This window comes from Podarcis liolepis, assembly GCF_965112155.1.
Source record: "Podarcis liolepis genome assembly, chromosome: 8".
Taxonomy (NCBI): domain Eukaryota; kingdom Metazoa; phylum Chordata; class Lepidosauria; order Squamata; family Lacertidae; genus Podarcis; species Podarcis liolepis.
In genome coordinates this window covers 37,122,911-37,378,983 of record NC_139560.1, presented here as the reverse complement: position 1 = coordinate 37,378,983, position 256,073 = coordinate 37,122,911, and the positions used below count along the sequence as shown (strand labels likewise).

The following is a 256,073-nucleotide window of genomic DNA, read 5'->3' as shown; positions in this document are numbered from 1 at the left end:
ACCCCAGAGTCATTCAAGACTGGACCTAATGGTCAGGGGTCCCTTTACCTTATATAAAACACACTTTAGGGTCCTGAATAGTGGACCTTATTCTGATTGCCCCAGCTAAAAACATTGCAACCTTTGCAATGTGCCAATCTGCATGCAGTGACACTGAGCTACACCTGTTCCCCTTGATCAGTACAGTTTTGTGGAGGCACACAAACAATCACACATGTTTCCATAGCCACACGCTGGTTAAACTACATCAGTGGAAAAATATTTATTTGCACACATGCTGATATTGGCTGGTAAAGTAGCTGAGGATGAGCTAGCACCATAGCAGGACCAGAATCAATATGGCATCAGGGTCACCAGGGATGTCCATGGGAATAAGGGCAAGCTTGCAGCTTCGGTTGGAAGGAGGCTGGGAGATCAATGCCTCCACAGGCATGGCGTTTTACAAAGAAATATTCAGAGCCTTTTCTCATTTTTGGACACTTGATGGCACTAAACTAACACAATATACATCTTAATCCAACATTGGAAGGTGCTATGCCATAATGTAAACTGGTAATGTTAATGTTTGTGTTTCATGTTCTTTGGGGCTAGATTTTGGCAATGAAAGAATATACTTAAAAATTCATCAAAATACAGCAGGCAAGTCCTAATCGGAAATGAATGAACAAATTACAAAACCTCCACCAACCCCTTGATATCGACATGCTTAAAAAACCTATTTGCTCAGTTTTTGTATTGTTAATCTGGTGAAGCCTCATCTTGTTTCCAACCTCGTTTCTTTTTAACTCCCTCATACAAAATTCTGTGAAGACTCTAAGCAACAGCTATTTCCAGTGTCCTGCTAGGCTTCTCTGGCAAAACTGAAGACAGAGCACAATTCTTGTGCTGCCATTTCCCCTCAATCCCATTTAACAACATTTCTGTCTAAAGATATATAATGGTGGCACCAGGCACGCCTCCAGTGGCAGACTTTGGGCTTTCAAATTTCAGCAGCACCCTGTGCAACACCAAAATTTGTTTCCCCCTCACCTTTTGTTCTAAGTCATTGTTCCAGTGGCCCTGCAGGGCCCTCTTGGCTTGGTGCCCCGTGCAGGTGAACTGGCCATGCTTCCATAGATCTGCCTCTGAAGGCCCCCTGGGAAGAGCATTTGACAAGCAAGGAGCCAGTGCAGAAAAGGTCTGTTCTCATGTTGCTACCCTCTGGACCTCTTGTGAAGGAGACACATGAAGAAGGGCCTCAGATGACAATCTCAGGGTCTGGGTTGCTTCATAAAGGGAGAGGTGGTCCTTGAGGCATTGTGGTCCTGAGCAATTTAAGGCTTTATCGGTCAAAACCAGGAATTTGAATTGGGCCTGGACACTAATTGGCAGCCAGTGCAGTCAGACCAGGATCGGTGTAATATACTCAAACCATCTTGCCCAGTGAGCAATCTGGTTGCCAAGTTTTGCACCAGCTGAAGCTTTCAAAACATATAACATGTTGCAGTAATCTCATTTACAGGTTACCAGAGCATAGTCAACAGAAGTTAGGCTATCCCTTTCCAGCTGAATCTAATGGAAGGCCACCTGAGCCTCAAGCAACAGTATTGGATCCAGAAATACCCATAAACTACATACCTATCAATGGACACAGGTGGCGCTGTGGTCTAAACCACAGAGCCTAGGGCTTGCCGATCAGAAGGTTGGCGGTTCGAATCCCCAAGACGGGGTGAGCTCCCATTGCTCTGTCCCTGCTCCTGCCAACCTAGCAGTTTCAAAGCGCGTCAAAGTGCAAGTAGATAAATAGGTACCGCTCTGGCGGGAAGGTAAATGGCATTTCTGTGCGCTGCTCTGGTTTACCAGAAGTGGCTTAGTCATACTGGCCACATGACCCGGAAACTGTCTGCGGACAAACGCCGGCTCCCTCGCCCTATTGAGCGAGATGAGCACCGCAACCCCAGAGTCATTCGCGACTGGACCTAACAGTCAGGGGTCCCTTTACCTTTTTACATACCTATCAAGTGTAATCACATCAAGAGCAGGCAATAGAAACATCAACAATCTGGCATCCTTTATTGTTTTATTTGATCATGCTTCAGTGTGACTTTAGGTTGTCTATGGCCAGTTTATTCTTAAACTGCTTTCCCCTCTCAGCTTCTGCGATGATGATGTTAATTCAGCATCAATCTCTAGAGAACTGTCTGATCATGTTAATGAAAAGAAGAAGAAGAAGAAAATCTAAAGCTAAGTGTTTATCGGGAAAGCAAGATTTGTTTAATATGAAAAATCTCATGGGAAGATTCCAGTATTGTCAAAGAAAAGAAAAGAAGGGGAGGAAATATTTTGTACAAAAGGAAAGAAAGGTCTTTTAGTATCGTTGTTTTTGGAGTCCCAGTAGATTATGAGCAAGGTTCTATTTGCTCAAAACAAGCTCTTTCCCCCTCCTACCTTGCTGCTTCCTATAATATGTTTATTCCCTTTCCTTTACTGCCTTGCCATAGGAAGCAAGAAGGTCCAATCAAAAAACTGGGAAAGGAAGGAAGAAAATAGGCAGCTTGGGGATCATTTTAGCCCCACCCCTCGTTCTCCAGGGAAGCAGCGTAACACAGGAGCTGGGCTGTTACCATGCTTTATGAAGCCATCAGAAATCATTAATGTCTTATTTGACTTGGTAGAATTGGACAACACAATTACACAATGAGGATATCTGGAAACTTTTTCTGAAGGTATGTCATGCCTAATATTAAGACACACTCCTTAATGGGCTTGACTTCGTGTATGGTAGCTCTATTCTTTGCATGATAATGATTGATAACTGACTGTAATTATCTCAATGCTTACGTGGCTATAAGGAGGGTGAATCGATCATAGGCTAAATTGAGTCTGGTCTAAGTTGAAATGAAACCATGCAGTTATTTCCCCCCACCATAGCTGTCAACGTTTCCCTTTTTAAAAGGGGAATCCTCTTATTCCGAATAGGATTCCTCGCAAGAAAAGGGAAAAGTTGACAGCTATGCCCCCCACCCCCCATTTTGCTAGGAAGTGTTTAAATCCTCTTGTGATGGAACTTTTACATTAGCATGAACATTCCTGCATCCAGATTAAATATAAAGCTCCTTTATTCAGGAGTAAGAAGTATTTATTTGGAAGAACCTGGAAACATGAGCTCCACCAACTGAATATTAAACTACCTTCTATCTGCATGGGTGGTTTTCCTTCGAAAAGGACTGGACAAGTGAATGGGATAAGAAAGCTGGTTTTTATTAGCCCATAACTTTCTGTTCCAACTTCAACTCTCAAACAGTTTTGTGAAAAACTTGACAAAATGCACATGTTTTCCCCAATATGAGTCAGTCTGGTTAGAAGGGTCTGCACTAAACTGAACATGAAAGACAATCACAATACGCTGATAATGTTATTGCTTATTCATTTGTACTAGGCAGGAATTTCAAACACCATATCATCTTTCCACAAGTATTTGTGAGCATTTTGACATTCCAAATGCGAGATAACTAAGAATCTAGCTATAAGATTTGTTGTCGAAAAATTAAAGATACATTAAAAAAAATTATCTCTATTTGTTTTTAAAACAGTTGGTTTCATCAGTATTTTAATAATTTTGTTATGCCTACATATTTTTTAAGTATGTTGATATGGCTGGTATTTTTATGATTATATATTACATTATGTAACTACTTAGAGGCTTTCTAAATTAAGTGTTATATAAATCTTGTTAAATAAATCATGGGAATTACAAGGCGGAACAGAGTGTGACAAAAACATGAATTCCTCCTTCTTCCTCTTGCTTTTCCTCAGTAATGTCTAAGTAAAAACTTGTGAAATCATCCCCCAAATAAAGTGTGAAAAAACCTTAGATCAGCAAATGAGGCCCTCCCTAATGATCCCTGCATTGGATGAGAGAGAAACTGCAAGTACCCAAGAAAGGGCCTTTTCAGTGGTGGCTCTGTGTATATTTTAGATTTTCTTCAGGAAACTGCTTGCACTCCTGAGCTTTGACAGCTCTCCCTCCACCCCCATATATTCTGGACTCCTTTTTTGTGCTGTAGTGAACACTTGAGCAGATCGGAGCTACTGTTTCATTTTTCCACAGATGCTCCAAAGTGGCACTACATCAGAGAATGGGAGCAAGAAGACTCAAAGCTGGTGCTGTTCCAGTGGGAGAGAAAATGATTGGGTTGTTTCTTCTTCTAACAACTAGCTTGGCCAGTTTTTCTTTCTTTGGGAAGGCAATGGTATTGAAAACCTCACTCCAATTTAAAAGTGCAACTTCCAGAACAGGGATAGAGAACTTGTGGCATCCTAGACTCTCATCAGCCTCAGCCAGCATGGTCAGTGGGGAGGGATATTAGAAGTTGTAGCCCAACAACTGGAGGATCACGTTCCCCAGCTCTGCTCCACTCTAGAACATGCACTTGTTTTCTCTCTCTCTTGTTCACTATGGTGAAATATGAAGCTCGACTGCTTCAGGTGTACTGGAGCCTCACCCATTCTTTTCACTGCCCAGCTGATCAGTGGGAGGGTTTGTTGTGCCCCAGGCAAGGTCAAGCAGTAGGTTAGAAGCAATCCAAGTGGTGCAGATTGCACACTTCTGGACTAGAGGTAGAAAACAAGGGCATGTTTCCTGGAGACTGTGCATACTGACTAGATAACATGCTTGGAGAATGTACAAAATGCAGTTGACCTATGCACCCCCCCTCCCAAGGCTTTCTTGAGATTACCCAAAGCCTACTGAGGATTATTCATAATGGTTGCATAACCTACAAAATTCAGTTGACGCATGCACATTCACCAAGAGCTGTTGGAGAGCATGTATACAGATCAGGTGATATACACAATTTCTTGGACAGATTTCATGCACGTTGTTCATAAGGCCTGGTGAATGTGCACAATGACCAGCTGTTATGCACCTTAACCTCTCAATTTACATTGCCCCTAATTTATGCACTGTTTGTGGTTCTTTTGATAATTTATAAGTTTCACCTTCATGCAAAGGTGGCTCAAGTTTGTAAGAAAAGGATAATCCACAACTCAGCAGTAATGGGGTTTGGGAAAGTGACTGAAACGGAACCCAAGCTGGGCTAACGCTGCTGGCAAGCTTTAGATGAGATGGCTTAGCAAAAAGGAAAAATGAAGCTTTAGAGATTGTGCGTGTTTCCCTTTTAGAGAAACACACACACACACACACACACACACACACACACACACACCTCTAAAGCGTCTTTTTTCTTTTGCTAAGCTATCTTAACTTTTAGAGAAATGCTGCTCTCTTGAAACTTGGAGCTCTGTCAAGAAACCGAGTCTGGCAAGAGTGGTGCATAATGTTTACATGTCTGTAGTGTTTAATTTATAAGGAGAGTTGCCAGGGCACAAAACTGTCTCTGTTACTCAGTGGTTACTCAGTGATGAAGCAATAACATACTGCTGATGCTCACAGGCACACTGTTTGCTAAGGTTTCACATATAATATCCAGAGCTGATCCCTGGTCCAAAATAACCGATATGTATTTGGCCATTAAAAAAAACCCTATCAAGTGGTCTTGGTGCTAATTTTACTAGTGCACTGGTTCTCGCTCCCACCCTCCCCCCAGGCCACCTGAAAATTGCTAACCAGAAAAGGACTACTTAATGACTTCCTGTTATAGCAATTGTAATGTGCTTTGCTAGATTTAATTATCAAATTGTAATACAATAAAATGCAATATAGGGAATTTAAAAAGCAGTAAAATACAATTAAAATCAACATGAGTATTTAATGCAATGGACCTGCCATCTCCCATCTTCAACCACAAATCCACTGACACACCATGGATCCCCTGAATGAAGATCATGGACCACAGTTTGGGAGAAGCTGTGTTAGTGTATTAATTGTAGCATTGTTGTGGGTATGTTGTTGCTTAATGTATCACTATGAACCATATCAGGTGTTTCTGCTTATTGATGAAGTGGTGAACTTTAATCCATGAAAACCTATGCCACAATAAAATTGGTTAGTCTTCGAGCTATCACTCACTAGAGTCCATGTTGCATTTCCTGCAGCAGACTAAGATGACTACCCCTTCGGAAACAGTAAGTGTAGGGAGCAGATTTTTATCAGGACCACAGCACAAGGGGGTGGAATGTTTTACCCTTCCCTCCCCAGCTGCAGTCTCCAGGAAAATAATCCTCCCCACCTCTGTGATGAAATCAGTGGTAGGAAAAAAGGCCCTGGTGTGACAGAGAAGAACAGATTATATGTATTGAGTTTATTTTATAAATGCATGCCCTGCCTTTTGATCAAATTATTTCCAAGGCAGAATACAACAAATTACAACCATATCAACAACAACAAACAAATGCCGTAAGAGCCCTTGTTCCTCTGGCCATTGCCACAGGCTGGGGTTATCTTCCCATTGCTTCTGTGGTCTCAGGGCCAGAGGCAGATTTAGGACAGCACAACCAGTCCCGTCACAAGGGGTACCAAGCATAGGGGGCGTTGCAGGGCACCGTAACTATGACATATTCATAAGTATTCATTGTGAATTGAGCAGAACAGAAGGCCTCACACTGGGCGCAGCTGAAATTTGGAAGACCAAAGTCTACCCCTGGCAGGGGGAGCCAGAGTTGTTCTTGATAGGATGGGGAGAATGGAGCTTCCTGCAGCTGTTTGTTCTCTGCTTGGTGGATGGGGCCAGGTTGACCTTTTCCTTGCTATGATGCTTTTCCAGGTAGGCACAACTTTCCTATGGTCCCATGATCCCCTGGCTGAAAGCAAAGTGTCCGTCCTATACAAAAAGCTGGTATAGCAATGGTGCAATGCTGGTAAAATGTTTTACACACAATTTCTACTCCCTCTTCTCATAATCATTAGTATTTTTGAAGTCAGAGCAGTGGAATGCAGACATCTGTAGCATCCTATAATTGATCTCTAGGGACATTGCTACATTTCATTTCTTTGCAATGCCTTCTAAATTATATAACCTAGAAATGGGATGAAGAGATAAAAGCTGCTTAGCAAAGCCATTCTCAGGTTTGGGGAGGTGGGACTCGACATGTATCAATGACATTTGGTGAAGTCTTCTCTGACCAAGTGATGTTATTCCCCTGCAAAGGTAATCATCTGGATTTAATTGAAGTTTCCAACAGTTATTGTACGGGTGGGGGAGAACCTAACAGTCCAATCTCATACATGTTTACTTCGTAGTAAGCTCCATTGAGGTCAATGGGAATACTACCAAGTAAGTGTGGATAGGATTGTAGCCATAGACTCAGGTCTCTCACCCATGAAGGCTTAGCATTACTGTCCACCAGGAAGTGAGGTTCGCTGCCTCTTATAAACAAAGATATACCCACTATGCAAGTTTGCTTTAATAATACAGATATGAAGCAGAACAATCTACTGTACTATCTATTTTACGTAGTTATTTGTCTGCTCTGCATTTGGACTTAAGACATCACATTTGCACCGCTTAAGATATCAGAACCAAATTTTACATGATGTTTCCAAAGACCAAGAAGAAGTTCTTCATCTATGTTTGGAAGTAAATGGATGTCCTGAACCCCTGGCCTACCTGGCAGCAAATCCAAAGTTCAGAGTCTGAGTGTCAATCCACACAAGCAAAGGCCAGGAAATGCAGACCAGGGTCAATCCAAGTAGCTAAGTCTGAAGTCCCCCAGTCAAGATACAGTCCAGAGTCAAACCTAAAGAAGAGTCCCATAGAGGTGCAGGGGCATCTGAGTCAAGGTTCATCAACATAGGCAGTTGAGCAGATACAGCACCTCAGCTCTGTGCCCCTTCTGTACTCTGCATGCTGATTGCAGCACCTGGGCTTGATGAGACACCTGACCCTCACCTGTTCCTAGCCAACTCCAGCTGAGGAATCACATACCTCCTCCCAGAGCTAATGAGCCCCACCTGGCCAGCTAGAGAGCTGGGCTGTGGGCCCCTGCTTGTCTCAGCCTCCTAGAGTGCTTCTCCTGCTGCTCCCTATGCCTTGGAGTCTGCCGTGTCCTCTGGTGATGGGTCCTGCTGCTCTGGTTCCTGTGCACTGAACTCCATCCCCATGCCATCCTCCACCACCCTGTGAGTATTTCCTCCCCCATCTCCTCGCCCCAATGTGTCCCAGTCCCGGTTACACCCTTTGCCGGGATCCTCTTCCTCCTCCCTGCCATCGTAACAGTGAATGCCATTCTGAATCAAGATGGAGAACTGAATCTTTCAAATATGATTTTCATTTCTGATTTCAAAACTGCACTGATTTCTTGGCTTCTTAGAATTCTCAAGCAAGGTTGGGTGCAAGGCTGCTAGCGCAGAACACCAGTAAAAACCACAGTCTCTCCATGTCTTTCAGAGCCAATTGCTAAAACAGGCTGAGGAAGCTGCTGTCACTAAAGGCATAGCTAGCTAGCTAAGTTACAGCTACAGATCCTATCAAAGACTCTGCTGCGGAAACAACTCTTGTCCTTTTTTTCTAATGGCACCTCTGGCCTGCGTCCTGCATGGATGTGTCTAGGGTGCTATTGAATCCTCAAACCTTTGCCATGCACTATCTTGCTAACCTAACACACAAATGTATATAACACAATCTCATGGCCTTCTAATTTTGTAAAGAAGAAATTGTATTCAGAGGGTAAATTTTGATTGTGGCTATTCTTGTGTTTGTGTCTGAAAGCTCACCCAAAATGCATTTCTTTATCTTCATGGTATCAAAGGGCACCTTTTTCTTCTTTAACAAACTAAACATGGCTATTCTTTTGGAATGTGTTTCTCAGGTGACAAATCAGCTCAACCTGACCACATGCCAGAAACATTGTTGAGTAGACAGGATTCAAGTGTTATTGGAGAACTGTAGTTTAGATTTCGGTCCCGTTTGACATTTATGAGCATTCGGTCTGTTATATTTTAATGTGTTGTTGTGACCTGTCCCAATCCTGCAGACTAGAGTGCTATAAATTGGCAGATTAACAAATAAAGATCTCTATAACTTGTGATCTGTGCAGCTACCAGCAGTCTTGATGTTTGGGAGGGAGGGAGGCCCAGGAGAGTTAAGGCGGGCTGTGGAAAAAGAGCCTGTCTGGAAATTAAGGTGGAAAGAGAGGTCCTTAATATTAGAGAGACAATTACATATTTGGGATAACTACTTCTTATCTTTCTCAGCCAGAGACTGTCCACAGGAAAGCTTTAAAAGCTTCAAAAACCAAGGAATCTCTATTGTTAGGGGGGGGGATATTTATATTCTTTACTGTCTTCTGTCTTATAATTCTTTTTATTTTTAATAAAGAATATAAAAATAAAACAAAAAAACCCAAGGCACCTTCTAGTCAACAGGCCTGTTAAAACCATCTTATAGTACATCAAACCAACTGAAGCGATGAATCACAATGTGGGTCGAATTCATCAATATTATGAGGCAATAAAAAGGACATAAAATGCTCTTTTTCTTAATGATCAAAAGAAGTTCTATTAATAGATGCTGAGCAAGATGAAACAAGGGCCAATTCTCTGATAATTTCTGAGAAGAAGTGTGGCTTGAATTGGAAGGGGGTGGGGAAGGAACCCAATATGATATGAAACGTTCAAGAGAAGTAACAGCTATCTGAAAACAGCAGGCATTATCTTCTTTTACTTAACAGGATAATACTCAAGAAACTGGGAGAGCAAATGAGCTGGAATACTATGAAAATGGCAGGTGGTTCTAGAGAATTGTCCACTTTGATTTGATTTGAACCCTGGTTTTCAGACAATTAAATCTCCACATTCTGCTGTTGTTAAGAGTCTCTAAACTTAAATCAAGAAATGCCATAACTGGCCCATGTTGTGCAGTTCAGTATGGAAGAGAACTGCTAAAGGCCTCCAGGTGGCAAGTAATCCATGTCCCTTTGGAACTCACTCACGTTACATATCAAGCTGGTGCCATATTTGTTGTCATTTTGGCATCTAATGAAGATTGTCCTCTTTCACCAAGCCTTCTGAGTGGAGTTGTTGTTGTTTTTTAAATAGATACCTCAGAATTTCTATTGCTGGGGGGGTTATGCCTGCAGTTGTTTTAACCGTTTTATAGTATTTTGAAATCACTTCAAGGTGCTTCTTAGGAAGAAATTCATAAATGAAAATAATATCAACCCCCCCAACCTGTAGGAGATAATTATTATTTGGGCATTCTTTACACTGCATCCAGCTGTCCTCAATAAGTCCTCCAAACCATACAAGCCCAGACATTTGTGCAGTGCAGCAAACTGTGTTAGATGTTATAGCCACAAGATGGATTATTTGCCAGGTTGAAAAACCAGATAATTCAGATAAATTCCAGTGATAATTTTTGCTCAGAAAGGAATATTACATAGCTTTGTGGCTTACTTTTTGATATTTTTGGAGTTGGAACCAGGGAAACTGAAGAGGTAGACTGCAACTAGAGATGACTGGACTCCATATCTTTATTGGAATTTACCAAACAAAACTTTGATTTCATGCTTTAAGTAGTTATAGATGCCATAGGTGAGTGGTAGAGCACCTGCTTTACATTCTAAATTTCCAGGGTTCAACCCCCAACATTTTCAGGTAGGGCCAGAAAAGACCCCTTTCTAAAGAGAGCCACAGCCACTCAATGTACACAATACTGAGCTAGACCCAAGTTCCGGCTCAGGGGCTCTGTTCACATGCAAGTCAAACCATGGCTAAGCATGAGCAAGCAAGCATGGAAGTGCTCAGAGCAAAAATCACAGCTGCTTGGCTCCTCCCCTGGCCTTGCTGCTATGCTGACTGGAGCTAAGCAATGGTTTGGCTTAGTGCTACACCTGAGCCCAAGCTTGTGGTTTATTTTGTTCTTGGTTACACTCACTATTTATAGTTAGCCATAGGCTTGGCTTAGTGCTATGTGCAAACTGAGGCAGTATAAGTCACCTTTTAAAGAAGATAAGGTAACTTCATGGATGATAAGGCTAACTCTGGCCATTAGCCATGATAGGCATGTTCTGCCACCACTGTTGGAGGCAGTGTGCCTCTGAAAACTGGTTAATAAGGAACAAAACTGTGGAGAATAGACTTCCCCTAGGCATCTGATTGTCCTCTTCTCCTCCTCCTGCTTTCCTATAGGGCCAACACATTAAAAAGACTTGCTGCACCATTCAGACACCAATTTCTGCCTTCATTTTTCTCACTCTCATTCCACACATTGTGCTGCCTGAAGTAGGTACATTTACCCTCTGCATGCAGACTCAGCTCTGTACATAAGGACCTATAAACATGTTTTTTTCCCACCAGACAAAAGCCAGTGTGCGTAATGAACAGTCATATTTAAGAACACTAAATCTTGACCCAAGAGAGGCTGGAAATGTTGCCATAAAATGAGGTCAAATTAATATTGAAGGCTGAGTAATAGTAAATATATTCTGAGGATAATTTTGTATATTATACATATGTAACATTTGACTTTTATCTTCTCTGATGTCTCAAGTATATATATAACCAGATGTACTTCATTATATTATATATATATATATCTCCCCTCTCTATCAGTGAAACAGATGGTTTTGGGGAGTAGAAGGAGACCAGAAGGTGATATTGCAGATTAGACAAAGGCATCTTTCCAATAATAATTCCCATATTGCCTATTTTTTGAAACTATGAAACATTCTATAAATATTGAAATTCAGTTTTCATAAATAGGCTCTGCATGTTAGAGCATTATTATTTGAAATCAGATATAATTATCAAAATTTAGTGCAGCTTTTATGAGAGCGGTGCATCTGCTGGGTCTATCTAGCCCTAGCATCTTGCCTTCAGTATGGATAATTTCTTGTTTGCTTCTAGGAAAGATATAAAACACAAAACAAAAGCCAAGGCATGTGGCACCTGGCCAATTACACTATGTCGACTTTCTAAAAGCAAAACTAACAAAATGAACACCCTCAAAAATATTTAAGGGGCAATCATTGCTTAGCAAATATCTCTTTATCCGTGAGAGGGTTTGTGTTAGATTGAGATGTCTCTGAGGACATAGTAAAGTCTAATGACCAAAGTCTTGTCTGAGTGCTACTTTTAGATGTTTTCTTACTACACATCCTGTATTCTAAGAATGCAACCATGTAGCAAGCTCGGTCCTTTCCCTATGGTTGCATACACAGCTCTTACATTTTTGAAGCTCTCTAGCATCGTTCTGTACTTGACCACTCCCATAAAGTAGCAGTTATTGTTTTTCATACTAATGATGTCTGCACTATAGTTTGGAGGCGAAAGAAAGCTCTTTTAGTCCTTAAGCAATTACCAGATCCCACCTTTGACAGCTGTTAACGGCTATGGTTTTGGTTCAAGCATGTTTTATACCCCAGAATAATCTATATTTAGCAGAATTTGGGGCACTTTTCAACTAGAAGCACCTGAGGTGCAGAAACACGTTCACAAGGCATTTTTGCTTTCTGGTAAACCTCCAGGCTCTCCCACAACATACTCCACCTGCAGGATGAAGTTCTTGGCAGTTGCACCAGCTACAGCACATCACATAATTTGCTGCTACATAAAACAGCTATCACCTATTCTTCATGGGTGGTCTCTTTCCAGATCGGTCCTATAATGACTCTGGTTGCCATCCATTTTATCTTTCATCTCCTACCACACCCTGCTTGGCAACAGTTTCCTCGCTGTTCACAATGCTGAATTATTGCAGAGTTTCCTTAATGATGGGCGTGGAGGCAGTAATGTCCTTTTGTGTCAAACTATTCCTGAACATTCATGATGAGAAATGGTTCTACTGCATAAAATATTCTTACTGTGCCAGTTTTTAGAACTTCATTGCTTCTAATTGCTTCATTCTCTCCATGTTAGTGCCAGTGAACAATTCTTCTCTGTGGCAGTACTTTATGTGAAAGCAGTAATGTCTAAAGATTTCTTGTGGCTGCCCTAATTCATGCCATGCAAGCCCTGTATTTGCTGGGCGTGTCACTGGCTCTGGTATAGCATGGCCCAGCAATAAGGTTTTGCATGAAGAGAATAACCCAAGAGTCTGTAGCTGCTCAGTTGGAGCGGTCACCATTGTTTTGGGCTTCCTCCATGTGAATAGGAGTCCACTTTTTGAATAATAAGGATTATATGCATTGGGGAGGAGGGCAGCAGGATTTTAGAGATGCTTAGGTGGGACATGGCCAAGAAAAGGCTGGGAATCACTGGTTTAGATAGAAAGGGGCAGGCTGGCAACGAGAATGCTTTGGCGATTAAGAAGGACAGGTGGGGAGGATGTTTCTAAGCCTCAGAGGCTTTCAGAATCTGAACTGAGTGGGGGAAAGCTCATCCATCTCTAGTTTGAATAGTGTTTGGACAGGTATTACAGTTTCCTTACATGTGAATGCACAAGTTGCAGGAACCCTGTGCAAGTGTAAGCACTCACCTTGATAAATGTGTGGTTGTGCCTGGCTGGAGATCTATGAGCTTATATCATTCAGCCCGGACAGTGCCGGACAGTGAGGTCCAGCGCCGAGGGCCTTCTGGCGGTTCCCTCGCTGCGAGAAGTGTGGTTACAGGGAACCAGGCAGAGGGCCTTCTTGGTAGTGGCACCCGCCCTGTGGAACGCCCTTCCAGGAGATGTCAAGGCAATAAGCAACTATTTTAATTTTAAAAGACATCTGAAGGCGGCCCTGTTTAGGGAAGCTTTTAATGTTTGATGCTGTATTGTGTTTTTAATATTCGGTTGGAAGCCGCTCAATAATAATTCTAATTCTAATTCTAATTCTAATTCTAATTCTAATTCTAATTCTAATTCTAATTCTAATTCTTATTCTTATTCTTATTCTTATTCTTATTCTTATTCTTATTCTTATTCTTATTCTTATTCTTCTTATTGTATTATTATATTTGCATCTTACCAGGGACCCTAAACTCCCAACACTTTGGATTTGCACATTTCCCTACATATGGATGTGTTTGTATAATCTGAGAAGTTGCCCTCAGTTCTGCGATGGTGCATTTTGTTCTAGTTAGCAGCGATGCAATTAACACATTTGGTGAGGATGCTTCTCTACTAGCATGAAGTTCATTAATCTCTAAAGAATGCAAATCCCTTTATTTGGACCTGATCTGGATTAATTTATCAAACCAAGCAGACAGAGCAAGTTGTTATCCTTTGTGGAAGCTAGCGATTAGATCTATATGTATGGGGGGGGTGAGGGCTGTCTAATCAGTATCTTTATACCACAATAATAAATATTATAACCTTCTTTGCTGTATGTTTTTCGAGCTGTGCAATCTGTCAACCAGTTTATCTTCACTAATTAGGCTGAGGGCTTTGGGGGATTTATGTACTGTAACTCCTTAGTCTCTTTTTCCTATTAGCACCACATTTACATTCATGAATCGCTGCTGCTAATATATTTTGTGTATTTTTGCTTATAGGCTATAGTTGTGAATCAAACTATTAGAATATGTATCCACTTACAGTAAATTCTGATGTCATCTTTTTGAATTGTACGCTGGGGCACCTCACTTCTCTATGTTTCTAATACTGATAGTGATTGAACTAAAGTAGATCATTCTTATATTTACTCATCATGTATCATTCTTATTGTTCACATTGCTGAGAATCCAGTATAAATGATAGAGGGGCAGGCATATCCATGGTCCTTCCCCTATATCTACAAGGCAACCCATGAGGAGTAGGCCTATTCTTGGAGGATCTCATTATTATTATTATTATTGCATCCTTTCATCTAAAAAAAGTGTGTTAGTGGGAGGGTTGATGGATATTTAAAAATGGTTCCCCTGGTGATTAATTTCATTAGTTGTATCCAGTCTTGTCTGTCCTGTAAAGCCATGACTATAAAGGCCTGGGTCACCTGACATTAGTGGATTCAATATGAGCTAAAACAACTATTGCGGATATTAATATTGTTCAGCATGAAGCAATTGGATGCATAAAAACTGAATCCTTTTGGAATATAAATTGTCCAGGCCCATAATTATTCTTCAAACCAGAACTTCTTCAAAAACAGGCACGAAAACATCAATGACATATCTAGAAAGTTGTATAAATCATATGCATATGGAAGCATAGATTTTTTTTCTTAAATGTATAACATAATTATGATCAGAGCTGAAATAAATGCTCTGTCTCTCCCATAGTTTGCATTAGCCTGTATCCAGCCTAAAGCGATGCAGTTCCTGGAGAGGCATCTTATCACCTCTTTCTCTGACTGTGCCTTGGAACAAAAGGCAAAGGCAACTACTTTCAAAACGGTGAATTTGTGATTAAAAACCTTAGTCACATGTTCTAAGGTTAAACACTCAAGTGAATGCTAGCAGAGAACACCAGTGGAATTTTCCACAGTCAAACCCTTAGCAACATACATACAGGCATTCTCCATTTCTGTGTGAAATTAAACAATTATACTTAACAACAACTTCATTTGGGGAAATAGGTATCACTGATATGCATTCTGTCCAAAATTTCATAGGCATATACTAGTGTTACATGTATTGTCTTACCAAGATATGCTGTGCAAGGCGCTACCATCTTTGAATAGTGCTGAAGGTTCTACAGCTCTGTCCTATGTTCATTACTTCATTACTATGTTCATTACTTCAGTGATTACTTCAGTGATTAAACATCTAAGCAAGCAATGGTGGCCCTAGAGTTTGGGAGCCCTTGGACAAGAACTCATTTGGGACCCCTTAAAGGTATTAAAGCAAGTCAGGCATAAAATTTCACTTAATTCTATACAGGAAGCTGCAATGAAAGTATAGATAAATGCCCCACAGCACATTCTTTGAGGTCATTTTTTATTGCACCTGGAGTAGAGAATATTACTGAATACATTCCATCAATACTACACTGTAAATATATGAGTACAAGTCATAAACAAAAAGAAATAACTCTGGAAATGGGACTGAGACCTCAACAATAAATTTTGTAACTTCAAAACTGCACCTGACATTTATTGTGTCAGTTGCCCTTGAGTTCAGTACTTTTCTCCCTAAAGTTTCCACCACAGGAGGAGCAGCTGGTTCAGGACCCTGTCAAGTGGTGGGTAGTAGAGGGGCTTTGGCATGGGGCAGAAAGCTGCCAATGCCCTCCCCCCACCATCTACATCAGCACAAGAGCAGTGGGGGAAAGTTAGATGTCAGGTGGTTGAAACATATGCAGCTTGAACTGGATAATTTTTAAAATAAAAAAATTCCTTCCAGTAGCACCTTAAAAACCAACTAAGTTAGTTCTTGGTATGAGCTTTCGTGTGCATGCACACTTCTTCAGATACACTGAAACAGAAGTTGCCAGATCCTTCTATATAGTGAGAAGGTGGGGAGGGGTATTACTCAGAAGGGTGGTGGGAATGAGTGATTGGCAGATAGCTGAGATGAGCCTGTTGACGACTCTTAACGACAGGCTCATCTCAGCTATCTGCCAATCACCCATTCCCACCACCCTTCTGAGTAATACCCCTCCCCACCTTCTCACTATATAGAAGGATCTGGCAACTTCTGTTTCAGTGTATCTGAAGAAGTGTGCATGCACACGAAAGCTCATACCAAGAACTAACTTAGTTGGTCTTTAAGGTGCTACTGGAAGGAATTTTTTTATTTTGACTATGGCAGACCAACACGGCTACCTATCTGTAACTGGATAATTTTTGAATTTGAAGCCTTTTTCTGTCTCTTGGGGTGCGTTCCTGATTCTTCCTTTGCAGCCACAGTTTGAATTCCTCTTATGAACTTTCTCGTCTTGTGCACACCTGAAGTCATATGATGGTCAAGCATAGGAAAGGTGGATTTGGTTCACGAAGGCAGCCTGTTGGCCAACCACAAAGGCTTGGCTGGCCTGCTTTGGCCCATGGGCCCAAAGTTGCCCACTACCGATGTAGACTTGATACCTCTAGGGCTAGAGAAGAATGGTCCACATTTTTAAGTGACCTGATCTAATTCAAACTTTCCAGACAAATGTACAGATCAGAACATAATTAGCCTTCAGTTTTCACACTTCCCCAATTTTGTGATACAGTTTTTGAATCAAGAAAGTACCAAAAAGCATTTTAAAATTTTGTATTTAGGATAAAATAAGTTTTTAAAGCATTCACATTGAGATAAAATGGTATATTTAAGTACATATTTTGTGATAAAATGGATATTTAAGTACATATGAAATACAAATTTAAATATGAATTCCCAAATATATATTTTAAAAATTCAAATGGAAAAAAGAAATGGACTTATGAATAAGTACATGTGAAATTGATGTGGACCAGAATAAACTGACCCTTCCATCCCTAGAAACCATAGGTTTTGGATGTTGTAGAATTCTTTGAACAATCATTTGAGTTTTCACAAGCTTCCATTCCTTGTATATTGTCTCTTTCCTAATTTGAAGCTACCTTTCTTTGTGAGACGAAAAAACAAAACAAAACCTGTTCTCTCTTAGATGTTGGACATACGGAAATGCATGTGGTTAGTATATAAACACCTCTAGGTTATAAGAAACATACAATTAAACCCTTGAATGATAATGAACAGATGCTTCCCTTGCACAAATTATTTTCTGTACCAAACATAGGCTTGCTTGAAGATTTTATCAATTGTAAGAGTTTATCATTAAATTGAGAGAAAAATGCAACCTACCTTGACAGTATCCCATCTGGTTATCTTCTCTTCTTGGTGTTTACCTTTTGTGAGCTGCTTGCTTATTCTATTTAACTGATTCCCTCCCCGCCGGCAAAGGGAAAACATAAAGCAAGATGGGCATGTGGCTTCTTTTCAGTCTTATAATAAACAACCAAGGAATGATGTGCTCCTGATACAGAATATTCTCCAACCAATCAGAAGTCTCTTTCATCGTATGCTGTTGTAAGGCCAGAACTACTCCGGGATTAATGGCACATAGGGCTAATCTTAGACCAATTTCATGCCTTGTGTATTTGACAGAACACATGGCTAGCTACCATTTACTCAGATGGTAATGTAGTGGCATGAAGCCAGAGCAACCTATTTTCCTTCTACTGCTGCATGGCCGTTTTACTAATACAGTTGCTGAGGTTTCCAAGCACACAGAGAGCCATAGGTTACCAGATTTCAAAACAGAAAGGGCTTCTCATCATTTAGTGCTCTGAAACTGAGCCATATTTCCAAGGAAGCATTTCCCCTTCCATTGCAACACAGTAGCCCTATCCATGAACTGGATATGGAACAACTGATTGGTTCAGAATTGGGAAAGGAGTAAGGCAAGGCTGTATATTGTCCCCCTGCTTATTTAACTTATATGCAGAATTCATCATGTGAAAGGCTGGGCTGGATGAATCCCAAGCCGGAATTAAGATCGCTGGAAGAAATATCAACAACCTCAGATATGCAGATGACACAACCTTGATGGCAGAAAGTGAGGAGGAATTAAAGAACCTTTTAATGAGGGTGAAAGAGGAGAGTGCAAAATATGGTCTGAAGCTCAACATCAAAAAAATGAAGAACATGGCCACTGGTCCCATCACCTCCTGGCAAATAGAAGGGGAAGAAATGGAGGCAGTGAGAGATTTTACGTTCTTGGGCTCCATGATCACTGCAGATGGTGACAGCAGTCACGAAATTAAAAGACGCCTGCTCCTTGGGAGAAAGGCAATGGCAAAAAAAAAAAAAAAGCATCTTAAAAAGCAGGGACATCACCTTACCAACAAAGGTCTGTATAGTTAAAGCCATGGTCTTCCCAGTAGTGATGTATGGAAGTGAGAGCTGGACCATAAAGAAGGCTGATCGCCGAAGAATTGATGCTTTTGAGTTATGGTGCTGGAGGAGACTCTTGAGAGTCCCATGGACTGCAAGAAGATCAAATCTATCCATTCTTAAGGAAATCAGCCCTGAGTGCTCACTGGAAGGACAAAACGTGAAGCTGAGGCTTCAGTACTTTGGCCATCTCATGTGAAGAAAAGACTCCTTGGAAAAGACCCTGATGTTAGGAAAGATGGAGGGCACAAGGAGAAGGGGACGACAGAGGATGAGATGGTTGGACAGTGTTCTCGAAGCTACAAACATGAGTCTGACCAAACTGCAGGAGGCGGTGGAAGACAGGAGTGCCTGGCGTGCTCTGGTCCATGGGGTCACGAAGAGTCGGACACAACTAAACGACAACCACAACAACAGTCCTATCCATCCTTTTGGGGCAAATGCATGTGGCAATAAAGTTGAGAGAGGCTTCATGAAAAGAAGCATTGTACCCAGTGTCCCAGCATGCACTGGCTCCACTTCAAGTCTTCCTGTTCACAGCATGGGAAGCTGAATATGCCTATATATGTTTGACTGCTAATGCGTAGCATCTTGTCTGTCGCCAGGTACCCTGACAACAAAGGGTTTCTGATTGCTGGAAGGATTCTAAGTGTGATCACCTCAATACATTTAGAAACGCCTTTGGACTTCCATACTGAATGCAGGTAGGCGTACGTGGAGGCAGTATGTGCTAGGACATTAGTGAATAGGCTTTTCAGTGGCCTTTAGCCATGCTAACTCAATGGACTCTCCATATTCAGAAGTTGTGTACCTCTGAATACCAGTTACTGTGGTCAATCATTGCCTTCACTGTTGACTTCCCAAAAGTCTGGTATAGTGGGAACCATGATGCTAATGCAGGTGCCCTCTTGTTTTGATCCAGAAGACTTCTCCTTATGCTCCTGCTGTGACTACATTGACCATGTGAAAGCACCATTAGTGTGTGTGGACATTGTACGTACTTGCAGCTCTTATCCCAAATTAAAGTGACTTTACTCCAAGAGTCTAAAGTGGTTTCCACTCTTGTTTGCTGTCGAAATGGGCTAGATTTCAGATGTTCTTACTTACCAGTACAGAGTTGCTTTCAGCCACAGCTTAAAAATGTAGGGTTGTATATATGTAAATTCAGGTGACCATTTTATAGAATAACAGAACGGATGGAGCAAATTTGTTTTCTGTTGCTCTGCACCCAAACCAATGGATTCTAATAAAAATAAAAATTCTTTAGACTAAAGATTAGGAAGAACCCTCAGATGGTATAAGCTGTTTGACAGTCGAATAGGTTGCCTCGGAAAGTAATGGATTCTTCTTTATTAGCTGTTTTTAGGAACAGCAGCTGGATGACTGCCTATCAGGATGCTGTAGTTGCTATAGGTTTCTCACACAGGCAAAGGGATGGACTAATTCCAGCTCTATGAATCCAAGTGTAAAAAAACAGTGAGCTGAAAAAAGATAGTTTCTTGTGTTCCATGGGCCTTAAATACTTAATGATCCCACCGATCAGGACTTAGGTTTATTTATATGCTTCTGGACTGGACCTAAAGTTTGTAATGTCTTTGATACACACCACTGTATGGCTGCTTTATACATTCTTTGGAACACACAAATATACTGTATATGTCAAACAACCATATAAACTGTTATTCCCACCAGGGCTGCAATGTGATACCCAGGGTGGATATCTCAATATCTCTTATTTGATCTGTGGAGATATGCATGCCATTGCTCAGTGCAACCAAGTATAGAGTAGTTTTATATACGAAACTGCTGGGCTAAAGCAATATTGGGGCAGGCAGGTACACAATCATAACATCTTTTTAGATTTTATATGCAGGGACAGCTTAAGTTATTTTGCCACCTGAGGCAAAGCAGAAGATGGTGCTTCTTTCCCGTTCAATGTATGGAAGCTGACCAGATTGGTGCTGCCACAGCACCTGCGGGCAACAGGCAAGCTTAGAGGGCACAAGCCCAGACCACATGGCACACACAGCTCTGTACTCCAAGATCTTGTCACCCCTCAGCAGCTGCTGCCTGAGGCACCTGCATCACTCTACCTAATGGAAGGATTTGTATGAGAAGCCTATGGGTTATGTTTCACAAGAAGGGTACAGGGTGAGAGTGGAAAACTTCCATTTCCCAAACATAACCCTGAGCTCTACTGCGTTAGAACAGATTTGATTTTAGCTTCATGCCTATAGGCTTAAATACTCATGAACTAAATAAGAACATAGTTCAGGCAGAATAGAAGAAAGTGTCATGGCAATAAGCCAGCACACCTGCTACCTCTGATTCAAAATCTACTTACCCTGGGAATAAGGCACAATGAATTCGATAGAACTTACTTCTGAGTAGATATGGCTGGGATCAAAGCTGAATTCTATGTTTCACTTGATTGTCTTCCAAGGCACAGCCTTGATCTGTTTGCTTATTGAGATCAAGTTCCTGGTTTTTCCTAAGAAAGCAAACTTATGAAATCAAACATCCATTGGTATTGAGAGGATTCTAACTTTGAAGTGACTTATCATATATAATTGTGGGGTGTGGTTTCTGTCTTATAAGCCAGATCAGTGACAGAGTTGACCCTTGCTTGCTTAACCCAACATAGTTACTTTTAATGGAATAAATATAACACCCTCTCCAGTTTTAATGTAACACACATTAAACACATTGAAATCAAGATAACTCTAGACTAGTAATTCACCATATGAAACACAGTTTAAATCAGAAATTACTTCGGAGCTGCATAATTTATGTTGATCAGTTTTCAAATATATCCTTTTTCATAATACAAAATGAAGCATAACTAATATGAAGACAATCCACATGACTGAACATAAGTGATATTGATTGTAATAATAATGTACAGCAAGAAGAAACTGCCCTGGTGCATATCTATTCTATTTTCCCACCAGATGCTTTAGTTTATTCCAACCAAGTTTTGTCTAGCATCGGTTCCATCAAACAAAAAAGTTTCCATACACCTGCATAACTGAAGAGTTGATATCAAGGTTGTAATGCCATTAGGCAGGGTGAAGTGAGTCACCTCCTGGCATTAGATAGGGTTGAAAGTAAAGGGCAGCAAATATCAGTTGTGCAACATCAGGCATGCACATGCTAGTGCCATTTTGATCTTCCAACTCCCACACTGCAATCCAGTGCATATCTACTCAGAAGTAAGCTGCACTGATTTCAATGGGACCATCCCTGGCTATTGGGCATGCTTGCTAACTGATGCTTGCTGGAGTTGTAGTTCAGCAGCATATGGAGGGCTAAACGTTCCCCACATCTGGGCAAGAGGTTTTCTAGCCCTGTACTAGCTTAGTAAGTAAAGCTATGTTATGTGGGATGAAGCATTTTGTCTTGGTACAGTAATAAACCCATCCTGTTTTGTTGTTTTTTTGTAAAATGCCAATTTCCTTGAAAGTTTGTGGACTCCTAGAATATCTGTTGCAGAGCAGGATTTAGAGTCAGCTTTCAGAGCCTCTTAAGTTATTAAATTCTAGGATACAAAGGCAGACACAGAGCAAGCCACTAGGAGGCATCTGATTTTAAAAATAGCAGCCCCTTCTAGGAAACTGATAGCCAGCTATGATATCCAAATAACTTAACATCCATATATGAAATATTTTAAAAGTCCTGGCATATCCATCCATACAGCATCAACGATCTATTCCGTATTTTGAGTACAGATAGTGGGAAATGTTGCTACTCTGTTCACACATTGCTTGTTTCCTTTTGACATTTAGAGTTCTGTAGTTGCAGCTATTAAAATCCCAGCTATGCAATTCTAAGAAGAAGGATGTTCTTCTCATTATAGGGGATTGGAATGCTAAAGTAGGGAGTCAAGAGATAAAAGGAACAACTGGCAAGTTTGGCCTTGGAGTTCAAAACGAAGCAGGGCAAAGGCTAATAGAGTTCTGCCAAGAGAACAAGCTGGTCATCACAAACACTCTTTTCCAACAACACAAGAGACCAGTGGCGTAGCGTGGGTTGTCAGCACCCGGGGCAAGGCAAGTAATTTGCGCCCCCTAACCCGTGGATTTTAGCAGGGGCAGAGAGCTGCGAGTGTGCCCCTCCCCAGATATTGCGCCTGGTGCGGCCGGCCCCCCCTGCACCCCCCACGCTACGCCACTGCAAGAGACGACTCTACACATGGACATCACCAGATGGGCAGCATCAAAATCAGATTGATTATATTCTCTGCAGCCAAAGATGGAGAAGCTCTATACAGTCAGCAACAACAAGACCTGGAGCTGACTGTGGCTCAGATCATCAGCTTCTTATAGCAAAATTCAAGCTTAAACTGAAGAAAGTAGGAAAAAACCACTGGGCCGGTAAGATACAATCTAAGTCAAATCCCTTATGAATACACAGTGGAAGTGAGGAACAGGTTTAAGGATTTAGATTTGGTGGACAGAGTGCCTGAAGAACTATGGACAGAGGCTCGTAACATTATACAAGAGGCAGCAAGTAAAACCATCCCAATGAAAAGGAAATGCAAGAAAGCAAAGTGGCTGTCCAACGAGGCCTTACAAATAGCGGGGGAGAGAAGGCAAGCAAAATGCGAGGCAGATAGTGAAAGATACAGTACAGGAAACTGAATGCAGATTTCCAAAGAATAGCAAGGAGAGACAAGAAGGCCTTCTTAAACGAGCAATGCAAAGAAATAGAGGAAAACAATAGAATGGGAAAAACCAGAGATCTGTTCAAGAAAATTGGAGATATGAAAGGAACATTTTGTACAAAGATTTCCATAATAAAAGACAAAAGTGGAAAGGACCTAACAGAAGCAGAAGACATCAAGAAGAGGTGGCAAGAATACACAGAGGAACTATACCAGAAAGAAATGGATGTCTCATATACCCCAGGTAGTGTGGTTGCTGACCTTGAGCCAGACATCCTGGGGAGTGAAGTCAAATGGGCCTTAGAAAGCATTGCTAATAACAAGGCCAGTGGAAGTGATGATATTCCAGCTGAACTATTTAAAATTTTAAAAGATGATGCTGTTAAGGTGCTACACTCAATATGCCAGCAAATTTGCAAAACTCAGCAGCGGCCAGAGGATTGGAGAAGATCAGTCTACATCCCAATCCCAAAGAAGGGAAGTGCCAAAGAATGTTCCAACTACCGCACAATTGCACTCATTTCACACGCTAGCAAGGTTATGCTTAAAATTCTACAAGGCAGGCTTAAGCAGTATGTGGACCGAGAACTCCCAGAAGTGCAAGCTGGATTTAGAAGAGGCACAGGAACAAGGGACCAAATTACAAATTGCAGTGAGAGATTTTACTTTCTTGGGCTCCAAGATCACTGCAGATGGTGACAGCAGTCACGAAATTAAAAGACGCCTGCTCCTTGGGAGAAAGGCAATGGCAAAAAAAAAAAGCATCTTAAAAAGCAGAGACATCACCTTACCAACAAAGGTCCAAATAGTTAAAGCCATGGTCTTCCCAGTAGTGATGTATGGAAGTGAGAGCTGGACCATAAAGAAGGCTGATCGCCGAAGAATTGATGCTTTTGAGTTATGGTGCTGGAGGAAACTCTTGAGAGTCCCATGGACTGCAAGAAGATCAAACGTATCCATTCTTAAGGAAATCAGCCCTTAGTGCTCACTGGAAGGACAGATCGTGAAGCTGAGGCTCCAATACTTTGGCCACCTCATGAGAAGAGAAGACTCCCTGGAAAAGACCCTGATGTTGGGAAAGTTGGAGGGCACAAGGAGAAGGGGACGACAGAGGACGAGATGGTTGGACAGTGTTCTCGAAGCTACAAACATGAGCCTGACCAAACTGCGGGAGGCAGTGGAAGACAGGAGTGCCTGGTGTGCTCTGGTCCATGGGGTCACGAAGAGTCGGACATGACTAAATGACTAAACAACAACATGCAATTCTAAATCACTGCCCTGGATTTTGTTAGTTCTTTCTACTTCGTTTTCTACTGATGAACTTTGAAATTCACTAATAGCAACCTCATCATGAACATTTTTCCCTTTGGAGAATTTAATACAAACAAGCATGCTGATGCAGGGGACTGGGCTGGTGGTCATGGGGATGGAGGGCTCTGCATTTTCTTCTCAGAGGCTCCTGTTCTAAGCCCATTGAGAAAACCCGTTTCCCCCTATAACCTACTCAAAGCCCTGGGAACAGTTCAATTTAGAAAATGAATAAATGCAATTTGCCTATTTCCCAAAGAAAACAGGCATCATCATGCAAGCACAAGTTGCCACTGGGGCTCGCCTGGAAAATGCGCATATGTGCAGTGGCGTAGCGTGGGGGGTGCAGGGGGGGCCGGCCGCACCGGGCGCAACATCTGGGGGTTAGGGTTAGGGGGCGCAAATCCACGGCATATGTGGCACATTCTGGCAGGGTCTGAGTAGCTGCTCACTTGGTGATGCTCCTGCCATAGCTTTGACTACACACATCAGCAGTTACTACCATTCTGTCTGTGAGGAGACAGGTCCCTATGGCAGTTGCCTTTCAGACCTGGACATCTGAGATCCACTTTAATCCAAAGGTACCTCTGATGGTGGAGAGAGAGGTGAGACTCCCAATAATGCTTACCAGAATTGGGAAGCAGTTGCATACGTGTTCAATTGTCCATTGTAATCTATCTGATTTTAAAGCATTTAATTGCACCTGTAATCACATCCGTAATGACAAATTTAGCCTGTGTGTGTGTGTGTGTGTGTGTGTGTGTGTGTGAAGGCTGTTGAGTTATAACAGCTACAGTAGTGTAATATCAGCAGGAATAGAAAAGTCGGTCCCATGTGGTAAATCCTCTGGCCTTGGTGTTTTTGAGCTCCTGCAGAACACAGTTCAACACCCATAAAAGCCATACTTTTGCTTTTCATGGCAGCTATCCAATAGGCTACCTTGTCAAGAAAGGACTCAGAGATGTTGGTAGTTCCCTTAGGAGTAATTAGGTTTCCCCAAGCAGTCTTTTCCCCTTTTCCCCAGCTTTCATTCACTGATCAGATCCTTCCCAGCAATAACACTTTTTTAAAATATAACAACAACAACAGCAAAAGAAGAACTTGCCTCATTATGCTTGACAGAGCAGATACTAACTTATTCTGAAGCAGAAATGATCATAACAAAACTGATGGGAAATTGCAAACATGTAAAAGTGTGTGTGTGTGTGTGTGTGACACATAAATCAAAATGTACAAAGACATTTTAATGCCCTTTTAAAAAGCATAAATTTCCTTTTAGAGTCCCCGTCTGTTACAGAAGCCTATTATCTGATGACAGGTATGATGATTAACATAATAGACACTAGTAAAATTTTCTCCAACTTCTTTGAAAATGTTAACTTACAGCTTCAAGCAAAATGTGTTTTTTAAAAACTGGATTTTGTTTCTGGTATGGGACCATTTGCCCAAATGAAGTTAACAGATTTGTATCTAAACCATCTGTTGGTGCAAACGCATTAGAATGTGAAGTCACGTATAGGAAGCCTCAGAGACATCTTCTGACTGCTATACATAAAAGAAAAAGAAAAAGGATGCTCTGTCTTTCCCCTCGTCTGTCTAAGGTCCAGCTCACCAGAGAGCCAATTCAGACCAATTACCTTGTCTTTGTCAACAAAAATACTCTAGTTTCCAGAGTTCTCTGGGCATAGAGGTTAAGGTCCCAGAAAGACAAAATAATAAACAAATTCATTTCAAGAATCAGAGTTGTGTGCTTGGCTGGGAGGATATGTTTGAGAAAGGTTATTTCCTTTTAGATAAACCTCCACAGGGAATTACACTCGCAGCAACATCCACTTTTGCTTTCTTTTTAAATGCAAAATCCAAATGGAACACTCTAAAGTTAAAAAATAAAAATAAGCAAATGCAAATAAGGTAATGACCTGCAACTACAATTCTTTGAGTTGCAGGATGTCCACTTTGGAGAAAAATCTTGAATACAATTTCAGAGTTGGTACAACTTTGGACCAAAGTAGATGTGATGTTTTGTCATGTAGTTTGGTCTTGCATAGTTGCTTTTTCATTAACCAATAGCTGGCCTGGTGTGGGGGGTGGGGTGGGCGGGCATCGCCAACAAACTGGATTGCTCCATGGTCCTGATTCGAATCAGATCCCCCCCTCCATGTACAGACACACTTGCAACTTGTAATGGAAAGAAATCTCCCATTGCAAACATTATGGATGGGAAGTGAGGGGTTGGTTCCATTTGGGACTATAGCAAGGGCCAAAGTTCAAAGCTTTCTGCCTTCAAATCATAGTCCAGATCCAGCGATTGGCCCTGCACCACTGTTTTTCTTTAACCAAACTATGTGACCAATCACATAGCATGTCCAGAAGCATGTTGGGTGAATGTGGAAGGGGAAGTGAGCTGTGTGGTCTTGTTTTGTCTCTGACATCTTGTACAGCGACTAGTGCCATCCACTTTTGTTCATGCATACGTACAGCAAATACTTATAATAGGATCATTAGTGGTCAGTTTGGTGCATCGGCAGCTGCCCTTCCAACACTGGTGTCCCTGCAGCTTACTTGAATGGGGACTAGGGTGGGGTAGTGGTGAAGTTCGGGCTGCACAGACGCACTGATGGCAGGGCTGGATTGGTTCCACTGGTGCGTCCAGGTAACCAAGCTTCTCCCTAGAACCACTTAGATAAGTTGCAGTGACGCTGGTGTCAGAAAAGTGTCTCTGGCCCTCTACACTAGCCAGGGCCGGATTTAGGTTTGAAGAGGCCCTAAGCTACTGACCCTTTATATGGGACCCTTTATATGTCCAGTTGTTCTTTGTCAACAACAAATTGTTGCTGTTTTTTGTGTTGAATATATGCTATATGGTAATTTATGGGCCTAATAGGTATCTAAAGCCATTTGCACATAACAAAATATGATTTTTATCAAAGTAATTGATACAGACATGAGCAAACCAGTGATATTTTAGGGAGCAGGCTAGCAGGTGGGGCCCATTACTTACATCACAGGAGCCTACACAACACAAAGCACTGTTGCTATATGTAAGTTTTATTTTATTTGTTTTTTATCTTCTATTTTGGAAATGTACATCCAGGTTTTTTTTTTCCTTTAATTTTTTTGGGGGGCCCCCAAGAGAGTGGGGACCTAAGCTATGTCTTGTTTAGCTTATATGTAAATCCGGCACTGATACTGGCTGATTCCACTTCAGAAGCAAACTTGATTTAAATTTACCCCTCTCCTGAAAATCTTGTCCCCACCTGTTTCCAGCATCTTGAGACTGTAATCAGCACATTATTCAGATCTATGCAGAGAAAGGGGGCATTTTTTCTTCCTGTGGAAATGGTACTGCATGGAGATCAGCTCTATCAAAATCGTACAAACCAAATGTTAGAATGGGATGGGGGAGGGAATAAGGAGAAGTGAAACTTGACATCCTCATTGAAGGCTGCAGTTGTATACAGTGGTACCTCGGGTTACATACGCTTCAGGTTACAGACTCCGCTAATCCAGAAATAGTACCTCAGGTTAAGAACTTTGCTTCAGGATGAGAACAGAAATCGTGCAGCGGTGGTGCAGTGGCAGCAGGAGGCCCCATTAGCTAAAGTGGTGCTTCAGGTTAAGAACAGTTTCAGGTTAAGAACAGACTTCCAGAACGAATTAAGTTCTTAACCCGAGGTACCGCTGTACTCATTTCTCTGGGACTAAGCCCCATTCAGCCTATGTAAGTCCTTTTGATTTCAGTGGTATGCTTACAATTGTAGCTCAACTTGTTTATAAGTTTCAGTGGGCTTAGTTACAATTATATGCATAAGATTGCAGCCTCATTTTTGGCATCTGGTGGTGGCAGCACTTCTCTTCTTCTGTAAATTTCTAAATTCTGTAATATAATTCAGGTTTTTCTGCCTAAAGGATTTCTTACTTTGTGAATTGTTGCACAGAGGCAGTGTTTGAATTATGGGGTAAAAGGTATAGTGGGGGAGCTTTAGTGAAAGCCACAATTTCCACCCAATTCTCCCTAAATTGAGTCTAATGAATTGAGCCCCCTAGACTTCCAAAACTACGTAATAGGTAAAAGATCTCATAACAGGGCCAGGGTACCCCCCCCTCAAAAAAAATTCATGGAGATATGATAATGCCTGTGTGTTGAGATCTCAGCCATATTACATAGATATACAAGGGAAAATGTCTCAGTGCTGCAGAAGGAAGCAGTCATCCAAGGTAAACACATCCACTGTGCATCTTTCTTTTATGAAAATTAAAATCATTATCATCTTTTGACATGGAAGGATTTTGCTCCATGGCTACAATTATCAAAATGTCCATGTCTGATGCATTCATCTGCCAGGCAATCTGGAGAACATTGGCCCTCTAAGGGTTACAACATTACAATTGTTCTTTGCAAATAAAATTCACATCTGTTCTGACAACTTATTTCAGCCTGATGCAACTTGAAAAGGTCGAGATTAATCCCAGAAAATCAGACTTCTATTGGAAAGGCCAAATCAACTTTAATTGTAGCACATTGCTATTTATATTGACATTTAGCCACAGTGGAGCATTATTCTTTTCATTGCTAATGTTTGTTTTACTCCAGAATCTCTGTGATTGCTTATATTTGATGCTAAACTGTGCTTTATGTTGCATAACTTAGCAGCTTATATACCGGTAGTTTAAGGTTAGTTTCACTGACTGAGGATATTCTATGCATATGTTTAAGAAAGATCTGTGCCTGGCTTTTATATGCTGTGTGCTGGTAATACAGTACCCACCTGTGTTTAACTTTGGCAAAGAGTGTACAGCAGATGGGTACGTTCTGAGAAAGCATATATACCTTAAGGTATATATGAATACCATCAAACTAGTTCCATAAGTCTAAGGGGCTTTAGATTTGTCGTCCCCCCTTGTTTGTTGTCAATCTGCTTTAGAAACTTGGGGAGCAGTATGATCCTATTTACTCAGAAGTCAGTCCCCAAATCGGTGAGGCTTCATTGCGGGTAATAAGGCTGCACAGGATTGCAGTCTGAATTTCAAAAGCAGACTGTGAGTGTGTCAAAAAGAACAAAGAAAGTGTCAAAAAATGCAGTAGCTTTGCTCAAGTCCATTGCATGAATCTAAGCAGCTCCATGAATCTCAAACTATATGTTGTTATTGCTTTAAGCCCCTTCATGAAACAGTTACTCACTGTGGTTTTTCTGACTTTTTAAGGAAAGAAACAGCACAACCACATTCAGCAGAGGCAACCTGAGTTTCAAATACCATCCTAACCACCTACTGGCTTCCGGTACTTGTTATCAGCTCAGCCATGAACTGAAAGTTTAACTTTCGGTCAGATAAAAGACTCTCAGTTGGCAATACCTTGCTGTTTAGCCTGGAGAACAAGAATACTCAAAATGGTGTAAGGGTGCTTTAAGTAACAGCTGGCAAGCAACCACGCCTGAGCCTTATACTCTGATATGACATGCACTTGCAGGAATGCTGCCAAATGCAGCTGCTAGACAGCCTTAACAAGTCAATTCTAATCTTAGCAAGTCAATATTAATCTTTGCCAAATTAATCTTTGCCTTGACAGCCCACCAGGACAATTATGCTTGGTTTCAATGTAAATTTGAATTAAACGATGAACCCTTTGTTCTGGAATAGACTGGAGCTACGTACATTTGGGAGCCAATGTGGTGTAATGGTTTGAGTGTCGGACTAGGACCTGGGAGACCAGGATTCAAATCCTCATTGAACCATGAAACTTACTGAGTGACCTTGGGCCAGACACTGCCTCTCAGCCTAACCTACCTCACAGGGGCACTGTGGGGATTAAATGAGGAGGAGAAACCATGTACACCAACCTGAGCTCCTTGAAGAAAAAGATGAGCTATTAACATAACAAATACACCATAAATGCACGTTCCCTTGTGCTCTGCCTCATGTTTGCTGGTTCAACTTTTAATTTTCTAAATCCCTTTTAAAATGTAGCATATCATGAATGAATTGATGTTCCAAGTATGAAGTCCTTGGCAAAATGCGATCACCAGTTAATATCAATTTGTGCTGATGTACATAAAAAGTGGTGGGTTTCTTTTCATTTAGCAGCAACCTTGACAGAATTCTAAAATGCCAACAGTAAAGTTTGGGAATTTTTCTACTTCCATAAAAGGACTACATTTCACTTATGATTTAGCATGTCTGAAAATAGAAAAATAACCCTGCCAAGGAGGATACTGTGCCATTTGTAGTGATAAGAGGATTACAATTTTTATTCTTTTTGCCAGAAGTCCTGTAACATTATACCAGTGCTCTAAGATAAGTGATGAACCTTGATGAAATCCTTTGCCAGCATTGGGTAAATGTTTTACTGGTTCCTGTGCATTCCTGCCCATGTTTGCCTTTAGTGAAATGAACCACATGTGCTGCTTCACACCTGGCAGGATACTGCATGAAAACCCCCAAAGTCCCAAGTTGTCAGTGTTGATGACAAACATTTTTATCTCTCCTTACAAATGTTCTGTTCTAGCATGGGGGGGGGGGGGAATTTCCATACCGGGTACCAGCTAACCTTGCTACGCCACTGCATGTTGGGTCTCTTTCTTTGACATGCATATGTGTAGCATTGGGTACCGAAATTTGAAAGGGTTGCTAGCTTCTTGTATAATTTATGGATATCTTTCATATAACTAAACTATTTTCATGGTTGCAGTTTGAAATATATGTTTTAGTCCTCCACCTATCATTTAAAATATTTTACCAGTGATGCAATATTTAACATGCAAAATGCTTTAAATGCATGGTGCTTTCCAGAAAGGATATCCTAAGCTTGATAACATGGGTATGGCTGCAATCTTATACTCACTTCCAGGTACATAAACTCAGTAGGGCTTATTTATGGGTAGATAAATATAAGATTGCACTGTATAGAAATCATATTTAAAAGTGGTTGGTGTGCAAATATGCACTTAGTCGGACATTTAGGTGAGTATTCAGAATGTTATTATAAGGGCAGCTGATTGCTCTAGGCAAGTAAATAGCTACTCTCATTTTCAAGACTGCAATTTTGATCTCTAGGCTGGACATTTGCCTGTGCAGTTATAATGTGAAATAGCACATTGCACTAATCAGGCCAAATTTCCACAGAATGTGTGTTAGGGAACAACCACTCATGCAGTTATGTAATGTCCATTTGCTCTATGGAAACATGACTAAAATACCTCCAAGCAGTGTAAAGGTGTGAGGTTTTAACCTCCAGTATATACTTGAACAGCAACACCACCACACAGAAATTCTTTAATTATGACATACGTTTTATTGACATTGATATTTGCTTCTAGTTTGAACCTTGGTTGGCTACTGAAATTAATAAATGGTATTCTGTGACAGCACAGCCTCTCTAGCAAAGATATTGATAACACAGCACTCTCCCATCAAATCCTGTTGAAGCTGATTCCCATAACTGCCAACTGCTTCTCTCTTTGTAGAATTATTCTGAGTGGGAAATGAAATTTTACTATAACAGAATTTAATGGGAAATATTAGCTAATTGTTAGTGCTGGTTTATTTCTAAAGTACTCAACATAAAGACAATAAAACCGTGAATGTAATTGTGACTTCCTATATGGATTCAAGACAAGAAAATTAGAACTCAGCTATAGCCATTTGAATAATCACATCTGATCTGCATTATTTATTAGTTATTACATGCTCAAGTGATTCAAGTTTGTACATTGCCTAATTTCATTTCAAAGCAAACATAATGTACTTTTCAGGCATTTTACATATTTTTCTTTTGGATTGGATTAACACAATATCTCTATTTCACATATGAAATAGAAGCCAGCTGATTCGCAATTTAACCAGTACAAGTTTGCCACCCTGAGCATCCCTTAAGATGAGAATACTAGATTTTCCCAAACAGGAGATATGAATTGCCTGGCAGAGCTTGTAGCCAAGAGTAAGTGGACAAAAGGAAACAGAAATTGCACCAGCTTTCTCAAAACATAATTTGATGCTCTGTTTGGATGGGGAGAAGGAGAACTCTTAAGGAAACAAAGATAGGGTCCAAAAATTAAGAGTGCTACCTTCAATGTTAATTGGAGAATGATTGGTTAACTCTGTCTCTGGCATAGTCAATATACAGATGGGAGAACTGGCAGTGTTTGACACACCTACAACATCCCTTATTCATCCCTTCCTAAGTAGGCCCATTCCCATTTGGAGGACCGTGGATGGATTCATCTCAGAATGGGTTATTCATAACTATTCATGTTCTAAACCAAGGGGTAGCCAATGTGGTTCTTCCAGATAGTGTTGGACTACAACTTTCACCATCCCCAATGTGACTAATAGTCAGGGTTTATGGGAGCTGTGGTCCAATATTATCTGGAGGGTACTATGTTGGACTTCCCTTAATCTAAGTGGTAAAAATACTCAGTTTTGGCCTCTCTTAATCACTATTCTACTCTTGGGCCATTCAGTGGTTACTGAAGAATTTAGCCCTGTTCTTGCTACTTCCTACTCATAAAAATTATGACCTAGCCCTTTTTGCCTTCATAACTGAAGTATTTTTTGGTAACTTTACATTTTGGTTTCTTTTTTCCATTATAATTCACCTTTGTTTTTTGGGGCAAATGGTCTCTGAATGCCAAAGGCATCCATTTAAAACAGTGGCGCTGCTCCACCTGCCCCAATACATTATATGGAGCTGCACTCATGTAGGGGCTTCTTTGCTGTTGCCTGTAGGCACAGGAATGACCTGTGCATGTAACACCATTTCTACCTATGTGCAGAAAGCTTCCCTTCACAGAAGAGAATGGGGAAGTCCCTGTGCACATCAGACTTTTGACATACTCTATATCTCCTTATTTAGTCTTCACTAATGTGATCTAGGTAACTTGTGACTAGAGATACAGGGAAGTTTGTTAAGGATTTAGCTCCCCCCCTCTACTTTTTTTTTTTGGTCACAGATCAACTTAGGAAGTATAGAATAAATGTTGATTACCTTCTTTTTCTGCCATGAAAAGCTGGTTTGGCTTTATTCATATCACTGTAAAAACTAAACTAAAAGTATTCACACCAGCAGCAAATACATTGATGCCAACAAAAGTAGTTTTAAAAAAATCTTCTTTAAGATGCTAACAAATTTACTTACAAACACCTATATTTATTATTTCATAAATAGGCGCAACAGCTTCCATAAAAAAGATTAAATACAGACACAGTATGAAGAAACAATAATACATAGCCGTATGTAAAGGTTATAATTTAGGTGTTTCCAATCTGTTTCAGCATCTAATAAAATATCAAGAAAGCATTTGGCCATTTTATACATAAGAGGACGTAAATGACGTTTACTAACCATTACACATAAAGTGATAAAAAAGCAGTTTTAGGCAGTACAAAATAAATGTGTTTGCTCTTTTCCCAACACTAAACTTTTTTTTTGTATAACTAATGACAGAAAGCCAATTTCTGTTTAATTAAATTCATTTGGGAATAATTTTCCTTTTTTCTTTCAAAGAGTTTGAAAATATAGAACTATTAGTCAGTTGCTTAAAAATGAAGTAAAAATATGAATGTTTGCCAATTTAACCCCCTTTGTGAAATCAATAAACTGGAATGAGCCAGTTTCAAATTACAATTAGCTACAAAAACATTCACATTTTATACTCTAGGAGAGTGTAACATAGATGCTATTTACAAACTTGCTATGACTGCTACATCAAGCCATTTAAAAAGTCTTTAGTAGTTTCATATAAACACCCATTATGAAAACCAATGGAAAATCCAGGACTTTTATCCAAGACATCTACAGTTGCTAAGGCAGTTACTAGCGCAGCACTTCACAGCAAAAATAAAAACCAACATAAAATCTGAATGGTCCAAGCCTCCTTCCTAAATGAAAGAAGAAAAGCAACGTCCATTTAAAGGATGCTGAAGGAGAAAGAAAAAGAAACAAGGGGGTGGAGGAAGGAGCAAGACTATTTCCCCCTCCCAGAGTGAATGACCCACCAGCTTAAATAGTCCTAAGTGCTTAGCAACTTATATTTTCTAAATAAATGCAGAACTGCCTTGACTGCATATAGCAATCTGGGATGAAAAGACTTCCCTGCATTCTTCAGTGGAAAGAAGAGGCGCTTTCCCAAACTGTTCAGGTAAGGTACAAAGCTTTGTCCCTCTGCATGGCCCTGTTCAGAAAGAATTTGGGGAAGGGGGAGAGAAAAGAGAATTACATTTAGTGTTGACATTCAAAACCACATGTTAAGCCTTCAGATCAGTGTTTTGATATCTTAAGCAGGCCAGAAGTGTCAGCAAAGTCCCCCAGTTTGGGCCAAAGACAGGCATGCAATTCTAGCCAAGAATCCAGGGAGCACCTCAGCCCAGCAGAGAGTAAGCCTGTGCCCCTTTATAAACCAGCCTGTCTGATTGCCCCTTCCCATCGGAAGTCTTTGAACATAAATGCTCTGGACACAAAGCATCTTTGCTTGGCTGTGCACATGTAAACAGAAAAGCACAGGCTCTTTCTAATGGAAACTCTGGCCCTCCATATGTTGTTTGGACTAACACCCCTATCACCCCTGACCAATGGCCATCCTGTCTGGGGTTGATGGGAAAAGCACCCTGGTCTGCATTGGGGAGAGTAGAGCGTCCAACAACGTCTAGAGGGCTACAGCTTCCCCATCCCTGTATTAGATATATTTAATATTCTTCCTTAGTTAAGCAAGTTGACCAATATCCCAGACACCCTATCGCTTTAGAGGCAGGGATGGCTGCTGTGAGGAGGAAAGGGCCATGAACCCCACCAAATTTGTAGATCTTCATTTACAGTGGTACCTCGGGTTACAGACTCTTCAGGTTACAGACTCCACAAACCCAGAAATAGTGCCTCGGGTTAAGAACTTTGCTTCAGGGTAAGAACAGAAATCGTGCTCCAGAGGCGCGGCGGCAGCAGGAGGCCCCACTAGCTAAAGTGGTGCTTCAGGTTAAGAACAGTTTCAGGTTAAGAACGGACCTCCGGAACGAATTAAGTACTTAACCAGAGGTACCACTGTATTGGATAAGGAGTGTGTAGTCTGCGACCACTAGGAGAAGTGCAGAGAGAAGAAACGCCATGGTGCATCTGCAGCAGCACAACTGGGTGCCTTCATCTGCCCCAGCTGCAACAAAACATGTCTCTCTCATATTGGTTTCTACAGCTACTGTAACCTTCCAACGGGTTGACTTCATCCCCAAATGTTCACTCCTTCATTGTCTCCCGAGACAGACAGCTGCCAACAAGTATATGGCTATCAAGATAATATTCTCTTCTGTTTACTGTAAGTGGTTGACACAATTTTCCATTTCTCTCATTGATTTCAGTGGAGGGTGAGTCTTATTTGCGATTAATTATGTGCAGTACTGCAGCCCTTGTTCTCTTAAATAACAGTCTCCCTAATAGTAAAATATACTGGTCTGATGTAAAGCAAGCCACTGCTTGTTCATTATTATTTTCACTAGACATCTGTTAGTAACCAAAGGCATCAGAACCCTGTAATCTGAGCTAGATGATAAATATAAAAATAGATACCACAATTGTTGCCCAGCTTTTGTCATAAATATTACTCAACACAAGGTGGCATTCACTGGCTGCTCACCCATTACTGCAGTAATCATTATTCCAGTCCACACTCTGTGCTGGGGGATTTCTGCACCCTGAACGAACATACTCCATCGCTTGGGTAACAACTTGCGCAGCTGTAGATGTTGGGTTGATAATATTCTGGTAATCAGGCTGAAGAGTAAAACCCTAAAAAAACAAGGGGGGGGGGAGAATTCAAAATAAGGTTTGCAGATCGAAGTTAACCTCTTAACTGAAAGTTTTGACAAAGTACCAATGTTGTACTTCTACATTTTCAAACTTGAAAAAAAGAAAAGAAAATAGAAGGATGCTTGTGCTTTTCCAAAAGGAAAAAAACACCACACATTTTTTTTAAATTGGTTGAGAAGAAATGCTAGATAACACACTGCAATAGTGTAGAACTCGGAGACAAAGAACAGAGACATTTTAAAGCCATGAAAAACAACTCATTCAACACGGGAAAATAAAAGAAAGGTCTGTGTGTTTCTTACAGCTCGTATTTCGATTCAACCCAAGGATACACTATTAGTTAATTCCAAGAATATGCAACAGAATCTTTTTGAAGGATGCAGGCAGCAGGTGGCTGAGTGTTTTATTAGACTACACCTATTCACAATTATTGTTCTCAAACCCCTTTTATTTGGTTCAGTCACAAAAGGACCATCTGCTCCTTCTTTTATTTGCACTTCTTTCTCAACTACACAAAAATTCAGCTAAGGCTTTTTAACAGTTGTTGGACTAATGTAGCAAAAGCAGTATAAAAACCCAACTTGCTGTTGTTTTCAGCCAAGAGTGAGAATGCCTAAATGCTGTTTGCCAAAATCAGCAGAGTAGATCAGATTTTCAAGAATGGTATGCAATGATTTGCAGTACAGTATTTAGCTTAAATATACAGAGAGCATTGCTGAAAGGTTAGAAGCACTTTTTGTGCAGAAATACTATTATACACCCTCCAATTTTGACTAGAAGAGAACAGAGATGAACCTCCCGGTGACATCAGAAGGAGGCACACTAACTAAAATAAAGGTTTCATTTTGCTACGTAGAACCTTTCTGGTTGAAATGGTACATTTTATGACCCTTGTTTGCATTTGGCAAATACAATAAATGCCTAGTTCAAACCAAGAGGTTAACATATAAATGGAGAGTTGTTAGAACACTCTTGCTTTTTCTTTTGAAATCCTATTATTTAAGGCTGTGTGATGTAGTGGTTAGAGGAGATGGTAGACCAGGGCACAAATTCCCACTGGGTGACCTTGGGTCAGTCACGGTCTCTCACCCTAGCCTACCTCACAGGGTGGTTGTGAGAATAAATTGAGAAAGGGAAGAAATATATGCAGCACTTTGAGATCCTTGGAGACAAAGTTGAAATATACATGTAATAATAAATATTTAAAAAATAAAAAGGAGTTCATTATTAACAAACTTGGATCCACTTTTCTCCCGTAAGTTGCAATCTAATGTTGCTACCTAAAATATAGGATTGGTGCAGATGTAACTGTGGTTCCTAAGCGATATTCAGAAACCATCGCTGAGAACTAGCACTCCCATTTCACAGATCCTCACTTCCCTTGTGCAAATTCTCTCTTAAATAGTTCACTGGCACTAAAGTCAAAGTAACGTTATGGCTGTTTATTTATTTAAAATATTTTTAGTCCCACCCTTCATCCAATGATCTTAAGGCAGGTTATACTTCTGTTAAAATCACAGTCAATAAAACAGAAAGTGAAAAGAGCAGATAAAAGCAATGATAAAACCAGCATAACAGAAAACCTCAAAGAACATCTCATTAGAAGCCGCCATTCTGTCTGACCTGGGTGGCAGTGGCTCTCAAGGGTTTCAGACAGGGAATCTTTCTCAGCCCTACCTGCAGATGCTGGGAACTGAATCAGGGATCACCTGCATACAAAACAGATGTTCTACCACTGAGCTATGGCCCTTTTCACTGCAGTGCCAGACTAAAATGCCGGAAAGGGTTTGTGAAAGATATATATGTTTACATGGCAATGGAATGCTAACAAAATCAGCACCCGTTGTGCTTCCAGGAAGAGGGTATTTCACAACCACCACAGAAAAGGCCCTATCTCATGTCACCACATGGTGTATCTTCCTTTGGTGGGACTCTAATGGTGGCACCTGATAAAGGAGGCTGATAGAGGAAGAAACATGCCTTCAGATATTTGGGTTCCAATGCATTTACAGCTCTACATGTTAGCACCAGCAGCTTAAAAGCAGCTCAGAAACGTATAGGCAGGCAATAAAGATCTTTCAGTATTGGTGTTACATGGTCCCTTGTGGTTGTCACAGACCACACTCTGCCAGACGTATTCTGCCCTAATTGAAGTTTCCAGGTCATTTTTTAACGATATCCCCATGTAAAACACATTACAGTAATCCAGATGGAAGGTTACCAGAGCATGAGTCACTGTGACTACATTATCTATATTCAGGAAATGCCATAGCTGTTAACCAGATTTTCCATTTGACCAGTCTTTGAGATTGCTATCTGAAGTGGGTCTCGGAAAACTATGTTTCTGAAGTTTTCAGAATACAAATCTGCCTATCTCATAACACACTAATGTCTTGCAAATTGAATGTAATTTGTCTGAGAAGTCCTCTTGCAATTCAAAATGTAAAATGAGATTCTTCACATACACAAAAAAATGCTTTCCGTTTAGTCTAAACCCTGAGCACAAAGTACTGCTCAGGCAGAGCTAAGCATTGTCTCTAAAGGATTATTTTTTAGGATTTGGGGTGGAGGGCTGTGGCCTCAACCAAGTACATGGAAGCTCCCGCAAGCCTAATGACCTATAGATACGCCTTCTCTCTCTAGCCTCTATTTTCTCCATCTTTTAAGCTTATGGTGAGACCAACAGATCCTTGCTGGTCCAGAACCCTATTTCCCACAACAGCCAAGCAGAGGCCTCTGCACATATAATCTAATTGCAACACTTGCCTTTCCCCCAAAGCACCAGTACTTCCCCATGAATGCCCATAGTCCAGGAAAAAACACCCTTTGCTTGCTTTGTCTAAAATGTCACTAGTTCACAGGACATGGGCACTAGTGACATTTTAGATAAATGAAATAAAACCAAGTGTTCAGGCAGTTAAGGCAAAGCCAACATTATGGGTCAATTGAAATCCTTTTTTAAAATAAATAAATAAATCAGTTTTAAAATATTCTCCAGTGACCCTATGGAACCAAGTGTATGGAATACTTTGTCCAAGGCTACAAATTAAGTCAAATGGACTAGTAACCTGATCAATGATTCCTTCCTTCAAAATAAACCCCCAATTTCAATTAGGCCTTAAGCATGCAGAAGATACAGCCTAAATCAGAATACTATGCTGTGCCTGCTTTGTTGACTTGTCTACAAGCCTCTACATGCTCATCTATAAGCTTCAACCCTCAGACAAACAACAACTGTCTCACTAAATTGTGATTTTAGTATTCTTAAGTCAAAGCATGTACTAAAGCTGACAATGCAAATGGAGCCTATATTTCGTATAGTATAGCTCCTTCAGCTGTCAAGTGTGTGATTTGATGTTTATATTGGAAGTGCTTTGGAACTGTCTAATTTGAGGCTTATATTGGAACTGTCAGCTCTGATTAGTGGCTTTTCTTGAATTTCGACTAATGGCTCTTTCTTTCGTTTGTTTTTCCTATGTACAAAAGCAGTCACAGTTATGGATACTGATTGAAAACAACAAGGAACAAAATATGTCATACCATAATTAATAGTTCTTTGAACCTTGGGTTATCAGGATTCCTTATTAATGAAGGCTCCCTTCTCCCCTGTTACAAGCCAACAGAACAGATGTAGGAGCTTCCCACAACCCAGGAAATCATGTTGCTGTTCTAATATTTGCCGTAAAGGTTTATGCCAAAGCTAACAAAATATAACTGAAGAATTTTAGAATTGCAAAGCTAACAAAAGGCCAAATTTCTTGGCTACTGTTTCAAGCAGTCTATAATATTCACTGGACGCTTGTGCCACTCTGATGCAGAATGGCTTAAATACAATTTCATGTAAGGGTTTTGCAAACAACAATGCAATAAAAAATATCAGAAAATGGATGCTCTGTGGGCTAATGAGACAATGCCAAATGTTTTGCTTTGTAATGCTCAAGATAAAATCAGCAACTGTTTTGCAACATGCCTCGAATTTTAAGTTTCATTTTCTTGCGCCAGATTGAAATAAAAATAGGGGACTTGATAAAGATTAATTTGATGTCAGACGGGACATTTGCTCTTTAATTAGATTTCTGTATCCCTAGCTGGGGTTTTTGTGTGCGACTGTAGCAAGTACTAAAAAGCCTGCAGCAGAACCTAAAGTGCGATCCTCATCTCTACACTTTACCGGGAACTAATTTCATTTCCTGCCTGTCTGGAGAGGTATTTTCAACAGGCATCAATGTTTTTGTCTTCACAACTGATTTATTCATCAATCTCAATGTGATGTTTTTTAAACCTTTAAATTGCATCCAAATCCTAAAGCATCTGTTTATTACACAAGGAAATTGAAAATATGTCTGTGTGATATCATACAAAGATTTTCCCTTAAGGTTATAAGGACAGTTGACAGATATTAATGATTCCCTCTCCCCATGCCTGTTAGCCACATTCAGAAACATGGTACGTGGGGGGAAATGGAGGGCAGGGGAAATAATGAGTGGTGAAAATGCAGCATGCCCGAGAACTGACGGGATAAAAACAGATCGGAAGAAGTGAAGCTGCAATGTCTGAAAAGGCCACCCATGTGATCACATTGCAACGGAAGTGATAAAAATAAAGAACGGAATTGTAGGCCTTCTATCATGGCAATATAGAAAAACAACAGCTTAGTAGATTGGTACTTCTATCTCTTGTTCAACACAGCCTTCCCCAAGCTGGTGACCTCTGGATGGTTTGGAACTCCAAGTTCCCTCATCCCTGACCAAACTGGCTGAGGCTAATGGTGGAAGTTACGGACCAAAACATCCAGAGGTCACCAGCTTGGGGAAGGCTGGTGTGACAGAACAGGAGAATGAACAGCATACTAGCACTATGAGGATAGAGGTATGTGATAGTTACCACTCATGTAATAAATGACAAAAAACTGTATGAAAGAAGTCTTTCGCAGGGCAGGCAGGCAGTTTGGTCTTACTGGGATGGGTGAGAAGGGAGTTGGCTCATAGTCAGATCCATGAACTTCAATATTCTAGGAAGTTAACCAGAGTGCTCGTAAATCTTTGCAAACACACAGTAGACATTCAGTAGGTAGACTTTGGATTCCCTATACACGACTTTTGTTCTGTTTTATTGAAAACAGCAATGGAATTTCATTGGGACTGTTGATTCATTTTATGAGTATCTATCACTCATTTTAGGAGTATCTGTGTTACCAAAAACCAGACAGTTACACACATAATGGCAACAATGATTCTGTTACCAAATTCTCTAGAAGATGTGGGGAAATGGTGTGGTGTGTGTTGTTGTTTTTTTAAAAAAAGAATTGTAGTGCTTTTTGTTTTCAGTGTGAACACAAACTTCCTGTATAAATGTCTTGTTAGCCTATGAAAATCAAAAGAAATGTGACTAATTTAGCTAGACTTCATTTAGGTTGCATTTTTCTAATGAAGCTCATGATTTAGAAGGTAATATCTGACAGGTGACCTGTGAGAAACTTCTGAGAGGGGCAATGAATCTAAGTGAATGAGCAACATAATGGGTTCATTATAACATACATAAGTTAAAGCACATTGGGGGAAATAATTGGGGGAACCTTCATATATTGAGAATCTAATTTAACTGACACCGCTTAGGAAAAAGCTCTGGTCACCTGAGTGCACACTAAATGAAAACATCTGAATAATGCCTAGCACTGAGGGCGGGGTCACAAAAGTCCACAAACAAGATGCTACTGATTTCATACTGGAATTTAAATTGATGGTATGCCTCTTATAACCTGTCTTTTAATGTTAAAAAAAAGTATCTCAGAAAGAAAAGACTAAGAGAATATTAAGTGAAAATAATGGAGTTCTTTCATTTTGGGGCCAAGGAACAAGTACTTTGATATTCTAGTTGAAATAACACAATGCAGAAGAAGACCCATCTGAACTCTACTATGCATTTCCCCCTGACTTGGTGCTTTCCAGAATTTTTGAATTTCAGCTGCCATCAGGCCCAGCTTGCACAGCCAATGGTCAGAGATATGAGAATTGTAAGCTTAGGGGAAGACTCCTCTTAAGTGTTGTTGATGAATAAAAAGAATAAAACACAGTACTGGAATTCAGAATGATTAATGGTATGAATTATGGCTCTAATTGCCACAACATTTCTCTCCTTTGTTTGCATAAGCTCTAATAGCATTCACATACACACCAGAAATGGACAGGGGAAGCAAGAGCGCAGAACGTCCTGGCATCTTCCTACTTCTATGCAATGAACTAGCTCACTTGTTGCTATCACAAAGGAAGTAGCATGGTTGTGGGGCATCAGGACTTTGGTACATGCATTGCATGCAGAAAGTCCCAGGTTCTGTTCTTGGCATCTCCAGCTGAGGGTCTGGAAAGGCACTGCTAGTCACAGTGAGCAATACTTAGGTAGACAAACCAATGGTCTGACTCAGGCTAAGGCAGCTTCCTGTGTTCAACAAGGCTACGAAGTGGCCACAAGCTTGGAAGAAGATAGGTTCACATACAATAACCAGCTAAGCTTCTGCCTTGCTCATGCTAGCTTGCAAGTTGTCTACACGTGTGTGACTTTTTATATGGTTAGAGAACAGGAACCACCTGATTTTCCTCCATAGGGAGAAGCAGATTTCTGGGGATCATAACTCGCAGCTGCAATATGAAACCTGGAACTCTGAGCCAATGCAAAAATGGAAAGTAACACAAATATTAATGCATCATCAGAGATTAAAACACATAGGTAGGACTTACTTGTTGCATTGTAGGTGAATGCAAAGCAGACTGGACCTGCATTGGTAGCTGGTTCCCAATGGACTGCTGCATTGTAAGTGGCTGGTGTTGTTGTATACTGAGGTGCGGGTGAAGAGGAGGACTCATCTGAAGGGATGGAGGTGGAGACACAGCCATATTGGCTATGGAAACAGTCACTGGCATTTGGCTGTTAGGCTTAGGTGCTATATTCCTAGGAATATTGGGATGTATGGCTGTTATGTGAGGATTCATTCCTCCTTGTTGGTGGTAATGGGAACTTAGATACAATGCCGAATGAGGCTGTGTAGATCCATGGAATACTGACTGCTTTGTGTTCATCATCTGAGGTTGCTGGGATACCTTAACATCCACAGGTTCATTGTAGCTCTGTTCAGAAAAAAATAAAACATAAACACCAGACAATATTTAAAGGCTGTTAGTGCTGTTCGCATTATAGCCAAAGTGAATGAATGCATGACATGTTTACGAATGTACAAAGGGCCCTGCTGAATCAGAGCAAAGGGCCGTCTAGTCCAGCATTCTGTTCTCACAGAGGCTAAGCAGATGCTTATGTAAAAACTAAAGCAGGACATGACTGCAACAAGTTCTTAGTTTCTTCTGCTCGCCCAAATATAAAATAATAAAAGACACAGCAATGGAAACCTAAAGGCAAGTCAAAACAAGAAGTTGTACATGACCTTGAAAACAAGAGCCAGGAATTAGACAAACATTTTCCTGTCATGAATATGTCCAGTTATGCAACATACCACTTACTGACTTGCATGATGTAGTTACTACCTCTGGGAAGGCATGCAAATGCATCCTTAATACCGTATTTTTCGCTCTATAACACACACACGACCATAACACGCACATAGTTTTTAGAGGAGGAAAACAACAAGAAGAAATAAATCTAAACGAAACAGTGGATGTATGATTTTTGTGGTTCATGCTGTGGCCACAGACATGTGATCTGACGGTGAGTTTGGGGTAGCCCAATGCAAAAATCCTGAGGACCCATGTGGATCCGTGCTTTGCAACCACGTTTTTGCACCACTGCGGCCCCAGGCAACAGTGGGTGTGTGTTTTTTTGGTGCAAGCTGTAGCCATGGACATGCTATGTGATCTGATGGTGAATTTGGGGTGACCCAGTGCAAAAATCCTGAGGATCCATGTGGATCCGTGCTTTGTAACCACGTTTTAAGTGGGGAGGGAAGGAAAAGCACTCAAGGGACAAGGAGCACGTGTGGGGTGTGTGGAGAAGGATGCTGCTAATAATGCAGGTGAGGGGTATAAGAGGAGAAGGCTCCTCTCCTCTCCCGCTTTGCTCCTTTAAAGCAAGCAGGCTCTGCTTCTCTCCCACCTCCCTGGCTTAGCGAGCTGAAAAACTTTGCTGCTATTTAGCCAGCTGAGTGGGGAGGAGAGGGACAGAGAGCCTGCTTGCTTTAAAGGAGCCAACCGGACAGGAGCCGCTTACACTTGTGTAAGGGGCTCCTCTCCTCTCCCGCTTTGCTCCTTTAAAGCAAGCAGGCTCTCTGTCCCTCTCTCCTCCCCACTCAGCGGCTCTTCTCCCGCTTTGCTGTTTCAAAGCGAGCCTCGGAGGAAGGAAGGAAGGGGAACCATGGATCCTCTGCTCACGACTGCAGCAGATCCCCCCGCCATCCGTAGGTATTCGCTCCATAACACGCACAGACATTTCCCCTTACTTTCTAGGAGGAAAAAAGTGAGTGTTATGGAGCAAAAAATACAGTATTTTCTCTCTCTCCCTGACCCCATTGTTTTCCTCCTACTATCTCTTGCCTCTGCATTCACTTTCATTCTCATTGAGTTGAAGTCTTAGGGCTCACCCATATTTCTGTTTGTGCCGAGCCTAGAAAGCACAGGTCCAAGCAGTTTTCTGCTTGAGCCACACTTTCTAGATATGGGTCCAAGCAATTTCCCCTTCTCAAACTCCCTCTTTAGTGACAGATCAAAACAAATGGCAATCTGGGGAAAACTGGAATAGCTGTTTGCTCTGACTGATCACTAAAGAACAGTTTTCCCTGGGAGAAAGCAGTGGAATAAGAGGAGGCATGGTCAAGTCCTTACTGTTGTTTCTACAGTTCTATAGCTGTTTTGCATATGAATCCTTGCTCATTCCAGATGGCCCATTGAGAGGTATTGAGTAGTAGATGGAAATGAGAGAAAGGGTGGGACAAGAGCAGATGAAGTGCCTAGGTGAGCATCTCCTCCAAAGTATGGCCAAGGACACTGAGAAAGGAGGGGCACATGGCTTTTATTATTATTACTTTGAAAAGAAAAGTAATGAACGACCTGTTCAGTAACTATCACATCACTATTTGTGAATGACATTGTGATACTGACTACACTACTGTTTGTAGACCTCTTAGAGGTTCTATTTAGAATCAAGCGATATATAAATTTTGTTAAATAAAACAAACTGAGACTTGTGTTTAGACGGCTTTTCTGCAGCTACACAGAAGCTCCTTCTTTGATCTCAAGCAGGATGAAGCAGACTCATGACCGAATGCATGTGGAACTGATATGGGACATGGGACCTGTGGCCTTCCAGGTGTTGTGAGACTCCAACTCCATTGAGCCCAGGAGGATGGGAGTTGCACTCCTCATCTCTGCCCTAGAGAGAAGTCTATGCAACGTCTCAGAAATTACCTGCAGCAGGCTCAGCTCTACTAATTCTAGGTCATCAACCCAATATACATTTATGAACACAAAGTTATCCAGCAACATTTCTTTAAAAAAGAAACTTTTTGGAGCAATCAGTGGATAACTGTGTTTCCTAATAACTTCCATATAACATATATATATTTAAAAGTTTATTTACATCAGTTTTCCCCACAGTCATTTCATCAGAGCTGACTTATAAACTAGATGTGCTCACATAAATGCAGCAAAGAGCAAGAGATTAACTCCCCCGGGGCTTGCCAGTGGATATGTACCTGAATAATAATTCATCTCTTAGGGAGAAGTTGAATGAATAACTAGTGGAAGGTGAAACATGCCAGGGGAAAAAGAGAGAGATAAAATGTTCCTTTGAAAGAAGGCAGTACTATGTCAAAACAAGAGTTGGAAGATGCATATATGCCCTTATTCTATAACCTCCATGTCACATTTCCTCCATTTACAAGTCAAAATAAGTTTAACGTTACTCCAGGCACTCTGGGGTCACTGGAGCCTGTGAAGAACCATTTGTATTCCTTTTGATGTATGCACCATCACCACCAATCAGCCAATATGCACATTACAGAAATTGGTTCATTATGCGCAATGATATACAATGAAAAAGATGATAACTTCATTTGCCCAAGTCAAGCTGTAGTAATGATGGCAACAAAAACGTATTTTCTCCAGTAAACTGAGCAAAATTAAATGGAAATGATAAAGGGAATTCAATTCTCGGCGCATAGGTAAGAATATGCGTTCCACCTGCACCCAATGTGATATACTACTCCACTTGCACACAGAAAACCCAAACACAAGGCAATAGATTTAAAATGTAGCTCTCTCTTATATTATTATTATTATTATTATTATTATTATGGTGGCATAAAAGAAAAAAGAAATGTTGGACCTTACTGAGGGGGAGTCATTTTCTTTCTCAATGTGAAGGGTTTTAACATTCTCTAAAGCTCTCAAACTGGATGGGGATTGACTAATAGCATTGTTTCGCTGTTCCGGTGTTATGTACCCCACTAGGGCAGCCTCAGAACTGCATTCCCTCAAATGCAACCTTATTGGTGGGGTGGGGGCATGCACTTGTGGTGGGTGTGGCAAAATAGGCGTGGTCAGACACACTCCACTCTCCATACAGGCAAGCAAGAGTAATTATCACATTCTAGCCAGGTAAAAACACTAGAGGAGGAAACAGGTGAGGTTCAGTGAAGAGTGCAGCTTGGCGGAGGCGTGGCCTGGGCAGAGTTTCAGGGGCTAGAGCAGGCTTCCTCAACCTCAGCCCTCCAGATGTTTTGAGACTGCAATTCCTATCATCCCTGACCACTGGTCCTGCTACCTAGGGATCATGGGAGTTGTAGGCCAAAAACATTTGGAGGGCCGAGGCTTAGGAAGCCTGGGCTAGAGATAGAGAATTACCAGCCTGCCTGGTTGGGTTGGAGGTTAATTGTTCTCTGTGTGCACTGCAGGAATTTGGACAAGATGACCCCTGGGGTCCCTTCTAATGAACCATTCTATGAACCTAGACCTCTGCCTCTGTTGGCTGCAGCCAACAATGCAGGGCTGAAGAAAAAGCAGGGAGTGGTGGTGGTAGAGAGGAGATGGGGCTAAGAATCCAGACTACCGGAGCTGGGAAGTGACAGATTAAGGATGCTGGGACCCAGGCATTGGAAGTGCAGCATCAGTGATGGTGTGAGGACGTTTGTTTGAAAGCTGAAAGGTTTTACCAGCTTATGGGGAAAGACTTCAGTGGTTCGGAAAGTGAAACTTGTTACTAAATTTGGAAGGAAAGACCTGTCTGGTTTATTTGTTCTCTGTCTTTCAAAGACAGTCTAATATTTGTAAAGTGTTTAAAATATCTGTGCCAAGTCCTGGGATATCAGACTTGCAGACATGGACAGGGAGGCAGCTCTGGAAAAAGGGCAGTCATAATAACAAAGTGCAAGACTTAGTTAATTCATATTCTTTAGAGGACATATAGTAATATTTCCTTATATTTTTAGCTATCTAAATACTGTTATGATAATACCTTTTATTCAGGTTTCAATGGGGATTTTTATGTGTCTGCAGATTTGAATAACGATAGGGTTTTACAAGGAATGAAATTATCTACATACATGCTTTTATAAACACTGGTTGATTTATATTTTTACCTGTTTATATCTTGGATCATCTCATATATCTATTTTCTTTTATTCATAATAATATATGTAGTCACTTATGTAAATATTTGAATAAACAGATTATAATATTTTTAAAAGAGACTTGATGCCAATTGGAGTGTGGACTCAACATCCTGCACCTGAGTCCCAAAGTAGCCCCCTAACAAATGTAGCTGTTTTCCAAAGGAGGAGGCGTAATGCCTAAATCGTTCATGAAATGAATGTTACATGTTAGATACTATATTTGATTGTGTGTACTGTAGAAGGGCCCCCAGTCTGATCTAAATAGCACATTATATCTTTTGAAATAAAATAAGGCATGTTTTATATCCTAAGCTTCTAGAGCTGCCTCCATAAAATACTTTATAAATATCGACTCAACAGGTAAACTAACATATCTACTATCAGCTTGAACACAAAAGTGCCATGTTAAGCAATAAAAGTGCTTGTTTTTTTTAAATTCAAAATTGCAATTCACAGCATTTTAAATAAGGCTATACAATTTGCTATACAAACTACTAGCAAAAGTAGTAAAAGTTGCAACTAAGGGCAACGCAAAAGCTTAGTCAGTATTATAAATAATATCATAATCTGAATAGCATTATAAAAAAAGCTTTGTAATGTGATTTTTTACTTTATATATTTATTTCCACACACATCAAACAGCTTGACTGTAGCCCCATTAATTTCAATAATTCTAAGACAGGAATGGGGAATAGGCTTTGAGAAAAGCTCTAGCAAACATTGTAATATATTTAATGGAGACTAATGTACATTTGTATCATCAATTCCAAGTGAACAGTGGTCACCTTTTGGCAACTGGTAATCCTAACAAATAAAATAAAATAAATCTAGAGTATTGAAATATCAAATTTTAGACTCATCAGCATGAAAACACTTCTCATTTCAAGCCACTGTAGTTGAATATATAGGACTTTCAAATATGTTGTTAAGACTTGCTGCACCAGCATACGGATGCTTACAATGGGTTACATAGATAAAGGATAACATATGGGTACATTTATGGGGTGTGAGGGGGGGAGCGAAAAAGAGAGAGAGAGAGGAGAAAAATGGATTGGATCCAAACTGGAAACACAGCTTCTCTTGTACACCAATCCTCCTCTATATACCCTCTGCACCCCGACTCCTGAAGGTCAAGGAACCCTTTGGAACAGCATTGGAAAAGGCGCAGAGGGCTGCAGCAGGAGGAAGGTATTGGCAGAAACTGAAGGGTGAAGAAGCTACCTTGCCTTTTCAAAAGTGGCTTTTCCATTAGTACAAGGCACTAATCCAAGCCCACGCCATATACAACTAGTCCATTTGTCACCTACAAGGTGGTGATCATGTTGTAAAAGTACACACAAACTACTGGAAATCAAAACAGCCAGTTACTGGTTGCGGTCCAACTTTCCATTGGCAGACGTAAGATTTATCAATAGTCAATTTTATCTTTCATTTGCGGTCCTGCTCATGCCTCTAAGCTATGGAAATGAAAGGGGGATAGGGTTTGCCATCTAGCATAAACAAACAGCTGTTTGTATTAAGCAGCAGTTCCCAGAATTAACTTAAAAGCTTAGAGAAGCAATAGTTGTTTTTACATATTACACAGCTGGACAATAAAAAAATATGGATGGAACACCTATAATCCATCCAATGCCTATTTATTTATTTATTTATTTATTTACTGTTAAGGTTTACACCCGGCCATTAAAAAAACAACTTATCAGGGTGACTTTCAATATTAAATATTAAAAACATGTTACCTTGGATACAAGGCTTGCTCTGTATGCAGCTAACTGCTTCAGATATTCCTTCTTAGCAGCTTCAGTTTTCTTTTTATACACCTGAAAAAGAAAGAAGAGTGGCAAATCAGCAACCAAGCTTGTTGGGCTATAAATTAAAACATCATAACCTGCAATGTTTACACAGCAGCAGCAAACTTCCCTATTCTCTTTATCTTTTTTACCTTGCAAACTTCTGCTTGTTTGTTAACTAAGCAAGCAAGATAGCAGTTGAAATGTGAAAAACAATGCTCAACACTATCCACATGACAAAAACACCATGATCCAAATAAAATAATAATAATAATAATAATAATTTATTATTTGTACCCTGCCCATCTGGCTGGGTTTCCCCAGCCACTCTGGGCGGCTTCCACAGAAACCAAAAATACACTAAAAATAAAGCTAAAATATGAATGGAGAGTGAATAATTTTTTTTAATGTGGTTGATCAAAGCTACTATATTTTGAAAATCTTTTATTACATTAGGATGAACATAATGTTCTCATATATTTTTGATGTATATTACATTCTGTATTATGTATGCTTTTGTAGTTCGCCTTGAGACATTTTATATTGTAAATGATGAATAAATGCAGTAAGAATAATAATATGCAATTAGGATTAGTTTCATTTACTCAAACTCTGCTTTTATGTTACTGTCATCTTGTAGAAGCTCCTTGAAATGTTTCCTGCATGGGAGGTGCTCTGTGGAGTGGCAAGAGACACTTGGGCTGACCTACAGTTCACTCTGATCACTTGGAGCATGTATGTTTTCATGCCACATATTCCTGGCAGTGGCTGGCACTGGTATATGGCCATATAACCTGCCACAGTGAAGTATTTCCAGCAATTACTATATGGTGATCATAATGAAAGAACCTCTCTTGGGCTGACCTAAATTAAACAAGTCAGATCCTGACCACATTTAACCTCACATTTAGTCCTACATAAATTTCTGGGATGGATTAGTCATGACTAAATGAAGTCCTATTGATCTCAAGGGGACTAATGTGTAACCAGCTTGGTTACACATCCAATGAGATGGGGTATGACATGTTGACTTGCAAAGGCAAAGAGGGCAGAGTTCACCATGTCTCTGCACCTTCTTCTTTCAACAAGTCAGAATAGAACTAGCTGCCCTAAGAAATAATTTGCGCGGTCATTTTGAGATGCTAATTAAAAAGTGGTAAGATTATCACCTGAGGTACTCACTCATCTCCACAGAGTGGGTACTGCACCCATGTAATAAGGAAGCCATGGCTGTTGATCTATGGTAGCTATTTTGCATCATAAGTCACCTATCTTATAAAAATAGCAATAGGAGCTGCTAATGTCAGAATGAGAAACGTCTCCAATCTAATTAGAAACTTGCAAATCATAATACTGAAGTTATCTGTGCCAATTTATGTTGGAACTTAGTCATGGCTATCTCCTGGTTGATTTTCATTTATTGGCATTATCAACATGTAGGACCTACAACAAACTGTGTCAGTGTACAGAGCTCCCGATCAGTGATCCAGCCAGCCAGCAATGCCCTCCACCAGACTCCATTCCACTCCTTCTCCCATACATTCCTGTTTTTCTTCCACAATAGACAGTCAGAATTGTATGGCCAATGAGCTTTTTACTGTACTTTTGTAAATGTTTGTATTTCTTAGAAACTCCCTATTGTGTAGGGATACAGTGGTACCTTGGGGTACATACGCTTCAGGTTACATACGCTTCAGGTTACAGACTCCGCTTACCCATAAATAGCACCTCGGGTTAAGAACTTTGCTTCAGGATGAGAACAGAAATCATACGCTGGCGGTGCGGTGGCAGCAGCAGGCCCCATTAGCTAAAGTGGTACCTCAGGTTAAGAACAGCTTCAGGTTAAGAACGGACCTCCAGAACGAATTAAGTTCTTAACCCGAGGTACCGCTGTATTGCCATTTTGGCTATATAAGTCAGAACATTCGCCTCTGAATGTCAGAAACAGAGTGAACTATTAATTATTATTAATATTTACTATTTCTACTAATATTATCATTTATGCATTACCTTCAGTGAACACAGATTCTTACCTAGTTACATGGGCAAAAAAGACAAGTCCCTGCCCCCAAGGAGCTTACAATACCAAAGAGATAATAGGGCAAAAAGCAGAATGAAGGAACAGGACGCAGGCATAGAGACAGAAGGATGTGGGCAAATGAAGCAACCTGTACTTTATTTCAGTTGGGAATGAGAATTAAAGGAACAGGATACTTCATGTGGAAAAGATGGAGTCGGACAAAGGATGTGGAAGAAGGGACGTTATCCTGCTTACCTCTATTTGTTACTGGAAATAAAGCAACAGAGCTCTTTCTACATAGTTTGGGGGTAGGGATAACAACCTACCTATTGATACTTCCAGCTACACATCTTCTCTAACTAATTATTGCCAATTGTTTTGAATTTGATGGGAACAGTGAATTGTTGTTGGCATTCATCTGTCTCATGAGACAGTGGAGTGTGCCCATTGGGCTAAAGGCAAACCACTATGTTAGTAGCATTGAAGTGAGTTCCCTGGGATGCAAGCCTGAGAAGTGTGTATGGAGGTACTGGGCTGTTCAGATGGCAAGACACACACCCTCTTGGCCTCGCTGATGTGGTCCAAAGAGCACAATCATTTTGTGTGCCCAAAAGAAGGTCATTGAAGAGGGGAGGCAGTTTCATGATCTCCACAAAGACTATAGTGTTCCCTACTCATGTTTTAGAGTAAGCACAATTCCTGCAATTTTAAATTGATCCCTTCTGATATTCTTATTCCATATTATTTTAATATAGTGCATGCATACACAGAGTCAGAGAACTAAAGAACACCTGGTGGATAAAAAAACTCAAGAGATCCAGCACTTAGCAGGCACTCATGATGCACAGAGTTTCTTTAAATCCACAAAGACCATCTATGGGTCAATAAATCATGGCATATGCCCCCGATCCTCAACAGATGGTACCACACTTCTAAAAGATAAGCTATTGCATGAGCTGGAAAGAACATTAACAGCATCTCCTTAACTGCAACTCCCCTATAGCTGCTGAGGTCTTCTCACAAATTCCACAAAAACAAATTAGAGATGAGCTTGCAGTATCTCCAGATCTGGGAGAGTTGTGTACAGCTATTAACCAATGAAAAACAACAAAGCCAGTGGACCTGATGGGATGCCTTCCGAAGAGGGCAGAATTAAACGTACACAACAACTTCACAAGCTCATAAAAAAAATCTGGGAGATCCCAGCAGACTTTAGGGATGCAAAAATTATCAATTTCTTTTTTTAGAAAGGTGATAGAACAGATTGTGTAAACTATTGAGGCATCTATTTATTAGCTGCAGCAAGCAAAATTCTGGCAAGGATCTTAGCAAACTCTCTTCCAACAATATCTGAGGCTATGCTTCCTGAATCCCAAAATGGTTTTCAACCTTCTAGGGGAACAGTGGACATGATTTTCACCGCTCGACAGCTTCAAGAAAAATGCAGAGAACAAAACCAACCCCTGTATATGATGTTTATTGACCTGACTAGGGCCTTCAACACTAAATTGTAATGCCCTGTGGACTCTCCTTCTGAAATTTGGCTGCCCAGATAAATTTGTGAACATCCTTCAGCTCCTCCATGATAATATGACAGCAACAATTGAAGATAACAATGGCTCTCAAAGCAAACCATTCACAGTGGGATCAGGTGTTAAACAGTGTTGTGTTATCGCCCCAACTCTATTTATTATTTTCATTGCCATGATCCTAAATTTTGTAGAAGGAAAATTCCCCACCAGACTAGAAATCAAACAGATGGAAAGCTCTTTAATCTGAGTAGGCTGAAAGCAAAGAGTAAGGTTACTATAACTTCCATCATAGAATTTCAGTATGCTGATGACAATGTAGTGTGTGCACACTCAAAGGAAGACCACCAAACCATCCTAAATATATTCGCAGAAGCTTATGAAAAGCTTTGGCCTATCTCTCAACATCCCAAAAACCAAAGTGCTGCACCAACAAGCACAAAACAACCGCTCTGCAGCGCCACAAATCCAACTCACTGTTGTAATGTTGGAAAGTGTCGATCATTTCTCCTACCTGGGCAGTTATCTTTACACAAGGGCCAATAATGATGCTAAAATCTAGCATCGCCTGAGCTCTGCGAATGTAGCTTTATCTCAATTGAAGTATAGAGTGTTTGAGGACTGGAACATTCACAGGGAAACCAAAATGTTTGTTTACAAAGCTATTGTACTACCAACCTTACTATATGCTTCTGAAACATAGACCACTTATAAATGCCATCTCCAACTCCTCGAAAGATTCCATCAACGGTTTCTCCGAAAAATTTAACATATCACTTGGGAAGACAAGCAAACTAATGCCAGTGTACTGGAAGATGCAAAGATCACCAGTGTTGAAGCAATGATTCTTCAACAACAACTTCATTGGACTGGTCATGCCTGATTATCGTCTTCCAAAGCAACTACTCTATTCTGAACTTAAAAATGGAAACCGTAATGCTGGTGGTCAACAAAGACTCTCTCAATGCAAATCTTAAAAAATGTAGTATAAGCACTGACAATTGGGAAACCCTGACCTCTGAGCACTCCAATTGGAGAACAGCCTTTACAAAAGGTGTCATGGATTTTGAAAATGCTCAAACTCAGGACGAAAAGGAGAAATGTGCTAAGACGAAGGCACGTTTGGCAAACCCTCACCATGATCAACTCCCATCTGGAAGCCTATGTCTCTACTGTGGAAGGATATGTGGATCCAGAATTGGCCTCTACAGTTACTTACAGACTCACTGTTAAGACCGTGTTCATGGAAGACAATCTTACTTGGCTACGAGTGATTACCAAAGAAGAAGAACACATACATACTCCTAAGTAGATTTCTAAACTGCAAAATTATTTGTGAAGTGGTGCCACATTATTCCTATGAAATGTGCTTTATTTTATTCCATCAAAGCTGTGTTTTCAAGAGCATGCAGGTCCCTCTGATCTCTGCTGGGAAAACCCAGAGGTTGCTTAAAAGGATTAAAGATTTTGCATCCCAGGGAAACATAAGATCATAATGGAGAAACAGGCATCCTAGGATACTAAAGCTGTAAATATCGAGAGAGGAATAAATATAATAGATTGGTTCTAGCTGTGCAACGGCATGTGTGCATTCTTTTGCAATTTCTTCAGATTACAAAGCTGAGCTCATTTTGTTTCACAAAGGATTTATAACAAGTTGCGTTTCTGAGTTGATTGTTTGTGGTTATTGCTAAAACGTATTGTTTGTTTCAAGGAAATGAAACACCCGTTAGCTGACAGGTTTTTCCCCTCCCCAGCAGCTAAAATTAAATTTGCCTGACCTGAAAGAAGAGGCAAGAATGCAAATTGCACTGTTTGAATACATCTGCATAATTGTGTTATTTCATTTTCAAAACAAAAAATAGAGCCCAATAAGAATAAAAGATCACAGAGATTTATTCCTGGCATTTCTCATTTTGTAAGTCCAATTAATGGCATTTCTATAGAGCTTTTTATGCAAGCATGATTATGGCACCCTATCATACAAACATAGTGCCATTTCCCCTATCCAGTCATGCACAGTCTTAGGTGCTAAGCATTTCTAAGCACCTTCTGGGTTTCTTTTAAGATTGTGGTGCAATAAAACTAGTCTTAGTCTTATAGTTTAAACAGGACAACCGTGACCGGAAAATATTATGACTAAAGTGGAATAATCCTGTAGACACATGGTAGGCTCAAGTCCCAAGATTCAAATATCATGTGAAAACTCACATTTTACCACACAGTGGCGGCTTTATTTTGATACGGGTGCAACATTCACAATAAAGGGCTATTGACTATGCAGAGTTCAGTTTTGATTGTATTTCCATGTGGTTTTGAATTGAAGGAAGTTAAAAAAAAAACTGTTGGGTATCAGGGGCCTGACAGTAACTGCATTAGAAATTCAGACTTGGGAAGCCATCTCCATTTAGCTATATCCATATACTGCAAGCATTAGTAAAACATAAAGACACGAGAAGACCAAAGGCTGATCTAGTCCACCATCCTATTTCCCACAATGGCCACTCAGATACTTATGGAAAGCCCAACAGCAGGATATGAGCTCTATATTGCTTTGCAACCGCAGTTTCCCTGCAACAGGTATGCAGAGGCATACTGCCTCTAATGCTGATGGTAATATACAACTGTCATGTCACGTAGCCCAGTTTGAAAGCAGCTTAGTTTGGTGGCCATTACTTCATCTTCTGGAAGAAAATTAATTATGAGCTGTGCAGAGAAGTACTTTGTGACTCGTGGTCTATCCTACCTCATTGCATTAGCTAGATCTTGCTTAGTGTCCTTATACAGTGTCCTTAAACAAATAATTGATTTCACAAGTGCTTTCTTGTCTTTAAGCAACTATGATGGACAGATCTATACTAAGTTAGATGAACTAGATAGAACTAGTTTCAATGGGAATTACAACTTTCCTCATTGATTTCAGCTAATTTAGCCTGGATCAAACCTCAAATCTGTACAGCAAAAATGAATGTTAGAAGTTAGAAATGAATAGTTAAAATTTTTGGATTACGTTCTGAAAAGGTTCAATTCAAATATAAACTTGGGTGGCTTTAATTAGTGTAACAACCAATTAGCTGTTAAAGTTGCTGAGGAAATATATGAACCAGAAGATTTAGATCACTAGTAGTTTGAATCACGATTCACACTGTCCTGATTTAATCCAATTCACCTTAAGGTAAAGGGACCCCTGACTATTAGGTCCAGTCGTGACCGACTCTGGGGTTGTGGTGCTCATCTCGCTTTATTGGCTGAGGGAACCGGCGTACAGCCGGCCAGCATGTGGCCAGGATGACTAAGCTGCTTCTGGCGAACCAGAGCAGCGCATGGAAACACTGTTTACCTCCCCGCCAGAGCAGTACCTATTTATCTACTTGCACTTTGACGTGCTTTTGAACTGCTAGGTTGGCAGAAGCAGGGACTGAGCAACGGGAGCTCACCCCGTTGCGGGGATTTGAACCGCCGACCTTCTGATCGGCAAGTCTTAGGTTCTGTGGTTTAACCCACAGCGCCACCCACGTCCCCACCAATTCACCTTAACCCTCCCCAAACAATTCCCTTCCGGAGCATAGCTCCTCTTAGCAGGCTAAACCATGTTATCCATGGATACAACAGTAGAATCAATTGAGTTTAGGGCTTACTAGGCCATTTGCAAGCACCCGGGTAAAGGTGCTTGAAGAATTTCTAGTGTTATGTCTGAGCTGCAGGTGGGAAGTGGTTGGCTGTACAGGCCCATCAAAGGGTTGGTATGTACAACCAATATTGACTAGAACACAAGTCTGAATGGGAATGCAGTCTGTTGGCAGCAAAAGTCAGATCTTCACCTTTTGCACCAGCCTCAGCATGCCCCATAGACTGCAGGCAGCTGGAGACACAAGATGGGTGGCAATTGCAGCACATAAAATACTTACGAAAGACAGTGTGTTCCACCCATATTCTTTTTGCAGATGCCAAATATTACAGCCCTTTAGGCATAAATTGTAGATTAAAAGACTTGCAGGTGAGAGATAATATTCACAACTGCATTTTATCAATATGAGAATGCCTCCTTCCACTTTTAGAGAGGCTAAGCACAACCATGGCCCATTAGTGTTGTAAAAAATAGAGAATTGGAAAGACAACTAGTTAAGGGCAACCCAAACACTTCTTCTTCTCTTACTACATATGGAGTTCAAGCAGCCTCCTGTTTTTGTTTATCATATTACTCATAAGCATGAAAGTGAATACATGTTATTTGTTCTGCTTCTTTTTATGTGCTAGGCTAGATGTTTTGCTTTTAATATTTAGTTGTAAGTCACTTTGAGTTGCCTTGGGCAAGATAAAACGACTAACTACTACTACTGTACTACTAATTTTAACTAACATAAAATGTAGCTCCTAGTCGTTCCACATGCTGCAAGTGGGAAGGATTAGGAGTTTTTTGGGGGATGTGTGTAAAATCATTTCTCAACATGAAGGAAAATCTGTTGAATCCTGTAGTTCTTCACTACAACTACTCAGGTTTTCTGGAAGGCCTCAAATCTCTCTATCTCCCTCCTGACCTTTCTCTGAGTGGTTTTTGTGGAGAAATTTTGTTATGTAGCTTTGGGCTAACACTCTTAAATCAGGGAGGTATAACCTGTGCTCCTCCAAATTTTGTTGCACTCTTAACGCCCATCAGCCCTAGTCGACATGGTCAATGGTCAGGGGTGATGGAAGTGGTAGCCCAGCAACATCTGAAGGGCCACAGGTTTCCCATTAGTGTCGTTGATTGTTAGGATTTGATATCTGTATTCTATTTCTTGGATAAACTGGGCACTATATACAAACCATAGGGACACGGGTGGCGCTGTGGGTAAAACCTCAGCACCTAAGACTTGCCAATCACATGGTCAGCGGTTCGAATCCCCGCAGCAGGGTGAGCTCTCGTCTTTCGGTCCCAGCTCCTGCCCACCTAGCAGTTCGAAAGCACGCCTAAGTGCAAGTAGATAAATAGGTACCGCTTTCTAGCGGGAAGGTAAACAGCGTTTCCGTGTGCTGCGCTGGTGCTGGCTCGCCAGAGCAGCTTCGGCACGCTGGCCACGTGACCCGGAAGTGTCTCCATACAGCGCTGGCCCCCGGCCTCTTAAGTGAGATGGGCGCACAACCCTAGAGTCGGACACGACTGGCCCAAACGGGCAGGGGTACCTTTACTATATACAAACCATAACCACATGCACTGCAACCATATACAGTTGTGCCTTGGGATGCGAACGGGATCCGTTCCAGAGCCCTGTTCGCATCCTGAATGGAACGTAAGATGTGATGGTGCGTCTGCGCGTGCACGGGTCATGTTTTGCAGCTTCCGTGCATGCACGCGACGTCATTTTGAGTGTCTGTGCATGTGCAAGCGGTGAAACCCGAAAGTAATATACTCCGTTACTTCTGGGTTGCCAAGGATAGCAACCCAAAAGCGCTCAACCTGAAGCACATTCAACCCGAGGTATGACTGTATACTATAATCACATGCTCACACATTATTTGCTGCCCCTCCCATGAATATGATTTAAAAACAAAACAAAAAAACCCTCTACTTTTGTTTCCCTGACCCCCCAAGTCTAATTTTGTGTGTGTGTTTAATTATTCTGGAAAGTTCAGCTACGGAGGAAGAATTCATCCTTCCCATCTTTAATCTTCAAGAATATTGGGGGGGGGGAGGGAGCGCAGGCAGGGAAGCTTTCAACTGGAGCCAATGGAAGGCTTTTTCAAGCCTCACTGCAGCAGCAGAGAGACATTTTAAGGGGATATAGCTGAAAAGAGAAGGGTTAACACCCAGCTGCAACCCTCGGCTGATACACCTCCGCTCCCAAACCAAAATAAGCTGTGGATTATTTTTTTTAAGCCTCATTATGGTGAACCCGAGAATTAGGGCCTGGCGAAATGGAATATGAAGGCGGGACTCTTCTCCATGGGATCTCACCAGGTCTCTCATGGGAAATTAAGCTGCAAGAAACTTTAAAAAAATTAAATTGATGTTCATGGTAAGTATGCTAAGACAAATCACGTTTCACTTATTGGTTCATACAATTTAACCATGCTTACTGCACTCGGTGAAGCTACTAAAAGCAGAGTCAGTGGTTGTGCCTTAAATGTGAGTTGACTAATGAACCTGATGGTGATTGATGGAGAAATTGCACAGCAATCTCACAAAGAGCTGAATTCTCCACACGTCTATTCAACACAGAAATTTAATAGGACAATTTGGCTCTTACTCAGGCAACAACATGACTTTTGGGCTTCTTAAATACAGAGACTGTGTTTAAGGAAAGTCATCCAGGACAACACTATCTTTCTTGTAACCTCTTACTCTGCTACTACATTCAAATTCGGAGGGTTTGGCAAGCTTTCAAAGACAGATAGCAGCCCCTCATGCCATGGCATTCTTGAGGGTTGTCAAGTGCTAAGAGTGGATTTTCATGGGGCTGCAAAGGAAAGGAAGACATTTGGAGAAGAAAGCCCATTCAATGAACTGAGTTCCACTCAGTTTATGGAACTGAAGAGTTTCCATAGGCTAGAGTTTCCAGGCAGTGTCCCATCAAGGCAATGCCAGCAATCTTGCTCAATCATGCTTTGAGACTTATGTAGATAATTAATATGCTCTATATTGGATCAATAAACTAGAAGGTATTGAGGCTAAATATTATACTTGCTGTGTGATATTATTGAAGGAACATATTAAGAAGTCAATACATAATTTTAAAAGGGAGATAAATGCTCACTTTAATAAACACATTACTTCATAGCAAGAATCAGCAAGTGATTTGTTGATAGCACCAGGATTTTGCATCAGTGGTGTTGGGGTGTAGGAAGTTTCAGACAGGCTAAACATAACATACTTATAATAATAATTTATTATTTATACCCTACCCATCTGGCTGGGTTTTCCCAGACACTCTGGGTGGCTCCCAACTTAAATGTGTCATCTTTCATGGAAACTTATTACAGGTGGAAAGAGTTAACTGTATTTTGATAGACATTTGAAAGAAATATGAAAACAAATCTCAAATGTAATTGCTCAAAATTGCTGATAATTTTCAGTCTATGAATCCTCTTGTAGATGTTGAAATCTGACTCCCACAGAAATTATTGGGAACATCACACAGGACCCAGTGGGAACAAACTTAGTTTGCATAGAGGACTTCAGTATTGATATTTAGGTAAATATGCTAGTATCTCACCATCAGTTGACATTTTATCAAGCTACTTGGGTTGCAGTTCATTAAGCACAGTTGTATCCAAAAGAGTAGAAAGCAAAGCAGTATGGATGTTTTTGTATCTAAATGAATGCCGTTTAGAAAAAGTGGTTTATTAAACTATTTTATCAGAAGGAAGTCTTCTTGAAACAAAATATAAACAAATGATACAGCTTCCTCTTGCCCAATTTTCTGTGATTGCCTCTTCCCACTGCAACCTCTCATGCCAGGCCCTTGCTGATGTATGGACAAGATGGATGCAAGGCTTCTCAGGGCTGGCCTGGGAGGGAGGGAGAAAACATATTGCACAAACAGATTTCAATTCACACAATGTTTGGACACAACTCATTCTTATTTCCTGTGTGAGTGTCTGAGAAGATAGAATGCTTTCATTCTATGAGCAATAAAAATAATAATTAAACGTGTTGATGATGAATAAAAAATGAATAAATGTCCTGGAAATGAATATTCATAGTTAAAACTATGACTGTTGTGTCAGTGTCTGGCTGGTTTTTACTAACATTATGCTTTACTGTAGTTTATTTTGGTGCTGGTTCTTAGGCTTTTAGTATTATGACATTGGTATTCTTAAATGGTTTTGCTTACAACTTAGCCTCTGCACACCAATATCTTTCCTTGGTCTTTCAGGCTCCATCCAGATGATTGGAGGATGATAACACACACAGTTTTCTTGGTCCTGTTTTGCTGTCTGAGCCTTAACTGTATTGCTAGAGGAATCACCCTGTGAATTTATCTATGTCTGAACATCAGGGAGCTTGATCCAACACAAGGTAGCCTTAGCTCTGGTCATAAACCATAAGGTGTTTTTTTTATAATTGAATTTCCATGGTATTTAAAAATGAAATGGATTAAATATATTAAAATTTTAAAGAATACTATAAAATACAACGGATTAATAATATATTAAAATGTTAAAAACTATTTTAAGATAGTGTTTAGAAATTCTGCTATATGTGCTATTTACCTGCATGTGTGGGAGCGGGGCTGCAGAGACAGGTGTTGTGAAGCAGGGAACAGGTTGTTTGTGCCCAAAGATAGGTCACCCCACATCTAACCAACGCACCACACTGTCATATCCCATAACGAAAGGAGTAAGCATTACATATAGCCTCCACCAGAAGGTCAAAGCATCTATTTTCAGCACTTTTAAAATAATGCTGTACCTCCGGCCACTTTTAAAATTTGGCACATTCATAGACCTCATCAGGTAAACCATATGACAAATTTCAAGTCATTGACTCAACAGGTTGTCATTGTTACAAAAAATAGAATAATATATAGAAAAATAATGAATGGGGTTTACCCCCCCCCCTTGTACTTGTTTCAAATAAAGGTGCATTCCTGTACTCCTTAATTACCATCCATCAATATGAGCATGTTTTCAAGTTGCATGTGTTTACGCAATATGAGAAATGTTTAGTAGCCATGTTTCAAACCATTGTAAGCTTCTAGTTTGGTAAAGAAGAAGCAGACAGCAACACGAATGTTGACAGTATCATCAAAATGCTTTTGATTTCCTTAAGTATTGGCAGGATAAAATCTGAGTTTCATCCAATGATACAGAATAAGCTGCAGCATTTGTCTAGTGGGTGTTTGAACACCAGCGAGGAGTAAATGATTTGATTTTGTGGGCTCAGAGGATTTGTCAGCTGCCTCAGAAGTATAATTCTAGCTCTTCATATCCCTGCTGCTTCTAATTTAGCAGGACAGGCTCATAATTGAAGCAAATTAACTATTTACACTTGCCACTTCTACCAGGGGGAAAGAGGACATATCAGCAGGAAAGACTGAGTGGGAAATTAAATCCTTCCCACTTGTGTCAGATCTGCCCTTATATAAACACATTAACAGTAATTTCATGAGGCGTCAAACATAGGAATAAATACTGAGGGATAAAATAATGAGGTGTTGCTATTGAGCTGAACTGTTGCAGCTAATATTACTGAGAACAAATTATGCAGCCTGTAAGAAAGCATATGTTACAGCACTCCAACAGTTCCCTGGCATGTCTTATCTGATCATTAAGCAGTGGGTCCCTAGGAACATAGACTGGTCTTCCTCCTACAAGGACCACGTACAAGGTTTAAATAAACATACACGTGCAAATGCACATATATTGGGACCAGGCCATTCCTGCTTTGACTCAACTGACAACAGTGGCATTACAAATAAGAGGTGAACTTTGCGCAGCACACTTTGGAGTGGCCATGCCGTTCCATTTTTAGCATAATGGCATGTTTTACTGAGCTCTTTTGGCTGAAGCCATGAAGTCAGTTATATTAATGTAAACAAGAACATTTTGTTTGTAATTTGTTCATTCTATTATAGCTTCACTGGGTCTCCAATTAGGAATTTAAGTTTCATTTTACATTTACATCTGGTTTGGATTTAAGTTGTTGGTTTTTTTCTTAGACTCCCAGAATGGGGAAGAAAAATTACCTACACTGCCTTTTAACTCAGATTTCTGTCTGAAAGCCAAGGAAAGCTCCATTTATCACAATACTTTTAATTGCCACGTGCATGTTTTCCATGAGCAGAGAAAAATGGGCAGTGTAAGTTTATTTAGAAAGAAACCAAAGGGGCACGCCAAGTGATGTGGAGGGGGGACAGAGGGCAACATTCCTAAAACCAAAGCACAAGGGGCTAAAAGATTCAGTGGCAGAGCTTAGTACCCATGTTGTAAAAAGAAATATAGGGATAAAATGGGGGAAAGATGACCTAAGCCAGTCTTGTCTTGCTCAGAGATGTACATGGAAGATGCTAACACCATAAGAGTTACAAGCAATATTTCTTTCACAAATAATTTTATTTTATTTGTTTAAAGTATCTTTAGGCAGCTTGTCTGTCTGAACCAGTGTATAAATAAACAAAAGATTAAAAGCCATAGAAAATTTAAAACACTGCAAATCAACACTTGAGTTTAAAAAATGCAGAACGGGGAGAACATAATTGAGTCAGACTGTCACTCAGCTAACAAACATCATGCCTGGAAGGGCAGTTGGAAAAGATTCCTTTTCAGGGCCTTCAGAAAAGCCAGCGGCATAGAGATTTGGTGCAGGTCCAACAATAAGGAATACCATAGTCATGGTGCCACCACAGAAATGGACCTTTCTCTTGTGGCCACCCACTTTACTGACCATGGGGATGGGCACAGCAGGAAAGTCTACAAAACAGATCATAAGACGTGGACAAGGAAATATGAGTGCAGGTAGTCAAATAAACAGCTTGCAGGGAAACAGCTTAGGCCCTTAGAGGTCAAAACCCACGGAATTGGTTCAGAAACCCACTGGTAACTAGTGCAGCTGATATAATAAAGTTGTCTAATAGTAGTCAGGCAGTTTCATTCTGAACCAGCTGAAGTTTCTGAACCACCTTCAAAGGCAGCCTCCAAGTAGAGCACTTTGCAGTAGTCTAGCTTGGACAGGACCAAAACATGGATTGTGGTGAAAAGTAATTATTGCCATATGAAAGCCCATCCAAAGGACCTGCAGATTCTTCCCAGATCCTACATCCAGCAAGGATATACAAAGGCCACTCACATCTTGGTCTTGACAGATTGTCTTTTCCGAAGGAAAATATATTTCTGGAAAAGTTTTTGAGGCTTCTTGAAGTTCCATGATTCTATCATTTTAATGCTGGCCTTGGGAGAAGAGGGTGGGAGATTAAGGAGGCCACAATTTATTTTGCTCCTGAGCTTTAGTCTGAACACAGCATGTACTTTAGAAGCCTGAAGCAAGCAGCCACTCATATGATACTGAAATATAATATATTCACATATTATAGAAAAAAATCCTGTATTGAAATGGACAAATAGTCCATTCAACCCAGCATGTTACTTCAAGCAATAGACATTGCTGTATACATTAGAGTATTGAAGAGGGGGGGGGGAAATCCTTCCTTAATGCACCTGGACAAGCTATCCATTGCCCCAGTGTTTGGCCCACTAGCCAATTTAGTTGTCCTTATAAGCCACACATAAATAATAATGATGGCTAAGAAGAATAACCTTTCTCGACAGATTCCTAGGGCAAAATCTTGTTTTGTTGAAGATAATGCCAAAGTGGTCACTGACTTGAATTAGGCTTGAAGGTTTAAGACTTCCATGACAATAGGTAGCAACTTTTCAGATGGCTGTACTATGTGTTCTTTAATGGAATACACATTGGTTTCTCTGCAATTCACAAAGAGAAACTGCCAAAGCCAAGTGATTAACACAGCTTTCCTTTAATAATTTGCATGCTCCCATATGCTAGTCAAATAAACACAGCTGGAAAACGAGAAACCCCTGGATGTTTCCGTCAATTAATGTAACATGTCTGGCAAATACTCAAAAGAAAATAATTGTATGCAACCATTTCTGTGTAAATTCTAAACAAGGGACAAATTTGTTCATCTCAGCTGACTGGCTTCTTGTTGTGAATTCCCTATAATGGGACAGGAGAAGGTTTTTTTTAAAGGGGTGGGGGGGAGTGTATTCCTAGTAGTTCTTGGGCTTCCACTACCTTCTGTCTTTTCAGATTGCAAGATCTCTGTTACCTTTCCCTAGGGGAACTAAGGAGGGATATAGCCATGGCCTGAGGATGGGACAGCATTGTATGGTGGTGGTAGTGGAGGGGAATTAATTCTTTCTGTGAATGGTAACAGGGACCTTCTCTTGTTGCATTATGAAGTTGTGAGGAACCTGTGGCCCTATGAGTGGTGCTGGATTACAGCTCCTATCATCCCTGGCTGGGATGGATCATGCTGGCTGGGGCTCATGGAAGCATTAATATCATTTATAGCCTGACATTCACCATGCAGCCTCAAGTCGGGTTTCATTCAGCTTAAAACAACAAATAAGCCACACAGTACGCAGCAAAACTCGACTAAAATTTTAGACTGTGTCGAAAAGCAAGCAGAACCAGCAGCAACAGTGCAGAGGGAATAGCTAAATAGCAGACATGTGATCAAGAAATGCATTTTTCTTCTGTATATGGAAGATACTGTTTCTATTTTTTATTTTTTTTAAAAAATGATATTAGGAGTCTAGAAATTGTTGTATTCCTTATCATTTGATTTCACAGGTCTCATTTATAGTTTCCCCTCACCATTCACTTGAAGAAAGTCCCAAAGTGGTTGGAAGAGACAATCGGGAGGAATATAAAGAAGTGCTGAGAGTTCCTTTTTGCATTTGTGTTAAAATAATACCCCCCCCCCACACATCTGAAATCACAGACTTTCACTTCTCTTTTCCACAGAAGGGCTGCATTACAAAGGTAGCTGCTAATTCTTTCAAGCCCAAGACATGGCCTGGGCCCTTCTAGACATCTTTTTATTATACAATAATTTCACAGTTATTGCAAAGTAATCCAGATATCTTTTCTTAAAGGTTTCTTTTGTGATGAGGAAATCACACTTTCCTACCACTTAAACAGAAACACATTGTCATTTGGGAAATGCAATTTTCTCAAACAATAGCCATTCCAAACGCTGTCTGGAATGGGACTGCATGTGTATCATGGGCGCCTATTACTTCTCTTCTGCTGACAAGGGCCCAGGCACACAACATATAGATATGTTAAAAACAGAATAACACTTTGCACATCAGTGTGCTACAGCAATCATATTCTGCTGGAGCCAGAAGAATATCAGATATTACTGGGAAGGGCTTCCTTTGATGGACGACTGGCAGTGACTAAAAGGGAATACAGGCTGTCCTATAAAAGAGCAAAGTGCACGGCCAGTCATATGGAAGGAACGTGCAGACACTCCTTTGGTATGATCCTGCGGGAATTTTCAAACCAGCAAAGAAGGATAGGCTAGAAGAGGCAAGTCCTGAAAAGATCAACAGATCAGAATCAACTTCTAAGGTGGAATGTGCCTGGGATGAGCACCAAAATTGCAGCTGTTTGGTCATATCTGTGCCAAAACTCTCCTAATATAACAGCAGTTGAATCTAGGCCCAGAGCTCGTGCAATCACAACAACACTGTCAAGATATAGGCAAGAATGCCAATGCAGCTGATCCAGTTTTCCTCTAGCAAGTTTTCCTTTTGTGGCTCATATTCTGATGTGGCACATTGATTCTCTTTGGAATCAAAGAAACACAGTAGCCAATAGACCCATTTCTAATGGAAAGTTAAATCAACTTAACATATGTATATGTGTATTGCTGTACCTGTTTTTGTTCTTCTCCCAAGCCATCCCACATGGAAGCGACAATTTTAGAAACTTCGCCAAAGGTAGCATTTGGGTTTTGGCCTTTGATGGCAGCTTGAGTATCTCGGAAAAATAATGCATAGGCAGAAACAGGTTTCTGTGGCTCATTAGGGTCCTTCTTCTTCTTCTTTTTGGGAGTTTTGGGCTTCTTTCCCATATCGGAGGCAGGTCTTTTTTCTCCCCCATTGATCTGCAAAGAAAGCAAAGACTATATTACAATACAAACTATCATGATCGTAGAACAAACTAAATCCCCATTTCTCAACCAATATGCATCTGGGGTTCTGCTGCTTGAAATTGTATTTTAATTAGAGTGCTTTTCGTAATCCAAATTGTTGACATCTTACATGATTTCATCTATAAAATGCATTTTAGGTATTTTTGGTTATGTAATCTTATTTTCATAATTTTATTATACATTTACAGTTTGCTTTCATTTCATTGCTGCATCTAAGTTCTGGCTTAGCTTTTCATCTTTTTCAAGTCTTACTGCTAATGGCATGACATCACTGCAAAGTGTTTCATAACACATTATACACTGGCTTATAGTTCAACCACTGGGGCAATCCATGTGCAGTAAAAGTTACATTCTCTCTGATGGAGATTTCTTCCCTCCCTTTTTAGTACTGGCATCAATTGTATGCATGCTTTAAAAAAACCCTAAGAATCAATGTGTCTTCCTCCTGATTTAATAGGGATGGGATTGGACATGAATTGTATATGATTGCAATTCAGCTGTATCGAAAACCATGAAACTATTTTTGAAATCTTGTTTGTGTAACAGTATCTGAAGTTGGATACTTAAAAGAATCTCTATTATGTGGCTGCTGATCAACATAACTGTATGGCCAGGGGTATCATTTTTTTATCACTTTGCCTTTCAAGGTCAAATGTCTATTGTGCTTTTCCCTAGAGGTTCAGTTGCCAGACAAGAGAACAGAAAACAGCTTTATTAAAACTTTGATACTGGTGCTGGGGTAAGATAACTCCAACAATTCATTTAGAAGCACAATGTTATTTATGTTCTAAATGCCACTCCCACTGAAGCCAAGAAAGAATCAGAGAGCAAGTATAAAGATGGTGTTGCTGACAAATAGGGAAAATCTTCCATATAATTCTTCTTCAGATCTTCAAATATCAAAGGTTTAGTGAGAAGCTTTTGAGTTTTCCAAAAACATTTCATCAGACTGGATATTAAGAAAAGCAATGTGTGGGGTCGAGGGGGAGTGGGGAAGAGAGACAAAGCAAGAAAGCAAAAAGCTGGCTTAGACCATAAAGTCTGCAATGGTTGCAGTCTTAAAATAGTTGTCACTGTAGCCAGTATTACACAGGCCCTGTGAACTGTAAGCTAAGAAGCTAGGGCACACAGTTTTGTTGCTTCCAGTTTGCTTCACACTGGGGGAGGCATCATATGTGAACCTGGGATTGTGGTTTGTTGCTGTCTAAAAATCAATAACCATAAACTGTCAACAAATATGAGTTAAGTTTGGCAGGCGATCATGACTAGATAGAAACAAGTCATGATCCTGAGTTTGGACTAAGTTGCCCCCCCCCCCCGGTTTGTTTGCCTGCTTGCATAAGAGGGGGAATGAAATGGAAGTAATCAAGCTGCATGCACAATATGGATGATTAAACCAAATCTGTTTGCCTACCATTACCAAAAAGTGGGAGAAACCTCAGGAAAAAGAGCAAGGCTCATTCAACTTAAATTTTGTGGTTTAAATCTTCCATTTTATGCCGCAAATTGATTACTTATGTAATAGCTGTTTCTGGTCTAATAGCAGCATTGTAGTGGAAACTATGCAAGCCTAACAATCTATCTGATGTGGTAGCTTTTCACCTGCTGGAATGTTTTGGCCTGGGCAAGCACCCAAACATGTGGTCTTTTTCAGCCCTTAGACTCATAAGAACATAAGAAACCTGTTGCCAAAGGCTCATCTGATCCAACATCCTGTCCTTGGGGTAGAAGATTCCATAGACTGTCTGCCCCCACCTTATCCCCTAGCACTGTGGGAAGCAGCATTGGTGATGTAGTGGTTGCCCCACTGGAGCGAGTTGGGATTGTTCCCTAAATACCTAAGCACTAGAGTGCTTTCACAGTTGTCAGGCTGCCATCTTCCCATGTACAGCTCCGAAGCATTTCCCCTGCTGGAGTGGTCGTGTTCAGATGGCAACGCATTATCATGCCAGAAATATAGCACTAAGGGGCAATTCAACTTTTTCAAAAGCATCTAAATAAAATCTTGCATATTTGGGCTACAATTATAACTCACTGCTTAGCCTTGTGAGTAACTTTTAATGTTCACAAAAGGTTAAGTATGGAAACGGTTATTTGTGGTTCGAGGACCCGATCCCCGCAAAGTGGAATGAATACACAAGGACACGTGCTATAAGGTTAATGGGCAAGAAAAGGCCACAACTTTATTGATTACAGCAAGTGAAAAGGTATTGGCTTAGGCATTGGATTACGTCAGCTGACTCCACCCCCTCAGAGAGGGGTGAGTCTAAAACAAGGGGGGGGGGTTATTCACCAGTAGGTGGAGCCTGTTGATGCTAATCCAACTATAGGCTCTCCCCTGATGTCACCGAGGGTCATGCCATGGCCTCCCGCCAAGCAGGCATCGGACAGAATACACGACCGCCAGATTCCTTTAACAGAATACCCAAAAATTGAAGGCATAGGCGATGGCCACACCTAGCCCTTTGACACACCACAACACATTATTCCAATGCCTAACCTACCCACCAATACCACGAAAGTTGTGACGATTGCTACGAGGTAGGCGAAAAACCCCTAATGCCAAATGGAAAAATTCCTACCAGGCCCCCCCGACAACCAGGGTGACCAACCTAAGGTCCATAGCAAGGCCAAAGAAAACTAAGACCCTGAGCTCAAAGGGAGTGGAGGGTGGGTGACTCGCGACGGGACGACGAAGAGTGAGGCCGAGGAGGGGCTGGCGCTGCAGCATTTAGGCTGTTGTACACGTCCCCTCGGAGGCACCTGGTTGGGTGCCTGCCGATGGGCGTGGGCACCAGCCAGGTGAGTGGGAGGCAGGGGGCAACGCCCCCTGCTAGAGGCGGAGCTCGGCTCCCGCCCACAACCACTCCCCTCTCTTCCAGGAGGTGAGTCTTTGGCAAATTGAACATCTCTGAAGGAGTTTAAATGATCTATTGGCTTTGACTTGTTTCTCTACCACACTGCAGAGTGAATATTCCTCGGGGAAATTCTCTTCTTTCTTTTCTTTTTTCTTTTTATAACGTGGAAATTAAAAAGAATTCCACAACTAATAACCTTGAAAATAATGGGGATGATGTTCTACCTTATGCTTACAAGCATCTAGCAGTTACACAGACTTTTCTGCTAACCACCAAAACAGAGACAGATGGGAAATAATTAAAAAAAATCCTCATACTTATTCTGCTAAGCATAGACTTGTGCTTCAAAATCCCTAGAGGTGTAGTTAGCTCATGGTAATCCACCTCCTGTCAAGCCTTATTGCTTAATTATAGTGATGTATTTAACTTATTTATCACAAGAAAGCAATAGTCTCTCACTTTAAAAATGTGTGTATTAACCATGTTGCACAAATAATAGATCACAAGGATATATAGTAGAGGATTTAAGACTATCAAATAAGGCACATTGTTGATATCTAAATGTCCCCTGAGAAGTTAAGGAACGCCTATAAGCATATTTAAAATAAACTGCAATAGTTCCAAGGCCTTTAATGGCAGTAAGAGAGCTGTTTCGTTCACACTATCTCGCAGTAATCACCATAGTTTAAAATAGATTTTAATCAAGTACCATCTGCATAATAGACTGAACAAACAACATAAAATTCTACTTATAACTTACCATATAAAGTAAAAATGGTAAAGCCTCTGCTACATAAACAGAATAGGCTGCAGTAGTACTTTAGTGATCATGTTTCAGTTAGTTAACATTTGCTGTTTACAGTCCTCTCATTACTCTCTGTTCTCTAAATTCCATGAAATCCTTTCATAAGTGAAATTCAAACAACCATGCAACACACAGTCATCTGTCTAGTTAGGAATACGGATTTGTGATCATACAAAGCATCTAATGTGTCACAATTATAAATAGCAATACAGTGGTACCTCGGGTTAAGAACTTAATTCGTTCTGGAGGTCCGTTCTTAACCTGAAACTGTTCTTAACCTGAAGCACCACTTTAGCTAGTAGGGCCTCCAGCTGCTGCCACTGCATGATTTCTGTTCTCATCCTGAAGCAAAGTTCTTAACCCGAGGCACTATTTCTGTGTTAGCAGCGTTTGTAACCTGAAGCGTCTGTAACCCGAGGTACCACTGCACCAGAAATATACATGTTTAATGAACCAATAGGATGAATTGTTACATTTAACTGGAAGGCAGTACTCATTCAGAATACTTAAGTGGTCAAAATAAATGTGAAGAAAATGGGGAAAGTTACATTAAATAATCTCAAAGGTACATAGAAGTGGCAACTGCAAAATTCTAGTTATTGCTAAGTCCTAAAGCTTCATCCATCACTAACAAAAATGAATGCAGCAGAATTCTTTCTTCTAAGGACTGTGCTTCTAGGGAAAATCCCCAAAAAGGGAAATTTGGACAAATTTGGGCTTGTATCCAGCCTTCCATAATTATCAACAATTGAGTCTCTCTCTCTGTGTGTGTGTGAAATTTACCGTAATTTTTCCATAAAAATACTATTTTGTTGTTTGAGTTGTGGTTTAACAACTTAAGCTAATCAGGTAATAATAGTACTACAGTCATACCTTGGAAGTTGAACGGAATCCGTTTCGGAAGTCCGTTCAACTTTCAAAACATTTGAAAACCAAAGCGTGGCTTCTGATTGGCTGCAGGAAGCTCCTCACGCCGCCACAACTGCATGTGGGGGATTCTCCGTTTGCAGCTGCAGCTGAGAGCAGAGGATCCTGGCGCCAGTGGCAAACTGCTATGTATTGTGCGGTATTGCCCACATGTGCTGTACGTAACGATGACGCACATGCGCTGTACATAGCGGTTTGCTGGCGGCACCGCTCCAGTGCTGTACGGATGGCGGTGGGATCCCTCCGTCTCCACTACAGCCGCATGTAGAGAATCCTCAGTTTGTGGCTGCAGCCGCGAGCAGAGGATCCCGGCACATAGCAACGCTGCACGTGTGCCCTACGTCGTGATGCCCCGCCCCAGGTGTCACAACGCCTTCATTCGCCCCTGAGCTGGTGGCCATCATTACATATTGTTCGCGTGAATTCACATTCACTTTCTGTGCTATTCTCCTGTCCTCTTCTGCTTCTGTCAACATGTCCCCATGCTCTCATTCATTAAAACAAACACATTGTAAGAAAAATCTAGAATTCTTTCTTGCTGAACAGCTCTCCTTCCATATTTCTTACTCCAGCCTTGAACCTCATCTTTCTTGTTAGCGCATTTCAGAAATATGCTGTTTTGATGGAAATAACTTCTAAACAATATCATACAACTATAGAATCGCTTACACTGTGATGTTCTGCTGGTTGCAAACCTTGAAAAACAAAAGTATGTTGCTAGTCATACCTTTGAAGTATCATCTCCTTCATCTTCATGAACTGAACTGGATGGTGAAGGAGTTGCAGACTTGCTTCCAGGAGGAGATGGGGAGTTATGTGGAACATTGTTTCCACCCATGTTCAAACCGAGCTGAGCACTTAGTTGTGACTGGTTAATGGTTGTCAGCTGACCATGTTGCAGCATTCCAGGCTGCCTCATATCTCCGGGTTGAACCCTTGGTCTCATGGCTGCTATCTGGGGGTGGGAACTATACTGAGCTCCTTCTGTATTCCGTAATTCTTGCATCTAAAAGAAAAAGGAGAGTTTGTAAAGTGAGAGTGTATCATTATTATACCACTATTGAAAGTATTCTGTCTCATTAGGAGTTTGAAAATATTTTGCTTAACCTTTAAAACAACATTGCAGCATTTAAGAACAACAGTGTTTAATAGCTCAGTGCTTAAGGAAATTCTAATGAGTTCAGTGAAGAATATCCCTTCATGTATCATGCCTTGAAAAACACTCCAAGCACAGAAAAATTATGAGCTGCAATTGTATAATTAGATTTAAATCTTAACTTTTCCTAAATCAATGGGGTTTAAATATGAGGCCTGCAGAATTCTTCAGTAGATGGTATTGTAGTTCTAATATACCCCAAACTGCCTGAGGAACTATTCTGATTTCAGAAATGCTATCATTGAACTGACTAATCATAAATGAATGCAAAGAGCTTTAAAGTTCTGAACCCAACAAATTAAACTACTGCGTTATTTGGGTCACTGATTTTAACCTTAATGGACTTCTGATTTTGTTTTTTTAATTCAAGCAATGAATCCAAACTTTGCTGAGATGAGGAGTAATCAATGGACAAGTGCTTTACTTCTCCAGAAGACAAATATACTTGTCCATGGATATCCCACAATGTCCTACTGTAATTCGCTGGCACAACTGACTTCTGAGCACACAGCAGGCCCTCCTCTCCTGTCACCTCCAGAGCATATTCTGTGGGCACGCAGGGGAAGAAAGGAAACAAGTCCTGTTGTGCCAGTGAAACTCTGCTGGCACAGCATTGGACACAACCCTAGAAGTTCTAGGAGAGCCAAGTAAACAAATCGGTGATGTAAGTAATGATAGAAGTGCTTCTGTATGTGACTATATGAGGATAGAAGGCTGGAAATTGTAAATGTATTTATTTCCAAGTGTTGCACAATACAGAACAGCTCTAGATATTTAATGATGGGGCACAGTCTGGAAGTCTGCCCAACATATATAGCAGAAAGTAGTAATGCCAGTCTAATCATAAACTAATTATTGCAAATAATTAAATTTTCTCTCAGATTTATATTTTATCATAATATTTGAATTCCAGGAAGTTTACACATTTGGTTATGAAAACAGAGGCCCAGTTTAGCTGTGAAGGAGCCACGTTTCCTGCATGAGAATGAAGCATGGAGAGCTTTGGGCTTGTTTACTTCCCTCTGCTTATTCATGCACCAGAAGCTAACCACAGTTCCCTATGATGTCTGAGTTTGGGAAAGTGAGCTTTGTTTAAAACTTGAATTGAGAACAGGGTCTATAACCATGATTTTACCTTGGCTTGATCTTAGCTCATAATTTTAGCAAATCACAGTTCCCCAAGTTTGAACATCATGAGAAAATGTGGATAGTTTAAAATCAAAAGCATTAAATTTCATCTGAAAGAAAGAAGGAGGGAAGGAAGACGGAATAAAGAGGGAGAAATGGGGAGCCTGAGGTTCACTGTGGTTCAGATCCAAGCAGGAAACATTTCTTCCAACTATGTCTGAACTAGGTTGGACACAGACATGCTTGCATCTCATACAACCCTTAGAGATCATCATATAACTATTGACGACAGGTAGGATATTCATTATAATATTGTAATATTTCCATCAAGAACTAAAGACTTGACTATCGGTTATGAAATGCTATGGAGATTAGGTTTTGATCTGCTTTATTTTAATTTTTTTGGCATGCGCATGGATTGCAACACATTCATGCCAGCTGTATCTAGAAGTCCCAGAACATGCACTGTAGTTTTATTTTTCACCCAAACATTTTAATGTGGAATACTGAAATATGAATTATCACTTTTAACAGGCTTTGTACAGATTTGTGTAATAAAATTTCTGGCATGTGTAGAATTGATACTTAGAGAGGGGGGAGGGGGAAAGGAAAGAGGAGAGGGGGAAATCAATGTATACTGTCAACCAATGGCTTTCATTTGAATCTTGAAAAACATTTTGTGATTGTTACTGGCACTTTAATCTCTTCTTTCAAACACCAGCTCCATCCTAGTCAAACATATTAGCCTTGAAAGCTATCATTATCTCTGCCTCTAGCAGACAATCTATATCTGAACAGTTGTACACATAAAACTCTAACTACTTCTTGGCTGTATCGCTTCTGATCCAGCTGTTTTGCTGAATAGCAGTTGGTGAATGAAGAACTCGAATATGGGCAGCCCTGAGGCCTTATTTGCTAATGTTAGTCACCAGCTGCTGCTTTCTGCGGTGTTAGCAGGAAAGGCCTGGAAGTGTGCCAGATGCAGCAAGAACAAGGAGAAGTGAGGCATCTCTGAAGCCCTTCCATTTAGCCCTGCCTGTTATCGTTTGACCCTGAACGCTGGAGAGAGTTTTCCTCAAGGCTACTGAAATGCATTGCAGGAGTTAAAGTGTGACTAGAGCTTATACTGTACAATTACTCAGCAAAGTATTTCCACCCACCCCCAGCACTTATCTACAGGGCCTTTTGGATACATTGCAGTGGCACATTATCATAGCATTTTTTATTAATTTTTTTTTGAAATGAGGCAAAGTTAGAGCTGAGTTTTGTTAAAATAGATAGCTGAAATTGTAATCCACACCTTAACACCACCACATCCTGTTTCCTGCAATTACAAAACAGTACAGGTAGAGAATGTGTTTGTGTGGAACTTCAGGTACCAGGCATCTCTATCTGGCCACCTCTCCAGCCACAACTCCTTCTCTCAGGCCATTTCCCCCGTGGGCCCTGCCTTGCATTCTTACGTGGCATTTCTGTCTGGCTGGAATGTGTCAATGAACACTGATAATGCTTCTTCTTTTCCTGGATGAAGGGCAGTGTGTGTGCATGTAGAAAGAAGCCTACTGTACAAAGGTAAAATTAGCAGTCTTTTATCCAGCCACTTTTGCTTATTGCCCTACCCACCACTAGCACCTAGTTAGAAAACTACCCACGGCTGGTATCTGTGCAGTTGAAACCATAGCACCATAGTGAACTAGAAGGAAAAAGGAGCTTGCATGTAGAGGAAGAGGAAGACCACACTGTGTAAGAAATGAGTAAGACAGCTATTGGGGCAGCGAGTGAGGCAGTTTGTTAATAGGTTCAACCTAGTAATGCTGATAAGTGATCAAATATGGAAAGAAATACTGGCAGCAAATCTCTATTGCAGTATTTGTTTGGGACTGCAGTCAGCTGTTCTTAATTTACAGAAATATGTGAAAATGTCTTATACTGAGTTGGGTAAATGGTCAACCTAATTCAGTATAGTCTACATTGACTGGCAGCAGCTCTCCAAGATTTCCCAGTCGTACCTGAAGATTCCAGAGATTGTTTGCATGCAAAGTGCATGATCTACCACTGGGCCTTTGCCCAGCCAATTGTTCCCATTGCACAAACTGACTGAATCAAGAAGAAAGCATAGAACTACACAAGGATCAGATAAGTATGAATTGTGAATAACTATGGCTTTAATGGCATTCGTTATTAGAGCAAAGAACAACCAAACTTGTTCTTTTGATTTAGATCGCAGTAATCATGCTTACATGAATCATAATACCTTGATTCCAAAGAAAATGGCTTTCCCACCCCTTCTTCCTTACTGCACGTCTCTGCAAATACTCAAATGCCACTGCCAATTGTTGGGAGACATTCTTGAACAATGTGAGATGTAGTGTTGAGCTTCAATGGAAGGAGTAAATTGGTGGAAATTTGGGAGTACATCTTGTGTGAATTCAGGTACCTTTCCATTTCCACAAGGCATCCAAGTTAGAGGTGGGTAATGTTTGGGGCAATTTGTCATGAACCTCACATCAATTGTGTGTGGGGCCAAAACTGGCTGTTGGTGAGGCTAGAACTAAAAATGGACACTTTTTCAACACCTTCTTTCTCACTTTTCTTCTTTACCCAGCAGCTGCCAGGGAGGAACAGATGGCTCTTGTCATGAGGTCTGACCTGACCACTTGCAGAGGGCTTCTGAATTTGGTCAAGGACCACATAAAATAAGGCTAAGGGCCACAGGTCGCCCACCCCTGCTATACATGCTAGCTGAAGCAAGATGAAAATTAACCCCAAAGCCAAGGGAAAAGACAGATGTAATATAAAAACAGAGCTCACAGCAAATTCTTCAGCTGCCATGTTAGTCCAGTTTCGCAGCTGAAATAAAAGACATGCCTGTGATTAGTTTTGCCCTTCTGTATTCTCCAGGTGAGCTATCCATCCTTTAAAGTTTTTAAGTGCTACATAAGCATTCCTTTAAAAATCCATTTGTTCACTCCTTATTAACTTTTAAAAGTTGCATGGATGGCTAGTGGCAGGATGTGGTAGGACAGTTTTCAGTAATAACAACAGGGAATCTCACTGTTCAGCACTGAGCACAGCAAGCTTCTTAAAACAGGCATCCCTACCTCCCTCCCAGACCTTGACAAAGGGGTCATATGGGCCAAATGCAACAAAGGAACTTCCACTGCTCTAAGAATGTCATGTTTTCACCCAAGGCTTGCAATATTTTTCCAGATCAACAGTCCTCTTGTATCGAGGAAAACACTTTTTTGAAGGCCTCACAAACCTGCCTGTGCATTTTAGTCACAGCAGTAATGATTGAAATCTGTAGCTGAATTTTGCAATTTGGTCACTTGTTACAATGGACTGCAATAGAATAATTCAAAAGGATGAAATAAAAAAGTGATCTGATGCCCATGACAGGTGCAAAATATACCCTTAATGTAGGAAATATTCATATATTTGTTAAAGGAGTTAGTGATTTACTGATAAAGTTTAAGTAACAAAAGATGTACATTGCCTGGATCTCTGGTTTATAGCATGCTGCAGTTTAAATAACCTCATCTGCTTCAGGCTAGAATCAAAATATAATTCTAACTTCTCATTTGATGAGAAACTAATCTTATTCTTAAGTAACTGAAATTATAAGGCTTAAAATAACTTTCTCAGTAATAAAAAAACAAGGAAAAATAACATTCAATTATTGGTTTCTACTATTAACACTGGGTAATGCTCTCTTGAAGGAAGCCATCTTGTCTTTCACCATATCAGCTCTTGTAAGTGACCGTAAGCTTCTTTAAAACAATTAAATACTCAAATGTTAACGGCAGGTTTTTAGAGCATGATCATGTAATGACACAAATGTACTAGCGTAACATTTCTTGGTACACACTTAATTTTGTGAATATTAACATTCTCTTCTACTTGATGTGTTAATAACCTTTTGAGTCACACAGGGCCAAGGTCTCAAAACTAATCATAAAAAACACACTGACTGCTATTCACTCTAATATAATAACCCTTTATTTAAAACAACCTCCAATAAATTTCATTATAAGAAGTTATTAAAAGGGTTAAAACCTATTAAATGTCAAAGAATTTGCCTGACTCAAACTTCCAATAAAGGAAGAAAATAGGCTTTCTTTCTGAATTATTTAAATCTTTACTGACTGTGCACTGAACCATTAAATTAGAAAAGTGTTATTAGAAGTGTTCTCTGGTTTTTATAAAAGTTGCAGCCTGGAATGTATCAAGCCACAGCCTTTAACCTGACTAGTTAAAGAAATAGGTTTTTAATCCCAAATACATGGTTTTCCTTGATATATAAAAAGAGGTCATAATTAAAAGTCTGGCCTGCAAGCTGAAGATAATAAAAGTATTATTACAGGAGCATACATGTTCATTTAGTATTTTCTTCATGCATGCTTCCATTTTAATTTGGACAGATGCTTTTAATTTAGTTTCATCTTTCAGGGTCCACTCATTTGGACCCTCTTAGCAATCAATAAAACTTCTAATTGTGACTCATTTTGAAGAATTAATGGGGAATCTTAGAAAAACCAAACCCAGTGCATCCTAATTCTAATAGGTTAATATTTTAATACGTGAGCCTATATACTAGCATACTTGCCTTTATCAGCACTTTACACTTAATTATAACTTAAGCCTGAATCACAGGTGAAAAGGGAACTCCTTATTTCATATTTTAAAATCACTTTCCTAGAACTCCTAAGCCAGCAGTATATTGCATTATAACACCAAATCAGGTATCCTTCATATATGCTAGAGCTGCTTCATTCGGCAGTCCAAGTATTTAAAGGCTTGGCACCATGTCAGAAGGACCAGTCATGCAGCCCCATTGAACCATCGCCTATGGTTCAATATGATGATACAATGGAAAAGACATTTGTCCTACCGCATAGTGCCAGGCCTTTCAATGTTATTGTGTGTTCAGACCCAGATACCTCCCCCCTAAATAAAAACACATTTGACTCAAATTTTAGTTTTGGTTTTTGGCAGAATTTAGACCACAACTTTATTGATTACAGGAAGTGAGTGGTTGCATAGGCTCTGGTTTGACTAGCTCCCTGCACCCTTGCAAGCAGCACTGACCCAGGGCACCAGCATAGGTCAGCCAAGGGTGAACACCTGGGTAGGCAAAAAGCCAGGAACAGACTATGTTCACCCTCTAGATGCTCCCCTGGACTCAACAGACCAGTTGAGTCCCTGGGTTCCTTTAACGGAATACCCTTCACATAGGGATGGCGAGACCATTCTCCCATCCCTATCACCTGAACCAGTGCCTATCCGCAACCTTACAAGTTGTGATGATTTGCTACGTGGCAGGTGAAACCCAAATGACAACAGCCAATCAGCCAAGCGGGGAAAATTCCTGCCGTGCCCCTGTCCCAACGACAGACGACACACAACGGCATAGCAAGGTCAATTGCAAAAAATGCCCCAAAAGTAGGTAGAGGTGGGCGGGTGTTCCGAATGCATGAGCCAAAAGAGGAAGCTCTGGGTCACGTGCATGGGTATATATAGGTCCCTCGATCCGTTTGGACCCATTGGCCAGATTAAACCCAACATCAAGGGACCTACCAATTGGGTGTTGTGGCTATCCAATCTTACCCACCCACAACACAGGAGGTCGGTCTCCAGGTCTCACCGCAACACGTGTCCTCTTTTTGGGAGGATACGATCTGCAACAATAGGGGTGAAACCATAGAGAAGTAACTCTGAAGCACCTCCTATAGTATGAAGATGCATTTCATTAAATACTTGAGAAGAAAACATATGCAAGACCATTTTGCTTTTTATTTTAAGCAAGTTATCAAACGATTTAAAGCTAAATGGCCTAGTAACTGAAGTTTCTTTCTTAAATGTATTGATTTAGGAGTACTGGTTATTTCATTCATCAACATTCCACTGTCCAGTGAGGTGGTGGGAAATTATGGGCACTATAAGACTCTTCAGAGTCATCAAGGGGGTTTATGATTAACTATATAACTATATAACATTCTATAATTAAACTACATAAGAAATCACAGATATTATTACATGTAACAATACTAAGGTAATTACATTTCCTCCCAGAATTATTAACTGAAAACAGTGCTCATAACAATAGCAATAACAATACCCTAAATGTCTTAAGTTGCAATCTTATACTTGCTTACCTAGTAGTAATTCCCTCTGAATTCAGTGGAACTTGCTTCTGAGTAGACACACATATGACCGTGCTGATATTAATAAGAATAGCAGCAATTTAAATATTCTGACTATGTCTTTTTATGGCAAAATGAACAAGCTACCCAGTATCCCAGTCAAATGTTGTGCCTTTGTCAATTTCATATATGTATAATTATAAGGCAAGACACTTCTAGTAAGTGATAAAAAATGGGTTTTGCTCTGGGGACTAAAGTGGTTTAATGATATGCTAATAAGTCTCTCTTTCTCCTGTATTATATTATTTACAACTTTGTCTTATTAATATATGCAGGATAATAATGTGACTGCAGTTTGCCACCCCAAGCACTGTATATTTAAAAACAGGAAAACTTAATGATTTGGTTTTGCTGTATTTGGAAAAGAAATGGCCACAGTCTTCAAAGAATAAGGAAAATCATGGCATATCTCATTAAACAAGAGGATATGAAGACATTAGGTTATTTCATACGCATTTGCTATTCACAAATTTTATATATATATATATATATATATATATATATATATATATATATATTATGATGCAAATAGAGATTCTTATTATCATTGTCATCTTGCTGACATTTTACAAATGACCCAACATCTCAGAAAGAATGTACCCATTTCCAATTAACTGATATTGTGTTGAAACCAGTTTTGTAGCACTTCCTTCATCCTCTTGCATCCCGTACAGTAAAATCAACCATTCTTAAGATAAAACACCTCTCCTCTTTATATGTACTGCCAAAGCCTAGCCCTGTGAACTACAACTGGAGAAATCTAACAAAAAACTAGCAGAAATATTCTACCCATCATGTGGATAAGATGTGCTTTAGTTTTAAAGTGAGACTGGGGTACTGACAATGAGTTCTGAAAGAGGAGCAAGAAAAATAAGAGGTTGCAGAATAAAATAATTTGAAGCTTCAATGGCTGGGGACAGAACAAAGAGGGAATAAAAGACAAGTAGTTTGGAACAGGAGAGTAAGCCAATGTGAAAAGGTTTGATTTCAGAACGAAGCACTGAAAGATCTGCATTATTAAAATAAAAACAGCTATTAGTTACATAATTGAAAAAAATCAATACACAAGGCCAAACACAGATTACTTATTCATTATATGAGAGGAAAACCAGGATTAAGCTTGCAAAGCGGCCCCATACCTCAATGATTGTGAAATAAATAAATAAATAAATCAGTGGCTTTTTGAGCCAGTTTTGGATATGGGGTGGGGGTGGGGAGAGAATCCCTTTCAAGCCTCATAATGAGCAAACGGTATCACCACAGCAACTTGTTTACAGCTAGCAGTGTCTAGCTAACATCACCACTGCCAATGTGTTTCAATGTAAGTCTCTATCAACAGGACAGATAGACCAATATTCCCCACAAATGCTCATTGACAGAGTCCAACAAGGAAACGAACCACATATAGACATATATATCCTCAAGATTCTCATTCACAGCTTACAGCAGTTGGGAACTCCATGAACATTCCATAACCAAACCAGCAATGGCAATTCTTCTATGCAAGAACACAGGCTTGATTACCAGAACTGCAGCCATTTAAGGGCAAGTTCAAATCTTTGCTATTTGGCCCTCCCACTTACTTATTACCCCCACTTTCATGCAAATCAAGCCCCATCATTCACCCAAACTTTCCCCTTGGAGAAAAATGGTTAAATTTATTGCCAGAGCAGCTTAAGGCTTTGCTCAACGGGGCTTACTTCTGAGCAGATATGTATAGGATCACATTGTAAGACAGATAAAACAGCCCATGGCGATCTAAAACAACTTATCTAATCTCAAGTGACATTTATGCCTGTCTTAAGAAAAAAATATACTTGGCTCATTCAATGGCTCTCTGAAAGAAAATGTATCAAAGCAATTCAGAGTGAAAATAAAGCAAGGAACGTCAACCTTGGGCAAGCTATTTAAGAACAACACTAGAATTGAATATATAGGTTAAAATAATAAAACAAAGAATACACTAACATACTTAGAAAACACACTTCAGTCTAGTGTGCCCTATACTGCATACATAGCTCTGCTTCTAAATCTTAATTCTCAGTTTTGAAAAGCTGTTCTCTCCTGGGCTTATCTATATGGAAAGGTATCCCTGTTTCTAGGGCGCAACCCACAGTAATGTTGTGTGGTGATTCTCTTCACATCACAGTGTACTCATTTCAACCCAAACACAACCAATGTTTCCTAGGTGACAATGTAGGGAATCTAAACTGGGATCATATACATGCTTGCTGGCAAGAAGATCTCAGAAGCCCCAAATGAGAATTCTGAAAAATTCAGCATGTCAGAAAGAGAGAGAGAGCAATCTCTTCATCTAATGTAACTATTTATTCAATGGCTGATGCTTAATCTTCTTGCATGATAGGTAAAGGTCTTAATCCTTTCTTGACATCACTTGCTGTAGTTTCCTTGCTTGGCTACTTCTTCTGCTCCAATATTTATGTAGCATCTCTTTTCCTGCAATCCTTCTTCAACCTTTTTCTTAATACTTTGTTCACTCATTTTTTTCTAATAAGTCCAGCCATGTAATTTGATACCTGTCAATGACAAGCAGTAATTGCAATGTAATATGCAGTTCTAGCACTGTTCCAAGAGTGACAATTCCCATCACTGCAGTATCTCATTTTACTCTTGCTATGCTAAGTCAGAATCTGAAAGAATCTGTCCCCACCCATGCTCTGCCCTCAGGTGCAGTTTCTACGGGGAAATGCAGTGATGTGCCATTTCAGATGAATGCACCACTCACTCCCCTTTTGCCTTAGAAAGTTTATACAGTATCTAGTATTTCCAAAGATTTTTAAAACCTTAACATTTTCTGCATGTCCATTCTCTTCAGACCAAACTTGCCATCTGGTACTCTGCAATGGTTTATTAAAGCAGATCTTGAACGAACGCCACACCATCCTCAGGTTCACCTTGGGCCCCTAAGAATCACTAGAAATAATAAATCTGTGTTGCTGTGCAACAAAAGCAAGGCAAGAAATTTGTCTTTTATTCAGAGGTTGGACCCCTGAACCCTTTGAAACTCTACAATTCTATGTCATTTAAAAAAGAACATTGTATAGTTCAGCAAGAAGCCATCACTTATACATTATAAATCTCTACAGGTCTTAGTAGTATCAATGGGGTTCCAGGTTGATCTAAAACTGAAACAGTTGTATTAAAACTTCTATAGTTGCTTAATGATCAAAAAGATTAAATCATTATGCTTCAGTTTTCCTGAAGAAGGGCCACAGAATATATGATATGCATGCAGAAGGTCCCTCGTTCACTGTTACAGTTGCAAGATGTCAGGATGGTAGGTAGCAAAAATAAGAGTACTCTGAAACAAGAGTAGAAATGTTTTACAATGCTTTCAGTCTGATGCCCAATTTGCTGCTTTACCCTGCAACAATGAATTTGCTTCACAATTGCTCTAGTATACCACATTTTGTAGCATTTTGTGTACACATTATATAACTGCAGGTTGTTTTCTTCCACAGCATCTGTGAAACTGTAACACTGGCTAACTTGTGAACACTTGCCAAATCTGATCTTGCTCTTCATGTTATATATCAAAAGTCTAACATCACTGAACTGTGCACTGATTAAGAAATCAAATTATTTTTCTTTTCTGCTTCCCAACATTATTGTGCTTTTTGAAGCTGCATCATTCTGGTATTTCCTCCACATGACAGATGATGTGATACTATAAGTATAGCTTTTGTAGTTGTGGAAGAGTCATAGTAACAGATACGTAACAAAGAAAGTACCGTAATATTTAATTCCACTTATCTCAAAGGTCAGAGCTGGAGAAATGTAACCCACAAGTTATCTTCAAGACACAATGGGCCAGTTTCAACTAATGAGTCCCGCTAGCAGAAGCCACTGCAAGGACTTCTGCTAGCACAACGGAACTTTCCCCTCTCTCCTTCCCCATGCTCCCATCTTCCACAGATTGTCTCAGGGTGGTTGGGAAAACCTCCAGAACAGAGTGCAGGGAGAGGAGACTATTCCATCTGGCAAGCTGAAATGTTTGCACTGACAGAACAATTTCTATAGCACTATGTTGAATTCCTCCCAATAGGTCTGATGTACATAATGAGTGGTTTATTATTATTTTTTTGCTGGGCAGATCCATAAATCCAGGAAAGATACTTTTGTAGGCTAACACATTTTATTCCCTGTGAGCACGAACACTGCATCAACTTATGATGTTTCCTTACATCTCTCAGCTGAATAATAGCATAATAATAGCAGCAGACCATTTCTCTAACAAGTCTTGGCCTATGGAACAGTTCATAAAGGGTAATGCTGCTGCCTCTTCTGTACAAATAACTTTAAGTCACACAAATATCTTAACGTGTGGTAAGGACTGGGTGCATCTGCAACTACCATGGCCCAAGACAGCAACATAACAGGATGGATCAACTTTCTGCATGCCACAGTCAGAAAATGTCATTTGCACATGGACATAAGAATAGCCCTGCTGGATCAGACCAAAAGTATATCTAGTCTACCATTCAGTTTTCACAGGGGTCAACCAGATCCCTATAGGAAGCTCCTAAGGCAACACATGAACAGCACTCCCCATTCATCCTCCTTGTATTCAGTGGCCTCTGTTGCTGGAGGCAATGCCAGCAGCTGCTAATAGTCCTACCATCTACAAAGCTGTCTAACCCTTTTAAAGCTGTCTAGATTGGTAGCCACCATGATATCTTGTGGTAGCTAATCCCATAGTTTTACAATTCACTGTTGCAAAAAGCAATTCTTATTATCTGCGTTGAATTTCCCAATGTTCAAGTTATTTGGTGAACCTTGTTGTTGTTTTTTAGTATTACGAGAAATGGCAAAAAAATTATGTAAGTATATGCCCACAAACATATATAAGTATATGCCCACAAACATCAATGCTGCTGAAATCTGGACTGACTGCAGCTTTCAAAAATTCACCAACAGCAGACTCATGAAGAGTGCATTGAAGTAACTGATAATGGAGGAATGAGTGATATGCCAGCCTCATGCAATCCTGGCCACTGCTGCTACCTGGTCAAATGTAAAGCTGAATCCAGAAGAACTCCCAAGTGGAGTAGAATTCCATCCAAAACAAGTTCTGTTTACAAGCCTGTATTCCTCCAGAAAAGGAGCACATATCTTCTTTGGAGTGAACTTCAGTGTGCTATTCCTCATCCAGATCCTTACCCTCTTGAGGCACTGGTTCAGAACCCCCAGTAGCTTACTGGTATTAAAAAAAGAGGGGCAGATATAGTGGGTGGCACTAAGTAACAAACAAAAATAATAATGTGGAATCCATGCAGAGTAATATGTCCACAACCATAGTCACACAATCACTTGCTACTAGTGGGTACAGACAGCAATTACAACTCTGCAGATGGCTGTAGGATTCAGATCCATCTGTATTCACATCCCATATCTAGGTGTGATCACTTTCCAGTAGTCAAATAGAGCACACAGAAAAGTTCTAGAATGCTGTTCCAATGCCAGTATTTTTATCTTTAGTAGATTACAAATCTGTTTCCTTGAGGGAAAAAAGCCACCAAAACACTGACTGACTGAATTTCCACCCACCAAAGATGTAGGTTATTCTGTAAATCTCAGAGGCAGAACTAATGTTTTTATTTGCTTCCAGAGGCATTGTTCACATACAGAGCTGAGAACATTTTATCATCGACTGCATAAAAGACAAGTCTGATATATTTATTAATTTAATTGGAGAAAGCACGAATTTTGCATAATTAAATCTCGGAACTCTACTGCAGAATGCACTCTAATTGCTAACTATAACTTGGAAAGTAGTCTGAGTTGTTCATCTTTGAAGTGCTATAAAGGGCCAGAAATTGTAATCATGGGAATAAGAAAACTGATGGAGTCTTAAAATGACAAGATTGGCATGATTTATAATTGGTTTGTTTCTACTTAATCTACATTAATGTACACAATAAATCTTCACTCACACCAAGATTGTGTGAATCTTCATTTATCTTTTATGACAAGAGAGCAAAAGGGGATAGCTTAATGAATGGAAAGCAGCAATGAGGTCATGTTTAAAAGCTACGCAGGTCAAATGTCTGACATTTTGGAACACTGGAAAGCAAGCAACATGGTAATAACTATTTTGGTCTAGTCACTGAGGTTTATTTGTGACATTCCAAAGGGAAGAAGAAGAAGAAGAAGAAGTTGAATAAGTAGTTAACTGTATTCTGAACAGTAGGTAAGGACAACTGAAAGGAACATTTGACAATCCATTTATTCCAACAGCTACAGAAAACCCAGTCCACAGGTAAACTCACAATAAACATTGGGAAAACACCACAGAAGATTTCATACACTAGAAGTACTTACTTTAATGACTTTGTTTGAAATTACAAATCTATATGATCAACAGCATTGATAGGAAACAAAATGCTGGGAAACAAAATGCTGCATTGATTCTTTCTCTCTCTCTTTTTCCTGCCCAAATGGAAGACCTCTGTCATCTAACAGTATTGCTCATAGATCAAGAAAGCTGGCCAGAGTCATTAATAACAAAAGTAAACTGATCAGGCAGTCCAACAAGATTTGACAATGGCTTTTTGTCAAAGTAGATACTAATCTGTTGATGCCTGTGAAGTTCATTACAGCAGTAATAAATCAACCACTGGTAGCTTCATAAATGTTCAGACATAATGGGGGAGGCTTGCTGCAGGCGAGAAAGCTTGTTAGTTCATTTTTTTTCTAGTTTCTAATTGTAGTTGTTTCTTTTAGTCCCAAGCACCTCACTGGAGTGGTGAAATCTGACCAAACCAGAGTTGGAAAAATGTTCTGTTCTATCAATTTCACACATAAAGGAAATCAAACTATATATACACTCTAATCAAATCTGCTGAGGGGAGGCCACCTTGCATTTAAACACCCTTTTCACGGACTTTAATTATATATGAATTTTTTTAAAGAAAGTATTTTGTACGTGGAAGATAGGTATGCATTTCCTCCTTATAAACCGTTTCCAGAGTCATACCCAAATTAGCTGATGCCTATTGCAGCAAAGCGGGTCATAATTTCAAGAAGTGAGGCTCACTGGAGTTTTTTCACCATTCTGGAAAGCATGAAATTTTAAAATGACCAATAAAACCAGTATGATCAGAGATCAAGATGGGACACACAGACACTCAGTATCTGTATCTTGAACAATGACAGCTTTACCCTTGCAAAATCAATCAATCAATCAATCAATCAATCTATCAATCAATCAATCCTGCACCACCAACCATGTGTGAGAGAGAAAGAAACCACACAGGTGCACAATTAATATTTATTAATAAAAAGTAGAATCTGTGGTCCTCCAGAGGATGGTGTGTTCCTGCTCTCATCAGCCCCAGTCAGCATTGCCAACAGTCATGGATTATGGAATCCACAACATCTGGAGGGGCAGACGTTCTCCATCCCTAGCATAAAGCATAAGATAACTAAACCAGGAAGAGAGATTTAAAAAACCTTCCTGACACATGTAAGGGTACCTTAGGGGATTGCTAAGAACTTTCTCCAGTTTAAATGATGATGATGATGATGATGATGATGATGATTTATACCCCACCCTCCCTGGCCAAAACAGGGCTCAGAGCGGCTAACATAAAATGTATAACACATTAACATAAAATCACACAATCTGTTAAAATACATTCTAAAATCAGATCAGGATCAGAATAGTCAGATGGCAACCCACAAAATGGGGTTGGGGACCTTAAATGCTCATCATTTAAGGTGCAAAATAAGAGAGAAAACAACCTTTTCTTCAATGACCTCTATATTATTGAGCAAAAGTCTGTCTCTTCCTTTATTTTCTACTTTATAACAGAATATTCTTATTGTGTTCATCCTCTGAAGAAAATGTACCCTTGGAACAAGACAGGAAGCTTTTTATTTTTCTTTCTTTTTTTTTAAAAAAAACCTCATACCAACTTATACAGGCCAGTTTTTCTCAACTTGCTTCCCTCCAGCTGTTTCAGAACTACAGCTTCCAATGGATATACCAGATGGGGGTTGTAGTTCAAAACACCTGGAGGGTGCCAGGTTGGGGAAAGGCAGTTTAGACAGTTTTTGCTTTATAGAGATAATTACTAATCCTGCACCTGTGCAGTTTTACACATCATACTTTTTTTCTTGCTTATAATACTGTCTCCAATCATCTGTATACCATCTTTATGATCATTGGCTAAGCAAATTGTTAAATTGCAGAGATCAAGTGTTGCTCTGTGATTATACCTGCAGCCAAAAACTGCATACTGTAACTATGGTTGCACTTTGAAAAGGGGACCTATTAGAAGTATACAAAACTTTTCTTTTGTTGTGTTGGTAAATATGTGAGCAAATCCATCTATGTCACATGAAGCCTAACCCTAAGTAAGTATACCTGCAACTGAGTTTCACTGACCTCAATGACACCTACTTCCAAACAAGTTTGATTATTTTAGCAGTGTCTTAAGCAATATCTGCTTACTTCTTAGATGTTTTGACTGTGCATTTTAATATGTTGTGCGCTGTGACACTGTTAGAGGATGGCCCAGTGAGGCCTGAGCAATGGGTCTCTTCTGCTGGGTTCCAAGTTTCTTGCTACTTCCTCCATTTTGTTTTTTAAAAATAAGCTTTTTAAAAATACTTTGCTTGTAGGGTGGCTCTACATTGCCACAAAATGCAGTGCCAGCAAGATCGGCATGTACTATCTTCTCAGAGGCCCACATGTTTATCAATTCCATATGAATTAGTATTTGCAAATTATTGTGTAAGTGTCTAGCGTGTTTGGGAATAAGTTTACTTTGAGGCAGGAAATAATTTTTTCGCTGCCCCCTTCTCCATGCCTCTCTCTTTGCTTCTGTTACTCTCTGAATGTTGAAGGTACTGTATTAATGTAAATAGATAACAGACCATTGCTCCATCTAGCTCAGTACTGTCTATACTGACCCTTGATTGTCAGTAGCTCTTTAGGGTTTCAGACAGAGAGCTCCTCCCAGCCCTACATGGAGATGCTGTGGGGTTGAACCTGTGGTCTTCTGCTTACAAAGCAGCTGCTCTACCACTAAGTTACAGTCCTCAATAAATAATGTTATAGTATACATTCATTTCTAAAAATACCTAGGTACAAGGGATTCCATAAGAACTTAGGAAACAATCTAGTATCAGCTTAGGCAAATGTTCCTCAACCTTGAGCCCCCAGATGTTGTTAAGACTGCCATTGCCATCAGTCCTGCCTATTGGCTAAGCTGTCTGGGGATGGTTGGAGTTGTATCCCAACATCTGGAGAACCAAGATTGAAGAACACTGGGCTACTAGTTAGAACACCAGTACTATCTGCTCTGACATGTAATAGCTCTCCAGGATCATTGAACCTGGAGCCTTGTGTGTGCAAAACATGTGCCACTGGGTTATGATCAGTGGTGGAGGAAGAGGAGTATGGGGGGAGCGCACTGCCCCGGCAGCACGATCCCGGTGGGGTGCCATCATGGCTTCCCCCCGCCTGCGCTGGGCGCCACGCCCCTGTGGCCGGCACACCATGCCCCCAGGACTTATTAAGAAATTATTTTTGTAGTGTTTGTTTGATTTTGTTGTGTATAGGAGGCATACAAATAAAATGAATGAATGATGAATGGATGAACAGTATCTGTGTTAGTATCTATGGGAGACTTGGAACCTGAAAGAGGACCATGCTTTCTGCTTTAAGTGCTATACCTGTACCTGGAAAGAAAGGTAACTGGTTTCAGTGAAATTTACTTCTCTCAAAGTGTGGTTTGGTTCTGAGGTTCAGAATTCAGTCCTGCATCCGATTATGAATTTTTCAGGCTTAAAGGGTGAAAAACAGCAGGTTCTCTGCCCTTGAATACTTTGCTTTTTTTCTTGGTGATGTAGTTATGTGAACCAGATGCTGCAAGGTATGCTCCCTTAAGTTCCTGCTACATCATAAGCATTTTTTTCAACATTATGTATAAAGTTTATTTCCTGATCTGCCTTATTTTGCACACAACTGAATATTGTGTGCTGAATTTTGCAATATAACTGAATAGTGTAGATTCTATTGCAACTCCTTTAGTTACAGCGCATGATAATTAAGAACACAAGAGACAAATAAAGATTTGGTTCAACAGCATGCTGCATACTGTCATGTTGTTACTATATTATCTGTTTTGGCAGACCCATTGTTTAAATTTGGCTGTGGGTAGTGTTTATGTATCTTTGTTTCCATCTATTAGGATGGATGTTTGAGAAATACTTACAACCACATTTAGCTATTTCTTTACACATTTTTATCTACCATATGTCTCATTCTGACTGTACACTCCAGAATGGTATTTCTAGCCAATTCTTTAAAAGACTTGGCTTTGATAAATAGAATAAATGAAACAAAAGGCATAAAACGTTTTGCTGAAATCAAAGCATTCAAACAGCTTGGTCAGTTGGTTTGTGAACAGCAACAATAAATAACCATGTGGACAAAAAAAAAATCCCAGCGATTTCTGATCTTATATTCATGGTTTCTAAGTCATGTAGAAGTTAAAGTAACCCAAAGAGCCCCTGGCCCCATATCTATGAATCAAAACTGTATGCAACCAGGAAGGCCTTTAAAAGCTATTCTTCAGAAGAACGTACGCATCATATTATATATATGCATTGTCAAATGGTAAAGTACCGGAAAACAAGCCACATCATTTTAAATGAGGTGTTCTAATTTAAACTTAGCTATTGCTATGTAGGTTTTCCCATACAAAGTCTTATGCCTTTCCAAAAAAGATTCAGAATGCAATGAAACACAACAAGTAATAAATAATGTTATGGTTAGCAAAGCATTGGAATCTTCAGAAAAAATGTTATGAACATCTGTCTTCTGTAAGGGGGAAAAACAATGAAACAGCAAATTAGTGTGAAATGACTTCATCTAGAAGCAGTATTATTAATAAACTAGAGCTGACAGAATAATCTTCTTGTAACACCTTAAATACTAATAACATAATAAATTATCTGTCTAAATGGAATATTTTGTTTGCAATCAGTATCAATCTGTTGCATTGATCCACAAAGTTAATAAAAGGTCCAGTACTAAATTACAACACCTCAGCATGTAACCTAATGAAGAACTGTTTCAAAATGGTTTAAAATAAATCACACACACTTTATCTGTCCTTTATAATGTGACATAAGACTAAACAATTTCCACTATGAAAGACTGCAGTCCTATTAGTTTTCCCTTCCTGCTGAATTCAGTGGAACTTAATTCTGAATGTATATGCATAGGGAAAGCACAGTAAAGGACTTTAAAAAGTTAGAAACAGGATCTGCCAGCAATTGAAGTGTTTTACAGTTATCTGTTAAAGTAAATTTTTTATTGAATATTGTTAACCAAACTGTCCAATAAGACAATCCAAGCCTCCTCCAAACAACAATAGGATGTGACAGCCTGGTGGAGCCACCACCTCGTTCACAGCCCCATTGCTCATGTCAACCAGGTTGGAAGCTTGGGGAAGGCAAACCACTGTGTCTGCCTGGAGGTGGTGCAGTAATTTGGGATACAACCTACTTGCCCCTTTGGTGGGCACAATGGGGAGCTCTGTACCAGTGGAGTGATGCTGTCATCACTTTGTGGGTGAAGGTAGGAGGACTGGGTAGAGAAACACCTCCAGGCAATGCAAACCCCTCCAGTATGGTGCAAAAGGGTGGATCACAGACGAAAATATCAAATTTTGCCTTAGTTGTTGTCTGATCTATCATTGTATAGCATAAGCCTTTCTTAACCTGCAGAAATTATCTTACCTTTAATTGCAAGCTACATTATTTTACTTGTAAAATGTTATGTACTATTAATAGTTTTCAGACCACGAAAAGCTTTTTTCTAAAAAACCAGGATGAAGCTTGGACATCAGGAAATGGGACTGGAATATATGGAACTGAGTATGATTTAAGGAAGACATAACAAGCAAATAAGTATGTACTATTACATGATTAAGAGCTGCTGGAACCCTTGGGGAGAAATCCATCATATTGGACCAGAGAAAGACTATTTTGGACACTTAATGACAAAAGAACCATAGAATTGTAGAGTTGGAAGGGACCCCCATCTAGTCCAACCCCCTGCAATGCAGGAATCTCAGCTAAAGCGTCCCTGACAGATGGCCATCTACCTTTGCTTCAAAACTCCAAGGAAGGAGAGTCCATAACCTCCCAAGCGAGACTGTTCCACTGTCAAATAACTGAAGAGTTACTTTTGGACTTTTTCAGTGGAAAAGGATGCCCAGCAGATTGAGAAAAAGTTAGACACTAACACAGCTAGAGTTTTCTGGAGTGCACACTTTGAATACTTTGAATATAATTAACTGGCATATCCTATTTCACTTCTTTTTTATTTCTTATCTTCTTTTTCTATAATCTTATTTTTTTTGCTTTCTCTCTATATTTATGCTTTGTTTTTTTGAAGTTTCCTATTGTGGATTAACGAAGATACACACAGGAAGGTGAAGGGCCCTGCGTGAGAGGCATGGTAGAGAGGATCTCCAAGGGTGGGAAGCTGGGGGGAAGAGGAGGAAGCTCACAGGTGAGAGCTGGGAGGGTTCACTTTTCTGTGTGTGGAATAAGGATTAAGACATAATTGTGACAGAAGGCCCAGTGTTTATTCTCTCTTCTTTATACTCTCCTCTTTCTTTTTCTTTATTCTCTGCTTATTCTTGCTTCTTTCCTATTTATCTTCTTTGGACTAGTTTGACTTTTATTGTCTCTTACACTGAAAATTCTTAATAGAAATTGAAAGAAAGAAAGAAAGAAAGAAAAGAAAGAAAGAAAGAAAACAATGTAATGTTTACTGGCAACTAAAGTCTGTATTCTCTGTTGTTGTTGTTTAGTCGTTTAGTCGTGTCCGACTCTTCGTGACCCCATGGACCAGAGCACGCCAGGCACTCCTGTCTTCCACTGCCTCCCACAGTTTGGTCAAACTCATGCTAGTAGCTTCTCTACCCATGCTTATTAGCTTGCAATCCAAGGTCTAGACCCTGTACCTATAGTGATTCTATGAACTTTGTCAAGGAAGGAAAGGGGAGAAAAGTTGGAGCTCATGAGACTATTGTAACTGCCTATGCCACTTGCTAAGGGCTGCTAGACTCCTAATACAGGCATAAACTCAATCCCAACCAGGGACCACAGGAAGAATACTTCTTCCCTATTCGAAGCCAGCACTGCCCACTTGCTACACACAGGATGACTCTATGGCTATTACAGAGAAAGTTTCTGTTTGTGCCATGATTGCTACAGATGTTAGATAAACCAGATACAGTAAGGGAAAACAATATAATTTAGAGATTATCCTAACATATAATCTAGTATAGGTGCAGCCAGTGATGTTGATCTACAACTCCCTCATCCCTGCCTACTGGCCACTAGGGATTGGGAATTGTACCGCAACATCCAACAACATATGGGGGGCACTAGATTGGCTACTTGTATCCTAATAAAATGCTTAAAAGAAAGTTGTTCATATTTTATATGCTATGATTTACTAGTAATAGCTAAAACAAAGCCTATCTACCAGATGTCATATCCTCTCTCTCTCTCGAATACACATTTCTCCAATACTTATGGAAATTTAAGATAAAAATAAGCATTAAAGTAAACTGTAGACATGAATAATAGTCACAACTGTTTCTGTATTTCAGGCTTCTATAGAGACTGATGTACCATGTAACGAAGCAAAATCTGATTTTCCTCATGTCAAACCTACAACAGAACTGTTTGCCTTATTCACCACATATTGCCTACTATGTCAAACTTTGTCCCTCAAAGAAAAATCTAAAAGTTTACTTTTGTTGCTACTTAATGTCACTCTTAATTAGAAATAAGTAATTGCATGCCCGATATAAGATTTTATTTCTTACTTCAAAGAAGCTACCTAGAATTGTGCGGTGTCTTTACTTTGAAGAAAATGTCTTTTATCACTTATTTTAGTACAACACATTAAAATCAAATATCTCCTGTAGCAAAATGATTCAAGTCTCTGGAACTCAAATAATTTTCTAATAAAAAATGCATGAGACAAATAAATGCACTTTATGTTCCACAAGAAAAGGCAGTTTCAACAGGCTAATGCTCAGAGAAAATTCATTTTATCAACCAGCCATTTCATTCTGTGGTGCTGTTACAAGCTCTTTCCTGTTGCTAGGCAACCATAATTCATAGTACCTTTTAATGGATACTCTGCTTCTGCTGAGAACATTAAGGTGAAGAGAATAAATGCCTTGGGTGAATCTTGAAATCTTTCATTATGCATGTCATTCTATTTTTGTAATGCTATAATGCTGAAATGTTTCTGTGGCAGGCAACTGAGTTGTGGTAATTGCATATTCCACTCATATATGTTTTGTAAGCAGAGCAGCACGTACTTGTCTAAAATGAGGTATTTCAAACGTGATTGAAATAGGACTTTTCTACTACTAAGGGTAGTAAATAAGCCCCCACAAAAGGGGAGGGGAGAGTATGTCTAGAGTAAGTCTTCAAATTTCCAGTAAGGATCATATAACATAAACTGAAAATAATCAGAAGCTTAGGATTTATTACAAGGGTGCAAGAAAGTACAAAATGTAACACGTAAACACAAAACTATTCTACTGTACTTGGCTGTTTGGTCATTTCTCTCTCTTCCTGTGTCTCTTTCCTGCCTAGATTTAGTATTGCTCAGACTAATAAATGGTACAGTAAGATCAGTCATATCATTGCCTATTTGGACCCGTATAAATTTGTCAAATTCAAAGCCAGGATCCAAAGATCTATTCATCTAGTTCACAGCACATTGATGCATGCTAAACAGCTTTGTGATGTGGCAACGAGGAGTGAGTAGCTGTTGTTTAAAGAAAAAGGTGAAGCCAAGAATCCTAGTGACTGAACTCAAGGCCTTTCATAAGCCTAAAGTAGCTTTATAGAACCTGGTTTATAGAACATACCGGCTTGTCTGGGCAGTGGATAATGACTGAAAGTGAATAGGGAAAATATTTCCAGCTCACATACATGGAGCTGCCTCATATCAAATTGCTGGTTTATTAGCTTCGTACACAGACTGACAGTGGCTTTTGAGTCCTTCCCACTTAAGCATGGAGATGTCAGGGACTGAACCTGGGGCCTTCTCTATCATTGAGTCATAAAACCATAGAACTGTAGAGTTGAAAGGGACCCCCAAGGGTCATCTAGTCCAACCCCCTACAATGCAGGAATCTCAGCTAGAGCAAAGTCCTTTTCCTTATTCCTCAATGCTCCAATCTGTGGGTCTTGGGTTAATAGAACCAACAGGAACAGATAGGCCAAGCAAAGTCAATAAGCTATTGGGAGTTGTCAGGGTTGCAAGTTGGAAGTCTTTGGTTGTGTTTATGTTTGGTCGCCCATATCAAAACTGCTGCCTGCCACATCTCCCTGTCTGTATAGTAGTCTAAGGAACCAGTGCTGCATCTGCAGCCCTGCCATTCACAGGTGGATGGCAGGACAACCAGGCCTGATGTTGTTGTGCGGCAACAGTGGGACCAGCTTTGGATCGAGTGGACCCTGCACCGGCTCTCATAACACCCTGTTTCAAGACTTTCTACTTGCGCCTGCCAGTGAGGAACTGGCCAGTGGGTCTGCCATCCATTGCCAGGAGGTCAGCTGAGCCAGGAGAGTTGGGCAGAACTACTCCTCTGCCTAATCCACCCCCTGGACTTGTTGGGATGGTGGTGGTTGGATCACCATGTTAAGCTCTACACAACTAGGCTGGCAATTGGACACTCATTGATATTTCTGTTTGTGCTGGGCCCTTTTTGGAGCAACAATGCCTTCACCTCTATGACATGTTTCCATGCATTCTTTAGCTCTGACTATTGGCTTGTTCCCTTTCCTCTGGAATCCCTGGTGCAACTCCTGCTCCTGGTTTGTGGCTCCTGGCTGAACTTTGAGTGTTGTATATGGCTCTGTTATGGCATAAGCACATGCAACATGAGCCATAGTCTCCCTGGTAACCTGTGATTCAATGGAACTGCCAACACTTCATTTCAGATCTCCTTTCACCAAGGAGTAGTAACTAGTTACCTTTTCACAAGCTATTTTATGCCTTAACATTGCAGGTCCTATTACATGACCCATGGTGAAAGTAAAGCCAGAGAAAGCAGGGCACATAAATTAAATACCTGCCTTCATTTTAATTCTTTTTATATATGCTAAAAGCAAACAACAGGTGGCTCATCTTGCCAAACATTACGGCTGTACCATAGATCATTTAAATACGCCTCAAAATCATGAATCTTGCAGAATGGGATGGCTTGACATGTTGTTTTCAGTCTCCACTCTTCATCTGTACATTGTGGGTGCTTGCTTGATGAGAATGCTTGTTTGAACTGGATGAAATAAAACAAATGACCAAGATCCGAAGAACTGAGCAACTACCTCTATATGCTGAAGAATGAACTACAGGCAACTCCCCATTTACACAGGAGTTACCTTCCAAGGCACCATGTGTTTAAGTGAAATTGCATATATTTCGAGCACCACTGAAAATATCTGCAAACACTCCATTCTGCCCCCGCCACTCCCCACCCTTGCCCTACTCCACCCCTTTTTCAGATGTTTTTGTGATTTTTTGGGTCACTTCTGGATTTGGTATGATGCACATATGCATAGTCATACACATATTGAAGACACATAAATAGGGGGTTGCCTGTATTCGCTAAATAGTTTTAATTGATTGTTGTTGTTGTTGTTGTTGTTGTTGTTGTTGTAACTGACCCCGGGACTTCACGGTGAAGGGCAGGTAAGAATACTGACATTCCAGGATCCTTTTCTCATTGTGGCCAACCAGCTTCCTATGGGAAGCTAGCAGGATATTTGTGCAACAGCAATCTCCCTACTTTGCTCCGCAGCAATTAGTATTCAAAGGCACAGTGTTTAGTGCTGGTCTTTCATAGGTAGTAGTTCTCCATCAAATGAATGCAGAGGGCAGGGGAAAGGAGGCCCAAAGAAACTGAAGCTGGCGAAAAGACTAAGCAGGTTAAGGATGCAGACCAACGAATAAAGCTAAAGCACGTGTGAATTCTAGATTTTTTTCTCTTGATGTACTCACTCAGAATTAAGATTGAAATGCCATTCCAGTTGGCTTCTACATGTGGAATCATGGGGTACCATCTTATCCTTCACCCCAGGCAGCAAAATGTATTATACTGGGCCTGCTCTCTCTTCTTCCAACATATACTAACTTTTCTTAAGAAATGTATGTGGTGATCCAGAAATGAGATGTCTATATCAGTACTTTGGATCAAATTCTCCACTGTATAGTCTCTATAACACAAACCCACAGAAAAAAATAGGTTTGTATTTATTCAGAAGGCAGGATATAGAGCTACAACTCAATCAGTTCTTTTCTATAAAGAACATCAGTAAAGAACAGGAATATAAGTGAAAAGGGGAACCTAGCAAGAGACATTGCCTTAACATTTCTGAAATGTGAGCTCTCTTGCTCAGTGTGTGTGTGTGTGTGTGTGTGTGTGTGTGTGTGTGTGTTCTCCGAAGTATCCTTCACTGAGTGATATTAAATGATTTCCTAAGTTGAGCCCTAACTGCTATTTTTTCCTATTACTCTTGAGTGAAACAGATTTAATAGCAAATTGGATAGAACCTACTATTTGCAAAATAAATCCAGAACATTAATTCTACATCAAGAGAATTCAACATTTCATTTCGTTTGTTTAGCATGTTCCACTGTAAGGGTCAAAAGGATCTAATGTAGACATGCTATATTTTCAAGTGCATTGTGAGGCAGGCAGAGAGGGAGAGAGACAGGATGCTCAATATCATTTATCAAAGAATGAAAAGAGCAGCAAACAGAGACCCATCCAGTGGAAGGTCACAGCCAATAACATTTCTGCAAATAGAAAGGGGCTGCAGAAGCATCAAATGCAAATTACTGTTTGCTGGAGAATTTTAATGGAGTTCTACGTCACATTATAAAATGTTTAATTGTAACCCCCTTTTTAATAACACCATCTGATTAAATGAAAAGATGCCCTGCTGATGGCAATTACAATCTGTCAAATAGCATATTTATTTACAGTTTAGTTTCTAAAGCTGCAAGATAAAAAGGGAACTCTCTTCAGCTTGTCAACGAACTATAATTATTGTGTATCCTTCTGTCAGTTTGCTACATAAAACTTTTGGTCCTAAAATGGATCTAATTATATCTACAGCAACAATTTTATAAATGTTTGGTTTCTCTTTTCCTTCAACCTCTATGGAATCTCTGTTAAGAGGCGAATAAAGCACCATATTGCATTAACATCAGGCATTTCTTAGATTATTTCATGATATTTTGCAGCAAGGTTTGGGAGAGACAATCAGATGGGTGGGTTTTTTTTCAGTTTTCAAAAACTGAAGAGATATTGCATCTACATATCCTTCCTAATATTGCTGCTTGAATGAAGTGAATATTATCTAGGCAGTATCATCCCATATTACCCAGTTGTACTCCTCCATTACTGAATGAGAAACTGTGAGTGTGTATATACCTGCACATGCGTGTATTTTTGAGGAGGCAACTTTGTTCATTACTTTTTGGTGGGTTGAGAGAGAGAGAGAGAGAGAGAGAGAGAGAGAGAGAGTAGACTTTCTATGGACTCCATGAGGAGGGACATCAGTATTTTCTTTTTTCATATAGTGTTATCTCAGCATAGAGAAATAGCTTCCGAATAAAGCCATCTGGGGTAGACAGTTAAACTGGGAATTATATATTATATATAGAAAGTGCCTATATATAAAGCGCATTATATATAGAAAGTGCCTTTTGTATCATTTGGTGGTTTTGGTAGTATTTTTAGGGTGCAGTCCTATACACCCTTATCTGTAAACACACATATCTGGAGATACATTCCACTGAAATCAGTTGAGCTTCATTCAGAATAGATATGTATAGGGTTGTGCCATTGGCAGAAATTAAGTCTAAGTATGGTCAATTGAATTCTCTCTCACATGTTATTCGCATTATCCTTGTGCAACTATTTTTTTGCTCCCTCTATCTACGGCTACCCTCTATCACTCTGTTAAAGTTTAGACTATAAGCTTTGTGTGTGCAACTCAGTAATGTTCTAGTTCTGGAAGAATACACAGATGGGTCACAGCAAGTTCTGCATGTGGGAAATTGCAGTCAAACATAACTATGTATGAGTACTAGTTAGTGTATGATGGGGTACCTAGACTCGGCTAGGTCACATGCCCTCTTCTCTGATGAGGCACGAAGCGAAGCCTTCTCTTCCTGTTCCTTCTCTCTCCCCACTATGTCAATGACAAAGGAAGACGTATCTAAGCAAAATCCAAGCTTAGATCACTTGTTTGAAACTATCTTTATTTTCTACCCAAGTGTATTCTGCCTGTGTTCTCTTTGCTGCTGCTTGGATAAATGCATTAATCTGCCTTTGGAATGTTTTGTAAGTAAAGCTTTTAAAACTTACTTTACAGTGTGTGGTCCTGTTCATGCTAAGAGGGGTAGAAAGAGGGGAGTGCTGTTTGCAAGACTAAATGAGATAAAAGTGTCTAACAAACTATATTCCTAATGTTATACTTCTGCTTGACTTTAAACTCTGCTACTGGGTGCTCTCCCCTGCTGCGGAGTTCAGCCTGTGTTTAGCCCTGTGCTTTGAATCTAGGCACACAGCTGATTATTTTGTTATTTACCCCACACATTTGGGTCACAGGGATTCTGTTTTCTCTCACACTGCAAGCCCTGGTTTTCAGCATGACACAGCAATCAAATGTAATCAGCCAACACCAGGTGAAGGTATAAAGCACTCAGAGTTCAGCTCACACTTATGTGACACACAGATTCACTTCACATGAAGTGGTGGAAGATGAGAGAGAGAGAGAGAGAGAGAGAGAGAGAGAGAGAGAGAGAGAGATGGTCAGAAGTTTTTGATGTGTTAAAGGGAAAGTGGTACTGAGAAGGGAGAAAGTTAAAAATCCTTCTGAGTACATGCAAGCTGAGATCCACAAGTAACTTGAGCTTAGCTTAAACTATAAAAAATGCTGCTGTCATTACAGACAGCTGGCTTTTCTTACATAAGGTTCACTACCACCAGTTACAAAAAAATAAACATGTTACATGATACAGAAAAATAAAGTAGAGGTGTTCCATTTCCTCCAGTGTTTTGTAAGATGCTTTCTTTAGTCCTCTCATGAAAATAAAAAATAGGCTTCAGCTATTGGTGCAGAAATGTTATATAACAGTTTGCAGCCTTTATTGCAGCCAATATGATGGAACGCTAATGCTGTGATATTGAGTTTTTGTATGAAGAAACTGAATCCCTATAATATTTATTTTATTTTAAATAAATGATTTTGTTATTCTGAATCTGGTAACTTTATCTGACTTTGGTGTTCTATAGATTTTTTAAAAATCTAATAACATTCTGACATATTGAAAATTTTATATAAAATAAATTAATGCAAACATTTAAGAATATTTCAGAAATGGAAACAACAATGGTCCTCTTTGAAAGTGGTATTATTCAATATGTCATTCTTTCCTGTAAGCAGTAAATTGGAAATGCTACAGTGAAAGCATTTGAATGTATTGATATGCTGCATTTGCTACAAACTCATAGAAACATTTCTACTTTAGTTTCATGTGTCCTCTGTTCTACCTATTGATGTAATCATTGTCAAAACACTTGTTCAGTAGCCTTTAGAATGCAAAGGGAGCTTTGAATATATGCTAAGCTAGATAATAAACCCGCATTATCCCAGCTTTTGTTGCTAGTACAAAAAAGAGCATTTCAGAAATAAATCCATCACTTTTACTGCCTTTTACTGTCTTTTTTCACTTTAAACTTCACAATTTAAAAATTTAAACCACTCAGATAAAGTGAAATCCATCTTATCTTTTCCTTCTTTAGTTTCCAAAATATGTCATAATGTTGAAAGAATATGTGCTCTATTTTAACTGCCATGCAGATAATAGACCTTTAAAAGAACATAGATGTTCTTTGGTACAAAAAAAAATTAACCTTGGTTTCTTACTTTACAATAAAAAAAACCCCAATCCAACCTTTTCCAAAACAACCATTGTCAGTGAATGAGGTCTTATCTCAATACAATCTAGTAAGTGCTATATTGAATTGATTTGGACTGATGAGCTCCCAAGAACGAGCTCAGACTGCTAAAGAAAAAGGAAAGGTGTGATGGATGATGGATTCGGGACCTAGGTGGGGAAAATGAGGTTTAATTTTAGGCAGTATAAAAGAATTTTAAGATATAGAAGGAGCACTTGCTGAAGAGGTCAGCTAGGTCATTGGGGACTGTAAAGAAAAAGTGTGGAAGAAAAAAGTTCCGCCGCAAGTTTGGCCAGGATACAAGAAAAAGAGTAGTGACGGAATTGGGGCTATAATAGTTATTACGACTCAGTAGTTGGCAGCTAATTGCCTACTTCATCTCTGGATTCCCCCACCCCGCATAATTAATCACATGATGTGGGGCACACAAACCACTTGAATGGCAATGCCCATCAACTTTTTTTGGGGGGGTGCTCAATTATTTTATTGGGGGGGGCAAAGGAACCTTGGCCCCTAGGAGTTGGCTCCATACAGTTTTGTGTGTTATAATTGGAAAGGAAGTTGCTTGTGTGAGTCGCTGATGATTCTGCCTGTACCCTTTCCCGTAATATCTGTCACTAGTTCCAGGGGGCTAGTCCCTATCTCCACTGCTTGATTCCTGCCTGGATGACATTCTCGTTGATGTCCACTGGCTGAGACTGAGGTTTTAGCCTTCTGAGAAGTGTTAAGGAAGGGCTCTGATGAACACAGAGAAAGAATGAATTAAACAAAGACTTTGCTGTTCTACATTTTATTTACTGTGCACCGCCTAGAGATTGACTTAATATGAATGATTTGATCCATTTCCTAAAATAAATAAATACCCTGTGATGAAATAACGATGACAACACATAATTCAAGGGAAAACAAACTATTTGAGTCTTATTAAATCATTTTTCTCCCCTTGAGTTTTGAGTTTCTCTCTGCCCGGCCTACTTTAAGATCTCAAAAGAAGGTTGGCTACTTGCATCCCTTGGCCTCGCTCTCCTTTCCCTTGCTCCAGTTGCTCAGTGCAATGATCTATAAGCTCTCAAAGTGCTATTGTTCCCATTTCTTTGCAAGAATCAGATATGAAGCTTCAATACTTAAGGGAACACTCAGCTTCCAAACTCTAACTTCAGTACAGAAGAGGTCATATCCATGAAGCACTGCTGGAGCACTTTGTTGAAGTGTCAGATGCTTACCCTTACCTTCTCTGGGTACTTTTACTTTTTTATTGTTAAGACCCTCCATATAATTCAGATCGCTTTCCTTTATGTAAAGCTGGGGTAGTTTATTTTATCTGTAAGTTGAAACTGAAGCAAATTTGAAGTAGTTCCCAAAATTACTAAAAACAACCTTTCACCCAGTAGAATAGAAGGACTATGGTCAAGCTCTGACCTCAAAAGAGAACAGAAAATTCAATGGACTGTCTAGTCCTCAACTATTTTCCAATACTGGAATGAACAACACAACACGTGTGATAATAAGAAGCAAGAAAAAGCAGGGCCAGCTGTGGATTTCTTGCCATGGGTACAAATGTGATCTACGGTTTTCTACTGTAGATAACTACTTTGGACCATATCCAGTCAAACTGAAAGAACTCTACTTGTGTCTCAATGTAGGTTTAAATCTAAGCAGGTGATGTAACCAAAAATTTTACAAGCCTGGTTTGGAAACTATAAATATTTCCAGCTCACAATGCTTAGCTTAATTATAAATCAAATACATTTACCTTCAAAGGTTCCACTATGAAGCCTAAACCAGGATTTTCCCTCCCTCTCTCCCTTGTGTTACAGGTACCAGGAAGCCTAAGGAATAGCTCTCTACCATATACCCAGTATATTTGAGGGAAGGAGTGGGAGGCCTGATATTTGGGCCTGATTCTGCTCATCAGGAGAGCAACACACCCTAAATGTTTTTGGACTCAGGAAGAGAAACAAATATTTTCTGATTCGAGTCTAATTCTTAACTGAATCAAGAAGAGTTCACCAGCCACTAGCTCAAACCACTGCATATCAGACATAATCTATTAAGAAAGCTACATATGCAAACCACAAAACAGTACTAGATGCTTAAATCCAATTACAGAAGGATATAAGGGCACTTGAAAAATTGCTTTGAAAAATATGTAGATAAAAGTCTTACCACCGACAGTGAATTTGAAAGCAGTGTTCCATCTTGGCCAAGCATATTGGAGACTGTGATTTCAGGTAGGTCCATGTTTTGTGGATGGAATGGAAGCAGGCCATTATGGTTGATCGGGTGACACAGTGAAGGATAACCAGATTCTGTGTCATTCAAATGTACCAGTGAATGGTCAGGTAATGAAGGTGGAGTGATGGGAGGTATGTTAAAATCTTCACTTTCTAGACTTGGGCCAGGAAAAGACTGTGGAAAGATGAAAAGCAGAGTTTCAGTTAAAATGTCATGAACCCTAAGCCTTAAGATAGGGTTATCCTCAAGATAGGCAGCAGATAAATAAAAACACCGCAAACTTTAAACAAAATGACCATATTCCCTTTTCAAATCCTATAGAGTATTAAGCAGTCATTTCTGCATTGGAAGAGAGACCATTTTAAACACCCTTACACTGTAATAAAGCAATTGCACTACTGTGTGTAGAATAAAAATTGCCTCAAAGGCATAAAACCTTTGATATTTTCACAGCTTCCATTAGATAGAAAACCCCCTCCCCAGCAGCTGAATTCAAGGGCCCCATTACAATTTTCTCAGAGTCTTGATCAGGTTGAATACCTTTTTCATGGGAACTTTGGAAGTGGAATGCAATTTATGAAATTAACATTGGATCAAAAAGACGTCATAAGATTCCTTGCCACTCAAGAACAAAAATAATAGAAGGGGGGGGAGAAATATTGTGCTTCAATGTTACTCTAAGGTGTACAAGAGAAGAATACATTCATTCTGCTATACTAGAAGAACCAAATTAACCTAGAAACAGAATGTAAGTCTGTTTCTGATACAGTTACATGGGTATCTACAAGTAGATTCAGCTCTATGCACAGTTGTGGATGCAAATGTTAACCTTACACACATATACAACAATCAAGACTGTTAGTGATATCAACTTGGTCACCCAGGGCCTACAATCTGTGAACCGCCCTGATGATGAAGGGTGGCATATAAATCAATCAAACAAACAAACAAACAAACAAACAAACAAACAGTTTTGGGAGTGAATGTGAATGGTGTTGACAGTACTACCCATTGTCCACCCAACAAATTAATGGTGCTGACAGCTCCTACCATCTGTTTGGAGCAGTAGCTCTCATGACTTTCAGTCCAACAACAGAAACTGGAGGCAGCCTGGATCCATGTACAAAGTACTGCTTCCATGCCTGCATTATCCAGCTGGATCAAGTTGTATATTTGTAACCACATTCCAAATTACAATTATTATTATTTTTACATACAAATTAATGTAAAGTCATCCACCTAAACGATAATTTGATTGCATACGTTTTTTTTTCTTCTTTTCTTCCTGCTGGCTGGTGGTGTTAATTAGGCAGATGGTAAATATCCAACAGAAGCAGAGTAATAATTTTCTAAATAACAGTGAACCAACTGAATTATGCTGGATGTCAGCAAGACAAAGGAAAACTCGTTTCTTTTCTTCTTCAAGTGTTCAGAATTATGCTGTGTTTGTTTTCATCAGCACAAAGTCTTGTAAGTGTATTCTTATAACTGAACTATTTTGTGAAAGGGGCTTGTGCATGAGAAAGAGAGTTGGGTAAGACAGTAGCCTTTGAAACTGTTGTAGCAGCATTAGAACACCTGAAATTATTCTCCCTTCAGGAGCATGTTTACTGAAGCACTGTTTAAAGCAGGCTTCCTCAACCTCGGCCCTCCAGGTGTTTTTGGCCTACAACTCCCATGATCCCTAGCTAGCAGGACCAGTGGCCAGGGATGATGGGAATTGTAGTCTCTAAACATCTGGGGGGCCGAGGTTGAGGAAGCCTGGTTTAAAGCCACAGCAACGTGGCTTATAATGCGCAAGTATTCCTGAATGACTAGAAGAACATATACAGGTATAATTTGCTTTCTCCTTTAATTCTATCTCCTTTCAATCTCTTGCTTCCAATCTGCCTACTTTGTTTCTATTCTGGCCATATTGTGGCCAAGGGGAAACTGCAATGGGCAATGCACTCCAATACCCCACAGAGGGTTGTTGTTATAATTGCTCTACTTTACTAGCTTAGAAGGAAATATGACTTAGATCAGGGGTTAGCAAGCTTTTTCACCAGGGGGGCAGTCCACTGTCCCTCAGACCTTGGGGGGGGGAGAGACTATATTTTGGAGGGGGGAAATGAACGAATTTCTGTGCCACACTAATAATAATAATAATAATAATAATAATAATAATAATAATAATAATAATTTATTACTTGTACCCCGCCCATCTGGCTGGGTTTCCCCAGCCACTCTGGGCGGCTTCCATAGAAACCAAAAATACACTAAAATATCACAGATTAAAAACTTCCCTGAACAGGGCTGCCTTAAGATGTCTTCTGAATGTCACGTAGTTATTTATCGCTTTGACATCTGATGGGAGGGCGTTCCACAGGGCGGGCGCCACTACCGAGAAGGGCCTCTGCCTGGTTCCCTGTAGCTTTGCTTCTCGCAATGAGGGAACCGCCAGAAGGCCCTCAGCGTCCGGGCAGAACAATGGGGGTGGAGACGCTCCTTCAGGTATACTGGACCGAGGCCGTTTAGGGCTTTAAAGGTCAACACCAGCACTTTGAATTGTGCTTGGAAACGTACTGGGAGCCAATGTAGGTCTTTCAAGACCAGTGTTATGTGGTCTTGGCGGCTGCCCCCCAGTCACCAGTCTAGCTGCCGCATTCTGGATTAGTTGTAGTTTCCGAGTCACCTTCAAAGGTAGCCCCATGTAGAGCGCATTGCAGTAGTCCAAGCGGGAGATAACTAGAACATGCACCACTCTGGCGAGACATTCCGCGGGCAGGTAGGGTCTCAGCCTGCGTACCAGGTGGAGTTGGTAGACAGCTGCCCTGGATACAGAATTGACCTGCGCCTCCATGGACAGCTGTGAGTCCAAAATGACTCCCAGGCTGCGCACCTGGTCCTTCAGGGGCACAGTTACCCAGAGATGCATTTTAAGTAAAAGGGCACATTCTACTCATGTAAATACATGCTGATTCCTGGACTGTCTGTGGGCTGGATTTAGAAGGCGATTGGGCAGGATCCGGCCTCTGGGCCTTAGTTTACCTATGCATGACTTAGATGCTCTGACGGGGGGGGGGGGCACCACTGAGCTACTCTCCAGAAATTTGTAAGCAATACTGTCAAAGTTGCAATGAGAGAAGGAAAATACATGTGTGCCAAGTTCTGGGAATACATGTATTCCAATCAAAAAAGAAGAAACTAGGATATCCATGAAAGACTGAAAATGCCTTGGGAAAGTCCAAGATCCCCACATTCTGGAAAAGAGAATTGGTCTTCTGTGGGTCAACAGGAGAAGCCCATCAATCCCACCTACATGGTATAAAGTATGGCTTCAGTATAAGGTATGGCTGCCAGGTTTGACTCAGATACTTGCTAGTAAGTTTGGAGGTGAATTATCAGGATATTCTACTGAAAATCTGTTATACATGCCTTGGATGACTGAGTGGCTTGGAGATTCTAACCCAAACAACCCTTTGCCAAACATATAATCAGTTTGCTTCTTACTGAAAAAACAGCAGGGAAGCACAAGGAATTCTTAGCAACTTGCACTGTATATCAAGGTGAAAGAGCAAAAAGACAACCTCAGCATTGTGTCTTTTTTAGAGCTGCCTTATGGCAACATAGAACAAACTAAACCACAAGTTTTAATGCTCTCAGTAAGCTACCTGGGACTATCTCACCTTCACCTTGCTACATGTCACACAGGGCTGGATCCTGAGAATGAGACTCATTATTGGAATGTAGAAAATGAGGGGTATAACCTATTCAAAAGGAATAGACCAAACAGGAAGGGAGGAGAAGCAGCATTATATGTAAAGAATATGTACACCTGTGAGAATATCCATGATTTGAGGAATGGAGGGCAGGATAAGAGCATCTGCGTAATACTTAAAGGAGAGTGAAATGATGGTGACTTCACTGTGGGAGTCTCACACGCTCACTTATACATGAAACTCAACCTATGTTTTGCTGGAGATGGTTTAGACATAATGGAACTGTGTTATAAATATTTCTCTCGCAACGTAATAGTAAATAAATGTACACTATGTGGAAACTAACAAATTAGATAATTTCTATTTTTCCAATGCTCACTGGAAGGACAGATCCTGAAGCTGAGGCTCCAATACTTTGGCCACCTCATGAGAAGAGAAGACTCCTTGGAAAAAGGCCCTGATGTTAGGAAAGATGGAGGGCACAAGGAGAAGGGGACGACAGAGGATGAGATGGTTGGATAGTGTACTCGATTCTACCAGCATGAGTTTGACCAAACTGCGGGAGTCAGTGGAAGACAGGAGTGCCTAGCATGCTCTGGTCCATGGAGTCACGAAGAGTCGGACGCGACTAAATGACTAAGCAACAACAACAACATTTTTCCAACTGTGTCAATGAACTTATGAAAGCCAGAACCCTACATCCCACCACTAATTTAAAATACAACTGAGATATGTCAATGTATCTGCCTACAATATCAGGTCTTGGGACAGAACAGTATGCTATATCCTATAGGATCCAGTCATTTACATTTTAACAAATTATCAGGTTCCAGTATGTACTGAAGGTCAGCAATGTGAGTGAATTGCCTGACACAATACCAGCTAAGTGAGTCTAAACTATTGTCTCTTAAATGGACTGTAAAATATGCCCAGTAACACTTCATGGCAAAGCACAGAGCATGACTTAATAAGTGAAGCTAATATATAATAATTATAATGACATCCTGACTATCATCAAAGTATTTGAAAATGAAAAGATAGCAATTAAGTATAAATATATGCCACCTTTCTCCTTTGGGTTACATGGAAATGGCTTTGTTTCCTGATGCTTGTTCAGTGACTAATTCTAGCTTGAATTCAATCACTAAAATTTGACTGCTTTCCAGCAGTTGCGGTCCACCTCTCTTTCCCCACAAATCTATTAGACACGAATATTATTGACCATACTTTACAGAAAAATGATGATCTTAATGTGGTAACAAAATGCAACCTATTCATTAGTAAGCTATTTAGCACCTTCATTGGGTCAAGCCTTGTAGCTTATACCCAATTACACATGCTTACATCATAGTGACTTTAATGGAAATGAGTATTTTTGTAGCTAGGAATAGACTACTGTAGACATAATTTGTTAAAACAGAGGGAAAGCCACAACATGCATCTTTCTGAAAGTTAGGAGTATTGAAGAACCAAGCAGTGGTCAACATTTTTCTACTACACATAAACTAGGATAGCATGGAACTAAAAAATCAGGGTTGGGGAATCTATGGCTCACCAGATGTTATTGGACTCCAGCTCCCATCAACATGGCCAATGGTCAGGGATGATGGAAGTAGTAGTCCAGCAACATCTAGAAGGTGACAGATTCTCTTCCGATATAATACATTACTGTACAACACTTCAATCTACTTTATAAATCATCTTAACACTCAACAAAAAATGTCCAACAGCATCACTGATATGGCTAAGTCAATGATCCTGTAAAGAATTTCTTATATTTCTTTACTGAACAGACAACAGCAATGTCACAATCGTTTAAAAACACACACAATAAATTAAGTCAAGCAGAAGTCATCAAGAGCATATTGTTACAGAAGGTACATTTTCCCTGTGAAGTGTTCATCAGTTTCTTTAATTCACATTAGATAAAGGGCAGTGCTTCAAGCAAAACATTATTTTTCCACTACAAGACCAGGACTGCTGCATAACTGATTTTTAAAGCGGCAAATTCAGAGTCCCCTAAAAGGAAATAGGTGTTTATTAATTAAACATGCCATTTGAATAGCTTCCCCAACTATTTTCGTATAGGTAGTGACCCAACCTTAAACTGGTTCATCACAATCCTATGCATGCGTATTTACAACTAAGTCCCATTCAATTCTGCTCGTGTGTATAGGATTGCTGCTGGCAGCAAAAGAAAAAAGCCATGCCAACAGATAGAACCCCATTTCCATGGAAATTTAAGGCAGCTAAATGGCTGAAGATGCAATAATCTATTCACTGATTGTACTAGGTAATTAGTAACTGTTACTCAGAAACTGCCTATCTGCCTATCTCCCATTCCCACCATCCTTCTGAGTAACACCCCTCCCCACCTTCTCACTATATAGAAGGATCTGGCAACTTCTATTTCAGTGTATCTGAAGAAGTGTGCATGCACACGAAAGCTCATACCAAGAACTAACTTAGTTGGTCTTTAAGGTGCTACTGGAAGGAATTTTTTATTTTGTTACTCAGAAAGTAACCAAGCAGCATCAGCTCCTTGTGGTCGTTATTACAACCCATATGTGAACTGGACCCCTCACCATGCCCTCATCTTTTCAGTGTCTGATGAAATACCAGTATGGTCCTATTGCTGCATATGTGCTACCTCTCTCCAAACAGCGGAAAATGCACACTATTGACAAAGATACTAAAAGGCATGTTTGAGTCTTGTGGCACCTTAAAAACTATCAAATGTCTTAAGCAATATATACATATTAATATCAGATTTGTATCCATTTACTCCTTTGTGCAGAGACTGGCCTGTTTGTCCAAGACAGAATGCAGAAGGACATTGCTGCCAGATGATGATATATATCACATTGGAAGATGAACAGGTGAATGAGTCCTTGAAGTTGTGGCTGACATTATTAGGTTCTGTAGTAGTTTTGCCCAAGTAGGTAAAAGTAGTAATGGCCACTGGGGAGCACTGGGCCCACAAAGCTGCCTCATAGCAGTAGTGTCACTGCCACACACCAAGACTGTGAGGACAAGGTGCGGTGGGGTGAGATTGGGGCAGTTTGACCTCACTGCCACTGTGCCCTGCCCCTCACTGCTCAGTACATGTCAGCAACACAATGTCAGGTGATTAGATCTGTGGTCCTCTATGCTTCTTCTTAACTGTGATTTTTGGTTGTCTTTTATTCTATATTTAAAGAGATCAAACTGCATCCTGTTAGAACATGTGTGGTTCATGATGTTCCACTCCATTCCGAACGTACTTTTTTTTACATTTTAGAGTATTTTCCCCTCCTCCTCTTTTCTTTAAAATCTTTTCTTCACTTTTCAGTGGCACATATAGATAAAACAAGATTTTAAAAACCCATTGAAAATGATTTCCTTTTGCTCCTCTTCTTCTTTCCTTACATCAGCCATGCAGTCTGCCACCCATTACTTTTATATTTTAGTGTTTGTGAAGCATAGAGCTTTAGTATGAAAATAAATGTCCAAGTGATAATTTTCATCCCTCAACCCTGAACACAAGTACTTGAAAGTACCGGTAAGTTTTGCTGGAATCAATGACGCTTGCTTGCAAGTACTGTTTTATAGACTCGGTTGTCAGATAGCCTAAGTTATACTGGAAATAAACGCAGTAGAATTAATCAACGCCATACCATTAAAAACAATGTAGCAATCAAACTGCAGCATAAAAATATGTCTTAATATTAACATTGCTACTACACAACAATGTATATTATACACCACATTTAACCTGTCAGATGCTTCATTAACATCTTTGATTTTAAAACTGGCAATGAAGATGCTGTGCTTTTCATATGTTCTCATTACTGTGATAGTCTTAGGCTGCAAACCTAAAGTCGCTTACTATGAAAACATTCCGTCACAATGCATATCAGAACACAACAAGGTGTACTATGCAGAAAAAAGGAAATTGGGTTTCCTAGGGTGAAATCCAAAATTACTCTTACTAATTCTCTATTAATTTTTACAGAACCTATTTTCTAGCTGAATTAATCTGATGGTGGGGGAGGGGGAAATGCACACCAGTATGTGAATAGGTGACTCCCTAATATGACAAAGACAGCTGTATTTTAACACAGTCAAATTTTGCTTAGTATTATTTCCCTTTTGAATCCACCTCTATTCTACTATATACAGTAAGCCTGCAAAGTACACACATTTAATTTGTGCGCTTTCAGTTTTACGAGAGTAGTAATAATAATAATAATAATAATAATAATAATAATAATAATAATAATGGGGGCGGGCGGATATAAAGGGTAAGGAAAGAGACTGGGATTCTGGAGAAAATGACTTTGGTAAACCTACTCCCCATTTAACCCAATGTGTTTTGACTATACACAGTTTTAGCTTTAGGCATGATACCATATGTAAATTGGGGCTTACTGCACATTAAAACACACACACACACACACACACACACACACACACACAGAGAGAGAGAGAGTGTTGGATCTAAAGGTGACTTTCCACTCACAAACCGTCCTATCCTGACAAAAGGGGCCTCTGAATGGAAAGAGTGGGGGCGACTGTCACCAGTTCCATCTTCCTTTGTAATCCCACATGTTACCTCTTATGCTGTTTTTCGGGGTGAGGGCCATATGAGCTGCAAGCAGGAAAGTAAATCAGTAAAAATCTCTTTCCATCTTAGGATGCGACCCATTAATCCAGAATTAGAAGTAAAACTGAGCCAAAAGGATTCAGTTTCCGTTCTGCTATTGTCAAAAGAACTTCCATTTTCTGATTTTGACTGCTGCTCTATACAATTCTGTTGTATTGCTTCTCCACTGAGCACCACTCAAAGGGAGCTGAAAAGACTACTTAAAAACAACAACAACTCAAGGTGGCCACACAGTCCCAAGCACCTCTTGGAGGAGAAGGAATCTGGTCTTGGGGACACAGTTATTGGAAGGAGTATTCAATTTAATCTGCAAAATTAGGGTGGATGGGAAAATAAATAAATCAATAAAGACTCACAGGATGGGTAAGCCTTGTGTGAGAGTCCAGAGCAACATCTAACAGCTGAGACTTAGGACTAGACATGCAATCATTTGTACTTACAGTATATAGACTATTATGAGTACCTCTGGTAGCTCTTCAGACATTTTTATAAACTGCAAGAAATATGCGAGCTATTAAAAGATATAATTCTGAAAAACAGACTGCCGTGTGAGCCGCCAATTTAAGGCAACAACATAAACAATAGTAACTTGTGTGCTCAAGTGAAGCATCTTTTTAATTTTGAGTAATGAAGATGTCAAGCCAAATGCTAGAGTAGTTTAACTTAATTAGGTGTCCTATTTTTCCAGGCAGCCTTTCATTTCCCATTGAAAACTCAGCTTGTATGCAAGGCAGCAAGAGCAATTTTGTCTGTAATGAATACCTCTGGGATTGCACAGAGTAATCATTTGAATGCTATGCTGAAGATGGGTTTGAGTAACTAGTTTGGGCTTGTTGAGATGCCAGACATTGTGAGATTAACTAGATTAATTTGTATCCTCCTATCATTATTGTTTCACTGGGTCAAGGGTCAACAGGTCAAGCTCACTTTACAGAGGGAGCCTTTGCAACAAGGAACAGGTCCATAGTTGTTTGCCTAATAAGTTGTTCAAAATACTTTAATGCCTACAGATAGACCTAGATGGTCATCTTCATTCAATATTCCCCATGGTTGTTTATCTTTAAACTGCTGCCCTAGAAAGTTTCCTAGAAAGGAGCCTACATTTTATGATACCTGCAGGGTACTTTTTACACCTGAAAAGGAGCACAGAAGAACATACAGTGCATATTTTAAGGGGCATTTTATACTGGGTATGAACCATCCAAGGGTATGTTATCTCACGCAGAAAATAAAAGCAGGCATCATGAGCTGGGAGGAAATAACCCGAGCACTTTCCTGAAAATGTATCATTGGATGATTGATTTTCTGTTTGCCTTCTGGAAGATAAAATAATAGCTTTTGTTATTTTTGTTTTATTGATTAACAGAGAAACCAGCTACTGCAGCTGATAAAAGTTGTATAACACATTATAGATAGCATACAGTGTTTAAATTAACATATCTTTTTAATGAGGTATAGCCTTGCACAAAAATTAATAATAACTGTAATCCAGGCTTATATTTAACTATAAAGGGAAGGCACCAGACTGCCAATATCAAAGCTGTTTAGGATAACAAAAAAGTGTGAAAAATAAAGGGGTGCAATATCAGGCCTGGAAGACCAATTCATCAACAAAAAAATTAGAAAGCAAAATGCAAAGGTCATGTCCTATCACATGCAGTGGGCAAAAATAAAAAGAAATTTACCCCATCTTATCAAGTAATTATAGAGCCTTTTAGATGTGTTTCACTGATTTAGAGGCTGGAATTGGTGGAAATTAATTCATAATCTCAAATATAACCATCATTATATGTTCAAGCACTAGATCTTAGATACTTACGGAAACAGGCAATGCCCATTCTGTAGGGCATCATGTCTGATGTGTACTCCAGGGTGATTATTCCATAATCACAACCAAGGGACTCTTGATAAAATACTATGGTCATCTTTTCAAGTTTCTAGAAAATACTCAACTCTAAGAAGTTCCATGATATGTCACATGGAAAATACTATCAGGAGATGCACACAGATGACCATGGAAGATTGCCATGAGGCAAAGGCAAAAGAGTCCCTAATGGGTGCACATTCCATGCTATTTTAAATATCACCACACTGAAGTTCAATTATTAATGAAAACGTCATCATTTACTGTGTGATAATGAATATCTGAGCATCGAGAATATTTTAAAAGCTGCCTGGGATGCATAACATTACACCAGATATTTGTCACCAAGAATACAATATTTACATATATAAAATATACACAAGCTTAGCAGCATCAAACAGTCTTTTGGGACAAACTAAAAGAATATCATTATTTTTTATGGTATAGTTATACTTCTGGCTCATTTCCAAGAACGGCTTTCTGTGGAAATCATTTCAAGTCTGGAATTATGCTGTTTGCTTGCAGCAACATCACAGGAACTGTAGTGAGCCATATGTTGCTACTTAGCAACTTAGTACATAAGTCCCAAAGCATGTACTGATTTGAAAATTGAACAGAAATGATAATTGTCAAGTGATGCTGTGAGGCAAGTTGTCTTGGATTACCAAGCTATGCAGATGTTTGATGTTATACTTTTTTCCTGATTGACAGTTGAGTTTTTACTTATGTTAGCCTAAAGGTGATGAATTGACTTTTAAAGCCTTAGAATAAGGCCCTAAGATGCCTCCATGAATATGAACACATTCTAGTGAACATAAGGAATTTGAAGTTCAGCTTTCTTAGTACATTCATCTTATTTCTTGTTGTGAAGTATAAATTCATGAGAAGCAGCATGAACATTTTTCATCTGTGGAATTTCCCTTTCTTGTCGTATTTTGAATACATGTATTTAAAGTTTAAAAGTATAGGCTGTAGACAACATTAAGTCGTTTTCAGAGTATACCTGCTGAAAACAATGCACATGACAACCTCAAGTCTACTAGTTTCAATGGATCTACTCTGAATAAAATCATAAATATAGATTAATCCTACAACCAATAAAGAGCATTTTAGCATCCTTTTGGTAAATATTTGAAATGGTCCTGTGGCATAAAATGTGTAACCAACTTCTAAAAATACTTTAAAATACCCCAAGGAAGTGATACCTGGTGTTTTAATATGCATAGTATAGACATATCAGCAGAAGGAAAATGGCTCAGTTGGAAAATGTGGAGGTACATTCTTTGTTCAAAACTATTTAAGACAGACATAATGATTCTCTGAAAGGTAGCAGCTGCTTTGTAACAGCAATCATTCAGAGAGTTTGTACTTCTACAGTTTCAAACAAATTCAATTAGCCCTTGTGCTTCAAAGCCCTTAAGGCATGAACAAGATGATGCCTGGTTGCTTTAATCTAACACAGTACTGCTAAACTTGTCAAGACAGTTTTTTGGATGTAAAGGTTAAAAAAGAATATCCCACCCCCAATTTTTAATCAAACAGTTCTATTCAAAACTACGTGCAGAGTTTATAGCAGTCTTAGCCAAGCAAGTTCAATCACAGAAGTTCCAAAAGGCACTCTAAAATGAATTCAGCAGTGTTCTGGGAACACTCTCTTTTTCAACACAGCTTTAAAAAAGAAAATATTTATCATCATGGCCCAGTCATGTTAAAGTTTGTTTAATTACAGAATGAAGGGTATGTGGGTGTGTGGTAATATATATATATATATTCCATACTAGGTTACAACATACACACACACACACACACACACACACACACACATATATATATATATATATATATATATATATATATATATATATATTTGCTTTCGTAGATTTTCACGGGTACAGGAATGCAGGTTTTGGTGTCTTCGGGTGTCTTCCCGTGTAAGAGTTGGGGTGTCTAGGCGACGTTTCGACGAGGTCTCACTCGTCATCTTCAGGCTGGTGCTTTCGGCTTCTTGTTACTGGAACAGAGCAGGATCTCAGTGTTTGAGTTCCTATAAATACTGTTGAGGGGGTGTGGTGTATAGCCTCCAACGTTCTGGGTAGAGAGGAAGTTCCCAGGTTAGTGTGCCTTTTCTTCTTTTGTTCCTTAATTACCTGAGGGATATCTTGAGTGATTTCTTGAGTGATATTCTGAGTACCACTTAGGTGGGTCATTAGGTGTGGATTAGTTGCTAAAGCTTTCGTGTCTTGACCTCTTGAGCTTGTGAAGAGTTTTTTCTGAGAAGATGGCTGTACTGCACTTAGTTGTGCTCTGGCTTGGCTTCGTGTATAGGGGCGAGCTGTGGTTTTGTGCCCTGTGCCAGCCAGATCTGTGTAGGGATTGCAGGGGGGTGCAGCATCCGGAGGTGCCACTATGGTTTGGCTACTGGATGGTGTCTGTAATTTATCTGTGGAGAGGGTCTGGGTTTGGGTCTGGTGTGGTTGATTGGTGATGGCGTTCTGTGTGCCTCTGGTTCTGGTGTCGGTTTTTGTGGGGAGGGCTAATTTCCAGATGTCTGGCAGGCGGGACGTGTCGTCACGCTTGTTCATGTTGTGAGGGTGTTTCTCTATCTCGATGGCTTCCATGATTATTCTCTTGTGGTGATGTTCCATGTTAAAGAGCAATTTGGAATCTGCAAAATTAATTTCGTGTCCTGTTTCTTTCATGTGTTGGAAAAGAGAGTTTGTTTGTCCAATGTACGTGGCAGAAGAAAACAATGGCATGGCCCTCCTTCCTTATATCAAGGGCACTACAGATAAAATTAGCAAAATCCTCCATAAACACAATATCAAAACAGCCTTTTGCACCAACCAAAAAATAGCCAATATCCTCAGAAACCCCAAAGATAAAATCCAGTTGGAAAACCAAGGGGTCTATGAAATACCCTGCAAAGTCTGCCCAGCCACGTACATTGGACAAACAAACAGACGAATAAATGCACGTATCGCAGAACACAAGAATGCCGTCAAAAAAGAAGAAAAAACTTCCTCTCTTTTCCAACACATGAAAGAAACAGGACACGAAATTAATTTTGCAGATTCCAAATTGCTCTTTAACATGGAACATCACCACAAGAGAATAATCATGGAAGCCATCGAGATAGAGAAACACCCTCACAACATGAACAAGCGTGACGACACGTCCCGCCTGCCAGACATCTGGAAATTAGCCCTCCCCACAAAAACCGACACCAGAACCAGAGGCACACAGAACGCCATCACCAATCAACCACACCAGACCCAAACCCAGACCCTCTCCACAGATAAATTACAGACACCATCCAGTAGCCAAACCATAGTGGCACCTCCGGATGCTGCACCCCCCTGCAATCCCTACACAGATCTGGCTGGCACAGGGCACAAAACCACAGCTCGCCCCTATACACGAAGCCAAGCCAGAGCACAACTAAGTGCAGTACAGCCATCTTCTCAGAAAAAACTCTTCACAAGCTCAAGAGGTCAAGACACGAAAGCTTTAGCAACTAATCCACACCTAATGACCCACCTAAGTGGTACTCAGAATATCACTCAAGAAATCACTCAAGATATCCCTCAGGTAATTAAGGAACAAAAGAAGAAAAGGCACACTAACCTGGGAACTTCCTCTCTACCCAGAACGTTGGAGGCTATACACCACACCCCCTCAACAGTATTTATAGGAACTCAAACACTGAGATCCTGCTCTGTTCCAGTAACAAGAAGCCGAAAGCACCAGCCTGAAGATGACGAGTGAGACCTCGTCGAAACGTCGCCTAGACACCCCAACTCTTACACGGGAAGACACCCGAAGACACCAAAACCTGCATATATATATATATATATATATATATATATATATATATATATATATGTATATGTATATATGTGTGTGTGTGTGTGTGTGTGTGTGTATATATATATATATATATATATATATATATGCAGGTTTTGGTGTCTTCGGGTGTCTTCCCGTGTAAGAGTTGGGGTGTCTAGGCGACGTTTCGACGAGGTCTCACTCGTCATCTTCAGGCTGGTGCTTACGGCTTCTTGTTACTCAAGAAATCACTCAAGATATCCCTCAGGTAATTAAGGAACAAAAGAAGAAAAGGCACACTAACCTGGGAACTTCCTCTCTACCCAGAACGTTGGAGGCTATACACCACACCCCCTCAACAGTATTTATAGGAACTCAAACACTGAGATCCTGCTCTGTTCCAGTAACAAGAAGCCGTAAGCACCAGCCTGAAGATGACGAGTGAGACCTCGTCGAAACGTCGCCTAGACACCCCAACTCTTACACGGGAAGACACCCGAAGACACCAAAACCTGCATTCCTGTACCCGTGAAAATCTACGAAAGCATATATATATATATATATATGAATGAAAGTTGTAACATACTATGGATTATTACCTGCCAGCATCAGAAACAAATGTCTGGACTAGCCAGACCTGATTCCACATGAACTTTTGTTTGCTTTTTTGTATTTTATTGTCTGGTCTGTTTTGTAACTCTGAAGGTCTAAACAGGCCATGTGGTAGGTTAGAATTTATTGGGGGAAATAAGGTGCCCTTGCAATTGAATACACCAGTTCTTAGACCAAACAGACCTGAACGTGATAAGTTAAGCAATTTGTGGCACCTGTGGCTTATAATGATGAAGTTGTCTGTAGTCAGATAAACAAATAGCATGCACCTGTAAAGAGGATTTCCTAAAGGTAAAACAACTGCTTGGGAATGATCATGCTGGCAAAACAGCTGCTTGCATTCTGGAGAGCAAACGAGGTAGTGTCTTCAACAACTGCCAACTCTGGCGTTTTATCAGTGCTATCTCATTAGCTGGAAACAAGGCTTAAATGCTTTGTTTATAAATTATGATTATTTCTGATTGCAGCAGTTACTGATAGTGCCACTCATTTGCAATGCAACTCTTTGAATTTGTTTAATTACAATTTGAAACAAGGCAGAGAAGATTAATTAACCCACCTGGCTGGCTGGCACGTACTCCTGGCTCGGCTCTGACATACTCATATACATGTTCTCACCGTCAAACTGCAAATGAAAAAGAAATAAATATACATTTATTTATCTATCTATCTGTGGATTAAAAATTAGCAACTTTGAATGCTTCTAGCGTCAAGTGACAAACGGTCACCATTAAAAAATTATAGCCTGGTTTAAAAGATGTGTAACTGCAAGTGCACGTCTTGTCTTTGATGTTCCTGTTGTCATCCTTATTGACCCTGGATGCCAGTGATTAGGAGTAATTAGTGCTCTAGTAATTACAGCAGGCAATGAATGGTTTCCTTTCATTTGCAATCTGTTTTAAAACAAAATGGCTCATTTTGTGCACCATGTATACTTAAGCGGTAGAGAAAAGCAGAATAATGGAAAAGTTAAAAAATGGCTCTTTACAGAATCTATGTTTCAGTACTGATAAATAACAACTTATAATTAAATATATTAAATGCCCATTTAAAAATAAGGAAAAATCTTTAGAAATTTAAGGTGGTAAATATATGTAGCTAAACAAAGACATGTTAAGGCAATAGTTGACTTGATAGAGTGAAAATAAATTACTCTCTGCTACCTTAACTGAAATTACCATCCCCAAACTGATAGAATAGATATACATTTCATGTTATTCAATACAGTTGTGTGATAAATTTCTTTGACAGTGTAACATTACATAACCTATTATATAAATACCATCAAGTACACAGAACTATGAAATGAAGACACGTTTTATCGCCAAGTGTTGTTTATTTCATACTTTATTTATTTCATACTCTTAAGTATGCATCTAAATGTGCATGTAATTCTCATTGTTTTCCTACTTAACTTTAGAAGAAGATTAAGAGACAAATCCTGAGAATTGTACTATGCTTGTTAAAATTGTTTCTCCAAGGTATTGTTGGGTATATTTCGTGCAATTTACTCACAGATGTAAGAGATCATATAAAGTTAGAGCAAGGAAGTAATGAAGTTTTTGTTTTGTTTTTTTAAGTATATAACAAGGAGCCAGGATTTTATCCCAACAGCATTCAAGTTACAAAACCTACCTTTTGTACCAAATCACTTTCCTGTATCATGTTATTTTAGAGTACTAAACAATGCAATCCTATACAGTCTAATTAGCATTAAGCTCCATTGCGTTGACTGGAGCACAGTTCCAAGTGAATGTGGGTAGGATTACAGTTTTAATTAAACTAGGTTTTTTTGGAAGCCTCTCTGGCTTGTTGTATCCAGTGTTTGACTTGTGCAAAGCTAGCCTTTTTAGAATGCAATCTTATACCCACTGACCTGGGAAACACCACTGGAAGTGGGATTTGCTTCTGTGTAGACATGTATAGGATTGCCCTGCTATCATCCTTGACAAGAATTAAAATGACAGGAGTTAAAATTGAACTCTTTCCCAGCTTCCTCCCCATCCTTGTTCACTTACACTTTTCCTGAAAACCATTTGCAGTAGGAGAAAGTAAAATCATTTTAATCTGCTGTATCTACAAGATAATAAACTGCCTACTACAAAACACAGCCCTAGACAGCCCAGAGAAAGTCCACTGACTCTGGAGTGAGGTTTTCTGACTCACAATTGTTTAACAATAGCAACAATGTCTTTTTCCTACCTAATCTACGCTGTTGAAATGAAGGTAGCCAGGAGAGAACTTTTGTGTGAGAGAGCTGTGAACTCAGTTCTAATACTGAATAAAATAATAATCCCTGGATTTGGAATGTGCTCAGAGGCACCTAGTTCTTCACTTCTAGCTGTATGTCTTTTGCACCACACTCTGTTTGGTAGATCCTGGATTTCTAAAAACAACAACCCCAAACTAGATCTAACAAGCCTGAAGTCTGCCCATATATAAATGTTCAAATTCAGATTCTTATGTGACATTCTTAAGCCAAAAACCATTCCACTGGATTTAATGGAATCTACCTCTCAGTATGGGACTGTGCTGTTAATTTCCTAGAATCAACTCATCAGCCAAACGGATGTCAATCCAAGAATATTTATAGTCCTCTGGCTTAACTGGTTTGACTACGCTTTCTTACTTAGCCTGAGCTTATATATCTGGACTTCCAAGTGCCATGCTAATGCTAGTTGAAACCCATTGTTATATGAAAATTAATATGATACTTCAAACATGATAAATTACTTCTGACAAATTTTCTTTTCACATTAAATTGGTACCGCATGAGCAGTTGGGTGAAACCAACAAGAAGAGGAAGAAGACTACCAGGATTCTGTAGCATGATTCCTAGTATGACTTGAAATGAATGAAGGATTCTATGCACCTTGTAAATGAAAGAAGTAGTATGCAGTTAACACTGTACCCTAACATTGCAGTAGGATTTTTACCTGAAATTTGTATGGCAGAAAGTAGTCAACCCTTTCTGCTCAAATCACTAAATATTTAATGTGGCATAGGAGTGGGTGGTTGTGTCTGCAACTTCGATTAAAATATTATGCACACTAACCCAGTAGCTGATTTTTATCATGGTGCAAACCTGATCCTTCACAAATTGCCAGCATGATGGCACATGGGAAGTGGAGCCTCAGAGCTGCCCTCCTGACACCAGAGTCACTGCTGCTTAGCTGGATGGGCCTAGGGCAGGATGGTGATGAGGTTATGGGTATCTCAGTGCACAGGTTGACCACTGCAGAGATTCCTGCCATTACACTCATGTAGTCCTCATCTTGCTGTGTCTCTGCCCTAGCCCAGCCCTGCCAATGTCAGGAGGGTGACTCCACCCCACCACTGCTGGTGAGTTGAATCAGGTCATTAGCATGAGGGGAACTGAACTGCGCCTCCTCAACGCCTGCAATTTGTTTGTGTCTGGAAAGCTTCCTTTTACTCTGGTGGGACAATTTTGCCAATCCAAATTGTTGGTGTGTAGGTGCACGATCCAGACTGGAAGCACTCCGGGGGAGAATAATTAAAGCCTCCCTACCCTCACTGGTCCCATCACCGCCTGGAAAATAGAAGGGGAAGAAATGGAGGCAGTGAGAGATTTTACTTTTTTGGGCTCCATGATCACTGCAGATGGTGACAGCAGTCACGAAATTAAAAGATGCCTGCTCCTTGGGAGAAAGGCAATGGCAAACCAATGACAGCATCTTAAAAAGCAGAGACATCACCTTGCCAACAAAGGTCCGTATAGTTAAAGCCATGGTTTTCCCAGTAGTGATGTATGGAAGTGAGAGCTGGACCATCAAGAAGGCTGATCGCCGAAGAATTGATGCTTTTGAATTATGGTGCTGGAGGAGACTCTTGAGAGTCCCATGGACTGCAAGAAGATCAAACCTATCCATTCTTAAGGAAATCAGCCCTGGGTGCTCACTGGAAGGACAGATCCTGAAGCTGAGGCTCCAATACTTTGGCCACCTCATGAGAAGAGAAGACTCCCTGGAAATGACCCTGATGTTGGGAAAGATGGAGGGCACAAGGAGAAGGGGACGACAGAGGACGAGATGTTTGGACAGTGTTCTCGAAGCTACAAACATGAGCCTGACCAAACTGCAGGAGGCAGTGGAAGACAGAAGTGCCTGCCGTGCTCTGGTCCATGGGGTCACGAAGAGTCGGACACGACTAAACAACTAAACAACAACAAACCCTCACTCCCCAAATGCTAGGTTTTCAGTCTGAATCTGATATGGCAATCTCTTAAAAGAAAACAATTGTAGTCAAGGGCAAATTATATGATGAATGTGTCATGTAACATGGCTGTAAGACCCTTTAAGTACTGTGGAACATCCAAGCAGACATGCATTAACAGGATATTCCTCCTATACATGCCTACTCAGAAGTACCATTTAGTTCAGGGAACTGTGTTGAGAATTGTGGCCCAAAACAGGCTGTCAAACCAAGTTATTTGAATTAAAGACAATTTAGTACCATGTAATCAATGACTTAATTAGATTGTGCATTTTTGATGTGTACAAGTCCTTTAGAATATTATCCCCTCTAAAAACAACTAAAAACAAAATTAATTAAATAAGAAAAAACAGCTAGTGAGAGAAGCACTACTAATGGCAAGAATCCTTATCTGTTTTCAAAAATAGTGTGTCTGAGAACTAAAATCCAAACTGAGCTATATATATATTTATTGAGCAATTTGAATGTACCTGCTCAGCTAGAATGCTACATCTCAAAGACTTAATAGAAGAAATGTCAAGCTAGTATGTGAAGGACATGAAAGGTCTGCATATACTAAAGCTTCATATAATACAGTCAAGCAGAAGAAAATTAGGTGTAGGAACTATTACAGTGGGAGACCACCCATGGAGAGCAACAGAAAATAAAGTGTAAAACCAAGACTGAAATAAAGAAAGAACATTATGAGCAGAATAACACTTAACAAATAGCTCTAGCATTTTTCCAGTTGGAGGTTAAAAAAAAAGTTGTGTGGATAAAATTTAGGGATTTTGATTGCTATAGTAAGTGAAATTCTGATACTTTGTGCAATCTTGCATTCTAATGGTTCCACCAGCTCAAGTTTTCAGGATCTGCACCAGCGTTTTCCCCCAAAAAAGTTTCTGCTATTTCTCCCCCATCAGTAAATTTTATTTCACTTCCTTGATAAAAAGGTCTAAAATGCTCAATTTGGGCTGCTGATCATTTTGCCAAACTGCAATATTCTATTATCAATGCTCTCCATTCACTGCCAGCTAAGGGATCAGAAAAACTTCAGTGAAAACTAAGTGTGCCCATTTGTATTACATGCTTGTTACTAGATCACCAAACAAAGGATTTACGTTTTGGACAGGTAATTAAAGCAGGGATGTTTACAGTCTATGTTATGCAAGTCCCAGCTGTTGAATATACCCTTGTGTCCTTTGGCTGACCAACATAGGCAGGCTAGCACTTACCCAACACAAACATTACTTAAAGGATGCAAGTATCCTACCAAAGATCTTGCATTCCTAAAATGTACAAAATTCCTTTTCAGTGGCAGCCCATTTGTAGAATGCTCTCCAAAAGGAGGTTCACTTAGCATCAACATTGTCAGCTTTTCAGCACCAAGCAAAAATGTTGTTGTTCACCCAGGCATCTGGATCTTTGTGTGGGTTTTAGGTTGTTTTCTTTGGGGGGGGGCTATTCTTTATGTTCCTTTAGTTTGGTGGCGAGTGGTATTTTTCTTATTCTTGATTACTGCTGGATGAACACTTCTAGTACAATGCATGCTTTCATTGCTTTTGGCTATGTTATGGAATCTTTGCATTCTCAACTTGTTATAAGAAACTTTGAGACTTTTTTCAATAAGAAGTGATTAAATAAAGTTAATAAATAATATATTACCCTTGGTTGCAGTGCCAAATGGGAGAGGAAAGCCAACATTAACTCTCAAAGACTCAACTCCTGCATCAACAAATGAAAGAATATTTCAATTCTACCTGAGCTAGAATTATCAAGGTCACATATCTCATCAAGACTTTTCCCTTTTCACTGGCCATGACAGCTGAAAACTATTCATTAATGTTATTATGGTGTTGCATTTGTGTTTGTTTGTATTATTTGAGTTGTTGGAACCTGCCCTGGGACCTTAGAGTGAAGGATGAGTAACAACCTAATACAAATAATGAAACAAATACATTGTTACCAAGGGTATAGGGGATGTCAGGTTCATTGAACAGATGTTTCTCAGCACTGTGATAGATGGGATGGAGATAGTTTCTAGGATGCTATGACAAGGGCTGTGTAGTTCCATAAGTTGAGTAAGGTAAAAGGAAAATAAATACAGTGGTAACTCAGGTCAAGAACTTAATTCATTCTGGAGGTCCGTTCTTAACCTGAAACTGTTCTTAACCTGAGGTACCACTTTAGCTAATGAGGCCTCCCGCTGCCACTGCACCACTGCCACGTGATTTCTGTTCTTATCCTGAAGCAAAGTTCTTAACCCGAGTACTATTTCTGGGTTAGCGGAGTCTGTAACCTGAAGCATCTGTAACCCAAGGTACCACTATAAAAAAATTCCTTCCAGTAGCACCTTAAAGACCAACTAAGTTAGTTCTTGGTATGAGCTTTCGTGTGCATGCACACTTCTTCAGATACTGAAGAAGTGTGCATGCACACGAAAGCTCATACCAAGAACTAACTTAGTTGGTCTTTAAGGTGCTACTGGAAGGAATTTTTTTATTTTGACTATGGCAGACCAACACGGCTACCTATCTACTACTGGAACCAAGGTACCACTGTAAGGGTAATTGTAGGATTATTGTCAGAAGGAAACATAAACTGTGATGGCTTTCACATCTCTGAGGAAGAATGTTATAATACAGCAGCAGGAATTCAAAGGTTTGTGAATGGTATTAAGGATGGGAGGGGGAGATAAACCTGAATACCTCCTCTGCCACAAGAAATATGGGTGTGGAAAACATTAGCAGTAGAAGAATTAAGGGAAGGTGCACATGAGATCCAGCTGGGCTGAGATATGTTCCACCTGGGTTCAGACACTTAAGACTGGAATGGCCTATAAGTGAGACTCCTCACAATGATTGTGATGGAATCAACAGGTCCTGCAAAAAGGTCTTCCCACAAGAGAAACTGGCAATTTCACTGTGAACAAAGCTATAGTGGATGACATCTCATTTGGCTGTCCACACCACTGAGATAAATACAGTGGAATTCTTATGTTATTTTAGACCCCCGAGCTTAACAAGGGAAGGGGGCTTCTTTTGAAATGGTAATATCTCTTACTTCACTTACTTAAAAATGTGTTAAGGGAGCCCTGTGTCTTTGAGGATCCTCCTGCTCTTTATGCAGAGTCCGAACCTAGATGTCAGCCAGGGCACTTACCCTGCTGGAACTAATGGGCTCCCAATTTTATATGTGTGTTCCTATTCACTGGAAGTAGGACAAGAGAGGTGTGAATTGGGAAGGTTCTCTGCCTGAGTTCCTGTTAGGTGGGATTAACTATTTTCTTGTGTATTCAAGTGAAGTTTAGCATCTGACTTGCTTTGCTATCATGAAAGGGTCTTTGTGGAGAGTTTAAAATTCTTAAAGAGACAGAAGGGTATGAGCTGGCACTCCTTTGCACATACAGTATTGTCAAGTGATTAATGTTGATGTGACAAATGGCCCCAAGCACACAGGTTCTCCTAAAAGGTCACATTTTCTTCTCAACATAAAGTGATCAACTTCCATTCTGCAAAGTTGCTATAGACATAGAGCAAGCAACTCAAATAAACCTATTTCCTGGAACATTATACTTTTCCTTTTATTTTATTTTATTCCTGCTAGGATATTCTTCTTTAAATGGCTTAAGAATTCTAAACAGTCAGCACATTTTGATTGCTTATGCTGACTAAAAGTAGGCATTTTCACAAGTTTTAGACATAACTACAATTTTTGGCCTTCTAGCCAATATTATATTTTGATTTATTAGCTGCATATAATTTTCTTTAAAAGAAACACAGGAAAGATTTTGTTCTATAGTGTAATTTGTTAGGAAGCACAGCATTACAAAATTCAAACACACACACACACACACACACACACAGAGAGAGAGAGAGAGAGAGAGAGAGAGAGAGAGAATATGAACCATAACCACTTAGTGATCCTTTGTATTTTAATGTGCTTGGGGAGGGTTACTAATGTTTTTAACCTATATTTTCTGTAAAACACTAATCCCAAAAAAGCTTTCAAAGTGCAGTCATTTAAAAAACAAACCCAAAGCCCAGATCCAGAAAGAGCAATTTCTAGGGTTTGCTAGTCAGAAATGGAAAAATATGGATGAAGCAAAGGTAGATTACAGAAGTAAATCATCTACTGATTAGGCTAAAGGGGGAAAATTGATCTTGTTACAGAAACCATTATAGCTAAAAACAGAACGGCTCTGTAAATGATATGTCATTATAAAACTGAAACAGAATCTTCTCCTAACTTGGCAATACTTCATGTGATTTACACAGCAGCATGAAATTTCCAAGTGAAGGTAAACAAAACAAACAAAAAACCCTAAAAGGCATGACCCCTTGTTTCTGACAATACATCTATCTATCTATCTATCTATCTATCTATCTATCTATCTATCTATCATCTATATCATCTCCTAGCGTTCATCTTAAAGGAGAAGTGCCACTGTATACAACTATGTGCTTGGCTTTTGTGCCGTATGGAACCCTGATCATGCAAAGTTCAGATGCCTGTGCTCATTGTGTGGAGGGACACATTATGCCATGGACAAGGCCAGTAGTGTAGACTCCATTCCCCTTCTATTCATGGAATGCTCTTCTCCTATAACACACCCTAGCCTACCTCATGGTGCTGTTGTTGTGAGGATGAACTGAAGTGGGGGAGAAATATGTTCACCACCTTCAGCTCCCTGAAGGAAAGGTGAGACATAGATGCAATTACCGGTAATAAATCAATAAGCCAAGACTGCTGCATTTCCCATGTCTCATGACTGAGGCATGTGTGATTGGGATCTTTTTCTTTTTCTTTCAGCATTTATCAATTTTTAAAAGTTCAGAAAATGACTCCAGAACAAACATAGAGTCCTTTCTCAGGAGCATGCTTGTGAAAAATAATATGCAGATTAAGAACCCAATCTCATGTTCAGCTGCTCCACAAAAATAAAGATGTATATTTAATAGTTTTACATGAATTTAAAAGCACATATACATTTTGATCATTAAGTAAATTGTTGTAATGCTGACAAAATTCTCCAGATCTAAACAACATGATCCAATTTATGGACTATCGATACTATTGCTCCGCCATACTTCCATTTTTATTGCCGTTGCTTTTTAAAATTAAAGATCTAGACTTCTGAGCAAATACAAATTATATACATAGCATATAATTTACATATTTTTTCTTACAGATTACCATTATGTATGATCATGTATGTGCATTAATTAAAAACAATCAGAAAAAGGAATCCTGATTCAATATTAAAATCATACCAACATTCCTTTTTGCCTTGCAATTTAATCACTTGATTATGTATACATAGCACAAAAAAGAATAATAATCTCCTGAACTGAAAATGATCACCAGTGGGATTTTACCACTGGTGCCAGTTATATGGAAAATACCGCAGAAGCTGCTTCCAGTCAACCACAAAGATCGTATTATAGCACTGGTGGTGAAAACAATCCTTAAGAAACATAAATATTATTTAAATTATGAGTGTTTATTTCTCACTTAATTTGTTCGTATAGTACCTGTGGAAATATAGAGGAGTTGAATGTTTGGTTAAATGTGCAATACGAACAGAATGAATTTTGAAGCCATAGAACAGAGGTCAAGCCTCCATTTCATTCATTTCTTGTACCTCTGACAGAAGTTAATGCAACACTTTAAGAGAGGTTGTAAGTCTGTTTAGCTTTCTGCCTTGAGCTGCATGTGTCAGTGCCTGGCTGAGTCTCAAAATTATTGTCATCTCTCTCTGCAGTGAATGAAGATGCAGCACTGAGCACAGCAGGCTAGCAAAAGCAGGATCAAACTAAGTGGAGGAGAAGGAGAGTCCAGACAGAAACATGGTGAATATATCAGACACCACAGGGTGGGCTACCATATTGCTTAGTGTAAGGCTGTGGGCATGCAGAGGTGAACTATGCACCCTCTCTGTGGGATTTCATCTTCCTTTGACCTTGTGGGTTAGATGCATTTTTTAAAAGACCACTGAAATCCTGAAACACTGAATAAACTGTTTATTGAATATAGAGATGAAAGCAATCAGACACATCTGAAGAGGACAGGGAACACTGAAGCTGCCTCCCAATTCTGGCAGATGTGCTCAACCTTTCAAGGATAGATTAGTTTTGTAGAATCCAAAAAGCACCTTGTTGTAAACATCTTAGAGCAATAAATATGATCATTCATTTAAAAACAGAATTCACGGGAAGAGAAACTATTGCATTTTAAATGAGCAGCTTTTTTAGGTCTGTAAGTTCTGAAAATAAATGACAAGGACTGTTCCTCCATCTTTGCTTGTAAAACTAGGACCTGCTTCATGGTACCATCCATCTGTGTAATGACAATTGGCTGCTAGAAGGAGAACCTTTTCTGCTATGGAACAACCTCATTCTGGAGCTGAGCAAGAATTCTTCTTTGCTTGTCTATTTGGAAGGAATGGGGAAACTTCTGGGTTTCTTGTGTGTGTGTGTGTGTTTTCCATCTGGCATCTGGGATTTCCATTCAGGGGCATGGCTTTCAATAGTATTAGTTCTTTCATTTATCTTAGTATCTTAGAAAAATAATCACAATGATGACTCTAGTATTACCCCTTCCCCCAGTTGTGAACCATTTAGAATAGTCATACCTCGGGTTACAGCCACTTCAGGTTGCGTTTTTTTTTTTGTTTTTTTTTTGGGTTACGGACTGCCGAAACCCAGAAGTACCGGAACGGGTTACTTCCGGGTTTCAGTGGCCGCGCATGCGCAGAAGCACCAAAGCGTAACACACGCGGGCGCAGACGCGGGTTGCAAACGCTGCGGGTTGTGAATATGCATCCCGCACAGATCACATTCGCAACCCAAGCGTCCACTGTACATGGTGGGGAAAGTGGATATGCACTTCAAGCAAATAAAAAAATAAGTCAGTGATGGATTAATTAAATGCTCTGCATCTTGGACCAACTTGTTATTTTCTTATATCACCTCCTTTTGTGGGAGATATCACCATACAGGAAAAAATGTGGGTGACAGAGAGGGACAGAGGCAGCCACCAACCTCCCATTCACCCAGAAGCAGAGGCCCATTTACAGCAAAGAAAGTCTGCTTGCAGAACATTGAGCTTTGTGGTAGAGACAGCCATTAGCTTCCCAGCTGCACTAGCTTGCAAGCAGATATACCCAGCTAGCAGTGGTCATTCTGCAATGGGCCACCGCCATTGGATAAAGTCAACTCACAAGTATGCAAGTAGGGAGAGGCCTAAGTTATGGACGGCACCTGGGTGCCACCATCAAGGGCAGCCTGTCCAAGTTCCCCCATGCCAGAGCCAAGTCTGTGTTAAACCAGCCAGATTACTCGCTGCTTTTGCCTTTACAAGATCTTTCCCTTCTGTGTACTGAATTAATAGAAGGATTTCTTACAGATCTACAGTTGTGGGGCTTCACTAGGGTCCTCTTTCAGACTACTGTACTACACGCGCTGGGAACAACTCAGAAAAAGATAGAAATCCCACAGTGGCCTAATATTGTCTTACACATTTGCAAGCAATATGGGGGGTAAAGCAGAAGCAACAGATTAAGCTGCTGTGTCCTGACCAACAACAGGGCGCCATTTTAACTGCAGCATTTCACTTTTTCCAGGTCAAGGCATTCTAAATCATTTAGATTTTTTAAAAAATGCTGCAAGCATCTCTGCACTAACCAAAGTGTTGAAGCTTAGCGTCAAGAACTCTCATTGTATCTCATCCCCACAAAAGTCTAAGTATTTCAACAGTCAATAACCGTGTGTGTGTGTGTGTGTGTGTGTGTGTAAGCACAAAGCTTTACTTTGCCAATTATCCATATATCACTTCTGTCATTTTAATCCAGAGTTTCAGGTTTCTGTGCCATCTGCTGATTATATTCATATTGATTTGGAAACGGCCATAACGTAGTAGCAGTGCACATGCAGAAGATCCAAGGCTGAATCTCTGGCATCTCAAGTTAAGAATAAATAAATGATGATCGGGTAATGAGAAGGAACTCTGCCTGAGACTCTTGAGAGCTGCTGCCAGTTTGAGTAGATGGTACTGGGATAGATGGACAAATATCCAGACATAGTATAAAGCATGTCAGATTATCTGACATGTGAGAAGGAGAATATAATCTACAGAACATTCCCAAGCTCCACTTTCCTCAATAAGTATGCAAATCTGGTACCTCATTAAAAGGAGGACAAGCTTGTTCAATAGTTTAGGAGAGATGTCTAGCAGAGTCTTCATGTGGGACATTAGCTTGTCCAACATCCTTCATTAACAGAGTTAGCTTCTTTCCTTTAACTGTGAATTTGTGCCACGTTTGCACAACATGCACCTAGATGTCTAGTAAATTTTACACACTTATTTATTTTAGCAGAAGCTGAACCGTCACTTTCTAATCCGCCCAAAGTCAAAACAACCTGGCACCAAGCATCCTCCCGTGGCACTTTGCATTATGTTTTAGGGGAAAGAAAGTTCAGTGGTCACATGGTAGATGAGAACTCTTTATGAGTGAGAACTTCTTCATGCTGCCTATACTACAGTCTGGGATTTAATGAATGAAAGAAAAATAATGAATTTAAGAAACGCCAAAGGAAGAGCAGGCAATGTTTTGTTGAGAATAGCTGAGCTACGTCTTTCTTCTCTTCTAGATTTTTATCTTCTCACAATCCAAACCATGGGAGAGGCTACAGCCAGCATAGTTCTCCCTTCTGTGCAAAAATATATTGGGGATGGGGTGTTTTTTTGGTATTTATATATTTTAATTAATGTTATATATTTTGATATTTTTACACAATGATAAAACCTATCTATGTTTATGTTTTTAAACGTGTTGCAGGTTGCTTGGAGACATTTGGGAAACCAAAACCAGAAAAGTCTAATAAATAGTAATACTTCACTATTATGGAAACTACATTCTCCACAATCTCAAGTTTCTCCACTGCTACATTTTTTTCCCAAAAGAGTGAACACAATGTACCGGTGCAATTATGGCACACTACAGTTCATGGGTGCACTGATATTTATTTCATAGATTTATATTCTGCCTTCTCAATCTGCAAATTTAGGGTGGCATACGTAGGATTCTCAAGTATGCATCTGTTTTCTTACCAGACTTGGCTTGTCAGTTGAACCCGGTGGCTGCATAAAGTACGTTGAAGGTCATATACACATTAAACAATTTTATCTTTTGTATGCAAAAGTGTGATGTAGTGGTTAGACACTTATACACTCCCTCCTGCCATTTAAAATGTAATAAACGCAGTGATATATTGATTAAAAAGCTACAGTATCATAAAGCAACCATTAACACAATATATAAATTGTGCAGAGCACTACCGTTATAACCAGGAAAGCTAATGCAATAATCCTGTCTGAATGCACCCTCTCTTGGGTAGATTCCTTGAATTTGGCGTTCCATTAATATCTTTAACTGACTCATCATGAAAGTGAATTTGTTTTTGTTAGAGGATGAGAAATGAGAAAAGGCTGAGGAAGGATGCAGTTCAAATGACCTGCTTTCTCCAGTATCTATGTGGATAGTTAGTAACACAGAATCCATCTCACTAATTAAAACTTAACCACATACATGTATCTAGTTTCCTAACTTTGGGTTTTTCAGACACTTGAGTTAGCCACAATGAGTAGGATTTCTTGCAGACTGGCCAATATGCAGGGTAGCAGCCTAACAAGGCCACAGCAAGAAAAGTTCATATTCTGGCTTATTTTCCTTTGGAAAGTCTTTCTCATCCTCAGTTATGAACCAAGAATGGTGCAAAGTCTTTTTTTCTATTTTCCCAGAGGATGTGATTACTTCACCTAGAAAAATAAGACTGTTCTCTAGCATTGTCCTACAGCTTCATTCAATGTGACCTTCAAGTGCAAGGGAAATATATTTCTGAAAACAATACACATTTTGAAATTCACAGAATTAGAATATATAAGTACTTGACCTCCATACAAAAAACTACAGAACCTGCATGGTTCTATCTAGGAAACAGTAGTTCAGCAGTCACGTTTATCTCTGAAGCAAGCCTGGCAAAGACTGCTCATGTGACAAGTATACGCGAAGAGTTCAGTTTCCCTGTTCTTTCCTCTCTCTTTTGGACCTTGCTTTTTGAGGTTCTGTAAACTGTGGTCATACCATTTTGTGGAACATGTAACAGTGACAGGTCAGTGAAATATTTATAACTTAAATATTACTAAAGGTCTGAATAAACAAAATGGTTTACACTAAATATCAATTGGTGTCACTATCCATCAACAAGCTTGATGTGACTTTTTCACAGAAAACAGATGTACATCAGCCCCACACCAGGGCTGGGTGATATATCAATATATCGTCCGAAACCAGTTTCAAGTCCATATCGTGATGTTGGTTTCATAAATTTTGACCTGGCAATACATCACGAATCATGATGTGTGAGAGTGCTATGCAAAAATCACAATGTGGGAAAAACTGTGAAGCCAGCCAATGCCTCTACATAGCTCCATCCTTATTTCAGATATTGTGTATATTGGTGTATCACGATGTTTAGCTGGCGATATATTGTGATGTTGGAAACCAGATATGACCCAGCTCTATCCACCACCAAGAAAGCTCTACCATATACCACCATAAATCTTACACAGTTCCATAGGGGAATCTAAAGCCGGGTCCTCTTCTGAAGACCTCAAAGGATCTCCTTCTCCCCCTCTCAAGTCCCCCTCTTACTACACTTCCTTAGCAGACAGTTAAGTCACACACTTTTTTTTTACTAGTTTTATCGGAGAAGATGTGAGGCTGTGGCTCCCAGCAACGTGTAGTTCCGCTTACAAACTCCCATCAAGTTGTGTGAAACAGATTTCACAGATAGGTAAGAACAGAATCCATCATGTGCTAGAGACTTTGTACTTAGAGACAGTCTCTAAGTAAATGGGGCTTACACATTTGGCAATTTGTCTTCAGTTTGAAGTCATAAAACTTGGAAGATTCAAGAAGGGTTCCCTTCTTAAGCCTATCAGAGGCAGTTCACTACCTAATTCTGCCTTAGAAACATCCCAGAAAGATAATTCACAACTTTATTGGTAACTTATTCTAGACTAAGGTCCATTATTTATATTTTGAGAGCTAAACTAAACTAGAAACATCCCAGAAACATCCCAGAAAGATAATTCGCAACTTTATTGGTAACTTATTCTAGACTAAGGTCCATTATTTATATTTTGAGAGCTAAACTAAATTTTCTTTGTTACAGATTGAGCCCTCTAATCTCCATTTCCTCAGATACTGTGATAAACTGTCACCTTTTCCTTCTTCATAAGAACCCTCTGGATACTCAAACTGCCTTCTTTCTTCCAGGCTAAAAACACCTGTTTCCTTTGCCTCACTCAAATAGTTTTCAGTAGGGTGACCCTTTACAAGCCAGAACAGCCAGAATACTGATTTAAAAAGCTAAACAGATATTCACCACATTACAGGGCATCACAGTGGAACTCTAGGTAATGCAGAAAGCAGTGTGAATTATGTATCTGATTTTATTTCATGCTGCCAGACACAGCCCACTGAAAATGCGCAACCAGGTTTCTTTCAGGAATACAAAGTAAAAGCAATGTCATGTATTATGCTACAGCAGGAAATTCTGTGTCTTACACAGGATTAGCTGACAGATTTATCAAGCAGCCTCCAAGGAACATGGAGTTCAAGACTGAGCTCATCAATAATACATACATAAACTGAGCAATTAGGTACAAAGTGGCTACCTTGTCAGACAACTTATTAACCAATAAATGGTTCATACAGAGCTCTGAGTGGTGAGCGAAGACCTAGAAGGAAGCCCACAGGAAAGAGTTGCACAAGAACATAGGAATGTATGAAGAGCTCTCCTGGATCAGGCCATTTAGTCCAGCATCCTGTTCGCAGTGGCCAACCAGATGTCTATTTCCAGAAACTGGAAAAGGCATCCTGTCTCAAGACTTTACCCCCTGACCATCAAAACAATGTCCGAGCAGCAGTCATGAGGATTTTTTCCAAGAGGCAACTGTAAAGCTTGCTTGGCAGTCATTGCCAAAACAAAAAGCTTAGCAAGAGTCAACTAGGAGGAGGCTTTTTGCTCTCTTAGCACATTTGGGAGGAAGATGGATAAGGCACAAACTCACAGCAAAGACCTGACTTCTATATCCTTGCAGGACGACCCCTCAGTATCATCCCAGCTGAACAGGAGCACCAAGAACCATCTGATCATAGTATCAAGAATGATAGCATTTTGGCCCCTGAACAAGATGTACACATAGCTGGTCTATGTATTTATGAGCTTTTTGCTCATTAAAGTATGGGAATAATACACACTTAAAGACTAAGTTGAATACCAAAGGGGCAATTAATTAATTAATTAATTATGTTTCTATACCACCCTTCTCCCGAGGCTCACAAGGCAGTTTAAAAAATAAAAACACAAAAATATATAACACAGAAACAAATAAAAACAATGCACGAGTAGCAAAACAGAAACAAAAGCCTACCACAATAAGCTTCAAAATTGTATAGATTATAAAAATGGCACCCATTGAGCTAACTTAAAACTTTACAGACGTGTACCTGACAGGGTCCATGAATGTGCCAGATTTCAAACCCATCCAATAAAAGTTAACACAGATAGAACAAGTTAAATAGTGCTTAAAGCTGACATGTTGGCTCCCAGTTTATTCATTTTTTTAAACTGGCAAATTACATATTTCTTTTTAATTATGGGAGAAACTACTGATGTAATTCTTTGTTCAGTCTTTGAAAGTAAGGCAATTCTTCATTGGTTTAGTAAAGATCTGAGCAGTTGTTTGAACATTATTAAGATTGTCCTGCCCCACTGAAGTCTGTGGCAGCAACTTCTGGCAAAAAATGGTAGTGCATGCACAGACTCATTTTTGAAGCAAAAATGTTGCCAGAACTACAATACTGACAGAGGAAGCCATCTAGTGGATGACATACACAATGCCTATTCCTTTAATTATTGAATATAACAGTATGGTACAGTCGTTAGATGGGGGGGGGGTCTGTGACAATTTTAAAACAAACAAAAAACTTGAGAAACTGTCATGGGCACCCTGCCACCATAGAATCACACACGCCAGAACCATACTACTACACACAAAACCCACCGACTGCAAAATCTTTGCAACCGCACAGTCACAGGCATGTAGTCTCATCAATTTATGTCAAATTGATTAGATTCATAAAGATATGGAGGTGGTTTCTGCAGTTGTATGCAATTTTTAGAGGGAATCCGATGCAAAAACCATAGAAATCTCAGAGGAAAACTCCATCAGCTCCAACTAGCATGGATGATGGAAGTTGTGCTTCAGATTAGCCACAAATGCTCTAGATTGTTCATGAATGTGTTTAAAAGCACAAAGCCCAATACAGATCCTTGGGGAACCCACTTCTTACAGTCCAACATTATGACAACTGCCTATTTAATTCCTACTCTCTGCTTCCTGCTGTTTAACCAGTTACAAATGTGTAAGATCTGCCTCTTATCCCAAGACTGCTAAGTTCAGGAGCCTTTGGTGAACAACTCTGTCAAAACCTATGAAAGTCCCAGTTTACAGTGTCTGCTGAACTACCAGTATCCACACTGACTTTCCTTCAGACCTATTCCATAAAGTGCACAGCAGGCAAGGAAGACTGATTATCTCCTTTATGTGAACAAGGTCCTAGTTTTGATTCCTAGCATTTCCAGGTAGGAAACCCTGGAAAGCTGCCAATCAGTGGAGAAAATATTGAGTTGGATGGACAAATGGTCTCAGTTGGTATAATGCAAGCTACTATTTGGGGAGAAGGCCTGTAGCTCAGTGGTAAAGTCTTACATGTAGGTCCCAGGTTCAATCCCTGGTGTAAAGGTAAAGGTACCCCTGACCGTTAGGTCCAGTTGCGGACGACTCTGGAGTTGCGTGCTCATCTTGCTCTATAGGCCAAGGGAGCCGGCGTTTGTCCACAGTCAGTTTCCGGGTCATGTGACTAAGCTGCTTCTGGCGAACCAGAGCAGTGCATGGAAACACCATTTACCTTCCTGCCAGAGCAGTACCTATTTATCAACTTGCACTTTGACGTGCTTTCGAACTGCTAGGTGGGCAGGAGCAGGGCCCGAGCAACGGGAGCTCACCCCATCGTGGGGATTTGAACTGCCGACCTTCTGAGCTGCAAGCCCTAGGCTCTGTGGTTTAGACCACAGCACCACCCATGTCCCAATCCTTGGTGTAGGGCTGGGGAAAACTCCCGTCTGAAATTCCAGAGAGGTGCCACCAGTCAATATAGGCTTTGAAATAGAAAGGTCTAACTTAGCATAAGGCAGCAGCCTTTGTTCCTAAGTTTATAGGACTGTGCTATGATGAACAGTGAGGAAAAACCCTGAACAGAAATATTGCAGGGGTCAGATTTGCTGCTAGCTCTGAATCTGAACACTAAAGTTATAGTGTTCCTCTTCAAAGTTCAGTACCATTGCACTGTAGCACTAAGTTCTGCAGTGATCCCTTTATTTCTATGGCACTCAAACTGGTAAAGCACTGCTACATCTTCTTGTAAGTAATACTCTGTTTATAAGACAAGGTCAAATCCTTCAGCTCTGGAGAGCTTCCCATCAACATCTGGTTGGCCACTGGGAGAACAGGATGCTGGACTAGATAGAGGGACCACTGGCCTGATCCACCAGGGCTCTTCTGACGTTCTTGCTAGGAACTGTAAGCTCTAAGAAGGGACACTTACTCATCTAACTTTTCTCTTTATAGAAAGAAATATGGGATAGAATTTTATGAAAGCAAAAATCTTTCACTTCCCCCATCCAGCAGTAACTGGAGAAACTCCTTTGCTTTAGCCTATACTGTGCACGATGCTGCACGATCTTTGAAGGATGCTTTGCCCTTTGATACCTGGGACACAGGAGACCTTTTTCCTTGCTTAATGCCTTGGGCAGGGATATCCCTGACCCCAGAATTTCAAATTTGTACCCTTTTGCTATCATTTTCTATGCACAAACTAAGGTAAAATTGGGTCCACTATAGCAGAACCCAAACTGAATCCTAAAACCAATGCAAACTGTAAATAGCATAAACCCAAAGAATTTTGGTGCAGTGAAGCTAAAGGAAATTGCTTCATACAGAACTAAGAATGCGATAAAAAGAAAATTAAGCATTGGCCCTGAAGCTCAAAAACAGAGTAAATCACTTAGCTCCTCAAGCAGAAAGGAAGTCTAATTTTTTTCTGAATAAACTCACATAAATGTTAAAGCCTTCAAAGTACTGGCATGAAAGTACAAAAATGAAAAACCCAACAGGAAAGGCACTTTAAAAAATAGAAACAAATATAATCCAGGCTATGGAAAACTCAGATGCTAAATTGCACTTCATAAAAACCTGATTACTTAAACAAAACCTGAATTCATGCAATTATTTGAAGCTTCCACATAACCTGCTCTAATTTCTCTGCTCTACTGTTCCCCCATGTGGTATCCTCCGATGGTTTCAACTGCAGCTCCCATCATTCCCGAACTGATGGGTGTTGCAGTATAAAACATCTGGAGGACACCAGGTTGGGAAAGGCTGCTTTACATAGCTGATGGATTTATTATTTTAATATGGAATGTATCAAAGCTGATTTAAAATTTCACCCATTGTATATATGCAAATGAAATTTTCTCTCTCTCTTTTTTTACAAGCTGTAAATACACATAGAAACGGGAAAGTAATTGATACCTCTGATACATATTTACATCCTGCAGTCAGGTATGTGTCCATGTACATTTATCTGTGTGTATTTATCTTGCATCAACAAATGTATTTTCATAAAGCTTGCCTGAACAGCTGTACACATCACTAGTATTTACTAAAGTGGTGCCTGGAGCCTTAAGGAGGGTTAATGCACTTTGAAATTGTAATCAATGAAAGGAACATGATTTACAGAATCTGTGCTCTTCCACCAATGTTTTCAGTGTACAGGATCTGTTTGCCAGAAGCAGCTTACTGCATGATGGAGATGCTGGAGTGCTTGTTACACTAGTTGTACCTGGCAGGCCTTGCTGTTTTTGAACAATGATAAAATGAAAACTCTCAGGACAACCTCAGGCTATCTTTCTGGTCTGCTCAAGAAACTAGCTTGTAGCTTATTTAGAAAGACTTGTTTTCAAACAGAACATAAAAGGCTGAAATGTGACAGGTATAAAAGTGCAAGAAGTTAAAAGAAAAATGGTTACAGGAAACATGGAAGGAAACCTCAGGAAACAGAAGTTTGAGCGGAAGAAATCAAAGTAACTTTTTATTGTCTCAGCTTTGCATTCTGTTTTCACACACACATAAAACTTAAATGTGTTTTTTTTTAAAAAAAAAAACTGTTATAAGGACACCCTAACAAACCTAATCCTAGATCTGTAAACCATAAATTAATGTTAATTTTTACATTCTAAACCTATTGAAAAGGTCAACTCAAATTACCATGACATATATATTACACTTATATTTTGAATACAAGACAGCACAATTCCCATCAGAATTCTCAGCACTAAAGTTCCAAATTGATTTCGCCACAATGATATGTTTGAATACAGGTTGTCAACTGGTTTAATGCCGTTTCAGTTCAAGTGACTCACTTGGTAAAAAACAGATATAAGAAGCAGATAGGTCTTTTCTCATATAATTTAATTCTTATGACACCATGCATTATAGTAGTATGAACTACCAATAAAATCTATGTTAAACCATAGCTAATGCTTAACTATAGTTTAATTTAAACAAGCAGCATGCTTGGCACACTCTTCAAAAGTCCCTCATTTGCTCTTTTCCTGCTGCTGGGTATACTATAGCAGCAACAGCAAACAATAAGCCTTACTTAACATGTTGTCCAAACCCTGACTCATGGTTTGTTTCCCACATAACAATGGGAACAAATAATGTTAGTTGATACATGCTTATAGAGTATTAAAAGAGTCCTTTCCTATCTTCTAATGATGTCTTAATATAATTCAAAACTAGCTTTCTGAAGGTTATCTGGAGGTAAAAACAGAGGAAGTCTCCAGGCCCAATGTGTTTCAAAGAAATCATTCATTGGGGGCCACTATAAATGACAGCAGCCACAAAATTAAAAGATGCCTGCTTCTTGGGAGAAAAGCAATGACAAACCTAGACAGTATATTAAAAAGTAGAGACATCACCTTGTCAACAAAGGTCCGTATAGTAAAAGCTATGGTTTTCCCAGTAGTGATGTATGGAAGTGAGAACTGGACCATAAAGAAGGCTGATCGCCGAAGAATTGATGCTTTTGAATTATGGTGCTGGAGGAGACTCTTGAGAGTCCCATGGACTGCAAGAAGATCAAACCTATCCATTCTTAAGGAAATCAGCCCTGAGTGCTCACTGGAAGGACAGATCCTGAAGTTGAGGCTCCAATACTTTGGCCACCTCATGAGAAGAGAAGACTTCCTGGAAAAGACCCTGACGTTGGGAAAGATGGAGGGCACAAGGAGAAGGGGACGACAGAAGACGAGATGGTTGGACAGTGTTCTCGAAGCTACCAGCATGAGTTTGACCAAACTGCGGGAGTCAGTGGAAGACAGAAGTGCCTGGCATGCTCTGGTCCATGGGGTCATGAAAAGTTGGACACGACTGAATGACTAAACAACAACAATAAATGTACAAATGCATATATAGCAGATGAGACAGTGAAATGCAGAATGTAATACATTCTTATGATACTAAATGAATACAAATTAAATAACTGAGGAGTTTGTAAACAATTTTAACAAAAACTTAGTAAGAAAAAACATATCCAGCAAAACCAAATGAAAAATGGAACACCTGCTTGTAATCTGACTATTTTAAAAGTAACCTATTCCCATTTTGTCACTTAGGGGTTCATCTTTCAGTAGTTGTGAGGTTATAAGGATTTCAGAGGTCTGCTATTGGCTTCTGTGGAGTAAGAAATCTACAATCCAATCTATTCTACTTTCTCTAGATCAATTTCACCTATTAATCAGTTAAATTCAGATGTAATAAATCAGCACCCAGAAATGTACCAGTTTTGTGTCATTCATGTTCCACTGAAACATGACCAAACACAAGTGACCATACTACAAATGATGCATTAATCCATTAAGGCATAATGATCAACTGTAAAACACCCACACCCACACCCCAAAACCCTTGCAATGTTCTACATTTAATTGCTTAGTTCAACTCTTAAAAATCCCCACAGCTACTCATGATGACTGGCTTACAGCAAATGATCTACTTTCTTAACAGAAAAAAGCAGCTCTTGAATTAAGATTGACAAATCCAGCAGAGTTTCTTCATTCCTGATAAAAGCACATCCTTAAAGAACTTGCTTCTCAGAGAGATAATAAGCTTGTCCCCCACCCCATTATTTATAGACAGGAAAGCATTCCAAAGAGGTCTCTTCTACTGGTCAGTGAATGGCACCTCCAAATGAAAAGAGGAGGCACAAACACTCTTTCATTGTAGTGCATAAAGCAATATGGAAGTTGCCTTTCTGAAAGCATGTAAAAACAGAGAACAATGCTAATAAAAGCAAAGCAACCAAAGCCTCCATATTATGTTATTTCTAAAGACGAACGATATAACTTGCACAAACTACTGTATTGTAAATGTAAAGCAATTAGGCTACCCAAATGCTACTGCTTTTAACCTGCTCAACCAGTTGAGTTAAAATCAAATAATCTCCAAGAATAGGGACACATTAAAACTGTACCAGTGTGATTCATAAATTGTTTCCACTCAAGTTTAATTCAAAATTAGCTCTCCCTGCATGATAAGGATCAGAATTAAAATTTATGCCATGTTATTTATTATTTTCTACAGTGGCTGCACCATAGATCTAGACCTATTCAGATTGGCTTTCAAGTTTTCATGCACTAAAACAATGCCGCAGGTGTCTAGAAAGTTTATTTTCATGCTGAAAAAATTAAATATTAGAGGTAATTAAACTGTCTCAGCCAGAGGCCAGTAAACTCTAAATCTACAATATAGGAGCAGAATGAAAATTAAAACACACATTTAGTTCAGTACAGAAAGCTGAGAAGAAACTCATTTTATATCTCAAATATGATAGCTAAATTAATTGACTATTACAAGAACAATCAACTAGTAATTAAAACTCATGGTAAATTATATTCTTATAGTGCTTTGTGCCTGTCAGTTGACAGATGCTTCTGATGAACTTCAGGAAATCAAGATTGAAGGATAAAAGAAGTGAAAAACAGATTATTTAACTATGGGTTTGAATAATAGATATTAATACATTTGAATATTCACATACAAAAACAGCTGATTTTTACATGCTATCCATTTCCCTTAACCTGACAAACATGCATCTTCATCTGTCGGGCTTTCCATTTTCATCACTGAATTGGGAGTCATTCATGCTTTGATCAAAGTTTCTCTTTGTTCCACAGTGTATAAATTAACAGGAAAAGCTCAGTGCAACTAAAAGCACTAAACCTGCTAAGAATAGGTGTAAAGGTCCCCTACAGTGGTACCTCGGGTTACATACGCTTCAGGTTACATACGCTTCAGGTTACAGACTCCACTAACCCAGAAATAGTACCTTGGGTTAAGAACTTTGCTTCAGGATGAGAACAGAAATAACCACTAACCCAGAAATAGCCACTAACCTAGAAATAGCAACTCAGGTTAAGAACTTTGCTTCAGGGTGAGAACAGAAATCGTGCTCTGGCGGCGCGGCAGCACATTAGCTAAAGTGGTGCTTCAGGTTAAGAACGGTTTCAGGTTAAGAACGGACCTCCAGAACAAATTAAGTACTGGTTTATATATTGGAGGGAATGGGAGCTCTCTCCTGTGTTTAAGGTAGCTAACACCACCAAAAAATATCTACCACATACACATGTAAGAACAAGACATGTGTCCTGGTAGATTGCTATATGTAAATCTTATAGAATATATCAGTGAAGATCAGTCTGCATCTGTGAATGACAATTTTCCAAGAATTTGCTGTCCTGCCCATTTTTGTCCCTCAACTGTAAAGCTCATAAACACAACTCTCTTCTACTTACATTCTTTCCCCATTTCTATCTTAATGATTGCTTATAATTCTGTTGAAATCCTGCTACATTTACAACATAGCTTACTGCATCAACAAGGAGGACTATCAACATTGCTGAAGTAGCAACTGGTATGGTACCAGGGGGTTATTTGTGTGTGTGTGTGTGTGTGTGTGTGTGTGTGTGTTTTATAACAAAATACAAATGTCAAAGCATATTGATACAGAATGGAAAGAAAGACGGTACCTTCCCTTCAAATGGATAAAGCTTCTGACAGTTCTCTAGAGAGGTCAGGAGAAGGGAAACCAGTTACAAGATCATGGGTTTGATAACAGCCAACTCTCTTCAAGGGTTAGGGAGCCAACGGCTTTACAAGCGCAGAAGAAAACCACCTAGATCAAACACATTCAACGACAGAGTTTAGGCTAACCACACAAAATCCAAGAGGATTATTTTTAGCTCCTCAGTAATGAATGTGCTGCCTTCAAGAGACCTCATCAACTGAGCAAGATGATGGGGATGTGATAATGGCAAGCAATATAACTTGTATCTAATGTGACTGGACAAGTTAATAGAAAGGGGGGGGGGGGAGATCTATCCAACAGAGTACATCAACCCTCTAAAACTTCAGACTCCCAAAAGAACAGAAGGGCTCAACTGACAGCAATATTCTAGTAGTGCTTACTCATATCCAGAATTTGCCAACAAATTCTGGAGCAGAATTCAGACAACAATGGGTGTGAATTGGTAATGCTGTTTTAGCTTATGGCCTTCTTTTGGGCTGTAGAGCCACATTTAATTTAAATTACAAATGAACTCTCCTTCTTCTAAGACAAACTATTTGTCCATCTTGCCCAGAATAGTCTATTTTGATTGGCAGTAGCTCTCCAGGGTCTTTATCAGAAATATTTCTTTTTTTAAAAAAAAAAAAAAACCTACAGTGGTGCCTCACAAGACGAAAATAATTCGTTCCGCGAGTCTTTTCGTCTTGCGATGTTTTTCGTCTTGCGAAGCACGGTCCGTCGCAACTGCGCCTCTTCAAGCGGCTTTAAGAAAAAAGCGCAAGACGTTTTCGTCTTGCAAAGCAAGCCCATAGGGAAATTCGTCTAGCGAAGCAATGCAAAACCGAAAAACCCTTTCGTCTAGCGAGTTTTTCGTCTTGCGAGGCATTCGTCTTGCGGGGCATCACTGTATAGATACCAAAGGCGGAATCTGGAGCCTCCTACAGACAAAGCAGATGTTCTACCATTGAACCACGTTCCATCCCCATAAACAATTCACAAACATTCACATAATCCCAGGAATGTGCAGCTTTTACTAACAAGTAATGTAATCAACATCTTTGAAAGGTCTAGAGCACTCTTTCTTCTATAGCTGGGGAACATTTTTGTATTCTTTCACATGTGTGCATCTGAGAGATGGGAGTGGTGACTCCTCATCCTCCTTTTCCCTGTCACATAGATGAGCCTTCTATATCTTGTGATATGGCCATTTCTCAGATGCAAACATGTGAAAGAAATTTTAAAAGAACAGAAGAAAACCAGCATAAGATAAGACACTTGTTCTACTTTGTACTCATTGGAGTGAGCTGTTCTTGAAAAGCACTTGCCAGTTTTGAAAAATGATGTGGGCTCTGTACTGGAAATAGGGCAACTCCAGCAATTCTGACTGTGCATACAGGATATTTCTTTATAATGGTCCCTATTTGTAGTGTCATGCCCCTAAAGTGGGCAGATCTAAAAGAAGATTGAGTCCAACGTCATAGGGGGCATTGATGGATTTATGCATAGGTTGGTGGAAACTATTGAAGCCTTCTGCAGGGTAGCCTTCATTATTCTAGCTTTATACCAATTCTACAGGGCTAAGGGACTTGCAGTAGCATGCCTACTGACAGATGTGAGGCCTAAAAATGTGTTGCTTGGACACAGCAACAGCAAATCATTAAACATTCCCGTTATGGCAGGCCATGACATGCAAGAGTGTTGTGCATCAAATAAAAACTGACAGAATGTTAGCTACATTTGCACTCAATAAAAATAGGTATTGTGTGCTTAATACTGTGGCCCACAAATTTCAATTTCAATTTATTTATTTAGGCATGAGTAAATCATGAGGAAAAATCTATACTCACTGTCTTGTAGGACAGCTTCTGGAGAACAAAAGGCTGAGGAGTAAGCCCTACACAGTAAGGAATGGAGTCCCTAAGATGGCTGGATGACATCTTGTATGCCTCCTTCTGGCAACTCCTGCAGCCAAGCTGTGCAAAATGTATTGTTCTGCTTTCCTTTGGACCATATCACCGAAGCCAAGAGGGGGATCTTGTCGTCTGGACAGCCCAGGACCTCCATACACACTGCCCAGACTTGTGCCCCAGGGGAGATGACTTTGGTACTGCTAACACAGCAAGAACAACATAGGAGGCAGCAATTACGGGTTACTAGTCTCAGCAGCTACAGCTGGCACTGTGACTCTCCAGTGGTTTCACTTCACCCCCAGAGGAGCACTCCATTGTCTCTGGAGATAGATGGATGCCAACAATATTTTTACACAAATAATAATAAATTACCAGACTAAAAGCAGCATCAAGGGCAAAAAAACCTCAATAATAATTAAATCAAATTAAGGAAGGAAAGGACCCAAAGCTTGTTTAAAAAGAAAGATCATCTATTGCCAGCAGAACACAAATATAGAAGGCAACAACCTCAGATATGCAGATGGCACAACCTTGATGGCAGAAAGTGAGGAGAAATTAAAGAACCGTCTAATGAGAGTGAAAGAGGAGAGCGCAAAATATGGTCTGAATCTCAACATCAAAAAAACCTAAGACCATGGCCACTGGTCCCATCACCTCCTGGCAAATAGAAGGGGAAGAAATGGAGGCAGTGAGCGATTTTACTTTCTTGGGCTCCATGATCACTGCAGATGGTGACAGCAGTCACAAAATTAAAAGACGCCTGATTCTTGGGAGAAAAGCAATGACAAACCTAGACAGCATCTTAAAAAGTAGAGACATCACCTTGTCAACAAAGGTCCGTATAGTAAAAGCTATGGTTTTCCCAGTAGTGATGTATGGAAGTGAGAGCTGGACCATAAAGAAGACTAATGGCCAAAGAATTGATGCTTTTGAATTATGGTGCTGGAAGAGACTCTTGAGAGTCCCATGGACTGCAAGAAGATCAAACCTATCCATTCTGAAGGAAATCAGCCCTGAGTGCTCACTGGAAGGACAGATCCTGAAGCTGAGGCTCCAATACTTTGGCCACCTCATGAGAAGAGAAGACTCCCTAGAAAAGACCCTGATGTTGGGAAAGATTGAGGGCACAAGGAGAAGGGGACGACAGAGGACGAGGTGGTTGGACAGTGTTCTTGAAGCTACCAGCATGAGTTTGACCAAGCTGCGGGAAGACAGGAGTGCCTGGTGTGCTCTGGTCCAAGGGGTCATGAAGAGTCGGACACGGCTAAATGACTAAACAACAACAAAAACCTGACAAACAGAAAGCCCTCATGCACTCAGGTGGCGTTGCTGTCTAACAGCAACTAGGAGCATTCCGCAGTACCAGGAAAAATATAAAACATGGTTACTGCTGACCTAGAATGAATGGTGGAAATTGAAGGGAAATGTATTTCTGTTAAGCATTAGGAGAAACTTTTTAATAGTATGAGTTGTCTTGCATTGGGAGCTGGTGGAACATATCTATTTTCATTGAAGGTATTTAATCAGAGACTGGACAGCCATGTGTGAGCAGTGGTTTAGTTGTGTTCTGCATTGCAGATCCTGCATTATTGGACTAGATTATTTCCAAGGTCTCTTACACTTCCATTATTCTATTGTTTTGCATTTAGCAGCTAAGACTTGGGATATATATATATATATATATGCAGGTTTTGGTGTCCTCGGGTGTCTTCCCGTGTAAAAGTTGGGGTGTCTAGGCGACGTTTCGACGAGGTCTCACTCGTCATCTTCAGGCTGGTGCTTTCGGCTTCTTGTTACTGGAACAGAGCTCTGTTCCAGTAACAAGAAGCCGAAAGCACCAGCCTGAAGATGACGAGTGAGACCTCGTCGAAACGTCGCCTAGACACCCCAACTTTTACACGGGAAGACACCCGAGGACACCAAAACCTGCATTCCTGTACCCGTGAAAATCTACGAAAACAAATATATATATATATATATATATATATATATATATATATATATAATGTTGTAATGTGAATACATGGGCTCAGTAGGACTTCAGTTGTGGTCATTCATTTTCAAGTCCTTCAACAGTAGTATGCATACTTATATATGGGGAATTTATTCTCAAAATACACGTACAGGTGGTATGAGACTGCATTCCTTGTGGGTCTTTACTTCATTACTTGTCCAACTGTTTTGATCTCTCTCTCTCCCAGCCCTCCAATCTCTCTCTCTCTCTCTGGGAGGGAGGGAGGGAAGGCGGGAGGAAGAAAGAGAGAGAGAGAGAAGTTTCAGGCTCAAAGCATTTTCCATTTAAATGCAAATTTGTGTTTTTGTTCATTTAAGGGACTCAGCAACTTGACCTAAAATGCTCAGATAAAATCAATCTGAAAAAGGGGAGGGAACCAGAAGAAATAATTCTATGTATATTATTTAAAGGCAAGTCCTGTGCATGTTTACTCAAAAGTAAGTCTCACTGTGTTAAATGGAGCCTACAACATTAAGTTCAGTACTGCAGCTTTAGCTTCTAATCCTATGCACACTTACATGGAAGCTAGTCCCTTTAAAATAAAAAAAGCCTTATTTTTGAGTAAACTTGTTTAGGTTGCACTGTCTACTTTTAACATTGTAACAACCTTAATGTAACCCTTTGCTCAGTTTGTATTACATTTTATCACTCATATTTGTAAATGAGTGACAGCATATATTTAATGTCCCTAACATAAGCAAAGCCAAGGGTAAAAATAGAGATTTCATCATTGGTTCCCTAAGATAGAAAAGAATACATATTTCACAAAATAAAAATCTACTTCAGTACACTTGATTGTTATTAGTAAAACAGGGGTGGGAAATGAAAGTTCATTATAGTGATAGTATTCCCTGTGTGTGTAGTTTATTATGTGCCCCCCCCCCGCCGGGAGGGGGGAGATCTAAGAAATTGAAATTGCTACATTATATTGACTCAAGCTCAAAATCTTCAACCATAACTCATCAGTGTTGATACTTTCAAATACATAAAACGTGATATCTGTTACTTCCAATGCACTCTACAGGCTGTAAATCATCAAAAGAGAAAAACAGTTCAATGTCATTTCAGCCACTGTAAGCTATGGTTTACAACAGAAAGATAAAAATAGCTATACTGTTGCTGACATCTAGACCACTTTTCTATTGCAGTATTTCTGTGTTCTAATTTATCTTTGTGGTTGAAGAACATACAATCAATTGTAAGCAACAAGTGTAGTTTGATTCCAGTCAACAGCAATTTTCTTCAGCTCTCTCTTTTCTTTAACAGCACTAACATTAACAGCACACCCTTTCAAAGTGCAACAGCTTCCTGGAAAAGATCTGCAGATTTCGATTCAAAACTAAGAAAATAGGTTGAACAAATACTTGGCATTTATTATTTTAGTGGGTCATTTGCAAATCTTTATGGACCAGTAGAATTCAAACCACAAGAATATTTTGTGAAGCATTATTTTAAAGTCTGGGAAAATGCCTTATGTATAGAAACAAATATTCACATTCTAGTTTTGTGTATAGTGTATACATAGGCAGAAGCAAACCAGATTGAAAACAGAAGGCCTTCTCAGTGGCAGAAACACCAACTATGAAATGCTCTCTCCAAAGAGGTCCACCAGATCCCTCCTTTGTTGTCCTTTCAGATACTGTCCTTTTCAATTTTCCCCAGGCCTTTTAAACATGGGCTGGATCTAGACACATCAAAGAAGTGTTGTAAATTTAAAAGGGGAAAACAAGTACAGAAAAATGGGATTCCATGTCGCCATCTGATGGCACAATGTTATATCACACATACAACACATATAAATCGCTTTTTCTTTACTGGTCTAGTTGAGGGGATAATTGTACCCCTCTGATAGTTTTTATCTGGATCTGAAGGTCTTTCTTCTGTTTGATTTGTATTTTAATTGTTATTTTCTTCTTATGTATAGTGCCCTGGGAATATTTAAGGAAGGATGGTACAGAACTATCCATAATGAACAAATAAAGATTTCAAGCATCTTTGCTAAATTTAATTGTTTATATGAACATGGCCATAATTATTATGCTATGGCTTGGTTCATATATATATAGAGAGAGAGAGAAATTGTAGTTTGACACTACATAAATGAACTTGATTTAATGCGCTCCCTTCCCCCTTTCATGATCTGACTTCTTTGTTTGTTTGTGGCAAACCATAGTATGTTGCAGAACGGAGCTGACAAACAATGGGTTGACCTGCCCTACAACCAACATTTCAAAGCATCAAGCGCTGGTTTATCAAACCTGGTTAACACAGGTTGCTGGTTCAAATGTAATTTGCAAGCTATAGCTTGCTGTAAACGAGAATGGCAGTAAGGACACTGCAGCACATGAAGAGAAACTCATGATCCAAGATTCATTCATGTAGTGGCGAAGCATAATTTGGTGTTGCCTAGCATTCTAAACTTAAACTTAAGTGGCAAAAAAAGGTAAAACATCTTTAATAGTCGCCAAAAATTGATTATGTATAAACTGAAAAATGGAAGATAACTGTCACACAATACATTTTAAGGTACAGAAAGCATCTTAAATTCCAAATTACGTTTTTTTAAAAAATATAAAGGAAAGGCTGCTGAGTTAAAGACACTTATTTGTAATATTCCTGTTTGCTTTAGTGGTCAACTGTGCAAGTAATGGCGATGACAAGAACAGAATCATGTGCATAACGACTACAGAGGAGTGCTGTTAACTGTCCCCCGTGTTACAGAGGCCCAACTGGCCTCATCCAGAACTTGGGCATTTAGTGCCACTGGTTTCATCCTGTGGAACACTATTCCAGTATGGATTTGGCAGGCATTCTCACTTTGGGCTTTCAGGGGTGTCTTTAATACATTTTCCGCCAACACATTTTCTTGAGTTGCCAGTCATTTAAATCATTGTTTTAAGTTGCCGTGAAAGGCTGTTGTGCAAAGTCCCGATATTTAGTGAAATTTTGTATGATATTTGTGGGCATTCCACTGACTTCAGTCAGGCTGTGCACGGGGAAAGAAGTGAAGCAACAACCTTTCCCATTCTAGTCACAGGTTTCTCTAGCACACCATAGCAAGCCTTTCTCCCCCAAACATAAACACTTCTCCTTGCTTAATCACAGCACAAGAGTACATAGCTTTTATACAAGAACAAGGAAGTCATCCAAAAACTGCCAAACAGAATATTTACATATCAGGCAACCACAGATGTGAACTGACAGAGACATATTCATTGATTATTCACTTCAAGAGCAGTGCTGGAAATATGCCCAAAGAACTGTGCAGTGTGAGCGGCAGTGCATGCCCAGATACGTTGTCTGGAGTGTTCAGGGCAAGATAAATCCTGCTGTTAGCACAGGATGATATACTTCGGGCCGTCTCAGTCTACTGGCATTGTTAAATGCTTCAAGGTGCAAAACATGCAAATATATTGGTACTACTGTGTGCTGTCTGTAGATGGCAGCATGGGTGCTCCCAATGCACGGGGCTTAACCTTCCAGCCACATGTCCGAAACCTTAGCTCCATTAGGTTTGAATATCTATGGTACTACTAAATCCATATGCACAGCACACTTTATATGGTTTCAGCAAGAACACTGTGCTGATGAATCTTCATTTAGCAGAAATTCATGAAAAGTTTTTTCTTATTTCTTTTAAGGATTGAAGTCCTGACAATCTATTTTTAAGAAAACTGAACTGAAAGCTTTCCATTTAAATTGCACTACCTCACTTAGTTATACATTCAATAACCACTTACGCTCTACACAGTTAGCAAGTGGGAGTATACAAACAAACAAGATTTCTTCCATTCCCCAGATGTTTAGTTTTCTCCACAATATGGCTGATCCACTTATTTGCCCAGAAACTACTATGCATCCCCCCTAGTCTTATGGATACTAGTCTACAGGTTAATACCCAGAACCACAAAGGTTACTTGTAATAATAATAAAAAACACAAGGTGTCTATAAATAGTTGCTACAGATTGAATATAAACATCCTGAGCAAAAGCAATCTTTCATTTTAATAGTCTGCATGAAGATGTGAATGAAGAGGCCAGTTCAGGGTTGCTTTTTAACCATTTAACATTTTGTGAAGACTTCAGGCAATAGCTTTCTGATCTGTTTCTTTGATTTGTGCCAATTACTGAGATTAAGCAAATAAAACGAATGCAATGTTTACACAAATTTCCATAGGAAAATAGGTTAAAGGTATAAGAATGGTGAATGGAACAGAGACAATAGGGCAGGGCGAACCAAACTGTACCAACACACCCTGTGGAACAAGAATAGCCTTCAAATGATGACCCATAACATAATAGTACTTAGCATTTTGGAATTTAAGTAATTAGAATGCCATTGAACTAAAAAAATCATTATGGAATTTATTAAGTATGTGAGTTTTTTTAAATGTTTATGAGACCTTGCAGTTCACACTTGCAATTTGGTCATTTTCTCTTGAGCTGTAATCTCTAGAAATAAAGAACAGTCCAAAATGTGTTAGTGGACTGACCTTCAGTCATGATTCCCATTAGACTACACTTTAACAGTGCAAAATATGAGAAGAGTGCTTCGTCAATACATTTTCTGTTCAATTATTTTATTCTAAAAACCCTTGTATTTAAATATTACACTACCCATGCTGCTTTTAACTAACTTTGTTTGTGAGGTTATCTGTGCAGATACCTTTCATAGATATTTGAATGGATATGCAAAAAAGGAGGAAAAACAAACACATTTGAAGGAAATTTCCATTCATTTTAGAAGAAAATCCCTGCACCTGCAACTACAGTTACCATTTGAAATTATCATATAGGTACTCAACTCTATGTACTGAATACAGTGTGAGTTATTTCACTTATTGTACATTTGTTTTTCTCCTTGTTCCTTTACTGCTCCATCTACAAATAAAAAATAGAAAGCCGGGGCCAAAAAGTGGGCCATTTATATTGAATGCTAGCTTTGCCCTCTTCAATTTGATCTACACTTTAATATTGGAACTTAGTTCAAACTCTGTCCTGATATTTGGTTTGTTTGGTAACCCCACCTTTTTTACATGATGATTCCAGTTGGCTAGCAATATAACATAGCATAAATAACTTACAATACAAAATAAAACAAATTAAGTTAAAAACAAAAAATTAAAGTGAACTTCACAGAAGCAAGAGTTACTATCAGCAGCATAATTCTAAAAAATCATTGTTCAAACCCCAAATCCTCAACAACAAAACAACATTTAACTTATATCTAATTACTTTTAAGAGATGCGGGTGGCGCTATGGGTTAAACCACAGAGCCTAGGACTTGCCGATCAGAAGGTCGGCGGTTCGAATCCCCGCGACGGGGTGAGCTCCCGTTGCTCCGTCCCTGCTCCTGCCAACCTAGCAGTTCGAAAGCACGTCAAAGTGCAAGTAGATAAATAGGTACCGCTCCAGTGGGAAGGTAAATTGTGTTTCCGTGCGCTGCTCTGGTTCACCAGAAGTGGCTTAGTCATGCTGGCCACATGACTCGGAAGCTGTACGCTGGCTTCCTCGGCCAATAAAGCGAGATTTATTTCACAGACGGAGAAGTGAAAAGAAATCAAGGTCTCATTGCAAGTCCATATTGCAGGTGGAACTAAAACTTTCATGCACCATAATTATGATTTAACAATTATATCCAACTGCCCCTCCCTCCACCATATTGATCACTGGGTGGTTAGAATGGTACATTGGTGCCTCTCTGTTGGCCTCCATTGGCAGAGAGGAGTTCTGCTGGTGGAGGGAAAGAGAAAATCTGTCACAGTGCAGGTGTACTCCAGAAGACTAAAGCTAATCACCAGCAATAGCAAGCAACAAGCCTTGACATGTGACATTTTGAGGTAGAACAGAAACAGCTTTGAATTCTCTCTATCCCTCAAGGGGTCAGATTCTTGGACCTCTCAGCTACGCCGTAAAAACATAAGAAGAGCCTGCTGGATTAGGCCAATGCTCTTTTGCCTTTAATAGTAGTATAAATTTAAAATGAAGACTAACATGTGACCTCGATGTTGGGAAAGATTGAGGGCACAAGGAGAAGGGGACGACAGAGGATGAGATGGTTGGACAGTGTTCTTGAAGCTACCAACATGAGTTTGACCAAACTGCGGGAGGCAGTGGAAGACAGGAGTGCCTGGCGTTCTCTGGTCCATGGGGTCACGAAGAGTCGGACACGACCAAACGACTAAACAACAACAACAACGTGTGACCTCACCATCATCTTCTATGAGATGAAACATTTGTAGCAGCAGATAATAATATGAGAAATAAAGTTATGTCTTAGTCTTGGATAACTACAGTTTTGCCTGCTCTGTTTTGTTTTTAACCCTGGCTATCACAGGAAATGCCATACCTTTCCTGCATGTCCATTGTTTATGTTTTTGTATTGTCTTGACAACTAAGCTTTCCCAATATTAACACATTCCTAATTGTTTTTTTCTTTCATTCTCTAAGTAGGATTAGAAAGCAGAACAACAGATTGTTGGCCAGACAAAAATAAAGTAAATCACAACTCAATTGGCAATATGTGGGCAAAGAAATTACAAATTAATATCAGACTCATTAGATGTAGTTCAAATTATTAATTGGGCAAAAATAGTAAGACACCACTGGAATGAAGATGTTATCTGCCCTGCATGGTTTGATGATAGGAAGAATATTGCTCAAAATTTAAGCCGTTTGAGTCTTGTCTTTTGTATTTCATTACCATTCAGTGCATGTCTGGGGAAAAAGATTCTGTTATTAAACATTATATTGCAAGGCATGGATGAATAGTGCTACAGTGCTTCTGATTACATATTCACAAGTATTATAAAAATTAGTACTACTATAGCTACCAAAGGGGGGGGGGACCAATTAAAGAAATAACTGCAACAAAATCATACGCAATCCAAAACAAAAAGGCAACTCTGCAATCTAATGAATCCTTTTATTATTAATTACAGATTTTCTAACAATACACTGGCACAGCACTCTCAGAGATTTCAGCTTACTGTTTAACAGTTTCTGACTAATTTTATTAACCTGTACATCTGAGAGGATCAACCCCCTCTGGGTTTAATTAGAAGAAAATTCAATTTAAATCTAAATGTCAACAGTGGTTACTAATTATGGCAGGGCCTGGACGAGACAGTCAGTCTGTAATCAGGCAGTTCTCTGGTAACAATTAAAGAATTTCTTTTTTGAGTTATGAATGTGTTAGGTTTTTTAAAAACAAAACACAAATGTGATTTTGGACGGGACATAGCGGTAGGTGCTCTTGGTATGAGCTCAGAGCAGACATGCAGAAAAAGTTGCCAAATTAAATTACAGAAAGAGCTGAAACATATAGCTGAATAATAAGCAGCTACAAAACTAGGTCAGGGTCGCAGCAACAGACCACTACCCCTCCCCCCAGCATGCAAAATAAATATTCCCCCTATCTCTGAATAGAAATCATTCTTTTGTTATGCCCTTTGTCAAGAACACATTATTGCAGGGGATATTTATTTCCACAGTCTTCACAGCTGTGAGCAGGACTAAATTAATCTTTCTAGAACAGACTTCATTTGCAATTTCATCATTATAAAACAAATTCATTGATTAGAAAGAAAGAAAATGAAAGTAGGTTTGTATGTGTATACACTGTTAGTACTTGGCATTCCTTTTGCTCTACAATAATAATATCTGGTGGGGAAATCAAGAATAAAACCGGAAGAGCCCCAATAAAATATATTTTAGAATAGTATCCCTGATAGTCTTTGTTGGAGAGGGGACAACAAAAGGGACAATCTAATCAATTCAACATACATAGCAGTGTTTGTACACAAACCTGAACATAACTGCCGCTCTCCACATTTTACTGACCTGGTCACTACCACATGACCACCCAACTACAAATTATTGGGGATGGGAGGCTAGACTTGTGAGCGTAGGAAGAATGTGGCTGTGCAAGTGTTCAGCCATGCTGCAAACACTTTTGACGCTGAAGAATTGCCTGAAGGGGGTCGATATTTTCACCAGCTGTAAACAGTCTACATGCAATACGCTACTTACAGGGCTACTGATAGCAGCAGCCAAATCCAACTTAATATTTCTGCTCAATATCCAAGGATGCTGCACATTTCCAAGAAAATATCACTTGATGGCATATTTTGAAAGTGAAAATAAACTCCAAACCATCCATTTCCATGACAGGAAACAAATATGGTGGATAGAGTGGTGGTACTTGAAATACCACTGCTATGCCAGTGCCATATATGGATCGTCCTCACTGTCCAGCCGTAAGTGCCTTCTTTCATCTTCATCAGTGTCCCCCCCCCCCCGGAAAAGCCATACCTCAAATTAGTACCATTATCTGTTCTTCCAGCCAATAAGCATCTTAGAAAAGGTAATTTTCAGCACAAAAACAACCAGTGGGAATTGAATTTCTTCTTCCCTGCAGGTTTCCCATTGCAAACTGCAACCTCTGTGGATGAAGGCAAAGCTTGTAAACAATAAATGATGGTCACCCACAGTTTGGTCCCTATCATGGAAGGCTTGGAAGACATGGAGGACACACCAGTTAGGAAGCTAGAGGAGAACATTATTCTTTCTCCAATAAGCCACAGAAAACACCTGACTTCACTCAGATACAACTAAACTCAGTGCCATCTTGCAAATAAATTATGTACTGACACTATCTACAGTGCCTTAGCATGAACTTCACACAATACTGTTATGATTTCATAAATAGAAAATGTAGTTTAATTAAATTAAATGTTATGATCCAACCCATTAAAGCTTTATTTTCATCAGTTTAAGTTAGTTCAGTGGTGTTGGTGTTGAGGTCACAATGACCTTTACCAGCACCAATAAAATCATTTGAAGCCTATTACCAACACAGTATTCTGCAGCAAGATTTCTGCCAAGTCAGCCAAGTTAAATGCTATTTGACATGCTGAAGAGGCTTTGGAAGGGTAGACTCAGTCAGAATTTCTGATTTTATGTTTATTATGTCAGATCAATGTCTTCATTTCCAGTCAAATTCCCTTCTGTATTATTATTATTTTTCTGTTATTGCAACAATACACCTTATAAGGCAATTATTTCAGGGCAATTATCAGACCTTCCCAAGTGGCAAAGTTCATCCATCCTGTGGCACTTGTCTTCTTACTCCATCTGAGGCATTACAGTCTTGTAATTATAGTGTGATAATCCAGCTAAGGCATACTTAGAATTAGATCCACTGAAATCAATGGATTTATGTCCAGTGTGTGGGAACCAAGTAAGTTTCACTCAGAGTCAACTCAATGTAATCAATGGAGCTAACTTAGTCGTGTTAATTAATTTCAGTGGGTCTACTCTGAGCAAAGCTTAGTTGAATGCCACCCAGTGCTTTCAGTAGATGTACTAACATTGGTATCACCCATACATCTTGTGCGGTTATGCAGTTTTACTATATTTACAATGAAATTTTGTACCTGTCAGCTGAGAAGTAAGTCCTATTCAGTTCAATGGCACTTACTCCCAGGCCAATGGATAACAGCCTTAATCTCTTGGACAGCACTACTTTGCTATGTCATAATGCGACACTTTCAGTTTTATGAAGTAATCCACTTTAAAGCCCACAACATTTATTTATTTATTTATTTACTATTGTTTTAAACACTTTTTTTCAACTGGAAAATATTTTTATGAATGTTACAACTATTTTATTAACTAAAAGAGGAATGCAAAATGCACCAGTCACTACACTTTACATGTATATCTTGGCCTTCCACAATCAATCAAGCACAGGTACCTCTACGTTGTTTCTTTGTGCCTGAAACAGTTTGGTTATTTAGCATATTTAACTGACATTTAGCTGAGAGGTTTTGATAACAGAAAAAAGGAAGTTCATGTAACCACAGCTCAGTAATAAGGTGAATGGAAAAAACTACTTGGTTTCCCCTTCTACTTCAGCTCTCAATAACTTTATTTTATTTTTCATTATGACCACCACAAAATAAAAGAGCAAGCAGAAAAAGTTGTTTTTACACTTGTGCTTTAGGTGCTATGTTCCTAAGATGTCTAATTAAGCCAGTTATTCACCCCTTTTATATACACACACCCCATGCACTAAGTAGTTCATAGGCTACCTACCAGGCATAAACTAGCATTTCAACCTACTAGTTTTATTTTGCTAAAATGCTTGCTCTATAGATTAGAGCTTTGCCTGAAGCAAAGGAACTTCCACACATAGTTTAGATTGACACTCACCTACTTTTGAGTTTTGTCCCATAAAAGTACACACTCCAGCCCACCCAATTTTGCAAAAAACGTCAACAGCTGAATAGGACAAAGCAACCTATTTTCACCTCAAATTACTGTTACTGTTAAATGCATAATCTTACTGCTCTGTATCCTTTATTCCACTTAACAATTACACACTGCTAGGGTTTCCAGCTTGTTTTTCCTGGCAAAGCTCCTGTGACAACAGATGGATGGGAGGGAGACAGACAAGAGCAACAAGGGAGTAAAGAAGAAATGTGTATTTTCAGTTGAGGATGGAGAACTTCAACCAGCAAATGTAGAATGGCCTTGCTGTCAGCCAAAATGTGGCCATCGCCAACTCTCTTCCCCCCTCCCAAAGTCCCCATCACTGATTATATGCTCTTGAGGCTTATCCTGCAGTTAAAAATATAAGAAGAGCCCTTCTGAATCAGGCCAAAGTCCCAGCTAATTTAGCACTTTAATCTTATAGTGGCCAACCAGATTTTCAAGGGAAGCCTATATGTAAGTAGAATCTGTGTGCAACAGCATTCTCCACTTGTGGATTATACTTTGAAGGAATTCCAAAAGAGGTGTTTCCTGGAGCCTCTAAAATTCAGCACAACTGAAGGAACAATCCTACCCTCCTCAGGATGGGGGCAAGAAGATCACACCTGCAACCACTAGAAGAGTTGAAGACACTTTGAAGTCCTGTCCTAATTGATCTGTAACTGTTGCCTGCTTGTTTCTGGGTTCAATTCAAGTTGCTGGTGTCCAAGCCGTTAAGTTTAGGTTGGAACTGGGTACCTGAAGGACAACCTTATTTCAGAAATTCCTCCCTGTATGTTCACTTTATCCTTGGAGGCTCTACTTAAGATTCTTAGAGGCTGGCAGCTACCAGAGGCAAAGTTTAGCGGAAGTGGTACTTGCTCTCTGTCAGCTGATGTTCTTTCCTCTTCACTGTTTTGGGAGACCAGTAAAAACTTGGTTATTTAAAGAGGGCTTTGGCTGGACATTTTTCCTGTTTAATTTGAAAGGGTTAAAAAAAATTATCCCTAGGTATTGTTTCCTGCTAACTATATTGTGTTAATATGTTTATTTTTAATATGGTTTATAGCTTTTCTTGATTTGTTAGCTGCCTTCAAATCCTTTTGGAGGTAAGATGAAGCCTGGATGAAGGTATAATATTTTAAAAATAAAAATAAAGACATTGCAGAGAGACACCTCCCTTGCCCTGGGAGAAAGACAGAGGTTCTTCAGCCTTGCAAAACAGCTCAGTTTCAGAGGTACCCCAAAGCAGTGTTTCTAGGTTTTTCAAAGTCTAGCATATGGTCAGTGATTAACCCCCACCTTGCGCTTGCCACAAGATGAAAAGTGAATTTGTGGACCCTGTTCACAGATAATGGTAGATTTATGCACGAGGAATTGAGAAAAAAGAGGCAAATAGCACAACTAAGAACTCTAGGAGGGTGTCCAAGGTACAATGGGCACTGAGGAGAACAAATAAGAACTGTTTAATAAAAGATGGGGCCTTTGGGCTGATGAAGTTGGAGAAGCAAGGTCAAAAGCAGGGATGTATCAATATATGACCATAGGCAGATGGGAGGCAAGTTTGTAAAGAACTTTCAAAGTAAGGAAGTAGTGCCTTCAGTAAAAACAAGCGTTTTAATGAAGGGTAGCCAACATGCTGATCCATGCCTCCCATGTTCCCTTAGTCACCTGACCACTGGGAGTGCTGGCTGGTGCTAATGGAAGTTGAAGTCCAACAACACATGCCTACATCCTACCTATAAACTATGTGGAGACATGAAGGGACAGGCTTGCTTTCCATATATTCTCAAGGATTTTGGGAAATAGTTTTAAATCTTTTCTGAAAGTTAAGTAGGATGTCAATGTCTGCTAAAAACAAAAGACAGAGAGAAACGAGCTTGTATAGTTTTACTCAATTTTCAAGCTCAATTGCCTTTGCACTCCAGTCAGTGGTAGCACAATTCCACAGTTAGTCTTAAAACGATGTCTGTGTACATTAGTTAAAACACCAAATGTGTAAACATTTAAGCCTTGATCAAAAACAGTAATGCGGTTTTTATCCAGGCATCAAGTTTGCTTCCATTTTTTTTTAACAAAGCTATGGTATTATTTAGCAGAATCTACATAAACTATGCTTTTTAAATGTCAATGTGAATTATATTCATCTATTACAGTGCCCAAGTACTGCCCCAAATAATGTAAATCTGAGGTGATAAAAATCTTTAAATACCATGTAGTCTATATCCAAACTAAAATCTGTTATAATAATTAATTTGAACTACCATGGGACAATGGGAGAAGGAGAAGATAGCTAATGTTTAGCACATGTATTACATGTCCCTAAAGTCAATTCCAAATTCATGTACTTAAAATAATATCAAGGCAGAAGACCTATCAAATGCCATGGAGCAGTCATCAAGATATCAAGAGATAGATAGATATATTACACTGCATATATTTTATGATTGTAAGGATTTCCTAGTGAAGCTTGAAGCAGCAGATAATATGGTGGGTTGGAGGGTGCTCAGCTGCCCTCCAATCAGTTGTTTTGCTGCTGCTTACTAGGAGGTAGAGGGGGCAAGGGGGCAGTGAGTTGGCTGTGGTGCAAATGCACTGGTGGAGCCAATCTGGTGTCCCCGCAGTGTGCTTGCCGTGCATGAATGACACTGTTACCTTACTCCCTCTAGCTGCCTGGTAAGCAGCAATGATGCCACTAACCAGAGGTTAGGTCAGCCCCACTGCCCCAACACCATCTGCTACTGGGTGGTTGTAGTCTACAGGTGGCCTACAAAGCCCAAACTAAGATGTTATCTATGTTTTTTTGCCGTGTTTTACCTAGGTAAGGCTATCCAGTGTGTATATGTTGTGTCATCATTCATATCTGATGAAGTCTTGAAGGCATAATCATGTATATGAATCACTGTCTTTGGCCTTGGAAGAGCAAGACGAGGCAGACAGGTTGAATTTACCTGAGGGTTCCACAGTCAGCCACCATCCTAACGTGGTATCATAAGTGCAATGAATTCCATGCACTTGAGCCAAATCTGCCATCAAGGCAGGAACTAACGAGATCCAATTTATGCAGAAGCCCTTGGTGGCTGGTGCAAAAATAAATGTAAGCTATAATAAATGGGTGTATGAAATAGTTTTGAAGATTGTATGCTGCCTATTCCAGTCCTAATCAATCTTCACTGTTATTTTTAAGGGAATATGTTTATAAAATACTTTATTATGAAAAGTAAGAAAATCAGTTAGCTGCACTGAACTTTCAATGCTACACAAACTTACTGATGGTTGCTGCTTTTGTTCTTTTTAAAAATTCCAGTGTCCCCTATTTACTCATTTTAAAGGTTCACTTAATATTTGAAATTTGCCACATAACCTAAATATTTTTTTTATTTGAAACAAGCCTTTAGAATAAATGAGGCTCTTATTTTAACAGGAAAGAAAAACTACATGTGATATAATTTTGGTCTTTAAATATATACTCTAATCTATTTTACTAAAAAGTGGAGGTTTTTTATTTTGTTTTGTTTTTAAATAACTTTGTTGGCTTTCAGCACAGAGCCAGGTTTTATTAGGGAACAAGCAAATGATACCCTAAAAATCGATAACCCCTGATCTTATTGAAATAATTAGAGAAAGTTTAATATCCCACAAGGCATAGAGAGTAAAAAAAGATGGAGCAGCACAGAGAAATAATGGAGTAATGAAAACAGACAGAAGTAGGCCATTCATCCTACCTTACTTCATGCATAAAAGTCACTGTTGAAAGTATGAAAATTTTAAAATGATTGCTTGGCTAAAATATATTTCAGCTCACTCTCTTTCATTGTGCCAAATGTTTAAAATCCTTGCAACATCCTAAAAAGTGGGGGTAAATATGTTTAAAAAAACATATAATATTAGGGTGATAACAACTAAGTCATATTCAGGGTTCATTTCAATGGGTGCACTCTGAATATGACAACCTGATATCACTCTTGGCTTATATATATGGTAAAGTTTTTGCAAGCTACAAAATCATTAAAATCTAAAGACATGATTGTGCTGCTGAGAAGGGAAGAGGAATCAAAAAAGTCTTTAGCCTTTTCTTGCTACCCCCCCCAAACTTTCCCAGGAGTCTTTGGCAGGAGGAGAAAGCCTTGCTGCATGGAGGTTTACAGCACGAAGAGGTAAACATATCCATAATGCAAGAAGCCCCCTTGTCTTCATCTGCTGCCCCCACCAAAATACAGTCTCCAATAGTTCTGACAGCTTTAAGCACTTTCTCAACACCATAAACTGCACAGACAGTCACAGACTGTCATGTATGCTTCCATTCTCATTGCTTGCCTAACCCTTTGAGAAGGAGTGGCACATAAACATACATACATTCATTTATTTCACATAGGTTCTACCTTTCCTCCCAGCAGCTCAAGGTGGCAAACATAGTTTCTCTTCCCTCTCCATTTAATCCTTGCAACAACTCTGTGAGGTAGGTTAGACTGAGAGACCGTGAGTGGCCCAAGGTCACCCAGTGAGCTTCACAGTCAAGTGGGGACTAGAACCCTTGTCTCCCAGGTCTTAGTCTGACACTCTGCACTATACCACACTGGCTTTCACACACAGAATTTTAGATTTAGGACCCCTAACAACCTAGGCTGAACTGCCTGATTGCCAAAACAACCCATTCTTATTGAGAGTTAAGCATTCAGCATAGTAAGGCAACCCATTATCTCCCTATTTAGAGTACATGGTTGACCCTCAATTAAGCCTACATGCTTTAGGGTAATGCACTTGCCAGCAAAGATGGGCTGTATCTAGACACATCAAAGAACTGTTTCAGTTTGTTAAACGCGTTTGTTAAACTTTGCATGAGTAATTCGATTAGCAAAAATGGGACTCCACAGCACCATCTAGTGTCACAGTGTTATAATACATAACACACACACACACACACACACACACACGTGTGTGTGTGTGTGTGTGTGTGTGTGTGTGTGTGTGTACTTTTTGTTTGCCAGTGTAGCTGAGTCCAAGAAGTGAAAATCAATGAAACTTCTTCACTAGACCCAGATCTGGAATCTGCTGTCATCATAACGCATGTACAGATAAAGTTCAAGCCACTTTAGCCCTGTGTTTGAGAACTTAAAACATCATTGATCCCTTTGAGATCTTCAATAGTACATTCTACATCTTGAAATTTGTCATTTTACCATATGAGAAGAATTGTCATGAATCTAAAACACTGGTGTCCAAAAACAAATCTACCATAAATAAACATCAAAAGCCAACAGAGAAGATCATCACAATGTGAAGCACACATTTACCAAAAACACTTATTAGAAGGATCTCTCAAAGATAAGAATACAGTTATATGCTTTCCCTCATAATCAGATGCTTGTATCATCCAACAGTAGCTCAAAAAATATGCAGATGTAGATTTAGTAGTAACATCTAGTTAGTTATATGTTTCTGCAGCATTAATGTATTATCTCCAACTGCAACCTCTGTCCAACAAGTCCAATGCATCAAAATCTTTTAGACATTTTCTACGAACCCATGAATCCATAGAGCTCTGTTTTTAATCGTACACTCTCTCAACATAGTCTGTAGTAGAATTTTAGTCCCATTATTTTGACCAAACAGGGAAATAAGAAAGCAGGAGACAAGGTTGGATGAACTGGGTCACATTTATTTAACCTATTTAACAGCTGTGTGTCCACCCCCCACAAAAAGCTAATTAAATCTGCCACCCAATCAATACAGAGTAGATAGAAAAACACACTAGAAAGACCAATCAGCTGGTAGCCAAAAATTCCTACTTGGACTCCAGCAGCAACCAACAATGCCTATACGTGGGTAGGGTGGGTGCTCAAAGACAGGTTGATGGAGAAGCAGGGCAGACTTAAACCGCCTCATGCTTCCTCTGCCTAACATCTGCAGAGTGTGAATTTGCACGGAAGCTCAACACCTAGTCACCTATTCCCCAGGACCACAAAGGCCACTCACCACCACAGCTGGTTTACAGACGCCTTCTATCAACTCAAGTACTCTACACTCTCTCAACATGTATGCTATTAGAGATTTTTAGTCCTATTCTTTACTGTGTTGGAATCCACCCAAGCTAATAGCTTCCTAAGCACTCACATCTAAATCCCAAAGCTGAAATAAAATTAAAGATACTCTGCCAACTTCAAAGATGTCTTGAAGAGAGTAGGCCATAATCCTACTACTTTTGTTGCTATGAACCCATAGTATTAGAGGTTATTTTGCGACAAACATCTTCAACAAGACATGGTCAAGTAAATTGGTGTCTGGGCTTATGTTTTGAGGAATTATGTACCTGCACACTGAAAGAAAAATCTGCAGAATGCTATTCATATAGTTTCAACATGTTTTTCTGGGCAACCAGATCTTCTTTTCATACATCGCTCCTGGTATCTGACACAGGATCCGTCACACAAATATAAGAACCGCTATAATAAACCAAGATCAAAGGTCCATTTAAAACAGTGAACTTTCCCCAAAACTGTCAGCTATTTCAGCAGAAGTGTTGAATTAAACATTTATGGAGTCAACTCCACAAAAATATCAATTCTATAGCACAATTTATAGGTTACTTAGCATCTGATATATGGGAGGTAGAGATGGAGAACAACTGTATTTGTCACATGATGCACATGGTTCTAGTTTATAGGTGTAACTTTTATAGCATGGGACCAAACAATGCAAGAGTGACTTAATACCCACTAGCAACTCACTGTTGAAAATCAACATTATGAGAAGTAAATGAAGAGCATATGTACATTTCTGACCAATGTGGCCAACAAGGATCTTTAATAAGCACAATGACTTTTTTAAATTGATGGTTTTATTTATAGTTTTAAATATCATATTATTATTATTTTAAATGTTACCTTTTATCCGTGTGCTTTAATGAATCTTTTGGATTGCCCTTTGTAAACAGCTTAGAGCTCTTCTGCCTAGTAAGTAGTATGTATGTTTTGCAAAACATTCAGTAATTTGAATACTTCCTTCATAGATCCGTTGTTATTCTTACCTCTGCTGATTCTCTTCAAAAAAAGAAACTGTAATTTACAGTTTCTTCTTTGAAACTGTTTCCAAAGAAAAAACTGTAATTTACACAACATTGCCTAATTCAGTTACTTTCTTTTTTTATTTGTAAAGAAACAGGAGATTTGCTTTAAAACTAAGAGCAAGATCTGACTGACACCCACACACATGCTTCTTTAGAGGTTAAAGGTCATTTCCAATTGAAAGCAAGGATTAAAAAATACTGAAAGGGTGTTCGAGTGCACTGCCTTTCTTGGAGTTTAGGAAACAAGCCTAAGAAATAGTTCCACAGGTAATGGCCAACATACGTCGTTAAAGATCAGTCTAAATAACATGAATTTGACCTGGAAGTAACAATGTCAGTGAAGTTTTTGAAGAACTGGGGTAACCTGTTCCCTATGGCTAATGCTTCCTAACAAGATTAGAGACTCGGTTTTTCCATATGTACTTTTCCAAGCTATCTTCCAAGATAGCTACAACTGAAATGCACTGCAATAATCTAAACCGAAAGTCAAGGTGGAATAAATTACAGGAATCAAGTTGATGTATTAAAGAACAGACAGACCACCAAACAAATCACTTGTGTCTCTATGTTGGGTAATCTGTAGTCACTCAGTGCAATTATATTTGCTGAAGTTAACAATAAACATACATTAATTTTAAAGGTTTCTCATTGCTTCCTGTGATTTAAATGGAAATGGGATGGCCACCTAAACTACATTAAATGCAATGCTGTGATCACTCTATACAGTGGTACCTCGGGTTACAGACGCTTCGGGTTACAAACTCCGCTAACCAGGAAGTGGTTGCCCCAGGATAAGAACGGAAATCGCACGCCAGTGGCGCAGCGGCAGCAGGAAGCCCCCTTAACGAAAGTGCACCTCAGATTAAGAACCGTTTCAGGTTAAGAACGGACCTCTGGAACGAATTAAGTTCTTAACCCGAGGTACAACTGTATATGATATCTGTCAGAAATTTCAGTAACCAGTGTCTGATCATTTCTACGGTCAGCAAATTTATCACCTATAACCTTTTTAAGGGGTCTGAGTTTGTGAACAGTGCTAATCATCTAGGATTAGAAATCAAACAAGGATGATACAATTTACCATGTTATAAGAACTTACAGAGCGCACAGAAAGAACTAGAATAAACAATACAACTTTGCATCTGCAGTCCCTAATTTTAACAATAAGCTCTTTGTAATAACTGTTTCATTTTAAGATAACCACAGATACTATTGACTGTGCATTAAAAGCTGCTCACGAAATAAATGTTCTAATTACATCTTTCAACAAATGTGAAGATAAGCAAATCACCAGGCATTACAAAGAAAACAGGGGGGGGGGGATTCTCACAGTTAGGCAGCTGTTCATAACCATGGTTTGGAACAGTGAATCTTTGTCTTTTAGTAGAGACATTGTACATTATGGTGCTTATTTTAATCAAGTTCTTCAATTCTATTACACAAATACAAGATACAGACAATGACACATATTTTGGCAGTCATTCTTCTATGAAATGCTTGGTCAGGCAACCCCACTCCTACATCCATCCACATGTATTGGCAGGCTGCAATATTGGCCCTGATACCCTAGTTTTAAGTGGCAGGCCCATTTTAATATGGAATGTTAATACTATACATGCAAAGTACAGGGTGATTCATAATGAAGTACAGCGGTACCTCTAGTTGCGGACTTAATCCGTTTCGGGGTGCCATTCGGACCCTAAAAAGTCCGCAACTAAAGCACCTCTTCTGTGCATGTGCACGGCACGATTGAGCTCTTCTGCGCATGTGCGCAGATCGCTTCTGTGCATGCATGGGTGGCAAACCCAGAAGTAAACACTGTTTGCAGTGTTTCAGCATTGATAAGCTGAAAGTCCGTAACAAGAACATTTATAGTGAATGGAAACTGTATACTTCATTATGAATCACCCTGTAAATTATGAGGAGCTGTACCATATGGCTTTCTTAACCATCCACACTGACTCTTGGTGGTCTCTTGTCAGTCCATATTCTTAGGAGAATTTCTATGTGCATGGTTGCTACAAATTAAAGCTTATATGTGTAAAGAGCCTCCAGAGATCAAATGCCACAGGCACATTCTTCTTCTGAACAGGCATCATTTGAAACATAATATTTTTCAATGGGAGGCAACTTCAATTTTCAGCTGCATGTCATCAGGAGCTGAAATAATTTAGTTATGAATAGGCTTGTGAGAATCAGTTCTTGCATTAAATGATGAATTGTCTATGAATGAACTTCAGTTCGTAATCATCAACAGATTCATCCTTAGATAAATTTTGCCTTTTCTTTTCCAGAAGGAAAGCTAGAATAAGTGGGATCCCTAGTTACAGATTATGGTGCAATAGCAGAGCACATACTCTGGTTGCATATACCCGTAGCTTCCATAAATAATACTGTAGTTAAAATAACTTTAATAATCAGTAAGTTGAAATTAAAATAATAATTAGTAAAAAAAAAGCTGTCTCAATTATTTTTTATAATATAAAGCTGTACTACTATAATTAACCCCCATGGCTTTCAAGTGAAAAACCACAGGCCAATCCAAGCACAGTAGTGCCTGAATATTAAGTTGCAACCATTGACCCTTTTAAAGGTCCTTTTAGTGAATTGTTTTGAAGTGTCTGTCAATGTGGGACTTTGGTACTTAGGCCGCTGTGGATATTTTTGAATTTTAAAGTGGTTCTGGGTTTCTGTATTGCTGGTTTTTTGTCCTCATGTATTTGTTTATCCCATAGATACTTTAGCCTGCACATGCTGTAGACCAAGGTTGCAGCTTAGTACAGGTTAAACTAACAGACTTGTTTAACACTTAATAGTGAGGAAAGGGCAGGCACTGTTAGAAGAAGCCAAAAAAGGACAGGGGTTTCTCCTCTTCTACCAACTGAAGGGAAAGCTAGCCAATATAGAGAAAACCAATTGGTTTTAATTGTAGAATCGGGGTTAGTGCCCAAAGATCCAAGCAAGCCACAAGGGTCATTATGCACATGTCATCCCCATTCACATATAAAGAAAATGGCTTACTTCTTCCATTCAATGAACATTTGGCAGAGAGTTACTGATGGTTCTTGCCTGCCTCTTGCACTTTACATCCCCCTCCATCCCTTGCCCCAGGTTCTTTTTTTCCCTGCCTGATGAAAAAATACCTCAAGCAACAGGTTGAGGTGAACTATGTAGATGTGGACCACAAGTTAACATATCAGCCAATAGCCACCTATTATTTGCTCACAGTCAGTCAGTTTATTTTATTCCAGTTTACAAACCTTCCTTAATGGTTAGGTGTATTGAATTTATGTACTGCTTCCCACAAAAAGGGGTCCTGATGCAATTTAAAACAAGAATAAAATCCAATAATAAAAATACCAGTAAATCATCCATATGAAACCACAAATACAACTGTGCTGGTGGCAGTGTACCTTTCTAATTTCATTATGGTGTCATTTATTTAATAGGGTAGGAATGGGGGCTGCTTTATTTTATTTATTTTATTTTATTTATTAAATTTCTATACCCTTGTCCCCCCACCCCAAAAAAGTGTTTGATCATTTCACAACAGTTAACTAATTCATTTTTTTGTAATTAATATAGGTATTGAAAGATAAAAGTATTTGTTTTTAGACTTCTAGTAAAGTTAACACAAAAAAAATAGTTTTTGGGGAAAAAATGGGAGTATATATTTTTGACCAGCCCTAGAGGGAAAGCATGGAAAGCACCATGCTCTTGCAGAAGCTGAATAGCAACAACAACCACCAATCATTTCCAGCACTTCTGCTTTGGGACATCTTAATCAACAACCAGTCTAGTCTTCATTGTAAGACAAACCTGTCTTAGATCACACACTCTAGCAAAAATTCAGGCACTTTACAAACCCAAGGTGGGAAAAGGATCTAAAGAGTCCCTATTATTTCAATCCAACTAACCATGAGCGGTAGCCAAGCTTCGTTCTTGGCTAAAGTTGGAGGTTACTGAGGAGAGTTTAGCCATGAGCCCAGGTTCAGTTGGCATGCAGTGCAGCAGTAAAGGAAACTGGGGCTATGAGCAAAGTGGCTATGAGCTTCTGTCTCTGGGAGCCACACATTAACACAGTCCTGGCAAGCCATAGTGTGGCTTACAGTGCCATGCCAACCAGGCCATTATCTCAGTTATGAAATAGTAATTGGGTTAGATAAAGTGAAGCAACAGAATTAATAGGTGGGACACATTCAACAAGTTATGCTGATGCCAAATTTAGCTAACAGCAGCATACATCAGAGGAAGAGGAACCAGTTTCTTCCTCAGTTGCCAGGCCCATGTTTTTAGGTACCAATAGGTACTGGGTTGCTGGAGACTGGCACCCTTGCTCCTCACATGTTTTATAGCTTGCAAAAAAGAAAAAGCACAGAAAAATCATTCTCAGCTAGAGAGAAGACATAACCTGAACTTACTTGGATGACCTTATACTGATTCTGATGAATTGCAAAACAGGAAATAGAACTGTTCACAGATAAGATGACCCATAACAAGTGTATGTTAACTTATTAAACAGCTGGTTAGATTTTCTACAGCTCACAGTCTGTGTTTAGCTGGGCAAGGTATCTGTAAAATTGCTGGAAAAGCCCCCCTCCCAGCTTTATAAATGATGCATGCAAAGAACAGTTTCCTTGCATAATCATAATATTGCATATTTTGTGCCCAAAGCTATTTTCAAAATACAGACAGAAAATGAAATGTGTTCATGATAAGGAATTTCTATGGACAACTCCGCAAGTAATAGAAATGTTAGACTACAATGTGAAAGAAAGATACTACTTTAGGACAAATGTTAGCTCCCCTCATTTCCATTTTACGAATATGAAGGGCAGAAAAAGACCCTTTATCTGCACAGTGCTCAGATAGCTTGCTAAAACAATAATATTTTTATCCTGCTAATAGAGTAACATGATCTATGTGACTGCATGTTAAATATATTTAGTTGGTCAGTGGTATTTCTTATGGCTACTTGCCAAGGTTAAGCTGTGTAACTATATCAACCAACATTTGCTTATTCCCCACCCCCATCCCATCCCTTGTACTGAGGGATGAAAACTAATTTACTAATGTAAGTTCAACAATGTTAAGAGAACTTGGTTATACATTTATGGTCATACACTTAAAAGAAATGGTAGATACGTTGTATGCACTATTTCCTGAGTTATCACTTGTATGTAATTTGATAAGCAAACAGTATCGTAGCAAACCCTGAACTTTACAAAGATGTGAAGCTCTGAAATAAAGCTTTAGAGAAGATCTTTTTTTATTATCACTAAACAAATAGATAATGGCTTGTTTTTGGCAGGGATTCTTTAAAGCTAAAGTACTCTCCCCCTTAGGGAGCTGTACTGTCATTTGTTTTTATTTTCAACATGAAAACAAACTGCATTGTAACTCCTAAGGGTGAAAATGACTTCAGTGTAATTTTCTGTTGTCCCCCTGCACTCTCACCTAGCCAATTTTTTAGTAAAACAGACCATGAATACAGAGTTCCTCTCTTCCTTTGCCCCCCTCCCCACTTTCTATTGCCACAAAATGTATTCACGAGCTATACAGTAATTAACAGCTCTTGACTGGAAAACTGCCAACATGTACAACGTGACACTCTCTCTTTGAACACTAACAAAGTGCATAAGTAATTTATGTTGGATTAAATATCCCTAACAGGGACCCTTAAGTAACCCAATCACTTTAAACAGGCTCCACATGTATGCTCCTGTACATGAAAATGTCAGACAGTGATAACCCACTAATAGCACAATTCTAACTAAATTCCAGCCATTAGCATTTTATGTCATCAATCCTCATTAAATGTGGAACAGAGGGGTAGGGAAAAAGAAAGAAAGATACTGATATTTCCTAGTTTTGCAGCTAACATGGAAGAGAAATAGACAAAATGTAGACAGGTGTTTTCTCCCCTCCCGTCATTTTCCTCTAAAAAGGGGGAGGATTAACATTTTTTTAAAAAAATGTAGTTGCAATTTTCTGTTAGTACCTTTGTTTGCATTGAAAGAGGGACAACAAAGAGGTAAGGGCTACAAGGACCTTGATGGAATCCAGCCAAGAGTGGAAGAAAAGACGGGTATTTCAGCCATTGTGTTCCTTGCTAAAGCACTGTGCCAACTCATCTTCCAACCCGTTATATGAAATTTAATTTAACCTGCTATGCAATTAATTCAGATGTTCAGCCTATTTTTCTCATGGCAGAATCCCTCACACAATGCCTTATTTAAATATTAATCAGTCTTCTTTCAATTAGGACTAATTTGCTTCACAGGGTTTCTCTCATCTTCTGATTGCAGGAAAATGGAGGTAACTTGCAACGTTTGAGGATAATTAACATGGTATTTTTATAATACTGATACATCAAACGGGACCTTAATGAACCCCGCTGATTCCATTTAGTAAAGCATGCCTCAAAGTTATAATCAAGAGGAAAGCCACTGCCATCTGCTTAAATTGTTGCTCCTTTAGTATTTTAAACACAGAATAGTTATTTCTCTAAATTGTCTATTGTAGGGGTCTTGCAAAGTCATTTTGTCATGCAAACTAATTGTACAGCATTTTAATTTGAACCTTTTATAACACATTTACAAACAGTGACATTCTACATTGCAGAGACCCTCCTTAATTAAACACTGACAACTGTGGCTATGTGTAATGTCTGTTAATGTTCATTTTAAAAACATGCTGTGCAGTTGTTGCAAAGGCAATACAGGGAAATGTTACTCCATTCTAATGAACATAATATTTCATGTTACAACTGTATAGTGCTTGGAGGATGCAATTTTAATAACATCTATTTCCAGCCTGTGCAAAACACAGGGCATATGTTGTGTCTTTGTTAGTTGCTAAGAGTTAACATTACACATGACCAGTTGCTCACTAAATGTTCCATCTGCTATGAAGGAGGTCAAAGTTCACCATTCTAGTGTTTAGAATCAATCCAGTGTTCCTAGGTAACCTATAGTTAAAATCCATGCGACCGAAGATAGCAGGCCCTGCCTCCATCCCAAAAGGGGGGGGGGGGGACTTAGGATGAAGAAACTTGCATAAAGCATACAAGTGGAAATTCTATAAACATTCCAGAAAAAAATGATATGCAATTTCAGCTTAGATAGATATAGAATATATGTACAGTAACAGAATTATGGATCTAGTTTATGATAGAAATTATTCAATCATATTATTCTGCTACCTCTTTGAAATGAGTACTCAAGTTATTAATGTGAAGCTATGGAAACAAAAGCATGTCGAAAAATGACTGCATAAAAGAATAACGTAGAATGGTTTAAATAAAGAAAAAGAAACTTTCTCACCATGTGCTACGCAAGTTCCTGGAGCATAATCTTTCAAACAGATAAAAGACTAATGTGGCTGCAGGGATGACTTGGTTTCTCAGCTTTCCACTGGAGGGATATATGGCTATGGGCAGCAGATGGCACACCTGGTAAAGGATATATTCCAACAATCTTGCTAATGTAAAATGGTCCAAAGGGGATAATTTCAGTCAATTTAAGTCAAATAGTATGTAAATGCACAACAGATACCCTCTGGATTGGGAAATAACTGATGGCAGGAGTAGCACAAGTTCAGTCTATCAAGTGAACTGCACTTATGTGAATAATGTAACATGTGAACTCAGCAGCTGTGACTCTTAGCGCATTGGCCTCAAACATCTAGAGGCAAATTGAAACAAGGATGGGTAGATGCCTTGTATAAATAATTTAATCCAAATCATTCCTTTAAAAACATACTCTTCCCTAGCAAAAGCCTCCATTTTCTGCACTGTACCTTAAATATGAGGGACCTGCTACCATTCTATTTGTATGGACACAAAACTGAAGATTCCTTAATTTCTGGTCAATCAAGCCAAGCCTGGACACCCGCCAAGGTCCCAAGGTACTTGAGGGGCCCCGCACTGGCACAACTCCTGCCAGACCCTGGGATGCTTTTAAGGGGCAGGTGCTGGCGCTGGTTTTAAATTGAAGTGAAGTGAAGTGAAGCTCCTATCGGTGGTGGCCTCCCAACATGCTGAGTTACCCAAAATGTGAAGATCTAGCCCTTACATCTATGAAATTTATTGGTTTCATAAATCTATAGTCCGGCTAAGGGCTCATCATCAGCACCATGTCATGCCACACTCCCAAAGTCTGGTGTAGTCCTGATTCAAGCACAAAGGTTTTGCCACCTGTGATAATAATGGATGAAAAACGATTATTTGTAAGTCATTCTACATATTAAAATAAGAGTTTGTTTGGAACCAAGAGATCCAGTTTAACTTCCAAAGCTGATATAATAACTTAATGAACACAGTTACAGAAGTAATTATTGTAATGGAGCCGGGATAAGTGAGAAAGCAGCATCACCACTTATTTCACAGTATGGTTGATTATTAGTATAATATTTTTATTTAAACCCTGCCTTTTTCCCTGACAGGACTCAAGGTGGCTGACAGACTAAAAACAAACCAACAAAGAGAAAACTATCACTGAAAACTAATTAAACATTGATAGAATTAAAACGATATACATATATAACATCTATTAAAACCATACAAATAATTACAATAAGATGTCAATGATTTTATCTCTTGGGGTGTTATTGCCTAATCCTTCTCCAAATAAATAAACTTTCTTTACAATCCAACCAAATAAGCTAAGCATAGGAAGAGGCGGGTTGCATTAGCAGGCAAGGCTAAGGGTTAAACTGCCCATTATTTTGGAATATTCCAAGGCCTCTGAGTCCAACAGAATTTTCATCAAGTTGGATGTTAGACAGAGCAGTGGTTGAGGGGGGGAAGCAGGCTTGTTACTGAAGAAATAATGTCTGCACTGGTCAAAAATGCACTTTTGTTATATAGTCTTACAAAAGGGCATGGCTATGGGTACCTGGCTATGGGGTTGTCAGGAAGAATGCCTGCACTTCAGAATTTTCCACTACGCCACAAGCTTGTAATAAGCCCAAGCAAGAAATTGCAGTTATGGATACAGCGTACCTTTCTATCATTTTTGTTTAGTCATAAACAATACATGATATATATGTTATGCTCTCATCCTTAAACTCCTTCTGCCCCACAAATCTTTTTCTGTGTAATATTTTTTGCTGAACCACAGTACTTAACTTTTAATGTCCTAAAGAGCACACTTAATGTATCATTATTCATGAACTTGCATAACTTACATTTATGAGCACCTAGTGAAAGTAGGTAGACTTGGTAAATGGTGTGTTTCAGTTTCTGGCTTTAGGCATGTAAGAAACATGTTTTAATTGTGATGGAGAAGCAAACCCACCCGCAAGGCCCCAGAAAGCAAAACAAATAACAAAAACACCCTAATAATGTTATAAGCAGCTCATCAAAATGGTCATCACAGCCACCAATCATGTGTGAAGGAAAACAATTCTGCAGAAATTGTGAATAATTAACACATTTTGAAATAAGCAGCTTATGCCAATCACTCACATTTGGCAGCCAAGAAGTGTAGCTTATGTTTGATAGCTGCAACATTTGCCTTCCAATAAACCTGCCCCATTTCAACAGTACATGTAACAGATATTTGGGGAACAGAAAAAAAAATGTTTCCAATCTTCATAGCGCCCTCCCCATCTATAGCAAAAATTTTTTTTAAAAAATCTTACATGGTCACTGGCCGTTTAAATGAACAGAAGTGCAGGATTTCCTATGTACCTTGAGCATTGTGAGAAAGAACGAATGCTGGCATACAAAGCTATTTCAGTATGTAGATAATAGTTCTCCATTTTAAAGAGAGACCCAAGTCTACTGGTAGGAATGATTCTGAAACGGACAATGTCAGTTAACACCAATCTGTAAGATCAGGCCATGAAGCTATTTTTCGTAAGTGTAATGAGGCAGAGAAAAACAGGATAATGCCCAGTCAAATAAAATGGAGAAATGGTATAAACAATTAAGAAGAAGGGTTGGAGTGTTAAAACTGCAATTTTTAAAAGAGTGTGTATATTACACTTGTGGGAGGCAAGGCAAACAGACATTATCAAAATACTATTCTTTATCTTCTCTGGGTTGCTGACCTACTGATGACCCTTGGGAAGTTCTAAAGCTCTTTTGTTAAAGTGGGAATACATTCTATTTGTTGAAAATTCTTTTTGTTCCTTTATACTCTGGGTTGTTTTACTGTTTCTTTTGACTCACTAGATATATACACACACATCTTGTGCAACATTACAGTAATTTACTGTGAAATAAACATGGTGTAACCAAGGGCATGTCTTAATAGTTAGGCATTTCCAAAAATATAGTATGCATAGGATGAATTTGTTATTACTTTACTTTAGTTCTGTAACTAAATTTTTAGAACTTTAATTTTTTTTTAAATGATGAAAATGTGGTACTTAAAAGAAGTGTAAAGGATTCTGCTTAACCCCACAGTATTTAAAAGAATGTATAAATGATTCTGCTTAACCCCACAATGCTGATGGATGGGGTGCCCAGCAAAAAAACAAAATGCATTTTCCCCAACACCTTCCAACCTGACCAGCACAAGCAGAAGGGTTCTGGGTGCTGTGTGTTGGCATCCTTCGGGGGTCGAGAAGCCAGCTGGCTAGCCCCCAGCTGGATCATGCCCTTCCAGTCATGATGAACCCCCAATCTCTGGTGCGACGTAAATCAGTGACTCAGACTTCAAAGCCTGAGCACACTATATCAGCAGAGCATACTGCGCAAACAGAAGTGGTGTGAGGCTTGTGGAAGCATACTAACAAGCTACAGATTTATTAAGCATAAATCAGGACAAAGAAAACATGTTGTCTCTCTTTCGTCTCCTCAGAGAGAGAGAGAGGCAAAAGCAAAAGCTATACAAAACAGAAGTTCCCAGCAAACTGTGCTGGAATGTAAACATACTTGTGACATGTAACAATCCCATGTCTGTTCCTTAAGGTGGAATGGAAATTCCCAACACTGTGGTGGATCCAACACACTGTGACACACCACTAATTCCAGTTGTGGGTTTGGACTACTTCACCCCAAAAACAGGCCCACAGCCTATGGTCATTATGAACAGGACAAGCCTGTTTTCTGAAAAGTGGGCAAATTAAATTTTATAGCAAGACCACTCTTTCACCCCAGCTATACCACTGTATCTCTGACCCCAGCCATCAGCTAAGGCCTACGTTCCCCCAGTGCTATAAAGTCTCCCAGCCATCCTTGTGTAATTATGATACTTCTGGGAGTAACATGCTCTGATTTACCACCATTAGGTAGGTTTCTAGGTAACACCTATACAGGCACCTGTTCAACCAGACCTTAGGTTGATTAACATCTTATTTATACCCCTTTAAAAAATTGTTAGGAGGAGAAGGAAGAGGGGGAGGTGGGAGGTTTATTGGTTTGTGAGTTTTGTTTTTATCGTGTATTTTGTGTTGTAAAATGCCCTGAGATCTACAGATGAAGGGAGGCATACAAATTTAATAAACAAGCTTAGTAGACTTCACCACAAAACAAAAGGCATGCCTAAATCTTCATGGGTCTAATAACTTAAATCTTTGAAACAGATACTGACTTCAAGGTCAGAAAAATAGATGGACTATGACAGACCTGAGAGTGAACTATTGGAACTGCATTTGTGTTTTCCTGATAGCAAGAGCCTGAGCCAAGGGTTCCAATGACATTCAGCGCCTTAATCTCTTGATTCTCAGAAGTCAATGGCAGTCCCAAGGAGCCTCCCTGTCATATTCAACTGGCCTTTCCACTTTGACAGAGACTCCTGTGCCCAAACACACTGCATCCTGAGATGTTAACATTAGAACCTGATGGGAAATATTTGACAAGAAGATGCCCTGAACATAGAAACACATACTTCACCATAGAATGGATCGTGTAGCAGGATTTAAGCAAAAAAAAGTTGATTGTTAACATAGGTGTAATGAAAAGCTAATAAACTGCCATTGTCAGGACTTTCATATTTTAGCAAAGATTCATAATTATTAAAATTTTGTTTACTTATTATTTATTAAATTTGTATACTGCCCTTTCTACATAGATCTCAGGGCGAATCACAGAATAATCAAATCCGAACACTGAAATGCTGTATGTATTTAATAATATATGTGTTTATCTCCATATTTTTTCACACAGAAAACCTACTTTTATAAACCATGGATCCTCAGCACAATCTCAGAACGTTTATGCTTTTAAACAGATTTTAATCAACATTTATATGGATTGGAATTCAATAACACTGACCACAAATCTGCAAAAAGATTTGCCATTTTTCATAAGTGATGGCAGTTATTCAAAAAATCCCAGCTGTTAGGAAACATGTTGCCCAAAAAGGAAAGTAAAATGATTTTATATATTTACACACAGGGAGAGTATGATGTTAAATAGTTCTTAACAACTGTTACTCTAGCTATGCCATGAGATTATGTACTCACATGGAGAATCAATGGTAATTAAGTAGCTGATCAATGACAGTAACTTGTTAAAGTGTAAAAGTCTAAAAATGCTAATCCAGTTCCTAAGTAAGATGGGGGGAAATCCAACATGTTTACTAAAATCTGTAAACCTTTCCAGATAAATGTTTTAAAGGGTATTTGCATTTGTAATACATACTAGATACGCTAAGAAATATATGCTAAGAAATATAAAAGGCATTTGTAGATGAGTCCTTCTACAAGATGTGCCCTTCTACATCTACATTTGTAGGGAAAGAAAACCACTTTATCGTGTGTAAAATTACTGAACAGAAACAGATTTAGAGCCAGGCAATTCTAGAATTACCTGCAAGTAACAGCAGAATAGAGCTCACCTGGGAACCAGGTACCATAATCTACAAATTACTTTAGATATCAATAACTTCTGTAGTGTTTCAACAGTAGCCTGAAACAGTTTAGGAAAAATTCTACCGCATCTCAAGATGAAGTTGATAAGTATCTCTTACACATTTCCTCAATATATTCTTAGTCTGTTGCCAAATAATTCCTGAATGTATTTTAGCTTCATAATATTTCCTGCAGATCTTTTCCATGCTTCTTTTGTACCCTTCCCAGAAATAAGGAAAGGTAATACAGGAAGTTTGTTTGTTTGTTTTTATTTATTTAATAAAATAAAAAGAAATTTAATAAAATGTTTTTTTTTAAAAAAAATTAAATTTTATTTTATATAATAATTTACACTTACCTACATATTTGAGAGGCCCATTTAACATCTACAGAGGACTTCTTGGTAATGCCCGTATTGTAGTTGAGCTATTACATACCTTAACAACACAATGACTATTCAAAAAGTAGGTACAGGATTGCAGCCTAAAGGGTGGCATGAAAAGTGCTTGTAACTTATCTTGATCTTCAAATATTTTAAGCAAACTGCCTTGGTGCGCAGATTCACTGCTTTGGTCACAACATACTAATAGATTCAGAAGAACCAAACATGCAACTCACAGTCATAGCGGATTGCCTGTGTTGGGAAAACAGCCAAGGTAACCGGAAAACAGAAGCACACCACTTCAACATCTTTTTTTAAAAAAAAAAAAAATTTCCCCTGGATCCCAAATGCACATGTGTGAAAACAACAATGTAGGCTGCACTGTTTAAAACCTGTTGCTAACATCAACCTCTACAGATACACACACTTACACAATATAATCTGGTTTTAGTCTCTTCTCAATGTAAGAGCAGTGTTTGCAAATCCTCTTTTATTACAGTTAATTTATGGGGAGTAAAGGATCACTTGGCATTCATTTGTACCCATTCTTAAAAAACCCTTCATGCTGCTGTACTGTCAGACTGGGCAGGTTGGTCTAAGAAATGCAATTGGCCTTCGCTGCCAAGGAAAAACATAATCCGTTAACCATTCTGGAAAAGTAGGTTCAATAGTAGCATAGTTTATTATGTTCAATATCATTATTATTTATTAAACTTGTTAGTTGCTTGTTACACAAAAGATGTCCAAGAGACTTACATAATTTTATTTTAAGGATTGTGTATGTGGGTTAAATCACAGAGCCTAGGCCTTGCCAATCAGAAGGTCGGCGGTTTGAATCCCCGCAACAGGGTGAGCTCCCGTTGCTCTGTCCCTGCTCCTGCCAACCTAGCAGTTTGAAAGCATGTCAAAGTGCAAGTAGATAAATACCACTATGGCGGGAAGGTAAACGGTGTTTCCGTGCACTGCTCTGGTTCGCCAGAAGCGGCTTAGTCATGCTGGCCACATGACCCGGAAGCTGTACACTGGCTTCCTCGGCCAATAAAGCAAGATGAGCGCCACAACCCCAGAGTCGGTCATGACTGGACCTAATGGTCAGGGGTCCCTTTACCTTTTTATCTCAGACTACTTACAGAAGAATCATTGCATCAAAAGACTAGTTTGCTTGTAGGTTATGGAGGACAGGAAACAATCTGTGGGTGTAATGATAAAAGGAACATGACCACGTAAGTATATGGATTAACTTTTACAGCCAGTATTCACGGCTGAACAACTTTCAGCTGAGAATAAGGTGCACAAGAGCCGAGCTTAACAGATAATATGAACAGCATAGCTTCTTATTTATCTTGATCAATAACCTTTCTAGCTCTGCTGCATAAATGTCAGAAAGTGCTCTGGTTGTGAACAATACTGCCAAAACAATTAAAGCATAAAACATAGAATTGTAGAGTTGGAAGGGACACCAAGGGTCATCTAGTTCAACCCCCCTCAATACAGGAATCTCAGCTAAATCATCCATGGCAGACGGCCATTCAATCACCACTTAAAAACTTCCAAGGAATGAGAGCTACCACCTTCAGAGGGAGTCTGTTCCACTGTCAAATAGCTCTTACTATTAGAAAATTCATCCTGATGCTTAGTTGGTATTTCCTTTATTGTAACTTGAAACCATTGGTTTGGGTCCTGCCCTCCAAAACCAGAGAAATCAAGCTTGCTCCCTCTTCCATGTGACAGCCCTTGAGATATTGGAATGGCTATCACATATTTTCTCAGTCTCATTTTTCCAGGCTAAACATACACAGCTCCTTCAACCGTTCTCCATAAGGCTTGGTTTCCAGATCCTTGATCATCTTGGTTGCCCTCCTTTGGTTGCCCTTCCAAATTGTCAACATCCTTTTTAAATTGTGGTGCCCAGAATTGGACAGACACTTCCAGGTGTGGTCTGACCAATGCAGAATAGAGTGCTGCTATTACTTCCCTTGGACAATATACTTCTGTTGATGCAGTCTAGAATAGCATTTTTTGCTGCCGCATCACAGATCAGGACCCATAGAGTCAGTCCTTTAAAAAGCATAGAAAGACTTGGCCTTTAAATAAATTGTATAAATTTTCAAATATTTACTCATTACACTTACATTTCCTTTTCTTTTTGACCTCAGAAATGATAATAGATTGCTCCAGATGCAAACCACTATTTGATCAAACAGCTGGGGCTTCTGTGTTTCCTATGCCCTTTATATAACCTAAAGCCCTACATGGCTTTATTATTTAAGCAAGCCATAACTTGCCATTACTTCTTAATCAGCACACTTATCTTCATGCTTGCCCTCCAAACTATGATTTCTAGTTTTGGTTTGAAAGACAACTGCAAACCATAATCTGCTGATTCAAATATAACAACCAGCCATGCTTTGCCCAAACAGCAGATCAGAGGTGAAATCAGACCTCATGGATGGAGGGGAAAGAATGGAATGGAGCATAAAAGTTAGAAGTTTGAACCAGCCCAGAAATTCTGACAAGCTCTGAAGGTTTATTCTCCATTCAAGAAATTGGACAAAAGTGTTGAAAATGGAAATCCTAGGTGTATAGTGTTATTGCTCTATTTAATATTACCTCATCTCTTAGTCAGTGTGTTTACAACTTACCATATAAAAACTAAATAGCAAAATGCTCAAATATGATTTAAATAAATGAAGATGATGATGATGATTAAAGTGGACTTACATTTCTAGTGCACAGAACTAGGACACCTTGTTATAGTTCAACACACAGCCTTGTTTCCTTCTGCTCCTTCTTAGCATTTAAACCCTTTAAAAAATCAACCAAAGAGCTTTTTGAAAGCCACTGGAGCCCTGCCAACACTGCTGACGCTCCTACCACCACTTTGTTCCCAGGTTTAAATGTTACTATGGATCCAGTCATTCATCTCTACCTGCCTGTGGGATTTTTGCCTGGATGCTTCATTCTCCTCTAAAACTCACTATGTACACAGACTGAGCTTCTCATGTTTTCTCCCAAGCCCAGCATCCTGCTTTCCTCACTCCTCTCCCTAGCTATTGATAATAACAGGACACCCTGGATTACCAGACATGAAGAAGCTTTAACTCCTTTGCTTCCCACACTCAGAATGTTGCCAAGTCACGTCACTTCTGACCCTTATGATCTCCTGTTCCCATCTGTTCCACACAATAAAAGGTAAAGGTAAATGACCCCTAGATGGTTAAGTCCAGCCAAAGGTGACTATGGGGTGTTCCACACAATAGTTACCTCTGGTCTTTCCCACAGCTATCCAGTACTCTGCTGCCTAAACTGTTCACTTCTTTCATCCTTCTAATCATGCAGGACACCTCACATGAGGAGAGGGGTATCTGAACACTGGGGAGGGGTAGATAATATGGCTTACATGCAGAAAGCCCCAGGTTCAATCCCTAGCATCTCCAGGTATGGCTTGGAGAGACCCCTGCATGAAACTGTAGATAATACTGAGCTAGATAGACTAATGGTCTGACCCAGAATAAGGCAGCTTCTTATGTTCTATGTTCTTACCTCCTTAAATCCCTGTTCATTTCCATAAACTACATAAGCTTCTTGTGTTTATCTTAAAAGCTCGTCATAGCTTTGTACTCTTTTATCTCTCTGCTCTCATATCCCAATACATCTTTGCTCATGAGCTCTGCTCCACCAGCCCCTTTATTTGCAGCTGTCAAAAGCTCTCCTTCTGCCTCCAACTTTTCTCCCATTCTGCCTCTTCTGTTCGAAATGCCCTCACCTATGTGATTCTACCTCCTTTGCTTCTTTCATTTTTTTTTAAAGTAATTTTTATTGCATTTTTTTCAATCACAGACAGAAGAAAGAAAAGAAAAAGAAAAGACATGAAAAGAAGATAAAAAAAGTCATAACCTTTCAACAACTTATTTCAAGTTTCTATCGAACTTCCCCACGTCTCCCGCACAATGCATTCTTGACAATAAATTTATCAGCAAATTATAACCTTATTTCATGTGTTTCTTTTGTACTATCAATTGCAGTTTAAGTTTAAATCCCTTATCATCCATTTACTCTGAAAGCAAAACATATTATCATTTTTAGCATTTAAACTTTGATTCTTTCAATAATATTATCCAATTTCATATATATTGCACTCTCATTGCTGGGGCTAACATTTCAGGTTATGCGTCATTTTATAGTTCATATAACTTATAAAATTTTTGCAAATAGTCCTTAAATTTTTTCCAATCCTCCTCCATTGCTTCTTCTCCCAGATCTCGGATTCTGGCAGTCACCCTTTCTCAAAACTCATATTTGATATGAAGCCATCCACACAAGCTGTACATCTCCACGTACTATTGTGAATAAGCTTAAGTATGTAATTGAAACTAATATTATTGTTTTTATTTATCCTCTGAACTTGCACTTGACTATGGTTTGTTCTTGATATATACTTTGAAATAATATATGTTTGAGCTTTTAATAAACTTGACGATAAAAATAGATAAGCATGAAGTTTCAGGCTATAAAGACCTACAATTATTGGATGTTACGATGCTACTTTCAGACACAGTGTTTATTTGCAAAACTATAAGCTTAGTTGGTGGAATTATACACATTTCAGGCATAACTTTGGATGATTACACACAGCAGTAGAACAAATCAATTTTAAATTTTTAAAAATCAATTTAAATTTATTGAGTGAATGTATGTATCTAAGTAATACAAAGTCTTTAAATGTTTTAAGGCCAAATAACAGTAATTTAAGTAAAGTAAGATATATTCTATGATAATTTCTAAAGGCTAAAAATATCTCCCTATTATAGATCAGATTTGATGTTCTTTGAACATTGCTTTTCATATGATCAGTTGAACACAGAAGTGAACATAATCTGTTTTCTCAGTTTCCACATTGTTTTTTTTTTTAAATCTTTACATGTTACCAACACACAACTAGATCTTGTGAAGGATACAACCTTATCCTAGCTTCCCAGTTAACCTGCACTGTGCACTGTGGAAGCGATGAGACTTGGGTGGAAATAACAACGGAACTGAAAGAACTGTGGAAATGGCTGACCACTTTCTTTAAACAGCAACCTGAACATGCTCTAACATGTGTGCACATGCACATGTGTGCATTTATGTGTGTGTTCATGTGAGTATATGCACACATACACACATGCATGCATTTGGGGACTAAAAATGTTTTATGCAATATTGGTTTGTTTCCTAAATAATGCCACTTAAATAACGCACAAAGCCATTCTACCATGGTGCGATAAAGACAGATTGATATTTTGATGAAAATGGAAGGTTCTGAAATGTTGTCCAAACATTAAACATTATCTGCTTCAAATATTGCACTTAAGAGTATAAGCCAGAAGGAAGTGATTGACATTTATACGAGCCTTTTGTGCAGATGCCTTCATTATGTACCTTTTTTTTGACAGTAATAGCATTTTATTATACTCCACAGCACCTTAACATACTCTTACAGGCATTTAAAAATCCCGTTGAGCAAAAGGAAAATTAACTCTCTTTATTCAGAGGGATTTCAAACCCTGTTAGTTTAGTATAGTAGGGTTTTTTTCTTCTTCAATTCTTTGTATATATAAAAGTTGAAAGGAAGTATTCTGATGTTAATTTGGATCAACCTCGCAAACATATGAATCCAGGTCTCTAAAAGGAGGCCCACTTGAAGGAGTTTTAAAGCTGAAAAAAAAAAAAGAGCCCTGGGGCTCTACAACTCACATTTAACCTACTTTCTTCCAAAAGGAACTGCTTTGGTTAAGAATAAACTTCCACTAGCTCAGGTTCAAACCAAACATGCCAACATATTAGTAAGGAAATTAAAGAGCAAATAGTAAGCCCTTTCATACCTTTAATAACGCAGCATTTTAAACTGTGACAAGAAATAAACTGCATTTTCAGAAACATTTTTGTAAGAGAAGAAAAGAAAATCACAGCAGTTTGAAACACAAAATGAGAACACAGTTTATTTGTTATATTTCCATTCTGCTCTCATTTGAAGGAATTCAGAATATGATTCTGGCTATAAGAAATGTCTTTTATGTAATGAGCCAAAAGAAACCTAGTCAATTAACTTTTTTATGTGCATGGGAAGATGGGGGGGGGTGTCACATATCAATAGAGTCAACATGCATCACTGCTATAGTGCAATTATCTTTGCTTTTGTCTATCTGTTGTACTTCCAAAACAATATTATTAAGCAGCTATGACAAAAGAGTATGCTTAATCAACAGTACAAGTACATACAGGTTGGGAGTCATGATTCAGAAGCACAGCACCACATTCACTATCATAGTAGTACTTCTTAGACCCAATTCACACAAGCAGCCCCTTGACTAGAAGACTGCCTTAAACAAAACTACACGAGCCCAGCTCAAAACACAGTAAACTCTAAGCAATATTTATTCAATAGGAATATCCTTATAAAAATCCCTATTCTCATACCAAGGACTCCATCAGAGATTGCTGAAGACTCTAGTTCAATGATTCTCACACCAGTGATGGTCAAAGATGGACATTCAGGTGGTCCGCAAAGGTTGGAGATTCCTATATTAGGCCTACATTTTATTTCTTTGTTCCTGACAACAGTATCATGGTCATTTTGACCAGGACAGGATTTTATCAAGCAGGTTAATAATTAACCAGAGCTGATTATAATAATAATAATACAGTACTAGTGCAATCTACAAATTCTTCCCTAAAATGCCATAAGCAAAGGGAGTCCTCCTCACTATCAGAGAGATTGATTCCAGCTTCAGACTGAAACATCCTTATACGAAAGAGCGACCTAAATATTTTGCCCTATAATTGTGTGCTTTAATTGTTCTGATGTCTGTGCACCCCACTTTGGACCCAACCCAATGAATTAGATTCAACTTTCATTCCAGAGTTTTCAAAAAAAAAATTAAAAATCCGAAACGTATCCTTAATTAAAATTCTTTGTTTGTAAAAATAAACACCATAATAGATACAAAACTGAATTTTAAAATGCTCAGTTTACCAAAAAGAAAGAAAGAAAAAGAAAAATAATATTCCCCTCTTCCACAATAGAGGCAACTCTCTCTGTAATAAGATCATGCTCCAAGTTACTTTTATATGTAAACACAGGTGGAAATCATTATTTCACAACTTTTACACTGCCATCTCCTTTTTTAAAGCATCTTCTGTACAACAGTAACATTACTCTAAAAATAATAGTCATTAAATCAGCTGAGAAATAAGAGTAGTATTAGACCAGCACTCTTAAACCACAGCACCTATAGAGCTAAAGTACTCAGTTCAGCACCTCATTTTTAAAGCCCTCAAGTCCAATTAAATGCCAGGCCAGCTCTTTTGTGTTCCTAAAACACAACAATGGCATGCATATCTGTACCATTTATTCAGAACAGCAGCCAACAGGAGTGTGCCCTATTTAAACACGGTTTATAGCTCCCCTGTACATGACACTTTCCCCGCACCCCTAGGAGGTTGATGCACTATTGTCTTCCATTTACCTAGCCAAATAACACTACTTTACCTTTATGATTCAGGGCTAAGAATCTTTAGAGTTGTGTGCCTTACCAAGGCAGGCCCCACACTATTTCACTGCTCTTGCTTCTCTGCTCAAGAGTTTGCATCCTTATTCCACAATAAAAATGAAACTATCCACTTTGATTTTTCCCCCTTCTCTCTTTTTCCTGACCCTTTTCTTCTTTTAGCTTTCCTCCCTCTTACATACCCTCAACCCTCCTCCTGCCATCTCATTCAGTGATGTCCTTGTGTAATCCCTTACACGCTCCCTTGACCCTATCTGCTCCCAACTCCCTGTCACTATCTCCCATGACAGTATCCCTCCTCTCAAGCACATAATCACTCATCTGCACTCATCTCTTCTTTCCTACTACATTCAAAAACATCTTATATTACACAAAATCCATTGATCCATTCTCCCTCTCCTGTCTGATTTTCCAAACCTTTGCCACCAGACTCCTGAAATATGATGTTTCTTTCAGCTGACTCAACTTTCTGACTTTCAATTCATCTCTTAATCCCTATGATTAGGCCTCTTCTTACTGCCCTCCAAATCACTGACAATCTCTTCATGTGAAGAAACACAAACGCAGGTTAAATTCTTTAAGTGCAACATCTAGACCAGCAATGCTAATGAAGATTTTGTGAACTTCACTGAGGATCTCCAGATCCACATTAGTGAGAACTAAGCCTGTATTTATCTGTCAAAACTACACCATAGCCAAGTCAAGATATATTGTCAGGTAGACCCACTCCTAAAGCCTCACTGTAGGGATCACGCATAAGAACCCTCTCTTTAAGGCACTTGCCAATGCCATCATATCTTAAATTAGAGGATGATCTGACCTTTGTTTTGTTAGATCCTGCAGCGTGGAACTTGTTTCTTCCAAATGTTTATCCTGGTTTTCATTCTCACGTTTAAAAATCACTTTAAAACTGAATCTATACTAGTTGTGCATGCCAAAGGCCTACATACCCTTGATGGGTGTAGAGGAAGGGACTGTTTAATTTGTGCTGATAACTACAGCAATGTTATTACAAGGTACACAAAGTATCCACAACATATGCTCCTATGAACTTTTTTGGGGGGTAGTTTAAAATTTTCTGTGATTCTCCCTACTCCCTCTACAAACAGTTACCGAAATCTGAAATTGTAGTGCTTACTCTTAACCTCACTCTTTTGTCACAGATTTCTATTTTAAAATTTTCTGTTCTGTTTCAAGGTCACAAGAAACCACCTAGTCTCAAGTTGGAAAATTGGACCATCTAGCTGTATTGCCTACACTGACTGGCAGCCACATCCCAGTGTTTCAGGCCGAAGAGATTCCCTGTCCGACCTGATAATGCTGGGATTGAACCTGGGATGTTCTGCATACAAAGCAGATGCTCTACCACTAAGCTAAAGCCCTTCCCCAAAATGTGAGTGCATATATAGCCACACTTTTCTCCATAATAACATTCACCTGATATGAAAATATGATTATATAATGTAAGCACTGAGTTTACTTCACTGTATTTTGAAAAGCACCTAGAGGACTAGGTAGTGAGCGAATGCTATATAAATATTGATATTCACTTCTACTGAGCTCCAAACCCTCACAAAGGCACTTCGTTAAATCTCTGAAAGAAACACATTCAGCTTTGTTCTTTTCTTCCAATGAAACTTCATGTCTTTTCCCTCTCTCCTCCTCAAGTAATAAATATTCTCTCTCTTTCACCGGTACTGACAATAATGTGGGTGAACACTGTATACATCTGTCATTATTAATGACTACAGCAGAAAGGAGCAATAGCTCACTTCTAAGAATGCTTCAAAATATATCATTCATATTTTCTTATTTAAATATATTTTGCTAATGTCTCTCCAAAAGGCACAGAGATGACTCAAAGGATAAAACTCTATGCTTAACCTAGGCATAGAAAATTATTTATTAGAAGACAGGGGAGTTGTTACTTCAAAGGTCTGATTTGCTCATTGTAATGCAACTAGAACAAATGGAGAAAGATTTTTGTTGTAAGAAATGTAGGCATTTAAAAATGAGTGCAGGATGGCTCAAACTAGGGAGAGTAATTGGGGCTTCTCCAACTCCTGTGTGCACTGGGGAAGCCCGCTGCATTAAGAACCTTTCCATGTTGAGCAAAGCTACTAAGTTTGTTCTGTTATATGTATATACTTATATGCCTCCTGCAATCAAGAACACTGCATTATCAGACAGGGAAGTTTCTAAGCGTGTTCAGCTATGCTACTGTTCCTGCAGAAGTCTGAAAGGTTGGAGTGGAGTGGATGCATCCAAACACTTGCTGCATCACCACATGTTCTTTGTGACCACCTGAAATGGACTTGCCTCTCTATGATTCAAGTACTGTATATAAAAGGGCATCACTCTCACTAAAACAATGGATTGTTTCATAATAACACACTATTCACTCATTTCATTATAGAAAGAAAACAATGATCTCTCTTTCTCTCCATGGAGACTTGCCATGGCCCCAGCATTTTTGAAAATATCAATACTTTTCTTGATGGCATGATGCTGTGTAAGTTGGCAACAAATCAGGTACTTTGAAATCTGTTACATTTTTTAAAATATAAATTTAATGACCTGGAATTTTTGACTGAATTTCAAATTGATATTTCACATTTTCAATATATTGTTATTCATACAGGATTTTAAAATTGGGACTACAATAATTGCTAATGGAATTAACAATGATATTGGCCAGGATCAAAAGAACTTCATCAAAGAGAAAGCTACAAACCAATATCCAAAAATGCCCTTGATAATGTGGAATGGGACTTTCTATACAGAACAACACTTGTGAAACATAAGCATAATACTTGTGATTTAATATGTGTGCTGGATAAGCAGCATTTGCCAACCTGAACCACTGCATTCCACTCAGGTAGCAGTGTACAAAGAAGAAACTCTCAAGGAAAATGGATACTTGTGAAAAACCTCTAAGCATAGCTTTCTGAGTCAATAATGAAAGTACAATCCTGGGTAGATTTTCTTAGAAGTAAGTCTCACACAGTTCAATGGGCCTTACTCCTTGCTTAAGACAGTATCCTTTGAGTTCCCATTTTAGAAATCCTTGTCCCATATGCTCATATGTGCTTGTGTTACATTAATTTTACCAGTGTTGGGCTAGAAAAAACTTCTCAATTATAGGCTCTTAAGCAGGCATAGGCAAACTCAGTTCTCCAGATGTTTTGGGACTATAACTCTCATCATCCCTAGCTAACAGGACCAGTGGTCAGGGATGGTAGCAGTTGTAGTCCCAAAACATTTGGAGGGCTGAGTTTGCCTATGCCTGCTCTAAAAGCTTTGTTAACTTCCTTTCAAAAGCAGATTGCATGAATTTAAGTGTCACTTTTCCCTCTCACACTATCCCACCAGACCCTCCAAGTGTCCCTATTTTCCTGGGACATCCCTGATTTAGAGAAGCTGTTCCAGTTTCTGATTTGATCCCGGAATGTCCCACTTTTACTTAGGATGTCCCTATTTTCATTGGATAAATGTTGGAGGGTATGGAGTTATCCAACCCCCAAGCCGTCTGAAGGCAATCCTGTATAGGGAAGGTTTTTAACAAATGTTTAATGTTCTATTATGTTTTTATATGTGTTGGAAGCTGTCTAGAGTGGCTGGGGCAAACCAGTAAAATGTATGGGGTATAAATAGTAAAAGTATCATTATGGAACAGGACGTCCCTATTTTCATCAAAGAAATGATGGAGGGTATGTCCCACCAATCTACCAGACCAAGACTAAATGCTGCATCCTAAAGAAAATTATTGGTTTACAGGGCTGATAAATAAAAAAGTAAAGACCATCAACACAAGCAATTAATAATTTCCTATTACGTAATTTATGAAGAAGCCAACTGGTACTGCTGTATTGGAAAAGATAGGAAAGCAAGGATGGTAGAGTGCAGGATCCTGTACCTCTCATTGTTTATGCTCCTAGAGAGAAGAGCAATACCTTTCTCTGCTGATTATCTCCCACACCACCGCTAAGCATCAGAATGCAACATGAACACAAGTATTGCTTCTGATACTGTAATCCCATTTTATTTCATTAAAAGCAAACTAAAATGCTGTAACTGAGCCCCTAATATACATTTATATTATGTGCAATTAACTTTAAGCTAGTATCACCACCAGCGGCAGAGGTAATATCTTATTAAAGATAATTCAGACTGATAAACCCATTACCAAAAAAAGAGAAAAAGATATGAAACAGAAATACTAAAAAATACATAAATAGTATCACTAATTATTAAAACTGTACTGGATTATTGGTGTTATATTAATATTATTCACAGAGAGCAATGCAAAGCAAGCCAGCCTTGGTTGATGTATTTGTATATAACTTGGCGATCCTGTGTAGAAGTGCAGATTTCAACAGTCTGCTGACAAAGAAAGTCCAAGCCTCAATCCATGCTAGAACACTGGGATCTATTTTACTGGATCACAGAATTTTAAAGTTGGAAGGTACCTTGTAGAACATTTAAGCCAATCCCTAGCTCAGCTTAAGAACTAAGATGCAGGTTGCATCTGCAGCATCCTTGACAGATGGCCATTTAGTCTTTGCTGTAATACTGGCAGTTAAGGAGAGTCCACCACCTCCCAAGGCAGTCTATTCCAGTGTCAAACATCCATTAGGATGTTTTTCTGATCTCTAATCAAAATCAGTTTCTCTGCAGTTTCCACCCATTAGTTCCAGTCCTGCCCAGTTCTGCTCCATCTGATGTTGTATAAGCTTTCAGGTATTTGAAGCAACTATCATGTCTCCTCTCTACCTTCTCTTCCCCATACTAGAGACACCCAGCTATTCTAGCCATTACCCACAGGACTTGTTTTCCAGGCCCACATCATGCTGGTTGCCCTCTTGGTATATTTCAGTTTGTCAATGTCCTGTGTTCAGAGCCTGGTATCACCATTTGAATGGTTTGCAGTAAAACTGCTGGTACACAGCTGGCAAAAGTTATCCGCCTGAAGCTTCAAAGAGCAGCTGCCAGTCAGATAAGACACTTGACAACATAAGCCAATGTTCTGCATTGATAACATGGTTTCTATTTGTATCTTACATTGCACTAACCTTCAACCTTTAGTGGGGGGAAAGGAAACTCACAAAATAAAGTTGATGTATACACATGATTCAAAGCCTCTGTCGGCAACTATGGGATGCCTGCTTCATGTCTTACTTGTGCCTGTCCACCCAGAGAAGAGGTTGGAAGTGGCAAATATGGGGCATATATTAGATCTAAAAATGTGAACACTTTCTGTCTAAATTATCTCCCCTCTAGCTTTAGCTACATCAGCCTCTTACAGTTAAGAGCCAGTGTGGTGTAGTGGTTAAGAGCAGTAGTCACGTAATCTGGGGAACCGGGTTCGCGTCTCCGCTCCTCCACATGCAGCTGCTGGGTGACCTTGGGCCAGTCACACTTCTTTGAAGTCTCTCAGCCCCACTCACCTCACAGAGTGTTTGTTGTGGGGGAGGAAGGGAAAGGAGAATGTTAGCCGCTTTGAGACTCCTTAAAGGGAGTGAAAGGCGGGATATCAAATCCAAACTCTTCTTCTTCTTCTTCTTAACCTTTTTCTTGAGTATTCATCCTGATTTGTTCGTGTGGAGGTTATATGAAGGTGCATGAAGCAACTATTTCCTCATACTTTCCAGGACATTTTGCCTTGGATAGTGTAGCATATTCTAAATGTAATTAACATATCCAAACAGTTGCATCATAATAGTTTGCCACAGCACCATAGACGAGTGGCTTCACAGAAATATCACTGTCCTTGAAGGTATTTCTTTACACAGCATAGCTAAATCAATTGCACACTCTACAGATGTTTCATTTCCTTCCATATTTCCTTCCATCAGCAGCAGAAAAACTGCAGAAGTTATGTTTTCTCTGGAATCTAATAGTCAGTTGGTTGTTTTAACAAGATGTATTTAATCCACAAGAGTACTTAAAAGCAAAAGACTACTGTAGTGTTGATAATGGCAAATGCCCACAAAGGGCCTATAAACGTTAGTCACTTATGAGGTGGCAAAGACATTACACTCTGTGTTTTCCCAAGTCTGTAGTACTTCATGGGCATATTATTCTATTTCTAACCAGTTCATAGGTTATAACTTTATGTTCACACTCTACATAAGCTATGCTCTGTAAATAACTGTCACTTTTCTTTAGCATTTTATGTTTATAAAAGTTGTCACAAAGGTTATTTTGACTTACTAAAAATGGGATTTTCCACAACATAAATTTTAAGGCTTAACTAGATTGGGAGGCCTCTGTTAAAACCACTAATATGTTCTGCTAAGTCTCTCTTGTCTTCACTCAGACTCCCTACAATGTTTTAAACAGTTTTATTGACATGTGAAATTCTGGAAATGTCAGCTCTTGGCAGCGCTGCAGTCTACTACTGTTATATTAGCAGACTAAGATCAAGTATAATATCAGTGGACGTAGAAAGTGCAAAATAATATTTTATACAGCTTTTTCCTTCATCAAGTCTTTCAGAATGGGTATATTCACAGTCTATGGTCAGGAAACAATCTCAGTGGCTTCCCAGTCGTACCCTATTGTAAAAATGTTAACAAGTTGGGGATTGTTGCAATCCATTCCACATGCTTCCAACTGTTCATGATAAAAACCACAAGAGATCTGGCACTAGTGATGATACAGAGATGTTGTTTATGAGTATGCAAGCACCAGGTTCAATCATTTCTAATCAACATTTTCCCAAGTGCCCTTTAGTAGATCCTGTACTCTGCTGGTGGGTCATGAAAATGGACAGCAGCACCAGAAATAACACAAACCAGTTGGGTCTAAAAGCCACCATTAACATTTTTTTAGTGCACCAGAGCAAATCATTTAGTGCCCCAGAGCAACCAGACAAGTCATTTTTTTTCCTAGAGGGGCTCCAGGACAGACATAATAGTTGCCCCTGCTAGGACCGTGGCAACTCCTCTAGGACAGCATGTCTCGACTCCCCCCACTACTTTCAACAAGCAGTCAAAAAAAATTCTCATCCTGCACATTTGTAAAGACTTCTTCTAAATCTGCTAGCTCTAAAGCAGAGGGCTACTAGTATGCTGTTCAACAATAGTGGACGCATTAGAAATAAAATGCAAGTCAAAGGGCTGCAGCTACATATTGCATGTAACATATTTGAATATTATTGTCATTAACATGGTGGATTCCCTAATCTAGTTGGTATGACACTTATCCTGCAACACTCTTCTGAAATTGTTACACTCAAGTCAGAAAAAAAGTCAGTTTTCTGACGTAGCAGAGTACTCAAACATGGAACACATGGAAAGGATGCTTTCAGATACACATACAGTAATATAAAACAGACTAAGCAAGAAGTTTTGTTAAAATTGCTATGTATTTTTATAAAACAAACTTCAGAACTACACAACTTATCCATTTAACAAACATTGTATTATTGTCATGTGATAGTTGGCATGCAAGAAGACTGCTACATTTTATTATTAACAAAATATGACAGAGTAATAATGAAAAGGCTCTAAACAAAATTTACCTTAAAAGTTTTTTTAAAGAAACCCCACTGTGTCTTTAAATAGTCAATAACCTCAGCCAAGCAAATTAGTTGGTTCAAATAGCAAATCTGAAAAAATGAGATCACTAAATTCTTGACTTGATAGGTTAGTAATAAATAATGTGCACCTATTCAATCTGTACATTAAGTATTTTATGTGCCCTTAAGGCATTCTCTTATGGCTGTGCCCATTATAGTGTAGCCATAGAAACTGACGCATTTATTTCTTGGACTGAAAATATTAATATAATGCAGCAAATGGGAATTTAATCTAATCTACTGATGGTTGGCTGAAGTCAGGAGAAGGTTGTGGTGCTTTTATAGCAAAAGACATATTATATCTGTTGAGTACAGCTTGTTATTATTGATTAGAAAGTTCAGTTAACAGCTCAGACATTTTATGTGCTTTCCACCTCTAAGTAGACTCACTGGCAAGTGTCAGCTTTATATCTTGTTTTCTTTTACTAATCACATAAAATTACAGAATCTGGAGTAAACGGAATTCATTAAATGCACTTAATGTCCAACAAATGAAATCATTGCTGAACTTGGCAAATAGATGCATAGTCTAGTTGCAATAGTTTGCAATAATGAAATTGACAACTGTAGGCCACTGTTCTGTCCTCATTAATAGTGTACAAGGTAAAGATACTATAAATGTACACACATGAAAACTGAATATTTTTATGAGCCTCATCCAGATTTTGGAGGTGGTAGAGGTGGTGCACAGATGAAAGTCTCCCTGCTATATGACAATTGTGATTGTGAAAAATGCATAGAAAACAGAGCCTCCCTGGCACTTCCCAGATGCACATATGGCAGCCTCAACGGCCAATGCACATAGGTTCCACAATCTCTGTCTTGGATTTCCAATGTGAAGAACTGCCCCCCACCTTAGGGTGTGTACTGTAACTGTTCTGATTAGTGGAACCAAGAAGAATATTTGCCTTCTTTCATCTTTTCTTAGCCTCAGTGATGTGGCAAAGCCCAGGTAAAGGCTGATTGCCATACAGTAGCTAAGAGCAAAACAACACATTACATTAATCTCATAGTTTGTCTTTCAGCGCAGGAGTTTTCTTCCAGACAGGATCTAGATTGGAACACTGGTGTGGGTATGGGTATGGGGGCTTTAGCCCTTTGTGCCCCACTGCATTCCCAATCCTCCTCACAACCCAATGAGAGCTTACACCTCCATGCAGGAGCAGTCCAATCCTGATATGGAACAAAGCAAAGGACAGTGTCACCCCCTAAGTTGCCACACACACGAATGTTGCTAAACAGATTACATTATATTACATTATTTATTATACATTAAAATACCCACCCAACATGAACTAGAGCTGGCATGGGGCCCAGGCACTGCGCCAGGGCATGGCTGGAGATCACATGATGGAGCCAGCTTGCTGAAACTAAGCAGGTTTAGGTCAGGGTCAGTGCCTGGATAGCAGACTGCATAGAAACCCCATATACAGCTGTCTTGAGTTCCATTGTGAAAGAATGGTGGGATATAAATGTACAAAAAATATATAAAGACTACTATGCTGAGGGCAGGGGACAATTGTTATATACTAAATTTGTAAAAATGATACACAACATCAGTACACAACTCTTTACAATAAAACCTCCATGCTATATTGACATAATGGGGGGCAACTATATAAAGGTTGTGTGAACTGCAAGAAGCAGGAGAGATCTGCACTTTTGCTAATTTTCAGGCCTAAACAAAGCATTCATAAATATTTGGTTCTATTCCAGAAGACCGAATTTTACTAAGACTCCTAATAATAATTCATAGTAGTCAAGACCTGACTATCCTTTACACTGTGGTATACTGCATAAATTCACAAGATATATTCTGACAGATGAAGCATTGTTGAAAAGCAAGTAAAGCACTTTGTCCTTGAAATGTTAACATGTAATGCCATAAAGTATTCAAATAATAATTTACTCTATCTTTCAGGGTAATTAATTAAAATGCTCTGGGTGTTAGAGGAAAATCACCTTGAGCTAAAAAAATTGGAAAGTCTTCTCTTTTCCTCTCTGCACGCAAGCTGCTCCAATGGACTTGCCACATGCTTTTCCAGTTATGGTTTTTGATTTCAGCAGATAATAAATAGCCAGGATCTAATTTTGCCATGTCAAAAGCGATTATGTTTCACAAGAAAAGGTGGAGTGCTTACCTACCAGATGAAGGTGAAATGTAAAACCACTTTTATTTATGCGATGTGTCCAAATTCAACTCAAGCTGGCACTCGGTACTGGGAGTGCATAGACTTTAACTGCCATGTGGATTTATGTACCCCAGGAAAATGTCAAATATAAACATAAATTTAATCAAGGGAATGAAACCTTTATTATCCAAGAAACAAACACAGTTTTTGACAAGTAATGTAAATTATCTTAATATATTTTTCATGAGCTTTTGTTTTTGCCAGAAGGTCAAAGGAGGCAACAAAAATGCACTGCTGATGAAATTGCTTTAAGCAAAATGCTGTTACTGATATATTCCAAAAAGAAAAAAAAGAAAAGAAAGAAAGAAATCTCTACTCTGTAGCAATTGTACTACAACTCAAATATCATTCTGGTCTCATTCATTTCAGTGGCATAAAACTGAAAGCTTACAACAACAGATCATTGAGAGCTATGTATTATTCTGTGGTTCTCCTCAGTTGGGTCATTTCTGGATGGTATTTTAATGGTTACAAAGAAAATTGTACATGATGAATAAGGATGCCATTCTCAATTAATACAGACAAAAGATCACAGCCGTATTTGGCAAATGAGGTAGTTTTTGATGTATGCAAAGCAAGACAATTCAGAGTCATTGTCACATACATCACTGCCTAGAGATATAAACAAGTTAATGACATTTTTGTGCATTTGCCCAACTACATGACTGCACATTTGTCTGGCAAGCATTTATTAACCCCAAATTAAATAGCATGGCTGCATCATATATTTACTTTAAAAATGTTATTAATTCATGCAGCACTGAATATTGATACTCCCAGTATATAGAAACTATTAAATAACTGTGCATTCCTTCTAAAATGAAAGAGTAGGCAGTATTTATATTCAATCTACAGTCAATTGAGATCAATGTAAACATTTTCATTTATTTCATACAACCACAAACAAACCACATCGCCTATAAAACCTGTCTGCATGAATATAGGCAATGGACCAAGAACAACTACTATAGGGCTCTGCTGTTGAGCCAAAATGTATTTAGTGACTAAAAGACCAGGAGACCTATAAATTTAAAGGTTAGTCATTTAGCTCACATGGAGCACACGACAATATGAATGTGATTTGGGAAAATGCATGTTGTGCTAAAAACATGCAGAGAAGTAGCTGTGTTAGACAGCAGAGGGACCTTCCAGACAACCTGTTCATTCTGATTTGTCTCCAGGAAGGTTAGATTACAATGTGTTATCCCACACTGCCCAGCAAATCTTCCAAAACTATCCTTTTCACAAAAAGGTCTCTCTCCTTTTTTTGCAGGGCGCAGGTTTGTTGTGCAAGGTCTCTTAATCAACAATGACTGTACAACCTGAATTTGCCGCTACAGTATGTGATTGAATTCCACCAGAAAATACAGGAGTCTCCCGACTTACATGTGACTGACTCACGTGCAACCACATATGCGTGCAGTGCTGGGAAATAAATGAATAAAATCATAACAGGAAATGGCAGGAGACACCTGGAGAGTCCTTGTGGCTCATGAGGAGATCTTCCCCATAGCCAGAAGAGGACATGAGGGTGGAAGAAGCCCCAAAGAGACTGGAGGTACAACGGAGCTTTGTTTAAACTGCTCAGACTCCCTGCCCGGTAGCTGACATGCAGGGTAGATTTTTTTGGTCTGGACTGAAGAGTGAGCTGGAGACCCAGAAACAAGCGAGTATTTAGAGGCATTTTATAGGATGCTCCTCACTTGAAAGGTAAAGGACCCCGGACAGTTCAGTCCAGTCGCAAATGACTCTGGGGTTGTGGTGCTCATCTCGCTTTACTGGCCGAGGGAGCCGACGTTTGTCCACAGACAGTTTTTCCGGGTCATGTGGCCAGCATGACTAAGCAGCTTCTGGCGAAACCAGAGCAGTGCAGGGAAACACTCTTTATCTTCCCGCCAGAGCGGTACCTATTTATCTACTTGCACTTTTTGGCATGCTTTCGAACTGCTAGGTGGGCAGGAGCTGGGACCGAGCAATGGGAGCTCACTCCGTCGTGGGGATTCAAACCGCCAACCTTCCAATCGGCATGCCCTAGGCTCAGTGGTTTAGACCACAGCGCCACCCGTTCCTCACTTACGCTATTGTAACTTATACGCATGGGGCCCCAGAACCTAACCCCTGTGTAAGTGGCAGGAATGCCTGTAGTGACAGCCAGAAGGTGCCCAGAGAATCCTGTAGTGCTTTCAAGACCAACAATTTTGAATGACATAAACTTTCATAGACTTGAGTTCCAGGCCACAAAGTTTATGACATAATAATTTCGTAGTGGACCCTCAGGTTACGTTATCTTCGAATAACGTAACTTTTGGGTTGTGAATGCGACAAACCTGGAAGTGTATACTTTTGGGTTTTGCCACACACGCATGCACAGAAGCGCTCTATCGCACCACGCACATGCACCGAAGCAGCGCCTCTAGTTGCGGACTTTTCGGGGTACGTACGGACCCCCAGAACGAATTAAGTTCGTATCTGAAGGGTCCACTGTATTATTATTTCTTGAGATACTAAAAGACTGTTTCACTGGAAGTTATGGAGATTTCTTCATAGATAAATTCATTCATTCATTCATTTTTTAAGATACTACCTTTATACTTTTAGTCTTAACAGCAGCTGTCAAGATATGAAAACAAAAATTACAAAAGAACAAAGAACAAAAAGTAGTCATATGAGGGTAACAACAGAAACCATCAAGGAAATTCAAACAAAAGTCATTAAGTGGCATGGTCATCAATACCATAACAACAAAAGCAGTTATTTATGATCCAATAAAAACAGCTGTAATAAAAAAAACCCCTAAATTGTAAGAGAAGGAACAACCTATTTAGCTATAAAGGCCTTATAAAACAAATAATAGGACTGAAATAAGAAGGCATTCAGAAGATTTTCCGTGATTTGAGAATTTTCAGATACTACTAGAGTATCTGAGAGCAAATCATTTGTTAAGGGAATGAACAGAATTTGAGAAAGTTATTTCAAAGACTGAAAAATATGAACTATCTAAGATATATAAATTGCTGTTGAAATATGAAAGCTAAAATGAGCAAGTGAAAGAATAAATGGTAAAATGAGCACAAGATGTTGGATGTAACATTTCCAAGAGAGTCTGGGAAAAACTCTGAAATAAAGCCCTTAGTTTCTCATTATATATTAAGGTTGGTAGCTAACTCCAGTAACAATCAATAGAATAAAATGTACTCTTCAAAAACATGTTGGAGGTGTAGGAAACAACCAGGAGGCTAGCATTGTATGTGTTGGAAATGTAGTACAGTAGTGGTTCTGAAACTCCCCCCCCCCCCATGGACCACTTGAAAATTGCTGATGGTCTTAAAGAACCACTTAATGATTTCTCCACCTTTTGTTGCAGTTGTAATCCACTGTGCTAGATGCTGTTTGTTTTGTATTTTTATTGCTTCTTTTATTTTGTATCCTGTGTTTTATTGAATTACAATGTGTAATCCGTAGAATTAAAACTGTAATACAGTAAAATACAAGATACAAAATAAAAGAAGCAATAAAAATACAATTAAAAATCAATACTAATATTTGACGCCACTTGCCATGAAGCATGAGAATGACGCTCATGGACCACTGGTGGTCCACAGTTTGGGAACCCCTGCTGTATAGTGCACAAATACTGTGGGAAAGCTACAAATTTAATATTTAACATATTGGGGTATCAATTACCACTTCCCCCATTATTATTATTATTATTATTATTATTATTATTATTATTATTACTACTACTACTACTACTACTATCATTATCATCAATACAGAACATCTAAATTTGACTTTGCATTTGATAGTTGCCATATGAGTTTTGCTCATACAGGAATAGAGGTCCCCAGTTGAATTAAACATTAGACAAATGGTTTGATAAACTTTGGGATTTTGCTCTAAGGTCAAAATCAAATAGATTATATTTTTATTTTTAATACAAGGAAATAGGACAGTGGCACAACAATTTTATTGCAAAATGGAGTCCATTTTTGAAATACTTTCAGAAGAACTTATGCTTCCTTAAAATACAGCATAGTTTTGAGTTTTCCTTTTTTTGTTCTTTCTACTCTTAATTCTTTATTACATTAATTGCCACAAAAATATGATACAGTATAATCAAGCAGCTTAAGAAGTTATGCTAGGTTAATTTAAAACTTAGAAATCTGTTTGATATTTTCTGTATTTTTTGTTTTATTTACGAAATTTTACCTTCTGGATGATAACCTTTATGTAATAATATTGAATAAAAACATTAAAGTTATAAATAATAAACATTTTAATTTAATTTATTTGTACAAATAGATTTTTTTTTCTCTTTTTAGAGCAACAGACAGATATTGCCTTTAACAAACCAAAAATGAATTCATAGTTTATCATGAATGCCTCCCTAAGGCTTTCAGAACTACAAAAACTGACAACCTATTTCATTGACTCATAGTTTTGCTTTTCTCATAGTTCTGGACAGATATTTTGATGGATACAAGTATTCTGAGGAACCTGCCTTAGGCCTGACAGTGGGATTAGTTGATCACTGTCTGCTCACGGCATCCATGTTTTGGTGCATTATTCATTTCATGTCTGCACACACACAAGTAGGACCTTTATATTAAAACCGCTACACACAGCAGAAGCTCCTTTCTAAAGTTTCACTGGCAACTCCAAGAAATGCCTATTAAGGGATATGAAGAAATCATAAATTAATGGGAAGGATTTCCATCCTCTGCTGCTAATACAGGTAAGACAGAGATGGTTTTCTTGATCATGCAAACTGATCCATCCTCTAGGACTAAGTCAAGCTGACAATGACAATCCAATGATGGGTGTTTTCAACTATGTCATGCTCAGAGTGGGCTCACTGAGGTTAATTGGGTTGTGTTAGGATTAAGTTAAATCCATTTGTTTCAATGGATCTAGTCTGACTTAATCAAATACCACCCAGTGCCTATCACTAGCTTCTGGTCCTCAGAATTATACCACCTCTGAATATGCTTTAGTAGTAGTCACTGATAACGCTGTTTAGTGTCCTCTGCTTGTAACTGCAGGAATGTGTCAGTGAGGTTTACTGGCTTCATGGACCTGGTGCTTGTTGACTATGGAAAAATTGTGGTTTAACTCTAGTGGTGCAGTTCATCTCACTGTGGCATGGGAAACTAGATGCCCAACAACACTAGCACCTGCATAACAGGCATAGGAATTCTGGGAAAATATTTTTTTTAAAAAAACACAACATTGGCCAAACCTCCCTAGAAGAAAGCTACAAACTCTGCAGGTTCCAATAAAGCATCCATTTTTCAATAACACTTTGGTCACAGGTTCAAGATATGACATTAAAAAAATTGCAGTATTTAATAATTTAATAGAATCCTTAATAAGATGTGATTTACGTGTTACATTAAATGTGACAATGTATGTTAGGACACTATGTCTGCTCCTGAATAAAATTAAATTCTGACAAAATAAAGGAGCTTGTAGACAAAAGTTCCTTTAATATTTATGAATAAGGTCTTCAGGAAGAAACTTGTGAAATTAAGATGTACTATTAGTGCTAAGTTTTCTAAAATCCCAAAGCTATGATGAAGCCAAGGAAATGGCTAATATAAAAAACATGACATATACTCTGCATGTGTTGTTGCATTTAAACATATTGCAATAGTGCAATCTGTCCATCTCAGCAACACGCTATTTCATCTAAACAACTAAGTGGACATAACCCAGAGCAGAGAGCTTTACACTAAATGCAATTATAAGGAAGGAACAAACACCACCAGCACTTTGGAATGACTCACCCAAAGATTGCCCTGCATATGAAAGGCAAATTTTAAACCAGTGAAGTAAGAAAGATGTTAAAGAGGTAATTCTTAATTCAGAGATGAATATTAAAAACAAGAAACGGGCACATGCTGTACTGAAACCATCCTCTCCCCCCTTCTTTTTGACATGAAAAGTAGTTTCATTTCTTTTAGTGAGCCAACAACTCTAAAGACATACATAGCCTACCAAACTGTGGCTAGCATTGTGTCATTTTCAGCTATTTTAAGTGCTGGAACATTAAAAATTCAAAAACAAAGAGAAGAAAGCATTTTATTGGCACTGAACTCAATTTAAAACACATGAAGGTAAAAACGGAGAGATGAGATTGTATTAAGGAAGAGCTACTGACAGCCATCAGTGGTCCCAAGCAAACAGAGTGTTTAAAATGCAATAAGAGCTCCCGGAGTGTATTTCAATTCTTACAATAAACCATTGTGAAGGTGTAATCATAATCTAATTGCATACCATGTTAAGAAAATATAGGGTTTGTTGAACTATTGTAAGCAAGGTTGGCCATAATTACTTGCAAATATGTTTTGTCAGGTAATTGCTTTTTAAGTGGACTTCATCTTTTGAAATCAAGACATAAACTACTACTAAATTAGCCAGGCTACTGTGAACAGAGCTTCTTCTAAAAATATACATATTTTAAAAATAATAAATTATCATAAATGATATTATCTATAGATGAAATAAAAATGTGTTAAAACAGATACTTCATCAGTGAGGTATAATAAATAAATGTTAACTTTCAGTTGTATTCAATTGGGCAAGGGCTTTTGATTCAGTGGAGAAGATGTTTTTGCAGATTCCACCTGTGGTGCCCAGGACTCACAAGATAATCTGGCAGATTGGAAAACCCTCTAGAACAGATTTTTGAGGCCATGGAGGGAGAGGTATTGCAAAAAAAAAAAAAAAAGGCACCATTAGGGGACACCTCTACTGGCACAAAAGCCCTAGGACCATTAAGTGGATTTCACTACTAGTGAGCTATCTACAAGCTGTTACAGAAGGCATTCCAAGGATACTGTATTTACTGTTGGAATTCTTGGAAAGGTCAGTGTATGGCATCTCACAATAAAGAATGGACTTCTTCTTATTCAGTCCTATAGAGTGGATCCCTGAATGCATTAGGCTTTTATGATTGGATACCACTAGAGTATGGAGGAGAAACAATTCACAGCATACCATGCATGCCATGCCACTGATTTTGAGACACATGTTGCAGTTTTTTAAAGAATGACGGGGTATTGGTGGTTGGTGCTGGGAGTAAGGTCACTCACTTGCATTGTTTTGGGCAAATGGCATCTCAAATCCCAGCCAAATGTACAAGCAGGGAAAGAAGGCAACAGCATACTTGAGATATTTACCCAGGAATCTAGTATTCAGAAGTACAAGCACGAACTGCGACAACACACGAGTGCTTCCATTCAGTGTTCCAGTCAGAAGACTTCACATGAAACATATTTCCACGTACTTTCTTTTAGAAGGTGCTTTTCCATGCTATAATTTCCATCACCCACTTACAATAGTATATCCAACTATATACTTGCAAGTATAAACAGCACTGACTTATGAAAGCCAAATTTCCTCCCAGCAGGCCCAAAATGACTTGTATGAAATTATTAAGAGTGCTGTACTGCATCCAACTCTTCTGGTTCAAAACCTTGACTCTCTGACCAATAAACAAAACTATACTGTTGTATTAACTGGATAAATATGAGATTGTAACAGCGTTGTGCTAAAATAAATACGGACTAACTTCAGCTTGCAACTAGATGGCTGCAGTTTTCAGCACAGACTGACTGTCACACTGGAAAGCATTAAAAATGAGCCCTTTCTGCATCAAAGTCAGGGGACGCCATGAAAGAAAGTGAAGACAATGAGAGTATGCTGTAAAAAGCAACACACATTTAACTGAAGTTTCTTCACTAATGGTAATTTTACCTTCTGTATATTTACCTCAGTTTGGTGAGAACACAGCACAAGTTAATCTGACAGCATTCTCCTGAATGAATCACCCAGGATTATTCCCAGGAACACAGATACTGTACCATTCTGCAGTGTAATTCAATGGGTTTCATGTTTTGTTTTGTTTTGTTTTGTAACAATTTGTGATGTGCTGTGAGCAAACCGTGTCATAGGCTAGTTTCAGTTTTTCCTGCTGGGGATTATACATAAGCAGAGTACAGACCAGAAGTTTTCATCACAGAGAAATAAATAAGGTTAGCAATGGGATGTGACATCCCCCTTTCCTTGCTCCTGTATTTGTAAACAAAATTTCTATTTTTACACTTGGAATATAAAAAAGAAAAAGCCAAATAATAATTGGTTCATTCACTGGCAAAGGCTACATTCCTTAGTCAGAAGTAAGCATCATTAGGCAAAACTAGAACACATTCCTAGAGTCCAGGACTGGTCAAACATCAACAAAAACTTTACAGTGGTACCTTGGGTTACATACGCTTCAGGTTACAGACTCCGCTAAGCCAGAAATATTACCTTGGGTTAAGAATTTTGCTTCAGGATGAGAACAGAAATCGTGCAGCAGCTGCGCAGCAGCAGCAGGAGGCACCATTAGCTAAAGTGGTGCTTCAGGTTAAGAACAGTTTCAGGTTAAGAACAGACCTCCAGAATGAATTAAGTACTTAACCTGAGGTGTTCCAATTATGTGTTAAGTTATTGTGTGAGAGAAAGCAGTGTGGAAAGCATGCTAGTTCCTCCACCACCCCGTACGTTCTAGTTGCCCTCTGACAAAGTTCTTTCTGGATCTAGTTCTTACTTTTCTGAACTGTCTGCTGACATTCCCCAGCGTCCCCTGACACCCATTTCCCTGGCCTCAGTATCAAATCTCATTCCCAAAAAACATAGAGAGTCAAGATACAACAAATTAAATTACAGACATGTTAAGACTATTTCTAAATTTGTACCTGTAATTTGTTTCATCAAGACCCAAATCTACCTGTTTTCCTAATGGAAAGTACATGTTGCTCACTAAAGCCCAATATCCTAAGCAGGCCTTGAGTCAATTTCTTAGGCAGGGTCCTATACAGCTACAACCAGGTCTTAAAGGTCTTCCAGTGGAGCTAGCTTCCTATGTTCCCTGTAGTCCTTACAGCATCTACTGCTACGTGCATAGAAATAAAGACTTTAAATTCATACCTACCACCTGGTACTATGGACCTCCTGGTGCTATGTAAGATATTTATTCAGTAAGTAAAACTATTTTTAATCAATTGATATATCATATCCATTTAAGAGCAAGGTAGATAAATTCCATCTGAAACACAGTGTCATAACAAAACAAAAGTACAGACAAAACCCATGAATAACACCAACAATCTTAAAACACCAGAGTGTCTGACAACTACAAACCATGCTGAACTATTACAAATCTCTAAAGACTTAAGGGGGGGGGGAATCAGATCTTACACTATACTGAAATAAAGACAGGGTTGGCCTACCTCCCTAATTAACAGCCAAGGCAAGCAGAGATAACTTTTTCTCCACATTTCACCCGACTGCAATTAAATGTTCAATGCATTTTATAGAAAATTACTGTACTTTCACAGTTAACATATACAGGAGTGTCTGATCCAGGTAAATGTTTTTTCCGGCCTGTGTTGATGTTGTGTTGCTCATGAGCAAGTTTCAGAGACAGTGTGCCAACCCTGTATTAGGGTCAGCCTTGAAGATTGGAACCTAAGCACCCTAATGAGATTTCTACTACGTCATAGTATGCAAGCGTTTTACTGTTTGCAGCAAGTGATATCACCTATTGATTCCTCAAATATCTGAAGGAAGATCTAATCGTGAGGTAAATCCAGTTGACTTTCTGGGGTACTAAGAACAGAACCGGGGTAAAGATGATAAAGGCTACAGGGATGTCACAAATTCCTTTGACTTCTGCCCTGTTCAGTCTACTCAAGGACAAGCTACACTTTACATGAAACACTGTGATTGGATTCTCTGACTTCTTTTCCCAAACTGAGCTGTTGGAAGCTGCCAATCTTTTTGGAGTGGGGCCAAGTTTCCCTTTTTCAAAGGGCAACTGCTGTTTGCCTGGTGGGGTATTCCCTTCATAAGGCAAACCACAGTGGGCAATATGAGTAAAAACAATTGAGAGGAGGAGGGCAACTTCAACACCACCATTGCAAACTAGCTGGCAGCCCCTCTCCCAATAATAGGTTCATTTCAATTTTAAATAATGTTAAGGAAACCACAGTACTCTATTGATTTTCAATGTAATATGTAGTTTAACACTTAGGCCATGGGTAGGCAAACCAAGGCCCGGGGGCCGGATCTGGCCCAATCGCCTTCTAAATCCGGCCTGGTTCGGGAATCAGTGTGTTTTAATATGAGTAGAATGTGTGCTTTTATTTAAAATGCACCTCTGGGTTATTTGTGGGGCATAGGAATTCGTTTATATGTTTTTTTCAAAATATAGTCTGGCCCCCCACAAGGTCTGAGGGACAGTGGACTGGCCCCCTGCTGAAAAAGTTTGCTGACCCCTGATTAGGCTTTATGCTTCCTGGTTAGAATGTCACTTTTCAACACTGTTATAATGCTTAGTGCCCTTGTGGTATAAAACGAACATTAAATCATCACAGAAAGGGCAGCTAACTCTAGATGTTTGAAACTTTAGGGAGAAACAAGAAAGTAGAGTAATTCAAGCATTATGCTTCCTAATACAAACCAGAACTTCCAGATCTCCTCCCATGCAAGAGGCTTGCACTATCTTCACATCTGTAGGCATCTCAGCTGAGAGTGCACATTGGTTCTAGAACCTTGTGCATTTTTATTCAAAGTCATCCTCACTTTGTGCAATCCTAGGTAAAATATCAGCCTTAGATTCAGGCCAAGTCAGGTCCCATTCAATCATATGCATTCCTATTTATTGATTTGTGAATCAAGACTGTAGAAACAACGTTACTAAAGGAGAGTTGGCCTCGGCTAAAATTTTCACTGGCTTAGAAAATAAACCTAGTTTTGCGATAGCTATAAATTTTTGCTGAGCAAAGGCTATAAAAAAATACATCCTGGCATTCTCTGGTCACTTTATAATGAAAATGAAGGTACTGTACTGTACATACTACTGGAAGCAACCCAGTGGTTGGCAGCATCTTTAAGCATATATATATATATATATATATATATATATGCAGGTTTTGGTGTCTTCGGGTCTCTGTTCCAGTAACAAGAAGCCGAAAGCACCAGCCTGAAGATGACGAGTGAGACCTCGTCGAAACGTCGCCTAGACACCCCAACTCTTACACGGGAAGACACCCGAAGACACCAAAACCTGCATTCCTGTACCCGTGAAAATCTACGAAAGCAAATATATATATATATATATATATATATATATATATATATATATATATATATATATATCAGTATTTTTGCATGTTTGACCTGTAAAGATGTAGCTAAGTAGAGTCAGTGAATCCACTCACTCTGATATACACACATGATATACAATTAAAATCTCTATTCACATTCCTACAAGGCTATCACTCAAGAGAAAAGCCTTTTTGACAACATTCACTGAAGCGTACCAACTAACTGCTAAATGAGAACTTAAACAGTAACAGTTTTGTTATCAGTAGGAAGAGATTTTATCAACATTGGGTTCAGATTCTTCTTCTTTTTTTAAGTATCAAATGTAGAGGACCTTTTATTAAAATTAAGAATGCACCATAAAGGTTTTGTCTTTCACAGCAGCAATATCTATGTGTAAAAAAATCTAACAGAAATAAATTAACCTATTACTTTTAGAACCATAACTACGAGGGAGTTTGCAGGGGTAGGGTGGACATATAAAGTTTTTCTAATTAGATCTTGATCATATTGCTATGTACAATAATAGTTTTTTTCTTTTTTAATTTAAAGGAAGATTTTGGCTCTAAAATATTAAGTGAATATAAAATCAGTGAAGCACTCCAAATAAATAATCACTGGCAGACTATATACTTGCTATTATTTATATATATGTATTCATGCATTTTAATATATGATTCTAAATAGTGTTATTCTTAGAATATAGATAATACTACACCCATAACTTACAGTTCCTGCTTAACAACTAATCAAAGAATGCCTACCCTTTAATGCCTTTAATATACTTTATGGGGGGAAAACCTATAAAAAGCAGAGTCGGGGAAACATAGTCCTGTTGATGTGCTGCTGGTGCATGCATCTTGAAGCAGTTAACCATGGATTACAATTCAGTAGAAGTTAAGTTCAGAAATGGAAATATTTGCCTTTGTACCTATCATGGTCAGTGACTGAGGAGGAGAACAGATGCATTCTGACTATTAACAGTCATGACAAATTGCCTTGCTAATGAATGTTACACACTGGAAATGCCACAACTGATTAAACTACAATTTCGCACTACCAGATAGCGAGAGATACTTGGGAACCCCAGCAGTGGACAACTCTAATGTTCTTCCAACAGGCCTTCAGGGCACAGTGCGGTACTTAGAAAAACACACTGTGAATTCCACACAGATATATTCTAAAAGACTGGGCAGACACACAAGTTCTGCAAGACATTAAATGTAACAGCTTATGTCCAAAACTGTTGAGCCACATGAAATGAATATAATTTAACCATTTTGGTATCATTTAAATTATACGCTGCCTTAAAGAATATTTCTTTTGGAGTTTTGCTACTCCTCTCCCTCCAAAACATTTCTTGCGCTTTGCATTTCACATAAAATCTTTCTTTTGTCAGTTTCTTTGTTGGTGCAAAATTGGCAGCAGTTCAAATTCAAAGTACTCCTATTCATTTACTGACCATTAAACCAATGTCATTCTAGTTCACATCAGCTAGGGAGCTAAGCTCTAAAAAACATAAAAGACTTGCTTCACCACTGACGAATAATGTGTACATTTTTACAGAGCTTAAACCTTAATGCTTTGCCTGAAACTAACAATACAGTATATCTTATCATTCCTTTTTCACAAGCAAGCAGCTGCTGAAACGCTTGCCACTTCAAAATATCAATTGCTTGCCAGAGTTGTCCTCAACACACCCTGTCAAACTCATGTATATTGTGCAATGAAAATGCTGCAGCACTGAAAGCTAGAAATTGTGTCAAAGTAAGGGGATGATGTGCAAAGAACAATGTATGACAACCGTAGAGACCACGAACAATAGGAACGGGGCCAGACACTACATATATCACAACTGTGCCTGCACACATTTTATTGTCTGTATTATATATTTAAACCATGACAAATGAACTGTTGTGTGCTGTGTACGGCACAAATACAACTCCTTCAGTTAGTCAGGCTTTTCTCATTTCTCTTGATGATAGAAACACAGTTGAATCACTCTGCTCTCTGAACATTTGTTTCCAAATCAAAACAGGAGGGGAGAAATGCAAGGTTATCAAAATGAGTAACAGAAAACATGAGACAATAGCACATGATATGAAAATGAGATTTGTTCAGTTGCTTCTCTCCAAGGAGACATAACCAGGGTTACCTTAAAGAATGTTAGGCTATGGAACACAGAGGAAAAAATATTGCTATGCCCATAAATTACAGTATACCTAATTTCAATGCAGATAAGTGCTGGCCTATTGATTTGCATGTTTCCTTGGCAAAATGGAAATCCCATGTGAATCCTCTTTGTCTGGAGAAAGTATATTTTATAAAGCCTTTATGAATACAGCAATCCCTGCCTTTTAAAAGGGAATATGTGAGTAACAAATAGGCCATGGACATACAGCACAGAGCACTAAACTAAAACTTAAATAAGTGTACTGCACAAACAGATGCAAGAAACTCATCCACACCCTACTCATGTGTGCCTGGCCACACACACAAATTAACGTCACTACATTTTAACTATGATTACTGTCAGCCAGTCTTCAAGACTGTGTATTCATTTATTTTTTTACTTATTTAATACTTTTACTAGGTGCTGTTCAAAATTCAGTATTTCCCCCGATAGCTGGCAACTTTTAAAACAATTTAAAACCATATAAAATGTAAACAGCACCATGGTAACATTTCATATCTTTCTAGGTGATTGGATTTCTGTCCCTATAATACAGCCACCCCAAAGACTAAAAACAGGGACTACTGCCTATTAAAACCCCTCATTAAAAGCAATCCTAAACAAAAATGTTTTCAGAGGCCACCTAAACACTCTCAGGGAGGAGGCTGCTTGTACATTTCGGCACGGGGGTTCCATAGCTATAGGGCAATGGTAGAAAAGCCCCTGTCCCTCATCCCACCAGCCTGATCTCTTATCCTATGATCTTCAACTAAGCCACCTAAAAACTAAGCATTACTACTAAGCAGCATATCTAGTTAATTGTACAATGCCAGACCAGTCTTGACATACTGCACAGCTTGCTAAAATGGGCAGGGGTGGGGGAAGGGAACATAGCAGTAAAAGATTACCTACAACACTAACATATGTCCACAGTACAACAGAGGAGTCAAAAGCTTTGATACACAAGAAGCTATGAGTGTCATTAACTCACATACAGTTAACTAAAATGAATAGATATGCTTTTAAGGTGTTAATAAATATTTTGGATAGAAAATAGGTATTTTAGGTGCTTAGGGTGATGACCTTTGCTGTGTTTATTAGTGGGACAATGATGCATTATTAACACACAGCAGCTGTACCTGAACTGCTGCCACAAACATAATAGCCTTTTATAGCCATCAGGGGAGTGAGAGAGGAGGCCTTTATTAACCACTAGACATGATTAGCACATTATGCAAACTTCAGTAGGCAAATTATCTGTTATTGAAATATAGTGTTGGTTATAACCAATTATCAACATTATTTTAAAAAAGAACCCACAAACACCCTAGTCCAAAATGAAAAAAATGGTTTCACTACTGGTCAGTTAGTTATGGGTTGGAAATTTCTAAAAAGCTTTATATTCCAACCCCTTCACTTAAGCAATCCACTAGAACATCTACAGCTTCAGCACAGAACCTAACGCCACATTTAAGACTTCCACTTCATGAATATTAATCTCTAGAATATAAAACTAAACATAAAATGAAACATTTCCAACATAATTAACTGACCTGGTTAACGAGCAAGGAACCTGATGTTTCTAAAACACATTTCCATTAAGGATACAAGTAGGTCTTGAAAGATTAGTGCTGCAATAAATTTTGAAGAGTTAACTTGAAAAATAACAGCATAATATACTTCAAAAAAAGCTTAATTTTGGGGAAGATTATCCCATTATCCTTGGCAACTGAATAGAGCATTGAGAGTCCATTATGAGCAGTCTTTTATGCCCTAGCAGAAAGTCATTAACATAAAATAAATCATTAACTATGATGCTAAGCTCTACTATCTGTAGGTTTCTATGACTAATTTTAATTACTGCATTTGCCAAATGTAAAATGTACCTTTGTTGAAAGTTTTTCTTGTCATTTTACATTTGCTCCCCCCACTTTTTTTAGCATGCTACTTGAGGCTGATATGCAAAATGTGTATCAGCTTAATTTTATTCTTTGCCAAAGGGACTTTGTAACATTGGAAGCCTCTTCCATGGAAAACAAGTCTTGTAAACAACAAAAACTGGACTGATGCAGAAATAAATTGACAAGCTTTACAATACATGTATCTTTGTGGGGGGGGAGGGGGGGAGAAATACAACACATTAAACATTTATTGTCAGATATAAGGATGGCCTTGCCCAAAGTGGAAGAATTATAGCCCATTCAAAAATTTGATTGCATTCGCAAAGGGTGGCTGTGATGGAATATAATACTGAAGTATCACAATGCTAGAACTTGAAAGAAGGAGAACTATAGTGTCATTTATTATGTTCACAGCTGAAAACCACAGAACTGGTAGTTTATTTTCCACTATTAAATGGGCAAGGGATATGGATTTTTAGGAAAACATCTTCAGTAGTTATAACATCATATACTAACGGGGTGAGAAGACATACAGATATAAAGATTTGTTTTCTTGTGGAGATGGGCAGAAGATAGACTGTTCAGTTTCTGGAGGAATACTAGTGTGTGAGTGTTGTTAGGATTCTTCCAAAGCATAGGCAAGTAACTACTTATTACTTATGTTCTTAACCCAGAGAGGATTGCTCAGTATAGATCAGGAGTAATCAACATGATGCCCTCCGTATACATCTCTTGGACTACATCTCTTATCATCCTTGGCCATTGGCTATGATGGCTAGAGCTGATGAGAGCTATAGTCCAATATCATCTGTACGGCATTATGTTGGCTACCCCACACAGATTAACTATGCCTTAACTGTTAAGAGACCCTGAGTATGAAATCTTTAAGCTTACAAAGTGAAACTAACTAGTGAATGAGAGGACACTCTAATGGATGAGAACACATAGGATACCACTCAGCCTAACCACAATATATAACACAGAAACCTGTAAAATGATAGTTCTTTTCTCCCTTTATGTATGTTTTATAACTATAAATCAAATTCTACATGGATTAGACAAAGTGATCCTCCTCTGTGTGTATGTAGGGCAAGAAAGCAATAGCCTGCTCCAAAGGAATACCCAAGAACATGGAGCCTCCCTCTGAGCAGCTACTGAGCACAAGGATTTGCTTTGAGTACCAGAAATAAGCTGAATTCACAGTCCTTTCACATAAAAATCCATTCATGGTTATTGAAATCTTCTTTTTTTCACTTTAGCAGTCTAATCTGGAGAAGGATCGTTTTGGTGTATTGCTCTTGTTTAGCAATTAGGGGGCAGAAATCCATCCATTCTATTGCAAATTACCCAAAGTTCTACCAGTAGGTGATGATCCCACTGTATCTTCTGACCCTCGCTGCCCTAGATGACACACCAATGGATTACCTCAGCACTGTCCACAGCAGAAAAAAGAAATGAAATTCATGTTCTTATACCAAATCCCCTTTCCCATCTAATGACAGCAGGGACATCAACTTCTCTTCGAGCACAGCAGAAAGACTAGCGTCCAAAAGAATCAAGTAGGCATGCTAGATATGGATAGCGTCCTATGCTCCTCTATTGTGGAAAACAGTGAGAAAGTGAGCACAGGTAGAGAGAAAGCTGGAATGAGTGAGGGGAAGCCTTTGATCCTTAGCACAGACAGAACCACCATATGCAGGATGCCTATACCCTGGTATTGCTGTTTCCACACAGTGTATCCCTCTTTCGATAGTATCAGTTTCAATAAGGAAAAGGAGGAGGACTCTACCATTTGCCCAACACATGCACAATGGAGGCATTTCCTCCAAATGTTGAGAAACCCATTACATGAACGACAGTATGCACTGGCAGTGGCGGAGAGCTGGCGGGGGTGGGGTGCACCGCCCGCAGGGGCAGGGCGCGTGTCCTGGGGGCGGGTCACATCACCTGCGGAGGCGGGGCGCCCAGTGCAGATGGGGGAGCAGCCGTGATGGCAACCTGGGGGTTGTGCTGCTGGGGGCGTTGCGCTCCCCCCGCACTCCTCTTCCTCTGCCAGTGCTCACTGGCCCACCTTGGACACATAAATCCCTGTATGTTGCCAGTACCTTATATACCTTTGAAAACAACGCTGAATTGGATATAATTGACTTCAACAAATTAAGTATACAAATAGTACACAGGTTTTTTTGGTTGTTCTTGTTTTGCCTGTCCTATTTCCCTCCTACCATTTGTGCCCCAGAGAGGTTGGGGTTGTGTGGAGTGAGGCATTTTCTAGGAGGTTAGGTTTAGCTGAGGAAATACATAGCTTAGAGACAGGATAAGAATACCAGGGAGAAGATAGGAAAATAGAGAAAACTTCCAGTGATGTGGGCTTCTTTTTAGAAGAATTGGATCCCCCCCCCCCCGATGCATCAGAAAAGAATCAGTTTGCACACAATTTTTTTCTGATGCTCTTGATGTTATCTAATTTAGCATGTTTATTGTAGTTCTAGTTAGTCAACGAAGTTAAAAGCTTCCAAGCTTGCCCAATATGGTATTAGATATTGACAACATTACTAATGAATTTAAGAAATGGAAAATTTCCCATGGAAAATAAAAGTACTAGAAAATTATCTGGCTTGCATCACTGAAACCTCTACACAAGGCTCACTGCAGGAAAAGTTAATACCAGTGTAAGCTGCCTGTGGCCCTCCAGATGTTGTTAGACGACAACTCCCTTCATCCCTGATAGGCATTAGACCAGGGGTCAGCAACCTTTTTCAACCATGGGCCGGTCCACTATCCTTCAGACCATGTGGTGAGCCAGACTATATTTGGGGGGGGGGTGAACAAATTCCTATGCCCCACAAATAACCCAGAGATGCATTTTAAATAAAAGGACACATTCTACTCATGTAAAAACATGCTGATTCCCGGACCGTCCGTGGGCCAGATTGAGAAGGCAATTGGGCCGCATCTGGCCCATGGGCCTTAGGTTGCCTACCCCTGCATTAGAGTCCAATGGCATCTGGACCAGTTGCCCATCCATAGCTTATGCAGCTTTGAGGGATAAGATAGGAAGGACAGAAGTGCTGGGCAATGTCAAAGCAGAGGGCTAAGAAGGAGGTTTAAAGTCAGGATGTGGTGGCTGAGAAATGGAAGACAATTAACTGAAAAGCAGAGAATGTTAGGCAAAGGAGACAGAGGTTGTGTAAGCACCACACATTCAAAGCACATGACTTTCCCAAAGAATCATTGGAATTATATGTTGTTAAGGGTACTGGGCACTGTGAAGGGTAAACTACAGCTCCCAGTGGTTTAAATGTGTGGTGTGTGCAGTCCTGAGAAAGGCCTATGTATTGAATAAACAAGGTGGCAGTATACTGAGGGGAGAAACTGATACAGGGCTTCTCATGACAAGTTGCTGTTGTCTTCAGTGACATTATGGTCTATGGGACAAGCCAGCCAAAGAAGTGATAGGGACAGGAATGACTGATACTTTTATTCACTTATTCCAAAGATTGCCTATCCTGCTGTTCTGTCAAAAGGCTTTCAGATTAATTCATGCTACGTAGTTAAACTGCTGACCAAAAAAATTTGATACAATATGAACAACAACCAGTTGTACCTTAGCACAACCACCAAATGTAAAAGGCCTGAGCAAATAAAACTGTCTTCACTTGATAAAACAAAAAACCCCAATGAATACTAGGACAAAGAAGCTGCCCTGGGGATACTGTTCCATAATTGAGTCACCACCACAGAAAAGGCCTTTCAACAGAAAAGGCCAGACCATCCACCATACCTTCAAAGGCTGGGGACTCAGAGAACAAAGCCAGTCCCAAACATTTTGCTGTCTGAGACAGAACAGGATATAGTATGCTCAAAGGTACCCACAACCACTTATTTTGGTAAGCATCTCTCCCCCTCTTTAAAAAATAATAATAATAAATTAAATAATTTGCTGCCCTTTCGTGACAGCCAAAATCAGATGCCTGAGGCAGCTTAATGTCACTTTGTCTAATGGCAGGGCCAGTTCTGTGGGCAAAGGAACTCCAAGGAGAAGTTCACCATTCAGGCAGTCCATGAGGAAGAAGGCAGTCCTTCAGTACCATCATGCCAAGTTGTTTGTATAATGGCAGTAACTAATTTGTACTCAGAAATAGACCAGGAGACAATGCAGTTGTTTAAACACTAGTGAGATGTATTGCACACAGCCAATAGCTACAGTATATATGTATAGTGTGTGCATCAATTTAAACAAAACTGGCTAATCGTTGGCTACTGGTTTCTAGTGTGAAGGTAATCCAACATGTTTCATACACAAATATGGATATGCAAGCTATTCAGAATCATTTCAAGACTGGCGACCCAACAACCAACAAAATCAAATGGTTGGACAAGAGGTTGGGGCACAGCAATTATACAAAAACAAACTTCACTTGGTTTATACACTAAAGTAGATTTGAAGAAAGTAACTATATATCTATATCTATATATTTGCATATATATGCAAAAGAACATGAAAGGACTACATACAAACAGACATTTAAAATGCAAGTACAAAAGATGTATCTTCAGCCCAGAGCATTTATCCACTTTACGCTGAACAGTGCAGCACAGACAACAAACTGAACAGAATTTTTTGTCTAATCTGTTGCCAAACTGGAATGTACTTTTCATTGCAGAGTATATTACAAGGTTGCCATTTTCAAGCCCAATGTTGTAGGGGAAAAATGTTACCACCAGAAAAACTCATTTGGGTTAAGCAAATTCCATGTCTCGCTGTCTATAATTAACTGTTTATTGGCACTTGCATTGAGAACCTCATTTACTGATCAGCTTATAACAGGTTTCTTAATGAATAACAATTCCTTAATGAAAACATCCACACAGAGCAAGCATCACTCTTGTAAAAAAATAATAATGTCAGAAATTGCCACCGTTATATGTTTTGACACAAAGAGCATGGATAGAAGAGAATGGATGCCTACTTTCTATTAAAAGTTTGTGAAACCCTGATTGAAAGGGGAAAGCTTGTGCTAGGAGTATTCAGTATGTGCTATTGTGTCAGCCTTGGATATAGAGTTTCAGGAATTCTGGTCTCTCACCTAATGCAAGTATTCAGACCCTAATCCTAAACAGACATGCCTCTGAGCAAAGTCTATTGGAATCAATGGCATTTCATTTACTAGGTTTGTATCCTTGGTAGGGAGCCTAAATATATTTTATTATGTTATGTTATTATCAAAACTTCTGTGGTTGGTTTGTTAAAAAAAGTAACTGTGAAAATAGCTCTGTGCTATCTAATAGTTTTTGGTATCAGAGGACACAAGCCTTTCAAGATCAGGACATACGAGCTGAAAAATCTCAAACCGTGACAGGTCAAGCTGCACAATATATCCTGATTTCCCCACACCAGGGTTTGGGAAACCTGTGAGACTCCGGGTGTTGCTGGACTACAATTCCCATAATTCCTGACCACAGACTGGCTGGAGCTAATGGGAACTGGAGTTCAACTGCATCTGAAGAGCCTCATCCATGTCCTAGTTCAACATGGTCAACACAGCAAATATTTCAGCTGCATAAGAATTGCAATGAATGGGAATCTAGAGCTCCTGCTGAATCCATTCACGAGAATATGTTTCGTGCAGGCCTTTCCCAAGAGAGGACTGGCAGAAGTCACTGCTTATAGGTAAAGTGATGGTCTGAGCCACTCATTATTACACACAGATTAGAGAATCTAACTCACTATGTCAGGGGCAGCCAACTCCCAAGAGACTGTGATCTACTCACAGAGTTAAAAACTGGCAGTGATCTACCCCCTTTTGGGGGGTTCAGGTCAAAGTTGTTCAGCTTTTTTTAGGGGAACAAAAGTTGTTGAGCTTCTTTGGACTACTGCAATCTAATTTGTCCACAATAAGTAGTGGCCATTAACTGGTACCATAAAATGTATCAAAACTTATTAAGAACATCAACACAACAAATCAGTAATACAAGCACAGTTTCTCTCTCTTTAAGAGTAAAAATGGAGTAAAAATGTTTTGCGAGCACCCAAAACTACCCTTTCAAGAAAATAATAAAGAACAAAATTTATTCAACACCCAATTGATTCCACACAGATGTTGAAATTTCTCAAAATATTAGCTACGTAAGCACTTTAGAGTTTTCCTGAGGGACTCTCCTAGAATTCAATGGGGAGTAGGAGTTTGACTACCAGGCATCAGAAACAAAGCATGCTTGTGAAAGAGATACACTTTTGGGACATTTTATAAAGAGCTCAATTTTAGTTTTGGTTTGGCATGATAAAGATACAATAGCAAAATAAACACTATAAACATTTTCCAAGGGGTAATTGTTTTGCACTGTGTTGTAGATTGCAACATAGATATCAAAGAGTCTTATAGCTCCTTAAAGACTAACAAGAATCTTTGTTGTAAGTACGATGGTTTTCTGACTATGGAGTCACAAAGAAGTTTTAAAATACTACTTGCCCACAAAGAAGTTTTATGTACTCATTTCCTTATGTTGCATTGCTCCCTACCCCCATTTTGTTTAGTCTAGGTTTTTCTCTCTCTCTATCTAATCAGCTTGTATTTTTCCACTGCATTGACAAGTATAAAGAGGTAAACAGCAAATGAGCCATGGGCATATATATATATTTACCAGTAAATCTCAGGGGGTGGAAGAAAATCCGTACATAATTTTGCAATGCTAGCTACTGGGAGCCATAAAGGCCATTATGCCCCTCCTGTTGTTGGCATAAGTCACCATCTCTGTTATTACCAGTGTCAAAACAAAATCATATTAAAGCAGATACTTAAACAGTTCAGCTGTGCTCAAAATAACAGCAACTTTACAAAAATTATAAGCATCCGTCTACTCACAGTACTTAAGAAATGAGTATATGTAAGGAGTAAATACTGGTTTTTATGGATATATCTTCAAACTAAAGGCATGACATCTCTAAACAGCAGAAGGCTAGTGAGTTATTTTACTGCTGTGCTCATGCCCTGTGCATATAACAACAGAATTGTTTCCAGGGAAATTTAAGTTATGAGGATCTAGGCTGCCATCCCTAAACAGCTCTCCTGGAAGTTTCAGAGGTAAACCATATTACCTCAAGTCTAAATCTGCCTGCCCAGCCTATGAGCTTCACTATGTTATTTCAGAGGCTGACCTATATACAGCAGCATACCATCCATTCTCTCTGTTTGTACAAGAGATACCTCACACAGTTGCCATAACCAACATTGTTTGCATTGTTCTTTCACTTTTCTCCCTCTGAGGTTTTGATGGGAAAGAAACATGATCCAATACAATACGTACAAAGCACACTATGCAGAAAGGCAAAACATGGCAATGGCCAACTAAAATGTTTCGGGACATTATTTTTAAGTTTATAAAGACCTCAGTCATCTTTTGAAACAAAGACAGCCAACAGAAAAATCAGCAGAGCAGAAAGATCTATACTATTGTATGTTATTTTAAACATGGCCAAGGGTGATTCATTTTAACTTGCGCCACAAACGTATGTAGATACGGCCAACTCTTATACTACACATGAACTATGACATTGTATGTCAGAAGACCTGCACCCGAGGATCACTGATTGATTGTCAATCATTTCAAACAAGTTTAAGACTGTGATCCACTCTACTGGCTTAAAAGGGATCACTCTGAAGTAAATGCAGCTTATAGTACAGTTTATACAAAGCAAACAAGTTTGCCCTGCAATGTCTAATCAGCTTGAAAGTTTAGAGGAAACGGTGAACACAGGCATGTCTGCTATTAGTGTTTTAGGTTATAGGGCTTCCCGTTGCATCTGTACTCATAAAATCTGCTAAAGATGATGCAGTATTTAGGGGGGAAATTATCCAACAGCTGTTCATAAAAATGTTCTTTGTACCCAAGAACAACAGCACACATAAAGTTAAGGCTTTATAACAACGTTAATCAGCCTGGATAGATAGGGCTGAGGGACTGGAGGAAAATGAGATGTTCAGTCAACACATGCCTCATAGGGGCCCAGCCAGCAAAGCTACTCTAAGTCCATTTTCTATAATCAATGGTCATTGGCAGGGCTGTTTGACAGAGATATACATTGCTTGAAGAATGTTGTTTTACAAGAAACATTCCTGGTATGTCATTCCTAAGCTTAGAAAAAGAGAAAGAAAGAAAGAAAGAAAGAAAGAAAGAAAGAAAGAAAGAAAGAAGGAAGGAAGAACAGAGCAAGTCTTACAACTGAGCATTTCTGAAATTCATTATCAGTCCTGACTAAGTTAAATAGAGTGCCTCATTTTCAGAGTCAAAAGAAGTTTGCTTCTTTATGCTTGGACTTAACCAGGTTTTTTTGGGGGGGGGGTGGCAAATAAAAAACTGACTAGGAACATAGGGCAAACAGAGAAGGGGGGAAGCTTTCTAAATTAATTTATTCAATCAAAAATGATAGCCACCCAAAATGATTTAAAGCACTTAATTGGAAAATGATTTAATATATTAACGTAATTCCTGATTTTCCAAAGCATTTAACTTTTAAATTAAATCTGGCTCACCATCTTGAGTATGATGAGCGAAATGTGTATTCAAGTCATTACCTTCTTTTTGAAGCTTTAAATCACTGGTAGATTTAATAACCGTTCGTCCAGTTTTCATTGCCAAATGGCTCTTCAGGCACTTTGGCGCTTATGTCATTAATTCTACCCAATGCTTCTTTACTTTTCAGCATGGCAGGCTTACAATTCACAATAAAAGATAATCGAGATTATATTTTATAGTGGCAAGTCACAGAGTGAAAGTAGTTCTATAATCATCATTGCTCAATACTTAAGAAGCCTCAGCACATGAACAGCCTGGCACATAAAGAGGGTTCATTCCTGCTATCCAAACTTAAATCTTTTCTTTCTTTCTTTATAAAAGAGGTAACTTTTTCAAAGGAAGGGTTTTACTTGATTATAACAATTAAAAGCCCAAGTGCTACAGCCCAGATGATCACTGTACACAAATCTACCTAATGAATTTCTGCCATCAAGCTCCAAGTTTAAGATGTTAGGACACTCTTAAGTCTTGTCCTCATCAGGGTTCCTCAAATAATGAATGACAGATGATATCATGCAGGAAATATTTCCTGAAAAGTGAATGGGTCTTTATCACAGTGCAACAGTTTGTGTTCTTAAAACAAGCAGCAAAACAGAAGTCTGTATTTACAGCACTATGTCTAGGTGCAATTTGCCTTAGACAAACACTTGAAATAGCTCCTAAACACAAACACACCGGTGACAACAGACAAAAACCCCAGGGCTTATGCCCACACTCCACTTTCGAACATAAAGTGAACACACTCCCCTTTTGTAAAAAGGCATCTTTAATGCCTTCTCTGTTGCAAATCAAACCAAGCACAGAATCACCAACAAGCAAGGAATAGCCAGGTGCTGATTAGTCAGATGTGGAGTTTATATGGCACATACACAAAAAGATCTGGTGCTGCCTGCAAAAGCTCCAGCCTTCCAGCCTATGCGCTTAAACAAAAGCTTAACAGGCACCCAGGTTTAAACAAATCTTACTACCAATGCTTGCTCGCAGTTCTGTTCCTCTCCCCTCCTCGGGGAGTGTTTTGGAAAGCTTGCACTTCCTGATTATTTCCTATGGCCAGCACTGCCCATTCTACAACAGAGGAGGGTGGAGGGAGTTGCACATCATGCATAGTAGTATTAGCAGCTGGCCGAAGCCAGGGAGAAATAAGAATGTGGAAAATAAGGAATCAGTGGCCCTGAAGTTCTGGGGCAGAAGCCTTAAGCGTTAAAGATTGTAGCACAAAACCAGACAGGAGAAAACGACGACCCGGACTGCAACCCTATGCACACATACTTGGAATAAGTCCCGCGAAACTCTTGAGCAGTACACTCCACTCTCTTTCTGCCCTGCCCAGGGCTTTGCAAATTTCGCCTCGTCTTTCCTACTTAGGAGAAAACTTGTTCTGATGGCGCTGAATCAAGTTATAAAGGGAATGGATGCAGTTTGATTCTGGGCTTCCTTCTAGTCGATTCAAAACTTGCCACGCTTCTGCAATTTGGGACCCCCCCCCACAGTCTCCCACCCACCCCAACCCTGTCCAGCCTGCGATCTGACCACGCTTTGTCCTTCGAGTCTCCCTCCCCTAAAGTAACACCCAAAAGAGGGGTGAATTTAAATCTCCCGCATAAGCATCCCAAGCGTGGAGGGGGGGGGCACTCGAAAAAAGACTTTGCGCTTAGGCAGGGCTGCAGTCCCGGGAGCATTGCCCTACGTTGGATTCTCCATAAATTGCCATGGGACTTACTCACGAGTAAGGGCTGTGAGCCCGAGGCGGCTTTCTCTCTCCCCCTCCCCCCTCCCCCCCCTCGGCCAATTCATGGATTTGCATTTTGAAGGCGCCCAGGCCACCCCACACAACAGGCCGAGAGGGGCTTCGCAAAAGCGCCCAGTTGCCTCCCCCGCCGTCGCGCACAACACAAACATTGCACAACGGCAAGGCAAGCAGACACACACACACAAACACACACACACACACACACACACACACACGGCGCTGGTGGTGCCTTTGGCTCCAGCCTGCAACCTGCCCCGCTCCAAGTCTCGCTCAAGCTGCCCAGCCATCTGCCAACCAAGCCAAACTCCCTTCGAGGAAAGAGAGAGGGTGGGGTGGGGGTAGCCAGGGCCCCCCCTCACGCCGAATCACCTTGTTGCAGTAGTAGGGGTCCAGGCAAGGAGAAGGTCCCAGGCAAGGGGTCTCCGGAGCGGCGGCGGACTGCGAGGGTGGCGGCGGCTGCTGAGGCGGCGGCTGAGGCGGCGGCGAGTAAAACCGTACGTCCATCGCACTAAAACATCAAGCAAACTCCTCGTCTTCCCGCTTCGTGTCGGCGTTCAGGCAAAACAAAACAAAACGAGAGAGCGAGCGAGCGAGAGAGCAATCGGGGGGCGGGGAAACCCCTGAAAACTGAGGTGCCTGAGGAGAAGCAGGAGGGGGGTGGGAAAGAAACACCTTCCCCGCCTCACATCCGTTTGCGGTTCGTAAAAGAGAAGAAGGGCTGGTGGGAGGGAAGAGAAACTCTTCCCAAAAGCACCGGTCTTGCCGGGCGCGGCGACGGCTACCTGAAGCAAAAGCCGCCTCCTCTCTCTCTCTCTCTCTCACGGCGGGGCAGGTAACTTCGAGGAGTTCCGTTGTCCCCACACGCGCCGCTCGCCGAAGCAGCCCAGGACCGCGCTGCGCCTGAGGAGAGTTGGCGCCCTCGCCTCTCCCTGCCCAGCCCGCGCCCTCTCGCTCGCTCTCTCCGCTCTCTTTGCAGCGGCTTTATTTCGGAGGTCTTTATTTCCCTGCCTCGAGAGGAGTCAAGGGAGAGAGCCGGAGGGGAAAAAGCACCAGCCCCCGCTAGCTACAGTCGAGCCGCTGGGTTTCGGACTGAGGCGGACCCCCGGCTCCAGCAGGGCTGCCCCGCGTCGCTGGCGGCAGGGCGGAGAGGAGGCAGCCGGCGTGCGCCTCGGCCGCTTCGCTGCGAGTGTGCTCCACACAAAGGAGCTCGCGAATCCAGAGCCATTTGCTGCTTTCGCCGCGGAGCGCGCGCGGAGCGCAGACAGGGGGCGCTGTGGCGCCCGCCAGCCGGGCCTCCCTTGCCAACTCTCCTCCTGCACTTCTGCCCTTACCCGGGCTAGTTACTATGGCATCTCCGCGCTTCTGTAGGAAGGAGGAAGGGGAAACGAGGCAAAAGGGGGGGGGGAGACAGGAGACGATTAAAAGAAGAGAGAAGATGTGGGTGGGTGGGTGCCAGGACTTTAAGATAGTTTGAGCAAGGCCGAGCCCCCATTTCCTGCCTGTCCCCAGTAGTTTAGCTTTGCTCTTGGACCCTTTGAAGCAATGTGGAAGAGAGGGGGGAGCCTCTGAGCATGTGCAGAGTTGAACTTCTTCAAGGCAGCTCCAGCCTGCAGGTTAGAAGTGTAGAATTGCAGAGCTGAAAGGGACCTCGAGGATCAGCGAGTCCAAGCCCCTGCAATACAGGAATATGCAGCTGTCACATACAGGGAGCAAACTTGAAACCTGGGCATTATCAGCATCATGCTCGGACCAACGGATCTAGCTGGGCTTGCAGTCACCTGCAGGTTCAGGGCCATGCCTCACCAGGGAGCTGGTGATGTGAAACTGTCTGAGATCCTGAACGGGTCATGGCGAATACAAGGTAGAAATGGACTAGGTGGTCTGGTGGTCTGACATTGTAAAAGGAAGCTTCCTATGTCCAGAATGCAAGATTGATGCTTCAAGGCATTTTGCCCAAAAAATCTGCCTAATGTCGAGGCAGACCATTCATTAGTCCATCTTTCTCAATACTGTCAACACTGACCTGCACTGGCTGTCCTGGGTTTCATGCAGGGAGTGTCTCCCAGCTCTACCTGGAGATACTGGTATTGAAGGCGAGAGCTTTTGCATGCAAAGCAGACGCTCTACCACTGAAATGAGCCATTTTGAAATTAATAGCCAAGATGAGGATTGAGAGAAGCAATTCAAAGCTTCGCTGGCCTTGCCTACTGCACACCACAAAGAGATTTTGAATGCTCACAGAGCAGTAAGACAATACGGGGAACTTTCCCATGCACTTGGGAACTCCTAAGGCATGTGACATCTTTCCCTCAGCCATATGGGTCTCAGTTTTCCAGCACATAAAATTGGAATAATGACTTCAGCCACCAGGATGTAGTGGTAGTGGCAGGACTGGAGAATGTACAATTTTAGATGATGTATACATCTTGCAAACATAGCCTTTTTGTTATGATTATTTAGGACAATGAAACTGGAAAGTGGCATAAGAAAGTAAAGCAAAGCTTTGAAAAGTAGTGTGCATGTGGGGTGGGGACAACAACAGAGGCCAAAAAATGAAGAAAACACAAAACATTATTTTTACTATTGAATTAATTGCATTTGTATCCCACCTTTTTCTCTAGGGTGCTCAAGGTGGTGTTTATGGTTCTCCCCCTCATTTAATCCCCTCAGCAAACCTGTTCTAGTTTTGTTGTCATGCAAATTTGGCCAGTTAGGTTTGTTTAATTCAAGAATTGGTACAAGTATGTGGTTCAGGTGTAGTCAAAATTTATAAAAGTAATTTATAAAAGTAACTAAATTCATTTAACACAAAAGACAACTGAATGTGCATTAATTCATGGGATTTGATAATAATCATTTAGCTTAACTGATCTATAAAAGCTTTTATTTTAGTATATATAGTGAAACTATTTTTTCCCCATTTTCCTGCCTTTACAAATTATAATTTTAGTGCTCTAGATACATAAATAACTACAGCATGTGCAGGGCTATCACAAAGGATGGTCCTGGTCCTATAATTTTGGAAATCAGGTAGAAAAATCCCTACATGTAGAAAATTCGTCAGCCTTTGTCAAGCTAATTGTAAGGCTGAATTCCTTGCAAGCTTGGGCAAAACCGTTGATGAGTCTCTGCCCCTATAATCATACATACAAAAACCACATGTTCACAGTGGCAGATTTACATGTATGCATAGTGTGTTTGGGATTAGAGCCCTGTACAGCAGAGCCTGTAGGGATGCGGGTGGCGCTGTGGGTAAAATCTCAGCGCCTAGGACTTGCCGATCGCATGGTCGGCAGTTCGAATCCCCGCGGCGGGGTGAACTCCCGGCAGTTGGTCCCAGCTCCTGCCCACCTAGCAGTTCGAAAGCACCCCTAAGTGCAAGTAGATAAATAGGTACCGCTTTCTAGCGGGAAGGTAAACGGCGTTTCCGTGTGCTGCTCTGGTGCCGGTTCGCCAGAGCAGCTTCGTCACGCTGGCCACATGACCCGGAAGTGTCTCCGGAAAGCGCTGGCTCCCGGCCTATAGAGTGAGATGAGCGCACAACCCTAGAGTCTGTTAAGACTGGCCCGTACGGGCAGGGGTACCTTTACCTTTACCTTTACAGCAGAGCCTACTCCTAGTTATCAGGATACAGTATGTGGTTAACTGAGAGGATGCCTCTGAAACACAGTTACAATGAATCACCATTGTTGAATTCTAGTGTTTTAGTTTGTTGCATTGTTTCCACTCTTCATTTATGCTGCTTTTTTATTAAAGTCAGTGGAGTCTGGTCTGTTAGGGTAACTAAGGCCCAGCCCTGCCCAGTAAAATGTCAAGCATTTTTAATGTTTTTCTCCAGAATCGCAAAGTTCTACTCTTTTCTGTCCCACACATCCTTCCACAATCCATCTGAATACAAAGAGACTTGGAGAGACATTTCTGTCAATCTCCCATTCCGTTTGCCTCAATCCTTAGCACTGTGTACAACTCTGTCAAGGTAGTTTCCTGAACCCAGATGTATTTACATGGACGTAAATCCCATTGATTTAAATGGAAATTGAGTTACTTCCAAGTAAGTGTGCTTAAGTTTGAGGCCTAAGCTGGCTTTGCTCCAAATGCTTTCTTTAAAACAGCAGAAGCTGTGGCATTTCAGAATGTTTAACTCTCTTCTGCACATACCATATCTTCTTAATCAAACAACCCACCCATTTTGAATCACCTTTGAGATAAAGTCTGGCTCCATACTGTTCTCTTTGCACATGCTGTCTCTCTTGAAATAGAAAGCTCAAGGTCAAGTTGTCAAGCACAGATAGAGGTGGTTAAATTGAAAATGAAATCAGGAAACCCTAAATGAACTTAGCAGGTTTTCTTACTGACAACCCACCAAGATGATTACTGTTTGTCACTAGTAGCTGCAGAATAAAAAAAAGCGAAGGATTTGAAATTAAGCAGGTAGCTTGTTGAGCTTTGAAACCATAAGCAGTAAAACAGTTAACAAAACTGAACAACACACGGGAAAGCAAAAAGCTCATAGCTTATAGGAGGGAGACAGACAATAAATTAACTAACAGTGAATCAACAATTTTTTTCTTCAACATTTCAATTCCAGTTGGCTTTCCTATAAACTCAAATGAGATATGTAGATCAAGCAGACAGTACCTTCAGCTAGTGGGGATTCTACAAGCCCTGCTTATGCTGCCAGGCTACTACCACCACACCTTCCCTAAGTCCCACCCACCCAAAGTCTCTTCTACATACTACACCAATGGAAGCAGCTCCTATCAGTACAGGTAGCTGAATAACATCTTCATGTCAGAGGCAGCATCTCTCTAAATGCCAAGCTCTGGAGGTCAACAACAGGGAAACAAAGTTCTGGTCTAGATGGAGACAAGTGACTTGCTTAAGACCGCAAACTGAGCACAAAGCGAAAGTACATAACCAAGCTCCAAACTTTAAACCCCACATATCATTTCCCCTTCAAAAAATGACTTTCCCCAGTTTCCCCCTAAAATCTTTATTTTATTCAACTTAAATACTGCTCTTTATATACAAAATGGAAAAATGCCCACTCAACAGATAAAAATAAAGCATGACAGTATATCCAATATACAGAAGACGAATGCTATAAAAGAACATAATCCAGAAGCAGCAGAATCTCCAGTGCAATATAAATTCACTGAATTGCCCACTAGGACCTGTGGGAATTGGTTTCCCATTTACCCCTGTGGCCCTCCTAAAAAAAGAAAATTCCAGCTTTTCTTGCTTAGCCTTATAATGTATGAAAAAGAGAACAAGAAAGTGCAAGGAAACTGCAAGCCGAACAAGCATGTGGGAGCTAGGAGGATCCTTTCCCTTAAACAGCTGACTTGTTACACACAATGCACACCCACATTATCTCATTAAGTATCTGGATTGGTTTGCATCTCCTAATCCATAATGAAAGATGTATGCTACTAGTTCAATGGGTCTGGGTGAATTATTTTGGTAGTTTATATGCCACTCTATATTTCAAAGAAGTCTCTGAACAATCTACAAAATCATCACAAATAAATACAAAAAATATAAAATCCACATTTTAAAGTGTAACAATTAGATAATACAGATAACCTTTAAAGTCCCATATGGCCTAGGACCCTCGTACCTATGGGACCGCCTCTCCTGGTATGCCCCATGGAGGACCTTGAGTTCTGCAAATAACAACATCCTAAAGATTCCGGGCCCCAGGGAGATCAGACTGGCCTCGACCAGAGCCAGGGTCTTTTTGACCATGGCCCTGGCCAGGTGGAACGCTCTCTCACAAGAGACTAGGGCCCTGCGGGATTTGACATCTTTCCGCAGGGCCTGCAAGACAGAACAGTTCCGCCAGGCCTTTGGTCAGGTTTCAGTCTGACTCATTTTCTCCTTGTATAAGACCAAGCACGAAGGAGGTTCCCAGCCCGCTCACAGGTGCTTATAATATCAGTGGAAACAGTTGGTAACCGCCTTCAATTTTAACCTGAAGATGGCCACTTGTCCAGTTTTAATTTTAATTTGTTTGAATTAATTGTGGGATGTATCTTAATTTATTGATCACTTGTTTTTATGCATTGTCTTACTTGTATGATGTTAGCTGCTCTGAGCCTGGCTTTGGCCGGGGAGGGCAGGATATTAATAAAATTTATTTATCATTTATCATTATTATTATTCCAGAATAGAATAGAATAGAGATAAACTAAAACAGCCAATCTAGCAGATCCAAAATACAGAAATAAAACAGAGGCAACCAACCCAACCTACCAAGTATACAATCAAAGGCAAATGGAGCAATGCCCTCACCAACTTCAGTCTGCCCTGTGCCAGCCCCCACTTGCCTGCTTTTCTACTTACAACCAGTTCCGGGGGTGTCCCTGTATGTCAGTTTCCTCCTTAGTCTGTTTTGTTCTTCTTTAACTCTCCAAAAGGGAATATAGTAGCAGAAGTAGAATTGGCTCTGGCTCCACCTGTCATAGGCTCTGGCTCCACCTACTGTTGGTCTCACTGACTTCCACCCTACCAGTCCCAATGGGCGCAAGCCCCCATTGGCAGCAATACACTCACTTTGGCTCCCCAACTCAAGCTCACACTCAGTGATGGTGCAAAATTGCACACTCCCTGGAGCTCACTGCTGTCACTAGGGAGCAACCGCAGTAACCCCTACCTCTATTCTACTCTTGTCTGCAATGTAGATTCACATCTGTATTCCTGTTGTTTGTTTGCACAGGACTCTATGCAAAGACCTCTCTTTCTGGGGTTGGGTTTATTGGCCAAGGTGTTATAGCTTTATCTGAAATCATTTCTAGCTGGAATTATTTTAAAACCATTTTTAAGAAATAGATTCTTGGCTACTAAAATTTGTTTGCACCAATAGCATTGTGAACAAATCTATTCAGCCCCACTCTCTTGTCTCCAAAGACATTTGTGGGTGGTGTTTTCTGGAAACTGCCAACAGCTAACAAAAGAAGACTTACTGTCAACATGGGTTGATTGAAGTAGCTAGGAGTACCTTTACCACCTTTGGTTAGTAAGATAGCAATGACCATTCCTGGGGGTGAATAGCTAGATTTCACTCAGCCTGTGGTAGAAATAAGTTTTCACTTGTTGGCAGTGGGCAGTTGGAGTCAGGGAGCAACCATTACTGATTTATCCACAACACTAACAATCTGCTGACATGGTTTTTGTTGTACTCATTATACGTGTGTGTGTGTGTGTGTGTGTGTGTGTGTGTGTGTGTATTCATGTATTGTAAAATGACTTCAAGATCTTTGGATAGTAAACAGCCTAGGAATAGAAGTAATAAATTAATAAAACTAATTTGTTTCATTTCTCATTTGTTCAGTGCACCTTTCTCTAATGGAACATGACAATCTCAACCATAATTCTCCTTCAGAATGTTTGGGCATCTGTTCTAAGCTCCAGCAGCTCAACAGAGAGGTCTGTCTACTTTTTAAAAAGAGCGTCAAAGATGACCTTGAAAATTGTGATTTCCTGAATCAGCATCTACAGAGCACATCAACAACCTTGACAGCAATAAGGAAATAAATTTTAACAGAATTGAGCTGTACTTGAACAATTTCTCTATGAAGAATTAGGCAGAGACACATCGGCCCTCTTTCTTACAATATACAGTGATGTGTCAGTGATGCAAGATCTTTCCATTATTGTTTCACTGAAAAATGTTAAAGCTTGATATGATACTCAATATTTTTATAGAGTACCGCAAATAAATATATTCCAAAGTTCCGTCTATACATTAAGCCTTTTTTTGAAACTGTATCAAAATTTGGGTGGTGGTATCAGTATCACATGTCTTAATGCTTCTTGGGTTAATAATAATAAAACAACAATAACAACGAACCCTCCTGGTCCATGGAACCCTAACATGTGAGCTTTATTCCTGACAAACATGTTTTCTAGGTTTGAATGGGGGTGGCTGTATTTATATGGGAGAAACAGTCATGCAATCCCGTTCTCTTAGAAATTTCATTATCAGGATTAATGCAGGAATATTCAGTATTCATATTAGAATATTCACAATATTACAGCTATTCAGAAGACCTTCTCCCTCCCACCTCCAGTTCAGATATGTGGACTGGACTCAGTTCATAAGAATATAAGAGAAACACAGCTAGATTACACCAAAAGGTCCATCAGTATTCAGCTTCCCACAGTTACCAACCAAATGCTACTGAAAAGGGGGGGGGGAGTTTCCCCATTTTTGTCCACAGCAACTGTTAATGAGAGACATACCTCCCATGAATATGAAGTTTCATCATGGCTAACAGACTTTTCTTAGATTAATTCATCTAATACCTATTTGAAGCTATCTAAGCCATTCTGTGAAGAAGCATTTAAGTTTATTTATCCTGATTTACTGTCAATCGATTTCACGGGGTGATGCCATGATCTGTTACTGTGGTAGAGGAAGAAAAACCTCTGTCTACTTTCTCTACACCAAGCATAATTTCCTAAATCTCTACCATGATCTCTTTTGCTGTGTTTTTTCATAACTAGAGACAAGTCCCTCTTAGTAGAGATCTAAATTGTAGTGATGCCCAACTGGCAGATCACAATCTACTTGTGGACTAAGGGATGCTTCATTGGCCTACAAATGATGAGGACCTTCAACATCCAAATGTTACTGGAGTCCAACTCCCATCAGCTCCAGCTAGCAGGGCCAATGACCAGAGATGGTGGAGTCTAGCAACATCTGGAGGGCCACAGATTCCCCCCCCCTGTCTTGCCTGCTTTGAATATTCAATTACATGGGTTAGCAGTTTTTAGAAGTCATCAGCGGCAACAATAAATGAGTCTTAAATATATGCCTGCTTTGATGAGGATGTTTGTGATAAACAAACAAACTAGGGGACTCTCCAAGTACCCTCTTATTTATAGAGTGTCCAGTTTAAATAATGTTTTTATCCACTTTTCCAAATCTTTTCCACTTTTCCAAGATCCCAAATACAAGAATATAGAAAGTCTTGCCTTGTATGCATAGTTTCATCTTCACACAATTTGCTCCGACCAGATCTCCCACCATTTCAAGTGATGCTGTGTACACTGCCTACATTAACATAAATGGAATATAAATTGCTATACATTGAAAAATTAATATACATTGCAGTGTTTGTGAAAAGAAAAACCAAAGGCCCCAATATGCCACCAATCCATTCCAAGTTCATTTCAAAGGAACTTGAATACCCACTGAAATGCACAAGAGAACTAGTCACCTATGGTATTTTTCATAATAGCACTATGCGCAGGTGTGAGTACCTCTGGAAAGCAGTAATTGTAGATACACCATGTACTGAGCAGTATTTATCATTTGATTACTGCAAGATCAGGTGATGACATATGTATAAGTGAGTCATTACATGTACCCACCCCGTTTGAAGATGAATGTGTGAACTAGGACAGTGCCAACCTTCTAGACACTTAACTATCAATCTACTTGAGAAAGGGTCAATGGTGCGTAGACATATTGACAGCACACAATTGTTTCACCCCCCAGAATGATACACTAGGTACTATAAGAACCCAGAAGAGCCAATGGATACAGAAGATCTGGTGACTGTGGCTCTAACATCTTTCTTCCAACCCTTGTGGATATAAAAAAAATTAAACCTGAAGAGATACACTGTGCTGAACCAAACAGGGATGTTTGGAAGGTGGACTGTTCTTCTATTTGGCAAACTCGCACAACTGGAAAAACCTACACAGTTCAGTTCCTTAGCAGTGGGTCAGGTATACCAGAGCTGAGAATGGACATTCTCCAAAGCCAGCAGCAAGTGTGCATGCAAAAGCCCAGAAGTTGCATGAATGTCTTCTGTTGGAGCTTTCTACTTAAAAAACACACACCAAAAAACCCAAGCGTTAAAGGGAATTAAAAGGAAACTGGGCATAAACTAAACTTTCTACTTAAACATTCTTGGCTTGAATCATTTTGACAGGATCCTGTTCACCTTCAAAAGAACAAATTTTCTCCCAAAATATTAAATGGGAAAAAGTATAACAAGGAAGAAGTGAAATGGAAAATTGCTAAAGCCTAAGAACATAGCATACAGAAAGACAGCTTTCCCCCCTGAAAGCTGCAAGATGATATGAAAGAAAGGGAAAAGGTGGAGGGGGGAGCTTTCAGTTTGAGGGTGGAAGAACTGAGGCAAGGCAAAGCAGAACTGAAACAGAATATGAAATAATTGATTTTCTTATGGAAAGATTGAAAAAAGAATTATATGTCGGAGAGAATCTAGAGAGGCAGTTGCAATACCATAAATACCTTTCTATAAACTAGATTTTCCATAAAGTGCTTAAACATAATTGGACTGGTCATCTGTTAGTGAGCTGGATTTTTTCCAGCTCATCTTTACCATGGACCAGGGAGCTGCATATTTCCTTTTCTTTTGCCCTAAAGAGCATACCTTAGTTTTGTGAGGTTTAAATTCATGAGATGCTGTGCTATACTGGGATGGTGGCAGGCAAGGAAGAACTTTGGTGCCTCATCTTTCCCTGTAAACAATTCTGTTTAAAACTTTTTACATTTATGTTTGGGAATATTATTAAAATCATTACATGTGATCCCCCTGATTTTAAATTAATCAGTTTGAATACCAGTTGTGCTCTAAAGAGTTCAGGAAAACACAAATGTGCAACATAGGAAGTTGCCTTATAATGAGTCAGACAATGGGTCCATCTAGTCAGTATTGTCTACACTGGCTGGCAGCAGCTCTTCAGGGTTTTATGCAGGGGGCTCTCCCAGCCCTACCTGAAGATGCTGGGGACCTTTTGCATGTAAAGTGGATGCTCTACCGCTTAGCTATGGCCCTTGCCCAGTGTGTGATCCAGGATATCCTGATAACAATTCAGAATTCAGAGTTGAGTGAGGCATACAAGAATAACATCAGATGCCTCTTCCTTGTCTAGCTGGATTGTCTCTCCTATGGAAAGGAACCCAGAGAGAAAGGGATGGGAGAGGCAGGGAAATGCTATGGTCAGATGGCTGTTCCTGCTGGACCACCCCTTTGCAAAGCACAGGCAATCCAAGACCAGATGCCTAGTGGGAAGGACCAGGTGAAGACAAAAGCAAGTGCCTGTTCCTACTCAGGCTGAACCAGTGGCGTAGCGTGGGTTGTCAGCACCCGGGGCAAGGCAAGTAATTTGCGCCCCCCTAACCCGTGGATTTGCGCCCCCTAACCCGTGGATTTGTGCCCCCTAACCCTAACCCCCAGATGTTGCGCCCGGTGCGGCCGGCCCCCCCTGCACCCCCCATGCTACGCCACTGGGCTGAACTGTCTCCTCTTTCACCACCTGCCATCCATTGCCCTGTGTGAAGGATTTAGAGAGAAAAAGAGGGAGGCAAGAAAAGACAATGCCAGGCCTGTGCCCTGGTTCAGATAGGCTGGCATTTGTATTGTTTGAAATTAATGGTTTGAAGTATATCCACCACAGTTTTTATATGTTGTGAGCCACAGTGAGGGCTTTCAGTTGAAAAGCAAGGTCAATAAAACAAAGAACTTTGTCCTGCAAGATAAGCTTGGCGTGAAACTTTGCATTTCCTCCTCCCGCCGTGAGCACTATAAAGCTCTTGTTTCAGGCTAGCTGGAATACTGAACCGGAACACTCCTCAAAGAGGCTGGGAGTATACGGCAACACTTGTTGCAGATTTCATTTCTCCCGCATAAAACCACAACACTATCAAGCCCTGTTGATAATGGTTAGTCCTTGTCCTTGAGACGAAACCCTGCAAAACACTCTTCCTTCACCTGCACAGTATATTTAAACGAATATTCATTTCCTCTTCTGTGCTGGACATTTAGATTACTTTCTACTCTGGATGCTCTGTTCGGAGGACTCCTACCTAATTAGCAGTGCTTAATGGTATCATTCCTGTTCAAAGAGGAGATACCGTTTGAATGCCCTCTTTTCTCAGCACATGCTACACTTTTACCAGATGCAAAGCACAAGAGACTGTAGCAATATCATTTTACACTTCATTGGCATATTTTGCATCTGCTACTGTGACTGAATGTTGTGGTCACAAATCCAATTCCATGTCAGATCAATCTTTAACTTCCAGCAGGATATGCTGCCCAGATACTGAAAGTCATCAGTGTGTTCCACTGTCTCCTCAGATTTGGCAAATCTTCACCCTCCCAGCAGATTCAAATGTCACAATTTCCTTACGTGTGCCATATATAAAGGCAATTCCCCTCCTTTCCCTACCAACCCCCCCCCCCTGCTGCTAAGCCTCCTGCTACCATGACCACTGGGTGAAGACAGATTGTGGGCAGACCCTTAACCTACATTTAAGGCCAAACCCATGCACATTTAAAGCACATTACTTTCCTGTGAATTGTAGTCCCCATGACTTACAATTCCCAGTACCCTCAACAAACTACAGTTCCCAGGATCCTTTAGTGGAAGTGATGTGCTTTAAATGTGTGTTGCATAGCCTGCCCTGCTTCTTGACAGCTTCAAGAGGTACATAGCACACATATCTCTCATCATGAATAAGGAACAACCTGCTTGTTTTAGGCTGAGTATGGATGTTTCGGATTGCGCAGTGAGCCTTTTGAGAAGATAAAAGCAATTACTGTAAGTAGATGGTTGGCTAGAGCTTGGAATTTGTCTTAAGGCTTGTGATTCCTTTTGTTTACATGAGTAGGGAAACAATCTGAAATATAGTGGTACCTCGGGTTAAGAACTTAATTCATTCTGGAGGTCCGTTCTTAACCTGAAGCTGTTCTTAACCTGAGCTACCACTTTAGCTAATGGGGCCTCCCGCTGCCGCCGCGCGATTTCTGTTCTCATCCTGAAGCAAAGTTCTTAACCTGAGGTACTATTTCTGGGTTAGCAGAGTCTAACCCAGAACCTGAAGCGTCTGTAACCTGAAGCGTCTGTAACCTGAGGTACCACTGTATTAAAATCAGCAGCAGCCCACGTGATAGTGTGGAACCACCTTCCTGACACTCATGTCCCTGCTGCTGATCTGATCTGGGCTGGGCTGGGCTAGGCAGCAGTGGCAAACTCAGAGCTGTATGGATGTACTGACAGAGGCATTCTGGCACACTCAGTGGTGCACAACCCTGCCTGTGCCACTGCCCTGCCCACGCAGATCCCCACACAGGTAAGCTAACAGCATTGCTGGTGTCAAGAGAACAACTCTGCTCCATTCCATAGGCACAAAATACTTCAAGAGCCTAAGAATTATATGTATGTTCACTTAAAAGAGCCTAAGAATTATGTTCACTTAAAAGCAGTGCTTTTTTCGGGGGGAGGGGCGCATACCCCTAAACATTTTGTGAATCTAAGTCTGGCCTCATTGAGGAGCAGTATTTCAATATGAGTAGGAAAATGAGAGTACCCCTAAACATTTTTTTAAAGAAAAAAAGCACTGCTTAAAAGTAAATTCTGTGTTGTGCTTGGTGGCGTTTACTCCCAGGAAAATCTGAGTCCAAAAGTACTCTCCTCTCCTGTGGTTTCCAGCAACCTTTAGTGTAAGGTATATTACACATATATTGAAATCTAGGAATTTTGTGCTTCTGCTACATATAATTATATATGAATTAGAAGTCTTGACATATGGCTTGGTTTTCTATTAAGTATGACTAAATTAGTACACTGAAAAAAGGGTGACCACCCCAAACAGTCTGCATGCCATTTTTACAATGTATAAAACATGTGGCTTGGAATATGCAGCTTAGTAAAGTCATACTCCGTCTTCATGGCTGAATGGCTTGAAAAGTTGCAAAACTCAGTAAGCGTGAAAATTCTGCCTCATAGTTGGGCAAGGCCAGTTACTTTATCCAATTTGTAGTCTATTTGATTGTGGGGAAGGATGAGCAATTTAGGAATAACAGCTTATACATCAGTCTCCTGAAATTGAGTAGAACTGTTGCAGACTCCTATGCGAAAGCGAAAATTCCCTTGTGTGGAAGACAACTCTGCTGGAGAAGAAATGATGGTAAAAAGAAATGCCAGAATTCTTTAGGATTACAGTTCTTTTTGGCCAGACTTCAGGATTTTAACAAAATAGAAAATGAGCCATGCTGCAGATACAAAACAGAGAAAACAGAGACCACTGACAGGAAAGCTACTCACAGTTCTGGCACAGAACCTTATTTATCTTGTTTTTGTTTAATAGCATTTCTATCTTACTTACTGTTAAATGAAATCTCAAAGTGGTTCACAACAGGAAAAATACAAATGATGACAATTTGGAACAGAGAAACCAAATCACAGATAATAGTAAGGCAGAAGAGTGCAGTGCTACTGCTTAGAGAAAGTCTGAGCAAATAGATATATTATCATTATAAAAATAGGGGGAAATCTATTACCTTAAGGTCCCAGGGGGTTACAACAATTAAAACACAATATTCAAAACAGTTTAAAACAACTTAAAACCACAGAAATAAGGCAGGTCTTAAAAATAAAATGAACAATTGTAAGCCATTATTTTAAACCATGAACACACTTGAGAGCAATGGCAGAAAGGCAGTATCTAAACGTAGCAAATACATAATAATTCCTAACACTACATAATTCCAAATTCTCTGTTACACTCAAGCCACTGTAGTGTGACAAAACAGAATCCAGAATGAAGCTGTACTAATGAAAGGGTAGGTCTATGAAGATAAGCAACAGCTTGATGGGCACCAGAGACAGGGAACAGGTTAAGCCAGCCTTCTTGCTGGTGCACTCAAATACACCTCTTCATATGGATACAAGTGAATGGTTGCCATTGATTCCTCTGGAGGAAAGTGCAATGAAATATTCATCACAAAGTGACAAGTCCTTATGCATAAAGGAAAATATGCAACAAATATATGGCTTATTTATAGGAGTCTTCTTGTGTTTAAAATACTTCGCACTCGCTGACCATGCATGTAGTTTGATGCGCACATAAAGACAGCCTTTTACAACTTTGAGCAATGCTTCATGTAAAATCGTATGCAAGTGTTTTTCAATAAAATAAAAAATTGGAACCAATTTATACAAATTCAAACACTTTCCAGTATTAGAACATACATTTATATAGTGCCAAAATTTTATATTAATATAGCATATTCCTTCTGAGAAACATCAGTCAACTGCACAGCACACAGTATATAATTGTAATTAGTCTCTTCATGCAAAAAATAAAATAAAAATAAATGTTATCCATACCAATCAGATTAACACTGAGGATATATATATATATATATATATATATATATATATATATATATATATATATCCTCCTTTCATAAGTGTGGCCTGGCTTACTTTTTTCAGGGGAAATCCCTTGTGGTTGTATCCATGTAAGGGGAGCAGACTTCTGCTCATATGTGCTCCCCCAAATCAGCCCTGGGAGTTCCCCCAAACATATGAAACAGATTTGGGGGCACTTAGGTGTTGTGGTGTGTGTGGAGGGTGAAGTGTTGTTGTTGTGGGAGTGGAATCCATCCTTGATGTATATTTCACACTTTAATGAACCTAGTGGGAAGAGAGAAAGAGAAAGAAAAAAAATCAAGCTCTCAGGATGAGTGAGACTTCTATGTCTTACAGTTAAGTATATCCCATTCTATTCATCCGAAGACTTTCAGAGTAGCTTGTGACTTTAGAATAGTTCTAAAAACAAAACAGAAAACATAAAATGAAACACATAAAATATTTGAAAGCATTAGTAAAATCAATTAAAACCACAATCAACTCTGGAAATGGGGGGGGGGGGAGAGACATCTTAAGGATGAGACCAAAAGACTGGGGCAAATGAATAGTTTTTCATTTGGTGCCAAAAGGACAGTAGAGTTGGAACCAGCTGAAGATCTCTGGGCAGAAAATTTTACAAACAGCTGGGGAGACATAACAAGAAAACACCATTTCCTTGATCACCACCTGCATCAATTTAGACTGTGGGGAGAATCTGGAGAATAGCTAATGAAGATTATTTTAATGCTCATGCAGGGGGGCATGTTGCTTTAGAAGCCTGGATCCTAAGCCATTTAGGACATTAAAGGGAAGGACCAGCACTTTGAATTTATGAGTCAGTGCTGTTGTGTTAGGCATAGCAGCCACCAGCACGCCCAGCTGCAGTTTTGTGATGTTGAACAAAGCTGTCTTGGAGTGGAGAAGTGGGTTAGGGGAATGTTATGGTGATGACAGATGGGACAGGAGCAGGACCAGGGTGTGTCAGTTACACGGTGCTCTAGAGGAAGCCCAAAACCAAAGCCCACACAGGGCAGCAGTGAAAAAACAAAAACAAAGAGGAAGTATAGAAAGATGGGGATTCAGAGGACAGAATTGTATAACGTCCATGAACTAGAAGCAGCCATGGTAGCTTCAGTACAGACAACATAACTCCATCTGGATGGGTTGAGCTTGAAAATGTATTTGACATCAAATGACTAGAATACAGCCAGGAGTTTGGATAACCTTCTTTCACTCAGATATGCTGACGAGAGGATTTGCTCTGATGATGTCCCTGACATGTTCAATTGGATGGCTTGTTTTTGGTGTTGTACTATCTGATACTATCTGAGTTGATGTTTGCTTCCTCCTTCTATGGTATGTGACTTTGTTTTAGTCATCTGGAGATAGTAGGCTTTTTAAAGGCATGTTTTGGTGGCATATCTGTTGTCTGCCTTGTCACAGGATGGTTACAGTGGATGCTTCTGCCTTATGGCAGAGCGATGAACTAAATGGGACTCGTTCCAATTCTATTCTAAGTTTTTTAAACACCCCCCCCGCTCTTTTTGCATAAAGCGTTTATTTTAAGTGGCATGAGAGGGAGAACTAATTTCACATGCAAACAAACACTGACGCCTGCTGCAGAAAAAGTTAGATTTTATTAGGTCATGAAACAAATTGGGTAAACTGTGTACATGTAGGCATTTTAAAAGAGAGTGAGTGTAGAAAGGGAAGAAAAGAGGCTTGTCCTGAAAATGTACCAAAAGCAGTTCTCTGATGAAAGATGAATTCTTTCATCATCTGAAGCAATAATTGGTTGCTTGTGAGTGGCTCCTCAGAGAATCACATTCTTGCAACAATGTCAGAATAACATGGTTTGTCACATCAAAGAGACAGGTGGATATTTTGGTGGTTGATAAAAATGACTGCTATACATGTTTATATATTCTGGTGAAATCAGATACGGCTAGGTTTTTTGTGTGTGAGAGAAGAAATAATGAAGTAAAGTAGAGAAAACAACAAAACTAGCACAGTCAAAAAGGAGTATTGTAATTGTTTGTTGAAACGCTCATATGGACTTTGTACAATTTATTTTCCTTTGGGAGGGGGCATTATAAGCATGACATTGCAAGTGATTCACATTGTCCTGAGAAGACGGAAAGAGTCAGGTCAGATTATGCTAATATGGAGATGATGTTGTGAAGATAAAATGCCCATCAGTAATTTGAAACGTGGCTAAAACCACACCATATGCTCTTTTTTAGAAACACAAAAGTTGGGGCAAAAGTTAAAAGTTAAAAGACTGATTGGCATGTGAAATTTTATAGTTCATTAAAGAGAGAGAGAGAGAGAGAGAGAGAGAGAGAGAGACATCCAGTTTGACCTAATCATTAAGGATGTGAATGAAAACATTAAAAATTACCCTTTTATGTACACTCACCAGTTCATCCTTTCCAGTTATGTCAGGTGAAGAATATAGGAAGCCCTGCTCAGTCCCTGACAAGTTACTAATATGTCATCACATAGTGCCAACTGGGGATTGGACGCAATGGGGCTCTAAACAGGCAGTTACATAAGGGGGTGTTTTGTATGCCTGCTAATATGTAGGCAAGCAGACAATAGGGGAAAATATGCTTAACACTGAACATTGTGATCAAACATTTTGTCTAGTTCAACCATATATCTAGACACCTGCATGGGAATTAATGGGATAGAGAAGTTATCTTCTCTGAAAGCTTAAGGAGATTTAGGCCCATTACATCCCACCCCCTGTCCAGTTATCTGGCCCATTGTCATCTGTCACTTTCTGAAAACCCAGCAATGTCAATCAATCATTTTATTTGTATCCTGCATTTCCAAAGTTAAAACCATGCTTAATGTGACTTACAACATATCTATCTATATGTAACCTTACAACATAATATAACATAACAAAAGTAGTTGGAAACAAAAACAAACCATCAAGAAGTACACAACCAAATCCACCAATTTCCACATAAAGATCCAAAATAAAGATCCAAAAAACCAACAGCAACAAACCCCACTAAAGAATACCCCAGCCCAATATCAGTAACAAAACAGAAACCCGTAGCATAAATGTCTGTTTGCAAAAAAACAAAATTTATATATTGTGAAGTACTGTCCATGGCCAATAACAGCAACAGTGAGAACTTTACATTATCATTTAGGTTTAAGCATGACAATAAATCCTGATTTGTCAGCTGAAGTGACAGACCCATCAGTAAAAATGCATCAGAAAATAATTATCTGCTGTGCTACAGCACACTATCAAGATGAAATTAAGTAAGTTATTTATTTTGGAGGAAAAGAGCTGCCATAAAAAGAAAAGAAGCGCTTCATTTTTAATCACACATCAAAATGAGATAGTTTTTAACCTTTAGTATCCCGATTGTATCAGAATGAGTAAAGATAGTAATAATGTTGACACACTGCTACTGGCAACCCCTTTGCTCCAGAGTGGTCTTCAGAAGCACTAGTCCAGAATAAAGGCTAATTCAGACAACTGTATGGATGTATGATAGCCGGGTAAATATAATGCACAGGCCAAGTTCCAGCCTTTTTATAATCAGTCATGCACACATATCATTTTGTGCAAAGTAGGATGCACTGATTCCATGCTGAATTAAGATATGTACGTATTGAAGTGTGTCATGCAGGCAGAAAAAAACTTGGGGGGGGGGACTAAATGATGTTCATTACTACAAATGATACAAAAGGAAGACCCAGATTGCTCAAAGGAGTACAGTTCTCAACATATCACAGTGATCTTACACCGTCTAGATTCATATTCAGGGTCAATTTATGCTTCCACAAACCTTTAAAGCTTTAATTGGCATGAGACCACAATATTGTAAGGCCTGCCTGATCCAGTCCCTGAGATTGGCTTTGAGGCCCTGCTCTCTAGACTGTCCCTAGGCTAGGTGGGTTTCAAATGGAGTGTACCAGGGCCTTGTAAGTAGTGGTGCCACCAACAGGGAATTCCGTTCCTGCTGAGATTCATCTGACAAACATCTAGCCCTATATGTGATTTCAATATTCCTTTGTTCTAAATTATTTTATGCTAGTCTTCATAATATATTTTTTTACTGCAGCAAATTATGCAAGTTGTTAATCAAATGCATCTATTTTATTGCTTTAATGTGACGGTTTTTTATTTTATATTGTGCATTGCATTATGTTTTCTTAAACAAGATAGAAATAAATTGAAGTAGTGTCCATATTAAAGAATTGGTTGAAACTTCTGTTCAGATCAATCATGAGGAGGTTGGTACCAGCTTATTGAGCTTCAAGCTTTCACATCAATAACACAGGAAGTAGAGCACTAAGGAATGACAGATTTCAGGATATGATATGAACTGAGCCACTTTCATACATAATTATCAATAACAGATGCACTATATATTCAGGGGATTCCCCTCACCCTAGAATAAAAATGGGAGTGTATAAAAGCTGCAAATAAGCAGTTTCTCCATCCACCAGCTTGTGTAGGAATGTAAACAACAACAACAACAACAAAAATACTACTTTAGCTTGCTGGTATGGCAACTAGTAGGGACTTCATTTATTGTTTAAACCACCTGTCTTCTGGCTGAATATTGGAAGCAAAATGCAGGTATGAAAAATGAAAATAAATTACATTTTTCATTCTACATTACAAAATATCTGGCAGAAACAGTGCTATGTACCCAGACTTGGTGATCCAGGTGAGAAAATCTACATCTTGTTCCTGGGGAAACAGTGATTCAAAAACTGATCCTGGTTTTGTCAGATATAGTAGTTTATTCACCTTCTTTATTAATTTCATCACTGATGTAGGCTATCATTTAGCATGAAAATGTGGGACAGAAATATTTTATATAAATATTTATAAGACCTAGGAAAGGAACCTTTTTAATCATTCTATTTGGGGGGAAATGATTTAAAATGAGGTGTGGTTTCTTCATACTGTAGACATAGCAACCAGTAATAACTCTGAATATTTTAGAAATAAAAATCTAATAAAAATCCAGAAGTGATATTTTTTAACATGAGAGAGCCTTCAGATATTTAATTTTCTTACCAGCACTCTGAAATGGGACAGTCCAGCAGCAGATACATAAATCTGCTGATTATGTAGTTAAGCCCTCAATCCATCCTTATTTCTATCTTTGTCACCATATAGATAGTATGTGCATTATCGTAATGAACATAAAAATACTTTTCAAAACATACTTTTCAAAACTTCCTAAAAATTCTGCTTGTAGTGTTGTGACTGGATCCAAAATTATATTGGGCATGCTCACTTGAATTCAAACTGGATTTCTCTAACAACTTTACCTGCATGACTAACACATTGTAGCTGCTCAGGGGAGCAAAGATGAATTGGTTACGTTTTCAAAATCTGATCAACAGGAGGTTCTGTCACTTACGCCATCTGAGATGCAGGCCTTCTTTTGGAAAGACTTTGATAATGTTTTTGGAAGCATCTTTCTACCCAGGTACTCTGTGTAGTTGCAAATCTAAAAAAATGTAGTACAGTAGAACCTCGGTTGTCGAATGCTTTGGAAGCTGAATGGTCTTCCAGAATGGATTATGTTCGACAACTGAGTTTCTACTGTATATACACTGACAACTGGGAAACACTGGCTGCAAGCAGTCCAGTTGGAGAACAGCCTTTACCAAAAGTGTCATGGGTTTTGAAGACGCCTGAAACCAGGACAAAAGGGAGAAACGCGCTAAGAAGAAGGAACGTTTAGCAAACCCTCACTGTGACCAACTCCCACCTGGAAACCTATGTCCCCACTGAGGAAGGATGTGTGGATCCAGCACTGGCCTCCACAGTCACTTACAGACTCACTTTTAAAACCGTGTTTATGGAAGAAAATCTTACTCGGCTACGAGTGATTGGACTGCAAAAAATAAATAAGTCAGCATATGGGAATGAATTGTGTTGGTCCTGTTGGCGTTATTGTTGGTGCATGCCATTTGAAAATTAATAGAGATTATTTAAACAGAAGAATTTAGTTCACTAATAAAAACTGCTTCCTTTAACTTGACATTTTCCTTTTAACCATTGGGTGACTCGTACTCAGCTTATTGAGACTGCCCATCTCACTTGTTCCCACCACTCTCTTTACAAAGCCAGTTCTGCTCTGCTAATATTTATAGTCAAAGTGTAGTAGGCAGAAGCAGGCAAGCTGTTGCCTGAGTCATCCTTTACACTTTCATTCTGATTAAATAATTTACAAAAAAACTTTCATTTCTCAGGAAAATTGCAAAAGAAAGTATAAGGTTCCTGTAACTCTTTGGTTTTTGTGAGCCTTATAATAAAGTTTCTGTGAGGTTTTACATCCATTGTTGGCATCACACTGTGCTGAGACTGCAGAAGAAATGTACAGTCAGCACAATGATGCCTGTGGGGTTTTTAATGCAGAACTCTGTACTGTTTCCTATCTAGTAATAGGGCAAAAATAGTACTTGTATGACAAAAATGCATATTGTAGAAGACTGCCATTGGTTTGGGAGCATATATCTGAAAAATACTTAGGCTGCACTGAAGTGGGAGATGTGAGGTTCCATCAAGCTCCTCCCTTTCTCAAGCAGCAGCCATTCCATCAGGCTACAGAGGAAGAGAAGGAAAGAAGGGCCATTTCATTGATTCTGCTGAGAGACCGAAGCTATGTACATATTAGTGGCTTGAAACACAGAGAGGTTGTTTCTCCCACCCACCACTGCATTTCAAGTCACTTTTTGATGTTGCTGTTCACACCATAGAGAAGATGGGGATATCTTTATCCAATGCTCATTACCTGATTTTCTTCCCCACACTCAATGCCTATTAGCTGAAGCTGTCCTGTGCACATGCTCAAGGGCTTCCTGAAATGTACACACCTCTGCTTAAGTGTAGCTTCCATTTTCTAATTGGATGGCATCTGCTTTGAGGGAAAGCCCATCAAACAAGATTATTTGTCAAGAAGCTCATGGATTTTGACCAACATCAAGTACAGATGCCGGGGTGTGTGGCGTGTTGATTAAGTTCAAACCTATCAATTTTGCCCTTCCTGAAACCATATGAGGACCAAAAGACAGTCATCCTGCAATTGATTGGAGGTCAAGTGAGCACCTCTACCCCACCATCCACTACTGGCCAGCAGGTAGGATAAGCAAGTGAGAATAGTGGGCAGCCTCTTCTCTACAAATAGGTGCATGAGGGGTGGAGCTATATTATGTGAGGAAAGTTCATATTCGGGTCAAGGAGAAACATCCTCAAGGGATGAAGCAGCTGACAGTGTTCTAGGATTATAAGTGTGAAAACCATTCCTACCACTGAAACATTTTATCCCGTTTCACCTCTTCTCCTCTTGCCATGTATCCATGTGGCTGATTCAGAGATTTCATTCTGCAAAAGCCCTACAGCCAGAGCTTTGCAAAGCTAGTAATAGGTCCAGACCAGATTGGAGATGAAGATCCCACTTCAATACTCTTTACTAAAGGGCCCCCCTTTGCTTCTACCAGGGGGACTCAGAGTAGGCCCCCTCAAAATTTTACCCCACTGACAATTGGCTCGCCTGCCCCCACTCCTCTCTTCTGGCCTGCCTGCAACCTCCACTTCAGAGCAGAGAAATCAACAGCACTTTATGATTTTTCTGCTGTTGTCAAAAGAAATCCTGAACATATGGAGACAAGTGGAAACAGCTTGGATGGATTATTTTGCAAAGCAGGGAGCACAACATTGTTTGAGCAACTATTAATTTCTTCTGGACAACTTTATTATATGTGTTTCACAAGGTATTATTTCAAACATTTGCTGTGGTCACTAAAAGAGGTTTGCTGTGCTTTAGAGATTATGCTCATTTTGTCGGTATGGGTGTCTCTCAGAAGCTAAACAAATAAAAAGCAACCACCCACTCTTATTTACCTTGCAGCAGGTGAACAAATAAGGTGAACGTGAAATAAAGAGGAGTGAAACAGTACTTCGTTTTTGCTGTTTGCTTCTAATGTAGGAGGAAATTATAAAAGTGGATAATATGTCAATGGTGAGGCGAGCTGCATATGGAAAGTCTGAGTCAAGTTCTTCGATGAAACATTGTGGGCTTCTGTTGTTGTAAATACAGCTGCCGAATTAACCTTTCTTATAATAAGTTGTACAAAGGCCAAACTTTCCTGGATCTAAGAAAACAGAACTGAGTGCCTCAAAGCAGATAACATTAACAGCAATTGTGCTAAATGGATAAATACAATAAGAGTTGCTCTGTAGCAACTGTCCATATCATGCTCACTGTATTTTCAACAACGAATGCAATAAATTTAAAGTAATATTTCTTAAAAAGATCAGTTAGAAGTCCGGATTAGAATCGCCCACCCTAAAAACAGTAATGAAGTGAAATGGAATAAGGTGAGGTCATGTATGGATGTTGCTCACTTAAATGATTTGTGTAAGTTGATCAGCCATTGCAGATCGAAGCACAGAGATTTAACATAACTTAACATCATGTCATGATCATGCTTTTCATACCTTAAGGGTCACTGAGTAAGTGATTGTGATGCAATATATAACTACATGCATCCAGGGGGGAGGAGAAGGGAAAAGTCCCATTGCACAAGCTGAAGTTGAATACTGCCCAACGAGTCTACCCTGAATAGGACAAGCAATGGTTAAACTATAGTGTTCAAGATAAAGTCTCCCTTCTCCCGTATTTCCTGTGCCACTACACATCCTCTGGGCTAAACTGTAATACATTCTTAAACATGACAGGAGTTTATGCATGAGCAGGCTATGTTTTACTAAGAAGTTTTACTATTACCCATTTTAATTATTGGAAAGCCTGATCACATTAGGCCATTACTACCTGGCAGAGACTGGCAGGGCTCTGACAAGGGTGCAATGGAGGCAGGACCAGAGGCTGATGCAAGAGAGAGCGCCAGTGATTTATGGGGGTTTGGTACCCTCATGAGGCAAGAGCCAGGTCAGCAGGAAGGGAAAGGGTCCAAGCAGTCCGAGACAGAGGTGAGGGCACAGGACATGCTGGAAGCAGAGGAAGAGGCTGTTCAGGTGAGGGGTGGACCAGTTGAATTCCCTCTGTCCCTGCCCCAGTGTCTCCTAGGACTAGGAGGGGCTTGAAGAGGGAAACAAAGCAGTAACTTCCATGTTGGAGAAGACAGGCTGCATTTGTGCGTTCCATCAGGCGATGGTACAAAAGCCTGGGGAGGAGCATGGCCCCACTGTTACTTCAAGTGGGCATGACCTGGAAACGTTTGTGCCAGCTACACAGAAGTGCATGTGTGTATCTTGTGCACCTCAGGAGCTACTGTAAATGTATGCTTTTGTCATTTTTTATTTTTTATTTTGCATTTCTTGATTTGGTGCACACAGGACACTACCCTTCCTTAATCAGGGCTACATGTAAACCTCCAAGACTGGTAGATAGCCAAATTATTCTTAAAATACTTCACCAGTTTGCTCACCAGAAAAACAATGCCAGCCTAAGATACTTTGCTGCCTAAGGCACAGCAGGAAGTGGTTGCCCACCCAGTTCCTTTCATATGCAATCACATACAGCCCTCTCTCATATGCAGATAAAAACTCTCCTTTTTTTGTTGCACCACATGCACAGTTGGATATAGTATTAAAAATATTTTCATTATTTAAAACATAATTTTCACTTGCTAGATTATGGGAGAAAATGTGAGCCCATATCCACCAGGCTGAGCAATTTAGGATCCAGATGATCTCTAGTTCAGCCAGTCTATGCTGCCAACCCCAGCTCAGACAGAGATATGCCAACATAAGTCCCAAATCCCAGTTCAGCTGGCTAAGCCCAGCCCAGCAAAAAGAGCATTCCAGGGGAATGGCAGGCCAGGGGAAGGTAGATTTTATGCTGGATTCTAATCCTGCTCAGCTCGGTCATGTGACCTGGCAACCCAGTGTCAATTAAGCCAGCAAAGAGAATGATGTAACTGAAACCATACACTTAAAGAACATATTTTATCTGAAAATAGCTAACATTCCAAATCTCACAGCCACCCAGAGTGGCTGGGGCAACCCAGTGAGATATTATTAGTGAAAAAACAATAGAATTGGAAGGGATCCCGAGGGTCACCTTGTCCAACACCCTGCAACGCTTCAGATTCTCTCTCTCTCCCCCCCCCCCCATTTTTACTGCCACCATCAATTTGGCAAAGGCTATATCCCCTTGTGTCCTGAACCCCTGGCCTACCTAGCAGGAAGTCAGTATGTCAAGTCCCCAGTCCAGGGTCAATCCATGTGTCCAGTCCAAACCACAATGCCAGAATGATCCTGGAGTTTCCAAGCTGAGATCCATCAACATGGGCATCTGAGCAGACACAGCACCTCAGCTCTGCTTCCTTCTTGTGCTTTGTATGCTGATTGCAGCACCTGTGCTTGACGAGGCATGTGACCCTCACCTGTTCCAAGCCTACTCCAGCTGAGGAATCACACCCTTCCTCCCAGAGCTAGTTATTATTATTATTATTATTTAAAGGAGCTATTTTTTAAATATCAGATTTTTTAAATTGTCAAATGCAGAATCCAATCCAGCATTTTCCATCTTCACACTGTTCTGTGAAGAAAAGATCTGATCTGTACACCATCCTGGGATCCTACAGGAAAATGGGTGGTCTAAAGTTTACACACACACACACACACACACACACACACACACACACACACACACACAAAATAAACAGTGGACATTTTATTTTCTTCTCCAAGCCACACATCACATCTTGGTATATGGTTTCAAATTCTTTATCTGCTATTTCTGCTATAGTTTGCACCTCTTTGCAATGACACACAGGATAATTGTATTGACTTAAACTTCTTTTCAATTAGCATGCACAGTCCATGCATGTGTGGGAATCTCTCCTTATCCCAGCTGCCTTCTGAAGAAACAAACAGACGAAGCAGGGTGGGTGGCCATCTCCTTACATGAAATGCCCTCTCTGCATTATAAGCATGATTAATCTACCCCCATTCACTCTGAGCAAAGGAAAAAGGACAGAAGCCACCATCCTTCTGTGCTGCTAGCCACTATTACTATTAGTCCAGCATCTAACTAAAGCCCTCTTATGTACTCTGAAGCGCATGCCTGAGGGCAGATTCCTGTTTTTGCTCTGGAGCCATCTTCAGTGCCTACCTGAGATCTAGCAAACTAGCAGGAGTAGTTTGCAGAGGCACCCAGTGTGGGCAAACCAGTTGTGCTCCCCTAAATCTGCCTCTGCCAGGAGGCCAGCTCTTGGAGAGCTGACTCAGAAGCGTAGCCTGGCTGCAGGAAGGTAGTTTCCACCCTGTGTAGGCCCCCAGACTTCTTCAAGGATGAAGTTTGCTTTGCCATTAATTTAGCTTGTAGTGAGTTCCTACACAAACATATTTACAAGATGTCTGAAGCAAATAATTGATGGTGCTCAACCTTCCACACACACAGCATTCCAAAGTGTAGGGGCAACAGAAGAAAATGTCTTTGGACACTGCCCTATAATATTCTATTAAGTATGGCGCCAGAAGTAAAAAAAATCTCTGGATCATAAGGAGTGGGGAATCTCATGCCCAGGAGACCAGATGTGTCTGTCAGGACCTTGAGACCCTCCTAGGTCAGGCCCTTCACTGTACCATCCTTAAGTTCTTTTGCTTAGCTAGAATGTGTCCTTGAATTTTTGAAAACATATCTTGTTTTCAGGGTGGGAGATTGAAAGGAGTGTGTGTAAAAGTGTGTTAAAGTCTGACTTTTGCTTGCCTAGAATATAGTCTGTATAAAGGAAAGTGCCTCTTGTTGTGCCCAGTTTTGACTTTGGCCCCACCCACCACTGGCATGCAGCCCCCCCTAAAGCTTCCCCATGAGAAAACGTGGCCCTTAAGATGGAAAAGGTTCCTCACTTCTCATCTAAGTGATCCTGCAGGTTTACACAGGGGCAGGTAATGCTTCGCGCAATGTAGTTCTGAGTAGTTCAGGGCAGCTAGTGCAGTTCCCTCAGCACAGGTGTTCCAGCCTACCACCTGGCAACAGGGTTCTGCATCAAGCCTGAGCTTGGTCCCAAGGGAAGAATATTATCCATAGTTCCATCATGAAGATACCATTGCGTGCATCACTTTAGCCAAGCTATCCTTGTTCAGGAAAGGGTGTGGTTGACACATACCAACCTAAGCTAATAAGAGGCACTCCTTGCCATGGAAGTACCTAGGATAACAGTATTGAATCTAGGAGCCCCCACAAACTATTTACCTATTCCATCAGAGGGAGTGCAACCTCATCCAGAGCTCCCCAGCTCATTGTAGGTCTCCAACTGCTATCAACCGGTATGACCAATATTCAGAGATGATGGGAGTTGTAGACAAAGTCTGGAAGGCTACAGGTTGCTCATTTTGTGGGGGCCCCTTCTATGCTAGCATCACAATAAGCCTGAGATATGGGCTAGGCTGAGAAATATTGAGTGGCTCGAGGGTATCCAATGAGGTTTATGCAGAGCTGAGAGTTTAATCTTCTAGTGTAGCACCAGCGCTCTAGGCAACACCACAGTAGTCCTGAACCATGCCGACAGATCAGCACACTACATGCAAATGGGTAATAGACCAATGAATGAATGAATACTACCAGCTTAGAGATGGAAGGAAGAGACCACCCTGACCAGAGAAGAATGGCAAATCAAGTTGATGGACTATGCCAAAATGGCAAAATTAACTGGGAAGCTCAGGAACCAAGAAGACAAGAACTTTTAAAAAGAATGGGGAAAGTTTTTAATTTATATACAAGATCATTGCAAGCAGGTTAAAACACTGGCAGGATTTTAAACACACTTGTAATGTAACAGAATGTATGGATAATGTAGAAAGACTAAAAATTGGAGAAGTATTGATATGCAGTGGAAAATAGTATCAATAGGACCCATGGAAGGGATGGGAGGAAGTCAGGAAATTCAGAGCAATCTTGATATTTGGATTCAGAATTGATTTTGTTATATGTATATATTCTTGAAAATCAAATAGAAATTTATTTCAAGGGCAAGAGACCAATGCAAGCCTATCTGTGCTATATGTGTCTTGTTGCGTGGCATATCTGACTGTAGGAAGAGGAAGAAAACCAGTGCAGACTCTCTTTCTGGCTTATTTCAGCGCTGCTCCATAGGAGGCAACACTTTTTTAAAAAAGAAAATCCCGTTAAGAGACAACACACATTTGGTTTCTGCTGCATATTATTTACCACCTTGAACATTACCCAACAATCACATTTCTGGATGATGGGTGCTTTATAGCATTTCTGTAGCACTTCTCTATGACGCATGCTAAAATTAGAGACTAACCTCAAATATGGTATTGTTAGCACCTAGCATCTTCGGCATAAATTTGAAACTGTACAGGGAAACACCGCACGAGGAAAATAAAGTCTTCCACAATGACAATGAAAACATTAAATTGAAAGAAATGCTGTGTATATTTTCACCGTCTTGTTATATTGTAGCATTTGGATGCTCATAAACAGTTTTCAAAACCATGCCGCCCACACCGCAGGATCTTGCTCCTCTTTAATTTTCCCTAATTTGTGTAGTGAATAACCAAATACTCATAATGCAATTAGAAGATAATCAGGCTTGTAATTATGTTAATTGCTGGAGACTTACATCAATCCTCCAGCAAAGTGATAGGATTTCTGGGGAACTATTAACAAGGCGAGACAGAGAGAAAGAGAGAGAAGGCAAGTGAAAGAAAAATGGGGGAAGTGTGTAAATTGATGAATGGCTTAGGCTTGTTTCATTGAACAACAATGGTAATACAATGGTACAACAGTTCCAAAGTGTCCCAAGGGGAGGAGACAAAAAATAAGTTTTCACACACCAGCACGTCAGCCTCCTTTGTATGCTCCCTGTTATAAGTACTCAGGTTAAATCTCTATATGTATTGAAATATTCGCATTACACACAAATCAGATCTTGAATTCTTTCCCTGAAAACCTTGAGCGGAGACTCTATGCTGGCAAAACTAGAATGCTGTGTTCTTTATTGATCTCTTAAACCAGGGATGGGGAACCCATCAGCCCCAGTCTGCATGGCCAAACAGTGTCCTCAGTTATAAAGGAAAGCCTAATTTAATTATTATGCCATGTACTATTATTGGGGGGCATGGTCTGGGAATTTCCATTCTTTGTATGCAGAAGGCTACAGATTCAATCCCCATCAATACCAGTTAAGGAATCAGGTAGCAGGTGATTATTCTACATTCACTTCTTCCTCCTGTGACAGATTCCTTCCTTATTCTTTCTTTCTACTCCCACTTTGCCCATCATCATCTACTGCTACTACTACTACTACTACCACCACCCTTTTATTTAATTTCTACTTTTCCTTCAACATTGAAGGAAATCTTCCTTTCTTCCTGCCCACCCCACTTCTCTCTCTTCCAGCATCCTTCACTCAGAAGGCAAAGAGGTGCTGCTGGTGGCTCTGGTCCAGTGAAAAGGCTATGGTATGGCTAGGAAGCAGGACCAGCAAGAGAGGAGGTCCCGGGCAGGCTGTGGCACTCAGGTGCACTTGAAAGTGGCTGAAGACTCTCTGGTGGGTTCTGTCCCTTTGGTTGAGAAGCACTTTACATGGAAGCAGTGGTGTAGCGTGGGGGGGCGTGGGGGGGCGGCCGCACTGGGCACAACATCTGGGGTTAGGGTTAGGGGGCGCAAATCCACGGGTTAGGGGGCGCAAATTACTTGCCTTGCCCCGGGTGCTGACAACCCACGATACACCACTGCATGGAAGGAAAAATAAAAATTGGCCATGTTAATTCTCTTCTCTTTTGCCATTAACATTTTTTTTTTAAAAAAAGTTCTTCAGTTTTGTTCTGCCGAACAGATGGCCGGGTGTGTATGTGGCTTCCCTGGGGAGGCTGCTTCTGCTGGTGGGTGCTGAGTCCAACAACATAAAGTGTGCCATAGATTTCCATACATTATTTTTATTTATTATGTATTAAATTTGTATCCCACGCTTCTTCTCAAATGAGCCCAAGGTGGATCAAACAACTTCTCCCAGAAATCTTTATAAACGTTACAATCCAGCAAGACTGTTTATATTTCTTTTGCGACACAAGGACATAACTATCAGAGTAGGACAACTCCCATCCAAAGAAGCTGAAGGTACCCCATTGAAACATGCAAGAGAGAATGCCTTTCCGCAAAACTTTCACAGATCTTTGCTTCCATTTACTAGACCACAGAATTTGGTTCTACTTAAATAGACCCCCACTGATTTAATTTCACTACCAGCCTCCAGATCACCATTGGGTGGATTTTGCCTGTACAGCTGGCACTTGTTCAGCAGACATGCAATATGCATAGACCCCAGGGCATCCAAAAGAAGACAGAGATCTCCTAGTATATATTTGCAGCAAAACTATGTCAAAAAATTAATAAATCATCAGCACTGATTTTTCTCTACACAGGGGATTATCCTGATAAAGAAAATTCAGACGATTCTCGGAGTGCTCAGATTATAGCCAGCTGTTTGCATGTGACCTGTCTGATAATCACTTTTCTTTCTTCCCCAAATCCTTGAAATAGTCTCCTCTGGATTTGTAGTGGTAGCAGATGCTAAAATAAAGAGAAAGCTGGGAACAACAAGAAACACAACAAGAATAATAATTTATTATCACAAATAAGGCCCACTGCCAAGCTTCAGTAGAATTATAATCAGATTATCTCAATGTTTTTTGACAACATTTCCTATTAACTGTCTATTTGTCTGTAGTGCCAGATTTCCTCCTGTGCCAGCTTCTCACTCATGATGCTGGTTAATCTTTCCATGCATCAAATGATTCACACCTGATTTGTTCGGCTTTGCATTGCAAGAATGGAAGGGCACAACCAGCTTGCTGTGCCTACAAGCCAGTCTGCTCCCTGAAGGTTATTGGCTGAGCTTTGAAGTTCTCCTACTTACGCCTTGTACACAGTAATCCATTTGCATGCGGTTCAAATGCCTTTTTGTCTAGGTCTTGTGTCTGATTACAGCCACAATAAACTTAAAAACCAGACCTAATACATTACTAGTTACACACCCACACACCTTCTGCTCTTGACTGGCGCTAACTACCATGTTTCTCAGTGTTTCCATTGTGCATCTACCTTACTTCAAAATTATATTTACTAGGGCTGCACACCAGATTCGGTCAAACCAAATCAGGCCAACTTGGAAAGAAACAGGCTTTAGTCAGTTTGGGTTGAGATAGCCCCAGATTGCCTCAGGCTGGAGCAATCTGTGGCTGCCAGAAGGCTGAGGCGTCAGGAAGGGGCAGACTTCAGTAATCTTTCATAATATGGCACCATGTGCAAGACCAAAATTTGGCATTCCCAAATGGATCTTCTCAGTTATGGATCTTCTCCATTCTGTGCACCCTCGGCTCAGCACCCTATGCAGGGAAATCACCCACACTGCCCTAAATCTGGCACTGGGGTCAGGTGGAAAAGGAGAGGCAGGCAGCCTCCGCAAGCAGCATAGGGGGATTTGCAAAATGGCTTTCAAACAGCCCCACACTGCTCTTTGGCTGCACAAACATGTCCTCAGCAGGGGAAGGAGCATGCACAGCCAGAATGAGCAGAAAGGAAAGCTCCACTGATGAGTAGAGGGTTCAATCCTGCTGGCTGCAGGGGTCTGCTTCACCACCGCATTTCCCACAATCCTGCTGGCTGCAGTACAATCAGGCAGTGGGGAGATGCAGTATGTCCTCCCCTCATCCCTAAAGTGATCTGGGGCCAGATTTGGGTTGGATCGGTCCCAGATTGGCCTGGTTCTGGACTAGGCCCCTGTGAAAGTCCTATTCTTTACATAGGAGCATGCTTTGTACTGAGTCAGACATTTGGGCCAGCTAGCTCACTGTTGTCTACACTGACTGCCAGCAGCTCTTGAGGGTTTTACACTGGAGTCCCTCCCAGCTTGGCCTGGAGATGCTTGGGATTGAACCTGGGACCTTCTCAAATTGGTGAGCATTTCTGGCAGAACTTTGCTTTTCTGTTGTAGTCTTAAATAACTAGCAGAATACTGTTATTTATTAAATTTCTCTACTGCTCTTTATCTGAGGATCGCAGGGCAGTTTACAATATAAAAACACAAAAATACATAGCATAGCAGCACACACACACACACACACACACACACACTATTTTAAAATATCATAAATGGTTTTATTAGCCAAAGGTCAGTGAGAAGACGAATGTTTTTCCCTGGTGCCTAAAGATGTGTAATGAAGGTGCCAGGTGAGCCTTCCTGGGGAGAGCATCCTGCAAGCAAGGAGCCACTGCAGGAAAGGCCTGCTCTTGTGTTGCCACCCTCCGGACCTCTTATGCAGAAGGCACATGAAGATCACAGGTCTGGGTTGGTTTATATGATCTGGGTCAGTTCAATATAATTCACACGTGGGTTTTTAATTCCATGCTTAGCAGCCTCATTCTAGGAATACACTGCTGTGACTTGTTCTCATTGAAGTTGCTATCCTGCTGTTCTTTTATAACTGATTTGGTTTCTGAAAGCAACAGATCCTTTGGGTACCCAGGGTTTTCTGCTTGGAGCTTCATAGCACTCTATTGTTCTACAAGAAAATTAGAATTGATCCTGAAAGTCTTCTACTCACAAAATTAGGAAGGTGAAGAAGAGGAGTGCAGGTGATGCACCATGCTCCCAGGATGCCCGCCATACCCCTGTGGGCAGCGCACCATGCCCCCGGGATGCGTGCCAGTCCCGCCCCTGCCTGCTCTCCACACACACACACCCCGGTGCCGGAGCATGAAGCTCTGCCACTGGCTACTCATAAAATAGTTGAATTCCGATCTCAATCCTCATAAAATAGTTGGGGAACAGATGAACATCTGAACCACTCACACAAGGAAATAATCTTTGGGTTGTATTCAATTAAGTTGTATTCAAAGCAAACTGATTGGAATTGAAATTAGTGAGCATAACTTAGTCATGTTCATTAATTTCAGTGAATCTGCACGAAGCATAGTTGAATACTACCCCTTTTATTTGATCATATAAATTCTGGAATCACAAGTATTTCTGTCTTTTACAAAGGAGTCCTCCTTCTTTTTAGACCTATTTTGTCTCATGTGACTTTCACATAATATCAAGTTTTTATATATATATATGAACCACATATCCTGTAGAATGTAACCCAACATTTTCCCACCTGGTCACAGGAGATTTTGTTGTTTTTTTACTGTTCAAGTTAACTTTACCACAATGTCAGGCTGCGTTTTGGGTTTTGATGATATGAAAGACTAATAAGCCAGCAGGTTCTTCCTCTAAGCTTTCACAGCAGGTGTGAGCCCCCTTTCTTTAGGTATACGGCGGCTTCTGACAAAGCACACTGGAACTGACACTACTGTTCCTTATTACACTCAAGATCCAACTGATGTTCCTTTTCAGTAGAAATCTAATAGAAGATAATGACTTACCCATTACTATGAAATATTATGAAATATCAGAAATTACATCAAAGCTTCTAATTTTCAAATTCCCTTACATAGCTAGCGAACATTTATATAGCTAATTCTTCACAGGGCCATTCCACAGACAGATGTATTCAGCAAAGGCATTACTGATTTTACTCTGCAAGAACAAAAGGCATGTGTGTAAAAAATGTGATAATACTTGCTGATAAATAGCCAATTGGAATTAGGGATATATACACACTATTTTAGCCACAACAAAATGAAGCATTCTTCATACTGACCTCCCAAGCCAAGAACTTTTTACATTACAGAGCTGACATGTTTTTATCTCATGCTTGGTCCCTGAAGTATGAGGTAAAATAATGTTTGAATGGTGTATTTAAAATATTTTACTGCTGTTTAATATCCAACATACACGTTGTTCTAAATAACTAATTTCAACATTAAACACAGCTGGGCAACACAGCGCATGTGTTTCTTCAGCATTAAACAGCTGAAATGCTTTTGCTGTTGAGCAATGGCTGAGATGGGAAGCAAACTTTTGTCATCCAGATGTTGCTGTACTCCAGCTACCATACTGGTTGGGACTGATGGGAACTGGAGTCTAAAAACATCTGGAGGGCCACAAGTTCCCACTCAACAGCACTTGGGGTGCAATCCTGTGGTGCCTGAAAGAGCAGCCCAGGTTGCATAGGATAGATCGGATCTACTTCTCTGATGTCAGAGACAGCTCCAACATCAGAGAAGGAGGTCGACTCTTGGTCTCTGCCTCCCTGCCAGATCTGCCCTAGCCTTGGCTCAACCGACATTGGAGCTCTGACTTTCATGGCCAAAAGGGGTGTGTGCAGGGAGTCTGGCACAGCAGCTTGGGTCCAAAGCTGTTCTACATGCCTAACATAACCCAAGTTGAAGAGTGAATTTTTTTAAAAAAGAAAATGAAAAATGGACAGAAGAACACAAGATTGTTTGTCCATCCTTGCTTCATCCCTGCTGGTTTAGGCCTGGTAATAGAACCGCCTTTGCATTTCACACCCCTTCCACCCTCCTAGGATTGCTGCATGATTTCCAGTGCTATAACTACTTACCGTATTTTTTGCACCATAACACTCACTTTTTTCCTCCTAGAAAGTAAGGGGAAATGTATGTGCGTGTTATGGAGGGAATGCCTACAGGTGGCATGCCTACGGATTTTCCTCCTCTAAAAACTACGTGCGTGTTATGGTCGAGTGTGTGTTATAGAGCGAAAAATACGGTACCTAGGAGTAAGTCCTATTGAACAGCGTGTAGGATTGCGCTGCTAGCCTACCATTTACTTCCATCCTTCTACAATTCTCCTTAATACAGATCCACTGTTTATTGCCTAATGTGCCCATATGCAATTTTTTTCTTTATTAGGTTAATGCAGTTATAATAATGAAATACAATAAATATGGTGTTCAAACTGCCTCTCATATTTACTGATTCAAAACAGACAGTTCCATTTTCCACAGTGGAAGAACAAGGCACTTATTAAAAGGTCATAGGAAAACTGAAGAGAAATGTCAGGCCCACAGACTGACCTATTCAGAATACAATCAGCCCTTCTTTGAAAAGACAACATCTACATTATGAACAGTGTAGATCTTACTATATTCTTTGTATTTCATTAATGCTGTTAGTGTGAATAACATACTGAGAGAATCTTACCCTTCAAGAAATAGAGACGGCTTGGTGGTTTATTACGTACTGTGGCATTAAAATATAAAATATTATTCAGCCGCTATGTCTCAATAAGAGTTTGTGCACAAGAAGAAAACAAACAAATAGGTAACTTACTAGAAGTTAACATTTTTGTGTTTAAATATATATGACTGACAACATGAAATATATTTTCCACTTAATAGTTTTACACAGCTGATAATGATTCTTTCACCCTTTTCAAGCTCATGGATCTCCCTTCGTATCCTAAACCATACAACCTTTACTTCTCCATTTCCGATTCCGATTTGAGTTTGCAAACATTTAAAATGTGAATGGGCTGCTTAATATCCTCAGCAAAATAAATATTGTCTATGTAAAGTTGGACATAGAGCTTGGGTGCATAGAAGTTGTCATGTGTGACCAATGGTGCTTGCACATGAACACATGAGCCTCCCTCTTTTTTTTAAAGTAGAAAGGATTAAAAGTTAGAGGCAGGCACGTGACTTAGTTCAACAAAAGACATAACAGAATTAAAACAGGGTAGCGTTTGCTCCTCTTCCAGTATATTTTCAATGCTGCCCATCAAGGGTATAACACTCATTTTAACAGCTGTGCACAAATCTTTGGTTGTTGGATGGACAGGCATAGCTGGAAAGAGGTATGGAATGGTAACACAGAGTCCTATTAAGTATACAGATGCAATTAGTGTGTGCACGTGTTTTTAAAATGCTATTACAGCATTGCTCCAGGAGCATTATGAGATTACATAGCAAGACATTCTTATGCAAAGAATACAGACACAAATATTGTTAAGTAATTCATAAAATGCTACATAATGCTTTCATAAAGTCACTTGAATTGCACAAAGGAGTCACTAATATCCACAAATACTGACAATGTATGCTATGTACCA

General features: G+C 39.7%; 1 protein-coding gene across 3 annotated transcripts; it reads right to left on the bottom strand.

The window, feature by feature from the left end:
• Positions 1 to 31,900: 31,900 nt before the first annotated feature.
• Positions 31,901 to 221,240, bottom strand: TOX (thymocyte selection associated high mobility group box). 3 transcript variants are annotated; one of them, XM_083517924.1, is made up of 10 exons: positions 220,254 to 221,240; positions 118,606 to 118,671; positions 103,331 to 103,573; positions 76,717 to 76,755; positions 72,349 to 72,627; positions 66,753 to 66,983; positions 49,768 to 49,848; positions 43,155 to 43,541; positions 36,248 to 36,399; positions 31,901 to 34,801 (listed from the first exon to the last, which is right to left on the bottom strand). In XM_083517924.1, exons 1-10 carry the CDS (start codon positions 220,386 to 220,388, stop codon positions 34,765 to 34,767), a joined length of 1,650 nt encoding a protein of 549 aa, XP_083374050.1. In that variant the 5' UTR covers positions 220,389 to 221,240; the 3' UTR covers positions 31,901 to 34,764. The 3 variants fall into 3 exon arrangements, with proteins under 3 accessions (XP_083374050.1, XP_083374052.1, XP_083374051.1); XM_083517926.1 differs by lacking the exon at positions 220,254 to 221,240 and adding an exon at positions 219,404 to 219,546; XM_083517925.1 differs by lacking the exon at positions 76,717 to 76,755 and having other exon boundaries at positions 220,254 to 221,132.
• Between the last annotated feature and the right edge of the window lie 34,833 nt (positions 221,241 to 256,073).

Coding starts and splice junctions, on each gene's coding strand:
- TOX (XM_083517924.1), bottom strand. CDS start 220,388: ATGGACGTACGGTTTTACTCGCCGCCGCCTCAGCCGCCGCCTCAGCAG. Junction 76,756..103,330: donor TTTCAAATTCACTGTCGGTG/GTAAGACTTTTA, acceptor CTTTTATTTCAG/CTGCGAAACTGGACTAACAT. Junction 34,802..36,247: donor AATGATTACTGCAGTAATGG/GTGAGCAGCCAG, acceptor CTTTCTGAACAG/GGCCATGCAGAGGGACAAAG.